Below are 288,358 nucleotides of genomic sequence, written 5' to 3' on the forward strand. Positions count from 1 at the left end.
GTTACATTCTGGCTAATCAGGCTAGTATTTCCCCTAAACTAACAATAACAAGTTTTCTTTTATCTAGCTGAAGAACTTGTGCTTCCAGAATATGTATTTCAGTACATGTAATGGACATTCTTCCAGTGAACATTCACAGAATTACATGTGGTTGCTCATACCAGTGCCACTGAGATGTAATGCAAGTCTGTCATGAGCATGAGTAGAATGTGAAATCCTTGCACAAAGAACCTGGTAACTGAACAGTTTCTACTACCGTATTAAAACTGAAAGAAGGTGCTTCACACTGTACATATAATAATGGTAGTGCACAGTGCGGCATAGTTTTCATAAAACTTCAAGGCAGTGTTTATGGACTGGTGTTTCAATTGTTCTGATAACTTGATCAAACTGAGCACAAAAGTGTTTATAGTGTGTGGATAGCAATTTGTTCATTTTTTAAGGTTCTATATTTTAAAAACTGACTTGTGTAAAAAAAAAGAAAAAAGCTAATATTTTGTATTAAAATATCATGTGTATTGATATTTTTTACCCATGTTGTCTCCCTCTAGAATCTGGCTTTCATCGACTTTGAAATTTTGAGGAGTTTTCAAATTTGATATATAGCCGTTGTATAACTGTTGTAGTGGGAAAATAAGTTGTTGTTTGCCTGTTTAAAAAAGGAGGGAAAAACCAAGTACCTGTGGTGAGAATCGAATTTTTTTTTTTTGGTGCTGGCTGTCATCTCAGCACAGACCAAGGATGTAGTTTGCCTGAAAAAATGAATGAAACCCTTTTGGGTGACTTTGTTTTTTTTTCTTACCAAGGGCAGCTTTTAGAGTATTAGAAGAGCAGTCTGGTTTAAAAGGTAAACATAGTAAATTTAAGAATAAATTGAAGAGTCACAGTTCACTTGACTGCAGTATGTTCCCACAAACAGAACTGTAGGTATCTAAGAGTAGGTCAGAACAAGTGGAGGGGTGGGGCAACATCTTGGGACCCCTTGTTTTCAGGAGCTTTGGATTAAGGGAAAAACTCACTAAAAACAATTGTAGGAGTGTACAAATGCCTGCTGAGGACTATGTAGCCCTTGGGAGAACATGTAGTCATCCTAGTACCGGACTGTTTTGTCTATCTTTATAAGGAATAATAAAAGGTACAATAAGACGACTTACTTTTTTAAAATAGAGGGGCTTTTTAACATGGTAAGTTTGACTGGTTTTAGAGAAAACCAGCCATCAGTTACTATTTTGGATGAGTTTCATGTCCTAAATAAGAGCAGCAAAAAGTCATTTATTGAAAAAAAGGGCCATCTAAGCACTGATAGCTGCTACTGAACTTCTGCGGTGATCGGTATGGGTTGGGTTTTTGTTTTGGTTTTTTTGGGTGGGTTTTTTTTGGTAGATGTTTGCTTTATACAGAAATCGTTTGTGTAGGGAACACTTTAGTATGATATCTGACATGAATTAGTACATTTTAGTGCTTCTTTACATCACGTTTTGTAAAAAGATATGCAAGAATTTATTCCAGGTATGTGTAAAATCCCCATGCCCATTGCCAAACTTGATCTGACATTGAAATTTTCATATGCAGACTGCTCGCATAATTTAAATTGCCTAGATTCTTCCTTCTTTTCCCTCAACCATGTGTTTCTTTTATTTTTTTCCCCTTTCTTTTTGCTTTCTTTTTCTGTCTCCTTTCCTTTACTGAGCTCTCCTCTGCTGCGAAGGTGGGTACCTAAGGGCAGGGACTGATGAAATTCCAAGTGCCTGCATCACTTTTGCGGTTTATTCTGGCCACTGCTGGAGGTAGGTCTCATCTGTAGAGTGTCTGGGCCCTGACCCACCTGTTTCCAGCAACCTGTCTTCAAATGAGTGATACACATTCCCATCATCTGAGAAGCCTGTACCTCTGCGGAGGGCTTTCTAACAGGAAATGGAGGTCTACCTGACTTCAGGCATAACGCTTTGTTTTTAATGTGAACATGCCTCCCCCAGGTCAAAATGCTCTCATTATAGCTAAATCTGTTGGCAGAATTGGGACAATTGAAAAGCTTTGCTGAGATGTATTACAGTAAAAAGTTTGAAAGTGGTGAGGAAATCTGACTGGTAGTTGAGCCTTTTCAGAACTTTTTGTCTCTTCCTTCTACTTCAATTTTCTAGTCTCCTGATAGCTTGAACTGGAAAACCTCCGTGCTGTGTGTGTGATCTTTCTGTGATTCTGCAGGAATTTCACAGCTGTGTGCTCTCAGCTTGCTGTATCTCTCACAATACATTGTGGTTTTAATAGCTTTTTCTCAGATGAGTGTAGCTGGTTCTTCCAAGAGTAGCACTAGTCACCCCACCCCAGTGCCTTCAGCACAACAGCAGAAGCTGCGCAGTCACATGTATTTTAACAGAGCAATAATGCATGGTTACGCAGCAGACAGGAAACCAATTCTATAGCTCTACTGCCTGTGACTAACAAGTGAATAGCTTAAGGAGTAACTGCTTCAGTGGTCTGGGGTAGAAGATACCTTCAGAAGAATTCTATGTCCTTGTCTCCCGGTACCAAACCATGCATGTATTGATCAGGCATCAAGCTGCTTTGGGGGTGGAGGAGCAACAGGTCTTAGGTCTCACTTCCTTTGCCTTGTGCATCTGGGGAGTCAACAAAATCTTGAACCATAAACAGGAGAACTAAGTGGAGGGGAAATGGTGAAGATACATCCAGTATTTTCAAGGCACTAGATTGAAGTTCCCGGTAGCTCTACACCTAGTTTGGCAGCAACTTCAGCAAACTTGGTTCAAAGGGGAAAAGGAAAAAAAAACAGAGCAACAAAACAACACCCTAAAGGGAGGAATAGGAGAGATGAACATGTGCACTGCTCTTCCCTATTTTGCTCTGCCCCCCCATCCCCACCCCCCACCCCCTCAAAAAAAAAAGGGGGGTGGGTGGGGAGGAGGAATTCCTAACTCCTGTGCTCCTCTGACATTTTCCTGTAGTTAAAATGGAAACTGTCCAGTTCAAGCCCTAAGCAGCACGTTGGGGTAAAGTAATAACCATGTTGTGGGATTTTTGGTGTTAGGGGTTTTTTGTTTGGTTGGTCTTGGTTTTTTGGTCTTCTCTGTCTCCATCCCCCCACCCCTCTACTATTGGGCTATGGCTAGCCCTAAGACGCCATCGAATACAGAGGTAGATAAACCTGAGGGAAAATGTGAAACAGCAACCACTCTGCCCTGTTGTCTGAGAATGGGAAAAGGTGGAAGGAGGAGGTTTCCTTTTGTAAAGGTAAGCTTAAACACAATATACTCTTGCATACTGAAAACCAAGGCAGGCTGATGCTATGGAGATGCTTAAAAATACTGCAGTTATCCTATCTCAACAGCTATTTCCCAAATTATTTTCTAAATATACAACCGAGGGAGAGGTAGAAAAGATCATGAGCTGCCTATAGAGCACTCCTAACTGCTACCTGCTTTTTACTGTCCTGGATGGTGGGATCCTACAGGAAGGGAAAATAGGGAGTTTTTAGACTTTTGCCATAGTATGGAAAACTACTACAATAAATTAGCATCAGAATTTGGGGTAAATAGCTATTCAACAATATTTTTTTGTGGCATTTAACTCAGGAGCTCAATGTTATGGACTCCTGCTTCATTGCTTTGCCTGTCCTCCCGTTCTTTGGTTCTCTTCTCTTCCTGTGGCCTCTTGTGGCTGTTTCATATGGTGGATGAGGTTAAATATTGAGAGCATTTATTGTAATAGTTTCTGATGGGATCGGGGTATATTTCATAGATCTTTGGTCAAGTAAAGCCTATGATTTCAGGGAAGACGGCAACCTTAATGGATGTATTGTAGAGAGTTAATGAAATGGGTCATAGGAGTAAAAACAAATTGAGTTAAATTTAGTCTGTTCTAGGAGGCCTCTGAGCTACAAGTGATGGGAAACAGGATATTTAGAGCAAATATCATGTATGCAGCTTTACTCTTCCTTTAGCTGCTATCCAAGGTATTCTAGACTAAATATAGGCCTGGTCTGACTGCAGCTCTTCTGTTCTTAGGACTTCTTGTATGCAGAAGCCTTTGGCAGGCAGGCGATGCAAGCAGTGATCCAGAAATAGTTAGTCAGTCTAGGATGTGGCGCTTTATTTCCCAGCTTCCTCTTCCAACCTTTTTTCACAGATTACTTCTATGTATTGAAACTGTCAAGACATCGGCTAAAACCATACAATTTCTTACCTGATTATTTCTTTCCTGAAGCCAGTGTTTCCCACAATCCTATTGTCTGTGCTATACTTCTCAAACAAATGGTGGTATTTAATTTTTATGTCTTCACTTGGTAGCGTGGCATGCTTAACTTACTGAAAGTATTGATGTTACTAATCATTGAGAAAGGTTTCCCACAGTTTTTGTTATTCCTTTGGTATGTAAAGGAGCAAGACTTATTCTGTGACACTAGAAGTATAAATGCTGTTTAAAAAGAGGGAATGAAAGTCACTTTGAAATGGTTATCAAATAGCAAAATTATCCCACCTTTAGTAACACTGAATTTTAAGACTGGTAATTTCCAATTTATGGCTAGCAGTATCAGTTTCTTCTGCTAGACCAGAAATCAGAGGTAAAGGGATAAACTGGCTGGAGAGCAGCTCGGCTGAACACAGGTCAGCAGCGTGCCCTGGCAGCAAAGGAACACGACAGCGTCCCACGCCACGTTAACAGGAGTGCAGCTGGCAGACTGAGGGGAGGGGTTATTGCCCTTGGCCTCATATCCCCACAAGAGAGGTTGTGCACTCTCCCTGGGTTTCTGAAGACACAACTGGATACATCTGTTTGTTTTACCACAACAAGTTGCAATTCTAAAATTAACTATCTTTAGAATTTAAAATCAAAACTGCATGCAGGCATTTACTAATGACTGAGAATGAAAAAAAGTTGATATGCATCTTAAATAGTCTTGCACTGTTTCATGCTACATCAGGCCTATCAATTTAAATAAGTTGAATAGGAGAAATTTATATGCAGAGAGAAAGGTTTTCTAAATTTTTCCAATAAAACGAATGGAAATGACAAGGGTCTTTGTTGCAGCTGCATGTTATGAGTAATCTCCACTTCAGAGGGCTCTGCTTCAACTGACTGAAAATTACAGGCCTTAATTACTTCTGCTTTTCTTAAAATGATTTTAACTTTCAAAAGTTTTTCTGGCATCTTATTTCTGTTTTTAATATTGAGTGAAGTGACATTTACCTGCGTTCAGAACTGTGTTGTCTCCGTCCCAGCAGGTAGCTGGTCATCTCCAGGTTATTCCAGAATAAGTAGTTAACATGATTTGACAGCAATTGTGGAGATGTGCAATAATTCCATATACAGGATTTTCTAGAAAGAGCAGTTCTCGCAGGTATTAACCAAAAATAACATCCTGAAAGCTGCCCCAAAATTGAAAGATTAGGTAGAATTAAGACGTGAAATGCAAAAGACAGGAAAAGTTCTACTCCTACCCCATACATGGAATTTGGAAAATGCGTACTGGTAGATGAGTGACCAAAACAGTGCTGTGCATGTCCAAGGTGATGCTCAGGATGTCTATTCTTTAATGTGTTCTTGCTCATTTTTAGTAATACGTACCTGCAAAATACATTTTCTGCCAAGAGCTTGCTGTGCAGTTTACAGATTAATTTAGTCTTGATCTTATGAGATGTATGGGCAAGGGAACAGAATAAGATGCCATTTGGTATTAGATGCACATTTTTCCGAGTCCATTGTAAATTCCAGCTGTCAATAACATTTGATATTGTTTTTGATGGCTGTGGGATGCCTGATTTTGAGTTCATACAGGTCCTGCATGTCCATAACAGTATAAACAGAAGAAGGTGTAGCAAGAAGCTACCAATTAGCTGAGATCAAGTAGGATTTCACTTTGTGTATCAATTAGCTGGTTAGAGTTATTTATAGATTCACCAAGCAATCTTTAATGCACTTTTATAGAAAAGGATTTTTCTATAGAAATGACAGTAAAAAAAGATGGCAGTTAAATCTAGAAAGGCAGCATGTTACAGGAGGAACATCCGTTCTTCGTGACCTATCAAAGTTGACACATGTACATAGCTACTGTTGGAGTTACTTTCCTCTGGCAGCATTGATATCTTAGATATGATATTTACCTATTTCAAGAGTATAATGTACAAGAAAAGTTGCCGTAGGTAGAGCAGACAGCTTTAGAACAAATCCTTCAACCTGAACGTGGAAGCAGTGTTAGTAATAAAATAGAGGGAGGCTGTACAGTACCAAGTTTATATTATACTGTATTTTTATCTCCTGTTACCCTTGTTATTGTTGCTACATATGTTGCATGTTACAATTACTATCCCCATTCTTGGTTTCTTGTTTTTCTCCTTTCACAACTTATTTTTCAGTAATCTTGCACTCAGACACGTTCAGCTGCTGCTTTCATACTAATGATGTACAGGTGTTAGCCTTCTGTGCTGGAGCAGACTATTTCTGACCAAATTCCAGTCCTGACGTAACAACACTGATGTTCAGATGTTTAATATTTGTAAGTTTAAAATAAGGCTTTTCATCATTCTTCCAAGAGCTTTACCTTTTTTTTTCCCCTTAATTAAAAAAAAAAAAATTAAATACAACAATTCTTCCTCTTAGTCTGGCCTCAGAAATACTCCTGCATCCACACTGGATCTGAACGTGCTGATGCCTTCTGGTTAACAGGTCCTTTCCTATCCACAAACATCTTGCAACAGGTATATCATATCCATTACATAACTGGCAGTGTTGTTTAGGTTTTCATGTTTTTTTTTACAAATAGACAACTTTGCTTTGCTTATTCCAGTTCAAGGTATGTGGACTACTTTTGGTCTATTGCTTTGCTTGTGTCAACCATCTCTTCTCTCCACGTGTGTATCTTAGTTCCCTGTTCTCCATCACATTAAATACAAAAGTTCTTGCCTTTTGATGATCCAAAGAAGAACCTTTGTTCCCTCTCCTGTTCTTCATCTCACGCCTGTACGTACTGTAAGGTTACCTCAGCCACATTAATTTTAATCTTTAAAAAGCTTCTTTGCCATACTGTTTACCTCAAAAGCAATCATGATAAATAACAATCTTGTGGCTTGCTGTGATGGTTGATGTTGTCTCGTGTCTTCTGTGCTGTTTATGTAATACCTGGATTTGCCCTCTCTGTGCTTTAATGGTAAGCTTTTCATAGTGGAGAGCTTTCGTCCTTACTGTGTACAGCATTGAACAGAACATGGTTGCAAGTAGAGTACCTCAGAACTGTTGCCCAATCTAGAAATAGGAGCAAAAATTACCAACTGCCAGGGATCTTCTTTTTAATCTTCTGTGAGAAAAGAAAAAAAAAATCTAACTACTAAAGTTTGACTTGATTGTTATTTGAGGGAAATAAATTAATAATTACTGGCAATAATCCTAGCTTTTTAAGAACTCTCAAATGGAATAAGGCAATTCAATATAAATATTCAACAAAGATATTACGGTTCTTTCTGTTATTTCTTTTAGGAGGCCTACCTATTTGATTCTTAATCATTAAAATGCATCTGTTCACACCTGAATCAATGTGAAGACCAGAATAATATATAATACTATGTAATAATGCCTTTTATACTTCATGTTATGTTCATATAGTCTAGATTTCTTAACACCTTTTAAAACTCTATTTGCTTTGTATTACACAATATCAGCAAAACAGCTTTCCAAAGGACAAATCTTCACTTTTCATTCAGTTTTCATAGTAAAATTACTCTCAGTGCAATGTACTTGTCTTACTTGGTCAAGGCTATTTATGAAATGTACTGGCAAATTCAAGTTAAGCACTCTTCTGTGGAGTTTACCTCATGTTTCATTTATTGCAGCTTTGTTTTAAGTGTATGAGTTCAATCTCCAGAGCAAGGAGGATTAGATATTTTCCATTTGCTGCTAGGTGGTATGCAGCATGGTTACGCACTCTACTGCTGCTTTTCTAAACAATGTGGTGTTTGCCAGACAGACTGAGAGGCAACACCTATGCATGTGGCTGAAGCTGTCAAATGGATGACACATTACAAAAAAAGCATATGGCAGAAATAATCTAGGTACTTAATATCTTGCCTTTTTGACAATGGAGAGTAGAAAAAAAATTATGTGACAGTGGAAAACCAGACACCGTGAGATTCATCCCTTGTTCTATATGCAATCCAAGACATCACTTTGGTTTTCAAGTTCACAGTTTATGCATCTTTACTTAAAAATCTTCAGTAAACTTGCTAATTTCAATAACTCTTCCTCTGGTTTTACATGATTACATCAAGGTTTTTTGCAGAATTTAAAATTGCTGAGGAAAGGAGCAGTTTGCTTTAAAGTGATCAACATGGTGACACTGTCTTCTGCAAAACCAACCAGCCATCCTCCCAAAAGCAAAAGCTTCATTTACAGAGGTACCACCTCATGCAAAAATGCCTACCTGCCTGATGAAGGTCACTTGTAACACTGTAGCACACACCAAAAGCGTATGCACTAGATGTTGAGGTAACTAAATATGTATCTTTGAGGTAACATGCCAAGTTTTTATTACTTAGATTTCTTGTTACTTGAACAAAAACCTATGTGTTAGGGGCTTAAGTATGTGCTTGTCTGCTCTGGAGAGTCCTGAAAGCATACTTTCTTTCCTTGTAGTTAATAGACAAGGAAACACTTTAAAATAGACAAAATAAAAACTTTAAAAAGGAGGTAAAGCTCAACGTGGAATATAAATGAATGATTCTGCATTTCCTATTTTGAATTATGGACTCATTAAACCATGTAAGAGCATGAACTTTCTAGCCACTTACAAACCCAAGCAAGAAGACATGAAGAGAAAAGAAACAATTTGCTGTTCTGGTTTTATACTAGACAGTAGAATAGTATGAATAGTTGTCACTGCTGTATTAATGCAAAAATGCCTGGTGTGTAGCCATAAAGATGAAAGTAAGCTATTTAATGTTTCAGTACAATTTTTGTAATAATTTTGGAAATATTTTATATTAATATATATTGTATTCACCCAGAACTAAAAGTAAAGGGAGTAATTCCACACACTAATGTGTTACGTAGGATCTACCAGCCTGATAAAACCCAGGTTGGCATATTGGAGTCACTCCCCAAGATGATTTTTTTTTTGAGTTGAAATGTGATACACCCTAAATCACTTTCTGTCTAAGACTGAATCATTCTAATACTAAGGCACAGATTAAGGATGTCTATGTGTTGTGTTCCCAAGTCCCAAAGACATTCAGGGCTCAAGTGATACAGCCGTGTTTGCATAATACTGCAGCTGACCTAGTGACCACTTACCAGACAGTACCCATCCTGCTACAGTTTCTGAAGGCAATTAAGAATCTTTATTTATATTTGCATTAATTTGCAAATTAAATTTATTTGCATTTCACATCAGGTATTGTATTTAGCTGTTTATTGTAACTTCTGTGCATGTGACGTCTACAGTCTGGCATTTATTTCTGAAGATTTTTTTTTTTACTGTAAAGAAAAGACCATGCCATTTTTGGCCTATTCTCTACACAGTTTTTACAGGCCCACAGTAAGTTGAATCCATTGCCTGTTTCCTCAGAAACCAATAACTGTTAATAGGAGATACATTTTCTTCATGCAGTTATTTGCAGTGATTATACAAGAAATTGTGAGTATTCAACTTTTATTGCCATGAAATATCCATGTAGGCTATAGCACATTAGTCTTAATACAGTGACCAAAAGATGTTCAGTTCATCTAAAAGCATGTTAACAAATGGCTTGACCCTAGTGTAGAATCACCTACCAAAATAAAAATGCTATGTAAATGACTCTGATAGCATGTAGCTCCTTAGTCTGTGAGAAAAAAGTAAAACTAGATCCAATGGGTGACTGATGGAACTAGATTAATTCAGATTAAAATGAGGATTTAAATTCTTGAGAAAAACATACCTGGAGTCTTCACCACTCGCACTTTTCAGATAAAGACTGGATACTGTAATTTATGAGTATTTCTCGTCTTGACATAAAATAAATGAGAGAGGTTCTTTATGTGGGAGGCTTGAGGAAAATTGCCCCAGAACTGTCTCAAAATATTATCATTTTCTTTTCAAAAGGTTTTAAGAAGCAGTGGATACAATATGTAACAGGCTGTCATTAACTCTGACCATGGACCACATGGAATGCCAGTGCACATCCACTGCCTCTGCAAATGGCACCGATACCTTGAATCTGTCAAGTCTCCTTTTCCCTAACTTTCAACTGATGTTAACAACACATTGATTGCAGAGTGCCCCCTTTTTCAGGATAAGTGGTTGTCATACATACGGGCTTAATTGTTTTCCCATAAATAATGCGTATATGACACTTATTCTTAGTTTTTATAGAATTTAGAACCTGATTGTTTTCTAGAGCAAACTTTATCATTGTGTAAGTCAGGGTGAGTTTTCTACTTAGCAGTGGCTTCCTATACAATGTTAGGCAAGAATCCAACTTGATGTCAGGTGTCTGAACAGTTTAGGATCTGGGCTGGAGCTTGATCTGTAAAATCGAGATGATATCAATTCCCCACCTCAGTGGAGGGTGGTGAGGATGTGATGAATCATGATCAGCACTGAGTAAGTTAAACGGGAGCCTGAAGGTTCAACCTGTAAAGGAGTTAAGGTATTGTGTGGATCCACATTTACTAAAATAAATGAATACATGTCTTATTTGAAAGAAATGGTATGGAGAGAATGAAACTGAAAAGACAAGCTTGGACAGAGCCATAATCTACTACTTATAAATGATGTGTAAGAGAACACAGATTGGAAAAAGGTGAAACTGAAATTCATAGAAATAAGAAGTAATTTACTTAATGGATGTGAAAATAGCTCTTCAAATATAATACTTCCTTCCAGTTCTCATAGTCAAATAGTTATTCGGATAGCTGTTGTTCTAAGCACATTATTTGAATTAATGAAACATCTATGTAAATTCTAAGATAAAGATCTAAGATATTTCTGACATAATATTTAAGATTCTATGCTATGCGCTTGCTCTGTGTCTGTTGAAAAATTACTGTCTGTATGAATGATATAACTTTTTATCCTTACTGAAATTGTAGTCACTTCAGGTCATTATTTGAAAGTAAGTCATGGCTTAAGGATACAGTGGAAGACTGTAAATGGCAGAACTTATACATTCTGTCTTAATTATTTTATTATATCTATGTCATAGGATTTAAACACCTTAAGCTACAGCTGGAGTAGTTTCAACATTTGTTTTGTGGTGTTACTTTCTGAGAGATTTTTCAAAAAAGTTTTTAGAAGTTGATTTGAACTTGGTATAAATATGCAGGATTTTACTCGGTGTCGTTCTATTTGCTTAAAGGTGGGTCCAGATCAGTCTTTCTGTAAGATGAATTTTTCATTTCGTGAAGTACAGTAATAATTGCTGTAGTGTCACACAACATGGTGATAAAAAACCATGAGTATAAAAAGCATATCGTTGCTGCAGAAGTGTGTTTGGTTTTTTTCTTTGTTTTTTTTTTTTTTTCCAAATTATATCTTCAGCTTTTTGGTGAAAGGTGCAGTAGCTATTGGGACAATTTTTCTGGCAACTTTTAGAGAAAGATCTTTCTTAAATAGCTGACAGTCATTTGGTTTGTGAAGCATCTATGCTGTGTAGAGGTATGGATTAATTTTAGTCCATTGTTCTAGAAATATATATAAACTCACATTGGATGAACGAAGTTCCTGTGAGCCAAACAAGTAGGTGCAAATGTGGGAAATACTGCCACTCCAGAATTGTCTGTCTGCCACTGATAAAACTGGCATCATGGATTTTCACGGCGCAGTGTTTCCATGCTCCCCAATATAGGAGTTTAACTTCTGCTCTACGGATTTTGTCTTGGAACATGATTTATGATTCCCACAATGAAGAATGTTTCTGTACCTGGGCTGGCAGCTCTCTCTTGATACTAGTTGTATCAACATCTCTGTGTTTGTACTGCAGGTCCCCTGAAAAGCAGACATTAAACAACAACATATACTTTCACTTTGACAGTGGTAAACAAATCAACATTATTATCACCAGTTTCCTATATCAAAGTTAGCAAACAAAAAGAAGAAAGCACTGCAACTTCAAACAGCTTAATACAGTGGAGAAAAGTAAAATAAAAAGAAATATAAGAGCCAGGGAGGAAAGCAGATAAAACCTTACACATTGTCAGGGAGCAGGGTGTTTACTAGTCTGCATAAAAATAAAAGAAAAAGAGCAATTATTGAGGTGCATATGAAAATAAGGCAACATTTCTCTCTTATCCACCTATAGCAGTGAACTGTATATTTTTTTTAAAACTTTGTCTCTATTCAGAGCCTTAAATTAACCTTCTGTAGCCAAAAACTGCCCTCACAAACCCATGAAAGTCAGGCAAAATAAGTTCCAGTGTGAAGCACCTGAGTATGCAACTTCTGAGGTGAGTAGTATTCTTGAATTCTGTGGGCTGCTTACTTGTTTAAATGTATACTTCAGTCTTTTGAAAAATTGAGGCATGCATCGTTCAAACATTTATAGTTACAGAATCTGCTGGAACAGCAACTATGTGCTTGGGGAAAAAAGTTAAATACATGTAGAAAATGTTGAATAAATGCATTTTAAGCCTTATAAAACACAACATTAAACAAAGAGTAATAGTTTCAGTGACTGTGGCAATGATTTTTCTAAAGGATTTAGCTTTAATTTTGGTGGCTGTTGGGTATGGGATTGGGAAGCACGATGGGCAGTTTCAGAAATCTGACTCCAGTGGCATGATTTGGACCCTTCTGAAATTTCTCAAAGGAAATTAAAATCCCAGTTCCTTTGGTAGATCGGAAGTGAAACTCCTGAGATGCTTTAAAGCAGGCATGAGCTGAGGGAGAGATGAGGAAAATGTCAATTCTGCACTCTGCAAGCCAATATCATAACGACATGATTGCAGCCTGACCCAAAACATGAAACAGAAGAATCACAGTCCAGACACTGTTCAGAAAACTCTGATCTAAATTAGCTCCTATACTAGTAAAGAAAAAAACGTAATTAAGAGTATGTGGTTTTAAAAGAACTAATATTTAGAAAAAAGGTAATTGTTGTTATGGGGGACATCTAAAGCATATAACTTCCTCTTAGGAAATCACAGATATTTTTCTTCCTCACTAAATATTTAATCAGAACAGAGAAAAAAAGTCTCTGCAAAATCTCCTTCAAGCCACTAGAGGATGAGTACTTCTCCATCGAAATAAATAGTTAAGCTACATTACAGCTTATCTAAACCACACTAATAAGCTATTAGACTGGTAATACAATTCAAATTCGAGCAAGTGTAAATGAGGCAGACGGCTCGAATCCTTATTGAATACTAAGATCAGTAATTTGTTTGTGGAAAGCTGACTATGAAATTATTTAAACTATGCATATTGGAACATTAAAATGCATAAAAAGATACAGCATTTTGGAAGATCGCTAGCTAATTAGGAAAGCATAATGTTTTCTGTTGTACAGTTAAATATTTTCTTAGGAAAATGGCAATTATAATGCAAACATTGCTTATATATTCTGTAAAATTGTAAGGAAACTCGTGATGGTATAGTTATGTGCAATCTGACACAGACTACCGTGTTATGTCCTGCTCTGTCAGTTGCATTGGTTGACCAGCTGGTTCTTAAAGCTATTCTCTTCTGAAAATACCATGCTACTACATTAATAGAATTCATTACCTGATCTAGCTGTCAGTCTTAAAACTATGTTTTCCAATACTTATCTATATTGACCTTCCTACTGAAAAGCCTCAGACCTAGACCAGAATTCCACCAGAATTTCTTACCCCTTTGGGGGTACCAAGAACAATTGGGAAAAGATAGGGGCACTACATAGCAAACAGGGTCGTTGAACAGATGGGTTATGAAGGTTGGTTGGCTGGCTAATACAGTTCGCATCAGCCAGGACAAGAGACTGAGTAAAAAGAAAGATGGGTCAGGTTATAGAGTAGAACATATTTTCAGATTTTCTTGTTCCGATGATTTGTTCTATGAGATGTTTAGAGAACTGGCCAAAGCTAGTTATTAAGCACTATCTTTGACAACCTGTGTCTAAGGGTAAAGTCCTAGGAGACTGGGAAAGGACAAACATTTTTAGTGAGAAGGACAACAGAGAAAATTACAGCCCAGCTGCTTTATATATTCCAGGTGGCTGTTTTTTATACAGGTTAGTTCAGAGCACTTGGAAGATAACAAGGAGACAAGTAGCAGCCTCTGTGGACTTATCAAGAACAAATCATGTCAAACCAAATTATTTTGTTGTAGAACAAGGCAACAGATCTTGTGAACAGAACAACAGTTATTATAACTTGACACGGGCATGGCCTTTACCATTGCTTTTCATGACATTCTTATGAACAAGTGCAGCAAATTAATGTTTCTTACAGTTGTAAAATTGGTTGGGGAAAAAAACATACTTAAAGAACAGTAAGTAGTACTTTAGTTTCAAATCTCAACTTTGTTTCCAAGTGTAAGAATGGCTTCTGTGTTTCTGGTTTTCACTGAGATAGGGAATTTGATAATGATCAGAAAAGAGATGATGATGAACTGCTCTGATGAGTATAGCAGGGGTCTCTTTTTGTCTCAACTTGTGAAGGGCTCTGATGAAGAGATATGGGTAGAAAAAGTAATGTTAAAGAGAAGATAGTTGTAAAATAAACAATTCTATATATTTGAATTAAGATTGTTTCTTATTTGCATCACCAAAACCTAGTCCCTCTAGGCTGCAGTAAATATGAGAACCCCCGGTGCCTGGGGCCGGCGGAGGTAAATCGGCCGGCTCTGAGGGCCAGGGCCGGGGCGCGGCGGCAGAGGGAGCCGGTGCGGCACCGACCGGCCCGCGGCCGGGGGGCGGCAGCAGCGGCCGGGCCCCTCCGGACCCCATCGAGTTTCAGTTCAGTTGGCCTCACCGGCTGTTTCGGGCCGTGATACAGGTCTCAGCCGCAGGTGAAGCGCGAAGGTTTGTAAGAAGGGCAGGACGCTGCTGCCATCAGCCCTCCCGTGAGCCTGTGACAGAGATGTGAGAAGTCGTTAGATTTAAATACTTCACTTTTGCAGGTGCAAATGACTAGGAGGTCAGAGACTGTGGATTATCTTCCTGCTGCACGTTAAATGATTCACATACCATTTGTCCTAGTTCTAATCAGAGGCGGTAAAAAAATCCCCAAAAGACTAGCAAAATAGAAACCGATTTTAAAAAAAATCAGCCGCGGATAACCTCAGGGAGAAGGACACGCGGCTTTTTGGCAATATGAAAAATTACAGGATTAATTTTTATGCTTTTCACCTGCCTCTACTTTGGTCTTTAAAGTTTTATTAAGTAATTATCAGCAGACTAAACTTGTGAAACAGTAAATACGAAGCAAACGGCGCGTTTTCCCGATCGAGGAGTTTCTCTTTCGGGGTGCTCGCCTGCCCCCCACCGCCGCCGCGCCCGCGGGAGGCACACCGCCCCGCGCCGCCCGTCGGGCAGCGCGTTACCGCACTGGTGCCGTTTGGAACCGGCGTGCTCGGTGCGCAGCCCCGACCGCTCCGACCTGAGCTCAGCCTCGGCTCTAGGGACGAAATAAAGCCGGCCTTGCTGCCGTCAGGATCCCCGCCGATCCCGGTGCGCACCCAGGCCGCCTGCCCTCCCCGCCCCCGCTGGGGCTGGGTCCGGGGGGCGCTGAGGGGCGGTCGGCGGGCGGTTGGTCCGTCGGTCCCTGCCGGGCGTGCGGCGGCGCGGCGGCGGCTCCTCCCCGCCCAGTCCCCGCCCGCGCGTTGCCCGGGGAACGGGGGTAGGGAGCAGCCGGGCGGCCGCTGCCTTCATCCCCTCCTTCTCTCCCCGCCGGTGCCCGCAGCGGAGTGGCACCCGCGCCCGGACGCCCCGCCGCCATGCCCCGAGCCTCCCCGCTTCTCCTCCTGCTGTTGCTGCTGCTCGCCCTGGCCCAGCGCCGCGCCTGCCTTCCCGGGCCGGCCACCGCCGCGCCCCCCGGCCGGGACCCCTGCCTCAGCCAGCCCTGCCGCAACAACGGCACCTGCTCGCCGGTGCCGGCCCGGGGCGCCGCCGCGCCCCGCCGCCTCCAGCTGCTCCTGCCCCAGCCTCCGGCCGCCTACAGCTGCGCCTGCCCCGCGGGGGTCACCGGCGCCTTCTGCCAGGTAAGGGGCACGCCGACAGCGCCCTGCGCCCCCTCTCCTCGGGGAGCCCCCGCCTCAGCGCCTCCCTCCCGCCCCGCGTCCTTGTGCCCGTCCCTGCCCTTGGGTGTCCCCGCTCGGGCTGCGGCTGGCTGCCTCCCGTCCTCCGGCCGCCCCGCCTCGCCTCACCCCACCCCGCCTGCGGGCGTCTCTGCCCGCCCTGCCTCGCTCCGCACCGAGCCGTTCCGGCGCCCGTCTGCTGGCCGGGAGGCGCGCGGCGGCGGCCGGTGCCCCTTCCCGCGGCGGGTGGCGTTCGCTCCCTCCCTCCCGCCGGCTCCTCTCGCGGCAGCCGCTGGTGCCGTTAACGGCCGCCGCGGGCGGCCTCGGCTCTCCCCCGGGGCTTCCCGAGGGGCTGGCGGCCCTTCGTGCCGGTGCAAAGCGGGTGCCGGGACTGCGAGCGACGGGCTTGGAGCCGTGCTGCGGGTCGGCTGCCGGTCCGAGGGGAGCGCCGGGAGCCCCAGGCGCGGAGCGGACCGACGGCGCCTCAGGGGCGCGGCTGGAGGTGACGGCGCATGGGGCTGAGCTCCGCCAGTGCCTCCCAGGTTAATCTTAGTGCTGTGGCCACCCCACGCCGTCCAGCCTTCACAGTTTATTTAGTAGTGACTTATTTTAAGGCGAAAAGGATGGCCATTGGAAGTGGGTGCTGTGTTGCGTTGAATGCTAATCGTTAATTCGTGTTTCCAGTGGTCGCCGGAAAAGGTTAGGTGTGCTCGCTGCCGCGCTCCGGCTGCTCCTGGGGTTCGTGGTGAATTCTGAAAGGTCAGAATGCTCAGAGTAGGGATGATGATCTAAATCATGGAGAGGCAGTAAGCAGTATCTTTTTTAATTAATGTGCTTGGTCGTGTTGGGATTTAATGTAATAATACAGTCCAATTGTTGTCACGTGAAGATTGTAATTTTTTTTTTTTATCTCCAGCGTTAAGGATGAAAATCTTTGTTATCGTGTTCAGAAATTCACAAAAACTTAATCTTCCGTATATTCAGATAAGGAAAAGCAGGCGCAGGGACAAAGAGGCTTGTTTCCTGCATGTGTATATGATGCTACGGGTTCCTTTCTGTGACAGCAGTGTATAAAAGGCTGTATGCATTGGCAACCATTTCTTTGGATAATGCTCTCTGTTTTAAGTGGTTTTGACATAGAAGCAAATTAATTCAAGAAAATTCAGTCTGCTTGTTTATTTATTTATTTATTTTTATTTATTAAATTGTTCCTTGGTCATGTAGTACCCAAACTATACTGTTGAACAGATAAAAGGGATAATACATTTACTGAAGACTTAATGTGTACGTGAATATAAAAGTGATTGTAAAGTAGGAGCACTACATACAGAGTTCTGTGCTTGCCTTGAAATGTCTCAGTTGATTCAGCGAAACAACTGAAGTAACAATATTTAAACTAATGAGGCTCTGTTAAATCAGAGAGATGAAAGTAGATTAAATAGATTTCTCTGGCTAATTCTAGCTGTTGTCCTCTTAAGAGTTTACTATGTTTCTATCACTACAAAGAGAGTGTGCTCTGTTTTTGCTTGTTGCTGTTAGAGCTGGGTGTCTGAGATCCATGACTGAAAAATTAACGACCCTTTTAAAGACTTAGTAAAATGTAACGCTTGCTGGCATCATATCTCCTGTGAAGTGTTGTGCCTGGGGAACTGGGTTTAATTGTTTTTCTAATAAAAGTGATAGGCAATATTTTTGTGGCACTTATGCTTTTTATTAACTAATAAGAGGAGGCTTACAGCATCATATATTTTGTTTCTTTTTTGAAATACTGAGTAATGACCCTTGCAAGGGAAACTGATAAACGAATGCCACTTCTAGCTTATCATGTCAGCAGCTGAAGTGCGGATGCCAGTTAGCTATAAAAAATTAATATGGTTTTGAAATGTAACTTTAATTAACTAGAGAGCGAGCAGGTTATTTAAAGGGGTAATATAAACACAATAGATCCATAGTTGAGGTTTTGCTAATTTTATTGAAATAAGGGATAAATAAATATTGTACATTACTTCTGTAATGTATTACTTCAATGCATTACTACTTGCGTTGCTCTGTTGTTCAGACGCCTAACAGCTTAACAGATGCCTAATGGCTTAAACGTATACAAAGAAAGGTAAAAACAATTGTGTTTTCGAATTCAGTGGATTTAAAATTTAAGATTAACTGTAAGGATTTTTTTCTCATATCCCTTAAGGATTATGAGAAAACTATGGACTAAATCATTGGGATGTATCTAGATGGGGTGTTTTCAACTTACTGCTGAGGTCGTTATTGAACACTTGGACTTAGAGAAGGGAATACCAAGAGGCAAAAAAAGAACAGGGATTACTATGCTTAAATACTCAGATCATGGAGGGTAAATTGGCATTTTTTGAATTTGTGATGGAGCTGGAGTTTTTTGGGAGTGCCACTTCCCTAAAAATATAGATTTACTTTCTCGTTACTTCTTGTAACGAAGGCAACATTTCTCTAATTCCACTCAGATGCACTGACATATAAAATAAAGGAAAAATGTTTTAAATGTGCCTACAAGTCAACTGGGCACAGTGGAGTGGAATGTAGAAGGATTGCTAACAAAGTTGGAGATTGCCCACAAATTTTGTTACTGAAGGCTTTACTCTAACTGGTTTTGATGCACTTTTGATGATGCTGGTGCTGGCATGGGAAAAGTGGCAAAGAATAAAACTGACTTCACATACACATGAGATACTCATAAAAGCCCAGCACTTTCCTATCACCAAGAGAAATATTTAACTTGGACTTGAGCCAATTCCATGATCTTATGTTATGATCGCTTTAGTGACTCATTATTTATTTAACAACAGAAATTACAGGTTCTCTTAGTATATCCATCCCATGGATTGTGCATGTGTCTATATCTCAGGTTACTTACGGTTTGAATATACTTTGTTTTGTAAAATTCAGGTTTGTTTTGTTACGGATTGTTTGGTTTCTCATTGCAGGACATTGCCCTAATTAAACTCCATTTCTTTTCATGGTTTTGAGTGTGTTCCCACTTCTCTTAACCATATTTCTGGTCTATCTAAGGAAGAAATAGAACTTATGTGTTGAAGCATCTTAAACTTTAGCCTGAGCAAAGAAATTACATGTATTCCCAAGGAAATAGTACAAAAATTATAGTAAATGCAACTGCCCTTCTGCAGGAATTTGAAACTGGACAATTCTCAGTTTTACACTGAGAGAAGTTGATGAAATACATTGACATGAACTGAGTGGCAGATACTAAAGTTCCCTAAACTTTATATTCTTGAATTTTTTACTTATATTTTACTTTGAAAGACAAACTTTGACCTTTATTTCTAATGACTAGTCTAATGACTACTCTGTTATTTCTAATGATGTGTATAATCCAATGCAATTGTTTTTCTTGATTAGGTAAGTTTTATGTAAAAAATTATTTGTGTTAGTGCCTTATGAAATAATTTTAGAGTGATAAGGTACTAAATAGGAAATGAAAAATTTCATGATAGACTAGGTCATCTGCTTAAAAATACAGAATCTGAACTTAATTGTGTTAGTTTGCGCAGTGTTTATTTAGTTCCATGCTAGTGCTAATTTCATTCAAAGACTATCATGTGAAGAAACATTCATTTATTAATGTATTTTAAAATACTGTCATACATGCCTCATTTGTTTTAGTTGCTTCTCTTGTTATTGTTTATGTTTTAGTTTTTATTTTTCTTCTCTTCTTTGGTTGATAACTTTCCGTTGTTCTTTTACTTTGGTGCTTTTTAGTATGTCTTTAGTTATTTTATAGCTGATGCAAATAATCAAAATTAGAAAGCAAGTAGCGTCCAAGCATACTGAACCAGCATTCTGACTTTGTAGCCATTCTCTTCTATATAGTCTGATTAGTGATCATAGAATCATAGAATGGTTTGGGTTGGAAGGAACCTTTAAAGGTTCATCTAGTCCAACCCCCCCTGCAATAACAGGGACATCTTCAACTAGATCAGGTTGCTCAGAGCCCTGTCCAGCCTGAGCTCAAATGTTTCTAGGGATGAGGTATCTACCACCTCTCTGGGCAACCTGTGCCAGTGTTTCACCACCCTCATAGTACAAAACTTTTTCCTTACATCCAGTCTAAATCTACCCTCCTTTAGTTTAAAACCATCACCCCTTGTCCTGTCACAACAGGCCTTGCTAAAGAGATTGCCCCCATCCTTCCTATAGTCCCCCTCTAAGCACTGAAAGGCCGCAATAAGGTCTCCCTGCAGCCTTCTCTTCTCCAGGCTGAATAACCCCAACTCTCTCAGCCTGTTCTCATAGGAGAGGTGCTCCAGCCTCAGATCATTTTTGTTGACTGGGTGTTTCACTTATTTGTAAGAGTGATGTGGTAGCTATTGATATAATAACATTTTTCAGTTAGTTTTGAAATTATTATTTTAGTAGCAAAGCAATCTCTTTCATCTTCATTTTCTCCTTTTTTATATACTTTTGAATGCCACGTGAATTTATTCTTGTCTTTGATCATGGTATTTGACCACTTGTAGACTGTAATGCAGTGATTCGGTTTTTCATTCTGTGCAGTTTTCTTCTAATTTTTTTAATCCTGTGTTGGGTTTTTGTTTCTTTTACTTCAAATTCATTTCTGTTCTCAGTAGATTTCTGGTAACCCGCTGTTTAATGCTCAATGCAGAAATCCAGAGTTGGCTAATTGCTACACAAAGAAGGATTATTGTTTCTTGACTCAATGGTCTAATACTTCAGAGTAAGTGGTACAAAATTTCACTGGCCATGTTATTTCAGATTGCACTGGACAGTGCTGTATAAAAGGACATCCTTTAATGTAACTGCTAGATCACCTTTATGTGAGTATCCTGATTAATTCTTCACAAGGTCCTGTTTTCTATTATGTGCTGACATCCCTTCTGAAAGGTCTTTAAATAATCCTTGAATTCACAATGAGTTCTCTAGCATATTTAAAATGCTATCTCTTTCCATCCTGTACTCATTGATGAAGGGTATATACTTAGATTATGTGGTTATTGTGATGCAAGTGGTTTTTTTACGTGACCATTCTGTTTGCTTTTTTATCTTTAATGAGTAAATTTTATAGTTAGAAGATGCCCCAGAGTTTTCTTGTTTTATTTGAATGTAGTTTAGCTTGAGTTCTGAGGTACCATGTAATTTTCTGCTCACTAACTCTGTGAACTCTTGCAGTGCTTTAAAGTTGCAGAGTTTAAATATTTGCATTGGTGCATATACTGTGTGTGAGAAGAGGCTGCAAGAGCTTGTTTTGTCTGTCTTGGAGAAGAAGAGGCTAAGGGAAAGCTAATTGCCATCCTCAACTACCTAATGGGTGGTCATAGAGAAGATGGAGCAAGATTTTTCTCAGACGTGGTCAGTGAAAGCGTGAGAGATGACACATGTGTTATAGTGGAGGAAGACTGAGTTAAATCTAAGGGAAAAAAATCCTCACAATAATGGTGGTCAAACACTGGAACAGGCACTTAGAACAGCTGTGGGATCTCCATCCTTGGAGGTTTGGGGCTTGAATGGCCAAGAGCCCAAGCACCTTGACCTGAGCAGGGGTTGGACCAGAGAACTCCCTCAAGTCCCTTCCAGCCTAAACCATTCTATGATTCTGTTCTGTGATTCTGTCTATACACACACCTGTATATATCTTTTTTCCCAGATTTTGCATTGCCTATTACTCTTGTCCTGTTCCTGCCTCCCCTTTGCTGCATGTTCTGCTAAAATATTTCCACGTTATTGTATGTATATGTTTTACATAAGTCTAGACTGTACTTGGAAGCTGACAAACTTGTGTGCAGTGCAAGCAGGAGTTCCAATATGGCAATATTACTATTAGATACCTGAAAAATCTTTAGTGTTAATTTCAAGCCACTCTGTTTATAGCTCCTCCAGTCACAAATTAGTATACTCACATTTCATAGTCCTTGGTGAGTTTTTTTTTTTTCTTCAAGTACCAACAGTATGTCCTATAGGACTGATGGATATTATTTGTTCTCTGTGAGGTTTTTGTGATCTGCGAGTGAAGTGTTGTTCAGGTGACCTGTGAATTTTGATCTCCCTGGTTGCAATGGAAATGAAGTTCTGCAGTACGGCGATATGAGGTATCAAATCTGGGGAACGTTAGCGTAGAATAAAAAAAATGTGAAAAGTAGTTTCTCCCCCAATTTATTTTAGCTATTACAACATCTGTTTTCTCTAAGTGTAGTAGAAATATATTCCCAGTCAGAAATGTAAGCTTTTCAAATTAGCATCTTTCCTTGAAGCATGTCATGTGAAAATTTCTGAGTGAGAGAACTATAATTCAGCAACTTCCAAAGCAGTCAATAAAGAATTATTCTATGATTTTTGCCATGGGATCTAAACAAATTATTCTGAATTTCTGTAGAATAAAACAGGAATAATGTAATAACCCAAACTGTCTCAATTATATAAATGGTTATTATCCAGGTGTCATCTGCACGCTGACCTTTGTGAATCTTTGTATTGTCTCTTTCAGTGTCTTGAAATACTCCCTTTCAAAATAGGTCTTCTTAAATGCTGGTCACATATAGTGCAAATTATTTGGTTCTGAAAAATTCCATCATGTAAGTAAGAGTTTTAAGTGTGAGTTTTACTTTTTTTGCAACTGAAGACTGCAGAGAGACAGATCAGGTGTGAAGTAACTCAATAGTAGTAGAAGATACAAAAGAGCTGAAGCATCTTAGCATAGCGTGTGTCATATTTCATTGCAGTTTATGTTCTTTGATGTGAGAGAATTACTTTGCAATGATACCTGTTTAAAAACTAGAGTTGTATTACTTTCCTTTGAAATACCTAACTTGATGTTATCATTTGCATACATGTAGCTCTGGAAATCCTCTTTAATGGAGCAAGTTCCCAATGTACTAGGAGAATAACTTGTTTCAAATAAAAGATAAGAAACACAATATAGACGGGAGAACAAATAAACAAGAATATTGCTTAAAATACTGGAATTAGAAGACTTGATTCAGTATTACAGAAGGTAGAAATGCACCCGTTTAAGGTGTTCTCAGAATTTTCTACATACTGCCATTCTGAGAAGTACTTGCTTGAGATCAGTAATTTCAGATGGTATTTAGCAGGATTTCAGCCTGATCGTGGGATCATAAGATCAGAAATCTTAGTTGATGCAGGAAATTCCATTTTAATAGGCAAACATGAGCCTGTTGAAAATAGTGTCCACTTAACCCTAGATGTAGGTTGATTTTTTTTTTCTATTTTTATTTTTTTTGTACTTGCTCTCATAGCTTACTCTGTTCTTGTTAAATATCAAGTCCCTCATTTATTGCTAGAAACTCTTTTTGGCTGTGGAACATTTGTGTTCCAATGAATCCCACAGATTAATCGCATGGAAAGCATAACTGTCTTTCAATTTAATTGAATTTCCCTGTTGTATTTTTTCCCTTTTAAAAGTGAGTTATTCCACTCTTCCCTCCCTGTGCACGTAGTAAATATTGCTTTTCTTTTCTGCACTGTCCTGTCTGAGCTGAATAGATTGAGCTAATAACAATATTCCTGTTGGTTGTTGGTTAAGCTAAATATAGTCTGTTTTGTACAATGCTAAATCACATTTTTTTAATGTATGCTGGGAGGTTACCTGTTCTTTTGACAACTGCATTAGCAGGAAGGCTTCAATAATATCCACAATTTTGTTTTTAACTTTCTGTTGATATAGGTGAACTGAGCTCAGTTACCTACCTAGAGGTGTCTGATCGTGGTGTGACGATCCCAAAAAGAAAGCATCCATATTTAGAGAATCACAGGTTGGAAGGGACCTCAGAGATCATCTAGTCCAACCTTTTCTAGGAAGAGCACAGTCTAGACAAGATGGCCCAGCACCCTGTCCAGTTGAATCTTGAAAGTGTCCAAGTGGCCAAGTCAACCACTTCCCTGGGGAGATTATTCCAATGGTTGGCTGTCCTCATTGTGAAAAATTTTCCTCTTGCGTCCAATTGGAATCTCCCCAAGAGCAACTTGTGTCCGTTCCCCCTTGTCCCCCCCATGTGACTCTGTGTAAAGAGGGAGTCTCCATCTGCTTTGTAGCTACCCCTTAAGTACTGGTACCTGGTGATGAGATCCCCTCTGAGCCTCCTTTTCTCAAGGCTGAACAAACCCAGGTCTCCCAGCCTATCCTCACATGGCAGCTTCCCAGTCCTCTGATCATCTTGGTGGCCCTTCTCTGGACCCCTTCCAGCTTGTCCACATCTTGTTTGTATAGCGGGGACCAGAACCGTACACAGTACTCCAGGTACTGCAAACTTCATGAGGCTACACCTGATTCCATTATCCAAATCACTTATGAAGATATTGAATAACGTTGGGCCGAATATTGATCCCTGGGGACCCCACTTGTGACAGGTCACCGCTTTGAAAAAGAGCTATTTACCACCACCCTTTGGGTGCAGCCTGTCAGCCAATTCCTTGCCCACCCAATGCACAGACCACTTGTGTAGGCCATAACACATTAATTTCTCCAGGAGGAGGCTGTGGGGAACCGTATCAAAGGCCTTGGAGAAGTCCAGGTAGACAGTGTCCACTGCCCGCCCCATGTCAACCAGGCAAGTCACTTTTTCATAGAAGGCCACCAGGTTTGTCAAGCACGATCTGCCTTTAGTGAAGCCATGTTGGCTTTTCCCAATCCGGTGCTTCATTTGGCTTGTGATGGCCCTCAGGAGGATTCGTTCCGTAACTTTCCCAGGGGTTGAAGTAAGGCTGATAGGATCCGGGTAACTATAGGCCCCCCTTGAGCGCTTCTTGTAGATAGGGGTAACATTTGCCTTCCTCCAGTCCTCTGGGACATCCCCTGTTCTCCATGACTTCTCAAAGATTGTGGAGAGTGGCCTTGCAATGACATCAGCCAGCTCTCTCAACACCCTCAGGTGGATGTCAGGGCCCATTGATATGTAGGGGTCAAGCTCCTGTAATAATTCCCATACTAACTTTTCCTTCACTGATGGTGTGTCTGTGTTTGGATCAACTGGGAATTTCATTCCCAAAGCCTGGGACCCATCAGCGTTGGTAAAGACAGAGGTTAAGAAATTATTGAGAACCTCTGCCTTTTCAGCACCGTTGGTGACTGACTATCCTATTCTGTTTAACAGTGGGCCTATGTTTTCCTTCTGTTTTTGCTTGTGGTTGACATACCTGAAGAACCCTTTCTTGTTATTTTTGACATCTATGGCCAGTTTCAATTCAAGCTGGGCTTCTGCTTTTCTAACTGCATGTCTGCACTCTGGCAATGGCCTTGTAGCTCTCAACAGATAAACCTCCACTTCTCCATCTCTGGTGCATTTAAAGTGCATCCATGTCAATTGAAAGCAGTGTGTTTGGCAAGTGTAGGGGTCATTTCATTAAAATTTTCTTAGTGGCATTTAGGTTAAAATCTGAAGGTAAAAGCAGTTTAGTATGTCCATTTGACATTGTAGAGCATCATTTATTAAGACTCTCTAATTAGTTCTCTGATTTTTAAGCGAAAAAGTAGTTTTGTTCACCATTTTGTTTCTATATGGTTTTGTCAATTTATACTTTACATGAATAATATAAACACTGAAATAAATGTCCCCTGGAGAGAAACTTATCACTCATCAATATGAGCTATACAAAACTTAAATTAGAATTGAATTATTTGGAAAAAGATCTTAAATTGCAATACAATTTTTGCAGTTTTCCAACAGTTTTATAACAGTGGAAATGCGCATCAAGATACACATTGAGAAAAGCAATGTTTGCGTGGTAAGAAAAATCTTTAATTAGTTCTATAGGTTAATTGTAATTTCTTACAAAGAAGCACTCTTGCATTCAAAAGCTGGTTTGGATGTCAGGTATATAACCTGTTTGAGCTCAGCAATACATATCACAGTCCTGTATTTTTCAAGTTTGCCTTGGTTTGCTTTACAATTATACAGGCCACAGTAAGTGTAATAATTATGCTGTGTTACTTAGTATTATATTCTGCTGTAAACCTGAAAAAATAGCTGTAAACTCTGTAGAAAAAGGTCTGAAAGTGATGCATTGTGACCAGAAATGGGACTAACAGGAGGTGGTGCTTGGTATTCTCACTCCCTTACTGCATCATGCCGGGCAAAACTCTTTCCACCTTCTTACCACCTTCTCCTCTATAAATGCAGATAATTCTGGGTGTTCCAAGGTTAATTTGTGAATACGTATGAAGGCTTTGAGAATTTTGAATGAAAAGCACTTTATAAAGAAGCATCATATTGAAATTGCAGATTATGAATTACATGTCAGTGGCCTATCAGAATAAATTTAAATTGTAAGGAAAAAAAGCCTTCTTATTAAAAAGAAATCAACCATTTAGATGACTACATTGACTGGCAAATATTCAGGCTAGCAGTCTACAGGTTAATTTAGTTTCATAATGTTCTTTCCCACTGGAAGCAGGGGCAACGGATCAATGATAGGTATTTCAGATTTCTGTAGCAGAGGTGTTTGTGAACAAGGTGCTCTTGAATAAAGTAAGAACAGGATTCAACTGGATTGTGAAAGTAGGGTTGTTATACTGAGATAAGGTCACTGAACGTTAATGATTTTGGGAACTTTGTACTTCATGTATTAGTTCAGTAGCTGTGTTGTCAGTTTGAAAAGACTTTTGGGTATCTTTAGGAACAGTAGCTGTAAAAGAGTAATAAGATATGATTCCTTTTATTTACAACAAGCCTCATTTTCAGTCCAGCTTACCCTTATGTGGTCCTTTGTACTGGACCTAATAAAGCTGAAGTTTGTTGTTGACAAATGCCCAAGAGAATAACTTCAGCTAACCATGCATATTCAAAATAAACCGTGACTATCTGGGAGGAAGAGCCAAATGTTTGGTGGTGGTATGTTGAATAATCCTCACTGAGCCTGAGTGCTCAAATGCAAATAATTTAAAGATGTGCAGATAATGTCACAAGAGAACAGAAGCTGTTTTAGAATGCTGTTCCCTTCTATGAGTGAATAGTACTTAATCCCTTGAAATCAAGTTCAGGTAACTTCACTTACAAGATAGAGAGGGCAGAAATAGATACGAACCAAAGAAAGGGCATCAGAAGTGGAAAGATTTGAATAACCTGGGAGAAGCAATTTGTTCACTTTTATACGGAGGCAAACAAGAAGAGTCTGAATAAAAGGTAATCTTGTGACAAGGACAATGCTTTAAAAAACAACGGGAATGAGACAGTTAAATTCTTCTAGGTAGCAGGTAGTCATCAACTAATGTGCCTAAGGAAAGTATATGGACAATTTTCTGCAATTTTCCAGACCTGGTCCGTTAGTGTGATCTCCCTTTGAAGTATTTGGTAGTGGCATTTGTCCATAAAGACAGTAACTATCACCATGAACTATATGGCAATTCTTAAGTTTCTCATTCAGCCATAATGATTTGTGCTTTAAATTTGGCAAATCTGTAAAAATTAATGCAAATTTAATTTGTATTTCTGGCTTAAACATTTTAAGAGATGTATGGTTCTGCTGAAGAAATTAGGCGAGTTGTTAAATACCTTTTATCAAAATCAAATTAATGAATGAATCTCAGTAATGGCTAACTAAAATATATGGCTTAGGTTTCATATAGACTTAGCAGTCTGTTAATAACTTGTGTCTATATGCATGTACTTCTGTTGTAATCTAATTTTCAGGCAAATGTAACTGACATTATTAAATGGAAGGAGGTAAAGATGGCTGTGTAGAAGTCTAATAATTTGTAAGCTAAGTGCCTTTTTTGTTGAAAGTCCTAATCCTGCTGCCTGGTTGCAAAAGAGTTGTTTTCTGGCATTTATTGTCACTATGGAACACCAAGGTTGTGTTCTTGTATGTAGGGATCTGAGAAACTTTCTCATTTGACTGTGCCTTTGGATTTCAGTGAGTTGAGTTACATGAGGTTTACTGACATAGGTAGGCTCTGTAGGACCAGATATTTGATTAATTCTTTTTAAGGATACAGCATGCTGTGTGATGATAGCATATATGACAACTGAAGAAAATGGTGTTGAGTCCCCTGGGAAATTAAATTGTTTAATTGAAGGAAGGGCAAATTGACTTAATTTACATAACTGTAATAGGACTGTAATGTTAAAATTTGGCTAATTTTGCCTCTTGAAAGTAATGGAAAGGTACTAGGTTGATGTTACAGAAATTCTCAAAAATTTTTCTGAGCATGTGGGGGGATCTAGCTTGTACAGAGCATGCTAAAAATGTGGAGCATCTTCTTTACAGGGCTGCTTGAGACTCCACTGTGACATCTCTTAAAGGTGAAATAAACTCATAGTTGTTTCTTTGTCTATAAAAATAATAAATGTAAGTTTAGAATTAGTTATTTTAGTAACCATTTGAGCTTGGGTTTCTCGGTGCTCCTGAAATGTAGCAAAGAAATCCTCTAAGGTGAACAAATGCGGGAGCAAGGACAGCCGTGCCACTTGCTTCTGAAACACTTTTCTACCCAATTAAACAGCTTCCCTTGCAACACCAAATTTTAACTCTTTCTGCATATGAGTGTGAAAAAATGGATTAATAGCTACAGTGATTCTGCCTTTTCACAAAGGCCCACTTAAGAAGAGCGTGACAGATGTATTGGTTACATGTATGCCTTCTGATTGTCAAGTCCTGCTAGCAATAGCATGCAGCAAACCAGGGTTTTCTCTTAGCACTAAATATTAGTGAGTGAGTGATTTAACCATATTTTATGTTTATGAGATAATCAGTTCAAGGGTACTCTGGAATGACAGCTGTGCTAGCAAACCTTACTGGGTAACTGACACATAGCAAACACAAGTGTAGCATATAGTTGATTTCTGCGTGATGCATAAGCTTTTCACTTTGCAATCAGCACTGCAGCAGCTTCCAACTTGGGATTTCTAGTTCAGAGGACATTTTTCTTTTTCAAAATACACTTACATCCAGTTCTTTTCTGTGTTCTCAGATTTTCTAAGCTCCTTGCCTGGGGTGTGAAAGCAGACCCTGCATGGGGCTGGGCCCTTTACTGCAAGCAGCTATTGAGCCCTGAGAGCTGTTGGCTGGTGGAAGCTCTTCCAAGCTCCTTGACATTAAGCAGGGCAGTTCTGTGAAGCTGAGAAGTCTTGAGAGCTTCAAGTCACCCTGGCAATCTTAGGGCTTTTAAATTCTCTTGCGTGACTTTGAAAGCAGGGCTGGAGCTCAGGGCTTCAGGGTGCTCTGCTCCCAGATCTTGGAGCAGAGCACTAGTGCTGCAGTAGGGAGGATACCTTCACTAGAAAGCTTCCATCAGAAACATATCCATGACTTGGCCTCCTCAGATCAGAGGTGCCTGCACAAAACTCTATCCAATGAAGCGGCATTTTCTGATAAATGCTATGTTCAGCCAGAAGTTTCTATCAACTATAAGAAGTGGTGTCTAGTGGGAAAAGTTCTCTTGTATTTAATTGTGTATTGATTTATATGTTAACATTGCCATTATCTAATCTAATTTTGGAGATAATTGTAAAACTTTAGAGTATCAGTTGTTGATCTGTGCAGTTTATTTTTCCTCTGCCTTTTTAAAATAACATGGATGAGGTTCTCTGTGTTTTTCAAGGGAATTGTAAAGGTGTTAGGTTGATTTTTGGAAAACTTTAATACCTGGATGCATAAAAGCAAAACTGCAAAGATCTGGGTATAAAAGTGGTACCGATGTTGTTCATGCTGTTAATGCTATTGGAGTTAATGCTACACTAAATTAAGTTGGATTGAGATAATTTATGTATGTTTACTGTGTGGCACAACTATGTAAGTGTGTGCATATAGGTAGGTATCTTAATGTAACTAATGCTCTGCAAGCACATCTTCTGTTTTATCCTGTAGTAACTTGCTTATGTGCCTGTATATTTATGGAAATAAACATCAATGAAGCTAAATTCCTAAGACCTAAAAATGCTGCCAGGTGGAGGTGGGATGAACAACAAACCATCTTTCTGACAGAGCTGAGATGATGTAGATTTTGTGTATTTCTGATGTTAGAATCTGTGGTTTACTTTGTTCAATAAAATATTTAGGTACTTTTCCCATACTCTCTCTATATCCAAAACATCTGGCTTTGTTCTCCTCTTTCTCTCTCTCTCTGGTCTTCCCAGTGTATTAACAAAAAAGGTCACATGGGGAAGTTCCTGATGGAGCTTGTATCCCTTATTTTAGGAGAATTTACTTTCTTTCTAAAGACAATAGTGTTAAACCCAAAGGAAACAGAAGTTGATATAGGGATGTTTCAGTGCAGAAACTGGTTTGGTTGCAGTGATTGAATTGTGGGATGAGTAAGATAATAAGTCATTCATAGTCCCTTTAGACCTCATGAAATAAGTGGGATGAAGAAGAATATAATGCTGTGTGTTTGCATTTCTTTACTTAAGCCATGAAATACAGGCAGCGCCAGAAAAAAAGGGACAAAAGTTAAACTTCAGGAGTTGACTATTAAGTTTGTATAACAGATAAGCTGAAATAGTTGCCATATCTATATTCATAATAGAATGAGGAAATCAGTGCATGCAGGCTTAATCACAGAGCACTTGTGGCTGTGTTCTGGAATTTGGCAATTATGGAAGCTTTGATTTAATGTACAAAATATACTCTGAGCAAGGGAAGTGTGCACTGCTGTGTTTGCTAGTCTGGAAAGGAAGAACTGGGCTGAAGTCTGAGTCTGTCATCCACATCTACAGCAGAGCTGTTCCTGAACCATCACACTGCCCTTGCCTTTGACCTTTGCAGTGCTTGGAATAATTTTGAGGATGCTAGCTAGATGAGTAAATAGATACAATGAGTGACCATTAGAAGGCAATCTATTTGAAATAGTTTCTATGTATGTTTTCCTGGTTATGTTCTACCTTTGTAAGAATAACATCTGTTCAATTCCCAGTTTGTTAGATGCTTAGACATCTGTTCAATGCTTAAGATTTTTTTTTTTACTGTAGTTCCAGGAATGTAATTTCTGTAGCTTCTGTTGATGTCTTTTAACTCACTTGCATAAATAATAAAAAATTATTTTTAGAAGTTAACTTTTTATTTTTAGGTGAAAAGGATTCAGATGCTGAAAAAGCCTGATAGTGTCTCTTCTTGCTTGAATTTCATTTCAATGGCATTGTGGAATTTTTATTTCAGTACTGACAGTTCTTTAGGTATAGGTAAAATGATAGTTGGTTTGAATTTTCTATGTCTCAGCTAGGTGAATTCACATAATGTATCGCAGAGAATTTTACTGTTGGCTTTTTCTTCAGCACCTGCCTGTATTCCAGGTCTGAATAAATGCATTAATGATGATGCGTAGTGTTCCAGGTGTCTTTCTCACTCTCATGGGTATGAAAGGATTAGGAATTTCTGTATCCTTATTATATATTATGTATCATTGTTCAAGTGGATTCAGCAACCTCAATTATTTTTACAGTAATCTGTATGGATTTCTAAATTTTACTTCCTCTTAAAACAGCATTGTTCTATAATACAGAAGCAGTCATAATTAAACATCTGCCATAGGATTTCACAAGAACAGAAATAGTAAAAACTATTTTTGGCATCAAAGTATGAATTGAAATATACAAGAAGCAGATAGTTTAGTGAAAAAAATAGTTAATTTTCATTGCTGATGATTTTCCAAATATAATAATGATACTTTATTTTCACTTTTTTCTGTAGCAAATGTGATTTGCATTTCCATAGCGAGTGTTGAGAACTAACTAGAGTGATCTGGTTAGTTTTCATTTACTCCTACTAGACAAATAATGGACTTTTCGTAGGTAAAATATGATTGCACAGCAGTAGTAATTACAGCAGTAACTTAACACTGTTAGAAATACTTTCCAAATTTTCAGTTCTGAAGAATTTAGTAAAACTTGCTAAGCACTTGACAAATTTAGTAGATTTCCTTACCTTTGACGAACTTCTTAACCCTTTGCAATTTTAAGTAGCGCTGTTACTTCAGAGTGGTTTTTAGATCTTTATCTTTTTTTAGATCTTATTTCTACTTTGACCGATAACTAATGTAGAAGTTGCATACCTTTTTGGTAAGGTCATAGTGCATCATCATCTGCATCAATTTGGAAGTGCATCTATTCTTATTCCAGGTCAAATGAGATGATTCTTCTAGAAAAGAAACTGTTTCTGTAATATTCCTTTCTGTGAAATATGCTGTGGTTCAGTCTATCATCCTGGATTGCCAATAACTTTTGTTTTTATTGATCAGATTGAGCTTCTGAGTGACTAAGGCCTTTAATGAGTTTTTCCAGATGTGGTTGCAGCTTGGTAATTGCTCTGCTATTTCTGTTTTCTTATGGAAAAGTATTTCTGGAGCAAGTAGATGGCTCCTATCATGAAGTTAGCTGAGGAGGATGGCTCATACAGGAGAGCGGGAATTGTACCTGCAATTCCTGTGAAGCACAGAGGCATCATTGTGAACAAATTTGTTTTCAGTATTTTACTGTTAAAGTAAAAATGCTTTGTTGAAAATCAGGTGACGAGCACTGTGCATCCCCTACTAGTGTCACAATTCAGCTTCTTGCTCTGTTTTAAATAACTAGACCATGTAGCAACTTCCTTCTCTTTCTATACCTGAGATAACACAGTGCACCTTGGTAGTATAAGTATAGTCTGAAATTCAATTTTTGTATGGTTTTTGGAATAGATTTTGAATAATTGTGGAAGCTGTATAACAGCAACTTCTTCCTAGCAACATTTTAAGTAATTATCTACAATGATACATTTGAGCTTAACAATTGTACTAGACTCCTATTATGAATGTGTATATATAAATACTCTAAAAATGGTTAATCCAATGGTGGAATTTTTTGACAGTGGGTAAGTGCTGCCGACGTTCTTAAAGAAGGTTATTTCTCATTAACAATCAGTTGCACCCAGATTGTCCAGGTACTCTGAAATAACTTGATTTCAACAGTGCAGCTCCGAGGCCTTGCTCTGAAACCTTAAGTCATTTACTGTGCTGTGCTGTATAGATGTGGTAAGCACAGTTCATCCTAGCTATCCTTGTCTTTTATGCTTTCACTGCACATTGCTATAAGGTGAGTTCTATGTCTGATTCTATGTGAAGATAGAAGATTTGATATGACTTGAGATGAATGAAGGAAGAAAGAAATAAGTCTGTTTTACAGGCATATTTAAATCATAATTAAAGACTGTTTCTATTGCTTTCAGCTGATTGTGGATTGGAACAGTAGTCTGCAATAGTGATCAACATCTGAAAGATCTCATCATTGGCCAATTCGTATAAAATAGTTTTGGCTACAAATTTAATAGATGTCAGAAAAAACCCTGCCCCCATGCTGCTTTTTCTTCCTTGCCTCCTGCCTGATCTGTTAACATTATCTTTTTCATCTAAAGGTTTGGAAACTTGGTATTGCAAGGCTGGGTTTATAATTTGCCCCTGGAAAGTTTCTCAGAGTTTTTTTCAAGATCAAAAGTTTCAGTATCTCTATAATGTTGGGGAAAAAAAATAAAAAGAATGTTCACACTTCACTCTGCAATTCTCCTGATATTGTGAGAAAAATGTAGATCTTCAGACCACAAAATGGTATCTGTAATTTTCATTTCAAATATAGTACAAACTTTCTTGTACAATCTAACAGTATGGTGACCTTTTAGAGCTCATAGAGGTGCTCTTCAGAGCTGGTAAGTACTGTAGTTTTCCCCCTGCTGATACTAATTTACTCTCGTTATAGTCCATTTCAGATTTAATCTAGAAATTTTTTTTAGTATATGATCTAGCAATCTGGGGATTTTGGTCCTGTATTTAGTTGTGGCGAGGTCTTAATTTGGTTCTCCACTTTTCCTTGTCACAGGATGTTATTCTAGTTTGTCTTAATTTCTGCAGAGTGGTTCTGTGTCCCTGGAAGTACTCCCTTGTGTAGACTATATACTTCTGGTATGCTCAGTAATGGTTAAAACTCTTCTTATTATTATGAAACATATTTTCCTCTATAGTAACAAGCACACCAAATGCACATTGTTTTTTTACTTCATTAAACCTTTTTATATGTGCACCTGTGACAATGTAGAGGGTCTGCTTTCTTCTACAGACAAATTCATTTAACCTTCTCATTTCCTTCTCTGCGTTTTGGGGGAAGTGTGTACAGAAGGGCTGAAACTGGAGTGGGACATTTTCAGACAAAGTCTTTCTTCTGCTAGTAGTCCCTTTCCTTTATCTTTATTATTGGGGAAATAGCTTACTCCACATGAAAGAAAACTCCAGGGTATTGATCAGGATCATGTGGAGTCACCTACATTTGTCTATGTAGATCTGAGCTTTATTTAGAATGGCTAATGCTGATCGGGAGCTAACAAAGCTCCTGACTCCCTGCCAGCTCCATGCACAATTACCCTGGTCCCTGGAGCGTGGTGCTGAGGCACTGCAGCTGACTAGTAATGCAGCATCATGCCAGAATTAACCCTGCTGAGCCAGCTCCAATGTTTTCCCCATCTGTAGTCTGCTTATTTTCCACCCTGAAAAATCTGCTAACAACTGAAAGTTGAACGTAGTCATCAAATTGTCCACGTGAAATTCCTCTTATTTTGTATGAATGTGAACCAGTTCTAATTTTGTGTCCTAGGAGACTTCACAGAATGCTCTTTACTAATTACAGTAACCTACAGATACGGAAATCTTTTTCTGCTCATTATTCCCTGGCTGCCAAGTCAGCTCACTATGAAGTTAGATGCGCATCCAGCTTTCTCCCACCTTGATAGCCTACAAATTACAGAAGTCAATATTTGAATGTCAGTAAATCACCTTTTCTGGACTTGGTTGAAGTCAAGAAATTTTTCTTGGGAGTTGGGTATGGCAAATAGTAAATGGAATTTTTGGTAATAAGAATCCATAGTTGTGTCTGTTTCTTCTTGCCCCCCTGGATCCTATGCCATCACAGACTTCTGCAACTCGGTCTGCAACACACAAAGAGCCTTCTCCAGGAGAACCCCCTTATGGATCATGTGTGCGTAATCTGAAAAGGAGTTAGTCTTGCTGTGTGTCTGCTCTAACAGCTTCACTGTTGGTTGATCAGAGATACAGCGTTTATGGAAAAGGTATATCTTCAATTTTCCATTCCTCTGCAATTAAACTTATTGCAGGTATCTGGACTGTTGCAGTGTTTTGGAACAAGAATTTTGAACAACCTGTGAAAGCTATTATGTAGATTCACAAGGTGTATCTTAGCATTTGTTTATTAATTAACAAATTAGAAATGCCTCAACTTTTAAACGAAACGGAAAATTTAGGAATCAGAATATGTATATGTACGATGTAACTAATTAGACAACTTTCTATACGTATAATGTGTCTGCCTTGATAACAAAAGGTTTTGAACTTGATGTAATAGCTGTAGTAATAAGATTATACTTAATGGTTATCAGCCACTGAATGTTATCACTTTATGAAAAGATATTAAAACTAGAAGTTAAAAACGCAATTCAGCACATCTTAAAAATCATGGTTTCATAACTGTAGAGTTTTGCAACTGATGTCTTTTGATTTAGAATGTCTATACATCAGTCACTGTCATGGCAATGTGTCTTGGACTACTGTGACAGGACCTCCTGCTTCACCTGCTATGTCAGTTCGCTTTTTTGTCCAGCTGGTAAGACCAGTAAAAGTGGCCATTAATATCAGTTTTGAGACTGGTGCCCTGATAGACTTTTAGGTGTCTATCTGGCAAAATTACCCTCACATTTCAGTAACCTTAAGTGTCCATGAGTATGTCCTAGTCATGAAAGGTCTTTGCCTCCTTAAAATTAACCTGAAAAATTCAGGCTTTGTTCTGAGTATGGGTAGCCATTTATTTACAAATAATTCTGTTTATCTGGCTTCTAAAATTTAAATGATAGTATTAAATAAAACTGTTAGTGCTTTACAGTGAAAGTTCTGAATGAAAAGCATTATTCAGTTTATTTTGAATCATAAATAAACTCTGTTCCTTAGAAGTTCAGGATCATCTTATTCCTGTAATAAACATACTATTTTATCTATTTTTTCCATTTTCTGCACATATGTAATTCTGAAACCCAAAGTATTTCTTTTGCTGTAGGAAATGGATCTGTATGGTGATAAAAAGTGACAAAACCAATTGGATTTCTCAAAAGAAGTCCTTCTGCACTGGACAAATAAATAATGGATGCTGTGTATTATTACACCGATTTTCTTTGGGGATATTATCGGTGCTGTCTCAACTGAATGGTTGAATGCTAGATTTTTTAGGAATGAAATAAATTCTCTTAGTCATGATGCATCATTTGGGAGAATTGCTTATAAATGTTCTGGTTATATAGCTGTTCTTTCAGTCTTGATATATGCTTAAAAAAGGATTAATTTCATACTGATAGTCCAAAAATATAAATGTGATGCCTGTTTGTAGGTGTATTTTAAACCCTCTGATCAAAGGTATGTTGAAAAGTAAGTTTTACATGATTGCTTTATTTTAGAAGACAGGCTGCATGATTTCGCGCTGAATAAGTCCAGTTGGGAATCATTGCATTATTTCGGTAGATTTTCCTGGGTTCTGAAAGAATGGAAACTAAGCAGCACCTCTGGGTCTTAATTGTTTGAATCATCCATGCATTAAGCAATGCACATGCAAAGCAATTTTAAATGCTATCAGCATGAAGTCTGTTTATAAAGCTTTGTTGTAAGATCCAGAGGAGAACCTAAAATAGTAAGTCTAATAATAGAGAACGTATAATAGAAAGACTTAATAATGTGGAACAATTATTTATGAAGAGGGATTCCCAAACTCCACACAGATCTTTTGGTACTGCATAATACAACTGCAAATACTAATATTGAACAGGCTCCCATCACTTTTTGTAGACTCACCTTTATTCAAAATTTAGTTAGGCTATCATCTTTGATGCTCCTCAGGTATGGCAGGAGCGCCAGTCCTGGCTAAGGTCTCTGAAGTAAAACTGTTAACCAGCCTGGTTAGCGGTAGACCTTTAGTCGATACAAGAGCAAATTAATTTCCATGCTTGAATCTGTCACTTATCAGCAAAGAGGATCCATGACAAAAATCCCACTGCCAGTGGTTGGAAAATGAACTCTTCCCATCATCAGGAGAGAATGACGGCATTAAAAGCACTATCAATTCTGCACCCATCCTGCGTGCGAACGCCAGCCGGGCTGCCCTGTCCTGTTCTTTTTGTCCTTCAGCCTAGGCAAGGCCGCTCGTTGCTAAGCGACTGTGGGCGAAGTCCTCTAACCTTGGCCTGCTGCTGCTGCACAGCTACTGTCCCTGGGGAGCAGGAGAATCGGCGGGGATAAAAATACCTTGCTGATTGTAATAATTCTATGATTCTCAAAAGGTCTCAGTCTAGGAAATATTTTCATCAGTAGACAAATTCTCATCATATTGATTCAATGCCAGCTGAACATTTTCTTTCCAGTCTCCTGAAGTATCCTTAACACATTATTTGCATTCTACAGCTGTTTGAGATGTACACAATTAGTAATGCAAACTTAATGTGACCTATTATGTTAAAATAAAATGCAAAAAGGTTTATAAAACTGGGAAATTTGGAGTTAGACCTGAAGGTTTCCTAATTTGTCTGTGAATAGGAGGAAACAAGTGTTTTTTGCCAGGTTTCTTTAATTGTAAAAACTGTAATAATAAGTCATTCTGATATTGCTGCAGGCAGGGAAAGAAAAAAGTTATTTTCCTTTTACAAATGGGTGAATGAGGTTTCAAATGTTTGACCACTTAATCTTCAGTCTGCCAATTTTAGCAATGACAGAAGTTTTTGGTGTATGCTTGATTCTGCGGAGAGATAGTTTATTTCAGTCTTCCATTCGTCTGATGATCTCTTGCAGCAAAGAAAGGAAGGTGGAATGAAAAAAGGAGTAAGAGAGAGGGAAGTTCACTTACATAAAGGACTTTACTTACTGTGGTCTTACTGCAATGGATGACAGCAGTCAAGTTAGACAAGAAATATTAGTTTGAGAAGTTATATTGACAGCTAGAACTTCAACCATTGATTAATTTCTGCAACAGTAGTGTGCATGTGTTTCTGCATCTGTGTTCAAAAAGGGTAAAAACTGTTTATGACTTTGTATTCAGAATTAGCTTTATGAAATAAACAATTTTGGCAAAGGGACACTAGAGTCTGCTTTGGGCTACAGTGCTAGGTTAGCTGTCCAGCTTCATTGTCACACCATCTGAATTCTGTGCTGCCACTAAGTGTGAGATATCTTGCTGGATTGCATAAGTTCAGGTGATAGTCGTAGTTTCTGTTAAAAACCATCAACCATGCCAGATTATAGTGTCCATTATCGGGAAAATAAATTTTCTAGCTTGCACTTCTCTCATGAATGCTTGGTCTTGCCTAGATGCAGATATAACAGCAACTGGTTCATTGGTGTTGTTATAAACCAAGCATGTGTTTCCTAGACACTTCAAAGATTTCATAGTTTTAGAAGTTTTGTCAAGGTTGTGAGTAAAAATTCAGGGTTACTTTTGGCTTGAAAGCTGCAGTGCTTAATGATTTGGGTGCTTGAAATGATGTAAAGTTTTGGTAAAAAAAAAATAAAAATTGCAGCATATACACTGACACAATTTCTATGCCATTGCATTTCATGTGAGCAGGTTTATATGTAAGGAATTAAATCTAAAGGGTTTACATGTATTGGGAACACAGAATCACAAAATGGTAGAGGTTGGAAGGGACCTCTGGAGATCATCTTGTCCAACGCGCCTGCTTGAGCAGGGACATCTAGAGTGGGGTGCACAGGACCGCGTCCAGGTGGGTTTTGAGTATTTCCAAAGAAGGAGGCTCCACAACCTCCCTGGGCAGCCTGTGCCATTGCTCTGTCACCCTCACAGGAAAGAAGTTTTTGCTCATATTCTGGTGAAACTTCCTGTGTTCCAATTTGTGCCCATTGCCCCTTGTTCTGTCATTGGGCACCACTGAAAAGTCTGGCTCCATCCTCTTGACACCCACCCTTTAGATATTTATAAGCATGGATAAGATCCCCCCTTCAGTCTTTTCTTCTCCAGGCTGAACAAACCCAGGTCTCTCAGCCTTTTCTCATAAGGGAGATGCTCCAGTCCCTTGATCATCTTTGTAGCTCTCCATTGGACACTCTGCAGTAGTTCCCTGTCTTTCTTGACCTGGGGAGCCAGAACTGGATGCAGTACTCCAAATGTGGTCTCACACATAGGAAGCTGGGAGGGGGGAAAGGAGTTGCATTATTTTTACTTACACTTTTGTGGTGGGTTGACCCTGGCAGGTGCCCACCAAAGCCCTTCTATCACTCCCTCTCCTCAACTGGACAGGGAGAGAAAATAAAACAAAAGGCTTGTGGGTGGAGAGAAGGAGATTACTCACCAATTACCATCACAGGTGAAACAAACTCAGCTTGGGGAAATTAGCTTAATTTATTACCAATAAAATCAGAGCAGGTTAATGAGAAAGTAAAAACTAAATCTTAAAAATCCTTTCCCCCACCACTTCCTTCTTCCCTGGGCTCAACTTCACTCCCAATTTTTCTACATCCTCTCCCTCAGTGGTGCAGGGTGATGATGGGTCGGTTCATCACATGCTGTCTCTGCTGTTCCCTCCTCCTCCAGGGGAGGACTCCTCACACTATTCCCCTGCTCCAGCCTGGGGTCCCTCCCATGGGAGACAGTTCTCCATGAACTTCTCCAATATGGGTTCTTCATGAACTGCTCCAGCATGGGTGCCTTCCTCAAGGTGCAATCCTTCCAGAGCAGACTGCTCCAGCCTGGGTCCCCACCATGTGGTCACAAGTCCTGCCAATGAACCTGCTCTGGCATGGGCTCCTCTCTCTCCATGGGTCCACAGGTCCTGCCAGGAGCCTGCTCAAGCGCAGGATTCCCACTGAGTCACAGCCTTCTTTGGGCATCCACCTGCTCCAGCGTGGGGTCTTCCACAGGCTGCAGGTGGATATCAGCTCCACCATTAACCTCCATGGGCTGCAGGGAGACAGCCTGCCTCACCAAGGTCTTCAATACTGGCTGTAGGGGAATCTGTTCCAGCACCTGAAGCACCTCCCCCTCCTTCTTCACTGACCTTTGTGTCTGCAGTGTTGTTCCTCTCACACATTCTCGCTCCTCTCTCCGGCTGCAGTTCTGCAGGTTTTTTTCCCCTGTCGTCTTAAATATATTATCCCAGAGGCACTTCCACCGTCACTGATTGGCTCAGTCTTGGCCAGCAGTGGGCTTGTCTTGGAGCTGGCTGGCATTGGTTCTGTTGGACAAGGGGGAAGCTTCTAGCAGCTTCTCACAGAAGCCACCCCTGTAGACCCCTGCTACCAAAACCTTGCCATGCAAACCCAAGACAAGATGTTATAGTCAAAGTGTATTATGACTCTTATTTTGTGCCAATGTGGTGGCACAGTATGGTGTCACTTTGGATGTCTTCTACTGTGGAGGATTTTTGAAATTTTGTTTGTTGCATTTCTAAAGCGGTATTTGGTGGTAATTCCTCATGAGTCTCTGTTTATTTCTACATTTACTTATCCACTTTAATAATACTTCTCAATTTTGCTCCATGTTATATAGCAAATAAAAAATGCTAAGAAGCATTCCTTGCTTATTACTGTAGTAATGATGATGCTTCCAATAATTCTAGAAGTATATTATTTTAGTCATCTCTTTCTGTTCCCAGGAGTATTTGACTCTCCTTTTTGTAATATATGTCTCGATGGTATTGAGGTAGTAAAATTTGCATATTTTTTTTTTCTCCAGTTCTGGATGACTATCACTGTCTTTATTGCTTTAGGCTTTTAGTAATATGTTGTTCTTCCATTTCTCTCTTTGCTTTCTGCTTTTTAGTAGGTAGACATAGGACTAAAATGTTCTTTAACAGGCAAGTTTGACAAGTGCGGAAGTTAATGAGATAGTAACAAATGTTTTTAATAACTTTTTAACAAGGTATTTACATGTGATTTGAGATCTTGCCAGTTATATTAAAACTGATTTTAATATCATGTTTGTAATTTAAAATGGAAGTTTGATGAAGGTATATTTGTAAGCTAGGGGTTTTCTGCTGTGGTGTTTTGTTTTGGTTTCATTAAAGAGTAAGTAGTCCTACATATAAGATTCAATAGATAGTGAATTCTCAATTATGGGTTGTAATTTGAATAGGAATGGTGAAGTCTGGCATTATGGAGAAAATGAGTTAAACTGTATGTTAATTGTGGCTAGCCTGTACTCTGTTCAGTAAAATGTAAGTAGTTACCCTTAATTATTTGTAGTTAAAGAAAACTAAAATCTTGCTGCCTTTTCACACCAATCTGCTTGAGAGCTCATTATTGAAAAGCAGCTTTGTGCTGACCAAAATACTGCCTTCTAGATGGTTTTTGCTTCTTACATAGTATTTCAGTACCAGTGAGCATTGTTTCACATTGAAATCTGGATAATTTCAATGGCATACTTTTTTTTTTGTACTCTTAAAGAAACAATGAACATTTACTTTGCATAAAATAATAGCAGCTGGATAGAAGTTGTAAGTTGTAGTGAAAAAAGAAATAATTTTATTGTCAGGATGCAAATGAGAAAATTTAGATTCATTTTTTGTTCCTTGATTTGACTATCATCATATGGATGATATATGGGTTTACATTTATGGAAGAGTTCAAGTTTAAGTCTATTGGAGAATTCGTAATAAATGATGTATAACATAATTTTTATAATTTCCTGAATCTTTTATGTTGGGCCTTTGTATTTCTAGGAGAAACTGATGGGATGCTAATTTTTATAAAGGATTTAAAAAGGCAACCTTCTAAATTGCTTTGTTTACTAGAAGACCTGTGCTTGGCAGAGGGTAAAAACAAGTACATATAGAAAGATATTTCTCAAACATTTTTTTTCTGTAAGTCATACTCTCCCAACAAGAAACTAAAACCACTTTCACCCAATGTTTTTCATGTTGCTGTTACTGCTTTTTGCACATGCTTCCACACCTGCTAAAAGAACTTTTAAGGTCAAACAGTTTTGTTACTGCCCTTTTATTTAAACACTTTTGGGTAGGAACATTAAATAGTGTCCTGATCCCAACTCAAACGAGTGGCACTGAAAAGACTTCTTGGGTTTAATGGATAAACCCTATAAAACACCAAACACCTTACAAATAATGTACGAATATTGGACTGGTGAAAATTTAATTTAGAAAATTAATCTAATGAGCATTGTGGTGATTAACAATGCTGAATGTTTGGATAGGAGTTCAACATAGTATTGATCTTGCAGAATGTAATGTAGGACAGGACTGAAGAAGTTGCCAGAAATTCTTTTTAAGAAAAATCTTCAGAAGAAATTGTTTTCTAAAATCTTGTTATATGCTGTCATAACAAATTCATTTTCATTTTTATTGTTTCAGAAGGTGTACACACATTTTTTTTTTTTGAAATTGAATAAAGTAACATCTTGTAATATAGCATATTTTCTGAAAAACTAAGTTCTACCAGAGGGAAAAATTTAATGAGAAGTTTCTGAAGTTCTTAAGCTCATGACCAGAGGCTGTTAAATGCAGTGTTGTCTTGTTGTTGCTTACAGACCATGCAGGTTCTATTAGAAGCATGTCTTCAGTTACCACTTCTATCAGACTATCAGGATTTGATTTCTCCTACATGTATGGGTTCGTATATCAGGATCAACTAATTAACTGAACGGTCTAATAATGGAAAACAAAGCCCTAGAAGCAGCATTCACCAACCTTGGCTAATGTTGGCTAGAGTTGTGGTTGTTACCACATATTCATTGAAAAGTAGTAAAAGGAGGGGTTATTTTGTAAACTTTCAGACCTCAAAAAGGGGAAATATAAGTTTTTATATGAAAGACCTAAATGTGACAGCAAAACTTTTGGGCAGTTTTTTTCCCAACGTGCATTAATATTAATCTCTATCTTTGTCTCTGTCAGCTGGCTGTTCATTCTAGATATCCATTTAAGAGTTAAATACTGTTAATGTTAATAGAGAAATAATTTTAATTAGGTAAACTATTGGCTGTAACAAAGAGTGCTTTTAACTGCTTGGTTACTTCTGCATTTTATGGAAACACAGGCTACAGGAATATTTGGTTTCAAAATAGGATTCATTTTTATTTTTCCTCCTAAGGCACTGACTTTTTTTACCTCTGCATATTTTTCATAGGTTAGCTGAGGTAATTCTTGAGACATTTAAGCTCCAAATATAGAATGTCCACAATAGAATTCCAAATAAAAGCTTTGAGTGTGTTCCTACATGTTTTATTTAACAGCTTCTCAACGTTTTGGATTCCAGCTGGTTAAATTTTTAGTAGTCTTTAAGGATGTAATATAACATACAGAGCTCTTGCATTTAGGCTTTCTTATGGTGGATATTCTCAGGTATAATAGCTGAAAAACAAAATGTAATTTTTTTTAAGCTAACTTCAGATAGACCTTTTGAATTATTAAACTGTTTCTCTTGGATGTAGACTCCCTTCCAGATAACAATAATTGTCAAAGTATATCCCTCTTGGGCCAGATGGTTTTAGGCAGATAGTATAAAATACGATCTAAAACTCTCATGTTCGTGTTGAGAGCTGTTCAATCTGATTTATCTTGTGAAAGGTGCAGTTTGCATAGCCTGTCAAATCTGGGTCATTTAAGCTCACTGCAATAACCTCTGAAGTAAGGTTCTGAACTTGCAGCCATGATATTAACCAAGACCATCATTTGCTAGTGATCCTCCTTGTGATAGCTCATATATGTTGTTGTAGCATCTAGAAAATCAGCCATGAATGAGGATCCTGCTGTACTTGTATAAGCAAAAAAGGAAAGAATGATTCCTGTGTGAGAGAGATTCCAGTTTGTCACAAAGGAAAATGGATCGTGTGACATGGAGACATAGCATTGTTTGCTCCATGGCTGGTTTATTGTGACAGTGCAGAAAAAAATACGGTTAAAAGCTTGGTTAATATGACATGAACTTAAATATTTTGGTCTTTCTTCCAAAGTTACTGGGAAAGCTCCCTGTGTCCAGTCTAATAATCCTCTTGCTCTACCTCCCCTCTCCCTGTCTTCCCCCAGCAATAAAAGCATAGGATTTTGAAGGCAAAAGTTCTCTTCAGTAGGATTAAATAAAACTGTCATACCATGAGAATGGCACAACTTTACAGACACAATGTCAGTTGAAATAACTGTTTGAAAAGTGGTTATAGAAGAGTCATTGCACAAATAATGTATTAGTTTAACAAAACCTATTTCAGTTAACCTGGCGTGACTTCTGAGTATGGCCAGCAACCAGATTCCATGGGAATTGTGTGCTGCTCCTAACCTTGTCTCAGGGATTCATGGCTGCGGTCTAAGCATTTTCTAGTTAGTGTATTTTTACTTTTCAGGTTCTCAGAGTTGAAGTTGCTGGTTTTGGTCTTGCTGAATACCCAGGCTTACATTTATTCCTTTTTTGACTGTCTGACATATCCTCACATAGATATGTGCAGTAGCCCTTTGCAGGTGCTTTCTCCATCTTTTACGCTTTTATTTAAGTGAAATAAGACTTGGTTGCCAGATTTATTCCACATCTTAATTCAGGCAGATGTGACTGTTTCCCCAATGTCTGCTCTTTATTGTTTTATCTGACCTTATCTGACCTACAACTACTTCTCTACAACTACCTGAAAGGAGGTTGTAGCGAGGTGGGTGTTGGTCTCTTCTCCCAGGTGATAGGACGAGAGAAATGGCCTCAAGTTGTGCCAGGGGAGGTTTAGATGGGATATTAGGAAAACATTTCTTCACTGAAAGGATTATCAAGTGCTGGACCAGGCTGCCTGGGGAAGTGGCTGAGTCACCATCCCTGGAGGTATTTAAAAGATGTGGATGTGGTGCTTAGGGACATGGTTTAGTGGTTGGCTTGGCAGTGGTAGGTTAATGGTTGGATTTGGAAAAGACCCTTGAGATTACCAACCTAAATGATTCTATGATTCTATATTTTCCAGATACATAGTACTTGATGTGTTCCAGGTTTCGTTTGGACTCCAGAATTTATCGTAAAGAGGAATCGAAGGAGGCAGTGACCCAAGCTACCTCTTTACTCTGCACTCTTCCAAATAATAATGGTCTGGTTTGTGGTTTATTACTAAAATGCAAGAGTGACTGTGGGATTGTATGTTAAGAAAGCATGGGGTGAGGGAGGCTTGCCACTGTTAGTCAGCACTACTTTCTACTTGTTTTCCTTGTTGGAGAGTATTTTGGTCCATACTTTACAAGCATAATGCACTATGTTAGATTAGCTGGTTTAATAACTGAGTTATTAAACCAATAATTACTGATTACTAAAAACTAACAGGTTAGGGTTTTTAATATTTCAGGTTTTATATAAGTTCTTCTACTCTATATTGCTCCAGCTATATGCAATTTCACCTTACAACCGCACTTCGTACATTGATGATGGGAAGACTGGTCCAGGTTTGTGAAGGGAAAAGCCTATTGTTACCCAGGGAGAAAAAGATATAAAAGTTTGCTTTTAACTGTCAAGAAAGTATTTTTCAGGTCATTGTGTATATACTGTCCCCAGAGTCATGGGATCCTGGGCTTCAGGAAGAGTGCAGTCTCTTATTCTGAATACTTATTACTTCAGTTAGTAATGTGTGTGTGATGCAGAGCTATCTTATTTGTATCCCTGAACTGGTTGCAGAAATACAACTTTTACTGAACACAATTATTTTTAATTAAAATATTGGAGGCAATTAGAATATTGGAGTCCTTGGGAAAAAGGACTTTTTATAGGTAGAATAACCTTTTCATTGATAAGGTTAATCCAAGTTAGACTGCTAAACAGATTTTGAGTAAACACTTCTCCTGAGTTTCACAAAATGGAAGAGTTTTATTTCTTGTTTGGTACTTTTTCATTTTGCAGTTCCCTTGATTTGCTTTCTTTAAAGAATTTCAAAGTGCAACATCAACAGCTGTCTACATTAAATATTTTATGTAAATGCATTTATTGCCATTATTGTCCATGTTTTTACTTGCAAAATAGAGAGCACAGTAGCTGGCCCATTGTAAATGGGCATCCTCTTTCATCATTTTCTTATTTACCTCATTGTTTCCTTTGGTATGTATCCTCAGATGAAACCTTTTTGAAGTATCTGATTAAAAACCACAGTTAAAATACCTATTTTATTTAAAAATACCCATATGCTTTTTCTTCTCTACTTTTACAAGGTGTAGAGGTGTGACTGCTTGGTTAGTTATGGCAATTCAGAGACATATAAAGTCTTACGGGGACATGAAATAAGGAACCAAATTACACAGCCTTGAAATATGACAAGGCAGACTTATTTCTACTGTGGTAAGGTGAATTTTAAAAATAAAAAACCAGAATCCATTCCTTTTTTTCTTATGTAACAGATGATATTATTAACTTGGTAAACTTGCTTAAACTTTTCAGTAAAAATTTAGGGAAATTATTTTTAAATAGCCTAAGCTTTCGTATATTACTAAAAATAAGCTTCTTGCTAAGAAGGGCAGCTGTGGTTTGAGAGACTTTTTTCATATTTCTCACTTCTTTTAAACTCGAGTGCTTTTATTTCATCTTTCTTACTCTCACATGCCTTTGGAAAAAATCATCCCTATTTTTGGATCATTGATAGCATCTTTGTTTTGGCCACTGATCTTGAGCTAATGTATGTCTTTTCTGGGAAGTGCAGCACTTGGCACACTACTCTTCCAATATGAAACATGCTTTTGCTGCTTTGGAGATGAGACACAGTTCAATAAAGATTACTAATGATTTTTGTTCCATTACTACATGAGAGTATGTTGAGACAAAAGATCTCCAAAATGTGCCATGAATACAAGGAAATGGGAGAGAAAAAAAATCAAAATTCCTGAAATATGGCAGAGAAAACCAAATACAACTAGAGGAATATGACTCATAGAGCAGGATCTGCATGCTGTCAGTAAGGTTGGGAAATAATGCATGGTTGGTAGTAATGAACTGAACGTACAGCATCTGTCATCTTATATCCATTTCCTGCTGTCAGTTAAAAGATGGGGAGCCCTAAAAGAACTAATTTACAATGACTTTTTAATTTTGAGCTGTTGTGTTTTCCACTTTCCACATGGGAACCTAATGAACTGCATGCAGACTGCAGTATTGCTCATTAAATTTTAGGAATGTTCATTTCTTATGATAAGTATATGCATTTATAATAAGTAGTTCATGTTTATAATACATGACAGCATCATCATCAATATAATATTATAAGGCAACATGGAAATGAGCAGTTCATATCCTGAAACACAGAAATATGTTTGAGTGTGATTTAGGCCTTGTTAGGAAAAGTCATCAGGAATGTATTTGCTGTTGAAAGCAGTGGAATTGGAGCACATACCAAAAAAGGTACTTGCATTTTTTCCTGAATTACGGCTTTGATGTTTGTTGCTAAACAGGCCATTTTTAATTAAAAAAAAAAAAGTTGTGGTGGTGCATGTTCCAGTCCTGAAACAGTTCTTTCTGCATTACACTTAAGTATTATACTTTTATGTCTGCAGATGAATTTGGAGGCATTGGTATATAAATATATTGGTAAGTATCTTTCTTTCAGAAGGGATATATTTTTGAGAATTACATATACAGAGGTAGGAAGGTTACAGCTGTAACTACATTTATTTATAAAATATATGTACCGTGTCTTATAACTACTTTTGTAAGTGTATGGATACACTTCATGTTCTCAGGAACAAGGAAAGATTCTTCCCAGATGGTTTTTTATTTATATTTTTAGAATTTTTAAACTCTTAACTAGAGTTTTAAGTGTGTTTTGGTTGTGATTGCAGTATAGGTAAGGAACAAACAGAATTCTGCATCAAGTTAATGAATTAGCTGAGGTTAATTGCTGCAATCTAACATGTTGACCAAGTAGGGTTTTTAAAAATATTTATGGTAATTAGAAATTTCAGTGTGAGATACGGAAATACCACCCTCTTGTTTAAGCCTTCTTTTCTTACTCTGGAACTACTGACTCACTGTAATCCACATCTTTTGAAGATTTTTATACTTACAAGAACATTATTGGGGGGGGGAAATCACTTCTTGGTCATAGAGAGTAAAAAATTATATTAATTCATTAACATGAATTTTTGAATTCTATAATTCTATAATTTTATTTTGAGGCACAAAAGCTTGATTTTCAATGTTTTATGACAGCACATGTGTAGATGACATTTGTATTACGTGGTATATGGCTATGATGCAAAATATGTGTCATGTGCCTGTTTGGGCTGAAGTTTGATGTTTTTAGGTTGTTGCTGTCACTGCTGTTCTGAAACAGTGAACATGTTAAAATACGCTTCAAGTATTTTTTTTTTAAATTTTAACCCATTATTTTCTTGGATAATATTTAGAAAGAATGGAAAATATATGAGTACACATTTCATATGCTTGTATAAGCTGTAGATGTGGTCCTGAAGCATAGATTACAGATGGGGCTAAGAGTTCTACCTAAGTCAGTGTTAGATAACAAAAGTCCTGCTATTTTACTTTACTTTCTGATAACCTGAAGTGTTTTGACAGGGTTGAGCTTGGTGATGGCTTCTGGATGGAAATGCATGCAGTTGGAGATTTTGTTGTCAGGTGTAGTCAATTCATATTGATGCATGAATAAGAAGGCTCATGTATGTAGGCACTTAAAATATTGGTAGGTAATCTAGGAAATTCTGACAAATTGATCACTGCTGTAGCTTATCAAAGCCCTGGAGGTCCATTAAAATTGCCAGTAATGGGAGTACATAGAATTTGAAACTACAAAAGTCAATTCTAAGACATAATGAACAAAACTCTTAAAGCTGTGTTATCTATTTCTGTGGTGAAGTTGTGTTACTGCTCTCCTCTTAACACAAAAGTACCATGAAGTGTGTAGGGAACATTGTTTCATTTGCCCTAGAGCTGCCAGAGGAGTGCAATTTTTAATGTCTTTTACACAAAAGTATAAAGCTCAGCCTAGGACTGTAAATTTGAAAAGAAATTAACAATCAAAGCTAACTATTCCTAAAGTTGAGGTAGGGCTAAAACAAAAAATTGGAAAAGAATAGGAAGACATGTATTGATCCTTTTCTCTTTACCTCAGGTATGCTTAGGAAAGAGAAGTTTGGAGAGGTTTCATCAGAAGTTCCTAAGTTTTCTTCACTGAATTACACATGGAGGAAAATGATCTTTGGGGTGGCCTTTTACAGAACTCTTCGTAGAATGTTCTGAGTTGGAAGGGACCCATAAGGATCATTGAGTCCAACTCCTGTCCCTGCACAGGACAGCTCCAAAATTCACACCATATCTGAGTATTCAAGAGATTCTTGAATATCGTCAGGCTTGGCACTGTGACTGCCTCCCTGGGGAGCCTGTTCCAGTGCTCCACCACCCACTGGGTGAAGAACCTTTTCCTAGTATCCAACCTAAACCTCCCTGGCACATCCTCCTGCTATTCCCTCGGGTCCTTCATGATGAAGTTCTGTCAGGATGGAAAGAAAATGTAGGCACGGAGGCTGGGTAGTTGCGGTATCATAAACACTTGAAGATCAGTGTGTTAGATGCATCCAAGAAAGTAGTTTATGCACAACGCAGGTCCCAAGGGCACTCCAGGTTTCAAGAGAAGGAGGGAGGATGACTGAACTATTGTCCTCCCACTTCTCAATCAGTTAATAGGATGAAAGTAATGCTCACAGTTTTCGGTCTTGTTGAAATTTTCTGTGCACTCAGACTGAAAATATTTTGTGTTGTGCTTTCCCTGTTCTGCTGATCAGTGTTGGGCCACTAGATCATAACATCTTGTTAGAGGGTATGTGGAGTAGTAATCTAAGATCATTAGTTAGCTATTTTTTGGATGTCTGTGTATGTCCTTTCTAGAGTTCTAGCAATTCCATGGACTTTCCATGACTAGACTTATTCATTAGTTTTTTATATGGTGTAGGAAGTGTCCCCTCCTATATTCGCAAAGTCAACAGAAGTTGCTTCCCCCTCCCCCTCTACTTTGCAAGCACATGAAATCTGTGAGGAATGGTGCTCCTGAATGATTGCCTGGACTTTAAGTGATTTTTCCACGTTTGTATGGGCAAAAGAGGTTAGGAGGATAAAAGTATCAAATCCTCCTTATTTCTGTAGAGTAGAACTTGACATTTTTACAAACCCCTGTTTTCAAAGCCCTGGTGAGGACAGCCCATTTCTGTCTTATTTGAAAGGAGCACTTTCCTGTTTGGCTTTAAAACTGCAGGCCCTTTCTACAGCTGTGGCTTCAGTTCATCAGTTACAACCAGTTCTGGGTGCTGCAGAATTCTGATAATGAGAATTTGTCTTTTTATATAGGTCACCACAAGGACCCAAAACCAAAATCAGATAACAGGAAGCAATTGGAAAGAAAATGTGAAAATGCAGTAATTATACCTTTTAACAGGGAGCTAATGGGGTAAAACTTTTATTCCAGAAGTTTGATTAGCAAAGCCTCAATTATAATTTGGGACACTATAATCTATGGCCTTCCATTTCTGGATGGAAGGTATTTTGTGAGGTTCATAAATTCAAGCACCTTCATCAGAGGGATACAAGTTCTTTAAAATTCAGAGGTTCACTGTACATGCCAGTTTTTTTTCATATAATCCAGGTGAAAACAAATGTTAGTGAATATTTAACATTTTTGCAGGGAGAATCACTATGCAGAGGCTGCATATTGGAAAGGTTCTTCACTCCTCCCCCTAATTTTAAGCATCTTCTGGTTGACTTAGGAATGTAGTATTTAGCAGCCAAGAATATCCTGCAGTGTATGACAACTCTCTGGAGAAACAAGGGGTTTTTGTGTAGCAAGTGGATTAGTATCATTCATTTGTAGAGTTTTCTTTGATCTTTGAGAAATTCCAAAATTATGATGATCCACTTAACAGAGGACCCAAACATAATTCAGCAGATCATTAGTAAAATAGGTATTGGTGGTAGCACTAAAAAGCCAAGACAGGCTTGGATTAAACTATGACTTAGCATTATATGAATACAAAAAGAGATTTAGAACAAAGTTCAGAAACTTAGTCTAGTGTAAATTACAACCAGTTGATACACCAACAATAAGAGGGGATTTATGATAAGGGCACGCCTGTGTGAATAGAACTTAAAATTAAATGCCTGTGTTCATTCATTGAAAACAAACTGAAGAAAGTACAAGATATCAAGTTTTGGATGTAAATCTTGGATGCGGGCCCACTGTCAAGTCCTTGCTTTGTTTTGTTTATACCTGTAATTTAAGAATGTATGGTAACCTACAAAGCCATGTATGACTGTCCTTTCTGTAGGAGCATTTCTAGGGCAATAAAAGTTAAATATCCTGCTGGAGAAACTGAGACCGAATAACTCCATACCTCAATAGGAAAGGCACTTGCCTGGGTTTTGGTAAACTTAGTTTAAGTGCCTGCTCTAATAGATACATAATTACCTGTCTGAAAGAAAGCAGTGTTAATGGGTAAAGCAGAAACCTACTCCAGAATACCCGTTGTACTGAAAGCCAGGACATTAAGGTAGGGTATGTGAGTGGGATTCAAGTCTTCAGTCTCAGACCTTACCAACAGAGTAGATAATGAGATTATCTTTTTTGAAATAATCTAGTTATTCTGGCTCATCCTTCAAAAACTTACTGTATCTTCACAGTAAGTGAAGAAAAATGTAAATCCACTTTTATTTGTAAAGAAGTAAATATAAAAAATCTTAAATACTCTTCTGTGTCTTGAAAGATGAAAGGTCTCTGAGTAAAAAAAAGTTAAGTTGAAAGTATTTTTGAATGGAATACATTTTGGGAACAAATAGACAAATGAGCGTAACTGAACATTTTTTCCCTTTATGTGTACAATTCTCTTAAACAGTGTGGAGTTTACTACTGTTCTATCTTATCTCTAAGAAAATGCTTAGAAAACTTAGGCTGTATTTTCTTTAAAAGAAAAATGATGAATATAAGCTTTACGCTTCAAGAATTAATATGATGAAGTAAAATTGTGCCTAAATGGTGTTACAATCAAAATTTGTCAATATTTAGTTTTGGAGTTACAGCAAGTGTGTAGAAAGGTACGTATTTCTGCTAAGACCTACTTTAAGAATTTAACTTTGGATGGTAGTAGAGGAGGAGAGTGGGGAGTTTTCCTCTTTGGCTAAAATAGGACCAAAGTTGTATAGTGGGATGCATTGGAAGCTGTCTGAAATGAAGATCTCTGATCTCAAGAATAAGTTACAGAAGCCTTTACTTGAGAGTGTCATGTTCCCTAATTACCAGGGCATGCTGTAATGTATTCTGTTGATATCAAAGGACTGTGAATGGGGTGAATTCCCATTTAGTTAAACAAGCACTGGAGTGAAATGTGACATTCTCCCATTTGATAAAGATGGGAGGGGAGGCTGAATGCAGCGAGGGAAGATACATGCTGGGACAATGAATGTTGCAGATGCAGTAAAAGACCAGCTCTAAGATAAAGGCATCTAGACCTGAAGACAAGTCTCAACTACTCTTGACCCTAGACCAGCAGGGAGAGCATATCTGACCTTTATGTGATTCATCACCTCCCCCCCCCCCCCCCCCCCCCCGCATAAAGACAAAGCCACATTTCTAAAACAGTTAAACAGATATCCATTGTAAGTTTATGTGAGCCTTTATAGGGTGGACCAATGCTCTAAATCACAGAAATGTGGCCCATTTCTGAGAGTCTCAAGCTGAGGGGATCTTCCTGAATGCCGTGTATATATATATATATAAGTAGAGGGGCTATTGCACCATGGGTCAAACATGGGCTATTTTTCTCTAATTAAAAAAACCCCCCGAACTTTCTATCTACTGTGATAATTTTGGAAATTATCAGAATGGTGGTTCTGAGACTCTGAAATACATTGCTGTAAGGAATAACAAGGTGTATAAAAAATCAGGGAAGCTTCTGATGCATTTTTGAAAAAGCTTACAACTTGTAAGACAGGTGACAGTAATAAACACTGAACAGTGTTCTATGGAACAATTTATTCAAGAGAAAGTAAAATATTTTTGATTCTAACTAGGCTATCCATGTATTTAGTATTTATACAAATAATTTATATTTTGACTTTTTTTTTTCACATTTTGCTTTTCCTCTCAAATATTTTTTGAAAACAACCATAATTGTTATCTTTTAGTTTGTTTACTCCTAACCCTTCCATCTCTAATGCAATTTCATGATGCCCATGCACACTATCTAGTGCTTGGCTTTTGGCCTGTGGGTAAATATTGATTGTAAGAAAAATTAAGAACTGTTCGGTTCAGTTTTTCACTGCAGGAGTCATAGAATCTGTAGTATTAGCTAAGTAATGTGCAAACTGATACATTCCAAGTGAAAATTTCTGTGATTTACTAGGTGTTTTGACTTTTTCATATAAATTTCGGGAGGCTGTTACTGTATTTAAAGAATGTGAAATTTCCTAGGATTTTTTTCCTCAGCTTTGGGGGAGTTGCTTGCATTGTTAGATAATTGCTGTACTTCTAGCTGCTATGGGTGTAACTTGTCATATTATTGATGCTTCTGAAACACTGCTGTTCGTTTCTGAGTGTGTACTAATGATCTATCTGTGTCAGAAGTGTTTAGACTGTCATATTAAAAATAATAAAACTGAGAACAAGAGCTAGACAATCTAACAAAATCCACTGTTTGAATATTCATGCGTGTGTGTGTATGAATTTAATTAAACAATGTTTTTAAAAGTTTTAATAAAAAAGTTAATATTCTGTTAAAAAATTGTGGAAAAAAAGGCTTTCAATGCTAAATCAAGAGAATTTCTATCATCTAGGTACACAGATGCTTGTATATTAAGAATGTAGATGTCATGCATTTCTTCACATGAAAGGTGTCAATATTTCTGAAAGATTATAAACTGCTGTTTTGTCACATCATTAGGTATCTTATCACTTGTTTTTTTAATCGATAGTTTATTCTGTCTCAGGGCTTGATTGGTTTTTGTATAGTTCTTAACTTGCAACTTTAGTTCCATTTTCCTTCAATAGAAAAATACTTGATACTAGTTGGGATGGGGTTTGTAAATAAAACTAATAGATATTGCTAGGTGCATTGATATAATTGAAAAATCCAGACAAGCTAATAAGTGTATCTAATAGTGATAATTGAAAGGGTAAATCATATAGTTAATTTATATGTAATATGTAGTAATATTAATATACATGTCATGGTTTTAGCTGGAATAGAGTTAATTTTCTTCATGGTAGGTGGTATAGTGCTGTGTTTTGGATTTAGTATGAAAATAATATTGATAACACACTGATGTTTTAGTTGTTGCTAGGTAGTGCTTGTGCTAGTCAAGGACTTTTCCAGCTTCCCATGTTCCTGCTGGGTGCACAAGAAGCCAGGAGGGGAGGGGGCACAGCCAAACAGCTGATCCAAACTGACCAAATGGATATTCCATATCATATGACATCATGCCCGGTATATTAACGGGGGGGAGCTGGCTGGGGGATGCAGTGATCGTGGCTTGGGGACTGGTGGCATCAATTGGCACGTGGTGAACAGTTACATTACTTGTTGTTTGGATTTTTCCCCTACTCCCGAGGTTTCATCTCTCTCTCTCGTTATTTTCCTTTTCATTATATTATAATTGTTATTATAGTAGTACTGTTACTATTACTATTTTATTTTAATTATTAAACTGTTCTTTTCTTAACCCATGAGGCTTCTTACTTTGGCCCTTCAGATTCTCTCCTCCATCCCACTGGGGTGGGGGCAGTGAGCGAGTGGCTGGGTGGTGCTCAGTTGCTGGCTGGAACTAAACCATGACAGTGCATTTTTTCCCCCATCTCAACTTGACGAGCTCTTTAAGATAAATAAAAATTACAAGAAGAAAAGGTTGCAGTCGTCTTTGTAACCAGAACAGGAAGTTATAAGATTAGTGTAAAAAAGCATTCAGTGCACTGTATTTGCTGATCTGGGGTAACATAGCTTGGCCATAGAAAGGCTGATGAAGATACAGAATGTGTCTACTAGGATGGAGATAAAATGATAGTTCTATGTTTGGAAGTATTTCTATAATACGCAGAGCAGGCGAAATAGGTGGAACAGATTTAGCAATGTGGTGGTTTTTATTTAAAAAGAAAAGGGGGAAGAAGAATGAATCAACTCCAGTATGATAGTCAGCGCTTTGTTTTGCAAGGTCATTGCAATTTGAAATCTGATAAAAATTGGTGATGAAGAGCAATAATAAATCAACAGGCAGAAATTTCTACATTAAATAAAAGAACAAGTACAGTTGCAGTAGGGTATATCCTAAATTGTGACTATAATTCTAATTTCAGCACTCTAGAACACATTTTTTAGTTCCAAGCTGATTGTATCATGGGACAAGAAAATAAGGGTAGTTACCAACATATGGAAACTTATTCTAAATGAAAGAGTAATTATTTTAGCCATTTTACCATATGGTTTTTAATCTAAAACTTCTTTGCTTTTGTCCTGGTTTCAGCTGGGATAGAGTTAAATTTCTTCATAGTAGCTGGTATGGGGCTGTGTTTTGGATTTTTGCTGGAAACAGCGGTGATAATGTGGAGATGTTTTGGCTGTTGCTAAGTAGGACTTACACTGGTCAAGGACTTTTTCAGCTCCCCGTGCTCTGCCGGGTGCACAAGAAGCTGGGAGGGGGCACAGCTGGGACAGCTGACCCCAGCTGACCAACGGGATATTCCATACCATATGGCATCATTCTCAGTATATAAAGCTGGAGAAGAAAGAGGAAGGCGGGGGAACGTTTGGAGTAATGGTGTTTGTCTTCCCAAGTTAAGTGTGATGGAGCCCTGCTTTCCTGGAGATGGCTGAACACCTGCCTGCCCATGGGAAGGAGTGAATGAATTCCTTGTTTTGCTTTGCTTCTGCGCACAGCTTTTGCTTTACCTATTAAACTGTCTTTATCTCAAACCATGAGTTGCCTCACTTTTACTCTTCTGATTCTCTCCCCCGTCCCACCAGGGGCGAGTGAGAGAGCGGCTGCGTGGTGCTTGGTGCTGACTGGGGCTAAACCACGACAGCTTTCCTTTTATTTTTCTGACTTTGCAATCAAAGTGTGGACAGAAGGAATGTATCCTAAGAAATTTAGAATGGGATAGTGCCATGCTTCAATCTGCTTGTAATACTGGCCCTCCAGTTTCCAAATATTTATCTGGCAGATCTCTCTACAAGTTTGTCGTGGAATATGGCTTTCCTGTTCATGTGGTAGATGCCTCAGCAAGGAGTTAGGCACACCTACAGCACTACTTGCTGTAATTCTACTGGCTTATGAAGGAGGAGGTTTCTGCATTAGTTGTTCAGTTAAAATAGTAAAAATTTTTAGTTGCATTTCAGATATAGATAACACTGACTGTGTTTTGCATGATACTAAAATAATTGTTTTGCATGGTATGTTTCTGTAGAGTTAGGAAATATGTAAAAATTTCAGTCCTTTTTTCACAAATCACAATGTGAGGAGGTAATAATTCAGGCAGTCCAAAGCTTGTTCCTTTACATTTTATGTTTTCAGAAGGATTCCATGCTTCATCAAGATTCAAATCCTGTTTGAGACCATAAATTAGAAGGAAATTTCTAATTATTTTGTCCTTACTTGGCATTTTTTGTGTGCAAGAAATTATTCCTCAATGTCTTCATAAAATATGCAGTCTGTTCCGGTAAAAGCTAATAGAAAAGTAACAGAAGTGTGACAGATCAAGCTCGAAATATATTGGCAAAGCCATGTGACAAAGGTCGTGCAAGAGCCACCTGCTTTTTTTTTTTTAACAGAATCCCAGGTTGGAAGGGACCTCAGGGATCATCTAGTCCAACCTTTCTGGGAAGAGCACAGGCTAGACAAGATGGCCCAGCTCCCTGTCTAGGACGACTCTTAAAGGTGTCCAACATGGCCAAGTCAACCACTTCCCTGGGGAGGTTATCGGAATCTCCCCAAGAGCAACTTGTGTCCGTTCCCCCTTGTCCCCCCCATGTGACTCCGTGTAAAAAGGGAGTCTCCATCTTCTTTGTAGCTACCCCTTAAGTACTGGTACATGGTGATGAGATCCCCTCTGAGCCTCCTTTTCTCAAGGCTGAACAAACCCAGGTCTCCCAGCCTATCCCCTCGTATGGCAGCTTCCCAGTCCTTTGACCATCTTGGTGGCCCTTCTCTGCACCCCTTCCAGCCCATCCACATCTTGTTTGTATAGCGGGGAGCAGAACTGTACACAGCACTGCAGGGGTGGCCTGACAAGCGTTGAGTAGGGTAAGATAACGACTTCTTTATCTCTGCTGGTGATGCCCTTTTTGACGCAACCCAGCATCCTGTTGGCCTTCTTGGCCACAGCAGCACACTGTTCACTCATGTTGAGCTTTCTGTCCACCAGGAAGCCCAGGTCCCTTTCCACAGAGCTGCTCTCCAGCTAGGTGGATCCCAGCCTGTGCTGCACTCCCAGATTATGTTTTCCCAGGTGCAAGACCTTACACTTCTCCTTGTTGAAATTCATAAGGTTCTTGTTGGCCCACTCTTCCAGCCTATCCAGGTCTTCCTGCAGAGCAGCCCTCCCTTCTGAAGTGTCAACTTCCCCACTCAATTTGGCGTCATCTGCAAATTTCATCAGGCTACACTTGATGCCGTTATCCAGATCACTTATGAAGATATTGAATAACATTGGGCCGAATATTGATCCCTGGGGGACTCCGCTAGTGACAGGTTGCCACTTGGAAAAGAAGGTATTTACCACCACCCTTTGGGGTCTGTCAGCCCACCCAATGCACAGACCACTTGTGTAGGCCATAACACATTAATTTCTCCAGGAGGAGGCTGTGGGGAACCGTATCAAAGGCCTTGGAGAAGTCCAGGTAGACAGTGTCCACTGCCCGCCCCATGTCAACCAGGCAAGTCACTTTTTCATAGAAGGCCACCAGGTTTGTCAAGCACGATCTGCCTTTAGTGAAGCCATGTTGGCTTTTCCCAATCCGGTGCTTCATTTGGCTTGTGATGGCCCTCAGGAGGATTCGTTCCGTAACTTTCCCAGGGGTTGAAGTAAGGCTGATAGGATCCGGGTAACTATAGGCCCCCCTTGAGCGCTTCTTGTAGATAGGGGTAACATTTGCCTTCCTCCAGTCCTCTGGGACATCCCCTGTTCTCCATGACTTCTCAAAGATTGTGGAGAGTGGCCTTGCAATGACATCAGCCAGCTCTCTCAACACCCTCAGGTGGATGTCAGGGCCCATTGATATGTAGGGGTCAAGCTCCTGTAATAATTCCCATACTAACTTTTCCGTCACTGATGGTGTGTCTGTGTTTGGATCAACTGGGAATTTCATTCTCAAAGGCTGGGACCCATCAGCGTTGGTCCCACCTTTCAGTCTTTCACTTTTTCCAAATTCAATACTAATCTACAAGCCCAGGAAGACAAAGATTCCCTAAAACTTCTCTGGCGTGCAGCTTGCAGGCTTCTTTTTACTCTCTGATATATTGAGGGCCAGTGTGACTAGCCAGAACTGAACTGATATTTAATTTGACTGTACATAGTCACTGAATTCCAGTAAAACTGTTTGGGGCATTTCATTCCTGCTAAGCTGTTTTTTGAAATTAAATTAATGAACTATAAGTGAAGCTGTTGGTGAAATGACAGCTTTGGGTATAGTTAAGTATCATATTTTGCGTATACCTGTGTTTTAAACAAATTTGTTCTGGCTATGTATTTATGTAGGTGTTGACACTTTGATTTGAAGGAGTACCTTTTACTGCATGTGTTGTGTTAGGCTTTCTAGTGATCTGTCCTTTTGTTCCGTTTGGTATGACAAAAGCAGACAATGAAGTGGAATTCAATCTTGCCAAAAGCAGTAATGAGTAAAATGGTTTATCTGATTTAAGTGGGAATTTGATGTTTCATTTATTCTTTTGTTGTTGCTGTCACAGAAAGTCAGTGATTCAGCAGAAGAGACCATAAGGATAAGCGTAACTTTTTATGTACTCCTGTATCTCTCCATCCCTGAGTCTTTAAACATCATTTCAGTAGCATTTCAGAAATCCAGACCTATTTTTTTTAAGGCTGAAGACCATGAAGATTTAGTTTATGTCTGGTAGTCTTTTTCTTTTGATTTTGAGACCATAAACGGTATTTTGTGTTGCCTTTTTTTTTTTTTTTTAAAAAGATCTGTATTTGGTCCTTGAATTCCAGGAGGTATTGATAGAGGATGCATATGAGGAAAAATTAACAAAAATTGACGGGAGTTTCTCCTGATCAAATGCAGGAATGTTGGGATAATGAATTGGTTACTGCCAAAAGATATCAATCCTTCCAGATGAGCTTGTAATTAAGCAGCAGATCATTTGAGCAGGGAGAGAAAATCGTATGGATCTGGTAAACTAGCAATGCAGACTGTAATGTTGTAAAGGAGGGATGGTTTTTCCTCATCCAGTTTTGGAGAGGAGAATGGATTTTACAAGCCTAAATATAGTAAGAAAGTGTCAGGACTGACTTGTAGCCCAAGTATCCTGGTGTAGCCTGCACAATGGAAGAGGGATTTTGTTCACATTCTGTTTTTTCTTCTACCAACTGTATTTCTTTTCTTTCATTTTCACCTAGTAAAGTGGGTGCATGTGTGAAATCTGACTGTTAATTGACTTAATTGTCATTTAATCGCCAGAGGTAAACAATGAGCTGAAGAAGCCCATAATGAAGTTGCCTTTGAGGACATATGAATTTCTCCTGAAAGAAGTTCATGGACGTTTGGATGATGGTCTCCTCCAAATAAAAGATTAAAGAGATGTTGGGGGTGCATTTGAATGTTTGCCTAAGGATTTGGCCCAGAGAGACAATATTAAAACTGGACCCAGCAAATCAAATATTACTGAAAGCCAGGCTTCGTTATGAAGTTTAGCATGTTTATGAATATCTGTCAGAACTGTATGGAAGATATCAGAGTTGTTGACAGGTTAATTCCTAATACCTATTCGGGTAACAATATTTCCTAGAATATTTATTTATTCTCTAATTCTGAGTCTTATTTTGATTTTGCAACTGACATCTCTTTACTGAAGGATGCAAATAAACATAAATGCTCATTGCTCATTAGTGGCTCAGTTCCAGTGTACGTTAGATCATACTTAAAGAAGATTTGTTAGAACTTACAGAAAATTAGAACAAGAAGCAGTAAGTGGTATGCTGGAGAGTTTCACAAGAAAGCTCACAAGGTGAGTAACAGCCTGATTTTTCCAGAACAGAAGAGAGATGGGACTAGATAATTATCAGATTGTTTCTGTTCCAAACCATAGGTCCCAACAGTTCTAAAAATTCTGCCCCATACAGTATGTTTCAATAGTTCTAAAAATTTTTTCTGCTGTGTGCCCTGCAATAGATGGATTTTTGTATTCCTTCTGCATATTTATCTTGTAAGTAAAAGTAAAAACGGAAAGCTTATATGGTATGCGTGCATAAATAACATTTTTGCCCTTAACGGTTTAGAATTTAACTTTTTTTCCTTTGTCTTGTTAGACTAACATTTCAGAAAGTAGTAATTGTCCTACTTTGGTTTTTGTTTTAATGTAAACAATTGATATTCTGTGAGTATTTTGCAACTGAATGCTTCAAGAACACATGTGTAGGTGGAGATTTCAGGTTACAGTACCAAGTCTAGCAAGTATTTAGTGCTGACTCATTTTTTAAATGTTTGCATATTCTTGTGTAAAATACTTGTATTCTGTCCTTGCAATACAAGTCTATTTCTTTGGGCTAAAACCTGTAGCACTAGCCATATCTCTCTATTTCCCCTGTAACTCAGTGTCTTGTTACAATAGAGAAAAGAATCCTTTGTCCATGATTCATCATCTGTAATATTAGAAAATAATACTGATTCTGTGACTAGATGTTTTGCTTAATTATTATTTCTTTCTCTTGTATTGTCAAAATATTTTTTTGTTTCTCCTGGTCAACTTCTCTCAACTTCTTTTGTACTTGCTCTAGACTCCCCCAATATTTATTTCATATCCTATTTCAGAGTTGTCCATCTTCTACATTAAATAAGAAATTACTTGACAAAAGAACTTTTTCTTTAGATAAAAAAAATCTTATTTCTTAGAAGAATATTTTAATTGTGTCTGTAATTCAAAAAGAATTTCTGTAAGGCAAAAGGCAAGTATATTAATGGGAAGAGGTTTGCCAGGATTATTGGTTAATCACATCACGGTTTCCCACTGAAAGTCAAAAAAAATCTGAATCTTGAAGGAGCAGTCTAATTCTGAAAGGTTTCCTGAGCATAAGGAAGCAAACCAGAATCAAGACCAATGAAGAGAAAATTATTTTAATGACTCTTCTTTTTCTTGTCCGTATTTTTCTTAATTAAAACAATTTTTTGGACCAACTAACAGTGAAGGAACAGGGACTAATGACAAAATTTATACCACAATGAGGTTATACTGTGTTTTGCCATTTTGCAGATACAGCATTAAGAAATTTACCCTACTCCACTGTACTTTCTATCCTCAAAGGGAATGGCAGTTGTGTAGAGTCTTAAAATATCATGTAACCCAACACAATAAGATACGTAGGATATGGCACAGCAGGGATTTAATGAGCTATTTTTCTGTTCATCACCAGAAGCTTCCTGCAAGGCATGCCTATAGCAGTGGTTTAAAATTGTTACATTTCTTTTCCTGTTTTTCCTATCTTTTTTTTTTTTTTTTTTTAAGTTTTAGTAGAAATATATTTGCTGAAGGTCAAGGACAAAATACTGACGCAATATGTGTATGTACAGTTTTCAATAATTTAAAAAAATATTTGACATTTGTAAAAAGATGTTATTTCATCCTGTGATGTAAATACACGCATGTACAAATTGAGTTTTATGTTGAGTTGGATGGGCCCCCAGAGATATACTGTTGTGCAAAATGTACTATACAGTTTTACTATTTGTAGACTCAGTGTTTGGCTGGCTGTTCAAATGTTTCCTAAATCACCATCTTTCAATACAGTTGCAAGAGGAAAAGAAGCATTTTTAATGTCGTGACTAACACATATCAGAACTAAGCATTATGAGCGACGGTATGCAATGGCCTTGCGAATGCATATGACTTGGAGGCAATATGCTGGGTAATAACCTAGAAATAACCTAGAATTCTTTTATAGTAGCAGGAAATACTTCCTTGAATTCTTGTAGCTGTTTCAAAAGGAGGTAGATGCTTCAGCCCCTGAAAACCTGATAATCTGGAAGAAAAGAATATGCATAAACACTTCTCCTTACCTTTGCACTGCTATCTGATACTCTTGTGTATGATATACCCACTATATCATAAATCAGTATAGGAGACTACCTTTCAAAAGCCTTGATGTTTGCCACCGAAAATGAATGTTTTGTTATAAGAATTAATGAAATCTTGCAAAAAATACACAGAAAACTATTAAAAATGCAAGCATACATACAGGACACTAATAAAAGGCTGCTAGAGCTATCTGCAGGAAATAGAATTCCGCTACTGTTGTCTTTGGATTCAATACAAAGCTTCCCAGCATGCTTGTGATTAGATCTGCAAATCCTTACCCTCCTGATTCATGTGGGTAATCACCATCGTGTATCATACATGTGTGCAGGAGAATGGTGGTATACAGAACCTCAGAGGGTCTGTGTCTAAACCAGTAAAAGCAATCAATTTTGCCCTTCAATGGGGTGAGAAGAGAGTTATGTGTCGTATACATAGGAAATGACATATAGTGGCAAACAAATGAGAATCATTGTAAGAGTTGCTTTTAATATTTTGATTACTATGATGAAAGGACCAGGGTAAAAAAGCAGGTAACATCACTATACCAGAATTTAAATCTAAGGTATATCCACATCTCTGGTACTGTCTCCCCACCTCAAAAATGGACAGTGAATGATAACAAGGTATATGAAACAACTTCTGAATATCTAGGACTTTTCTCGTTCACCTCTTTTCCAAACACAGTTGTGACAGAAGTCTCTAAAATCATGAGTTGATGTGAAGAAGAGAGCAATGTATTTGCTAAATACCACAGGATAAGGAGTAGGGGCATATAATAAAGTTACCAAACAGAAAATTTAAATCAGACAAAAGGAATATTTCCTCATTTAGCACAGAGGTTCTACAGTTTAGTTATTGCTATAGAATTTTTTTCTGGTGCCATGAAATATTGCTGGGTTCACAAAGTGATAAACCTAATTCATAGCATTGAAACATTAAGGGACTGAGCCAATAGACATAAATTAGTATTGGGGTTATAAGATCAGGCAGCAGATTTGAAGTCATTCAAAGAGAGTAATAAAGGATTTGGAGAAGTAAAAAAATATGGGGAATGACCTGTGACACAAATTTCAACTTGTCTGGATACAGACTAATTCATGAGGGTAAACCATCAAAAGAGAAATTAGTATGAGTGAGAGAAATTGTAGAATGGTATTGCTGAAAAAAATACTCTTATTTCTAGAGTTTATGGTGGACAGCAAAATGACAGCATGCACACAGTGTAGTCTGATGACAGATATAAGGTCATGTGATATATGACCTCATGAACAAAATTCATAGGAAAGCTTATTTAGGTCACAGCCCTGTTTTCTATAGTGTTAGAAAAATGGGCTGTATTGTATCTGATTTTGTATATTCCATTGTTTAGACCAACTGAAAGAGAGACTTAAGCAAAAAAACCCCTATAATAATTTATGCCCTAAAGGGAAAGGGCCCCTTCATTTGCGCCCTTTCATCTAGAGGGGGCACAAATCCTGTCGTTTCTTTCAGGAACTGTTCATTAATATTGTAATGCATTTGGTAACAGCTATGATCTTTAGGGCAGATTTAAAATGATAGGTGATGAGTTTTTTGCTGGGCACTAGCTTACTGAAACTTGACTCATTTTACCATTTCTCCATGTATATTTCATCATGTTGAACAATGAGTATACATGGCCTCCTGGACACAGCAGTAAGAAGCTCTTATAACAAACAACTTTCTACTTGTTATCTCTGATGTGACAGAGAGAAGAAAAATAGTAAACACACTGAGGAGTAATTCTCCTATTTGTAATGATAGGCTCCCTGTAACTTGCTGCAGGAGACCCAAGGTGTGCTAGATACCAAATTTTTATTTCCCTAGACCTAGAGATTTTAGAGATAGTTTACTTTTTGAATTGTCTTAGCGGGAAGGCACAGTCCTCTGCACTAAAGAAATGAAAAGTCTGTGTATATAACTAGAAGTCGTGAGCATGATCAAGAAGTAGAAATTACAAGAAAATAATCAAAACCTGACAATAGAAAAATTGTATTGGCATAGGCTAGAAAGATAAAACCCTGAATAATTGTTACTGTGTATGTCATGGGAAAAAATACAATCCAGTTTATTTTAATACAAATTTTAGAAGGTTTTTTGAACCACAAGGTAAATTTGGTTTTAAAAAATAGCCCCCAAAAGGTTGTTCTACTGACTGGGCAAAACAGCTATTTCAGATGAGGTCAAAAGAAGCACTGTCTCTAACCACGGAATGTAAAAACCTATTTTATGCATCTGAGGATTGGTTTATTCTCAAGGTTCAGGCATATGCTGCTGTTGTCATACCTTAACAAGTTTCTGTGTGTTAGCAGCCATGAAGTAAGTGAGTTCACTCTTAGCCTGTCATAAAATGTGAGATTAAACGTAGTTTAAACTGCTTTCACGGAGCAAGAATCACAGGGGCAGAGTGTGATGATGGGAATGAGCGTCAACATGAGTGAGTGATGGTGTTTAAGCAGGGAGGAGCAGAGAAATTTTGGGCTTTTATCTCTGTTCCGAACATTGTTCAAATATTTAATCCAATTACTTCTTGCAGTAAAATGACAAATTCTTCATGGATTAGGAACTGGATGTCAATTTGAGACTCTCTGGACATATGTGCAGTCAGGTGCTTTGTTACAAGATACAGATGCTAACTTTTCTATCCTGCCTCTAACCCTGCCTTGAAAGAAAAAATCACTGTGAGCAGAAAACTGGTTAGGTTCCTAATCCGAGAAGGAAGGCTGTGAGTCTTTGTCTGCTGTAACAGCCAGAGACCTGAAGGTAGCTGCTTTACTGGTATCCCTTTTCACTGACTCTCTTTAGATGTCAGTTCTGCTCAGTGTGTGGACTATAGTAAGTACGTGATGTGTAACCCCCAATAACTGTATTAAAAATGTAGCTGGGTCTTGGAATTTAAATCCTGAGCTCAAACAATTAAAATCAAGTGTATGTGAATATATAGAGGAAAGAGTTTTTAAAATGGCTGTCAAGGGGAGTAACTTAATCCAACACAGCGATGCAGAGGATGTGTACTGAGAGAGTGCATTCTTGTGTTCACAGTTTTTTTCATTTTTTTCAGTATTTTTCCAACTAGACAATATTTTAACTTTTGATCTGGCAGGATGTTTAATTATGAGAAATAAGAAAAAAATGAGGAGACCACATACCTGTGACTTACTGTGTTGTCAGTAGTACCGGCTGGAGTGCAGTAATGTTGGTAGTAATGGTGGTTGTTTGAAAGCACTGAAGGAGCTATATAATGCTCAGCTATTTGACCCGGTGCATAAGTGTTTTCTGTTTTATTGATTGCCAAATGTCTCAGCTGACAAAATGTCTCCTTTCTGATGTATTGTGGCTTGAAATTGTAACAACTACTTATTTTTAAGCTCCCCAAATTTTAATTTTTTTTCCATATTTGATTTGGAAAATGTGGCATCAGTGGACCGCCAGTTATATCACATCTCCTAGATGTTCTATGTATGTGTTCAATCTTTTCCTGTTTTCACAGCCACTTGTGGGCAAAAAGCTATGAGAGTAGCCAGTTGTCACATCTGTTGAGTTTTTCAGGATTTCATGTGGTGTTGATGGTTCAGCTGTACAGTTTTACTGCACTACTCACTGTTACCCAGTCCTTCTGTTGTTCTTACAAGAACTGTGTGCCCATTCTGCTGTACCTCACCTAGAAAATGCCTGAAGCCTCAGACTTCTAAATCAAGAAATGCCATGAGTACTTGAACTAACGAAGTCTTGTTTTAGATGAAATTGTGTCTTGAGGTTGATTGACGTTGATGCTAAAGAAAATGAGAATGCTGTTGCTAATCCTGTTGTTGAACTTCATAAGCGTGCTCTGCCTTCTACCTAGCTTGCTGTGTAATAAAGCGTGAGCTTATGCTGTGGCCTTTTTGCCAGTTAGAGCACTTACACAGGCTTGATCCTCTATCTGGCTGCTTGTTCATGCAATGGAAGTAAAAGAAGTTTAATTATCTTTGAGATCTCCAGAAAACTGTCAAATCTGGTTTGTTTACTGGGGTCAAAATTTGTAAGGGTGGATAGACACACAGACTGTGTAAAACTTGGCATGCCTGCATAGAGGCTATAGCATGCTGTTGTTTTTAAAACAGCTAAAAATTGAGGAATTCACGATCTGCTTACTTTCAGTAGGATAAGTAATTTCTTTTGTCAGTTTTGAAAAATCCTAGTAGCTGATTGTTTGGGCTTTTTTGTTGCATAATGATATTTGAACTGTATTCCTCCCTGGGCTAGTTCTGATCTCAACATAACTCAGAGTATTCATGTCAGAACGTTAAGATTTTGAAGCAATATTATTAGCCTTGGATTAGACTGTAACCCATATGCTTACCTTCAAACTTAAATTCATCAGAATGAATTAATATTTCCTTTAAAAATCCTTTAAAATCTTTGGCATGTAGTTTGGAACACTTGCTTGTTTGTTTTATATAGAATAGTACATATTATTTTTAGGTCAATTAATGACTTCTAGAATAATGTAAGGGAGTATATTTAATTTCAGCTTCTCACAAGTGAACAATGTATTTGAAACTAGCAGAAAGTTCATTTTAGAAATAAAGATGTTATGAATTTTCATATTATTACATATCTTAATGTCCTAGCATAAAAATATTTTTGCACCATACTGTTGCTCAAGAAAAAATACTTCTAAAAAGGGAAAAAATTATTAAGAGTAAAGACACTATTGATATTTCTTTCACCATATGATATTTTCATAATAAAATAATAGCATAAGATCTAATCAAACACATGTATTGTGTTACTGTAAGAAATTTAATGCTTTGTCTTCAGAATTACCCCCTGGTTTTACCACCAGTAATGGGAGTGCTGCTGGGGTCCCATTTAACAATTATACTGTAGGTTGCCAACCCTTACTGAGAGTAAAATGAGCTGATGCTGCTGTAAGAAACCTTAATGCTAATCTTCACAGGTCTATTGGTACTTCTTAGATCCTTTCTGATAAGTACTTGACCTACCTTCAGGATGGATATTCTGACTTCATTTTGTTTCTAAAAAAACATCTTTGCTAAGTATGAGTGTTGCTGAAAAACACAGTTAGTTGGCTTAGCTTGTCTACTTGAAATGTACTATTAAACCCACTATATCTAGACAAATAAAAAACAGTTTGATTGGCCTTTCCTAACAGGTTAAAGGAAAAGATTTAAAAAAAAGTATTAAAAATAATCTGATGAGAAAAGCTGAGAAAAACTATAAGGTGCTTCTCAACAATTATTTATGTACATGCTTACATCAAGCAGTACTCTGTGGTTAGTGTGAAGTAGATATTTTCCTTTTGTTGCTGGAGAGGGAAAGTGATCTCAATTTATCTTGTAGTTATTTCAGTATGCCTCGAGGTAAGAATGTGCCTGAGGGATAGGCAGAGCAAAGCAGATGATGTATGGTAACTTATTATGCAAGGGTAACTTAGCCGTTTGCCAGAGCTCTGTTTTTAAAATCTGTCAGGCTGTTTAAAATTTACCTTGTTATGTTTGCTGGTTTTTCAAATAGATTTGGGCAGCCATACTTTGGTTCTCAATTAAACAGACAATTTCTTTAGGTTTTTTTTTGCTGCTTCACTGAAGTAAAGAAAATGTTTTATATCCATTTATTACATTCACTGGCAGTTTCATTACTCCGAATATTCAAACCTCATAGAATGAGTAATGGAAGCTTGGAAGCAATCCAAAATGCTCACAGTTAACGGTGTTTCAAAGAATCATGTTCTAAATTATCTGATAAAGGTTGCACTTCTTTATTAGATTTATTGATGTCTTTCCTGGTGGGTTGGGGCACTGAGTGGAATTGCTAAAGGAAAACAGTAAATGTTTACTTCTAGAAAGAAGTAGCTTACGTTTTATTTTCAGTATGATACAGTTCTTGGCATTAGCCTTCTAAATCTTGATTAATTAAAACTCCGTGTTGCAGCTTGTAGTTAGTTTCTAATAACTGAAACTTATGTAGCTGCCATATTAATGTTTTATGACATATATAAACATTTTGTCCTGCTTACTTTGCTTTGAGGGATGGGCAAGAAAGCCCAGCTTGCTCTGGTTTCCAGGACATCTGTATGAAGCACTTTCTATTACATTGTGGCCTGCCCATTCTTTAAAGTCCCTGATAGCCAAGGCTCAAATAGATGTAGTTCATAGCATATGGGTACTTTTTAGTATGAAATAGCACCGTACTGGCACATTTTCTTTTCCTTCTGACAAATTGTGACATTCTGATTCCTGTATGGAGTGGCTGGTATCTGATCAAGGTGCTGGTGGTCACAGCACCCTGTGAGGCAGTGTTTCACTAGGACATATTACTCGTTCTCCACATGTAGTAGAAGAATTACTTACCAAGAGCATCCTTAAACACATACAGAAAAGTAATTACAGGCAGCCTTTCAGTAACAGCCATTTAAGGTGGAGGTATCTATGCACACCATGGGGCTGATGCTGGTTAATTTTTAATTCTCATGAGGCAAAAAAAATCTCATTCATCCTAACTCTCACAATCACAGTGTATTAGGCACTCTTTTTATATCTGTTATGTTTGGTCACAGTTGAAAAATTAATGTATTCTTCAACCTACTTGTTTTCAAGCAGATCTTGTTTTAATGAAACATATAGTGTCTAAACATGCAATATCAATATGATTTTGCTGTCTTTTCTGGGTTAATTAGAAAAGATAATTTAGGAATGTTTATTAACTTTAAAGAATCTTTGCTGGATATTTCTCTGAACACTTCTCTTCGTCTCAGCAAAGACGTGTTCAGAAGAAACCTGAATAGCCACAGAAAGAAACAAAAGAGAGAGAAAGAAATAACAAGAAAGAAACAAACCTGATTAGCCACAGGTTACAGATTTAGCCTTACTGTACAGACATTTATTTCTTTATTATATTTATTTGTACTTCACTGCTGCTTGAGAGTTCCTATCTACATCTGGCTCTTGTGCTTCCCATCCTGAAAAAAATGGCTTTCTAACCAGACAACACAGGCAGTGTGAGAAAGGAAGTGTAATCTCCATTTTACAGTTAGCAAAGAGGCAGAGACTGTTCTCAGGTCACACAGGATGTTTCTGGGAGAGCCAGAAATTGAACCCACATATGTTGCTTGAGTCCCACTGAGTCACAAGAGAGTCTTTTCTCAAAAAAGAAGAAAATGCATTTATTTGATATACTCATCTCAATGCGTTTTCTGTGGGCACTTTTTGGAACATCTGAGTTTTTTTCTATTTCAATTAATCCTGTTTTCTTGTCTTTCATTTCCTAGTTTGCATTAATGTTTAATGTGTGATAGAATGGGATTTAAAATTTTGCTGTGGGAAGGATTGCATGAGGCTGAGTTGAAATAATAATTTGAACATAATTAAACCATTCTTTCAAAGAGATTACATTTCTAGATAATCTTTACTGCCATTGATTTAAATCTGCTTCCATCTGTTATAAATTGATGCATACGCAAAGATAGTGTATTTTAGATGTGCTTATAAGAAAAAGCTTTTTTTTTTCTACTTACTGTACTAAAACCAAACTGATAATAGCTTAAACTGCAGGTTTTAATTATTTTCTTTCTAAAGTATTCAGAAGATGATGATCTTTTATGTACTGTGCATAGTTTGAAATTGGTGTGTCTGATCCCTTTTCTCTGCTGGTGATATGTGGTGGATCTTCCCATGGTCTTCCTGGAGAAGAGTTGCCTGCTTTTGTATTGGGGAATTTCTTCAGCAATGTAGGTGCAAAGGCAGTTTTACTGATTTAAATTTCTCCTAAGATACGGTGTTACCAGAACACATGAAGAAACTAGCTGTTTAAATCCCAGCCAGCTAAAGTCACTTTGCATATTTGAAAACCACAACATTTTATCCTGTAACTGGAAAAATTTTCTCAGGGAGCCAATGAAGAGTTGGAAACTTTTGGACTGTGTCAGCTTTTAACATCTGAAGATCATGTTGGAGGTTGTGAATGCTGTAGACACATATGTAAAATATCAGCCTTTGAAATTGTTGTGGCAGCTTGGCTTTGTTAACAGGTTGACATTCACTATGTAGAATGGATTTAAACAATTCACTGAATTCCTAATATGAGGACTGGATTTACTCTGGTTTTTCCATATTTTACTGAAGTTGCAGGCTGGTATAATATTGTCTGTGATTGTAGGCAACAGCAATAAAAATGGAGCCAGAAGTTAGTTTTGTACTAACAAATCTAAGAGGAGAGTCACAGGTGGATGACAGGTTTTGTATTGTGTTTAGGACCTCATCTACAGCCTTCTCTTTAGGCTTATTGAAGCTCTCTGGAGCACCTACCTGGACTGTCTCCAGATAGAACAAGTAGAACCACTCTGAAGAGATGCTGAATGAGTGTTAAACAACATTGGTGTCACCATAAGGAGTACCAGCACAAAGATCTCAGTTTTACATCTTGCAGTGTTATATCTTAAGCTGAAACCTTAGGAAACAATTGGACTGGCTGGCAAACAATCCATGTTTGCGAGTGTGATTCGTAAACAAGCCTCGTGTTTATACTGTATTCAGTCTGCCTTTGGAAAATTAATTGCAGTATGAAGGGCACCTTGGTATGCATCTATCATTAGAGTATTTTTCCAATAGAATTGTAAGATTACTACTGTCCAGGCATATGGAATAGTAATTGCACGCAAATACATTTTATGATTTTTAGCTCAGCTTTGTCAGCTGCAACTGCTGACTGTGACTATTTTGTAAATGAATGTATTATGAAAACCGATAGACTATTATTAAATGGAGAAATGGGGATGAAAACAGGAGACCTAGATACTAAATATATGTTCTTAATCAAGATTATTGAAATTCTACACCTAAAATAACTCTGGAATTTTTCAGTAGTGATTATATTGTTTCCTTATTTAATCATGGGCTATATGGATACATATTACCTGCATCCTCCTTTTCTCTGTGCGACAGTATTTTAGAATACTGTTGAACTTCACAAGGAATGGCTAAAAAAAGGGCTCTTTTAATTGTGTAGTCGCAGCATACTTATGTTCAGCTCTCAGTTATGGGAATGAGGACGTTTACTTTTTTCTGTGAGCTTCAAAAGTTTGTTGAAGGTTAAGCCTTGAAATTGTGCTACCTTTTAATTCTGATGTAGCCATGCTGTTCACTGTGCCGAGATGTTTCTCAGAGCCCTTGCCTAACCATTGCTGCCTCCTTGGAGGGGACTTAAAGGACCACAGAAACATCACCACCAACACAAATTACTCAATTTTATTTCCTCATCTCTTTTTAGCTGCTAATTAAAATGAAATTTATTTAGTTCAACAGAAAACTTACGTGCACAAAAGACTTTGATTTGTTTTGATAGGCTTGCTGAAAGAAAAATGAGCTTTATAATTAATAGTAACTAAGAAAAGGGAATGGTAAGTTGAAATCCTGTGAAGTACTTAATAAAACTCAGTTCTGAGGAAGTGCATGGCTGAAGTTCTACATCTACACTCATCTTTTTTTATTCTTCATCTAAACCAAACAGTCTTAATTATTTTTACTTCCACCGTGTGTGGAAGGTTGGTGGTGATTCATAAGGCACAAGGTGTTCTTCAGTGCATGGCTTGGGCAGTAGTAAGCAGTACTCGTCATTAAACACATCTGTTTCCAGTCAAACAAGCTCAAAACAGTTTACAGCAAATAACATGTATCACAGAGCACTTTTTATTATTTTGCTTGTAAAGTCAATGGATGTATTCACTAAGGGGAAAAAGTGCCCTTTGTGATTATTTGAAAATGTTATTTTTTCTTTCTTGTTATTACCTTTGCAAATAATAACCTTAACATTCTAGGTGTGATGAGAAAAATTAAATTTCCTCAGAATAGAATAAATGATGATTTATTAATCAAAAATGTGTTAATGTGAATTTGGAATAATTGTGAAAGAATGAGTAAAGACGTTATCCCACAATAAGATAGCTGCATCTCTTTGAAACTTTGAAGTTTTTGAACTGGAATTTGTTCACACGTCAACACTTTTTACCTTCAACACTCTTAAGGGAAAAAGAAATTTCTGTGAAAATCTCTGCTATGTAGCAGTGGGAGCAAGCTTAAAATGTAATTGAAAAACCATAGAACAGAACTAGGTTTTGTTGCTTCCTGGAAATTCTTTTATTTTCTGTCACTTAAATATTATTTTGCAGAGAAGTGATCTAGAAATTGTTATTTGAGAACTTATATATTCTGTTGTTTTGCAGGACATTGATGAAGATAAGCCCATCTGATCATAAAAGTCCATAGTTCCTTTATACTTCGTGTATTAAGTATATATAAACTCGATTTATAGTTGAATTTTAAAAATGAAGAAGAGTCAGAGCTTGACCCTGATGTCTAATGTATCACCTGATGTGTATAAGATGTGTCCCCGTGCAACATAAATAACATTCAGAGCTGTAACTGAACCACAAGATAAACAAGTAGACCATATATTTTGGACTGTCTTCCGTGGCCTCTAACTGTTCTGCATCAGTCAGTACAAAACCTGATGTGCATCATTAACTGTTTCCAAAGTTAACTTTCATAATAATGTTACCTCTGTTTTCTGCCCAAAAATGTTACAGAGGCTGGGGTATACAAAAATTCCAGCCAAAAAAAGAATTCTAGCTGAGGCCAATAATTGTCCTGTTTTATATAAGAAGGTGTAGTATTAGAATTTGGTGTCCCTGACTCCAGGCCTTTGAACTGATGGAAAGGTAAAATTGCTAGTGTAGACCCAATATTTGTTTTTATTACATTAATGATATGTAAAGCTTATGTAATTCTTATGATAATTGAAACAGTTGTTTGTAATAACTGTGGTGCTTTACTGAGAAATATAATAAGCGTTGCTTATGCAAGGAAGGACTAGAATATTGTACAGGGAAGAACTGGGTAACCTTTAGGACTGGAGCACTTGGGTGAAATTTGCATTTAAAAACTGAGAAAATGTCTATTTCCTATGATGGGGTATTACTTTGATGTGAAGACAAATTGAGGCAACTGCCTGGCTGTCTTAGTTGGTTGAACAATGCCAATGAATCAGCAGTGTGATTTAGCTCTAAGGCAAACATTTCTTAAGTAATATTAAGGAAGCTATTTCCAGGACAAACAAAAGTATTGATGCATTTGCAAAAGGCAGTGCTAAACTTTGGAGTCCAGGGTGCAAAAATGAGCATGTGAGTGGAGGGCTTGTCCTCCACAAGGAGATTGAGCAGGCATGGCTTATTTAGTCTATGAGATGAAACTTGAGAAGTGTTTGTTAGATGTATTCTGTAAATACATTATGGATGTAAACATTGGCATAGAAGACAGAAGAGACATTTAACCTGAGATAAGAAACTGAATATAAATAGTTGTAGAGAAATTTAAGCTAGAAATTAGAAGAAGGCAGGCAAGCCTAGGACAGGATTTTTCACTGAGCTCAGTCTTGTCCTGCCCTATTACAAATGCTATTTTAAAAATAAGCACATTTTTGCCCAACTTTCTAACGCCTGTTAGAAAGTTTTCAGCATGAGAATGAATCGGATTCTGAAACTGCTCTCCACTAAAAGATGTGCGGGGGAAAAGGCCCAGCCGTTTTAAAATGGAAGTTGTGTCCACAAATGGGATTGTGTTATGTGGTTAACTCTGACAACACAGAGCTGCTTCATGACCTGGTGATCTGTATAAGTTCTATGCCCCATTCCTATTTCTGTTACTGTGTTAAATTTCTAGATGAATTAGCATTACATAATAAAAAAAAAAAGTAGTTAATATAGATTAATCTATATTGTTCTTTAATCCTTTAAATTTACTTCCTTGAAAATACATCAGAGATGACCTTGGTTCATAAATGTGTTTAGAAGATAAATACAGGAGGGGAAAAGAATTCTGGTTTATGGTCATTGTAAAGCTCAGAAATAAATCCTATATGTGCAGTAATTGACCTATGTGATATGTTTTTCCCAGTTTGTTTCAGATCCTTGTGCCAGCAACCCCTGTCACCATGGTAACTGCAGCACTAGCGGTGATGGCTACCTCTGTCTCTGTAGTGAAGGCTATGAGGGAACAAACTGTGAACACTCATTTCACAGTCTTCCGGTCTCTGAAAGGACAGAGTTGATGTCACCAAGACAGAGCAGACCGGTCTCATCCACCTTGGAACCAGACATTGTTCTGCCTCGTACAAAAGCAACAGTGACGTTACCTACGTGGCAGCCGAAAGCGGGACAGAAAGTTGTAGATCTGAGATGGGATGAAACAGAGGTGAGAATATTCTGTCTAAATGAAAATACACAGAAAAGAACTTCTAAGTGTTACCATTTTTGGGTTGTCATTTGTCCCTGATTTCATGGATGCCTACGTGAGAAGAATGAAGATATGATCTTTGCCCTGAGTTAATATGCTAGTAAAATTAAATGCAAGAAATCTGATACTTGTTAAAAGTAATGGGCTTAAGTTGGCCAACATATTGTATTGGGTATTTCTTTGAAATGGGATAATATTGTTGCTTCCAGTCATTTGTATGACACCATATCTCCAAACATTAAATAAATTTAGGAAATTCAAAAGGTTAAAGGAATATCTTTAATGTATTTTTTGCTATTGTAATAGCATGCTGTTTTGAAAAATGTGTCCCTGCAGTGTTAAGAAAACATAACTATTTGAGGATTAAAAATGGTAGTCAATATGTTACACGCTGCACAACTCCAGAGATGCAGTGATGGTGGAGGAAGCTTTTAAACGTTTGTTGTATCTTTCAGTAAAATGACAAACTTAATAATATCTGGGAAAACAACAACGGGAAAACACACAACATATGATCCTTAAGAAAACTGATCTTTGCTTTCTACTATTTTGTACACTATTTTATTAGTAATTCTTAGATGTCCTGCATAGACTCTAGTATCTGCAAAAAATAAAGTGTCAAACTTAGCACAGTTACTGTTAAATATTAATCTTTACATGTGAAAACCAAGTATAGATAGAAAGTATGTTTGCTCACAAACAAAGAAGAACTGATTATTTATCTCTTGATAACTTTTTCATGTGTTAAGTTCGTTCTACCACATGACCATCCTCCTCCCTCCTTCTTTGAAGTCCACCACAGCAGGGATGATTTGTAGTTCTCGTCATTGTTGTTCTCTTACTCAGAGGTGCGAGACCACTACTTCTGCATATGCTATTCCTACCGCAGTTGGTACTGGAAATCTCCAACCTGATCCAGAGATCACCTACCTATAATAATACTATGTCTGTGCAAAATGCATCCCAAAGAAGAGTCTGCCATAGAGTGAGCATCAGTTTTGGGTGTAATGGTAGTGCCTTTTTTTGTTTTGTTTTGTTTGGATAAACTTCATGCCAAGCACTAGGGGTAATAAAGCATGTTGGTGAAGAAATATTATAATTTCAGTAGGCAAAGAATAAAAATCTTCATTATGTCTTCTTAATGAAAAATTCATTGTAAAGTTACTTCACTTGAGTGTATTCAGGAATAAATAGGTAAAATATCAGCTCTATCTATTTTTGAAGTGTTTCAAGGAGTGTGATTCTTCTGAGGTGTTTTCACACACTACTTAATGAGAAAGTGAACAGGCATGAGTTTGATCCTGGAAGAAGTATATTTTTTCATCATTCTTTGCTAGCCTGAACAAATTTGTTCACGTTTTTACTGTAACATTTACTTAAATCAACTTTTGAAAGTAAAATCAACCGATAATGTTTGATGCGTTGTGTCTCTTGGATTATACCTGAGGTACCAGTAGTTAATGGGCTGTATCACATTTCAGTGGGGGTTCTGGTAGACAGTGTCCAGAGAACAGAGCTTTATTTCTTGGAATTCCACCTCCCATATCTATTATTTTACAGTAGAACATATGTCAGGCACCATGTATGGAGTTTGGAGAGAACACTGTAGCAGAAACAATGATCTGCTTTTATTACTTAGTTTAAATGCAGTGTCTTCTCTGCATGGGTGCTCCGTATGTCCTGATCAATTAAGGACATGCCCTTCTCGGACCAGATTTCCGCCTGTGTCTTCCTCAGTCTGTGGTGTGGTATTGTACAAGTAACATTTCTGCCTGGTTGGCATTTTAGGTAGGTTCAGTAAGCATTTCAGCCAAACAGATCATTCACTAGTGGGTATTTTTATATTTCAAATTCACCCTTCTGCATGTGTCCTGTACCCTGAGAAATACGTATAGGTTGCCAATTACAATTGCATTATTAACACTAACATGGAAATTACTTGTTACCCGATCTTTAAATTACTTATGTTGACATGTTTTTAACATATTGTGATGTTGTCTTGTATTTTTCATAATCTTTCTAGTGTAGCATAATGACCTTCTGTTCTTTGGAATTCACAGTGAGGGAGATGCTTATCTGAAAGAAAGAGGTTTCAGGTGCTGATTCAAGACATTGTTTCTCATCTATATTAAACTAAAGAGAGTTGATTTGCCTGAAGGTCTGTGTTCCAAAGCCTCTTTGGTAGAAGCTTCAAGGGTAGAGAGTTGCGTTAAGCAGGAAAATTCTACCTTTCCTCATAGCTTTAAAAGCTTTGCAAAGCTTGATCCTTTCTTGCCCTCTTAAAAGGAAAAAAAAAGCTAACTGTAGGTTTTGTATTGCAAAAATCTACCATTTTGATATTACTTGAGATTCAGAGGCAACAAAGGCTGCTATTATTGTGTGGATTTTTTTTTTTTTTTTAATCTTCCAAGTCAGGCTGTTTTTCACATTATTCTATACTGATACTGCAAGTGAACTAATGTTCTTCATATTCTTTTGCCTGTCTGCTCAGAGAGAAATTTTGCCAGAATCTCTCCAAATGAAAGCTCTCGCTATCTTGCAAGGACAAAATTTCCATGGAAGCTTTTTCAGGAAGTTTTGGGAACTCAAAAAATAAACACCTGAGAAAAGTAAACTTTCTAAGAGAGCCATGATGTATGGTTACAGCTGGACATTTTTTCAGTATTCCTTAGATACTAGGGATGTACTTGGCAGTGCTTGCTTGGCTGAACCTTCTCGGTAATGTCTGCATCAGTAGACAACATACAGATGTCTTTGGATACAGTTTCATTTCTTAGAGAGCTCTTGCTGTAAGAAATTAGTCTTTTCCTGATATGCAGATTAAGGGCTACAAACACAGATCACTGAGAGAGAAATATTCTTGTCTGTTGGTTTCTTTAGTATAATAGGAATTTAACCTCATGCTCAGCTGTTGAAAGAGGACATTTTTTCCTACTTTGGGCAACTAATTTGTTCCACTTGCAAGAGAGGTACAGCTACCAATCCACATTTCCCCAGTTCAATGATCTTTTGTGTTACAGTGGAGAAAAGATATATATTAGCCAATAATAGAAGAAAAAAGAAACCACCTCATTAATCCTGCTCAACTAACAGACCCAACAAAGGTTTCTGTGTACAAAATCAACTGTAAGAATAGCAGTACTGTACTCTTATATATAACTTTTCCTTAATAGATCTCAAATTTTTTTCAGAGGAAATCAGCAGTATTATTCACATTTTACACATGGAGGCACTGAAGCACAGAGCAGTAAAGTGATTTGCCAGGTGCGCAGCCAGGAATTAGAATGCTAAGCACGTGAGTCCTAGTCTAACCTTTTATTTATACTGCAGTACTACTGCTCAGATTCAAGCTTTTGGAACTGGTGATTAGAGGCTACAATAAACTTGTAATTCCCCTTGCAGTGGGGACAGCATTTGTTTTACGTGTGTTCCCAGTCAGTTAATTATAAGCCTTTAAAAGGAGTATGGCTGGGTCAGGTGGAAAATCCTGAAAGAGAGTGTTCCTGTTCTGCAGCAATGCAATATGCTTAAGAAATAATTCTGCTTGAAACAGAGGCCTTTAAATCTTTGACCTGTTTATGAGTTGTTAAATGTTCATGCATTTTTTGCCAAAGCATGCTATAGGTGCAGAAGGAAGCTGAACAGAATCATGGAGGACAGATCAGTTTGAGGTGGATAAATACATAGAAACTCCATTTTTAGAAATGACAGCTTAGGAAAATCTTTGACATGGAAATGGGCAGAGGCTGGAGGAAATATTTTTGCCCTTATCTTATTTTCTTGGCATTCCCTCTTCTCATTGCTGTTGGAGTTAAAGTACTGGAATATGTATACTTTTCATTTGACTTAGGACAGTTCTTATACCTGTATATAAGATTTGTTTTGGAAGCCTTTATTATTTTTCACAGAACCACAGGTTGGAAGGGACCTCAGGGATCATCTAGTCCAACCTCCCCAGTCATTTGAATTGTCCCACCATGTTTCAGTTACTCCTATGATGTCATACCCTTCTGAGTGGGCATGGAGCTCCAGTTCCTCCTGTTTGTTACCTGACTGCGTGCCTTTGTGTACGTACGCTTGAGGTGATTACTCTTCTGTCTCACCTCTTGGGAGACAGCTAAGGAACCTTTGTCACCACGCTGCTTGGCCTGACTTACTCCCCCATTGGACATGCTGGTGTGAGCATTTTTGCAACAGATCACACCCCTCAAGTCCTTCAGTTTAAAACCCACCTCACCTTTTGCTTTTAGAAAAAGATATCATACAAACAAATAGGAGACTGAAGAAAAGATAGATTTTGCTAGAATAATCTTAACTTTCTTCTAGGATAAAACTGTAACTTCACTAAGTCTCTCTTCTACAATATTTGTGTATGGAACTTTCTGTACAAACACTGTTCTGATAGATTACTTGGTGTAAGCATCTCGGGATAGGTGATACCCTTTATTATATTTATTTTCAAAACACAAACCAAAATGTCTCTAAAACCTCAATATGCTCAAACAAAACTTATGTGAACTTCACACAAACCTTAGTTTAGTATGTTCCATTGCTAAAAGATGTCTAATGGATAGTCATATATAGTAGCTTTCCTCTCATATCCCCTTTAAGGACAGAAATAGACTTTAGAAAATTCTAGTGAGTGCAGTTATGTCAAGATACTGAAGCCCTGCTCATCTGAATCTGTACTGGTGGATGGGCCTAGGACTTTTGCTTATCCAGTGCTGTCTTTAAAAAGTATCTGGATTATTAACTACTCCTTCAGCAATCATCCTGTCTTGAAGTCTTTTGAGAGTCGGGGAAAAAAAAATCCTGATGCGTTTACTGCCTTTCAGTGTTTTGGGGTAGAAATATCTGTGGCTGACTTGACAGACTTTGGTTGAAGTTTATGTCCTAGCTTACTCTGTGGTGAGCTCATAAACTGCATGTAAAGATTTGACTGTGGAATTTTAGCTCAATATGCTTGTTTCCACAGTGTGTACCTTTATTATTCAGAACAGGTCCATACACTCTGGAATAAATGAGCATTATTTTTTCAAGGAAATAATATTTATCAAATGACTATGTCGTGGTTTAACCAGGGGGGAGGCAGCTAAGCCCCACACAGCTGCTTGCTCATTTCCCCACCAAGTGGGATGGCAGAGAGAATTGGAAGGGTAAAAGTGTGAGGACTTGTGGATTGAGAAAAAGACAGTTTAATAATTAAAAAAAGGAAGAAAAAGAAAACAACAAAATGATACCCCAAACAAAGAAAAACAGGTGATGCAAAAAAACTCCAGTCGCTCCCCATGAACTGACCAATGCCCAGCCAGTCTCTGAGCAACAGCAGCCCTGGCCAACTTCCACCTCCTACACCCTAGTTTTATTGCTGAGCATGACACCTTATGGTATGGGATGTCCCTTTGGTCAGTTGGGGTCAGCTGTCCCTCTGCGTCCTCCCAAACTTGTTGTGCACCCCCAGCCTACTTGCTGGCAGGGCAGTCTGAGAAGAAGAAAAGGCCTCTGTGTAAGCATTGCTCAGCAATAACTAAAGCATCCCTGTATTATCAACACTGTTTTCATCACAAATCCAAAACATAGCACCATGCAAGCTACTGTGAAGAAAATTAACCCTATCCCAGCCAAAACCAGCACAGACTGACTGTCAGATTTTATGAGGATGACATTAATTTTGGTGGCCAGGTTGAGACAAGGAGGCACCTGGCTAATGTGATTGCCCAGGTACCTATCTGAGAAGGTGGCATTGTGTAAGATAACTTATTGTGCCTGCTGAAGCATCTACCTCTTTGTGTTATATTGGCATTGTTAACCTGTGACAGAAATATAAAGTTTTATTGGTGTTATCTAGAGGAAAGCCATGCATCAGAATGCACTGGATCCTCTTGGCAGTGTGATTGCTGACTCAGATGAGCAAAGAAACACAAACCGCCAGTGACAGAATTCATGGGGTGGATATGCAGCCTTCCTTACATCACATTTCAGTGCTACAATAACTGGCAAGCCTTCTTCATTTGATACTGTTTTTGTATGCAGTCTGCCAGTCTTCCCTTGGTGTTCTTCAGGGAGGCGGTACTCCTACTCTAAACACTTTTGCTTTTCTCTCCCACTGGTGACGTATATTAGAAGTAAGCCTTTATTTTATTTCTGTTCTGGTTTTCTTTCAACTGTTGTCCCATGTGAAACTCTGGAGGGTAGAAACAAATACATGCGGAGGTTAAGCTATGTGACACTAGATTTTCAGAAGAAGTAGTTTTTTCATGCTACAGGTCAAGGGAACTGCTTTTCTTTCTTTAACAATTTTGTTCTGTCTGAGTGGGATTTCTGTGCCAGAAACAATCCTGGTTTATTGCTTGGCATCTTGACTGCAAGAAGATAGTATTTGATCCCCTTCTTATGGTTCTATTATATTGCCTTTTATTTTTCTACTTCCTTTTTTCCTTCTTAATTCGTTGCAGACAGCTGTTCAAGATCTTACAGTCAGGATCTAACCTGACTTTCAGACTTACTTGTCTCACATATTATTTTTCCCTTACATAAGGCAGGCTGACAAACCTATTTCTTAGAAAATAAAAGATACGTCTTGCCACCCTGAGAGGCTTGGAAAAGAAGAAATCCTGCAGGCCTTATCCTCATGGGAAAGTGCTTTTATGTTCAGAAAAGGCAAAACTGCACATTATGAAACTTGCTTTATTGAATTGAAAGTTAATATGTAATCCCTTGGAAGATGATTTGAAAGAGTTAGTGTTTATGAGAGCATTCCTCATAATGTATTCATCATGATAGTTTCTGTCCTACTGAAGAAATGAAAGGTTATCTTTCCTAATGACCATGTCAGTTTTCATGGGATACCACCCCAGAACATAGCCTTGTTTTTCTCAAAGAACTCCTTTTCACACTCTTTCCATTAACATAATGTCCTTACAAATATGTTTAAATATTTAAGGACAGAGTTTTTTCTTTTAAGCACTGATCTTTTCTGTTAGATGAGTTTGTATTAATTTCTTTCATTTAGTTCAAGACTGATGTGTAGAAGTGCTGCATGCATTCATGTATTCTGTTTAATTCCAGACTAATTTGCCCCATTTTGCTTGGCTGCAGGACCATGCAGATTACTCCCATTAGGAGGTAAAAACAGGAGAATGGCTTTCTGAGATGGAAAGACAAGAGGTTAACCAAAGAGAACTGTCACAGCTAGCACAGGAGGAAAGCGTCAATTAAAAATACACAGGTGTCTGTGTGTGCGCGTGCGTGTGCACACACATGCTCACATACTTATTTGTGTAACCTTTGGGGATATTTGCAAAATGAAGCACTCTTGTTGTGTATTGGAGTGGGGTTTTGTGAAAGCCATGATGTCACTGAAGTTACAATGGCAATTTACAGGAAAGACTAGGTAACTGGCTCATGGGGTGAATTTTCACTCACAGATTCACAGTGTAGGGGAGATTGGAAGGGACCTCTGGAGATTGTCTGGCCCAACCCCTTTGCTCAAAGGGTCAACTAGAGTGGGTTGCTCAGAGCTGTGTTCAATTGAGTCTTAAATACCTCCAACGATGGAGGGTCCACAAGATACCTGGGCAGCCTCTTCCAGTGTTTGGAAGTGTCTGTTAGTTTACAGACATACTCATTAATATCTTGTTAGTAGGGTAGTGAGAAATTGCTAAGGCTAATGTGAATTTGCTCATTCCACTTACAGACCACTTCTAAGTTTGAGGAAAGTCTGGCATGTTTTGAAAGAAGTAGAAGCCTTCTGCAGTTCTTTAAACTCAGGGGGTTGAGATACAAAAGAAATGCAAACACGCATCACGGTAGCAGAATGGCTGTATTTTGCACTGTTCAGAATTAATCTGCCCGTGTTGATAAGACCTTGTAGAATTACAAATGTCTGGCCAGCTTTCCAAGAAACATACTATGAAATTTCATATATAGCAAATATCTTCAGCGAACTACTTTCAGTAGTGAGAGGCTGCATATATGTAGCCTAGCATAAATGTAAACTGTCTCTATGTTACTTTTCTTAGCCTCATGGAATTAAAGGTTAGTACCCTTAATTTATCAAAGTAATAAAGGCACTCATGTAAAAATATTGCCATGGGATTTATATATGTATTTCAGCACTTCTTGAATTAAGTGTATATCTCATTATTCTGGTTGGTGTGAAAGGCAGGAGAGTATCTGTACAGTTAACACTATTTAATTTACTCAGAAAAGCTGTAATATGGAAGAACAGTCTGTTGCTCTCTTTTTAGGTACCATACCTGCTTTCCTTTGCAATCTCATTCTATGCTACTGCTATGGCCTGGTAAGGTAATCTTCTAGCTAAGTCACTGCTGCCTTGTTAAGGTCCAGGTAGAAATTGTAGGAATAGGTACTCTTCCGGAGATTTCACTCTTGCTTTCTCAAATGATGCTCTTCTTTTACCCATGTAAAGACTCAGAAGGTTAACATTGTTAAAACATTTGAAGCAGAAATGTAGTTTTTATATATTATGTTCTCTTTTAAAAAACAAGAACATGATTTAGATCCAAACGTATGGAACATGTATGTAAAGAGGAATTCTGTATTTCCTATGAGTAATTTGATAGTTAAGCATTACTTAACAAAATTCTAATATTGAATAGTAAGGTAAATGAAATGCTTAAATTACGTTTTCCCCCTTGTGTTCCAAGGTAATAGATGCATGAAATTGTAAAACTATATAAATACTTCAAAAGCAAGTGTATTTTTAAATGTAGTATAAGGCTGAGTAAGAATAGAGATTTTTATTTTTCCTTTGTTCCTGGAGGCGTATAGATTCTCAAAGAAAATGAAAGTTTAAATGTTGGCAAATATAAAAGGAAGAGTGTTAACCAAACTAATTTTGGATTCATCATGCTTTGAATGTTAGCTCCATAATTTTGACTTCCAGGATTGAAAAATTGTAGTTATCTTTTTATTATATTATTTTTTATATTTTATATATTTAGATATATATTTTATATATTATATTATATTATATTACATTATAATATTATCTTTTTTCAAAATTTATTTGAACAGATACAATAAAATTGCATCTCACTTTATTTTCATAATGTGTATTCTTATTATGTGTGCCAGAGACTTCAATGATGAATTGAGTAGTCTAGAATTTTTGGGAAATGTGAATACTGAGTATTTGTGTTTCCTGAGTCAAAATCAGCTTTAATTCTCCTAAAAAGTATTATTTGCATCATGTTCTGGACTTCTGTTGTTCATGTTTTCAAAGGTGTTTCACAGTAATGTTTAAAATATGAATTTCAATTTTAGTTAAATTTACAAATTAGATTCTGGCTTTTCCTTTGATGGATGATTAATTCACAGATGTGTGTCAGGTTGCATTTTCCCTTTGCCAGTGAGGTTGGCGTCAAAAGGTTGCACATGTATTCTAGATGACTGAAAAGAATAACATTGCAAAATCTGCCTAGCAATTTGAAGATAAAACTGACTGATTTATTTTTTTTTACAGTGTGATATTTCATAGGCAAGCTGATGAAGACACCTGAGAACTACTTAATTAAAACTACTAATGATTTTAATGTAGGCAATAGAAAGGCTCAGTTATGCCACGTAAAATATTACTTATTGGAAATAAAGGTATCGTTGGAAATACTAATGGTTTTCAAACTGCCTTTATGAAATTATTACTTTACAAGACATGAATAATTAAAAAATCTCTCTGTGATTTGTTTGTGTTGTATAAGATCCTGTATGGTGTCTTGATCTAGTTAATACGGTAACTGATTTCTATGCCTACTAGGCGTCACAGATTTGGCAAATACGTCCTTTTACTCTCAACCGTGCTAGTAATTTTTTTCTATCTGAAAGCATTGTTTGTCCAAGATTTTGTTTGGAAGGAATAGTAATTGGCAAGTGGGGGAGTATTTTTTTCAAGTAATCTGTGTTTGGAAAAATGCATATTTCAATATAGTAAAAACCCGTATCAGTATTTGCTATTATAAATCCTCCAAGATCACCTAAATTAATGATGCACTATTTCTTGGATGTGGCAAATGTTAGAGCTTTATTTAGTTTTTTAAAAGACCAGAAGCCTTTTAATCTTTTTTTAAACATGATCACTTTTAAAGGAAGATGCCTTTAGAAGCTCAGACAAACCTAAAAGGATGGTTACCTGAATTTTCAGAACCTTTGTTGATAGCATGAATGTTTTGGTCCTTCTTGATGATTTTTAAAATGACTGCTGGACTATTAGTGTTATTTTTTAAAGAATTCCTTAATGGTTTCTTTGGTCAGATTTTCTGGTTTAGTGTTAAATAAAACTATATTTTTTCAGATAACTCCAGATGTGGCTTGTGGAAATGCCAGTTCCAATACCTCTGCTGGAGGCCGGCTTGTCTCCTTTGAAGTTCCACAGAATACATCAATAAAGTAAGCATATTTGTCATATGTGATTAAATATAAAAATACTTTTATTTTAAGTTGCCTGGATATTTTAGACAGCAGTTTTTCAGGTAGGCAGATTTGTCAAATGGCTAAAAGTATATGAACTTCAGACAGACTTCAGGCATCTAGCAGTGCCATGACAGCTTTGTGCTTCATATAATTTTTCCCACATATTTAATGTTTCAGAAGATGTGAGCATGTAAACTGTCTCTGGGCTATCAGAATGCATTAGAAATTAGGGCAGACATGTTGAAGATATCAGTTTGGAGAAGATACAACATTTTCTTTCTCCTTCATGCAGTGAACACTTATTTCCCCCTTTAATGTAAAGATGTACTTGCTGGTAGGAAGTGTTACCATTGACTATATAAATGCATGTATTTTGTGCATTTGTATTTGTCTTCTGGATTATTGCTTTGGGTGTCATCATCAGCTGTGAAATCTCTGTGTATGTCCTGCAAACCACTCAAAAATTTGAATTTATTCTGTTATTCACTTTTCAGACTCATGATTTTTCGATCAAATACTTGCTTAGTTACTTTTAATTAACAGAACCTGACTTCCTAGAAAGATCTGATTCTGTCAGCTGGGATGAGGCTTTTTCTTATTGGAAATTTTATTTCAAATAGAAATCTGCCAACGTAGTTCTCTGGCTCACAGCTTTGCTGCAATTTTAGACTTAGATTTTCCCAAAATAGCCTACTTTTCTCATACTGTCATCTAATCTTTCAGAATCCCACCCTTCAGTTAAAAAAGGCCATGCTCACAGGAAAAAACAAACTGATGCAAGCAGACAAGCTGCAGACAGTTTGGAGCAGTAACTGTTAAACGTGGGAGCTCTCCTGCTCTTCCCACGGGACTTAGAATCGTGCTCATTCATGAGCGTTATGCATAAGTCAGGAAGGGATCTGTGAGTGTGGATGCTCTGGCTGGCTGGAATCTGTAAGCAAACAAGTGTCTTCTCTTGAAAAGAGGAATAAGTTGGCATTTGTGGATTCTACAGCTGTATTTAAGACCCTTGATGGAGGGACCCCATTTTAAAGGAGGTCGCAGACTACACAGCCATTTTTGGTCATTTTTTACACTACATATCTTTAATATTGTTTTATATCTGTGTAGACTAATGCAGGTCAATATAGATCTTTATTTCATTGTATTTCCTGTGTTAAAGGCCCAAGTAACATCTGGTTCAATGGTTATCTATGAAAGGCAAATAATTTCAGTTTAATAATTTTACTTTGTTTTGATTGTCAGGTGTGGCCTAAACTGTGAAACTAGTTGCTATCCTGTTCTAAAAGTGAGATGGTCAGCTTTGAGAGTAGCGATGGGGTTTGTTCTTAAAGAGGACCCAAAATACTATTAAAAATTTCCTTCTTATGATGTCTGATTGCCACATTTTTTCAACTTGTGTCAAACATGATTACAAAACACAGCCTTCTCCTGGAGAAATTAATGCGTTATGGCCTAGACGAGTGGTCTGTGTAGTGGGTGGGGAACTGGCTGACAGGCTGCACCCAAAGGGTGTGATAAATAGCTCTTTTTCAAAGTGGCAACCTGTCACTAGTGGAGTCCCCCAGGGATCAATATTTGGCCCAATGTTATTCAATATCTTCATAAGTGATCTGGATAACGGCATCAAGTGTAGCCTGATGAAATTTGCAGATGACGCCAAATTGAGTGGGGAAGTTGACACTTCAGAAGGGAGAGCTGCTCTGCAGGGAGATCTGGATAGGCTGGAAGAGTGGGCCAACAAGAACCTTATGAATTTCAACAAGGAGAAGTGTAAGGTCTTGCACCTGGGAAAACATAATCTGGGAGTGCAACACAGACTGGGATCCACCTGGCTGGAGAGCAGCACTGTGGAAAGGGACCTGGGCTTCCTGGTGGACAGGAAGCTCAACATGAGCTGCAGCCAAGGCAGCCAACAGGATGCTGGGTTGCATCAAAAAGGGCATCACCAGCAGAGATAAAGAAGTCGTTATCTCACTCTACTCAACGCTTGTCAGGCCACTGCTGCAGTGCTGTGTACAGTTCTGCTCCCCGCTATACAAACAAGATGTGGATGGGCTGGAAGGGGTGCAGAGAAGGGCCACCAAGATGATCAGAGGACTGGGAAGCTGCCATGTGAGGATAGGCTGGGAGACCTGGGTTTGTTCAGCCTTGAGAAAAGGAGGCTCAGAGGGGATCTCATCACCATGTACCAGTACTTAAGGGGTAGCTACAAAGAAGATGGAGACTCCCTTTTTACACGGAGTCACATGGTGGGGACAAGGGGGAACGGACACAAGTTGCTCTTGGGGAGATTCCGATTGGACGCAAGAGGAAAATTTTTCACAGTGAGGACAGTCACCCATTGGAATAATCTCCCCAGGGAAGTGGTTGACTTGGCCATGTTGGACACCTTTAAGAGTCGTCTGGACAGGGAGCTGGGCCATCTTGTCTAGACTGTGCTCTTCCCAGAAAGGTGGGACTAGATGATCCCTGAGGTCCCTTCCAACCTGGGATTCTGTGAAAACTATGCATTTCTTGTTTTGCACTCAAATAAGAAGTGACAAGGGAAACACTGCCTTGTTTTTTTTAGCATGACTGAAACAGTTTCAGTACAGGAAATTGTAGAACTGAATTTCATCTTTGGTGTTTGGAGGCCTGTTTTAAGCAGAAGTGTGTTACAGTTTTCAGCAGTTGGATGAAGTTGTGTTTGAATTTTTGGAGGATTGTTCAAACCTATTTGGGATTTCTTCAGAGGAAATTAATGCAAATATTTGAGAACTTGCCAGAAACATGACAGGTTTTTATTTTTTCTTTATGGAAGTGAGTAGGGAAAAAAGTATCCCGAGAAGAAAGAAACACTGACATAGATACAGTGCTCCCTAGAGGAACCGACAGTATATATGCAGTTGTAGGTATTTATCCAATCTGTCACTATTCAGGAAGGCACCATGGACTCAGTGACCTTGGGAGGATTACATGACTCATTTGATTTACAAGAATAAACTGTTCTGAACCTTCGATCTGGTATGTCAAACAAATGAGGATTTCTACCAGGATCTGTCTCACTGTATTGAACGAACATTGAATGTTCTTCAGTAAACAAGAGGGCTGGATGTACTTCAGCTGCAGAAAATGATGGCATTGTAGATGTGGAATGGAGGTACTATTCAAAAAGGCATAAATACAAAGACTGAATAAGGATGTTTTACTATTATGTAATATTTATGTAAAAGTTCTTGGGCACTAAGACGGTGTCCTTCAAGTATCAGAAATTGAGACTCTGTGTGATTAAATCTGCTATTATTCATACTATTATGCAAATATTACTATTGAAGCAATTTTTTATTTTTGTGGACGTGCTAAAAACCTTCAGGCCTTTTCCTGATTCCATACTTGCTACATTTAAGTTCTCCTTCTTTGTTGCTAAGCTTTTGTTCTGTAGTAATATACTTCTGAATAACACAAATTTCCCTCAGTGTAAATACTCTTATAATTTCTTTTGTTAGAATAAGGCAAGATGCTACTGCTTCTCTCATCCTGCTATGGAAGGTCACAACCACCGGGTTTAAACAATGTTCGCTTATTGATGGCAGAAGTGTCACTCTTCTCCAGGCATTGGGTGGACTTGTTCTTTCTGAAGAAATGCTTGCATTAGGAAACAACTACTTTATTGGTGAGTAACATGCTGACTTTCTGTTTATCACATGTAGGTGACAGCTAATGGTGTACCCAACTTTTAGAGAAAGAGGTAGTTCCCTTAATTTAAGTGCTGCTGTGTTATTGGGGCCACATTTTAGACGTTGGTTCATTCAAAGCAGACAAGAGGTACACTAAATTCTTACACAGGTGGCACCATTCAGTTTAAAATCTACACGGTGGTTTTTGCCTGATACCTTTAGGTGATGCAAGGTGTTCTATATGTTCTATTTTAATCAAGTGTAAAGCTTTTGGTAAATGCTACAAGAAATAATTCTGAATGTTTGAGGTGTTTCTTTGTCAGATATTGTGTCATGGGATACTTTGTAAAGAAGCCTAAGACTGTATACAGTAAACTTGAAAAAATATATTAGAATAGGAAATCTGATATTCTAACAGTGTTTGCTTGGACTACTTTTTCTCTTTTAAACTAGAAGAGAATATGAACCTTAGGAATATGAAAACTTTGAAATGTACTATATGTTTCATTGGGCAATTAAATGTTAAGCATCTTTGTGGAAGGGGTGTAATGAAAATAGGCTGATATGTTATTTTTAAGTGTATGGGAAATAATACTGATTTAATGCAGTATTTATGCATAGACAAAATAGACTTAATTAAATTGAGCTTTCTGGGCAGATGTTTTATTATACCAATAAATGAAACCAAAGTCATTGTGATAACAGCATTTATTGTAATCTGCTTCAGATGCCATATATCTTATAATGAAGTATAAGTTGCCATAAATTGTTATTCAGCAACTTATCATACTAATGAATGTAAAATTGAAAGCATTCTGGTGCAGAAACACTGGGCCAAATTCTAAGTGTGTAGCTAGTAGAGAAATAACCGCAAATGCAGTAGTAGTGCCATGTTCTTTCCTTGTTAAGCTGTCACGGCAAAGATATTGTGTGAAGGTTGTTAGAATAATCATTTGATTACTGTCAGTAGTGAATTCTTTTAGTTATATTTATTTTCTGAAATCAATTTTCCAGTTCCTTATATTTTCTTTATTATTTACTTCCTTCCAAGATACTTAGTTTTATCCCCCCCTGCCCCCCCCCCCCTTTTTTTTTCAAATTGAGTTTTGGATTTAATTTATCAGAGTTAAAACTCTCCTCATACGTCTTCCTTGGGAATAAATTTTTGCATTTGCCTTGTGGTAGTTATCGTATGATGAAAGTAAGTATAAACTTGCTGAAGACAGGATAATTTGTAACTTGTATGCACTCATGAAAGTACCAAAAAGCATAGCTCAGTCTATAAACTCCCAAATAGAGGGCCTACTCTGCTCTGTGAAGGCTCCACTTGACTGTACATGCTGTACTGTACAGGCTATTAATTTAGATAACTAAAACGGATATTGTCTTACTCTTTCATAGTTTGTCTTGTCCTACTTGCCTGTCTGTGACCATCTTTCTGTCACTGGGATTTTTATTTTGAGTTGTTTGCTGTGTGTTGGTAACATGAGGCGAAAATATACCATTTCCTTGATGAATATAAAACAATGTTGAGTTCATCAAAATTGTACTAATGATTATGCTTATTTCATGTGGTACAAGAGTTCTGTGACCTCTTATTTTACTTCCATCTGGTTTTTGATACTTTCTTTGGTCTTTCTTAATTTTCTGATAGTGAAATTCTTTGCAGAATTTTCCAGTTGTAGTGTAATTTGATTTATGTAAAGAACATGAACCATAAATGCGTATCCATGAAGCAGCAGAGAGACTCCAATAATACAGTGATATATTCATAGTAGGAGCGTCTTAGTGCTTTGTAAAGATGAGTACAGATATAGTGCATTTGAATTTTTATAAATTCTATTTATTTTAGCAAGTGGATGGATTACCTGTAGTGCTTTTGATGGAAAATGAATATCAAACATTCTGTCTGCATATCTTTCAGTCCTGAGGCATTGCAGCTCTATACTATGCTGTAATAAAGTAACAAGATAACTGTTTTCTGAAGTAAATTATTTTATGTGGCCTTGATTTATAGTTTTTCCCAGCGTAATTTGGATAACTTGAGCAGAAAAAGGGTGCAATACTAAAGGAATAGGGAAACTGAAACAGGAATTTGTTAGTTTAAAAGTGTTTGTGACCTATCAACATTTTTTGTAAAAAAGAGGTAAGAGTAGCTTCTGGATTTTCCTCTCAATTTTATGAAAATATTCTGCCAATGAAGTGTAAGTCTTAGGTGTAAAACTTAAAAAGGAACTCAGTCATTTGGTGTGAAAAATGCTGAATTTCATCTGAAATCAACTGAAATCCATAATTCAGCTAAGGTCTTATATAAAAATAAATAAATCTTTATTTCAGATTTGATCCAGATTTATGGAAATGGTCTGTGAATCTGTCACATCTCACTTAAGTTTTTAGTTTTCAATAGTTTATTTTTCAATAAGATGAGATTAATAAAGTTTTTCTTATAGACAACTTTATGTTTCTTGATATACATGGCAAACTTATTCTAAGATATAAATTAAAAAGGATGACTTTATAAAAAAATGCAAAAGTGTAGCATGTGCTTTCATTGATGATATTTAATCTAGAACACTCACAAGGCCACAAGATACTGTAAGATGCTGTAAGCATAGAATCACACAATAAGGCCAGTTGATATATCCACTTCATATAATTTCCCCCTGCTTCCTCCACTCTTTTTCTGTTTATTCAAATTAGTTTTTAAAGGATTCTTCTCTTAATTGGTGAATTCTGTACAATGCAATTTTTTGACCTCTTAAAAATTTTCCAATTAGAACTGTAAAAAAAATTGGGGAGATCTGAGTGGGGTGTTGGTTGGTTTTTTCCCTTGTGTTTCTTTAGATCTACATCTTATTTGAGTCAATTCTCACTGTGTTGCCTCCAAGTTTTGTTATTCAGCAAGGTACTTTAATTACCTACTGCAAATCTTTCTGAATAAGATGGTTATGTCAAAGATAAAACATTAAGGGAAATACTTGTTTTCTGTTACCTCATGGTGACACAGGTTTAAGGTTATTTAGATGAGTTGAAAAGACTCAAAAGTCAGCAGTAATGTACTGATTTGCTGATCATGTGTGTGATTCAGGGCACAATGTCTAGAGGTTTGAAAGAATGCTGTCTGCAAGATCTAAAAATAGACACCTTGATCATAGTGGCGTTTAGCCCAGAGACAGTACCTGCACTGTATGAGAATGAAGGGTTTAAGGGAAGAAGAGTGTAACACAACTTAACAAAAAAGAGCATTCTCTTTTCTATAATGTGATTTATAAAATGTCTGCTGCATCTGCAAACAGTCTTTTGCAGTGTAGGAAAAGAGTTATGATGCTGTGATTATGCAGCATGACTGTGTTGTTAAATTACAGCATTTCCCCATCTACTGGGGCTTATTTTAATGGGGTAAGAGTACTAACTAGAAGACTGGCTTGTACCTTCTGTAACACGTCCTTACCGTCATTGCTTTGTTTAGAGTATTTTTCATGAGTTTGTCTGTAAGACTTGATACTGCACATGTGCCAGTCTTCTAAAATAATTTATTAAGTTTTATTAGAAAGTATTCTTATTAGCCAATGGGAAAAAAGACCATGGTACAGGTTTTGAAGTGAAAAAGCCCCTGAAAGTACTGATTCACTCAGTAGGTTAGATGGATTAGGTGTAGGATGAAGCACACAGTGTATCCCAAGGTGCTGGTGGCTTTTAATGCCAAGTTACTACTAGAGAAAGGTAATCACTAGATGGTTGATATATGGTACAAACCAGGTGAACTGTTCATCTCTGCTCACTGTTTGCAACAAAAATGCTTCATTTTATGCCAAGAGAATTTTGGAAGTTTGGTGCCTGAGTTCAGGATGTTAAAAAAAAAAGTATTTTATTGAAGGTATTTCTGAATAACAAATGTTTTTAATATCTATAGAGAAAAATATTCTATGGAGTGCTATGGGTGGGTATTGAGACATAGTGGGGAAGTGAAGGAGGAGGTAATTAATCATATTTTTAAGTAAGCGATGGCAATAAAAGGATCAACATTTAAAATATCTTAATTCATGGAACGTCTGCCTTTTACTTCAGTAGAATTATAGCTTCACACTATTTGTGAAGTTAATGAGTGATTCTTGTATAAACTATAATTTTTATAAAATGTCTCAGTTTTTGTTTTAATTCAGGATCTTCATATCTTCATGCTAGCAATATGGTACTAGAATATTTGAAAATGTGTAACTGCAAAACTTTACCTTGTTACAGTCACACATCTATTCTTCACTGCAATATATCTTGAAAAACTGAAATCAGATGAAATACATTTCACAAGTCTGAAAAAATGAGATAAGAGCACTCTGATGCACCATCAGTTTGTGCATGAGTCTTTCAGACTGAAATTATCATGCATTTAAATAGGTTACAGCTAAGGATCTCTGTGGTGAGTTGAGTATGATGCTTGTTATGTGTTTTGGGAGGAACTTTGGGAGGCACTTCTTTCTTTCAGTGAATAACATACTGTATTTGGGAACGTGTATAACTTCTGCTAGACAAGTTTGTTGCAAGTACATAAGATTTACTGAATTGATTTTAGAATATCTCTCTTGAGAAAATAATGCATTAACATTTTCCTTGAGAAAACAAAAAAGGCCTTGCTGAAGGACTTTGAAGGACATTTTCAGCTTGTATGGCAACTCAAAAATCTTCTATGATTTGTTGCACGCCTTTTTTTTATCCAAATGTGCAATCACAATTGAAAATGGGAACATTTATTCTGAAAACAGTCTGCTATTGAAATAGTGAAAAAACCCAAACCCATCACATAATAAAAGCATTAACGTCTTTATTTTTTTAATACTCATGTTTTAGAAGTTTTACAGTGAGTGTGTACCATCTGTTTCTTTGTGAGTTAGTGAATTTACTCTGGTGCTAACTAATGTACCTGTTCACTAAGGCAACAATTCTGTGCTTCATGACTCTATCGATACACCTGTGGATGTGAGACTTACAGTCAGCTATAATTTCGCACAGCTTCCAGTCTACTTGATGAACTCGTGTAGGTATACCTGTACTGGTATACAGTTAGCAAATTATACTTAACAGTCCAATTCTGCTAGTAATCAAAACCACTATAGCTTTTATATTGTTTTTGTTGGATGAATATGGAAATTGGTAACAAAATTACATATTGTATGATTATTGCTTCAGCTTTAAGAAGTGTTTATTTTGTGGTTTTGGGCATAATGTAGAACATGGAGTTGGCAGTGCTGACTCTGTGTGCATGCAACCTATTTCCTTCCTTTCTCCCAACAACAGAAAAAACGCAATTATGTTTTCAGGTCTTTATCATGGTTATTAGGATATGAACGCTGTTGACAAAATCTGCTTCTCATCAGCTTCCATGATAAAATGTCGGGAGAATTGCTTTTCTGCCTTGGTGTGCCCACTGCTGAAGCTGCAACGATGGGAGCTTTTTCAGGAAAATGTAAAACAGAGAGTTGGGCATTAGTATTTTGCCTCCATTTCCCCATAGGTAATATGATAGAAATAATTATATATCTATAGTTGTTAAAAATGCTTGTATATAGCTTGAAATTACTTGCTTTTTTACTTTGTGCTTTACTTAGCACTTCCACAGGCATCTTAAAAAGCAGCTTTCATGAGATATTGCTACATTAGTTTTTTAGTTATTGTCTGCTTATAAAATAAGAGGAAGAAATTTATAAGCAAAATTGCTATTTTTCAGATAAGACTTTACAGATAATAAGGCAGAAGGTTTAACATTTACTATGAATGAAAATTTTTATCTGTTGAGAAAATAAATCCTCTGTCACAGTCTTCAATTATAATTCTTATTTTCATCACAGCAAAGAAAAACTGATGTAGGCTGGGTATGTAACCTGGTTTTCTGCAAGATGCCCAGCCTTTTAGATCAATGCGGTTTAACTAACTGGTTTAAATGATAAAGTATTTCAAAAGTATTTCCTTAAATAAAATTGGTAGGTGTACAAGCTCACTTGAAAATGGATGCTATAGCATCTTTATGGTGAGATGAAGAATATTGATGCTATTCAAATGCCAGCACCTATAAGGCAGCTTGCTTAAATTCCACAAAACTTTCTGAAGTTTTGCCTAAAGAGGAAAATTAATGCTTGGCTTAAGCACTTTAAAGCATTTTAAAAAGTGTGTGAACCGTATATATATATGTACAGAAAGGATAATAATTTCCCATCCAAAATGCTGTCCTGCCTTTCTAATGCAACGAAGGTTTTTCCTTAATATCTCTGCCTGGAGCAGTTATTTGTTCTCTTGATGCTTTTTGGGTTATTTAATGAATCTCCTTGCAACATTTCATCATACATTAACAAGTGATCATCACTAATATGACTGCAGGTGTATTGAATAGGCAAAATTAAATTTAGTGTGCAAAATACTATATTAAAAAAAATAACCTAGAGTGATATTTTGAAATAAGTCGGTCTGATTTCCTGGCTCTTTTTATCTGGCTGTAGAATTTCAGAGTAGGAGGTAAGTTGTAAGTGTGTCTTTTGGATGGTGTGATTTGTGTTGTTTATGTGTCTTTAAAACACGCACCTATTTCCATCAAAAAAACCCCAGTTTGCTGCATGTTAAAATTATTTTTACTTAAGCAAAAATGAAATAGGACAATTTTATTTCATAATAGGGGATGTGTGAACTGAATTCACTGAGAGCCACGTAATCAAATTACTCTAGCTTTAACAAGTTACCATGTGCCAGCTGAGCATCTGTGTGAGCTCCTAGGCCATGGCATATGTGCAGTCATTTGACTTCACCCTCTTTCACTCTGGACTAAATTAAATCACATTGCCTTGCACAGGCTACAGTTGGAGTGTTCACACAGTTCTGCTCAGCTGACGTGCAGTAATGTGCGTGTGTGACTACTGAGTTACTTTTGCACAAGTCAGCCCTGCTGGTGGGGGAATTTGGTGACAACTGCTCCAGTTAACGGGATTTTCATTTTTATGTGTGCAGTTTGCCTGGAAGGGCCCTATTGTAGGCAGTATTGAGTATTGTGCTCAACTGTAAACATTTCCCTGGGGTTCTGGGCATAAGAGCTAGCCTTGCAGAAATGGCCTTTTGATAAACAATAGCAGCAGCAGAAGTGTGAACAGCGGAAAAAGTTCAATGAAGTGTTAATTGAAATGACTTTTTTAAAAGATGGCCTTAAAAGGCAAAAAGGTAAGCATTCAGCTGAAATCCAAACCATTCTGAAGAATGCTGTTAGACTATATAAGAAAGGCTATCTTTATAAATGTGATAAAAATCAATATTCTGCCCTGTCCTTCATGATTAAGTTACATGTACCTTGTCTCACATATAAGTAGATGTAAACATTAGACTATTTAATTTTTTTATACACTGTATTCTGTCTTAAGCTAGCATCTAAATAATTTTTACTCTTTAGAGTTGTCTAATGAATCAGTAAATTATTAAATTTTTTTTTCAATGCTATATCTAGCAAGTAACAGGGAAATTTATTTTTCTAGTCTATCTTTGGAGGTTCATCTGCTCAAATTTGTGATGCTTGGTGAAATACCTTTTGTTTGTTTCTTTTTAAGATTTGTCTTTCTCCAGATAAGACTTTTGTGACCAATTCACAGTCAAAATATTTAGATTCACTTGATCGCATGGTGGTTTGCACTGAGAGATCTTGGACAGGCTGCTTAACCTGATCTGTAAAATAAGGATACTAATGTATAATATAAAGGAAAATGTGAGGCACATTTTAATAACACTTCTAAAATGCTTTGAGATCTTCAGCTAGCAGCATAACACACTGTACTGTGTATTTAAAAGTAGGTTAGCCGCTCATGATTCTTTAAGTTGAACCAGCCACTATAGATAAAACCTAGCTAACCTTGCCATCCAATGTACTCCAGCTCCCCATTATCGCAGTCCCAGCTATGTCGTTTGTATTCCACCACACTTAACTTCTTTTGTGAAGTGTGGTATCAGAGATTCTGGTGGTCTACATTTGTGCCCAGAATAGTTCACTGACAGCTTGGTAGCATTGTGGAGATGCTGATCAAGAAGCACATAACAAGGATATTGTGATACAGGAAATCTATTAGAGGATTAGTCTTGTCATCCTTCACTGGGCTTTCTCTGTTATTTTGGATAGTAAGCAGAGTCCTTGAAGCCATCACAGGAGGTCACATTCTAAGCTACTGTCACATCTTTTTAATAAGCTGTATGCAAGTGGTTTCATAAGTGTAAGTGTACTCTTGCTAGCTGAGTATTTCATAATCCTATCATGGGTTTTGGTCTGGTCAAGCTATTAAATTGGGTGGTTCTTCAGTAACAGTGAAATTCAGAAATTGCCACTTATCATAGAGGAAAAGTAATGGAACATGTGTTTGGGGATTTTTCTATGCTAAGTGAATCCAACTGGTTTGCTCAGTTCAAAAATATATTTTAACTGTCAGTCCTGCAAAACTGAGTTCCAGCTTGAAAGCCAAGCTGTGTGCTATTTCTTCCCAAAGTTTCAGTAATAATTTTCTGACACCCAAATTTTGCTTTGTGTTATACCTGTGTAACCCTGTCATTATCAGTCTGCCTCTGGTAGTGTTGCAGAAATGTTACTGAGAAATATAACTCGACCAGCAGCACATTTATCTTTATCACTGTAGTAGTGATTATGTCTGAGAAGAAAGAATAAGTTTGATTTTCAGCACCCAGGATGAGTTTTCAGTGTTGGTGGTGAAGGAAGAAAGCTTATCTATTTTTAAACTATGATATCAATATGGAGAAGAAAAAAAATGCAATGAGAAGTTTTGAAGTCACATATCAACAACAACAACAAAGTTCTTTAAATTGCTGTTTCACATGTGTTTTCAAAATATAAGGTATCTGAAACAGTTCCTGAACTGATTCTCACTAAAGTCTATATATACTTTCAGAAGCAGTAGCTGACCAAGGCTTCTGTGACAAAGCACAGTAAGCATGCTGATCTATATAGAATTTGGGCGAGTTCTACCACTTTTGAATAGTGCTATTTGTGGGCAAAATAGCAGTTTTGTTACTGGGGCTGTATTTTTGTACCCCCAAATACTATGTTGTCTAGCAGGATCATTAGGGAATGATCTCAGATATTCTGTACAAGTATCCTATGGTACTGATGTCACAGAAGGACTGCATTTACTGAATTTACTACAATATGCTTAGATCCAAAAAGGCACTTAAGCATGGTGGTGATTAGTATAAACCCCTGTGGTGGTCTTCATAGTCTTGAATGTTAGCTATACTATATGATACGTAGACAGTGTGAGTGTTATGGACATGAAATAATCTTTTGATAAAATGTACGCATAAAAATTTTTAGGAGAAAGGATCAGAATTCAAGTCTTCCTTTGTCTTTTTCCTGGTGAATACTATAATCAAAATTTAGTTCTCTTTTTTTTTACCCCTAGCTTCCTTCCTTTAAATTATTCTTATGTCTGCAAAGTTCAATGGCCACAAAAGAAAAGGTTGAGCATATTAACCACTCCTGTTTAGCTTGCTGGATAACAATTTCTCCTGTGATGTGAGAGGTGTGGTCAAACAGAAAATTCCTCTTGGATCTTTTACACTTGAGATTAATTCTATAACTTTCAATTACCTGTGGATGAACTAGCAGACATACTTACGTAGCTTATATTCTGGACTGCTAAGGCTTATAAGCTGTGGTTCAATGTGCACTGATAGCAGCCATATTGTTTCTGGAAACTGAAATCAGACCAGGAAGTATTATAGCTTCATTATGTTACTACACGACATACTCTGAAGATGTGGTGCAGGCACACCTGATACCACTGCTTTGCTCCTGAAGAACTGATACTACCTGTTTTTCTTCCATTTGTATATATCCCAGTTTCCCATTTTCCAAATAATGAATAACTGACTGTGCTGTACGGCAGGAATGGGGTAGAAAAATGACATCGTCTTATTCTGGGGCCCTTTTTTGTTTTCCTACCCATTTTGACTTACCAATGAATGCCCTTAGTGCCAGGGTTATATACTATGCAGCAAAGCTGCAGGCACTTAGTGTCTTTGAGAACTCCACTGCTTTGCAAAATGTTAAGTTGGCTACTGACCCCAAAAGCTTTTGGTGTGGGAAAGTGTTGAGAGAGAAAAAGAGAACAGATGGAAACTGATAGACATCCCACTGCTGTCTCTTTTGCTTGGGAAACCAGGCTAAAAATAAGTTGAAAACTTGGGGACTGATGCTTCATTGTGAGTGAGTGCCCAAACCCCTTGGCAGTCATCCTCTCTCATCCAAGAAACCTTTAGGTGGGCTCAAAGACCTATACTTTTGTGAACTGGAGCTTTAATGTAGTGAACTATTACTGTATTTCTGCTGTAAAATGCTAATCTGTTTTTTCAACTGTAGGTATATATGTTGGAATACATATATTCACTGTGTGGAATATGGAGAAATACATTTGAGCCAACTGCAATAGGCAAGTGTTTGTGTGTGTAATAGCATTGAGTGTATACCAAGACTTAGTTAAGATTTGTAGCTCAGTCTTATTCCTTCCATTAGCATAATATGCAACAAGATAATATCCTGAGTTGGTAGCCTCTTAGCTTCAGTCTTCCTTATTTTGGCAGTCCGCTATGGACCAGCTTGCTGACCTCAGTCTGCCAGGCATAGAAGAAAGGTATTGCTCAGAAATAGGGCTTGCAAAGGAAGAAAATCAGTTTGTGTAGTCTAGAAAACCTTCAATCAGTGTTTGAGTAGTGGTAATGTGAACAGCATGATATGATCTTGCTGAAAGCACCTGGACACAATGATGACACCTGTCATCTTTTATTTTGACTTTATTCCTTATTTTTCATTCTTAACTTGATGTGAGAGAAACAGGAGCATATGTGCTTTCTCCTCCTAGGCGTAAGTAGGTGAAGCTACCAGGGTGGAATGAACTGTAGCGTATTTTACCACACATACTGCCAATGAAATCATGCAGGCATTTCTCAGACTATCAAATGTGTGTGCACAAAGCTTGAAAATGCCTCCTCTGCAATTTAAATGACTATTCACCTCATATTATGATTTATTAGGCTTTGAAATTGTTTCCATAATATTACTGTAAATAGCTCAACCCTGAATTCTTCAACTTAAAATGCTCTGATGTCATGATGTTTTAACTGGCTTTAGAAAACCAGCAAGATTAAACTGAACAAAATTACCTTTTGACGTAAACAGCTGTAATGTTTTTTTGCAGACCTTAGATGAAGGGAGCTGTAAACATGCTTCTGAAATTATTCTTCTACCTAGAATTTAAAAATGGAACTTAAAACTCACTCTAGTTCAGTCGCTGTTATGGGAATTGGAGACGGTATTAATTGAAATGCTATGACCTGAGTTAAGCAGAGTCATATTTAGATGATCAGACAAGCTTCTTCTAGCCTTAAAAGATAGAGATCTCAGAAAGTTGTATGCAACTTCTACAGAGTGAAAATAAATAGCCATGTTTTTATTTTTCTAGTCCTTGGAAATTAGATGAGATCATTAGAAATTACAGGAAAATATGTGGCATTCCAATGAGAATAATGATTTTTTTTTTCCAGTGGTTTGCCTAAGGGCTTTTGATACCAAAATAGTAACAAGATTGAAAGTACAAAGAAGTATGATTTAATATTCCTTTAGGGAACTGTCCTGAAGAATATGTAACAATCTGCTTCAGACAAGCAAATGTGAACCCGAAGACATTTTCTAAATACCACATTCTTCCAAGCATTCACATATAATTGCATGACTGCCAGTGACAATCACATTCGTTGTTAAAGGAGATAATTCTGACTGCATCTTTGAACAGATGGGTAAAAACGGGGTGTGTATTAAGGCCAGAATAAATTGGCTTGCTGAAGAGGTCAGCAGATTACATTAATCTTCTCTAGCCAAAACAGACCATTAGACATTTGGAACCATACCCAATACTTCCTTCTTTCCTTCTTTCCCTCCCTCCCTCCCTCCCTCCCTCCCTCCCTCCCTCCCTCCCTCCCTCCCTCCCTCCCTCCCTCCCTCCCTCCCTCCCTCCCTCCCTCCCTCCCTCCCTCCCTCCCTCCCTCCCTCTTTCTCTCTCTCTCCCTTCCTCCCTCCCTCCCTCCCTCCCTCCCTCTTTCTCTCTCTCTCTCTCTCTCTCTCTCTCTCTCTCTCTGATCTTTTGGACTATTTAGCTAACTTGTAGAGGCTATACTCAAGCCAATGACATCTGTATTGGATATGAGATTTTCCTGCTTGGAAGATGATATGGTTTAGGGATCATTGTTTTTAGCATAAACAACTAATTGTTCAATGGATGCAGCATTTTAGAAAGTGAAATCCAGAAATGAAGAACAAAGAATGGAAGTCTTCCATATGATTTTCTATGGAATTTGTAGAATTAGTCATGCCTGACGCTTTCATATGCAGAATGTAAATAATGTTTAGCAGCTGTTCGGGAAAGTGAATTCACTTGAAGTTCAAAGTGTTTCATGAAACTTTGGTTTATTACTGTTCATCATAAATATTTTCTTGTACTATTTTTTTCCTACTTCACTAAATATTGTGCTATCTCCTGTCTATAATGAAGAAGCTAGACTGCATCTTTGAAGTTGCTTTGAGGTTCAGGCTGTAAATGGATTCTAGAATATTAGAAAAAACATTCTGTGTCATACACTTCCTGCATCCATTTACAGTCATTCTTTCTAAAATTAAGGATATTTAGATTTACAAAAGCATCAATTTTTACTTAAATTCTGTCTGTATTAATTTCTAAAAGAAAGTATAAGCCTACAATGATTCTAAGTCTGTAACTTTCTATTCTGTAACTTTCCATGCTGATACTACAAACAGTCTTAGACCCTTAGGAGTCTGCCTACATTAAGGATAGTGAAATCAGATTTAAGTTTGACAATTTATGGAAGGATTTTTGGGGTTTTTAATGCAAGTATTCTGTATACAGCATATATACAGTATACCAAACCCGTGCTTTTTATGTCACTGCACATTTATTGTGCCACAAGCTCCCAGAACAGAACAGCTAACTGATGCCACGCACGGAAGGGCTGTAACCTAGGAGTCTAGCCACTGTGGTGGAACAATGCAGTTTGAGTACAACTGAAGTATAGGAGCAGGCTATGTTTTGACATGAAGTCTGACTTAATTGTGTATGCTACGGGTTGTGTATGTGCCTCATTTTATCTTTCCTGCTGTCCTCTATTTTACTTCCCAGGTATATCTGTTAGAAGTCTGGGTGATAGGGATGTTGTTATGCTCCAGTGTGCTTTAAAAGCTTCCAACCGACCATTTTCTTAATTCCATGCAATCACAGGTGCTAGCCAGAGATTCGTGAATTTTCATCTTTCGTGTCAAATGTTCCCATTTTCATGTTTTGTTCATCTGTACCTGGTTGCCACCTTATAGATCAGGTCAAGACATTCAATAATACTTGTATTGCAAATATACAAAGAAATGCTGTCAAGCTGTGTATGTCTGTTCTTGCAAACTTCATTAAAAATGCAGCCAAAGGGATTGTCCATCTGTTACCAGAGTAATGAGGTTTATGATCTGTATGCTTTTTAGATCTGAAGTAACTTTTAGAAATTCATTTAAACATTTTTCTCCACTGAATTTGATTTTAGTATTCTTTGTCATTATAAAAACTTAGGGAAGTGTATTTGTAACTTACCAAAAAGATAGCAGGCAAAAGCATTTGATTATTAGAGACCTAAAAAATGATAGCAGATTAGAGCTCTGGAGGTAGATATGTTTCACCAGCCTGCCTTCCTTTTGTTAATCAATATAATGAACGTTTGTTTCCAAACTATACTGTAATTTGTATTTAAATGCATTAAATTTAGATAGGTGTGTATCAAATATAAGCAATGATGTTCTTTGTTGACAGTTTCTTTCAATTCTGTTTTATTTGTCTAGCAGTAAAGCGTTAATATGTATTAGTGTATTTTCTCATATAATAAGAATAATTCTTTTTTAAGGTTTTTTGAATGACTCGGTTACTAAATGCATTGTGGCTCTACGCTTGACTGTGATAGTGAAAGTCAGTACCTGTATGCCTATGGGAAGCCATTCAGATTACTTCCAGTGTTCGGGGAAAGGAAAATGCATCACCAAACCAGATGAGGTAAGGTAAACTTATCAATATCTTCCTGTAGTGTGGAAATTCTGTGATAATAGAAATGCAGGGTAGATGGTACTTGGTCCTCTGAGTGTATGCCTACCTTGCTGCTGTGCAATAGGCTTCAAAAGCTCACAGATGTTACTAAATAATAACAATGTATTTATTTGCTACTCCTAAATATCAAGCACTGGAAAGTAAGAAAATGATTGATATGAGATGCGAAGATTCATACCCTGTCCTGGCAATATAAACAATTATTCAAATGATGTATAAGGTAATGCGTACTGCATCTTACTGTCACTATACAACAATATTTCTTTGTGAGATGAGGAGCACGTGGTGGGCACTTGGGATCCCCAATCTTCAGAGCAGTGTGTTCCAGCTTGTTAAGTTGTCCACCTGCTTTTGTTTTTAGGTTTGATTTAATCTAGTATTTATCTCTCCATTTCTCAGCAATTGCCTGCTCAGAAATCACTGCTCAGTGCAATGGAATTGTCTAAGCAAAATTATGAGAAAAAACAGAATGGAGTAATTTGGTAATGTCTGGGTTTTTTTCTGTACAGCTTTCTCCTTTACATAATACTACATTCAGAGATTGCAATGGTGACAGCAATTCCACTGGCTAACGTGAATATTTTGTGTGACCTAGTAACATGAGAACATATGAACCAAATGTGTTAAATTTGCAGTCTGTATACTGCTTTTACAAAACCAGACTGGCCTTCTGTGAATGAGATCTTGCATTCTCTGTTACCTTTTATATGTGCTGATTTTATTTCATGGATTAAGAGTCATTTACAGCACAAATGTGCGCGGCTAATCTTTGGTTTTATTAATATTCATTTGGGAGATAAAAGCAATAGTAACTGTTGAGTAAATATTAACAGCTGTGAGCCTGCTGTGAGCACAGAAAATTTGGCATATTTAGGGAATTCACTGTTAGTTCATCTGCTACCATTTTCTGATTTAAATTCTCAATAAGCATATTTGATAGAAAAATGACGTTTTGAATTGTAACAACAATAATTAAATTGCTACAATAATCTATATATGCATGGCAGTGCTAACATCTGGAAGAACTAAGCATCTACTTTATTTCCCAAAAATGAAATTTTAAGATGCTTGAGGTAACGTGTGAATGCAATTATTGCAAGATGAATTTAGAAGTAAGTGCTACTCTACCACACCAGCTGGCTGGTATCCAAATAAATTATTCAGATACAGTGTCCTATTTCATAGTCCAGTTTAGTTTTTCTGCTCTACTATATATAACATTTTTATTTTAAAAATTCAGCATTTTGATTTTGATTTATGTAAATGGTATATTCAAATTTACTTCATATAACAGCATATAAAAAGTATTATTTTTCCTTTTTTTTGTCAAGTTGAGAGTTAAAACCTTTGATAGTCTTTTCTACTTTTTCATGTTGTTTGTCCATTTTTATGACTTTTTTTTTTCTCTTATTGCATGTCATATGTCACAAATGAAAAATAAATTACTTCCTGTATCTATGTGGAAGCATTAATGCTTTTACGTATTAAGGAAGGAGCATGTATGGCCTTTAATAATTATCCATGTTTGATAAATCTTTGAGACATGGCAAGTAAAATGAAATAATCTTTAAAACGAAAGACAAATTGGTTCCATGGCAAGAAAGAAGAGCTATTATGTCTGTCAAAAAAAGACAAATCAGTACCTGTGTGTCCCCACCTGTAATCTTGACATTGAAAGTTTTATATGTTAAAACTAGAACTTTTAGTGATAAATGACCTCATCTCATGTACATTGTAGTATGTTGGTTTCCCTGGAAAATGAATAGAAGAATGTAGGATTGTTCGTATCTTTACACCTTTTCTTTCTTTGAACCTTAAGAACAATAACAGGAAAATTTATTAAGGTAGTGTTTTTGATTCAACATGCACTAGGGTGTAGTGTAGCGTAGCGTAGCCACCCCTGTGGCTGAAGCTGTGGGACATAGAAATCATGTTGAAGTCCATTTCTGAACAGGCATCTATTAATTCATGGTAATCAGAGAACTGGAGCTATCAAGATTCTTAATATCTGTTATGTTCAAATAAATTTTTAACTTCAGAAATGTAATTGCTTTTGTTTTCACTGTCAAAAACTGCTCCTGAATTTTCTAGAACTTGAACAAATGAGAAAGGTCCCCAGTGATCCTCTCGAGTGCCATCAAGCCTATGCTGGCATAGCCTGCTGGGCTGGGGTAACTCACCAAAACCTCAGGTACAGTGTTTCCAAATATAGATAATTTATGTCCAGCTTCCTACTCTAGGGAGAATAAATATGTCATGGTGTCTTTTCGTCCTTAGCATTTTTTTTAAAATCCATCAGTTTTCCTTATGCTTTAGCCCATTAGCTGCATAATGGAACTTGAGCCAGGAATCTGATTCCAGCCCAGCATAAGCAACATAGGTAAAAGAAGGAGGTGCATATTTAATTAAGCAGTGTGTTTTTGCCATTGCATAACTCATCTTAGGTGAGCTATGCCCTAAAATATCTTGGTGATTTCCCTAACAATGGAGCAAGCAACTGTGAAAATTACATGCTTGACATGTTCCAACCGGTGTTGGTTTCCCACAGGATGCGTTTTCAGCACTTCTTTTTGCAGAACTGAAACTTTAATTTTCTTTAGGTTTACAACATGCCCTTGTGGTTTGCTGTTTGTTTTTATCTATAATTCATTCTATTTCACACAATCTAGTCTTGCAGGAAGTAAAGCAACTTCTTAGAAGAAAGCTTATTCATGGTATTAGGCCTTCTATGCAAAGAGTTCTGCTGGCTGTTGTCATTGCTTCCAGTGCCAAGAAGATTAATGATTGTCTTTGTGTTTTTATGTACTTCATAGTTTTATTCCAAATCTAGTTTAATGTAAAAGAATGTAGTAACGCATCTGCTTAATGGGAAAGTTAAATGTAAATAACGATCTGCAGGAATATAAGTGCAGTGGCATACTGTTATTTATGGAGCGCATAAAACTGTAAACAAATGAATTCTGGCCTAACCTGGAAGTCTTGGCCAGTTTTTACTCATTCCTTACTGATACATAACTTAGCTTCTACTCAGCTAGATGCATTTTATAGAGTGTGGCTATGAAATGGAAAGCTTTCAGTGGCAGAGCTTCTTTTTCAATTATTGTTGCTTTTAAAAGGAACATAAAATTGACCAGTTTGAACAAAAGTTCTATGAAGTGAGGTAGTGCTGAGTCGAAGTGGTGCCTTTTCCTTCCCTTGTATGATGCTTTGTACCCCTGCTTTGCTGCCATCCTTGCCATTCTTCCAGAATGGAAGCAGGAGTGTGTCAGAAGGGTAATACTGGTCTGGGCATCATCACAATATAAATACCAATTTCACATTTATGTACTCAGCTTTACACCAGAATAAGTTGTCTTCAAACCAGTTAGCTGTGAATGGAAGAGAAAAATCTTGGTATTAACCCAGAGAAATAGATTTATTTGATGTGACTTTCTGAGTCAGTGTAGGATTTTGAAGTGAACTTTGATCATCCATTGGATTTGAGAGCCACAATTTTGCTTACATCTGGGGATAAAATTATTTCTTTCACAGATTGCTCTATTCTGTAACTTCAGCTCTCCCATGTAAAATATGGAAGAGCTGGCTGTGTAAATATGAAATGTTACTGCTAGAATTAGAACCCTTGAGATCTACACAAAAATAATTGGCTTCTGCCTGCACTAAGAAATAACGTATTGAACTGAATAGCAATGATTTCCATACCTTCTATATGGGCTAGAAGCTTTGGGGTAGACCCACTTGATGATATTTGTAGAAAAGCTAATTACAAAAAAGCCTCGTGTATACCTAAAGGCATGCTCTCCTGCAGATGGATGTAGTTCCCTAAGAACAATATACTCCTAAATACAAAATACGTAATTATCATCCAGCAATGTTTTGCGCAAGTATTATAGCAACTCACTGAGAGTTGTAATAAATACTGAAAGTCTTTCTCAGCAAAGGGAGGAGTAGACATTTATTTTGTTCTGGCCATCTTAACAGCTTATTTACTATAGTTTAAGAAAAAAAACCCAAAAACCAAACAAAAACAAAACAACAGAAAAAAGGTGAGCTTTTATGGCCTCTCTAGTCTGAAATTCAGAATCTGATGAGCACATTATTACTCTGCTTACTTAAAATAGGGAAAAAAGTGCTGTATTCCAACTATACTGATAATGTGATACAGACAATTGGATTGGGTAATAGCAAATTATTGTAAAGAATTTTTTTATTGCCATCCAAATTAGTATATTACAGGATTTGCACTCCTGTAATCAAATAAAATACACACATGAACTGTCTACTGATAGCAGCTTGCTTTGGAATTCTGAGATAGTGACTTTAATTTTAGCATTGTGGCAGCGTGTAGTTTCTTCTTGACTTAGTTTTCCTCAAATATGCTAGTACATGTCATCTATTCAGGAAAAAAAATTTATAGTATCATTTCGGAAAAGTGAAGATGACATGCCTAATAAAAACAATGACACCTAATCTTCTCTACAGAATAACTTGTCTGCATCTCAGAACTGTTATCTGTCATTAGACATTTCAGTTTGAAGTGTTACAATGCTTTCCTGCTTTCAAAACCCATTTTGATAACTACGCTCTATGGTAAATCGATCCCTATATCTTACTCTTAGAGAGATACCAATATTATCTGAGCTTTTCTTAACTTCCTATTTCATTAATATTGTTGAGGCATTGATATTTGATTTGTATAATTTTATTTGTAATAATTGAGTAATCAATCGAAATATTGATTATTGCATTGTTTAAATACATTAATACTTACATTATAATGATCAGCTTCCATTGTTTTGAAATGAGATTTAAGTGGAGGCAGAGCCATGGCGTTTGTGTCTGTGTGGACAGTGCAGACATTCTCTTCCTCTCTGATGAATGGTTTGGGCAGTGATGTACTTTGCATCTGACTCTCAGATCTAGCATAAAACAACCATGAACCTGAGCCTGAGCCTACCTAACAAACATGGTAGCTCTCTGTTCTGACAGAGGTAATTTTTGTGGGATGGTATACTACTTGGCTTTCTTGCTTGGGGATGTCTTTAGTAGATATAGATAAGCCTGTTCTCATTTTCAGTGCATATACAAGGACCAGAGGCACATTTAAATGAGATCAAGACTCTAATCTCTTCAAACAGGGTACAGAATCTAGGTACGCTGCCTATATCTTTCCCCGTGTTCATGTCCATTTTAATAAAAAAATGCCATTTTGTTTTTTTCATAGCATGGTACCTCATACAGAACAGGTGAGTTATTGAGACAGGCAGCAACCTTGATTTTGTATTAAGTCTAAACTCAACACTCCATTCCAGGAATGATAACAAACACTTTAAGTCAACAACATAATTTAGTATCAGTAAGAGAACAGCTGTGAAGGATGCTGCAGGCAACATGTTTATGGGCTCTCTTTACTTGGGTCCTGATCCTGTATGTGCATAAAGGTACTGCATGACTCGGATGATACGAGATATTGAGGACAACGCTAACTTTGAACCACTGATCACTGTTATCTTTAGGGACCCAAGTGATCCCTCTGCTGATGTGTTTTCAACCAATGCTGTACAGAAATGTGGAAATTCTTAGTGTGTATTTAATTAATTGTTTAGTTCTTATATAAAAGCGATTATCTGTTTCTCTCTGTTAGTCACTTCCTTGTGTAGTTCATATGAATTATCTTCAAAGTTACTGTGCTATGTGATTATAATAATTTTTGTCTATGTTTTGCTTGCCTGTCTTTCCTTTGTCTTGAACTATGGCCTTGTTTGAAAGCAAGGCTCATTGCTAATGTGTGAGATATTAAGAGCTGTTTTGTGAAGAGGCTTTGGCAAATATTTAAACACGTATAGAATGTATACTTAGCAGGGACTTTTGGCGCTCCAGATAAATAACATACCCATCATTTTGAGTTTTGGAGATGTATAGTATTAATCTTTGTTGAAACTCTACCAGTGTAATATTTGTAAGGAAGAATGAAATCTGGGGTTTACTGAGTAAAGTTTTTTTATTTGTATGAAGTTGATTATTTTCTTTTCTACTTAGCTCACAGCTGTTTATTTATATGAAGCTAACACAAGTAAATAACAAAAGATGAAATACTAACCCCACCTCTTGGGTTCTAGTTCCATGTGCATTCTGTACTTTGCATTACAATGTGCATGGGACAGCTTCAGTTCCAGCCCTAATGATCTGGCTTTGAAATGTATGAAAGTGAGTGATGTTGCCATCTAGTGTTTAATGAACAAAGGAAGTAAGATGTTTAATCTAAATGTATACTGCAGATGAGAAAGCTTTCCTTGCTTCCATTCTTCGAGACTTCTTTGGCAATCTTAGTGACCTAAAATTTTTTTTAAAATCTAATCTTAATTATTTTATTACTAACAAAAATTGTGCCGTGTCATGCCTATTATAAGTATTTAAGATTTTTAACAGGTGTAGTGTTCTTGATCTTTTATTAGGCAGCAAGATTTGGAGAAAGTAACAAATACATACAGAAGACCACCTATTTTAAGAGAATCAAAGGGGGGTGTCCCTACTGAAGTACCACTGAAGTGAGCCCCTGGGACCCCAGCCTTCACATAAAGGGTGCATCTTTGTAGTAGGATTTTGTGGCAGTAAATCTGCACATTACTTATTCTGACAATTATTCCACTCTATAAATGTAATATCTGGAACGGAAGAAAAAATTTATAGTGATTTTAGACATTATGGATCTGATCCCAGCCTCCTCATCTAGATGAAATTCCCTGACATAATTAAAAATTTTAGCTGAAGAATTGGTGCAGGTTTAATATTTCAAAGAGTAGCTTTATGCAGTTAATGTATTTATGGCAGCTACTGTTATTATGAACAGGAAAACAACAAAAACCTCTTTGTTCAGTAGAGTGTTCAATGAAAGCATAATCTTTGAAAATTCATGGTGAAGTACATATCCTGTTGGTTTTTAGGCAACTTTTTTCTGCAATTGTGAGGATGAATATCAGGGTTCCCTGTGTGAAGAATTTGATGCTTGTCAGAGCCAGCCCTGTCAGAACAACGCAACCTGCACTGATGTAGCACAGAAACACGATGGGAACAATTTCACCTGCAGCTGCCCGGCTGGTAGGTTTTCTATTACGCTTTGAATAATGCATTTTTGTTTTAAGATTCGGTGCATATCTTTTGCAGAGCAGTGAACTCTACTACTTCAGATAGCAGGAAAGAAGGAAAAGACAAAAACAACATAAGGGCAGTTTTTAGAAGTCGGGGGAAGATTCTTCACCTGTGAAAATGCCATTGAAAGCACACATATGAACCATAACCTAATGAGTGATTTATTCGAAACTAGTAGAACTTTACCTACTAAGAAAAGATGACCAAAATTTAGTTTATGTGAGCTTTTTCTTAATCTGTTTTTTTTTTTCTTTTCAATATACATTTTAAGTATGCACTATAACTAACCTTTCAATAAACATGCTTTCATTGTAACTGGTAAACTCTCTTCTTCAGTTGCGCCAATCAAATGTAAGAAAATTCTCTCCACACGATGCAGTTGTTGGATGTTCCTTATAATCAACTTAAATTTTGAAAACTTTTTAAAAATGCACAAAATAATCTGAGTAATTTGTGGGTTTGATTAATGAACAAGTGTCTGAGTCCTCTGTAGTTATTTTAAGAACATTTTCTTTCAAAATTTGATCAAATTAATATAGACATCTTAATTGAAATTAAAATGAAACTAAATACATTGGTCATATGCTGGAGGGTAAGTTAAACATACTTGCTATTGGAAGAGCCTTATAAAATGGCTGTTAGAGAAAACTCTGCTATCTGAACCTTACATTTCAAAGACAAACTCAGTTGTCATAATAGAACAGTTAGTTCAATGTGTATTTTCTGAAATTATTTAAAAATAAAAGTTGGGTAAGATTAAGATCAGTAGCAGGTAATTTATTTTGCTTCCTACAAAAATTTTAATGTCTGTAATGTATTGGCCGATAAATTATGAGATCATTTACTGGTCAGTTGGTATTAGAGAGAAAGGGGAATTATCTGAAGGGGGAAAAAAAAAAAGAAGGAAAAGAAAAAGGAAGATCCTTCCAGAATAGGCCCTAAGATCTGAAGAATATAAAAGTTATATCATAAAAAACAGATGGAGACATTAATGATTTGGTCAGGTTTCTAGTGGTTGTATCTAAATGGTTACTGAATGGTTTTAATGCTAGTTGGGTATTTGTGTGCATTAAATGTATATAAAAGGTACATGCAGCAATATTTCCTTCATTCTGCCCCAAAGCAGGATCATGGAGTGGGTGTTCTTATATTCCTTTAAAGATGGTAATATTCTTATTCTTCACCCTAACACACGTCAGCACAGACTAGAGAAACTCCTAGCTGCTCTAGATTATGTGTAAGTATCAGCCCGAAAAATGACTAAGCCAGAAGCGGGTGCATGCAAGAGTTAATGTGGCTGGCACACACTACCCTCTGCACTGTTTGTGAACATGGCTGTTCATAAAATCAGCAATGGCAAATTAGTAATGCCCCTTCATTCTGTCCAAAGGCCAAGACATTTCCCTTTAGTTATACTTTTCTAGGACTTCCATGTTTTCTCTCTTTGCTTAAAGTCACTATAGCAAATGTGCAGCAAGACAGGGATTTATATTTGGATTTTATATAATGACCTGGTTTTATGCTGCTCTGAAAATATGATGTGACATTCTTACCCAAGTGTACTCTATTCTATTTCATGAATTTACCACAGGATCAACTGTCACTTTAACAATATATGTAAATACAGGTGAATAATGATTTGAATTTGAGAAGAGAAGGATCAGAGTGGAACAAAATTCAAATGTTTGAACAATCCCTACTATTACAATCACGCTGAATATGGTTGATTCAGTATTCTTTTGGATCTTGCCAAGTAGTTTCTACTTAGAAAAGAAAAAAAAAGTATTTGTTATGTTTGTGGGTTTTTTTTGCTTTTATTGACTTAGCTATCTTGGAAGATGTTCTACATCAACTATTAAGCTAAATTCCATTTTTCAAATTCCCCATCTCAGAAGAAATATAAGAATGATTCTAAAAAAACTCCGCCCAAATTCCATTAAAACAAAATTTTTATCAGACTCTAATTTTAACATAAAATATTTTTCACATACTTCAGAAATCTTGGGTTTAGTTGTGTAAAAAAACTTTAGGAGGAATATTTATGATAATTCTGGTGTGGTTTTTGTAAAGCCTAAGAGTGTCTCTACTAGAAAAACTTCATACTTTGGAGCTGTACAGCTAAGTTTTGCAGGGTAGCAAAAATATACTTCCCACTTACGTACAAAGCTCCAAAGGTGAGCGTTACCGCCATTGTTATATTCAGATCAAGCCTGTGATATTTTCTGCTCCTACTGTGAAGTTACAAATTATAGTGCCTTGATAAAGCAAATGTTATTTTATTTGCATAATAATATAAAATCCTAAGGGTTTTTTGGTTACTACGATCCCAGATATCTGCATCAAGTGCTTACGTTTTTTTTTTTTAAATTTGGCCTCTCCATTTTTTTTAAAAGCTCCCTATGAGTTAAATAACTAGTCACTATTAGTGGCAGGCATTTCAATTGCTTGCTTCGGAAAGTGTGAACACGATTGTAGAAAAATTGATACCATGAGATGCCAGGAAACAATGACTAAGAGAACAAAATATATTTCCATTGATGTGCGTATTGTCTTTTAACTTTTGATTGTATCTTTTCCATTGAAATACTATTTCTCTAAAATGTAATTTATGCCTTGTTATTTTCATAATTGTTTCTTCTCCTTGTCTTTAGAACAATTGTTAGTTCCTATTGGAGGAAAAAGAAAGTAAAAATTCTAAATATTTCCTTCTACAAATGCCCTCCTACTTCTCATGGTATAAAACAAAGCTTAAAATAGATGGAATGAAGTTATTTGGTTTCCATATGTGAAGGCTTCCCTTTTGAATGACAGCATGATCAAGTCCCTCTGTAAATCCTCAGTAACCCAAATGTAGTTGAACTCATTTATTACTTTCTGCAATTTGCAAGGTGTGCTTCATGGCCTCAACAGTTATGTTTCAATTTAGCTTTTAAGTTTTTAAAAATAATTTTCCTTAATTTTTGTAATATCAAATGTTTAATTTTATTCAGATGGCTTAATCACTATTAAGTGGCTTGTATTTCTACCCATAATTTTTGCCCCCAAATTTGTGCCCACACATCAAAAAAAAAAAAACCAAGAAAAACTGGCTGGTTTCATATATTTATGCATTTCTAAAAAATATTCATTGCGTATGGAAAATATTAAAGAAAATGGTAAATAAGAGTTAATTATTGTAAATGTGTCTGTATGCAAGTTTCACAAACATTTGTATGTTTCCCAAATCGACAGAAAGTGATGTTATGAAGATAAGTATCAGAACAAAATGAATAGGTGTAATGGTTCTTAAAGTGTATCTCACCAGCAAACTGCTGCTTCTCCCCCCCATGGTGACTGCTTATCACCTCTAAAATTGTAGCATTTGTGACATATTTGCTATGAAATTTCTGAGTCATATTTTCTTTCAGATGGACAAAACATGCCCTATAGATAATGATAAGATGGGACATATTTATTTTTGTAAAGCTGACATAAAATATTGTCTCTGATGAGTTTTCCCACAAGCTATAATGACAACTGCAGGAAGTCAGATTCTTGTAGCAAGCTTCAGAGCAACACAATGATTTCTGCCTTTCTGTGCCAACATTCTTTTGGGTACACGTTGAACTCCAGTGTAATCTTTAGCTTTCACAAACTTGATACCAGTCTGAAGATGGAAAAATGTTTAAATGAGCTAAGCATATTCAATACTGTATTATGATTCGTAAAAAAAATCAGCAGAATATGAGAACTTGAAAAGGTATGAAGCCTATAGGTGAAGAAATCAGTTGATGTAGTCTTCTGTAATACTTTGTTGCTGTTTTTGTAAATTTTATGTTAATTTGGGACTAATTAGAATTACAGAAAATCACTAGTTCTCCAGAGGATGGCTAATGTCTGTCTGAGTGTCTCAGTCCGGTTCAGAGGAGCTACCTCATGAGAGCACAGTTCTGGTTTTCAGCCTCATTACTTTTCTCCAGGTTAGGTGATTTATGGACATTAGCCCAAATACAACATACAATGAAGTTTCTTTTTCCCGGTTTTGCATTGCAGAAAATGGGATTATAATTTAGCTTTCTATAGCATATAAAAGCATTATGATACACAGAGGAAAGTCTTCTACATCCTTTTCTACAGGGTGCTCTAGCAACTCCAAATATAACAATCTATGTGAAGACCTATTTTATGGTGACATCAATAGATTTGAACAGGTGTAAGAATTAGCCAGCACAAGAGACTTATAAATGTTAATTTTGATTACATTATTGATTACATTAAAAAGAATTATTTGATCAAAATAAGAATTTTTTTCTTCTTTTTTTTTTTTCTTTTTCCTTCTTCTCCTCTTCATAAGCAAAATCGTAGTCCAGGCATGTCCTCTATCTCACCTTGGGGTCTTTGTCTTAGATACCTGTTCATAGCAGCGTATTAACAGTGTCACCTAGTCATAGTTTACTGGTCTTTAACACCAGCTATTGTGTTAAACGTGCTTGTTATGGAAGTTATATATAATTTTGTGTAGGGTTCCTTTTAAAAAATAAAATGCCTCTGTGTTTAGTGTGTAGTTTTTTCTTCAGTCATGCATCAAAGATATTTTCTTGGAGGTAAATAAAAATTAGAAAGGGGAATGTGTGGTATTTGTTAAGGAATTTAAGTTTGGAGTGTTTAATCATTTAGATTGTATTTTGTAAGTTTGTTCATTTTTTGGGAATGTGTTATAGACATCAGACATATGGAACAAAGCAAAATTATGGTCAAATAGTACAGTACACACAATCTGTAGCTTGTGAACTTATAGGAGCTTATTTGGAAGAGTTTGCAACTGTGCTGAGCAGTTCTTCACAGCTCCCACTTAAAATAAACACTCTTTTTGAAGCCAGAAGTAGAAGCAAATGACAGTCATTCAGCATATGCACAAATAATTCATAATGTCAAGTCTTGCTTAAAGTCTTGCTAAAGATTGTTGACTTGAGATTTAAGATGCGTTTGATAACCATTCAAAAATTACTACTTCTTTAATTATATGGGGGCTGATGAGACCCAGCGCCAACCTCTGTTATACTAGTGCTGTCAGACTATTGCTGCTGGTAAAATAGAATTGATATAATCTATAGGTATCCACTATTTATGTTTCTCCAATGAAGTGTAAGTCCTAATTAAAAATCTCATTTTATAAGAAGTCAGAAGATTGTCCTGGATTCTATTTCTTACTTTGGTTAATTTTATTCAAGAAAACTAATGGTACTGTTTGAATGACCTAGTAACACATTTAGTGATAAAACCTCATTTGCACTATATTTTCTGAATGTTGTGTGCTGTCTTGTAGGTTACACCGGAGAGCTATGCCAGTCAGAGATTGATCATTGCATCCAGCAGCCATGCCAAAATGGAGGTACCTGCTCATCTAACATTAATGGATTCAGTTGTCAATGCCCAGAAGGTAAACTGCAAAGATCTATCTAGTACCTCATACAAATTAGAGTTTTGCGGGGTGTATTTAGCCTAAATTTTCAGTTATATTTATGTATATATAAAAATATTTTTTAAATTGAATCTTATGCAAAATTTGTAAGCAGAAAAAAAATCCAGATGAGAAAGCTTTGAATAGTCAGCAATAGTATTTGAAGTATGGTAGGACCTTAGTGTTTCAGTTTAGATGTGGTGCAGAAACGTTCTCTCATTCTCTGGCACCTCTACAGCAGAAATCAGGCTCCAGCAGTGTGAGAAAGGTGAATCTGATGAGGCTTAGGGTATGGTCTGATTTTTGTATTGTCCAGTAAATGTGTGAGAAAAACGATGCCTCCATTATAGTATTTGCATACTTTTGCATATGGGTCAGTTGGTTAAAATGTGTGTCTAGAGCAATAATTCAAAATTAAAGGAATAATTTCAGTCACCCAAAGCTTTCATTCATTCTCCTTTCTATTTGGACTTATTCCTTTCTCTACATGAAAGCCTTTCTGATTCTCATTGGTAAATACTGGAAATGTAACTGTGTGTAATGAGGACACCACAATGCCAAAGTGTATGTTTTTGTAACAGTTTCTGACTGGAATGGCAGATGCCTGAATTGCTCATAAAAAAATTATCAGGAATGAAAGCTCTCAATTATGAAGCTTTCTATTAGTTATTTATAATTCAGATTAGAACTTTGAACTAATTATATTTCTGTTCTTACTTGATCTGTGCATGTTTTTTTTACTCTGCCAGCACCTTATGCTTGCTCTGAGGGTACAAGTCTTTGATAACTGCTCCAGTAATATATACTTGCTTAATAATGAAGATTATTTGTAATTTCTTTAGACTGATTCCTTGCTTTTCTAGAGTGTTATGCTTTAATCAGTGACCCACTTAACAGCTGTGTTGAAACACAGACACTGACATTTTGACAGCAGTGCAGATCTTGCATTTGGAAGAAATTTGAAAATTGTTTGCCTTATAAATAGTAGCAAAAATCAGTGAGAAAATTATTAGGCGTTAGACTTGGTCAATAATTTACTTGCATTTCTCTTAGGAAATCCGTTCAAGGATCTTTAAGGATGCTTAGCAGGAAATGATCTTTCCAATAATAAATGCTTGGGAAAATAGCTACTGGGATTTTTGGTTGTTTTAGAACTGCCATATTTGTTTCTGTGGGTGGCACCCCTTAATTGCTTGCTCCTGATAACCTATTAATTAATATGCTGACCACCTCTCAACTTCTCTTCTACCACCATTTGAGATGCTGGCTGTGGGACAGGGTTACTGCTGGGTTGAGGTCCCTAGGTGGCCACATCACCTACCTCTGCCGTGGCTGTGCTGCAGTGCCGTGGCTGGCATGTGGTGCTTGTAGCATAGCTCTTCAGTGCTCTGCTAAAAGGCCTTTATGCCTTGGTTGCTGTGCAGGGTTGTGGCTGCTCTCCTGCTTAGGGAGCTCATGCCAGCAGCAATTAGCCTGTGAACGGGAGTGGGGCAGGCTGCCAGCTCCGCCTGGCCCACAGGCCCTGGCACAGCCGCAGGCAGCAATGCTGCTCTTGCAAGTGCACCAGCTGGCTCTGCCAAGAGCCCCGCACCATTCCCCTGTGCTGTGTGGGAGACCTGGAGCACGGGAGAGGAAAACCTTCCCTTCATCTTCTTCCAGAGCTGTTATCCCTGAAGACAGTGATGGAGAGGTTATCTGATGTGCCAATGCTTGATGTGTAGCATTCTTACTGATGGCAGCTTTTCTGCTGCAGGAGAACCAAGTTATTTGCACTTCTCTTTTCTCATTTTTACTCATATTTGGCTATCTCTGTGTTATGCCACTTGATCCTATAGTCTTGTTGCCTGCTTTGTCTCTTGGATATTTATTTTCTGCTCCTTTCTTTGCCACTGATCCATACTTGTGTTTGACAAGTTTCCAACTGTTTCTGTTGTGTGTTCTGCTTTAAGTAGGCTTATTTTGGCACTGTCATCGTACGATCTTAGTATTTAGGCTCTATGCTTTGCTCTTTTTCCTTCTGGGCACATTGGTACCCTTTTCTCAGTATTCTGGTATTTTTGTTTGTTGGCACTTTTGTAGTTATGTGTTACAAACCTGTACTCCTTTTCTGGTTTGAGTCTTGATGTTTTCTCTGGTTTCTGGACTTTCCTTAAAGATATGATGCGCTTTTTGACCCTTCCAGAAGAAAGAAAAAAAAAAATTACAATTACTTATCAACTTCAAGAAGTGCCTCTCTGCTCATAGACTTTGTTGATAGGCAAACATGTTTTTTGGGTCACCTGTCTGAAGCTTTCTATGCAGAGTTACCAGTTCGAGTCTCCCAGTATCTTTTCCAGGTCTCCAAGAACAGCCATGTTATAGAGTGAGGGTAGAACTGGGGGAAGAGCTGTTACTCTGCTTATTTATGTCTAACATGCTCACATGGTGTAAGTATTTTCAAAAACCACGGACAACATAAGAAAAAAATTTTACTGAAATACATTTACAGCTCTCGTTAACATCAGTTTTAATGCATTGTCCTGTATAATTTCCAATGTAGAAAAAAAACTGTGGAGGGGATAGAAAGTTTCAGGAATCACCTTCTGGACTGCCCAGGATTATTTCCCTTAGAAAGAATAGTCATGTACGTGCCATGTCTGAATTTCAGTTCCTTGGACAAGAGAAAATCATTCTTAGGTTTGCAGGAACAAATCCCATCTTGTGTGTATGGTTGCTCTTCTTGAGTCAACCTGTAATAACTCAACAGCAGCCCCAAAGGTTCTCCCTGACCCCCTAATAATTAGAATTGCTTCAAAGAGTGAATGCTTCCCATGAAATTAAGTAGCTGTCCTTCCTGCTCTGGTCCTCACCATAAGGAGGGGAGAGCATTGGTACAGAAGTGACACAGTCTGTCTGCAAGGGCCAGTGCTATTGCTCTTGAGTGGCCTAATGGGCGTGTTAGGTAATAAGGTCTTGCTTTTCCATCTTGTTCCGGAAGATCTACTAGTGCCAATGAGCTCAGGAATTCAGATATTTTGTGGAGGAAAAGAAAGGGTTGATTTAACGAAATATATTGTCTAAATTTACTAATAACTGCCTTTCCCATGATTCTTCTTTCTTCTTTTGAGGTATTATCCTTGACAGAGGCGTATTTTGAGAGCTTTTGTTTAGGTTTTGAAGAGGTTTGGTTATTTTTGTAAATAGAACAAAGGATAGTTAATTGAAAATAGCAGATGTAATAACTTGCAGATTTGCTATTTTTAGCATGTCCTCAAATTTTCCATTAAAAAAAACTGTACCAAAACCCCATGATAGGTTTCTAATTTAAGTGAGGTCTCTTGCTCTGCTGCTACTCTGCTGCTGTGCTTAGTAGTAATTGTTGTTGACAGGAGGCCTTTCTTTCTGTAGTGCTGTTTCAGCACAGTGGGGGAAAGGTAGCCAAGGAGCTTATATAGGTGTAAAAACAAAAGGCTGGCAATATAATGTGGTTAGGTAGAAGAGGATAAGAGAAGATGGAAAGTATCACAAAGGGAAAATAAAAAGACAGCAGAAAAAGAGACGAGATGGAAACAAGGAGGAATGATCTCAAGGTTGTGCATTTCATTTACAAATGAGATTTGTGGTTCACTGAAGCAGCATATGATAACTTAAAGAAGGTGAGATCTGAGGCACTAAAGAGTAGCCTGGGTCAGAGATGAACATTTCATCATTATTCTTTAGACGATTTTGTTTACAAGACAGTATTTCATATATGAAAATAAAACCAATTTTTAGACAAGTCTTAAGGATCCATTAGTAAAGAAAATTTCTTTGTGCTTGCAGATTCTATTTTCTGGGTGATGCATTGTAGATTTTAATGCCCAAAATATGTCAGAAAATAAACGGCTATCTGAAGCTGTTGAGTCACCTGTACTAAAGAGAAATTGGATTTTATACTCAAATTTGTAGTGAAGAAGCTTAAGCAATACTAAGGACTGAAGTATTTGTTCAAAATTTTGAGTCTATTATTGTGAAAAGGTCATTTCGTTTGTTGTGCTTACAATGTGGTAGGGATCTTTGATCATCATCTTTAAAGTTCCATTATAGCAAACATTCATTTAGCAAATATTACCTTCAAATGATCATGCAATGAGATTTCTAGACCTTCTAAAAACCTACACATAGTAAACACCTGCCAACCTGAACATGGATATTTGAAATTTGTATTCAGAATGATTCCATAAACACCCATATCACTCTTATATATCTCCTCTGATTTTCTTCCACTTATTCTAATGTATAACATACTACTGTATTGACAGTAATATTAATTAATTTTATTTGAGTGGGGTACTGCTCATCAATTTATAAATTTGGTTACTTCATTTTCAGTAAGTCCCTGAGAAGCTATGTGAATTTCTAAAGCACCCTAAAGTGGAATTCAATATACAAATAATGATTAGAAACAATGAAAACTGGTTTGAGTAAGCAAGTGTAATTACAATAAATGTTTCAGCAATGGAGAAACTAGTTATCCATAGTTATGTAGTTATTAAATTCATTGAAATCTTTGTCAAAAGTTTTTTTAAAAAAGTGTATGGAAAATGTCTGCTCATGTGGTGAGGAAATACAAGTCTCACAGAATCCCGGTATGGTAGGAGTTGGAAGGGACCTCTCAAGATAGTCTTGTCAAACCCCCCTCCTGAGCAGGCCCACCCAGAGCAGGGGGGACAGGTCCACGTTCAGGCAGGGTTTGAATATATCCAGGGAAGGAGACTCCACAAACTCTCTGGGCAGCCTGTGCCACTGCTCTGATGCCCTCACAGTAAAGAAGGTTTTTTTCCCTCATGTTTAGGTGGAACTTCCTCTGTTCCAACTTGTGCCCATTGCTCCTTGTCAGGTCATTGGGCACTACTGAAGAGAGTCCAGTCCCATCATCCTGACACCCACCCTTTAGATATTTATAGGTACTTATGAAATCCCCCCTCAGTCTTCTCTTCTCCAGGCTAAACAAACCCAGGTCTCTCAGCCTTTCCTCATAAAAGAGATGCTCCAGGCCCCTGATCATCTTGGTAGCTCTCCGCTGGACTTGCTCAAGCTGTTCCACATCCTTCTTAAACTGGAGGTCCCAAAACTGGACACAGCACTCCAAATGTGGTCTCACCAGGGCAGAGTAGATGGGGAGGATAACCTCACTTCATCTGCTGGCCACACTCCTTTTAATGCATCCCAGGACACCATTGGCCTTCTTGGCCACAAGGGCACATTGCTGGCTCATGGTCAACCTGCTGTCCACCAGCACTCCCAGGTCCTTATCAACAGAGCTGCTTTCCAGTAGTTCAGCCCCTGGCCTGTACTGGTGCCTGGGGTTGTTCCTCCCCAGGTGCAGGACCTTACACTTGCTCTTGTTGAATTTCATGAGGTTCCCCTTGGCCCAGCTTTCCAGCCTGTCGAGGTCTCATTGGATGGCAGCACAGCCTTCTGGTGTATCACCCATTCCTCCCAGTTTGGTATCATCAGCAAACTTGCTGAGGTTACACTCTATCCCATCATCCAGGTCATTGATGAATATATTAAAACAGGACTGGACCCAGCACAGACCTCTGGGGAACACCGCTAGCGACAGGCCTCCATCCAGACTCTGCCCCATTGATCATGACCCTCGGAGTTCTGTTGTTGAGCCAGTTCTCTGTCCACCTCACTGTCCACTCATCCAACCCACACTTCCTTAGCTTGCCTGTGAGGATGCTATGGGAGACAGTGTCGAATGCCTTACTGAAGTCAAGATAGACAACATCCACTGCTCTCCGTTCATCGACCCAGCCAGTCACGCCATCATAGAAGGCTATCAGGTTGGTCAAGCATGAGCTTCCGTTGGTGAATCCATGTTGACTGTTTCTGATAGCCTTCTTGTCCTCTACATGCCTGGAGATGACCTCCAGAATGACCTACTCCATCACCTTTCTGGGGACAGAGGTGAGGCTGACTGGCCTATAGTTTCCCAGGTCCTCCTTCTTGCCCTTTTTGAAGATTGGAGTGACATTTTCTTTCCTCCGGTCCTCGGGCACCTCTCCTGTCCTCCATGACCTTTCAAAGACGATGGAGAGTGGCTCAGCAAGAACATCTGCCAGCTCCCTCAGCACTCGTAGGTGCATCCCATCGGGGCCCATTGATTTGCAAGGATCCAGTTTGCCTAGGTGATCTCTGACCCAGTCCTCTCAACTGATGGTGAGTCTTCCTTTCTCCAGATTTTTTCTCTCTCTTCTCTGGGGGCTGAGATATCTGAGGGCCAGCCTTAGCAGTGAAGCCGTCTCACTAATCTGTTCTTTACACATGCAAATTTTGTAAGGTTGATAGAATGAAAAACTTGCTGCTTGTGTTTATATATATATTTTACATATTTTACACATTTGGAGAGCCTTTGTTAATTTTCCTCCTAAGATAATATTAAAATTAATTAGTAGTGGAATATGGTTTGAACAAAGCCAGACAATAATGAGCAAAGTGCCGATCAGTTATTATAATGAGGAAATAAACTTCTGTTGCAAGATGTTTCTGAAGTTCTGTTACACGCAATTTTAATGTCCTGATGATGTGTACAGATGGACTGCGTTCAGTGTTAGAAGAAAACATTAATCTTTGATAAAAATAGCAAGGATTCAGCTGGCCAACCACATGCAGCTGGCTTGGATTCTTGGTATTTTGCTACTTTCTCTATTCAGAGGTCACCTGCTCTGACAGAAGTGGCAGAAATCTTTTTATTCAGATTAATGTATTTTTGAAGGATACTCATCAGCAATAATGGATTTCATATCCATCCTGTAGAAGGAGATAGAGAGAAAACACTGTTATGATTAGGAGTTTAACGTATAGATTACTTAAATCAGTCCTGCAACATGCATTTCTATTTTACTATTGACATTTTGATTTGACTAGCTGCAGGTAACTACAGCTAGGCAACACACTGAGCAACAGTGACCTGAAATACCTGCAGGTATTTCTGGAAATAATGGAAAGCAGCAAATTTGTGAATGTTCTTATTGTGGTTTCTATAGTTTAAAAAATAAAGAGTTTGACAGTTGTAGAAGATGCTAAGTTGTGATTCCTATGTGTTGATTTGCAATTGCAGCTAGGAAACGTACATTGTCACCATGAATTTTGACTGGGAGAACAGAAGTTATTTGCCTAGATTAAGAACAGTATAAGTTTCAAGGTCTTAACTCTTTCTGGGCTTCATTGTTCATGTAAAAACCTTTTTCTATATTATATCTTGCAGATGTAATTCTAACTTCTTTAGGCTTATGTACAATAAACCTATTTATTATCTTGATTCCAGGAAACTAGGTCACACAGCTGCTGCACATGGAAGATTTCCCAAGGTTACTGGTGATTAGAGAATGCAGAATTCTTCATATTACCATAAGAGAGTTTAATTTACCTGAAGAACATTTTGTTGTTAATTAAAAATTTTTATGGCTGTTTAGTTTCTGGTACTTTCTGCTAATCTAATGTTTTTACCTGGCATCTTCCCAAATTGCTCCTATTCTTAATAGACTTCTCCTTAATGCTTTAATGGGCTTAGCCTGTGTTCATCTTTATCTGGTAAGGCTTAGCTAGGGTGAATTTCAATAAAAATCTTACAACTACATTTTAATGATTTCTTGTTTTCTTATAATGAGTTTCTTTTCTCACTTTACAGAATTCGGGTGAAATTCTTTCAGATATCTTGTATTTCCTCATAAAACAACTTTCTATAGGAAAAATAATAAATTGCCTGCATTTCTTTTAATACTTATACCTGTACTTCAAATCTAAAGATTCTGTAATCCCTAGTCCTAGCAATTCACAGACTTAATTTTTCACATTTGTGTAATTCCTGGAATTAGGTCTAACATAACATTCAGGCAAGTTGGTTATTCTGTAGACTGTATAAAAAACAGTTGTACAGTATCTGTAGATAATGTTTAACTTCTTTGATTTGTATGTGTGTCTCCTGCTTTCAATATCCAAATAATTAAAATCCCACCATGATGAGAAAGCTGGCATTAATCCAGAGCTTTTCTGTGTCTGTAAACATTTTCTGATCTATTTTCTATCATTGCCCTAGAGGGCAAGCAATATATGAAGACTATCACCTGACTTACTACTTCTATTCTTCTTGACAACTAGCCAAATGATCTGATCTTTGTAAGCGCAAGTATTGTATTTTGCTTTGTAGCAGTATAAATCTTTTCTAATATTGTCTTTCCCCTTTACCTTCTATGTTATTGCTTTGGTAAATTTTGCATTCAGATCTTTCAAATCACCAGTAGTCTTTTCATTTCAGTCATGTCCCTGTTACACCAATAATGGCCTAGATGCAGGGTTGCGGTTGTGTTAGCTGGCCGAAAAACAATTCAGGGGATATTTATCTGCAGATAAATAATCCTGATTTTTTTTTCCTACAGCATTTTATTCTGGTTTCAATCAACCTATGTCTGAATTTGATTTTTAAATTGATTTGCATTATTTGTTTTCAACAGTTTTATTCATATGGACTTAAATGTACATTTAGAAATGCCAAAATAATAGATCTTCAATTTGCTTTGAGTATTTTTGGATATTTAACTTATACATAAGATTTAAACTTCCAGAATCAATTAAACACATTTCTCAGTGCAGTCAAAGATAGCACAAGGGCAACATGTTTTAGTGTATTTTAAACCTGCATATGTTCTTGAAGTGCTTTGTCACTTGAAACATTAGCCATCTGCCAGTAAACTTCTTGTTGTAGTGAAGCAGCTTTACTGTCATTGTGTGACCTCAGATCTCCTCGATCCTTTTAAATCTGGTTTCAGAGTTAGTGTAGAGGTTTCACCAGACTCATTGGCTGATATCCCTCTGGTAATAGTTAAAAGTCCCTGCAGATTCTTTTAAATCTGACCAGGATTTTATTATAACAGTACCGGCTTTTTAAATTTGTCAACAAACTGTTGCTGGAATTAGATTCTTGATTTTAGTGTTTTGGTTCTTTTCAGTTTCTGATGGTTATGCAGTTATCATCTACAGGTGGGACCTCTAATATTAGATTCCACAATATCTGTCTTTCAGCTCTCCCTCTTCAACGTTGGTGTACAGATGGTCCTGATAAAGCCCATGAAGCAATCTGAGCCATAGGGTAGCAAAACGGAGAGGGCAGAAGGCTCTTGCCTCTGTTCTTTGCCTGTGCCCTGCCAGACTTGCTTTTCTTTCTTGGTCTGTTGCTGAGTTACTTATGACTAAACTGTTAAAAGTTCAATCTGTAGGTTGTTTCTTTATTACTTTTTTTTTAAAAAAAGTTGGATTATTTTTTCTTTGTTTTTTTCATTCCATAGGTCTGGTGTAAGATTTATGAACATATGAGGGAAACGTGGTTTTTTAAGTCATTTGTCCAGTGCCTAATATTATGAGGATGCTACTAAAATTTTGCTGCCAACAGTGTCCAAGAATATCCTAGTTTGGCTTGGAACTCACAGGGCAATTGTTGCCTTTCCATCTTTTTCTCAGTTACAATAATCTAAGTTTTGTTAATTCTCTGAGTAGATCCCTGTAGTACCCTCTGTGTAGGTTACTCACCTTTGTTTAATATCCTTTTCCACCTCTTTCTGATGCAGTTCACTGACCTTTTGTGGATCTATAAAACATAGAGTGTGTCTCTTTGAGGAAGCCCTTAGGATATTTAAAATTAATTGCCGGTCTCTTTTTTTTTTTTTTTTTGGGGGGGGGGGGGGGGGCGGGGGGAGTGTGTGTGCTGGAAACTTTAACATATTTAGGATAATTATCTCAGCCCTCACTCACTCTCCAAGTCTTGGAGCTCAGTCAGATTGACTGACTGTGCTCAGTTCACTCAATCTTTCTGGCCCAGGTTTTCGACAAATCTAATCAATCAAGAACAAACTGTAGAATTTGAACCTTTTAGTAAATATTTGGGGGCTTTTTTGTTATGCTTTAAAATGAAAATGAATCTATTTCTTATGCACATGTTTTCAGAAATGCCAACTCCTGATTTGTTACCCATGATTACAGTGCTAGAACTTACAGTTAAACAAAGTTAAACTCACCTGAATGTGAATCATGAATAATTAGAAAAGAAAGAAAATCAAAATACCCTGAAAATAACACATCTGTCAAAATTAACGGAAAACTATTTCCTGATGAATTGTACCTTGCTTGAAATGTGGAATGAATTGTTTATAACAAAAATATTTACTGAGTCAGTAAAAGTTAATGAGATGCTGTAAAGTATGTATTGCATGTGGCATTTGGTCTCAATTTTGGTATTCGTCATAAGCTTTGTACAATATAGGGGTTCAGTTCTAATGTATCAACTGCTTTTAATCCAACAGTGAGACTTCATAGATAGAAAAACTATAGAAGTAAGGCCTAAAATCTGCTTTGTTCCATCAGGGATAAGATTTCATTATTGTTAATCCAAAGTGTCACCTGTTATTATTTGTTAGCATGCTCTGAGTCGTTGGCAGGCTGCTATGTAACAGAGACATCTCCATCTTGATAATTTCTCTCACCATTGATCCCATTTTACCGTTTGCCTTTTTTTTTTTTGTAAATTTGTTTTTTCTCTCTTCCTGATTAAATATTTTTCAAATCCTAGAACAGTTTTTCATTCGTTTATTTATTTTCTTTGGGGTCTGAAATGTTGCTACAATCTCCTGGGTAGCAGCGGCTATGTGGTCTGGTTTTTGTCTTTTGGACTGGCACAACTGCAGTGATCTATACTTTCTGTTAGAGTAGATTGGTAAAGCTGGCTTGATGGGTCTTGAGTGGAAGCTGGCCTGATTTGCTTCTAGTTTCTCATTCCCAGTGATTAGTGTATTGTAATTTTAAGAGCTGTTCTACAATATAAGGTAATCTGGGGAACTTTGAGCCTGAAAAGTGATGGTCTGGACCAAATACTCATCAAAAAATATTAGAGTTGAATGCAAAGGACAGTTTGCTGTTTTATTTGGAAGGGTGTTATACTTTGAATATTCTTTTCTGAGTTGCTTTTAGGTACAATAATCACACTTCACATTGCTGTGTATATGATGTATATGTATGTGAAAAAAACTATAGTTCATATACTGCAATTTGTTCAAATATTATTTTCTACATCTGATTAAAACAATTCCTTTGCAAGGACATCCTTTTCTTTATGTCTAATTTTTACATGGTGTAGCTTCAATAAATCATTGTCCTTCCGGATAAGAAGTAGTATATTATTGTAAAAGGTAATATTTTAAATTATTGAAGCCCAAATAAACTGATGTGCTGCTTTAGAGGTTGTTATTCTTAACAAACACATTAACAGAAATGAAAAAAATCTCAGTTTTGGCTTTTCCTTTTTTCCAGGCTAGTCTGTTTCTGATCTTTAGAAAATGTCTTCTGCTTTTCTAGCCAGATACACTTCATAAAGTGGATAAGCACTGTCAGATTCAACAAATATTTTTGCACTTCACTGCCTTAATCATACGATAGTATGATTCTACCCGAAACATATCATACCATGTTAATTGGTAAAATTAGTTTAACATATATAGGAAGTCTATATTTTTGTAATTTTCATAGAATAAAAAAATAGGAGTATAAATATACTGGCTTATACATCATTATACAATGGCTTACTTTTAACTTGCTTTAGTTATTAAAATTTTATGCATACCAGAATGTTTACTTATCAAAACCACTTATTCCTTTTAGGGTTTTTAGGAACATCTTGTGAAGACAAAATAGACCCTTGTGCATCATCTCCCTGCCAGAACAACGGAACCTGTTACGCAGATAGACTTGCCTTCTCCTGCAGCTGTAGTCCTGGATTTACAGGACCTACATGTGCTCAGCTGATTGACTTCTGCGCTCTCAATCCTTGTGCCCATGGCATTTGTCGCAGTGTTGGAACCAGCTACAAATGCCTCTGTATCCCTGGTTTGTACCTGTTACATGTTTTGTAAATCTTCTGGTATTATTATATGTAGGTGTCAATATATAGTTTAAAATTACTTCATTTTTTCTTTTCATTATATAAAGCACATTGATTTCTATCTGTTTAGAGTAACAACAGGGGTCTACACATTATATTTGGAAAATCAAAAATTGCAGAGTGAGCACTGAAAATACCCACTGAGATCCATATGGCTTGGTTGATATCTACAGATGTATTACGGAACTGTAGTCTGCAGCATAAATCTTTTTAAGGTGAGGTATCAGTGTCATTGAAATTACAAAAGTTGGTAGACAGAATGGAAAATGTGACACTGATCATGTGGGAAGGAGTGGAAACAAACAAGGTAGCTGAACAAAGGTAGAGAAGGAAAAAAAATTGGTTATCCCAAAGTGTTTAGTTCTGCCATCCATGTTTACATAAATTATCTCTTCAGAAGTTCCAGTGACACTGCTCAGGTGAGTACAGCTAGTAGACTCAGCTGGTAACTGATAATATAGCCTGACAATACCTGGTGTCTGGGTTGCATTTTGTTTAGCTCTAGATTTTTTACTTCATTGTACCAATGTAACAGAATTTTGGGGTGCTTATAGTTCCCTGTATACATTTTAGCAATTATAATTAAAAAGTGAAGTAGCAGTTGGAATGAATGATATAATGTGCTGCATATCCACTACTGCTTAAGCACTTGCAGAGTGAAAACCAGTGATCTTTGTTCTCATTTGAATAATTTTGGCACTTCTTTTTTTAAAGTCTGTTTCTATAAATCTATAACCTTGAAACCTGCAAAAGTTAAGGAGAAAATAAATCCCCAGTGTACAAAGGATAAGCTAAGGAGTAATATTGGGTAGTTAGTAGCTCTACATAAACATAACGCTGTGACGTGCATGTTGTTCTCCTAAGTTCCTTTCAGAGGAATACCTTCTCTCTGCTGTTTTGCCTTGCCTTGTGGGAAACCAGTCACAATTCTCCAGCTCTTTTTCCTTCCTTCTCAGTTAGCAGGATGTGGCAGTATCCTACCAATTGCAAAGGTTTTGCCTGAGGTAGTGGTGAGTCTGAACGTTAGTACTTGCCACATCCAGGTGTTTTCATTTCAGCCTGTGCATAGAAAGAAGTCAGCTGCTTTCTCTTCCCAAAAAAACTATCTCCTTTCCTTCCCAGGAAAGAAGCCCACAAACTGTTCCTAGAATGCTTCAGATTAGGGTAGTGAGGCTGAGGACGAAAAGAATATAAAATATCCGTTTAATTTTACTTCCATGTGTTAGTGGCTTTTTGAGGAAGAAAGATGCCACTGCTTGCTGCTTCTGCTTCTTTATGGCTTTAGAGCAAGGTGAAACATAGAGAACTCTCCTATTTTCCTTGAAGAGTGAGCTTGTCTCTAAGACTCTGTAGCCCATAAAACTGGTATCTCATCTGAAGAGAGATCCCTGAAGACACAAGAATTACCAACTAACGTCTCTCTTGGGCAGTATATTGAGTGCAGACTTCAAAGTGTTGCTTTCAGTAACCGATGCATGAGATCTTCAAGGGAATTCCAGATGTTGAGAGTAAAGTTTGAAACTGCTTAAGGATGAACACATTCATCACTTCATAGGAATAAAGGATTGATTTTTGAAAATAAGCCATCGCTCATTAAATTGATAAATGCAGTAAGAACAGTTTTATTGCTGACGTTTTCTTCTTGCAGTGTGTTTTGATTTTTGAAGGAAGATGCTTTTAGTAATAGGATAGACAACCAGCTATATAGTATATAGTGCAGTTACAGTCTATGCATATATAATACAATTATCCTGATCCAGAGCACGATATAACAGTGAAATCTGTTTTGACTAAATTTTCTAAAGCCTGTTCAAAAAAGGTTATTTTGGAACTCAGTTCAATAAGCAGTCCTAACTGTTCTGGGGTGGCCAGTGTTCCTACATTGATTCTGAGATCTGAATTTCACTGGTATAGAAAACACTAACCCTCTGTATATTTCGTATTGAGTTGTTTCTGCAACAGAATGGATTAGTTTTATTTGTGGATATAGGGAGTTTGTAATAAAATCTACTAATGCAGCATTTTTAGAAGGTGTCAAAATTAATCACTGCTATTTAGAGACACGGAAAGGACCATCAGAAGTTGTGTATGGGAGAGGTACTCAAAACTGAACAGAAACTAATGGAAATGTGTAGTTTGGATTTGACAGATTTATAAATAAATTACATAATTCTTTATAAAGGATGCAAATATGAAAGTGAAATGCAGACAATACCATAGTAGTGTTATCTCATAACTCATTTGTTGTCCAACACAGGTGAATTTGTTCATACAGGATTATAGGAATCTCATGTAAGAGCTTTAACCACTGAGACATATTAACATATTTAACAACAAAAAAAAGCACGTCCATTTTATGGACAGGTTTTCAGGAAGCATTCTCAATTCTTTTGCTTGCAGCTTTTGAAAAACCAGAGGGTAGATAGATTGCTGTAGCAAGATAGGTCCAGATGTTTACTGTGACCTCAAATTTTTTCAGCTCAGATGTTTCTGTGAATGGTGTGGGCAGTTTTCATCTGAAGAGAAGAATAGCATTACATAATGCAGAAAAGTATTTCCTAACATGTGGTTTGTTTTATATATATTTTGGGAGGTGAAGATGATAATTCGTTCATTACAAATTTTCAGTCTTCCTTTTTGAAGTGTTTAATTGCTTTGCTGTTCATTTGCATAATAGAGGAATCCTTAGAGAAAAGGATTGGGTATTGAGATGAAAAGCAACAGGCCTAATCATATTTAAATAGAGCCTGCACATCCTGTTTTATCGAGAGCACAAGCTAGAATTCATATCAGCTGATAATTAGCTTCATGTCTAACAGAACATCTTTTTGATTGCAGGTAGCTGAAATTGCCAGGTGCTGTTTTCTTAAATTCATTTTTAGAACTGAGAATTTAATAGTTTAATATTTACCCTTTCGTTTTGGGTATTCTTCTCACCCAGCCCCCAGAAGGACTAAGTAGCAGAGGGAGTGAACAGGGAAAAAAGGGTCTGAAGTTTAAAAAAAAATCCTGAAAGACAGGGAAAGAAAGCACTCAGCAGGTAGGAGTATGAGAGTTACTTGGTAGCATCCATCTATTCCTTGATTGGCTAGCGAGTATTTTGTTAACTTGTTTGGATTTGTAACAGAAAACTTCTGTTTTTCTACCTATTGAGTGGTACAAGCAGTTAGGGCATGCTCAAGAAAAATCTCTAGACAGCATGGAGAAGCTATTGAGATGAGGAGCTCCCTAATGCTGGGCACAAGGAAAGTGAACAAAATGTATCAATGTGCTGCGATCTTTAAGTGATTTTTAATGACTGAAACCACAGTTGACTGAAAAACCCCAGAGACTGATGAAGACCTTTTTTCTAAGAATACCAGTGCTGTGTATGCTCTGGGAAGTTCTTAAAAGAATTGTCTGGATTCAGATGCTTTGAATCATAGAAATCAAAACAGACATATTCTACCCTTGTATAAGCAATGGGAAGATATGTGATTAATTTTGACACCTTCTAAAAATGCTGCATTAGTAGATTTTATTACAAACTCCCTATATCCACAAATAAAACTAATCCATTCTGTTGCAGAAACAACTCAATACGAAATATACAGAGGGTTAGTGTTTTCTATACCAGTGAAATTCAGATCTCAGAATCAATTTGAATTTCCACTTAGTGTAAAAAAAAATTTCTTCTAAATTGCTGGTATAAAAAGGGACCCGATTTCCAAACTGAAGTATCAGGAGCTGTCCAGCATGAGTGGCCTTTCCCGCGTTGTCCATCGAAGCAAAAACTAGGCTTTTCTTTTTCCAAGTAAACTAGGGAAGTTTTAGTCGTCTTCAGAATGTTCTTTGCCCATGGTTCAAACAACAGAAAGCTAGTTGAATATTCTTGGACACATAAAAGCTTTTTTCCTGAAATTTGTCATGTAAACCTGATTAGAAGTTGTTGGTTAGGTTTGTTCAAATTAATTCTGTGTCCCGCAGGACTTAAAAGTAGTCTCACACGTGTAATTTTATAGAAACTTATTTTTATTTAAATAATATCTGTGCATTTGAAAGTTGGCCAGATGAGAAGCCATAGAGGCTGCATCCAAGACCATATATGGTATTTCTTTAAATGAACTCTTTTGTGTTGCTCTATGTGTGAAATTATTGGGAAGTATTTAAAAAACCAAATTATTTTTCCCAAAATTTTTGTAGAGTGCTCTAAACTTCACTTTTTAAAATGACAGCTTGTTTTAGCAGGACTTCCCTCTACAAATAATATTGCTTCATATCAAGGTAGAACTAAAGGCCAAATTATGAGAGTTTTTCATTAATCTGTCAATAATTTTAAAAGGTGGATAATTTATTTCAAAAGATAATTAAAGAACTGCACCTAAGTGGTAGCAAGGTAGGAATAGTTAGAATTGTTTGTTTTCTCTTATCCCTTTTCATTGCTATGAATGTACCATTATGTGGGGTTTTTTTTGTCTGGTTGGTTTTTGTTGTTGTTGTTTTAATCTTAATAGCAGGATTTTGAACCAATTACCTTCGGAGATTTCCCTCCTGAGTTAGTAGCATAGTAGGTAAATGGGAGTCAACATTTGGAAGGCATGATAAGGCATCATACTTTGCCAATAGATTGAGTAATTATTGCGTGTAAGGCAGACGAGCAATTAAACTTGAGGTTTCCCATGCTCCAATTCCTAAAAAAAACCCCTAAAATAGTGACTATAGAGCATGGCCTAACACATTTTTTGTATCTTCATCAAAAGGCAGTTTTGAGGAGTGGATGAGTTACAGCTCTAATATATTAAAAAGCTGGATTATAATTACGATTTCACCTGCAGAAACTTTGATGGTGTCTGTTACAATTTCCTGTAAAATGGATGAATAAAATTTGTGTTCAGTTTAGTAGCATTATCAAGGGTTAATAATAAACATACTGAACTACATAAAGATATTACCATATATCAGTAGGAAAGAAATGGTCTCTGCCTCTTGACGCTGAGGCTTTCTGGCTTGCGAGCTCTCAGCATCAGTGTGCCAGCTCCTAGACTACTGACTTCTTTGTACAGGAGTCTGTCATGGTTTTAGCTGGGATAGAGTTAATTTTCTTCACTCTAGCTGGTATAGTGCTGTTCTTTGAACTTAGCATGGGAAAAATGTTGAGATAACACACAGATGTTTTGGGCTGTTGCTGGGTAGCGCTTATACTAGTCAAGGACATGTCTAGCCTCCCATGCTCTGCTGGGGGCACAAGAAGCTGGGAGGGGAGGGGGCACAGCTAAGAGAGCGGATTCAAACTGACCAAAGGGATATTCCATATCATGTAACGTCATGCCCAGTATGTTAACTGGGAGGGGCTGGCCGGGGGATGCAGGCAGCAATCGCAGCTTGGGGACCAGCAGTGTCGGTCGGCGGGTGGTGAGCAGTTGTATCGTTTGTGTTTCTGTGGTTTTTTTCCCTTTTTTTCCTTTCCCTTCCTTTTCCATTTTATTATATTAACATTATTGTCATTATTATAATTATTATAATTATTATTATTATTATTTTATTGTAATTATCAAACTGTGCTTATCTCAACCCACAAGTTCTTTTGCTCGTCCGATTCTCTTCCCCATCCCACAGGGGTGGAGGGGAGTAAGTGAGCGGCTGCGTGGTGTTCAGTTGCCAGCTGAGGCTGAACCACGACAGAGTCTTTCACTTTCAGACATGTCCATGAATTAATATGCTTTTTTTTAAGCTATATTAATGGTAAGTTTATTAAACAACATTTTAGAACTCTCTTCTATACTGGTTATATTGTACATCTGAAACATACTGTTTTAAAAACTTTAGAACCTGCCACTTATTTTTTGTGTTCAGTTCTAGGATGCCATGTTCCTTTTTTTTGAGGGATTTGACAGAGGATATAATTTCTTATTACAGAAGCAAAGTGCTGCAGAGTTTTGCTTATATGTGTGACCTGAATGCCATCCTTCCTTTATGCACTGTTTCTACTAGCAGGCATAGTGTCAGCTGGATTTTCGTCTGTGTTACTTCTGCCTCAAAAATTAAACAAAAGAGGAATTTTAAGCAGTTCCAGTTAGCCCAAGGTCTCTGAAAGTCTTCTTGCTTGGTAGGTAGTTTGGTTTCCATGTTTTTGTGGCCAGTCTACAGATTTAAAGAATGGTAAAGGGTAGTTATTATACTTGCATATCTGCACAATTTGCAGAGCACACACAACCAGGCATTTACTACTACTTTTTTTGTGTGTTGGCTTTCATTGTGAGCATCGTTATGGATAACCTAAATCATCTAATAGTTTTTATAGAAAAACTAATGTGTATAAGTTATATTGGAAAACAGCCTAATACTTTTGAAAGTTGCCATTTCCAGAAAGGAGGGAAAAAATGTGTAAGTTATTTCTAAGTTGAATATACTTCTTTTTCAAATGTCTGCTGAAAGGGCACTGTGGAATTCAAAGGCCAATGCAATAATACGAACTTCATATTATAGGTGTGATGTTTCAATTGCACATGAAACTTTACCATTAAATCTTTAATTATATGCTTACACACCCAAATAATTAATAATTATCACATGTCCCGTTACAGGTAATAAAGAAATACCCAATGTTTGGACATTAGATTCATAGTTTGTCTTGTGTTTTCATGTGTACCCTATGTTAAAGAGCTAATCTCGATAAAAATTCTTGTACTTATTTGTTGGATTTCTCATCTGGAGCCTGGTTCATGAAACCAGTGGGATCCCAATGTGTGTGTTCATAGAATGTTTATTTAGTCCCTGAATCCCAAAGCAGCTTCTTTCTCCTCTTAAACTTTTTCCCCTCTTTACACTCCATTATTTTAATAGAGCTGCTGTTACCAATTTCAAATGCACATATTCAGTATATTCTTTTTAATTTTGCCTGGCCCAAAGTAAAGAAATCTATCTAGAAATTTAATAACTTAATATTGCAGCAAAATTTTGCATTTGGCCGTCTTAAAGAGATAGGGGTATAGAGTTTGAAACTGCAAAGCACATGCACAAGCATTAACATCTGCCCTCTACTTTGTAAATATATATGATAGCACATACAGAACATATGGGCATGTCAGAAAAAATTCCACAGGGTATGAAGAGTGGTGGCAACTTCAGAAGTAGTACTGTGGAGTATGTTTCCTCTGCACTTGATTTTTTGCTCATGTAGCTTAGTAGATGGTTACAGGAGAGTAGGTTTATCTCAACACTTTTGCAGAGGCAAGTGCAACGTTTGTCAGTAGCAGTAGCAATTTTTCTTTTCTCTGTCTTTTACCTTCTCACATTTTGGAACTGGGGCAGGAGGTGCAAGCTCTGGCAGAAGTGACTTTAGGTTAATTCCAGTTTCAGACTGTCTGCAAGCCCTTTATTGCCTCTGTTTCCTCATCTTGTTTCCACTTCTACATTAAGACAATGCTCCATGCAATCTGGCCGTGGCTGGTAAGCATGCCTTCCATATCCTGCCATATGGAACCACTCTTCTCTCTTTCTCTTCTTTAATCGCTATATAAGCTCAGACTTTAACTGAACACCTGCAACTGTGTTAGTGAGTGGCCATATATGAACTGATGCAGTTCCCTGCAAGATAGAGCTCTCTTGCATTATATCCCACGAGGCCTTCCCATAAAGATGGGGTTTTTGTCATGCTGCCTTGATTTGCTGGTGTTAAGTGTAGATAAGCCCAGGGAATCCCTGTGAGGAGCTGGTGTCTAAGAAAGCCTGCAAAGCTTTCAACTTTGTTCTTTATTGATTTATAAAGGCGATAGTAAGCTTGTCCCTCCCTCTTCTGTTAACCTGATAGTGCAGATATTCTTAAGACATTGACAAGCACTGCTGTATCTTTTGCTCTGTCAAATGCTCTCAAAGGCTTTGATAAAACCCATGACTTCTCCTCATCAGCCTGCATGACACAGATTGTGTATTCCCTTTCACATGTTGTCCCTTTGCAGTTCTTAACATAGCCATGTGCAAAGAGAGCACACCTTGGCACGCAGCTGTCTGAAGACCATGCCATAGAGGGTCAGGCAAGTATCCTGGCCTCTTCAAGACAGCCTCCCTGTTGCTTTAGAAAGGGAAAGATTTGGGAATCCAGAGGAGAGTGGCAACAGATCTGTTCCTGCCTTTGTAAAGACCAGGAGCAGACGTGCAGTCATGTAGAGGGAGAAGAGGTAACGTAGGGACATCTTTATTTTAGGGTGGTTTTTTTTTAGGTTCCCAGTCTCTTGCCCAGCCTCTGAAGAGAGCACATCAGAATGGGACCCTCACTGGCAAGTTCTGCTTGAGTTCATGAAGGTGCTGTTATCTAAAGCATATCCAATTTCTAGTGACATGGGAAAAGGAAGTTTAATAATATTAGTTGCCCTTTTTGAAGCTGCAGTGCCCAGTGTGGTTTTTTCCCTGCTCAGGACACAGCAGCTGGAGAAGTGTTGCTGACGTAGGTATTGTTTCTTTCTTTCTGAATATGTCCACAGAAAGGTTATACACCAGAAAGATACAAATAGCTGTATTTGGCATTTCTTGTGAATGTAAAAGCAGCAGAACTGTAATGTTGCTAGAAAGAGAAGAAGCAACTTTACTAGGGTTTGTTATTCTGAAGTTATCTATGAAAATTTTTCCTGTTTCCATCTAAATTTTTAAATGAATGAACATATAGAAATTATTCCCATAGTTTTTTGGGGGATATATGTATGAATTCAGCATAATACATGGTTTATATATCAGTATAATTTAAAAGCATTAATACAAAGAGAAACACTTTTTAAAAATTATATGGTTCCTCTTAGCTCCATGAGAAGAAACATGTCTTTCCCCTTGGGTTCCTGGTCCCATAGCAGAACTTTTTCCACTCCCATCAGTTACAGCAGTAGGAAGATGCTGGCACCAGGGTGAGGATGATGAAGGTGAAATCGTGTGTGGGCAAGATCTGCCCTCTCGTGGAGATAAAAAATATCTTTCCCTCACTGTGAGCACTGTCTGACAGCGTGGGCTGTCTTAATCCTAAGGAGGTGATACGACAGTTCATAGTGATTCTGGAAAGCAGACAATGCTTCAGTCGCCAATTTCCCCCTGCTCCCTTTGGAAGGTGAGAAGTGTGTAACACGTGGAAAACTTTTTCTTCTTCCCTCAAAATATTGAATTACATCTGTATTCAACACAGGCAATTCCCACACGTTTTTCTTTTAAGTTTTCTGGTTTTGGTCATTTGTATGTTGGCTACAGATGTCACAACATAAGGATATTTCCCTTTATCATAAGCTAGATAAACTTTGTCATAGGCTAATAAAAAAACTATAACATTTAACATAAGTAATTATGTATTGCCTGGCTGACAGCTTTGGAGAAAGTGGTTCTGAAATATTTTAATAACCTACTAGTCCAAGTAACTACTTACTGTAAAAAGACAATTTTGTGCAAAATCAAATGGATAACGGTGCATATACCTCTTGTACTAGCACCTGTTGTGTCTTCATACAGATTTATTTTTAATTATCCATAAAAGGGGTGGGGGATGGAAATGGTGCCTCGAGGTGGCATTTGCTGTATTTTCTATGGTTCTGTGAGAACTTGGGGGAAAATTTAGACCAGGAGATTGAATATAGGTTGCCACTTACTAAGATGAGAATCTGCCTCTCTCTGGTTCTTTGTTCATGAAAGATACCCTGATTTCATGTCTATAAGTTTTGCTCCTAAATAGAGATTATCTGTAGAAGTAAAATCACACTGCAGGATCTACACTTTGTATTTTAGGCCTTTTCCCTGGCATCTTTACTCATGCCCATGGCATCTTTATTCATTGTATGCTCATTCATCTATTGCTTTTGTAAGTATATGTAATGAGTAAATCAAGATTTTTAAAAGCATATAAGCACTGTTCCAATGTAGGGTGTTATATTGTCTATTACAAGTACACATTCATAGTATTATATCACACTAATAGGAGGTCGAGGGGAGTATCAGCTATGATGAGTTAAGAAGGTTAAACGCCTGATCTAACCAAAATTAATCCATGGTAGAGGTGTGGGAAGAGTGTCCTTACATACTGTTAACATACCATGACATATCTTCTCTGTATGACTGTTCTTTGTGAAACAATGTTTTTAATAAGAAAGCATATTTGAAACTGCTTTTTAAAATGTGTAATATAGACCTTCATCAGAATGAAATTTCAAGAACACTGAGCAAAGTTGACAAATAGAGGCAAGATTTTGTTTAAAACAAATAAAACATTTCCCAGTCTACATTGTTTTCAGTACCAGACAAATATAAAATAAGAAGCCAGCAGGAAAGAGAGTGTGCAGTAACCATGGCTAAAATTTCTATCCTCACCTTTTCATGGATGGGTGAAGAAGAGATTGTGGTATGCTTTCATGAATCCAAACTGTATACTAAAACATCCAAAGCAATGATTTGTTTTAATTATCCAGTCAATTCAGTTGACGTTAGCTGTGTGGTCTTTGTTTTTCTTGAGGGGCAGGTAGGCTGTGTGATGCCCCATGTCAGATGCTCTGACTTGCAGTTATTAGCATCATGTAGCTAGCAGTTGAGAGATGTAGAATATGCAAAATCCTGGTCACTCAGCTACTTGCTGTAATTTCCAGGAAGGGGGTAAATATTGTGAAAGATGCATGTTTTATTAGAAATATTTGTACTATTTGTACTTTCAAAAAAGTACACACATATTTTGTTTAATATATTAAATTCTGAAGCTTCCCCTAAAGGTAATTTGGCTAAATATGAAGCACTTTCTGAGCCCCCAAAGAAGGGGGAAACTATTTAGAAAGACTTGAGCAAATTGCCCCATACTTTTTTCCTTGGTCAAACACACTAGCAGTTTTACTGCTATTCTGTGCCAATGCTTGTCCGTCAGGGAGAAAGCAGTGCTTATGGTGCATTTAAATGCATGATTTGTACTTACTAAGGATTATGACTGAACTGTTTTCTTTTTACTTCTTGTTGAGGCATTAATAGCCTATAAGTTTAGATGTTGTTTCTGGAGTTGGAAAGACCCTCCTTTAAGAAAACAAAAAAAAAAAAAGAAAAACAAAACAAAACAAAACAAAACAAAAACCCTAAAAAGTAAAAAGAAAGAAGAGAGGAAGCTTTTCATTAACAAAAATACAACCTGGGTCTATTGAAGAGGAATTAAATAAGCTTCTTGGTATCAAATATATTAGTCTTCAGAATGACCAGGCTTATGATTCTTCGTATTTAATACTAAGTAACCAATATAATCAGGCAAACATATTTTAGCATTACAGCTAGTTTATCTCCACTGTTCCACTGTACTAATTTATGCTATTACTCAATATGAGTAGGTACTACTTTGACCTGATACACTATATCTAGAAAGTAATTTCAACTGCTAATGATCGTATGACACACTAAATAATGAGAAAAGTGCTATTTCAAGTGGATTAACTCCGTATTTCTTACCTCATGACATGAATGACTCAGTGGCCATTAGCAGTCTCATTGCTTTTGTGTGCTCCCACTTTCTTTGCATAATCAGACCATAATACCTGCCTACGGCTTGGGAATACTGTAAAAGCTAAGTACCTTAATGCTTCTACAGTGTTTTGACATTGTACAGCATTAAAGTTAAAATACATTATTGTTCTAACTACTGTTATACAATTATCACCACTTTGATGAAAGGTGGCTTTGATGCAAGAATCCAAGAAAGCTAGGAGATACATCGATATTAGTTTATTCCTTTTTACAGTGAGAATGTGGTTATTCGCATTGTTCAGAGAAGGCTTGGTCACCAGCCTCTGTGTTTACGGCCTCACTGTGGTTTATTGCAGGGGCAGTATCTGGGGCTTCTCTCAGAACATTATGCTTCCAGGATTTTTAATTTTTTTTTTTTAAATTTCACCTGGCGAGCAGATATCCTTAAAATCAATGTCTTAACATGTATCTGTCTACACAGTATATTTCAATTAGCAAGCACCTGCCCACAATCTATGGTAGCTTAATGGCTGGGAAGTGTTTCATAGCTTGTTTTATTTCCTCTCTGTGTGATTTAGGTTTCCATGGCCTTTACTGTGAAGAGGAATATAACGAATGCCTTTCCGCACCCTGCCAGAATGGAGCCACCTGCAGAGACCTCGTCAATAGCTATGAGTGCATGTGCCTTGCTGAATATGAAGGTAGGATGGGGTTTGCCTCTTGGTTTTTGAGTTGTTCTGTGTATTTTTTTTTTATAGGTTCTGTTACAAAAAGCAGTATACAATATCCTCCACTGAGCAGAAATTAATCACACATCCAGAATTAATGGAAACAAACTTCAGTATACATCCTGATCCCATAATCTTTATTCAATTGAATAGTTCAGATTTAGCTGGTCTGAGAGAAATGTATGTCCTTGTCTGGGGACAAATGGCTTCTCTCTGTTCTTCTTAGGTGTAATTTTTTTATGCTGTTTTTAAGATATGTTAGAAAGTGATGGGTTTTTAGAGGAAAAAATAACTGTTAATTAAAATTTTTCATCAGTTATTATTAGAAGCCATTACATGGAGGGCTTTCCAAATAATTTTTTATTTATTTTCTCCAATGAAGTGAGTTAAAAGCATACTAATAAAAGATAAGTGTTTGAAACAGATTAGCACTAAGGAATAAAAATGAAAGTTTTGTGTTGATTGTTCATTTAGAAGGCCGTAAAGCCCAAAGACAGTAATAGGTCTGTGACTGCTTTCCCATGTTAACTGCAGCTATTCCTAGATAAGTTCAAATGGAATTGGTCTTCAGCATTTCTTAAGTAATTTATAAAATAGAGCAGAAAAGTATGTGTTTTGCTATACAAAATCTTTTATCTCACAGTGGATTTCAGCTTTACACTGAGCAGCACATATCAGCTGTCTGCGACATGTCCCTCTGTGGAGGGCCAAAATGATGCTTCTTTGTGCATTCTGTTTCAGATCATGCTGTGAGAACGTTTTGAATGTAATTTTATATGTTATGGTATTAAAAAATATATACATTTTACAAAGAATTACTTTGTTTTAAGGAACATTACCCCAGCATTTTCTCATTAAGCATATCAATCCTCTGTGTTGATAAGTAATGCTCGCTTAACAGCTGCTTGAGGCTCAATATGTATTTCCTGCTGGTGATTGCACTGCTTTTTGACAACAGATACAAAATTCATCATTTTAGAGGCTTAGTGAGGAAATGCACCTCAGCTTTTCATGACAGTTTAAAGAGCACTTAACCATAATGTTAGGACTGCAGGTTCTGTTGTCATCTGACCTGTACATGCACCTGAAAGCATTGTGTCCGCAGCACATTTTGCTTTAAATGAGAGCAGGGGACCTGGTCCTGTAAGCAGTTTTTGCTGACTACTAAGCTTTCTTCATTCTAGTACTTAAGGTATTCAGTGACACCACTGAATAGAGATGAGGTACGCAGCTCAAGACACCATGTGGGCCTCAATTTTACCAAGCCCATCTGCAGTCCCCTGTTCTGCCTCCATACCCATGGCTGGCAAATAGACAACAGCTGTTATCACTGGTCTGGACTGAAGTATATGCCAGCATGTACCTGTGGGCTTCTGGCTCTGCTGGCTTCTGCTGCTTAGCTGCAGGATGCTCAAACTAGAGTGCTCTGCTCTTTTGCTGCTGGCAGACTGACCAAATGATTTCAGCAGGTCTGTAGCAAGTGAGTACGCGTGCGCGCGTGTGTGTATGTGTGTATATGTATGATATATATATTTTTTAAAAGTTGCTTTTTAATATTTTTAATTATCACTATTAAGATGCTTGTTTTTATATAACTCATAAGGTTGCACTGCTGTACATAACTGCAGTATTGAACGCTACAGAACTAAGTTCATTCCTTTTAACCATGCACTCATTAAATAAATTTGCTTGTGTACATATGTCTGATACATTACGTGTCCAATTTCTTCCCTTTTTGTATTGGTTTTTCTTTCTCATATTCTTTTCTCTAAAGACTATTTTCTCATGAATTTTACCTCTGTATAGTTCTGCATCTCAAACTTTCCAAATTCAAATTCACAAACTGTCCAATTCCAGTGCAACACAATTGGCCTTCATGAAAGAGGTTGGGAAGGAGTAAGGCAGGATCAGCTGCATGTCCACTTTTCACACATATTTGTCTAACCTTTCTAGACCTCCGTCGTTCCAGGTTCTGTAATCTCCACAAGCAATATATTTCCTTCACTGTCATTCACTACCTCATGCTTTTATTGACTACTCATCTTTACAGTTTGCACAAGAGTAAGGGTATAGAAACATGAACCACCTTAAAAAGTGAAAAATGTGTTTGTAATTTGTAAGTGTTATCACATGGAAGCATTCAGAATCCTGTCCTGCTCTTCAGTTTCTTGAAATTCTTGTAAAAATTATAAGAATGAGAAAACTTGAAGATAACTAGGATTTTAGCTAAGTAGTCACTTTGTATTCATTCCCAAGCAAAGAATCATAATAAGACTTAGATTTAGACTTAAAACTTAAATTAATGGATAAATTTAACCAAGTATTTTAAATGCAAGCTAATTTCACTGTAGTAGATACATTATAAACAAAGTCCCATTCATTATTCACATATGTACAGGGTTTTTTTTGTGTTTCAGTGCCATCCATGCACTGATTATATCATTCATGTATTGATCTTTCTAGTTTTATCTGAAAAGTAGATCCAGAGAAAATGATGCATGTAGCAGTGGCAGTAGAGTCCCTCTCCCCATCCCCAGGTGGGAATCTGCTGTGCTTTATGCTCCCTATGCCAGATACAGCTTGCACTGTCTTCTACAAGGCAAAGTTGCTGAATTCACCTGAGAATGAAAGAGTGAAGGTAGTGGCATGAAGTTGAGCAACCCATTTGTTTGCTTTTAGCTATACATTTGAATAAATTAATTTCTCTTTTTATGGCCTTACTTATACTCCTCAGTTTCCTGCAAAAGCCAGTGAGAGGCATCAGAATGCTCATGTATATTATTAAGGAAGTTATTATGTAAAATTCTTACAGAAGACAATTATTGTTTACATTTGATTGAAGAATATTAGATAGCTGATCAGGTTATGCTTTATTATACCAATGGTTTTTCATAGACACCCCAGCAGTTCCTGTTAGCAGAAATTGCCCTAACTCTCTTATCCCAAAGGCACAGCGGGTGGGAAGAGCAGAGGGGAGGCATGTGTGTAAAAAGGTTAGCCACTATAAAATATATGGCTTTAGTCTTATGAGACTATCAACCTGATAGGACAGGTTTGGGGGCTGCACATCACTGTGCTTATCCAGGTGAAGTTATCGCATGCTCTGATTTCATGCTGTCAGTATAGATCATGTTAATGGCAATTACTAATTTTACTTTTCAGGAAGGCACTGTGAATTATACAAAGATCCTTGTGTTAACATCAACTGTCAGAATGGTGGCACTTGTGACAGTGAAGGTCTAAATGCTACGTGTATTTGTGCACCTGGATATACAGGCAAGTAGTTTGTGCTTTACGCAGAATGTCTAGTTGTCAGTGTTCACTGTGTCCAAAAGAAGAAAAATACCAAGAAAGACTGTATCTCTTCAAGGAAACTCATTAATTTGGACTTCACCAAATTGCAATCAGTCTAGTGAGACTGAAAAGTTCTTGATATTACTTGCAGCTGCTTTAAGCTTTAAAAATTTTGCAGCAAAAAAAGCCTGTTACTAAACAGAATTCACTAAGCTAACAGCTATTTAGCATGCCTTATGACCTTACTGCTTGAGACTAGATTGCATTTTCAAAATAACATTTTGAAGACTTCCGGGTAAGCCAATATACTAATTGGACACCATTTATACTGAAAAATGTTTCAACATTGACCTTAGTTACTTTGAGCTGAAAAAACGACTTATTCTGTTACTTTAATATGCAATTGCTAAAAGCCCTAAAGTGCTTGTTATGAATCAATTTATGCTTTCAGAGTAATGGTAAGCAGCCCATTTAATCCTTTGTCCTTGTATTTAAACTGACATGATTGGTGTAATCCAAATATCTGCTGTCAAGGTAATTTACAGCCTGATGCTCTGTTAGTCATTTAAGGTAATACCCGGTGTGATATTAATAGATAAACCCATTCATAGCTGTTTTGTAGATCAAATCTTGCTTTTTGATCAGTGCTAATTAAAGGGCATTTTTTTGAAAAGAATTAGTTTTTCATTGTAGAGTGGCTGTTTCTCAGAGGCACTGAATATCTACATTATTGTAGAGCACTTCAGAATATACACCGTAAATTGTTATACCACATTTTCTTGGGATGGAATTTATATTTAAAGAAATGAGACACATATAATCTGGGTAAAGTTAGTGAAGTCACTTAGCCCTCAGACTTTGTTTTCCCTTAGCCCTCACTTAGCCCTCAGACTGGTTGAATGAGGATAATATTACCTTCTTGGAGGCTATGTGAGGCTTATTTCTTGAAACAGAATACTTTTGATGTTTTGAGAGTAAAGATGCTGTTGAGCTATAAGCTGTTTTGCAGCTAGAGAAAAATTAAATAACTGATGACATACCTGTTACATGAGGCACCCGCTATACAGAAGTTTATTTTTTGTTGTTTTTTTCCCAATACAAGGTGAAGAATGTGAAATTGATGTAAATGACTGTGACAGCAACCCATGTCACCATGCTGGAACTTGCATAGATCAGCCAGGTGGTTACACCTGCCATTGTCCACATGGATGGGTTGGTGCAAACTGCGAAATACGTAAGTTTTGTAGTTTTCTAAGAATTTCTAAAAATGATACATTATAATACAGATATTTATATTTGTGTCTAAACACGTATCTGCACAAATACTCTGGATCATCTGTAAATTACGAAAATTCTGCTAAACACATTTTATTTTAGGCCATAACATTTCAGAAATGTCTATGCAAGTTAGAAAATTCTGTTTCTGGGCACCCTACTTTGAGATGTGTTGGACTAGATTGTCAGAGTTGCTAACTCACAGCTGGGCACAAAGCAGTTTGCCTTTTAATGGCACTTATGCTTCAGAACTTACTTTCATACTTACCTTGGGTAAAGTGTACTTCCATAGCGCTTTAAGCGTGGTCCTAACAGACTTGTATTGACTTCTGAGCACCTGCAGTTCTAGTGATGTTTCAGTAAAAAAATTTTGAACTTGCTTACCTAAGGAAACAAGACATGTGTAATTGTGTTGCGACTTGTGTATGCCTGCATTTACCAACTTTTCCAGGAATAACTTTTCCAATCGTAGGCCTATTTCCACCAACTTTGTTAGAAAGGTAAAGGTCTCCAAAACAAAATAAGCATTTAGTAAGACTTAGAGAGGTTCCACTGGTGGGTCTACTGAAGGAACAGGTTCAGTGTGATCTCACCTCTTAGTATAGAGAAAAGCTTCAGTGTAAGTGCACTCTTATGGAGCAGTAGAGAATCTGTGGGAAGATGAAAGTAAGAAGCCCAGCTGTGGAAGAATTAAAATGGAAATTAGGCTTCAGTAGGTCTGGTGCTCACAGAGCTGCTTTGTATTTCCCTGATGTCTTGTTCTTAGGCTACAGATGATGTCTTTACTAGGGAGTTTAGCTGTGTATTTAACTGCTTGAATGCTCAGGTATTCTGGTCATAGATCCCTTCAAGCCATTATACAGGTATACAAGTTTGTGTGAGAGGATTTACACCACTTAGCACAGCTAATGTTGCAGGGATAGGTGATAGATTAAAAAATAAACAGAAGGGACTCAGAAAGCTCCTGTTGTACATTCGTGCAAAAATAGAATCATAGAAGGTTGGAAAAGACCTCTAGGATCATCAAGTCCAACTGTCAAACCAACACTACCATGCTTCCTAAACCATGCCCTGAAGTGCCACCTACTCAAAGGCTGGAATAAAAAGTGTTTTCTATATCTCATTTACACAAGGAGTATATGAAGCTTCCCTTTTTTTACTCTCTTTTCTTTAAACTTAAGCATATTTACTGCTTTTTAAGTTGATTTCTATTTCTGATGTTAGTCCTTACTTTAACACAGAAGCAAACTCTGTTCACACCTGGACTGACACAAAAGTTCTATCTTGACAGGTTTATGACCGTCTCTCCCTGTAATTGTTGGTTGTGAATTCAGATTCAGTGCTTTCTGTTGAAAGCAAGGACTGCAGAAGAGCTTTGCTAGCTAGTCCAGAGATGGTGACAGCACTGCCTTTTTGTTGCCTCTGTGAGTGACACACACACTTCCCTGTGTGTACAGAACCATCATGAGGTTAGGAGCGCAATGTAGCATGCGATCTGTGTGCCATATTGCTCATGCTAAAAGATGCTCAGATGAGCTTTTACTGCAAGGTTACTGATACCTGAAACGTACATGTCTAAGCTGATCATCAAGGCAGTGTAATTCTGCCTGCCTTAGTTAATAAGTAGTGGGCTTGACAGACAGATGAGTTTAGTTCTTGGAGAAGGCAATAATCATCCTGGAAACATACTTCCTGGAGTACCTCAGCGTAGTAACTATTACATTTCTGTTATGTTATGGAATGAGTAGATGCCAAAGGGAAACAGATGGACTTGCGTCCTTTCTGAGCCCTGCAGATGTGCTACGTGAAATCAGTGATGCTTGTTCTGGAGTCCTCCTTTGACTGTAATGCTCTAGTCACCAAGAGTTGGGCTGTTTGCAGCACAGATACATGGTGAGGTGCATATAAACACTTGGGAAAATGAGAGAAGCAGAAGAGAGGGTAGAAGGAGCCTTTTCTACTGTCTAGCTACTTAATTATTCCTGCTTCCCCCTGTGAGGGATGTATGCCCCTAAGCACTATATATGACAGGTAGGTTCAAGTGTACATCTTAAGTTAACCAGTCCTGGCTAACAGGGGAGGTCCCAGACGACTGAGGGCTTGGCAGTGTGATGCCCACCTACAAGAAGGGCCAGAAGGAGGATCCAGGGAACTACAGGCCTGTCAGCTTGACTTTGGTAATGGACAAAGATTATGGAGCAGTTCGTTTTGAGTGCACTCACCAGGCAAGTGCAGAACAACCAGGGGATCAGGCCCAGCCAGCACAGCTTCATGAAAGGCAGGTCCTGCCTGACCAACCTGATCTCCTTCTATGACCAGGTGACCCGCCTAGTGGATGAGGGAAAGGCTGTGGACGTTGTCTACTTGGACTTTAGCAAAGCCTTTGACACTGTCTCCCACAGCATTCTCCTAGAGAAGCTGGCTACTCATGGCTTGGACAGGTGTACTCTTCACTGGGTAAAAAAACGGCTGTATGGACAAGCCCAGAGAGTTGTGGTGAATGGAGGTAAATCCAGTGGGCAGCTGGTCACGAACAGGGTTTCCCAGGGCTCAGTGTTGGGGCCAGTCTTGTTTAATATCTTTATCAATGATCTGGATGAGGGGATTCAGTGTGCCCTCCATAAGTTTGCACATGACACCAAATTGGGTGGGATTGTTGATCTGCTTGAGGGTAGAAAGGCTCTGCAGAGGGACCTGGACAGGCTGGATTGATAGGCCGAGGTCAACCGTACGAGGTTTAACAAGGCGAAGTGCTGGGTCCTGCACCTGGGTCACAACAACCCCATGCAATGCTACAGCCTTGGGGAGGAGTGGCTGGAGAGCTGCCCAGCAGAGAAGGACCTGGTGGTGTTGGCTGACAGCCGGCTGAACATGAGCCAGCAGTGCCCAGGTGGCCAAGGAGGCCAACATCATCCTGGCTTGTATCAGGAATAGTGTGGCCAGCAGGAGCAGGGAAGTGATCGTGCCTCTGTACTTCACGCTGGTGAGACCACACCTTGAATGCTGTGTTCAGTTTTGGGCCCCTCACTACAAGAAGGACATCTAGGTGCTGGAGTGTGTTCAGAGAAGGGCAACAAAACTGGTGAAGGGTCTGGAGAACAAGTCTTATGAGGAGCAGCTGAGGGAACTGGAGTTGTTGAGCCTGGAGAAGAGGAGGCTGAGGGGAGACCTTATCGCTCTCTGCAGCTACCTGAAAGGAGGTTGTAGCAAGGTGGGTGTTGGTCTCTTCTCCCAAGTAACTTGTGATAGGATGAGAGGAAATGTCTTCAAGTTGCATCAGGGGAGGTTTAGATTGGATATTAGGAAAGATTTCTTTACTGAAAGAGTGGTCAAGCATTGGAACAGGCTGCCCAGAGAGGTGGTGGAGTCACCATCCCTGGAGGTGTTCTAGATGTGGCACTTCAGGGCATGATTTAGGAGACATGGTGGTGTTGGGTTGATGGCTGGACTTGATGACCTTAGAGATGTTTTTCAACCTTAAAGATTCTATGATTCTTGCAGCTGGTCAATATTAACTCCTTTCTGACCTCTTTTGTAAGTGTACGAAAGTGGGTGGATAAAACTCTGCTTTAAATTTGTTCTCTTGAACAAGGGGATTGTTTCTGCTTAGTGCGTATTTCTGCACATGTAGCATTTGTTTATAGTTGAACTGTAGTGGTCTTGCCTGCTGCTCAAAATACTTGGATATTCTGCTTGTGTTACACACTTGCAAACTGTGTAAGTTAAAATGATGAGAAGAAACAACAGCACTTTGTTGTTGCTGTTTTAAGCCTTTTACTGACTGATTAGTTTTTTTATCTTGTGACTGCTATGACAGGGAATGATCTGAGTGTTAGCTGGCATTGATAATACTGCAAGGCTGATTCTCAACCAGAAATACTAGACCTTTTCTTTCTGTCTCAATATGTGGAGAATAAATAAGTATTGTTCATGGCAATTGTTCTCAATTGAAGAGGTTGAAATTACTGTGTTTTTTATTCAACAAATCAGGACAGCTAATAGATTGTATATAAATAATAATAATATAGGAGATATAAAAATATGTGATCTAGAAAATTCTGGTTTGGATTGGTCTTACAGGGTTGAAAACAGGAAAAAAATCTTTGCATAGTCACATAAAGATACATTTTAAAGAACAACTAATTTTAATTTGAGGGTTACCAAAAGTTTCTTCAATAAGCTTAACATCAGCAAATATCTGATGTTCTCTTGCTAGTAAAGACACTTTGGCATAGCATCAAAGTAAAATGATGTGTTGTTATGGGGAACCATGATAGTTCACAGTAGCCAGATATAAGTATGGACATGCAACCTCTCTAACCAATGCAGTGGCTTATAGACAAAGCTATGGAAGCTTTCCTAAAGTGCTTGGATTATAACATGTTTATAAAGGGTTATGCAAATAGAGAGGGATTGAGTTTTGAAGAAATCCCTTTGCAGAAAGGATTTAAAAGCCTTCTGATCTGCAGATTTTTCTACAGAACTATGTATCCATGGGAAGATCTTTGCACTCACTGTCTTTCTCTGAGTTACGAGTTGCCCAACTGATGTGAACCCAATCTAATCATATCTAGAAAGGCCATATCCAGCTCTTTTATAAACAGGTGCAGAACTTCTGATCTCACTGGAGTTGAGTCAATGGTGCAACGGATTTCTGTTCAGCTCTAAAGATTGAACCTATTAGTAAATCTGCTTCTGTTAATCTTTCTGTATCTCCTTGCCATACTTATCATATTGTTTCAGCAATTTGTACATAATGGCTAATAATGTATTGGAAATTAAATTTAAACACTGAATACTGACTTCCTTTATATTGGACCATCCCTCTGAATGCTAGAAAAAGACATGACGAAGCCATGCTTCAGGCTTCTCAAGAGGGGCACAAGTTGGTGTTCAAGAGTCATTTGACTAAATAGATCACATTTTAGCTTTTGTGATTTTCTGTTACTAGCCATGAAGGAGGCTGTTGGTACTTAGTCTTTTTTGTAGAACTTACTATTTAGTATTGATAGTTCTCCATTTTTTAACCAGCTCTTTTATCTGCGTGAATTGACTACCCTAACAGGATTTCAAGGATATCTTCTTGTCAAACTGAACTCTTTAATTTTCAAGTGCTATATATACAACAAACTAGACAAGATGTATGTTGCCTGGAAGAACGATGATATTTCTTATATCATCTTATGGTCCTTACCAGTGTTAGCAGTTCCAATTAAATAGGATTCAATTGGTCTTAATTATAAAGAGGATATTTTCCCTTTCAAAATGAAATGTATTTGCCTAAAATGTTAATGGAGCATTCACTGTAAAAATGCTTACAAAATGTCTCATGAATTCTCTAATTCCTGATGGTTATTTGTTAATATCTTTACCTTGCCCCTTTTATAATTATTAATGTAGTTTCCAAGGTAAGCCAAAACATGTGGTTACTTGAAAACTAACGTTATGAAGAATTTCTAGTAGACTGTGTGGTGTGCATTGAAATCTAATTCTTAATTAATTTTATGGACATTACTATGACAACTAAGAATACCGTAATTTTGTGCTGTCATGTGTTCTTTCTAATCTTTGGAGCATAAGCTGTTAATCTTCATATTTTTATCTGGTGAGGATGAAAGGGAGAAATTTCTCTCATCCTTATCATCCAGAGATGGGAGGCACAGAATCTAAATCAGAACTGTCTTGCCATGTATCTGTGCACATTAGATCTGAATTTGGCCTAGTCTGACAACCTGACAGAAACCACCGTGTGAGATGAATGTACCGCAGAACACAAATAGAAACCCATCCAAACTGCAGACAGCACAGCTGTATTCTCTCCCTCACATCCTGACTGGGCAAATTGCAGTAACAGCACTTTAGAAACATTAAATCACTGAATAATTCAGGATGATCAGAACTTTACTGATCTCTAAAGAAGATAACACAAACAAGCAGTCAGTCCTGTAAACTCAGCTCACATTCATGGACAAGAAGTCTATGCAAGTCCAAGCTCAGAGGTAGTCCGGGACAACCTTTACTATTGTAAACAAAGAGCAATCATTTCTTCCAGCTCTGCCCAGGTGAATCCCACGTGTTACAGCCTCAGGCTTTCTCCCTACCTTCCTCTAAAATAGATTTTTTTTTCCCCTGTACATATACATTCCCCTGTATTTCTACCATAGATGAAGATCATAGATGCCACTAAACTTGTGATTTCAGCTCAGGTGCTTGAATCAGTTACCTGCCATCATCAACATCCTTGAGAGGTAACTTCTAAGAATATCTTAACATTCCCAGAGCATATGCTTGGTAGCCCTGTTCCCAGACTGTGATTAAAGGGATTTTCTAAACCAGTGCAGAGCAGAAGTCCATTTGAAAAGAACAGTCACCTGCTAGAAATAACTTTTACAGAGTGTCGGATTTCTGTAGTCAGAATGATTCAAGTCTGTTCCTGGTTTGAAACAATATATGAGACCATAGGCTTAAAAGATTTCCAAAAAGGAACTGTAGAGGGAAGTACAGGTTAATTAGAAATAATCTGACTGATGCTAGAGAGAAACAGATCTGAGGACATAGGCAGTTGACAGACAACCTGTTTGGCATTGATAGACAGTAGTTTGGGTATTAAGAATATTTATAAAGAAAGTCTGGAATACATAAATACAAGAAGCCTCTTCCAGATTGGCTTTACTTTAAGGTCTGCTTTTGGACCTTTCAGGGAAGTTATGCTTGAGAGAAGACTCTAGTGGGCACAGTACTGTCGCACCTTATGAGATGCCCTTTTTGTCCTTGAAATGCTGGTTTTGAAGTCTTTGCAGTCTTGTGGAGATAGGCATACAAAACCTGTGTTTCAAATTAAAAACCAAGCATGTTTAATACGTATTAAATCACATATTTTAGTGGAAGTGTTCACTATTAGAACAAACTGCAAAAGAATTGGTGGATTACTAGAAGCTTTTACATAAAACCTGCCTGCCTTTAGAAAGCCTATAGTATATGATGACATAATGCAAGAATAACTAGGTAACTTTCTATGACTTGGGTTATACAGGAGATCAAACTAGGTAAGTGTTCCTATATGATCTTAAAAATGTACAAAAAAGACAGGTGAAGGATCAAGATAGTGCTGTTCAAGTTTGTTGCATGTTAGGCATGGTGACACATCCATAACAGAGCCTGGGAAGGTTCAAATTGCATATCCCTCTAGCTTCCAAAGTCTCCACAGAAATATTGAAAGTGAATATCATAAAAGAATTCTCTTCAGCAGGAAGGATAGAAATTACTAATTAATTATAACCTTTTCTTTCTTATCAACAGATCTGCAGTGGAAGTCGGGGCATATGGCAGAGAGTCTAACAAATATGCCTCGTCACTCCCTCTACATCATAATTGGGGCTCTCTGCGTAGCGTTTGTCCTGATGCTGATCATTCTGATTGTGGGAATATGTCGCATCAGCCGCATTGAATATCAAGGCTCTTCTAGGCCAGCCTATGAAGAATTTTACAACTGTAGAAGCATTGACAGTGAATTCAGTAGTGCAATTGCTTCTATCCGACATGCCAGGTTTGTTCTGGGGGTGGTAATTTAAAACAAATCTGTTACGATACATAATTTCAGTCTGTACATAGTGCAATTAACTGCTGTTGGCAGAAAACGGGCTACTTCACTGTGAAAGGACAGGATCATTGGCATTGCTCGTTGTTCTTTTTTGATTCTATCTATTCTAGATAGAATACTATAGATAGAATACAGAATACCTATTCTGTTCTCATCTGAAGTGTGATAATCCAGCACAACTCCTTGAAAACAGAGAGTTATTCTGAATTTATTCGGTGTAACTGGTGAAGAGGGACAGATACAGAGTTCTTAGCCTGTAAGATCTTCTGTTTGGGATGTAAATACTCTTTAAGTGAGACACACAAGTAATTCGATTAGATAGCAAAGTCACATTGATTTTTGTGACTAATTTACCAGATTATTTGTGCTCCTGTTTGGCTCAAAATTAGGATCTTTCTTACTTGCTTTCCTAGAGATAGTAATTTTTTGACTTTTAAGTTTAATAGAGCACTTGCAGGCCAGGGCATTGTGTGTCAGGAAAATACAGAAGTAGGACTGGAAGAGATTCAACAGCTTGAGTGTAAGCTATTGCACTTATATAGCATTAATTATACCTAGCTCCCTGCCAACAATTGTGCTTTAAAAAGCTCCAAAGGAGTTGAATAGAGTTAGAAAGGGCTTTCCTAAAATCCATCCTAGATTTTCTTTGCTATGAATTAGGTTGCTTCTTTCTTACTGCTCTTCAGGTTGTCATGAAGAACAATTTAGCACTGTAATCATGTACATCAGATGTCATGTCCCGCCCCTCTTTTTTATAATGAAAACAAACAAAGCAAAACAACGTTTTTCTTCCCTAGCCTAAACTAACCCATTATTCCAGTGTCAAATGCTGGATCATGTGAGCTTCTTTATTGTCTCCCCGGGACACACTCCAGGTTGTCTTTCTCTTCACTTGAAGGGTGGTCCCTAAAGCTGGAAATAGTTCTCTGGCTCAAGCTTTACCTGTTCCAAATGAACTCAGTAATCACCTCCTGCATCTTATTTATGGCATTCCTGATCATACATCTGAAAATGAAACCTGCTTGCTTTTTTTTTTTTTTTTAATTTAATTTTGTGATTTGTTAGACCTTTTCCTCATCCCAAGATCCTCTGTGCCATTTTGCTTCTTAGTCAGTATTGTTTCTTCTGTATTTGACATCTCTCTTAATAGGGTAGAATTTCTATCTTTGTTGTTTCTTTTTCCCATTTCTTTCATTTGTCAAGATGACTTCAAATTCCACCAAGAGTATTTATGTGTGTTACCATTAAAATGCTTTTAAAAGAATGGAGGGAGACACATTCCTGTGCGTTGACATGGAGAAATGTGTGCATATTGGTTGGTGGTTGCTGGTAACTCATTTTCCAAATACTCCAGTTCTGTTTCAGTGCAAATCAAATAGGTTAATTTGTACCACCATCAAAGTTATCTGAAATGGATGAGGAGTTCCCACAGACTCAGTTAATCACATCACAGCTTTGGGCAGTAGCTCTTTAAACTGTTCCAACTAGATCTGCAATAAAACATTCGTTCATTGGCAAAACCTATTAGTAAATATTTTAAAAAGAAAGATATGTGTAGTTGATTTAACATAGCAATAAAATCAGTGTTCTTTTAAGTCTTCCCTTGAAGTCTCCTTTGCCGCTTAGCCTTACATCTCTTCCAGTAGGAGCTCAGCATCTCCACACCATACACGCCCTGAGAACTCCTTTTTCCTTTGATAGTGTACTGGGAGAGGAGGGAGTTGCTTTAAGGCCCATAAAAGGTTTATAGACTTTTATTATTTGGCCTTCTGAATGTCTACTGTTGTGTACTACACACCTCCAAGCTTGGAGAGCAAGGTGCAAAATGATACTGTTAATCTTCCAAATTAAACACCTCCCTTCTACTACTGCAGCAGTGATGAATGTGTCAATCCTGTTCAGTTACTACTTGCTGAAGTGGTACTTTACAATTCCCCAAGGACTGGAATTGGTCTCCTGAGGAACAGTGTGAAACACCTAGGTTTTTTACCTATTTCTTCAAGCAAATTTGGTAGCTTTCTATCTAAGGATACCAAGGAAAATTGTACCAGCAAGGCAGGATCTTTTTAATCTGAGTTTTCCCCACCTTTTACAGTTTCACCAGCAGGTAATGGAAATTGTAAAAGATTTCTTGCATGAAACCTTTCAAATCTTGGAAGCTGGGCTAGTTCCGGTCTTTAATGCTACTGTCCGGATTATTCTGAATGAATCTATGTTTATTACTGAAGGCAAATATTTAGAAAAACAAGTTTTCATTGGGGTTAGATAACCTACTGGGATATATTCATGATGATTTTTTCAGATCCTTATTATGCAGTTAAAAATTACATTATTGGAAACTATCAATAAAGGACTTCCCTATCTTGGGAAAGGTGTTTCTACTTAATGCAAATGAAAATGTTTTCATTCTAAATAATTCTCTGTGCCTCTCAGGGAATGGATGCCTTATAAAAATGCGAGACAGAGCTGCCAAGTCAAGTCATTCAAAGAGGTTTAGTGTGAAGATGATTGTGTTTATTTTGGTTTCAGGAAGATATAAAACACTGCTTTGGTCATTTCAATCCAGGAAAAGGAGCACAACTTTTATAGTTATTTTTGCATAAACTCTTAAATCTGCATATTAAAAATGTCAAGGCCTGAATTTTCAGAATTGTTGTGTCTAAGAGATCTACTTTCAAATAACAGATTATCAACATTTTCTGAAAATCATTCCTTTCCCAGTTAGATACCCAAACTTATTAGTAATTTTGGAAAATGGAGGCCTAAGGAAAAATGAGTAGATTATTTTCTTTAAATGTAAGCTTTCTGTTAAAGTCAGTAGGTTTCCAGGGAGTGTGGATGCTTGTTGCATATTCAGTAAATTATTTTAAAATTTCTTGTTCCTGTTTCTCAGCAGGTCTTTTTTTTTTTTTATCGTTATTTATAATTTGATCTTTACGTGCTGTAAGAGAAGACGAATGTGCTTAAGGATTGTTACTGATAAATGTCTACTTCCAGAGAATGTTTTTAGGATTAGCAGATTACAGCTAGATAGTTTTCTAACCAGGTGAAACACAGCTCTCTTTAGTGTTCATCACACAGACAGTAAATAAATATTCCTTTTACATTAAAGCTTACACATTTTAATACCAGAAGAGAACACTGTAATTAAATAGTCGACCACTGGCTACCGCAGCTATAAGACTTCATTGAACTGGAACAAGGATCTGTTGCTGAAACTGGATCATTCACTTTAGAAAAGCATCTGTCTGGTTACAGAGACTGTACTACTGTAAACCTTATGTGTGTCTAGATATAATTAGCATTAGACTTCATGTACTACTCACAGTGTCGTTTCTTTAATTTTTATTTTCACGTGCTGAGTCTTGTTCTATTTGTGGGTTGAAGAGTCTGGTTCATCAGACTCTGCCTAAGTCATCTTGTCACAGCAGGGTAAGCTTTTCTCTGCTGCACATTCTCTATCTTCCTGTGTTCAACTCGGCTGCATTAGACTGTGACATCTTCAGCTTCCTGAATCTGATGACCTTCAGCACTTGCTTGTTTCTTACCATTTCCTGACATAGGTTTCAGTGATGAGTTTCAGTCAGCTACCTCTTTGTGAAAGTATGATCACATGCACAAGTACTCTGGTCTCCACAGCACATGTCAATTGCTTATATATGTCCTCTGCCAGAGTCTCAGCTTTGTGGGAACTCTAGGATTATACTTCAATTATACTAAGGAATGCAAAATACCACTTGCACACATGGCATTTTCTCTGAATAATGCAGAGGAAATTAATCTTCTCATTCTCCTCCTGTGGAGGCAAAAATAATCCCTTCCTCCTGAGGATATGCGGTGTTTTGGGGGGTTTGTTTGTTTGTTTTTTGTTTTTGTTTTAAATTCTGGTCTCTCTCATTTCCTTCTCTTGTTTAAACTTTATTTGTGGACTCCTTATGCCAGTTGCTGCTTTTGTTGCAACAAGTGCTTTCTTTCTTCTTCTGGGGAAACTTTGAACTCCAGCCTATCCCACAGAAGTTGGAGGATACCATTCCCTTGGGGTTCAGCCATGCAGTATTCTCAAAAGTCTTCTACTTGGATGGCATTGTTGAGGTTAATGACTCTCTATGGTTAGCTATCTTTTGAAATGTCCTTCTAAGGAAGTGGAGGGGCAACCCCATTCCATATGTGAAGTAGAATTAGCAGTCTCTGTCTCTCACACACACACATGCACACATGGAGCTGCCTGTGCCAAGAAGAATTCCTACACTGAATATATACTCTCCCCAGAATTGTCATGGAACCCTCAATCTCTCTTTGTCAAGTTACACAGGTCACTCTTATTCGATATGTCATTGCAAAATATATTTTATAATTCTCATTTAATTTACTTGATTTTGTGATGATGTCTATGCCACTGGTAAGTATCTCTGATGTACACGTTGGAACAGTATCATTACTCATGAATAGACATGTCAATGCTAAATGCAGAGGCCGTAGAACTTCCATAGTCCTACTGATACACTCTGTTTACCGTTCTAAGCACATATTTGTCGATCAGACACAGTCTGGCATTAAAGCTAATGTTAAACTGATTATCCATCGTGCCCTTCCAGTCTTTTTCCAGACTCGGGACTGAGATTTCCACACACAGTGTATACTCTTTGTTAGATGAACAGTCTTGATTTTGGTTGCACTCTACATTTGTTTGTGTGTGCTTTTTTTGTAAGCAGCCTTTTAATTGCTCTGGTACACTCCGTAGCAGGGACCTGCATCTTTTTGCTATTTATTACCCGTTGGATTGTTGTCTCTTGCAGACTGTATTGGTAATTGTTTTATGTTTTCTTTGATATCATCAATGAAATTATAAAATAGCATCCTTGTGCAATCCTACCAGATACACAACCATTGAACTAAGACTTCCCATTTAACAATTCTGTTTTGAGACCTCTGAGGTTTGTGTTAACTCTGTTTGCTGTTACGAGCAGGGACTGGCTTCTGAACCGCCAGATCAAAGCAATGTGGTCTGCTAGCTAGATGGCTCAGCCAGGCCACAAACAACTAGCACATGTGCTGTGGTCTTTTCTCAGCGTTTTCTAATTAGGGGCACATGTCAACCCTGACCTCCACAAGAGAACAGATTTTGTACTGCTTCACCATGTGCAACAAGCCATGTGTTCTCTACCTGCCAGAAAAGGCAAAATTTGACTTAAATCAGGGGATGACGTTCATCAGCATTTGTATCTATGCAAAGCTCTATTTCCTTTAAACCCTTGAGAGTGACAGAGGAGAATGGTGATTCAGAATTCATTGCTGCCTCTGATTTAGTAAGATGCTATAACTTGACTCCTTCATTCAATTACTGGAATCTTATCTCATTTACAGAAAATCAGGTTTATCCATCATGATGCTGATGACTGAATGTGGCCTGTCTGTATTTATCAAACTATAGATGAAAGCAGACACTCATGCATGGAAATGCATCTAGTGTGGCCTTATTGACATCTGAAGTACTTTGAAAAATGAAATTTCTACCACATAGATCATAATGCTTGTGGCCATTTTAGTTCTGTCAACAATTGTAGATCACTGAAAACAGCCAAGAATTAAATTGGAAAAGTCAGAAAGTTGTATAAAAATCTTGGAAGAAAATCAAGTTAATTTTGGTTTGGTCTAAATATTATCCTCAAAATCTGAATTTTCTGAATTTCAGCTTCCAATGTGCACAACCTAAATTAATCTAGACTTAATAAGGTACATAAGAAGGGGATAAAAAGAATCCTTAGTGTGGATCACTATATAAATAAGTCTGTTTCTGTGTTAATATTTTCTCTGCATCAGGTCCATAAGGAAAGCAGACTTGATCCTTTTTGTTTTTAAAGCTGCTATAATTGTAATCAGGACACTTTAGTAATTTTTCCACTTTCAAGTTGCATTTTTAGCACTGTTTTTGTACCTTAATAAATGATCAGAAAGGTGATACACTGTCTATGCAGTGCAAAGGAACCTAAAGGAGTTGTGGATATGCCAGCACTGGGGCCACAATGATACGGCTGCAGCGGTTCTGTGCAAGGCAGATACAGCCTGGTTCTTAGCAGTGCTGGTTGCCCATGAGGAGCATGCTGCTGATGTGAGTCTGTTGCTTATGAACCGTTGCTAGATTAGTATGTTTATGTGGCACTGCAGTTTCCTAACTGCCATTAATTTTGCCAGTGCTGCAAATAGCATGCAGTGTGTTGATACTTTGATTCTCAAGTGGATGTCAGGTGAGCAAAGATTTAAAAGTAATTTTTTAAAATGTCGCTTTGCTACATGCTTTGTCTTTATCATGTAACTCAATTCAGTGCACAACAATTGCATTTCCAAATGCAAATGTCACATAGTTGTCTATGATTTACTTTTTGTAAATATACATGACCTGACCTTAATATTGGTTGTTAGAGCAGGCCCTAATATAAAATTCTGGCCTCGCTGAAACTGTATCAGTTTCACTCCTGCCTTCCAGAGTCTTCCCATATTCTGATACTGCTGAATTCCACAGCAAAATTCCTGTAGCCTTTGATATGGAATCTGTTCCTTGTTTGCAAAACATTTTTTTAATTTGATACATATATTTCAAAAGTCATGGTTCAGATATTTAAACTTCTGTACTTCTGGCATGTTGCAATACAATTTATCAAGGCTCTCTGGGTTTGTTTCTGACTGCATAGCATAACTCAGTGGGTTGTTGCCATTGACTCATTCATACTTCTCTTTGTCACCAAAAGCTTTCTTTTGTTTCCAGGTTTGGCAAGAAATCCCGACCTGCAATGTATGATGCAACCCCCATTGCTTATGAAGATTACAGCCCAGATGACAAACCTTTGGTTACACTGATTAAGACAAAAGATTTGTAATCTATTGTATCTTTTTTGGATTATTTTTCAAAAGGATGGGCTACTAACCTAATTTAAATATTTTTAAGAAGAAAGCATAATCAGTAATTTAAACCATTAGATGCTTCAGAATTTTCTGTAGAATATTTAAGAACCAATTTTCTGCAGCTTTTAGTTTGGAAAAATATTTTAAAACAGAATTTGTGAACTTCATTAATTACATTTTAATGTACCTTGAGCTCTATAAACCATAAGCTTATGATAGTGTGTGCTTTTTTCTTGGTAGACACTATTACTAAACCCAGATAAGTTTCTTGTGGTTGTTACAGAACAGAAAACAATAATTAATGAGGAGTTCTTTATGACTTGTCAGTGCCAGCTTTCTCAGTAGAGGTAGGAAAAATGTGAAGCATAATATGATATATCCATTGATGAAAAAAGTCTAAAATGTTTGTGTTGTGAAAAAGAAACTAGTAAAAATTATTATTCCTAATCTGAATGAATTAGCTTTTGCCTTATTCCATGCATGGATAGATAACCTATTTCTCCATAATTTCCTGAAAGTTGCTGAAACATACTCTTGAGTTGATGTTTGACATTTTTGTAATAGTATTCAGGCTAGGCCTTGTATAATAATTAAAGTGCCTCCTGAGGCAAAGTAAGGGCATGATCCTTTAAACATTGAAATCAATGAGAGATCTTCCATTGACTTCAGTGGGCGTGGGATTGCATCCTACAATTGGACTGAATCTATATTTTTCTTTAAAGGTTAAAGTTTTTTATATTGTGAGTAAACTAAGCATATGGTTTGAGTTGTTTGTTTCCTAAAGTTTGTTGATGTACAGTATTGTTTCATGAAATATTGTGTATTTCTCATAGTGCTTCTTATTTAGGATCAATATGGGGTTTTTGTGGCTGTATTTGATTGCTTATGGGCTTCTTAAAATTCTTGCTTATTTCAGAAAATATTGAATAAATGTTATCAAGTGAAGATTGCAGCTTTTTGTTTTTCTTCATTTTAAAGTGCAGTGTTGTCTATAAATTTGAAAGGACATGAGCATATAATGTCCTATAAATAATGCCAAAAGAAGATTTTCAAGCTGTTAAATTCAAAAGGAAAAAAATGGGCTTTTTTATCGAGGTAATCTCTCAAAGTGAGACAAATACAGCACCAGAGTAAAGATGCAGTCCTGTGGTCCAGGCCATATGCACCACAACCGGTTCCTAAGTGGGTCTGACTGCAAATCTGGGCTCTAAGTTATAGCAAGAGCAAAGTTTAGTCACAGAACAACCTGTTTATGTGAGTAGGCTTGATTTGACTTTGAGTTTCAAAGAGGCCTGCTGCTGGGGAAGCCAAAACTGCATGCTATAGAGGCAAACTGCTGTAGCTACCTATAGATCCTGCTGCATGGTGCTGTGCTTCAGCCAGTCAGTACTGTTGTATTAAAACGTGATAAGCAATGAAGGGCTAAGCTCCAGCTGACCTCTTAATGTTGAGAAATCTTGGAATGCATCCAAAATCTTCATATTTCTAATCAATAACATTTCCAGACAGAAAAAAGATGTCACCAGGAACTTTGATCACTGCTGTGTGAGGATAGCTGTTGTCTCAGGCTTTCCTTGCAACCGCTGACATCACCAGACCTCAGATCAGCCACTAATGACAAAAGTAATCAAGAATTGTGAAGATAAAAATGCTGCCACTAGTTTTACTGCCTTGTTTAGGTGGGCAGAGTGCATCTGATATGTTACTTTTAATTTCCAGTTTAATTATTATTACAGCTTCTGGTTATAGTCATAGCAATTGAATTATTTTCCACTACTTGCACAATTAATGCTGAGAAGAGGTAGCCAAATTATTGCAAATCAAGCTGTTAGAGTTGCTAAAATGTAATTTTTATTGTGAGATCACATTCTAGTTCACCACAACAACAAACAAACAAAAAACCTCAAAAAAAACAATCCCCCAAAAAGAGAGTAAATGTAGCAGATATGGGCCAAATTTGAAATGTTGTAAAGGAAAGCAAATGGAAATGTGTTTTAGTAGAACTGTTAAATGTTAAAGGGAAGCACTGCTCAAAGGATTCTCTTACTGTTTGGAATGGCTGGATGGTGAATCTTCAGGTTGGTAGCACCATGCTGTGTTTGAATTATGGAAATGTCAAATGCATCTCAGAAATCCTCTATCTGCTACCATGGTCTCCCAATGATGTTGGTCCAAGACAAGAATTACTAGTATGAGACCTAAAGAAACTAGATTCAAGGCTCCTTTTAATTCTTCAGGCACAATTTTCTATGACAAAGGTTGTGCATTTGCACCTCGTGGCTGTCAGACTAGCTTTTTTTCATTGGTAGAATTTGCTGCTTCTGCTTTATTCCAAGTACGGAAACTTTTGTTCATGGTGACTTTTAGGAGTGTTTTAAAGAACCCCTTAGAAAGTAGGGTCAAGAACAAGGTATACCCTATGCCATTTTTTGTAACTTGTGTGGAACAGGGGCAAATACGTTGTTATTATTGTTTTGTTAATTGGATAGAAAGGAAATTCTCATCCTTTGGGGTTTTCTTTCCTTGAAGAACTGCAAATCTATACAAAGTAGGGAAATGAGCAACTGTTGCTCTAGGGAACATACGTGTTCAGTCCATATTTTATAAGAGAGATGCTGCAATGAGCAGCAGCCCTTCTGCATACAAATCACACCTTGGTAGTGATTCTTGACCATCCTATATTTCTCTGAAGTGACTGACCTGAAAGATAAGTAATTTGTGAGGAGCTATTTTCCTGTCAGCTTGCAGCCTCTAGCTTCTGTAAATCATCCTGTGCTTCCTGTGAATTGTGCTTTGAAAATTACTTTTGCTCCTTCCAATTTATTTTATTGAACTCTGATGGCATGTTATGCATGCACTATGCCTGAATCCGTGCACTTCTGAGATATTTGTGAGGCACCGCACTGCCTGCCAGATGGAGCAGTCCTCAGACCTGGAGGGAACAAACCCATCCTGAGTTTTTATCCCAGCTCTGAACTGGCTAGATCAAGTTGGTTACTTTCTTTATATGCCAGATTGCATCTTTCTGGGTGATATACATGAATGCAGACAAAGGACACTGGTTATTCCATATCCAAACCAGAGAAGGTTTGTTTTATAGGGAGCAAATATAGATGTATGGCAAATACCACCTGCTGTTAATATACTACACATGGGGTTTTTGCTGTAAATCATCCAGGTGAAGAAAGGGGTGATTACATGTGCTCTTCCCTCTGGCAGTGGACTAACAGCCTCCAGCGACCCCTGCAGATGGGGACAAGACTCTGGCCTTGTTATTAACCTCCGGTACTTGTGCAAGTCCCCACGTTTGGCTCTTTTTTTCTTCCTCTTCCTTCTGGAAATAGGAGAATGTCCCTGAATGTTCTTCCCCCAACAGCACGTATATCTATTCTTGCATGCTTCTTGGGGTGGTGTGAAACTTGCAGTTGCAGCTCAGAGTTGTGGTACAGGAAAATGTAATGATTTACATGGATTCTGGATGGAGTCAGTCCAAAATGATGAAGACGGTGACCCTGTCCATGTGGTTGGGCTAATCACGGTATGATATAAATACAAGGCCCAAGGGAAGAGTTGAGCACAACAACTAGAAAACACATGTTGACTAAAACCATAAAAATTATCACCATTAAAACCTACAGATATAACCCTAACTTTAGCGGAGAAAAATTAGACCATTGCCACAGCTTCAGCCTCTCTCTGCATGTGGTCTCTAGGAGGTGCTTTGGGAATTTACAGGCCACCTGCGTGGGCTCCAGAGGTGACATGTTGCCGAACACTTGGGTGAGCATCCTTGGTCACCAGGACCAGTTTTCAGTAGCAGACCTTGTACTTGGGAAGACGCTGGCTTTCACTCCTCCCTAACTTCATCTTCTTCCTACTACATGGTGAAAAACGATGTTGTTGAGGGATGCAGGTAGCTTGTGAAGGAAGGCAGGGTTTCCTTGCCAGCGAGGAAGGCTGTGTCCCCATCACGGGGGCTCATTGCACTGTGCTGTGTTGTGGTGTACTGCTCCTTGGGTGAGGGGGCCTGGCTTTTCTGTGGCCGAAAAAGGCTCCTGAGTGCAGAGCCATCCCTCTGCTTTGGGGATCCATTTTAAAAGCCCCTGAAGCGTCCCTGCGCTGGGCGTGCAGTGACAGCCCGGGCCGGGCAGGCGGCAGCAGAGGCGCTGCCGTGAGCCCGCGCTGGGAGCAGGTGACACCGCCATTCCCCCGGTCGCGGCCGTCGGCCCCTTGGCTCTTGCCCTCCTGCTATTCCAGTGAAGCAGACGGAGGACGAAAGGCCTGGGGCCGTGGTCCTGACCCGGCTGGGCCGTGGTCCTGACCCGGCTGGGCCCTGGTGAGCAGCTGATGCAAGCCTGTGGGAACTCTATTTGTTCTCAGCTTACCCTGTTTCTGTTAGCAGGTTAATCAAATGGTGGGCTGAGAGAGAGCCTAATGGCCAGGGATGTGGGGAGAGCTTGGGCGAGGCACAGGTGGTCTATGTGTAGCTGCAAGGAGACCTGAGGTACCCCCTGCCATGAATAACCCTGGGCGTTGTCAATCCAGCCTGCGAAACACCCAGCACCAAAACCACCAATCTGAGTTTGCTGTTCCTCCTTCCACCACAAACATACCAGCTGCTACGCTGGTGTGAGGGAAATGAGGACTGAGAAGAGGTTTAAGCTCAATAAAGTGCACCTTCAAATGACAAAAGTCTCCGTGTGGTTAATCCCTTTGAAAACAATAGGAGTTTGAAGATGGGATTAGTGATGTTTGGGGGGAAAGTAGTTCGGTGTCTCTCTGCATCTAAAAATATAAAAAATCCGACCATAGGTGTATAGCACTACAGCAAACATTGCTTCCTTCAGCGAGTCTCATGCAGTGAAACTTCAATCACAGCACTGATGTTTTCATCCTATTTCAGATTCATTGCTGGAAATGGCTTGGCTTTTCCCCAGCAGGCTTTGTTGAGAAATGCCTGAGCAGATATGAGACTCCTGAAGATGTATAGTTTCTCTTTGGATAGCAATAGACACCTGAATAGGAATAAATTTAACACCTCTGAATACTATTCTCTGTGTGGATGGCTGAGAGGAATTAAACAGCCCCTCCATACTTGTGTTGCCAGAGTTATGCCTACAGTGAACTCCTTTGCCCCTTGTGGCTAAATCCTTGTGTGTCCAAAATTTCTCTGAGAGTGCCTTCTCATTTTGCCCACAACTGCTCAGCTTTTGTAGAGCAGACTGGCACACTGTCTCACACCAGACAGAGATGTGCCCTATCCTTACACCTGAGCAAATCCAGCCCATCCTCCCTTTCAATGCTTCCAGCCCAGCCTGTGTGTGAGCTGTTTGCTGCGTGACCAGCTTTGGGAACCTCTTTTGCTTTCCCTACTGCCACGTTTCCAAGGTTCATGTGCTGCTCAGTACTGCTTGGGATGAAATTGTTATTTGTATGTTACTCTGCTCTCATATTCCTGACCTCAGGGAGGTGTGGAAGTATGGGCCTCCCATGGACCTCTTTTTCCTACTTGAACATAGAAAGCAGATGAAGACCAGTTTAATTCAGGGAAGGGTTCAGTCATTGCCTGCTATGAATAGTTAAAATAATGAGTGTATTGTCAAGAGCTAATGAGTCCAGACATGTTCCTAACATAAGAAACAGGAGCATCAGGGCAGTCCAGTGTGTGCCCAAACCCTCTCTTCAAACCTGTTGGCTACTGAGAGAAAGATGCGCTGGGCTATGCCTTTCACGCGCCTTTTATTTTATAACAAAAAGGTGAGTCTGAGGGATTGTTTATTTGTTTAAAATACATTTTAGCTCTCAAAGTCTATTACCCCTGTGAAATGCCCTGCACAAGCAGGTGAGCCGTGAGAGAAGGGCAAAGCACTTAGCCAGTGCCAAATGACAGATATAGAGCTGATCTTCAAGTTTGTTCTCCATACCCTGAGACTTTGGCTGAACATCTGCCAAAACACTGTAGTTGTGTGGGGTCAGGAGGGATGGCATGAGGCAAGGTTGACTCTGAGCCACCTTTATGTCTATCTTTTAAATGTCTCATCAGGGAGATGGGACTGGCCCGAGTCTGACAGAACAATCAGTCACTGAAGAGGTCTCATTCAAAGTAATCTTTGTACTTCTTGACTCTTTCCTCTCTGCTTGCACTAGAGGTGCTCCCTCTCATGCAACTCCTATGCTGCAGAGCACCCTCTGTGGGACACAGCATCTGAAGCCTTTATATGCTTTTTCCCCCAGTATTTTGGAAGAGCTCCAATTAGGTGAAGATGATTCCTTCTGATGGGAATTGGGTCAACTAGTGAAAACAAACAAAACTTCAAAGTAATTATGCCACATCCAGCCTCATCTGGGCTCAGCTGGCTTCATTTCTTCTACAGTGCAAAACGGATAACAAAAATGACCTCTATGAAAAAGTCAGGTTTCTCTGTTATTATGAATTCCAGTTCCAAATACTCCTTTTAAGAAGATTATGATAAGATGATTATTGTAAATAAGCTTCCCCTTTAGCAAAGAATAAATCATCAAATAGGCTTTCTTTGGTGAGATCTTTGGCAAAGGAATGTAAACAAATAAGCTAACTGAATAAACTTCTTTATCTGGTGTGCTGAGCAGAAAAGGCAGCAAAGTTCATCATTTAGGAAAATAAGCTGGTCTGCTGTGCTTTCCTCAATAACAGACCAGGAAGAGTCTGAGAGAAACAATCTGCTCTAGCTCAGCTTGCTGACCCTGGACTTTTTGCTAGAGTTCCACAGACCAGAAGAGATCACGTTTATCACTCTGGAAGCAATGCTATCTCCTCAAGGAGATGTTCTTCAGTCTAGATTTTTGATTTGTTTCTTTTCCTGTGGACTGGTCTATTTCCCTTCAGAGGTAGCTCCTTGCAACAGAACAGAGATGTCTTAATAAGACAGCTGTGACTTCTCTTCCACCTCCTGGGAGTAGTACACACATGGACAATAATCTGAATTTGCAGTGTCTTAAACGTGGGACTCCATTCATGTTTTCCATATGAGCAAGTTCGTATGCGTATGCATGTGGTTGTACACAGATGTGAGTCCACCACTGCTCAAAGAGTGTGACTCTTCTGATCTTCACCACAGTTTTTTATTGACTTACATGGATTTGAACTAATGTGAAAAAAAGCTGCCTGGAATCTGAGCCTATAAGCCAGATACAAGTTGCACAAGTTAACGAAAATGTGTGGAGCTGCTGTGGAAAGAGAAAATAGCCTAATGCAATTTAGGTTATTTTGGTATGCAGTAGCTGCAATTATGATTAATTTGTCAGCAGAAGACACAGTTTTCACCCCCAACCATAATGGTTTGAGGGGTGGTCATCCTTTGCTTTGTCTCTTTGCTTGTGCTGTTATCTTCTGCCTTGCCACTTCAGGGCATTAGCATCTTATGGAGAAATTTAACTGTTGGCACCACAGATGAAGACAAGCAAGAAAAATAGATGAAAATTGGTCAGTGAAGAGTTCTTGGCTATGGGCAAGCCAGATCAGGATGCGCTTGACGCTTTCTTGACTCACCTATCTCTGTAACTCTTTGATCAGTTAAATCTCTTCTTCCTCTCTTCTCATAAATGCTTTGGTTGATGAAAGACTGCATCTGGTATTTCATCAGGACAGCAGTATCTCAGCATGACATTGCTCAACCGGGACTGTAGTGTTTAGCGCCCAAATGTTGCATTAATAGAGCTGATGGTCTCTAGCCTATGTGGATGCCCTTGGTTATCCTCAAGCCATGGCTTCCTTTTGTGTCTTTGTTTCATAGTCTCAGCATTTTGGCATAGTTGCATTTTTTGCCCCTTTTGGGTGTTTGACATACAGATATAAAGCCAAGATTTCTTGGAACATTTCCTGGGACGAAATTATCTACAACTTCTAATAATAACAAAGATGTGACATATTTATGTCAAAATATCAGCACAAGACACTTTCATTGACAGACCACATAGATTTGACCTGTGAATATATGCACAAGAAAAGAAGCGTAGGTTCTCTCCTCAGGCTAGTGGCTTGGGACACTTCCAAGATTTGAGTAAAAGATCATATCAATACTTACAAATAGCTGAAGGGCCGGTGTCAAAAGGATGGGGCCAGACTCTTTTCAGTGGTGCCCAACAACAGGCCAAGGGGCCATGGGCACAAGTTGGAACACGGGAAGTTCCACCTAAACATGAAAAAAAACTCCTTTCCTGTGCGGGTGCCAGAGCAGTGGCACAGGCTGCCCAGGGAGCTTGTGGAGTCTCCTTCCCTAGAGACATTCAAAACCCACCTGGACGCGTTCCTGTGCCCCCTGCCCTGCGTGTGCCTGCTCAAGCAGGGGGCTTGGACAAGATGATCTCCAGAGGTCCCTTCCAACCCCTACCATTCTGTGATTCTGTGATTCTGTAAAAGCCTTTGCAAATGCAGCAGTGACTTTGTGAGCGCTGCCCTACAGCCACAGCTGGAGCAGACCACAAGAGAGTCAAGGCTTGTCACCCTGAATCTCCTACTCACTATCAGCACAGCCCTTAAATTCACAGGGTAGTGATTTATTCTAAATTAAAATAATTGCATGTTCTTAAATTTGCCTCCTTTGCACTAGGAGAGCTAATGAATATATCTGAAATGTTGTGAGATCTTTTAATGAAAGGCTTTTATATGTCCATGATTCTAAAAAGAGTTTCCCCAAACTTCCCATTTAGCTAATGACTTACATTTTGTTTTAGTACATGTGAAATTTATGAACCTGTATAAAAATCTAACAAATAAAATCTCAGCCATGTTGAAAAATATGATCAATGCCTTGTTGAATGTGGAAACAATATTTATGACAGACCTTCACTGCCAACTCTTCGATACTCTTTGCCTAGTGTCTCTGCCTTTGGGCAACCATCAGTTTGTGAAAATACCATCAGGAAGGCTGCTTAAAAATAGCAGTCCCATCTGACGGCTTAGTATACATTCTTGTATTAAAATAATTGAAATAATTACTAGCAATACCTTTCTGGGAGTTATGTCTTACACCCTCAAGACTGTGAAACCAAGACACAGAACCTCAGTTCTTATTCCCTTTCATCTGCACATCTGACCACTACAAGGTTCAAGAAAAACTCTTTGGTAATGAGTATGAGGGCCATGAGGGCAATTTCATGCATGCTAAAGCTTCATTTACCCCAGACACCTTCCAGAAGGTTGGCTTTAGCTTCTTTTTTGAAAAAAAATAATGGCTCTGTACAGTTTCTTCGGTCTCCTAGAAGTCAGCTTATTTCCTGTACTGTACTGAGAAAGAAAGAGCACATACAACAGGTTCCAGTTCAGATTCTTTCTCCAGGAGGACAGTGCAACACATAGATAGGTTACAGAGAGCTGAAATTGGTGTTTACTTGCTGAAAACTTTGTGTTTGTAGAGTCCATTGTACGGCATTGATATTTACTCTACAGAGCAGCCTGTGGTGGTTTGACTCACTATATTGCATCTGTCATGTGAATAAGGCAACCAGGCAATAACTGTCATGATGCAGAATAATTTCTTTCAAGGATTTTGTACCTAAGATGTTCTGTCAATAATGTCTTATTTGTGGTCTGTATGTGACACCAGTACCTCCTATTAATTTAATTTGAACATGCATTTCAGTTGTTTTCCCTTTGTATGGCATTTCCTAGAATGGTCTGTCAAAACAAAACTGGCAAAACATCATGTAAATAAGAAGGTATCTGTTTTCACATGAGCCTATTATGCCATTCCACTTTCATCTTGCCATGAATTTGAAACTGAGATTGTTCTGCATATAAAAGATTATGACCAGTTATTTTTATCTCCAATACTCAGCACGCTGCTTCCCTTCTTTTCCTGTGCCCTGTGTTGTCTTGTGTGCGATAAGGACAAAGCCTGGAGGAGATTTTTAGAGCACTGAATTAGGTGCAGAGTTTATCAGTTTTCTTCATTCTTTCACCCATTTCATTTCTGCAGAGAGAATATTTTACAATTCCATGGAGATGCCTTCATTCTTGATAGTTCTGAAGAGTTGTTATATTTTAATACATGCAAGATTTAAAATAGGGTAGTAAGCTAGCAGTATTTACAGACATGTTAGGTTTAAATCAAAATGTCTCACAGCTGTGATTTACTTACTGATACGTGTTGCTGAATTTTGAAATATTTCATTTAGAATAGATTATTGAATGGTGATGCTTTGATGACATATTAAAGTTTCATGCAATACACTACGGAATTTCTCTACAAATTGGTAAATATTATCTAATTTTAGGGGACTCCTGTCTGCAGAGAAAACCAAAATCTCCCAACAAAACCAGTACCCTACCCTGGCAGTAGGGCTGGCACTTCTCATGTTTGTTCAATTGTTTTTCAAGCTCTGATTTTCCATATGCAATATAGTTGTCTTCTCTTTTTCCATCTGGCAGTACCTCTCAAGAAGGGCAGAAATTGCAGGCAGAGAAATAATATCAGACTTCAAATTAAGTTAAATGTGCTCTTCATTCAAAAGCAACTCATCCTTGAGATTTCTGATAATTCATTGTCTCTCTCTCTTTTTCATTTATGTGTCATCTCTTACATCCCTGTTCTTCAAACTTCAGTGTCAGGGGTGATTTACAAGCGCAATTTTCCGTGTAATGTTCTGCAGCAATAGTTGGCAAATCACTTCCCTCAGCATGGGGATGTATTATTCTTTGTTGCACACCAAAGAGGCACAGAACACTTAAATTTCTTTAAAAAGACAATGCTTAATAAGCTTTTTGAAAGGAAAAATGCAAATCCCATCTCATAATTACACATATATATATTACTTGTACAAAAACTGCTCTGGCTACATGGCATTGGCATTTTATATAATGGATCCATCAAAAGCCCCGCTGACTGCCATGGGTCGGTCCATTTAACCAATCTCTCGCTTTTAGCTTGAAACAAGTTCCCAGACAGCGCTGAGCAAAGCATGAGAGTCCAGCCACATTGCTGTAATGGGGACTGTTCATGCTGACATTTAAGCATGCTTAATGAAGGACTTTCGAGGTTTGTTACTTTTCTTTTATGTGTTTTTGCGTTTTCTAGGGTTGAAGACATTATTCATAGAGTTCTTTGAGTTGCAAAACGTAGTAAAATCTTGTGTGAAGTGTTGATGGGATCAGCCTTATACCTTCAGTGAGGGCTCTGCATTCACTCTGGTTCCAAAAACCTAGAAGCGTCTTGAGTCCCACTAAATGATTGTACACAAGAGGGTGATTCTTGGGCTTCTCTGGGTGATTTGTAAACCTATATTTAAAACCTCTGCAGTTATTTGCCAGCAAATCTCTTCACATCCACCCAGCAACATGTGTTAGAAATCTTCCCAATAATCAGTGCAGTGCCCAAGTTATGGACCAAGAAGGAGGCCCTCCATAACCCACTTACTGATCTATCTTTTCTTAATTAGGACTTGGGCAAATTGGAGCCTGTTTTCATCCTTGATCTCTGCCCTGTTTCCTGTCTCACACATTGTATAGTCTAGAACCACTGCAGAGCAGGGAATATGTGTGTCCCTTGGCCTACAATGCTTTTGGTTTTCTGTCCCTTTATGCTTTGATATAGTCAGACATATCAGGGTTTTGTTGGTACCAGTTGTTCATCGTGATGATCACTGAGGTTGCATTAAAACAATGACGCTGTTACTGTTACACATTCTCTTACACCCTCTGTCCAGATCATCTCAGCAGTGTAATGTGAAAATTATCTGGTTTTAGTTGTGAAAGAACCTTTGTATGCACAGATGTTTCCAGGAGGATTTGGGTTGTTGTAACAGTGGCTCTTTATATCCTCATGCTCAAGTCCAGGAAAGAGAAACCTTTCCCACATTGCCACATTGTTGACCAGTCTCCTTATGCCTATGAATAACTAGTGGAAACATGTCACCGAAATAGGAAGTGTGGCTTCTAGTAAACTTCCTATTTTCACAGATAAACTTGAGTAGTTGGAAATTGTGAAATCTAGATGGCAGATTGCCAAACTTTTTTCTTTCTGTAGTGATGCTCTGCAAACAAAAATTTTGATTGTAGACCATCAAAAATCTCCTTCCTTGGTAAATTTTCTTATTCCAAGGGAATATCCAGTGCATATAAAATTGCCCAAATATTTATTTATCACCTATGATTCTTCATTCCCTTTTATAATTACATTGTCTTCAGTGTTCTCTCTAAAAATAGCTTATCTATATAACATGATTCTCCCCTTGCTTATATTATATTATATTATTATTAATATTAATATTAATTAATTTTATTATTTTATTAATTAATATTATATTAAAAATCAGAAGTAATTTAAATTAAGTTCACAGAGTCTCATCTCTGCAACTAAGAAAAGAGTAATGGACAGGAGCTATGAAGATGCCATGGATTTAGTTTGGAGTAAAACTGACATAGGATGATCATGATCTCTGTACAGATTTGTGGTGGTACGTATTTCTCTTTATCACAGACAAATAAGTATTTAATAATCATCAGGGGTAATTCACAAGTAAAAACAATACAGTCAAAGGTGCACAGAGCTGGCAGGGGTCTTAACAGGTCTTGGTTCAAGTTTGTCTGGACCTAGGAGGAAATCAAGATATAAGTATCTGGCACATGTCAACTGGAAACTTTTGTGCCAGTTGTTTTCTGCTGCTTACAAGATGAATCGGTACATTAGGAGCTGGAGCTTCTTTGGGTATGATAATGTAAGATTTGCTGCTAGAGGCTGTCTGGAAAATGCCATTGTCCCTGCGAGGAAGTGTCTGGCCACCAGCTGTGCCACTGGCGCTGCAGTGGGAGCACTCCCTGAGGAAGTGAAGACTTCTCCCGTCCCATCTCCCTGGTCTTTCCTTTGCCCTTCCCTTCTCATCACCACCCCCAAACCCCTCTGTTCTTTGGCTTCCTTAGGCTCTGAACCTTGGGTTCTTCCCCTTTCTCATCCTTGCTGCCTCCCACCTCCCACTCTCGCTTCCTTTTAGGGGACCCCTTGGGACTCCTCCTGCACTTGGCCCCCGTGCCCTGGATAGATCAGCCTTTCCCAGCACCCCAGCCAGAGACTGGTGACTGCCAAAAGTACTCTCTGCACCTGTCCTGCCTTTCCCCTGTCCCCACGCCCCTGTGCCTCCCACAGAGGGGCCGGTGTCCGCTCTGCAGCCTCTGAGCTGCATCCACCTCCTCCTGCTTTCTCCAGGCACTTTTCTCGCCGCCTCCGTGGCCCAGATTTGGATGGCCTGAATTCCCCACAGCCCGCTGCTTCCTGCCGGCTGGCGCAAGGCCGCCGGGGCGCGGAGCCAGGAGGCTGCCTTTGCCCGGGGAGCTGGTGCAGCCGCAGCCCCCGAGCCTGAGTCCTCCCGCCACAGCCCAGCCGCTGCCAAAATCCTTTCTTTCCTGATGCTGGTTAGGAAAAAAAGGTGCATGACTGGTACTGATTTGAGGGGGTTGGAAGCTCTGAAAGATCAACTTTGTGTTTGCTGGGAGGCTGACGCCCCTGCTTTACTCGCTCACCAGGGACACCCACCATCTGCAATGGAGGTGCTACTGGCAGAGGTGACAGGAATACTAAGACTAAAACTTGTTTGGCCCTTTATTGTCACAAATTTTGTCCTGCGCAGAACTGATGTGGCCTTTTAAATCCATGCAAGGCCTTTGCAGCAACCTTCCTTCTGCACTTGTTGACCTACCATGGCTCAGGTGGTTTATTTTCACTACTGCTGTGAATAGGACTGGTACAGTGCCAACGTGAGGAAGTGAGTCCAAATATCTGCCTTTCTAAAGGTGAGGCCAAAAGGTGAAAAGAAAAAAGGAATATCACATAAATATAGCCAAATAAGTCTGTGCACTGGTGCACTGCATGCATTTATTTAGTCCAGGCACCTTCAAAATCCTCCTCCAAGTTATTTTTGGTAAAGAAGTAGCTATCCTGGTATTCGGGGAGGGCAGTGGGGTAGCTGCAGCTGAAGAGGAAATCAGAAACACAACCTCTTTTGGCACCAACGCAGGTCATTAAAGACACCTGGTTGCTATGGGAACCCCAGCAAGAGCTTCTCAAACAAATTGGAAATCAGGACTTCATTACGCCCTGCAAGCCCAGCCTAGATGGTTGGGAGAATACAGCGTATCCGAACCTGAATTATCTCCTTCCCTGGGATACTCACTGCTGTCTCAATTTCACAAATCATTAACACTACATTGCTTCAGGTTTATAGCATCTCCTGGTGCCATTTTAAAATATTTGCAAAGGGGATAATGAGCCAGATGCACTGCGAGCAGAAGCTGCCTTGGCTGAACCACCTTTGGTGGAGCTGCACTCCCATGTCTGCGCAATCATCCCAATGCACCTACATAATCAGAATAAAAATGACTACCTAAATAACAGTACTGCACTGCTAGGATTATATGGTAAGCAAGCATGTAAATAAATTCCCCTTCCAATTTACCAAAACATGAAACTGAAAGGAAATCAAGGACCTTTGGAGATATGTGGTTCACATTTTGCCAATATTTGAATGAGACTTTTTTTTTGCTGTGGAATTGCTGCTACTTTTACAGCAACTATGCTTTAGGCAGCTGCCAGGTAAGGTATGCAGAGCCAGACCTTTAGATGCTGCTGTACCTATCAAAGGGCATATATCTGTCATTTAGATGTCACTGCAATTTAAGTTGCTTCCCAATAGCCCCTGAACCCTGAAGATGATTGAGTCTCCCCAAAATCCAGGTTTCTGTTGTCAGCATCTGCAAATGGCCAATGCTCTGACGCTGACCCCAGCTACTGCTTGCCAGCATCCCATGGCTGGACACGGCGATGGAGGCGCAGACTGGCCATGTCACCCCCAAGCAATAACCACGCTGCAGCTGTCCCACGCTGAGTCTCCAAAGTATGCACCCTGCTGTAACCAAATCAACTAGAAATGTTGTTATATGAGAACACGGAGTGTATTGTTATATGAGAACATGGAGTATATGAATTAGTGTATCCATTGATCTATGTTGTGATCAAAAACAACTTGTGTTTTAGTATCTAGGTAATCATTTAGATATAGACAATGTGTTTTGTTAGTAGAAGAATGCATTTCTGTCAAAGAAAATGATAAAGTGTGGTTTCGTGTAGTGGACTGAGAAAACTGGCCAGGATTGCCCAGTAGGTAAAAGGTAATTCCGGCAGGGGGAGATTGCGACCACCGACTCACGGACCACCGACCCAAGTAACACCACCTACTCAAAAGAGAACAATGGAAGAGGACAACTGAGCCTGCGCAGTAATTTACATATGGAACGAGGAAGTTTGTACCAATCAGTAGAAAGGACAATAACGAATATGAATGAATACGTAAATTTTTGATCTATAAATTGTATGAGAAAGGTGTGTAAGGTATGCACGTTAGGAGGAAAAATCCCCCGTGCATCCGGCGCTGTGAATAAAGAATGTCTGCTCTTTAATACTATATAGGTGTTAAAGAGTTGTTTCTGATTTTACCGCGTTTTTCGGTAACACTGCCACAGGAGTTGGAAATCTCTCTCTCCCATAGTTATATGACATAAAGTTGAGATCATGCCATCCTATCTAGCTTTGCCATCTGCAAGACATAAAATTCTCCATAAAAATATATTTATTGTTATCATGAATGCTAAAATATGATACTTGTCAAAGAAAACAGTTTGAATTAGGCATGAAATGTGTTTTTCAGAAAGCTGTCAGAAAATTCATACAATGTATCTGGTGTCCTTCATCAATGTAAGGATGCTGTGTTTGCTTGGAGTGAGCTGACAACGTGTTTAAGAGTAAAAAGTGTATTTAGATTTTTGAAGTATGTTATTATTTACAGCACTTTATACAACATTAAATTTGCTAATTAGTCAAACACTCTGCAGAAGCAAAGCCAAGGTAAACCGAATTCTTATAGAAAACAAAAAAATGGGTTTAATGACTCATGTACACTTTGTAAACTTGCGTAATCAAAAGAGGATCTTGGAAACAGGACTTGCGAAGTCTGCACAATATTTGGGGAAGCAGCATTTAAATAACTGAATGACTGTTCTAGTGGTATTTCAGTGAGAAGTAATAGTGCTCCAAAAGCTAAATGGAGCCTGTAAAGTCCAATAATTCACTGGGATCAGCAATTAAAAATTTTTTGTTAATTGAAGAGGCCACGTCTACAGTAAAAAAGAAAAAAAGTTTGTTTATTTTTGTTTTCCTATGCAGAAGAGCCATGTTGCTATGAATGCCTTACATTAGGGTATGAGGTGGTGCAAAAGGAAGACAAATTAAATAACTAGGAGCCATTAAAAGAAAGAAAATATCCTGGAGTCACTGGAAAGACTTCAACTTTACTGTGTGAGTAGAAGTGAAATTGGTTCTATTGCATCAAATACTCCCCTTTGAAACGAGAGAACTCCCCTGGCTCCAGTATTTCTGTCCTGTGAGCACAGAAGTAAAGGAGACTAAGAGAAGTGGGACCACCTGCATAATATACCGCGGTCTTTGGAAAGAACTGTCTTAATATTAACTTATTACAAGCAAAGTAAATCCACAATTTGGCTCAGTAAAAGGAAAATTAATAGAAAAAATATCTGTATCTTCTTACAGGCACGTTCTGGAACACAGTACATCCTGGAAATATGAATTCACACTATTTATTTAAGCAAACACAAAAGATTTCTGACTGGCTGGGAGCAGAACTTACCTAATGCAGAACAGCCTTAGATACCTAATAAAAAAATGATGCTTGGATTAAAATATTAGAAAGTCTAGGTAAGAATGACCTCATCTTAGTGAGATTGTGACATGAAGTCACCCCAGTTTAATTGATCGTTTCCTGAGCTGGGGTCTGGCTGGTGCCCTGGCCACCCCAGCAGCACCCAGACCAGCCAAAAAGCAAGTTTCCTCCAGAGGTGTCACAGGGCAGGTCTGCAAGGGCAAAAGCAGGGCTGACTTTCTTAATGTGGCCATAGCCCATGTGATGCTTGAGTACTCCTGGAGACTGAACAAACCCAAGCAGGGTGGCTCTGTAGCTGTCTTGTCCCCACACTGCTGCTCGCTGTCTCAGCTCACAGATTGCTTTTTAACCAGTTTGATTTCAGAAATTTGCAGTCAAGCTGCTCCTCTCTACCCATGAGCATATTCCTACCTTCCTCTCGTACAACCTCAGCCTGAAGCCTACAGCATTCATTTTCACCATTTTCACATCCTTCTGGAAACTGAGTAAGCAATTGTTTCTGCTTGTTTGTTCTAATAGCCTGCCACCCATTTCACAGTAAACGCAGGTTTACCCTCCAAGTTGTTTTAATTTGAATAAAGGTCGTGCAAACCAAGAGAGTAAACAGCCTCCAGCCATAGGGTTTGTCTCCTTCCGCTAACTGCAGATCCTGAACTTCCTTCGTGGGCAGCTGCTGAGGACAGCCCGGGTTGTGCCTGCCCCCAGCCAGTTCAGGCAGCGACGGTGGGTGGATTTACCAGTATGGGAAAGGTTGATGAAACTGATCCAGAGTTCATTTGAGGAAGAGTGAGGCTTTTAGAAAATGCCTCCCTTGCACAGGAGTGTAAGCATCAGTCAGAAGAAACAAGAGGGTGACAGAGACACAGTGTTTGCTCTGTGAGAGGGAAGGGCAGAGCTCTGGTGGGTGTCTTGGTCAGGAGCTGGTGCAAGGTTAGTGCTTCCCTTCGTGGAGAGAGGAGAGTAATACATCAGTAAATGAAGCTGCAAGACTTGAATTGATTTAATTAGGCTGTCACTGCTAAGGTGTGTACTGGTGAAGTGTTTTCAGAAACAGTTTAAAAGTTCACATTCATTGAGGCCTCACTCTGACAAGACACAGCCTTGCCTGGATTGTGCAACGTGTCTCAGGGTGTTGGTCCCTGAGATGCCACATCGGCTGTGCAGCCCCACAAGGGACAGCATTAATTTGCAGGTGAACCTGATGCCATCGCAAACCCTGGCTTTTTGGAAGATGCACTTAAATATTTATTTGCTTCGCTATTTAAAGCACTGACACTGAAGTGATATGCCATTTGCCCCTTGGGCTTGCAGGCCTGCAGCAGGTCTGGGAGCCTGGCTTGAAGGCTGCGAGGTGTGGTAGTTAGTGCTTGGGACAAGCATGACACATACTCCTTTGGTTTTTTTACCAAATCCTCTGGGCGCCCAAGTGTGAGGTGCTGCCCAGGCAGCCGTGGGTCAGTAGGGAGGGCCGGGACTGGCTTTTGTGCATGGAAAAATGTTCTTTGGTGCAGTTCAGGAGCCTGCAGAGACCTTCTCTTTTCTGTGGCATTTCTGATCTCTGCTGGGAAGAGCAATACTTTCATGTCCCTTCACAAGCCAGGGGCAGAGCTTGCACGTGCCTTTGCAAGTGCTGGGGCAGAGCCATGGGATAGCCCCCACCCTGCCACCCCCACTGCTTCCCTCGGGGCTGGACCGGGCAGGCCGGGCCCAGTGGCTGCACTGCGCCCCTGGCACTGCTCCCTCCACTGTGTGTGGCAGCCGGGACATGGCTCTGCCACGTCTTAAATTGTGCCCCAAGCACCAAAGTCATTTAGGTACTTCTGGAGGTTTTGCCTTTCACCTGGATAGCAAAAGTGGGCTCAGATCTGTTTTTTTTTTTTTTTTTTTGCATTTACTGTATAAAGTCCCATGCCCAGTTAGGGTGCTGTTAGCCAACAGCTTGCTTGGAGCCAGCAGCAGCATCGCCCACCCTGCCCAGCAGGCGCCACAGAGCAGATCCGTCTAAGGACATGGAAACATCACGTCAGATAATTGTGAGAGTGATGTGAATGTTGCAATTCATATGTTATTTTAGTAATATTGACAACAATTTTCCTTATGCACCTGTGTAGCAGCTGGAGCTGTGACTGGTGCTGCTGCCGTGGTGTAGCTTAGGTAAGCTGTGGTGTGGGTATCTCCTGGCAGGTTTGGGGGGGAGGTGGGTGGGTGCCTGCTGTGGGTACAGCAGGGACTGGGGATGGGAGGAGATGAGGTTTTGCACCTCAGTGTTTGGAATATGTCAACTGTGGGTGCTATGCCTTAATCTGCTGCTCCCTACTCTGCAAGGCTTAGTGGATGGAAATGATTGTATTTCTGTTGCTCCCGCAGCTCAGGCCTAATGCAGGGCGGGGGCCAGGAGGAGGCAGAAGCACAGCCGGGGCCTGGGCTAAGCTGGGTTTGGAGGTGAGGGGTGCAGCTTCAGCAGTGTGGGGGAGCTCCCCACAGGCGCTGTGCCCCCTCTCCTCTGTCCACACCTCAAATGTAGCAGCAGAGGTTTCTTGTTGTTTGTGGGGAAGGGTGGTCGAGATGTGCCATGGGGTATTTTACTGCCCCATAGCAGGAGGAGGCAGATCCCAAAGCCTGTCCTTTTCCCACTGGAGCTGTTGATGCCAGTGCTGTGAAACAGCTGAGCGTGAGCTCAACGCCGGCGCGGCGCAGGCTCCTCAGCCACCCCGGGGCTGACAGGACAGGAGGGATCCTGTCCCCAGCCGGTGGCTCCCTGTGCTCCGTGCCCCTTCAGTGCCAGCAGCAGCCTGGGAGCAGGCACGGGCAGGGCCTTACGGAGCCGGGCAGCGTCCTGCTGACTTGGAAGTGGTGTAAACCTCTCGAAGAAGAGGAGGAGAAAGTTTCAACTGCCGTGAGGAAGGCTGCCTCTGGGGAGGGCTCCCCTGGAGGGCCCCCTCCATCCTCCCAGGGTTAGGGTTAGGATTCGCACAGTGAACGCAAGTGGGGAGGTTGGTACCTCTGCCCAGAGAGAGCGATGCCGGCGGGACGACGGAGCGTGTTGGCAGCCAGGGATGTCTGCAGTCCACGCCGCGCGTGGAGCCGCACCGCGGGGAATGCCGTGCCACGGGGGATGCCACGCCGGGGGTACGCCGTGCCATGGGGGATGCCACGCCGCGGGGGATGCCGTGCCATGGGGGACGCCATGCCACGGGGACAGCCGGGCGGCAGCCTGTCCCGGCGCGGATGACCGGGTCCGCGCGTCGCCCCCGCCCCCGCAGCGGACACGCGTGGGCGGGGCGTGGGCGGAGCGGCGGGGCGGGGAGCGGCGCGGCGCGGCGCGGCGGGGAGCGCGCCCGCAGAGAGCCGCGCTCAGCGCCCGCTCGGCAGCGCCTCCCGCCGCCGCGGCACCATGTGGCAGCCAGCCACGGAGCGGCTGCAGGTAGGCGCGGGCGGGGGTCCCGGGGGGGGGGCCGAGCCCGCGGAGCTGCCCGGGGAGGGCGGCGGGGGCTGTGGCGGTGGGAGCGGCGCCGGCGGAGCATCTCCCCCCGCCCCGGTAGCGGGAGTTTGTTGCAACTTCTCCCCGAGCCTCCGCGCAGGGTGGCTGTGCGGGGACGTATGTCCCGCGCGCACGTAGTGCGGGGGGAGGGAGGCGCTTCCCTGGCGCATCCCGGGTCCCGGCTGCCGCTGCCCGGCGCTCCCGGCGGGTCTTTGGTGCGGGCGGCGGGGTTGCGGCCCCGGGAGTCGGTGCGGCTCGGTGGGGTTTCGGCGGGGGACGAGCACTTTGGAGGGGTCTCTCCCCGCGCACCCCGCAGGTGAGGGGGAGCTCTGCCGGCCCGGCCACCGCCCGCATCGGCGGTGCGGGGCGGGTCCCCACGCCGCGGTCGTGCGGAACCCGCGGAGTGGGGCGCGGGGGACGGAAAATCCTGCGGGAGCCGTTTGCCACCCCCAGATCTACAGGTCTGGATGGCTCACGGGAACTTGCGTCCCCCCGCGCCACCTCTCCACGCCCCGCCGGGTGGCCCGTACCCGCTTGCAGCGCGTCAGGCTCTGCCAGCCCTGGGCTCTGTCTTTTTTAAAAATGTATGCTTTTATGCATATTTCATATTCAGGGTGAAATCTGAGACAGGCAGAAAGCGAGATGAAATAAAACTCACTTTGTAGTTCCACTGTGTCGACTTCATATAGTTTTCCAGAGCAAGTGTCTAGTGAGAGAGAACTGGACGCTTTAAGTAAGAATCAGTGATCTTAGCTGGTGACAAGAAAAGACCGTTATTGCTTTTGCAGTTCAGATTGAGAATTTGCTTTGATATCATCCAGCAGAAAATTCAGTGGCTTGATTTGAGTTGATAGTAAAGCCAAGCTGAGCAGATCTGTGAGCTTTCATTTGTACCAGCCAGTAACAGGCATAATTTCTGGTCTTAAAAAGACATACTTTTCTCTGCAATGAGAAACTTAATTTGTAGAGGATGGAAATGATGTGCCACATCCATAGTTTACAGATTAAAGGGTAGAAAGTATGTTAATACATTATTATTGCCAGAATCCTCTCCATACTGAATGCAAGCAGCAAGATCACCTGTGTTAAGGAGTTAATGATCGTGGGCTGGTGGTGGACGCAGGAGCACCTCTATCACCTGTGCACTGGAAGGATGGTGTCCCCACGGGGGATGCTGCTGCAGGGGAAGGACCTGAGGTGAGGATGCCCCCAACAGTTGGGGGCAAAGGAGAAGGCGAGGGAAGGGAAAGAGAAGGGGAAAGCTGAAGCTAATAGTGGTGTGCTAGTCTGGATCATATGGTCTGGCTATGTGCCCCCTTTATGAAGTTAGGAGGTGTTAAAAATAACAAGATACTAATATCACACATATCTGATACTGCCTACAAGAGCATGCAAGGCTAAAAAGAACCAAGTGCTATGTTTTGCAGACTAAGTTTATAAGTGTAACTTTATTCAGCTGTCACATGTATCCTGCATGCTGGTAGGGATCTTGCCTTGGTGAGTGGGTGGGAAAGGCCAGGTGCCATGGGGAACCAGGGCTGCCAGGAAGGGGGATGCTTGCTGGGCCTCTTGCTTAGCTGTTGCAGCACAACACAGGTCTGTAGCGAGAGGAGCCCATGCTCCTCCCTGTCGCTGGAGGGGAGCCATGAGCACCAAAGCTCTCAGCAGTGGCTACTGACTTTGTGCAACCTACTGTTGGTCATCTCTAGCTGGAGACTCCAGACATCCTGAGCCTCCCAAAATGCTAAGCGCCTTAATTGTGCTTCTTGCCAACAGGAGTTGCAGGGGAAGTGTATGAAAAGCTGTAGGTGCTCTAAAAAAACAAGCCAGAGGAATCCAAAATTGCAGAATTAAATTACGCTTTGGACTTGTACTGGCTCCTAAAATGGGGACGAGGGGAAAGCCTTGGAAAAGCCACAAGAAGCCCATAATAATTCTGTGTTCACACAAGGCTTTAAGTAACAACGTAGTGAACAGTGGACAAAATGCATACAGTGAGTGGAAGGATGCTGGGAGTAACTAGGATCCTGTGATTGGGAGCTTGATCCTAATCCATACACACAAGAGCCAGATTTGCATGGTAATAGACTATCTAATATCCCCAACCCCTTTGAATTTTTTTTTTCTCCAAAAGAACTTTGAAATCTGGTCACCTCAAGTAACCTGATCTCCTCTTCCATCCCCAGGAGTTACATGTCGTGTATCACCAGCCTGGCCAGAGCTGCTGGAGGTGCTGCCTGCCCCTCCCCTGAGGAGTGTTTGTGCAAGGCAATAAATACATGTTTCTTCCCTTCTTTCCCCCCACTCAACATCTTAATTCAGTTTCAGGTGTCCCACGTTGCTTTCTTTGTCCCAGCCTCTCTCTCTCCTGGCACCCAGCTGCTGTGAAACAAATCTTGGTGTCATCAGGGTGTTGAAGGCGGACCCCTCTGCTTGTCCCTGGCTGGCAAGCAAGTGTTGGGAGGGTGCTGGGCATGGGATGTTGGTTGTAGCAGGGTGGGTATTTGGTCACTGGGTAGAGTAGATATGTCCCGTGGTCTCTATTCACATGTTCTGCGATTACAGGTTATGCCAAGTCACTACTGCGGGGTGTTTGGGGGATGTATAATGGCAGGTCCAGCCATGTCTTCTATAGGTTCTCCTTCAAGCTGATGTATGGGTGCAGAAAGTGTGTTTTCATATGTCAGTTGTCTATGGCATAATTTTGACTCAGACGCATCTTGCATTAATATCCAGCCGTGATGAGGTGCAGCTCTGTCCTAAGTAAAACAGCAGTGAAAATATTTTCATCTTTCAGAATATTTCTTTTGGCCTGGTTCAGCAAGGGAAAGTATGAACCGACTTTGGAAGTGACTGCCTGTTGGTGTGGGTCAGTCCTGCCCTCACTGCAAAGTACAGCTGCATATGTTTAACTTGAATGGGAGTAAGCACCATGGCATGAAGACTTCTGTCATGTTCTGACACAGTCATCTATGGCTTATGGGTCTCCTTTCCCAGTCTCACACAGTTTATAACAAGGCTGCATGTTCCTGGTCTGTGGCTGTTCATGTAAAAGCCACTTTTGTTCCAAATGTGTTCAGTCCTGTCAAGTTTCACAGTTTGTGCTGAAATTTTTGGCGTTGACTAGATGGGTACAATTCCAGTAGTGAGGTCAGCAGCAGAGCTCACGCATACGCAATAGGAATGAAGTGTCATCAGCAGCTGGGTTACAAAAATGCAGTGAGCTGGGGCATTAACTGAACATCTCCCCACTGCTGTTGTGGCCACTTGCTGCTGAAAGCTTCAACAGCTGCTGAAATGCACCCCCCATTCCAGGGACTTTGGTTTCTGGCTTTGCTGGAATAAGCCGTGATCACTAGTTTTGGGTTTTTTTGGCGGGGTGTTGTTTTTGGGTTTTTTTTTTGTGTCACTGTTCTCCACTTCTCTCTGATGGAAGCTTCTCCTGTCATGCTGCTGCTTAATGAAGAAGCCTTGCTGTTTCTGGAAGATATGTTGAATTAAATTAAATGGATTAGAAGAATAAGCTAGAAAAATTTAAATATCCAGGTTCCTGGAATTTCCTTGAAAATATGATACAGTGAAGCCTGCTTTTTCTTCTGCTGTTCCTTTCCTTTCCCCCTTTGTGATTCATTCACCTATAGCAACATTGCAGTTACGTGTATTTTCTCCAAAGTTAGAGGGACAGTGAGTTACATGGGAAACGGCGCAAGCTGGGACATTGCAGGAATATACCATAGGGATCAGCGAGTCTCTGGTGCGGTACTCAAGAAAGTTGTGATTTTGCAGATAATTCAGGCATTAGCATTTTTCATGCTTAATGTAAAAGAGGTTGTCTGGGACACTTTCTTTTTTGAAGACTTTTTTCCCCTCTGATTTCTGTGGCGGCATTCCTGGTTTGTGTTCAGTAAAATGCGGATGAATGCACTGGACATATGAGTGCCTTGCTGTCTCTGCTGGAGCAGCGACCAGGGGGTCGTTCAGGTACTTAAGGGTTGTTCTGCCTGCTGGAAACACTGGGGCTCCAGCCCAGGCCTCGCTGTACCTTTTGGGTATGGTTTTCATCGCTGTGTTTGCAGCAGAGCTTACTGATGGTTGTAAGCAGTGCACTCTGATTTTTGGCTCGATGTTTGTGGCAGTGGCACTGGTTGAAATGATGCTGAAAATCTTCTGAAATCTTTCTTTAAAATTATTTCCAAATGTGCCCCTGTGCCTGGTTTGGGACGTGAGGGTCAGGAGCCCTCAGTGGAGCAGCTGGGATTTTGGAGCTGCTGGCCTCGGCGATCCTCCCGTGAGGACTCTGAAGTAGTTTTTGAAAACAAGCAAGGTCTCCGTGCAGTTTTGCATGCCTGTCTGAGAGATGACTGCTATTTGCTTTGAAACCTAAATTTTCCTGGAAGCTTGATGCCAGACATTGTTTCTAGATAATAAATCCCAGTGGGTGCATAGTTTCCAAGGTCTTGCTGTTTATAAGCCCTGTTTATAAATTCTCCTGCTTCTCTTAACATGTGTGGCTAATAGGGATCTCTGTGTCCAAATACATTTTCTCTGGGAGCACAAAACACAGTAGTGCTGGTGCTGCCTGGCCTCGTGCTGTAATGCTGGGCATCCCTGAGCTGAGCTGTGACCATGAGCCCTCATCTGGGAGAAGCTCTTGCTTTTCTTCTGCGGGTGGTACAGTTGGTGGGCTTGCATGAGCGGTGTTTGGGTAGTGGGGAGCAGACAGGGTGCCATGCTGCGGAGCTGACTCCCATCCTCCATCCTGCCCTGGCTTGTGGTTCTGGGTGGGAAAATGCTGTTCTTTCAGATGCTTCTCTTGGGCACGCGGTTGCCTCTTACCAAGTGGTCACTTGGTTTCTGCTGTTTGGGCCTGCCCCAAACCACTGGAGAAGAGCAGGAGAGACCCCCTTGTTGCCAGCTGCCTCCCTGCTTTTGGGCTGGACATCATGTGGTGAATTGGCTTCATAAGGGCATGGAAATGGCCAAGTGTTCATGGTAGGACTACAGTGATTCTGTGTCTACTCATCTGGAAATTCCATATTCTTACCAAAGCCCACAGTTTTGGGCGATTTCTGGGCAAGGATCTAATAGCAGATGGCTGCAGCGTATTCTCATGCTGCTAGAATTTTTCTTTCATAAAACAGAGTTCCGCATCTCTTCTAATGTGCTGTGAAATACTGAGAGGGAGAGCTGCAAGTGGGCAAGATGAGACGAAGTGGGTGATGTCAGGCAGGAAGCTTCAGGTCCTTCTTTGCTTGGGCAAGTTTGATTCCCTGAACCTGGAGGCTTAATTTTGCCATCATGCAACTTGTGCAGCTCCTCTGAAGTCCATGGAAACTACATTTATGTAAGGTTACTTTACCACAGTCTTTGACGAGGTGGTGTGATTTCCCTCCATGTTGTTAAGATATAGCAGTAAGAACCCAACGCAGGTATTGATGAAAGTGAAAAAAGTGAAAGCAGCCGTATTGGGGGTGTTGCTGCTCACTTTCTGGTGTCCCTGCGAGTGCTGACCTGTGACGCTTCATAAACACATTGCTTGTTTTGCTGCGGTTTGTAACTGTGCATCTTGAATCTACTTTTAGATTTGAGGATGATAGCCTGTTGCTAAATGCATGCATGTTACATGCATCCACTACCACCTAGTATACATATCGAACACCTTTCCCATGTCAGGAACATTGAAACTCTTCACTAAAGAAAAGTCTGCTCTGGGCAGCGTTTCCCTTGTGTAATGGCTTTGAGATAATCATGGGTACAGTGGTTTTATGACAATGTTTGTTTGCATCTCTTCAGATGTAATGTGATTTGAGGTGCTGTTGATGCTTTCAAAATGAACTCGTCTTTTTATTATATGCTTGGTGCTCAGATGCATACATCTATTAAAAATGCAGTATACAGTCAGTTGAAACAATTGTTTTCCAATTTTTAAAAGCATGTGGAAAAACTCTTCTTTAAACCAAACACAAACAGGTTGTAAGTGTAAAGCACACAAACAGCTGTCTAGGCAGAAACCACTGGGCTGATACTACTATTGAGCTCTGGTTTTATTAAATATTATGTCAGAAGGAAAAAGTGAAAAGTATTTGAAATTTAAGCTTGAGTCATGTGGATGCAAACATCCAGGAAGTCTTACAGCCCAGTGTTTTGGCACTATATAGCTTCAGGATATCTTTCAAGGCATCGAAGTTTTCACCCTAGTTTGCTGCCATGAATTTACAGCAGTCGGGGATCTTTAAAACAAAGCTCTGAGATTCCAGCAAGCTCATCTGGCACCACTTAGCTTGGGCAGTTCCTTTTTTCTACATTATTTATTCTTTGTAGAAAATGAATGGCTCTGGAAAAATGCTAATTTTGGGAAGCATTCTATGACCAAAAGAAAATCAGAATCAGTGACTGCATTGTGGAAAGCCCCCTGAGAAATGATCTTAAGGGTTTGTTTGTAGTATACTACTACTTTCTGTTTATGAAGCTGACAGCCTGTTTGATGACCAAGAGGAAAAAAAAAAAGTGATCTCCTTGAAGGAAGACAGACTAAAGCATTCAGTTGAAGTAGTTCAGAGTTTTAACTGCCTGTTTCTTATTTTCTCTTTGTCCCCGGTGGAAGCCAGCAGGACAGTCAGCAGTGGTATGTCCAGAGCGTTACCATTTCCGTCCAAGTGCGATTGTGTCCACAGCAGACAGACCTTCAGCTGGGTGATGGGAGGTGTGCTAGGCTGCCAAGGCTTTGTGTTAGCATCCTCTCACGTAGAGCTGGATGGTGGTGACTTTGTTTGCGATTTGGCTCTCTGCAAGCAAGATGAGAGTCTTGCCCAGAGATGTGTAAATGTGTAGCTCAAAAGTCCCTTTAAACAATGTTTAGTACTTGTTTGTTTGGTGTTGTGTGTGTCCCATCCCCACCCCCAGTGCTTTCATGTAAAATAATTGAACTTTGCACTTCAAATAATAGCTGGAAAAGTTACTGGTGACAGTAGTGTTAGTCTGCTGGGCCGTTTCTGAATAAGTGCATAAGAACTCTTTGACCAAAGATTTTAAATGTGGGTGATTGCAATTGTGTCCTGAGAAGACCTAATATGGCTTTTCATGATTTGTTTTTTCCTGCTGAAATACTGAAAATATGGAATGGCAAATATAAATCTTTGCACAGAATATTAAGATAAATGAAGTTGTGTATTTCTGGTGTTTGATATTCTTTTAATGATGGCACGTCAAAAAAATTATATACAGACTCAGAATAATTAAGTTGATCTCGTTGCACTGACCCTTACCGTAGCAGTTCAGCGATGGCTTCTGAAGTGTTGGTCTTTTTGAAGAACCACCGTACATATTTTCATTGGGAGCATTTAAACAGTAACCGCTTTTCTGACAAAATGATTATCAGTGGTAATAATTCCAATGTCGATTTGGAAATGTAAAAATTTTTCCACTTCAGCTGTTGGCCTCTGTTCCCTTCCAGGCTTCCTCTGCCATGTTGTGCTGAGTGCTTCAAGGGCCGGGGTGGGAGATCTGGAGCATGTCGAGGGGCCTTTTGGGGCTGTTTCACTCCCCTCTCAGCTTAATGGCTGGTTGTGCTCCAGGCAACGTTAACGCTACATTTCTGACCTGAGTTACTGAGCTCTACTGACTGAGCTATGCTGTGAGTGCAATGCTGTTCAGTCTGGGATCTTCATCCTGTAACACCAGTGCAGCTGGCGCTCTTGTGCCATCCCTTGTGATGATGGGTCTGTGTCATACTGGACAACTTTCAGGCATCTCCTCATGTGAACACATTTTCTCCAGATAATATTTGATGGGACTGCCAAGGATACCGAGAACAGATAGAAAGTTAACTAAATGTCCTGAAGCTCAGATTTGTGGCCACCTCTTTCTTCCTGTGCCAAGTTCCCTCTGGGTTTGAGAGGTGGTTATGCCATGCTTTTCATATGAAGCTTTCAGAATGACCCTGGAGTAAGTTTCCAAGTATTCAGAGCCTCCATTTAGGGCCAGGTTTTCCCAGACAGCTTTTTACCCATTTGAAAACTTGTCCAGTCATTCAGTGTCTGGAGAGGAGAAGTGAAGTTCGGAGTCTGGACCCACTGGTGGAATAGCTGCCCTGAAAATCTTGCAGTGGGATCTGGCCCAGGCTCCACTGGGGTCAGTACCAGCCTTGGGCCTGGCTGGGTTTGAGAGCAGGGCAGCAATTCCACCTATTGGGTTGTTACAGGAGATACAGAAAGTTTGTCTAGTCTGATTTAAACCAAACATTTCTCCATGCTATAGAGCTTCTTTGTGAGAGTGATGCTGGCTGGAGGCCAGGACAGAGGAGTTTGGGGTCTGCAGGGGACCAAGGGCATGGGACCTCTGTGGTGATGGTGGCAACATGAAATGCATCATCTGAGCCTGCAAGTTTCTAGCTCTCCATTCCCTCACTAAGCCCGGGTGTTGAGAGATAGAAGGGGTGGGTGGACACAGCGTTTCTCCTCTGAATGGCTGCAGGGGGAGGCTCTCTGGAGCGAATTTCAGCTGCTCTGCAGCTTTCCTTTAGCTGGGGACAAGCTTTCCTGCTGTCAGGATTAATCTGTGCTGACCTGAAAAATGGTATAGATTCTTGGGGTGGGGTGGGTGGGAATTACCCCTCCCTCCAGTCATTCTGGTTGAAACAACAGGCAAACAAAAACTCTGTTATTTATTAAAACTATCCAGTCCAAATTAATATGCTGAACTTGGTTTCTAATGTTATATTAAGAAATCTTGTACTCAGTTTTCTAGTATTTCCTTCTGCTGGGAGAGGAATACCAGGAGAAGAATTGTGTCATGGTGTGCTGGTTCTTCTGGCTCCAGCTTGAAGCTGGAGAGTGTAAAGACAAGCAGAAAAATTGTTAGAAAAAAATACATCAGACTTCAAAACAGGGTTTTAATTTTTTTCCCCTGATTTGAGACTATTTAACAGAACCTTATGCCCATTTTTAGCTTTTCCATTGGGAGTTTATTATGTTTCTTCCAGTTTTTGACCAGAGAAGTACTTTTTAGAATTTAAGCAACCACCGAGCTGCAGCTCCCCAGGCTGCGTGGGTGTCAGGGCATAGCATGTACCTCTGCCCCAGCTAACTGCACTGCATATCTGCAGAAGATGGCAGTGAATTTCATCTTCCAGAAAATTATCAGTTTAAGCATCAGATTAATGGGAGTAAGTTAACACAAAGATTGGGGAGAGGATTTTGACTGTGTGTTGCTTTGCAGCTTGGGACTTCAAATTGTCTGATGGGCTGAGTGATGTTTTTTGTGGGATCATTTGTTAGGGGACTGAGGAAGTATTACTTCCAGGTACAGAAACAGGCAATTAACAGATTTCTCATATGCAGCTGTTTCAAGGCAGAGGTGAACCCAAATCTAGAAGAATTTGCATGTGTGTGCAGAGGATGAACTGACACATTTCTGTCTGGTTTACTTATCCCATAGTGTCCATATTGCTTTCTGTGCTGCCAGTTCCACCATTGCTGAAAGATGCTGAATCAATGTTAATGTGGGTTTGTTTCTTTTGCTTTGTGGTTTTTTTTTCCCCCTGTCTTTTTTCCCTAGTCCACAGGAATTTTCTGTGCCTGACCATAAATTTGAATCAGAAAATGTGGAAGCTTGAATCTTGTCCCAGTGTTTAAGAAGAAGCCTGTACAGCGCAGATCTGCACAAGCTTCAGTTTTCACAGCTGTGCTCTGTTGTTTGGATTAGAATCAGAAGGAAGGATATTTTGAAAATTTTATGCTGGTCCTCTCAATAGTTTGGCTGAAAGGGCCTATTGAGCATGGTACTCTGTGTTTGAGAAAATACTTATAGTAAAGACAGCTTTGGTGTCTCCTGCTAAAATGAACTGCTGGAGCGATGAGCAGTGCTGTTAGGGTGCTGGGTGGTTAATTTTTCTGGTAGGCAATGAAGAGTGAACCCAGCAGTGATTCCCAAGACACTTGGAGCCGGGTGAGCCTCCAGCTGAGGACAAGGCATAGGGGTTGGCCCTGGATCTGAGCCTGCCCCCTTCACAGGCTGAGCTGCCCTTGGGAACTGTGGGTTTGTGACCCTGGCTCCCCCCAGGCGGTGCGGCGTGGCCACCAACAAAGCTGCCGGTTGGGAAATGTGGTTGTGATGATGGAGGAAGCGGAGCCCTCTGTGTCGCATTCTTGTTGGTGGAGCATCGGTGCTGAGATCTGCAGAAGGGATGTTACTTTCTACAAGATTGGACAGTTCACTTTGATAAATGTGTGTTACATCACCCAGATTTAAGAATGCAGTCTTATCTCCATGACTTTGAATCCATTAACTTTTATCTTGCCATTTGAGATGGCAGTATAACTTTTCAGTGGTTTATAAGGAATGTTAGGATGCATTTGTCTGTGAGCGACTGTTTTGATCTGCTGTTTAGAGGCTCTTTTTTCATTAAAGCCTGAAGCTTTGTGCTAGGATGTGTAACATTTTCAAAGGGCAATGTTTTAATCTTGTACCTCTAAAATACCGAGTTGCTTTAGAAAGAAGAGTTGCACAGTTTGAAAGGTTACAGAAGCTCAGGTGGGTTCTGCTGTTGCCTTTTCCCATGGATCAGTGTTGCAATATTCAGTTCTTTCTCTTTCTTGTAGCTTTGAGGTTTCATGCAACTCCTTGTGCCTCCCCTTCACAAACCTGCAGTTTCTGGCCCGGTGATGGAACTCACACTTCCAAGGACTTACCCCACTGAGAAGACTTGGGATTTTGTTTTCTTCAACAACTATCACGGACAGAGTTCAGATCGCTTCCTTGGGGGTGTCCAGTGGGGCTGCCTGGGGCAGGAAATAGCCCCATCAGAAATACTGGGCTTGCTGCAGGGTTTGCAGAGGCAAAGGGCAGCCTTTCTGTTCATCACGGCAAGCCTGGGACACGTCTCTAAATGATCGAGATGACTGCCTTTTGTAACCAAGGGTGATGGAAAGCCCTGGCACTTCAGCACAGTGAAAAATATTCACTGAAGTTCTAGTTAGTCACTGCTTAACTGTTCCTTTCCTGAAGCCGCGCTCCTACATCCTTCTCAGATTTAAAATGCTGACAAGTTTCAGGCTTCAGAAGTAGTGGAGCTCATCTCCCCTAAGGAAAGTCACTTTTGAAGAGATTGCGAGCTGCAAGTGCTAGCTGAAATGAGTTACAGCAAGAACTTCACCTGGAAAGAGACATTCCAGAGCTGCAGTTTAGCGATTTCACCCCTGTGGCTGGACAAGCTCCCACTCGTTTTCTGAGTCTGGAATGGGCTTCAGCAGGTCAGAGCAGGGGGGCAGCGAGATGGGCATAGGTGGAGGTTTGTCAGAGAGGCAGAATCTAATTTGGACTAACGTGAAGTGCTTTGTAGAGATGTAGAGCTCCTGGGGGTAGGAGGAGCAGGTTGGCAGCTGGGGATCAAAGAGGTCTGTGAGTGGTCTGGGTTCAGTCATAGTCTGGGAGCCCCATTTGCAGAAACCTTGCACTGAAACAGCTCACTTCTGGTTGGTATAAATCATTTTCGGAGGGCATTGATATTTTTTCCGGTTAGGATTTTTATTTCTCAACATCAGAAGTTAATCATGCTGCTTACGTAACATTAGAAAAATAGCCACATGCAGTGGGCAGCATTGACCAGGGAAATGCCCATACCTTGTTTGTTCTGAAGCTTACTGTGCTTGTTTTGGAAGTAACAGCCTGACCTTTTGTTCCTCTGTTACGATCTGAGGGTGTTCTTGCATGGATGTGGAACTTTCCAAGATAAACGAAGTGAATGTGGTTTGGCATTTAAATCACTAATGTTGTATCAAGCTAGAGAATTTTAGAAGCCATTAATGTCTGAAGAGATGTCATTTTGTTCACTTGGGGATAAACTTTTCCCCTGTCTATATGCAGGTCTTTTTTTTGGTCAAAATTCAGATCTTGATAATAGTATAAATCTAAGTGCCATTGCTAATGCCAGTGGATTTACTCTGCATTTCTTTTCATTTATGTGTTTTTAAGAGTCCAAATCTTATCTGATTTTTTTCTTTTTTGAAGAGTAGATATATGTGAAAAGATTTAATGACTAAGAGCTGAACTGAACATTTCTGTACTACTCTTTTTGGAAAGCGTGTGTTATTGAAGTCATTCTGGATGGAGCTGTAATGTTGTTTGGATAAGGGGCTCCTATGTATCCGACAGGAACGTCTGTGTCACGCTGTGAGCTCACCACTCGCTTGCTTTGGATGGGGGGAACCACTTTACAAAATATTTATGGAAGTGTTAATAAACCTTACAGTTGCACGGTACCTCCCCTCTGCGACGAGAAAAGGGAGTGTGGGTCCCTCGCAGAAGGATCAGTGCGGGACTGTGGCGGCTGCCCTGGCATCAGAGCTTTAGCAAATATTTTCTCATTTGTGAATTCAGTCTGTTTCTGAGACCTTTTCTTACGTTCATATTTTCTTGTGAAAACTTAATATATTCTCTTCTTCAAAGGGTTTAAAATGCCTGGTCTGCCTTCTTTTTTCCTCCAACATTTCTCAGGAACAAAAAAGTGTTTCTTACCCAGCAGCCATCATTACAGAGCTGAAGTTAGAGAGCAGTCTGCTGCATCTTGGGAAAAAAAAATTGTTCCTAAGATTTTCTTACTCTGATTCATATGTAGGACAATAGGGAAGTGCTGTTATATTCTTTCCTGTTACTCCAAAATCTGTCTGGTAATTTTTTTTTTGTTTTAATTAAACTGGTTGCTGGGAGGTTTTTCAATCTGGTCTCCTTACAGAGTCTTACAACTCATTATACACCTGCATAAATCAGACTGAAACATTTGCCTTAAAAATGACCTAGTCTGTACAGGACTGTACGTGCCTTCCCATGTAGATAGTAAAGTGGTGTTGTGAATTTGCGGCATTGAATAACAAAGGTAGTCATTGTCAATCATTGCAATTGTGCTGCAAAGCCATCAACACAGAGCGGTTATGGCTGTGTAATATAGTTTCCAGAAAAATTAGTCTTTTGTAGCATCCTGGTTAGAAGGTGTCAACATGCAGCAGGACAGTTTTATTTAGGAAAGAGTTTTATTAAAGCCTTTTCATTAGAGCTGTCCAGCTAAAGGAGCAGGTGAAGGCTCTCTTTGCAATGCCACCTCATATCTGACCAGCAGGATTGGCTGGCCAGGGAAGGGAGCAGGTATGTCAGGACCACGCCAGGGGACTTGGCAATTATTTTGCAATGGGAACAGACTGACGCAGTGCACCTTGTCCATCTATTATTCTTCCCGGAGTGTGGAAGAATGACTTTCAACTATATCATTACCTACTTAACGTAATTAGTTTTTCCTCTTGAAAGGAGGTGATTGCAGTGCTAGTAATGCCTGTAGTAAAGGTGGTGATGTGCACTAGATCCTCTATGCTCTGCAGTGACATTTCCCTGGTGAACAGAGGGTGTGATGCCATTTACACCAGAATAATGCCCCTTGCTTTGCCCAGGTGATTCACAACACTTGGTAGTCGTTGTCACTGTCTTTGGCCCTTCTAATCCTTCCTGTGTATGGGCATGAACAGGGTACAGAGATGTTAAAGTCCTGATCTCCAGCAGAGCAGGGAGTTAGGCTGGCAGTGCACACCGACGTAGAAAATTGGGCTGTAATCTTGTGCTTTGAAAATTCTCGTGTATGTGGTGGCTTGTGTGGGTCCAGCCTTTGAATAAGGCTTTGGAAGAGTTTGGAGGCAGGCGGCTGCCTGAGACGTCTGTGTTACTCAGCGCCTCCAATTGCTTGCTTGTCTTGATAGGTCTGACCAGGAGTGAGAGTTTGTGCTGTAATCGCTGTGCAGTGATTTACTGCTGGGGCTGGTTATCCCACATGGTGGTTTACTGCACCCTGTGTACAGATCCAAGGTTTGCTCTAGGAAATATTTAATGCTGTTCTGCTTTGTACACCTGGAGGTCAAAAGAGAATGTGGTTTTTCTAGCTAATCATCGTCTCTTGCAAACTAATTGTAAGTAAAACAAAGCAAAGAGAAAGTGTGTGGAGCCTAGCCAGTTCTTAGTAATGTCTGAACCAACTGGTCCAATGCTGTGTATTTCTCTGACTTGATTTTGCTGAACTTTTGTGGGATTTTGAAGTTTTACCCTGCGTAGCTTACGTTAACTTTCACTATGTGGTTGTCAGTTTTTTGTGTGTGTTTTTTGTTTTTTTTTTTCCCCTTCCCCACCCCCAAGTCAGTGGGGTCAAGATAAAGAATTATTTTAAAGAGTGGATGTGAGATGGCTTTAAAAAAATTGATAGGACTTGCTACCAGCATTTACATTATAGATACTCCACTGGAAGTTAATAGTGAGGGGTGTAATGGACAGGATGCTCACTTACACAGGGTCGTATTTATAAAGATCTGGAATTAATCGCCGTTCCTAGGCAGCATTTGGTGCTGGAGGGATGTGTCCTTCTCCTCTGGACCCAGCACAGGATCGGCAGAGCACTTTGGATGGCGGGGAGGCTGCCCACTTCCCAGCCATGCTAGTGAGCATTCCTTATTTTCCTTTCTTGGCTGTTTCGCCCTTTCCTCTCCTTCCAGAGCAGCCAGACCTTGGATGCTGTGTGTCCATCTGCTCAGATACTGCCTGGACAAAGGCTGGGTCCTCACCTGAGGAGCTGAAGAGTTACAATGGGGAGCAAGATGTGCATGTTTCTATTAACATCTTGTTAACCCTGTATTAACCCCTAACACCATGTGATTACTAGTATAAATATTTATTCTTGGTATGTAGCTACAGCTATGTGGAAGGATTAATGCTACATTTTTAGTACTTAGTACTCAGTTTAAGTAAAATCAGTTTGTCAGGTCGCTTCCTTTTGTGTTTTGTTTTTTAATTGGCAAAAGGGTATGCACAAACAGGGTTCAGATGGCCAGAGACTCCAGAATCTCATTATCTTAATTGAAAATTGTCAGCCTTTGACATTAATAAATGATTTAGCTAGCACATGATGTAGTCACTGGGGAGAAATGGAATTGACTGTTACAACCATCCTTCACTTGTAGACAATAATGATAAAATACAGCCCAGAGCTCTTAAGAATTAATAGCTCTGGGCTTAGGGCATATTTTCATATATTAGAACATCTCAATTCTGTTACATTTGGTAATGTTTTATTCTCGAATACCTTCACTTAGGAAAAACTGGAAGGTGCACAAAGGACATCCTCCTGTATCCTCTAATGTTGCTCTTCAGCTTTTTACAGTGTGCAGATGTGTTGCCAGCTTTTTTAAAAAAACAAAGTGGTTTGTTGCTCTTGACCATTCTTCACTTACCGGGGGAAATAATTTGTTTAGACAATATGTGGGGATTAGCTGTGTGTTGAACTACCACAGTAAACAAGTAATTAATTCTAATCAAAATGTACACTGTGCTCTGTGCATGGATTTGATGGAGTCTTCTGGAAAAGAAAATATTTTTCTGGCTACAAAGCATTTCCTACCCAGTGACAAGCTGTAAAAGAAACAGCTTGAAAATATTTCCTGGCCGAAGGAAATGATCGGTACATACTTTTAGTTTGCCATTGTGGTTAACATCACTGTGTGTTTTTTCTAGTACTTCCTCACTTTTTCTCAGTTTTATGTACCTAGTGCTAATAAACATAGGTACAGAAATAATAGTCCGTCTGAGCCAATCCATTTGATCTTTTCTTTTGGTAACACCAATGCTGGGATTTTGCAGAGGATAATCTGAGGACCCAGGCTTGGCTTTTCTCCTATTGGAAATCACTGTTAAAATACTGAAGACTTTGCTGCTGGATCTGGGGCCTGAGGGTTGTGCCTTGGTTTTTCTTTTTTTTCCTTTTTTTTTTTTTAAAAAAAAACTAGATCGGTGGGCAAAATACAGCAGTAGTGTACTGAAGGAGATAAGTGGGTGAGGTCAGTGTGCCTGCTGGAGCACAGTGCATAGATGTGCACCACACGCTGTTGCGCAAGCACAAGCTGGAGTTTGCCATGAGACGTGTTTCGGAGCACAGCCAGTGACAGACAGGTTTTGATTACCAGCTTTTGCCTTTAGAAACAAAAGTGTAGTGTTTATTTCAGTTTCTAAACCAGGTTAGTGAACAACGGTTAGCAGTACCAAGTGATGTGCAGCTGTTGGTTTGCAAAGCTTAGAAGACTTTGTTTATGCGGACACCAGTCAGCAAAGGAAAGTTGGGATTGGCAATACTGGTGTATTCCAGAAATGGAGAAATGAAAGGTGGCAGACACATATGTCAGCAGGATTTCTGCTCGGCCTCCCCGTTAATGCCGGGTTTTTGCTGTTGTCTTCCAGCTTTGCCAGTTGCTTTTTTCTGTGTGGTAAACGTGTAGGGGCTTTTGACACTTTGCAGGCAGTGTTTCACTGGCATTGCTCCCTGTTAGCAAGTTGCCCCACGCGTACCCCGAGCTACCCATAACTCAGCAGGATGCAATTATTCCAAGTTGTGAGTACACTTTTCCCTCAGACTCTTCCAGTCTTACTCAGCTGTTTTCACCCCTGCCGTCTCCCGGCCATCGCTCAGCAAAGCTGAGTGGTGTTTATTTCCTAACTGGGTGCTTCCTGGGCGGCTCTGCAGCGTGGCCATCTTCTCAGATGTCCTGACACTAAGGTTTCAGCATCGTTCTGCTGTTGTATCGTACTGAAAATGACTGCTTAACTTGCTGTCTGATTTCCTTGCTGATTCCTGGCAGAGCTGTTTGCCTTCTTTCAAATCATGTATTTCTTTAGCCTGTCCCACGTAGTCTGGGATTTCTGTAGTGCCTCATTTTCTATAGACCTGTGACTACATGTGATTTTTCTGCCTTAAATTGCTGTTGTTGCTTTTTTAAAGTTGGCTTTTATCTATTACTGTTGCAGACAACATTTAAACTGTGATTCTGAGGTGCTTGGAAAACGTGGAGGCAAATTAAAATATTCCTGAACTTATTCAACCCTTGCACTCCTTTAGCTGTGATGGTTTCTGTACTAAGATGTGTTATAGCTTTGGGAGATTGGGGTGAAAGCAAGAACTGTTAAAGACGGTGACCTCTCTGGTACCAAAAGCCGGGCTAGACAACCCCAATGGTTCTTTGGTAGCTGTGTTCTGTGGCAAAAATAGTTTTGAAATGTTTTTGAAGGCTGGGTAGAGTGAGATGCGTAAATAAATCCTGTAAACTTGCTCTCCTGAGTTGCAGAACATCCCTCAGTAGGTCAGACCTAAAGACCGCCAGCCATTTTTGCTGTATATATTAATACATGAGTGTACTGCAGTGAAATTATCACAAAACCAGAACTAAAACAAGCTGTAAATGGAAAAGCTGTGCTAACTGAAATAATAAAAAGAGGCAGCATGCCCCTAATAAATGCCGTAGTGTAATTGCTGTCAAAGTGTGCATGTATTTACATGAACAAAGGCCTCACTTCTGCAAAACTTCAGCCATATGCGTATTTTTACCTACTGCAAGCAGCTACCAGTGCCCATAGGCCTGTGCACAGAACGGTAAGTAAGGACCTGATTTGCAGGACTGAGGCCTTGCGAAGTATTCAATGTTTCAATGCACATGTATCTTATCCGGAACTGAAAACATCTTTTATTCCCTGGGCTGAGCTGGCAGCCGACACAGAAGGCAGTCTGCGTTATGTTTATCAATCCAGGGAGAAGTCCAGCTCTTGTGAGCGTATTTCTCATCTGCCAAGAGCATCAATGGAAAGTTTAACTGTCTTCTACTCACTCACTCATTTTTTTTTTTGCATTACTTAGGTGCCTCCCTGAACAGCCATATTTAATTCTTTAAATATGGTGAGGAAGGCATTAGTGAATTAAGGGTAGAGGGTTTAACCCTGTGATTTCTGAAGCTTTGCAGGCAGCCTGCTGCTGCTGATGGTTGGATGCTGTGTTATGATACCTGGGAGGTGCTGCGGGAGCATCCCCTCTGCTGCAGACCAGGCTCAGGCAGGGAATCCTGGGGGTGTCCCTTGTGCACCCATGGTGCCCCTCAGCGCAGGGGATGCTGCCTGTGTGCCAGAGCCTTTTTGGGGCACCTGCAGAGGTTTTACCTGTGGAATGTGTTTTTTAGGGAAACCCTCATTTAAACTGTTGCTCTGTGCTGCCATCTATGCAAAGTGTGTTGTTCAGAGAGAATAAGCAGCCTGGTTCTGATGCATTTGTTAAGCTATTCCATTCATTTTAATTAGTCTAATTTAAGCTATGTATGTGTGTAAAAATGGGCCTTGATCATTTTGGGGCTTGGCTAAAACCCTGTGATCTAGGCCTCTAAATAAAACCCTGGCAGGGAGTGAATGCTGAAGGGCTTTAGAAGGGTCTTTTCAGATGATCCTTGTGCCCGTGTATGGAGAAATGGGGATGTGTAAAAGGTTTCCCTTGTAGCTGAGGAAATTTTAAAAGCCTGTAACGGCATACTTAACCATCAGAGTTTCTTAATTATTAGAGTTCTAGCAAGCAAATTTCTTCCATAAATTGTGGGACCCCATTTCACTAACTGAACGCCAGGTTTATTACTATATGGACTTGATAATTAGTTTGTAATCTGTGCATAGGCATTTCATCCTGTCGATTTTCTAGCAGAGAATAATTTGCCTTTTATTTGTTGAGAGTAGTGTTTTTTTTTGTGAAAACAGAAGTCCCATTCATGATGGGCACAGCAAATGTAGTAAAACACTATCATAGCTGGGATTTGTTGTACGCTATGGATTTATGTCAAGAATGTTAATGATTTGTTTATGAATAAGTGAGCCTGTAGTATTGTGAAACAGTATCTGGCAGGGCTGCTGAATAGACATTTTGAGAGCAGAGGATTCTTGATCTGAATAAGTTGTAGATATTTGTGTGTCTCGAAGTAGTCATAAGTAGGCTTATGGATTTTAAACAGAAGTGTTTATTTAATGCATTATCATCGTCTATAGCACTCATCTGGCACATCTATGAGCTGTTCCATAACAAGCGAAGAGGTTGTTAAGTATTTTTCAAGGGCAGTTAATCTCCTTCTAGTGGGCTTTGTTTTAAAAATAAGGTTTTCTTCCAGAAAGAAACATGAAGCTTTAAGCAGAGCAGTGTGATGTTTCCAGAGTCGGTGTGGATCAGGAAGATACTCTGGATTTGCAGTCTCTCACTTGGGTGTAGCACCTAGTTTAGCGGAGCCACTACTGGAGTTTCCTGATGGAATTATCACTTGGCTGCCGATATGTTGTATGGTCCCAAATGCGCACCTTCCTCATAAGGGCTTGGGAAGGGTTTACCACTTTCTTCTGATTCCTTTTTTCTTGGAAGGATACCAACTGATGGGTAGGAGAGGTGGTTCATTCCTGTCTTACATGACTCCAAAGACCAATATTTCCTGTGTGTTCAGGAGTACCTGTGAGAAGTGAAGTGCAGTCCCTCAAAAGAATCATTTGGGGATTAGATTGAACCTCATGCCAGGTAACAGTTCCTTGCTTTGCCTGTTATAATTTGCATGGCCCAGGTGTGGGATCTAACCACTTGGATATCAAATCGAGTGACCAACAACTGCTGTCTAGCAGCACAAAGTGAGAGCTGTCACTGTTTAGTTTAAGGACTTGCGTCCAAATGTGTGAATTTTTGTGCTATGTAAATATTTTAAAGTTTCAAAACAATAATTGCAATATTTATCCTCTCTCCAACCATCCTTCTTGTAATGGGTTTAATACCTGGTTAAATGGGTGCAAATGCTTAACATGAAGAAAGGGTTGTCACTCAAGTGGGATTCATGCATTTTTAAATGTAGCTAAGCCTCTTGAAGAACTGCAGGTAGAAGATGACATGTTTACCACTGTAGCAGGAAGCTTTGCCGTGTGACTTCATGCACCGTGGGCAGCTGAGCCCAAAACCGAGGGGCTTCAGTGCTGGGTTCGGGAAGTGTCAGAGGCAGTTGGTGTTGTGCATCCAGGCTGCTGTGTGGAGCGTGACTAAACTCTGCCTGATAAATTATGGCATTTCTTGAAATAGTGCCTTGTACTTTTTAATGAGCTGGGCTATCATCTCTGCATCAGTGGATGGTTAAAATGAAGCAAGAAGTGCTTTAACATTAAAACTGTGCCTGGAGGACTTCTCTGAGAAATTGGTTATGATTATTAAGTGAATATAATAGGGTAAGACAACTTTGCTTTTTTCATGCTGAGTATGGTTTTGAAAGTTGAAACATGTACAGATGGAAAGTAATGTTCAAATGGGAATGGTTTTGGAAGCCATACAGTGTTCTCTCCCTTTGAATGTGGATAGGGAAGAGAGGTAAGGCACAATTTACCGAGATGCAACTTTCATAGAAGAATTGGATTTCTTCTAAATACTGTTTGATTGTGTGCCAAAGAGAAGAGAGGCTGAAGCCAGAGCACTTCATGCGCTGAACTGGTGAGGAATCTCTTCCAAACTGAATGGGCTGGAGAAAAATGAGCCTTGTATCGCTTGTTCCTTCTGCGGTGTATGCATATATACAGCTAAATAAATGGAAACATAGCCACCCTCTGTGACAATTGATGATGATGAAGCAGCCATGGGGGGCAGTTAGGCTAGCTACACCCTAACCTACTGTGGGGCAGCAACACCTCGGGAGTGTTATATGCAACTCAGGGCGGGTGGCATGTGCTGCTGTAGGTAGCTCTGCCAAATTACCACTGACACTTACCCCTACATCCTGTTTGTGTTATTTCTTCAATGGTGCATTTGTTGCCTATGCTGTTTTCAGAATTTCTCCTGTTCCTTACCCAGAGCCGTCTTGTCTGAGATGGAATTTCAGCAAATAAATAGTCCACAAGCTGCATGCTACTCCCATTCTCCAATACCGCAGCAGACATTCAGGCAGGAAGGCAAGGGCAGAAACTGTACTGGAGCTGATGAACTAATTCGTTCTCTAGATAGACGCTTTTACCCTTTTCCCACTGATACGTATCACACCATTAAACACTATTAAATATTGGCGGTTTCACAGTAAACTGCATTTGTGATTTGTCTACTGTGTAAGCAGAAAAGGCGATCCCAAATCTGCTTCAGGAACAGTTTTACTCTGCTGGGTTGGGAGTATCGGTGATAGCTGCCATAGTCTGTTAATTCTGAACTGTAATGGTGATAAAAGATGAAAGTGGAAGTGCTCATGTCATAGGGCAGGAGTTGGAACTAACCACTTTTCTACAGGTGCTACAGGGTAAATAGATTTATAACCACAGCCTTCTATCGTGCTGGTTGAAGCTGGTTCTTTTGAATCTTTACACTAGTCATGGAGCACTGTATGGAGTATCATGGTTTTGAAATTATGTTGAACCTTTATTTCTACAAATTGATTATTTTTAAAAATCAATGCTTAAGCAGGTGCACTTGTCACATAATTTTTTCATTGTGTCACAGTTAAAACCTATGGTCGTCCTTTATGGATAGCTACTGCATACGCTTGCCCAGCTTGAACAGCAGGAAATGTTGTTAGTCTTTCTGTTTCTGTGAGGAGATGCTGTAGCTTTTCAACCTCTGATTTTCTCTGTTGTGCTTGTTGTGGTGTGGATGACACTGAGATGCACGAGATACCCAACCAGTGCTTAAAGACAGGGAAAAGGCAAAACTTGGAGCATTTCAATTGTGGTGGTTGCTGGATCTCACCCAGGAGGGAACAGGCTTTGAATGATCAAAGTTCTCCTGCGCTCATCAGCTGCTCAGAATGGAGCAGACAGATGTTTATGTAGCTGATTGTCCTGTAAAACTGTAGCATTGGCTTGTGCAAATAGCTGTGCACGCAAAACTTGACTGGTATTATTTCAGAGGCTTTTCTAAAGTCATCTGAAAATCTGTTCCAGGCAGAGAACCTGGGATCCAAAATTGAATAAATATCAAACAAGGATACCTTCTGCTCCTAAAGCCATCTAAGACAGAAAATAGTGTAGCTGTATTTAAAGTTGGTATGTCAGAGGGGAACTAGCAGTGATTAACTGATGTGGAATTAAAGTTCCCTCTCAGAATATTTGACTTCAGGTAACAGTTTGCCCAGACTTTCCACTTCTGAGGTTATCTGTTTCAAGCTTTGCTTCTGGACTGAAATGACATACTTTTTTAAAATGAAAATATTTTAGTTGCGGTGGTCTCCCAAGTAACTTACCAGTGGTACAAATGTTTTTACAGACTTTCCTTTAAATAATGGTAACACTTGGAAAGCAAGAAAACAGCCCTCTGTCATCTAGCTCAGATTCAACCCTCAGGAAGGGAAATCTTCATTTTGAGCATTCAGCTCTGACTGCCCTCTGACCTCCCAAGTGGAGGCAAAGCCTTATTTTGTGCCCATGTGGAACATTTTTGTGCAGAGTGTTCTTGACTAGCGTGTAGGCAGAGAAGCTTTGCAGTGGGCAGTCTTGAGGATCTCGGCAGCTGTAATGAAAACTAGTGGAAGCAAGTGGTGATGAGGCAGAAGTCCTGTGTAGCTGTTGCGTTGTTCCCTGTATGCTGTATAACTTCTCCAACAGAAGCTCTCCAGTGCAGTTCCCTTATGATGGTGCTCTCAGAGTAGTTGGCCTCGATGATCCTAGCTCAAGGGTTGGTGTTTAATTGCTTTTGAAATGATCCTTGCTTTCCAAATGTGAGAAACTGTGACAAACACTATGAGGTAGACAGTTACTTTTCCTAGAAGTATTTGTGAAAGAGACCAGAATACTTGACAGATTCCCTTGAAAAGTCTTCTGTGGATTCTTCTCCCACTGCAGAATAGGGGTTCACCCATACAGAAGCCCCACTGGAGATTCATATTGAATCCCTATGTGCATGCACTCATCTGCCTTGTATTTGCAGTCTAGCTGGTTACTGCCATATCAGTAAATGTTCAGAATGGCCCTCTTTTTCTTTTTTTATTTTACCATTTGGCCAGATTACTGACTTCGGCACCATTTAGTTTGGCTTGGAGATCTTTTTGAAAGAACTGTATGGCCATTATACATGCAAATAGCTAGATAAGCACAGTTGAGAAGAAACTGGTAGGGCTGCAGCATGACAAATTTAAAGTACTAAAAAAAAAAAAAAAGAATTTTAAGATTGATAACCTTTCTGTTTTGTGGTCAGAATGCAAATAAAAGCTGGATATCTGGGCAGAGAGACATACTAAAAAAAGCATTATTGCAAGATTAAGCTGTAGAAGACACATTTTTGCATGGTAATCTACTGGATTTATTTAGACAATTATTTATTTGTGGTGGTTGTAAAAGCGGAATTTTTAGCAGTCTTGGTATAATTATAGAGGACTGACTTTGTAAAGCTGCTCAAACATTTTGCATCACAGTTGTGTGGTATTTTCAGCCAAATACAAGCCTCTTCTGATTAAAAGAAATATTTGTCCTGAAATTTTTTTTCCCCAGAGGAATGACTGATTGGTATTCACAAGATTCAATACTTCAATATTTTATCAGAGGCCCCTAAATTCTTTCACTCCCTTCTCTTTCAGGGTAAATAATTTAGATTTCAGATGCACAAAGTTCGATAAAAGCTGCCTTGTTAACATCTCCTGTAGAATTACAGCTCTATGTGCTTTGAGGGTTGGTGGAATAACTACATCAGTAATGCTTCTAAGTTAAATTGAATGGGGCAAAGAAAGAAGACAGTGGGGAAACGCTGGGCAGGCAGTTCATTTATTTTAATTTTGTTGGTTCGTTCACATCTGTTTAACTAGCTGCCTGACACAGGTACACTGGAGACCGTAAACGTCATGGGTGTTCAGAATACTTGCATTGTATTGTATTACAGGAATATATATTAGATCTGCATCTAAAGAAACTCAGGGCTTTAACAGCCCAGGCTCTTTTCCCTAGATGTTGATGGTCTATATTATTTCATTTCCCCTAAGCCCAAAATATGTTAAAATATTGTTTGCAATAATTGACAGGATTTGAACCAAGAAACATTTAATTAAAAAAACCCCAAACCACTTCTCATTTACATTCCTGTTTCTTCTGCAACTTCATTTCTCAAAGTTGAGCCAAAACTTGCAGATTCAAAATTGATTGGCTTTTTTCAGTGCAAAATTATTTAAGTTGTAAAGTGGCTGAGAATGGATGGTGTTTAAGGTGGTCAGCAATCAATGAGGGGGGAAGAAAGTGGAAGCTGTACTAAGAATAAAGATGTTCCTTCTCTTCTGTTACTCTGTGGGATTGTTTATTCTGCAGCTGTTTTCTGTGTAGAAAACTTGCAAGTCATTGATGTGTCAAACAAAGTTTGGAGCAGAGTGGACAAAAGTGGGAGTATAATTACTGGAAAAAAGAGAAAGTAGCCTGCACAGGCCTGAAGTCTTCTAATTCTGCTGGTCTTGCTGGAAGGGAATGTTGGGTAGTTTTGAGCTCTTCTATTTTCTGTAGTTAAACAATTTAATATTTCAGTCATTTGATGGTCTTCATTTAATTGGTAATGTTGAATTATAACACTGAAATATCAATTTACTACTCTAAAAAGTAGTAGTAATTCTTCATGTTGGCGCAGGTAGTAGCACATGTAAAGCAGCAGTAAAGATGGGGACTAGTTCTGTTGAACTAGATTTGTTTTGCCACAGATTTCTGTGGGTTTCTGTGGAAGCAGGGATGGTTCTTTTTATGGCATATGGGATTCCTAAAGACTGGGGTTTGGTTATGAATGAGCACGTGATTCCAGAATGGAATTACTTGAGTTTGTTTAATCAATTGTAGATTCCTCCAGAGTGACGCTGCAGTGCCTGTGTGAGGAGTTAGCTCTTTTTAATTGGTCCCGTATGTCCTGGCAGACAGTGTATTAAACATGCCTTGGAGGGATAAGGGCATCTGGTTGAATCTCATGGTGCATATTTTATTTCTTTTCTGGAAGGATTTGCTGCCTTTTTTGTTGTTGTTGTTCTAAGAACCATAGATATGTATATATGTGTATAATCACTAGCATTTTGAAACTTAATATTCAGCTGAGAGATTAGTTAGGCTTCTGCAAAATTATCTGAACTTTGCTGACAGGTAAAGAAGAAACAACTGAGGTTTTACAGAGAAGCTGGAGTTTCTGAGTGTCTTTGGGTTTGGGTGCTTAAATTGTGAAAACCTGGAAGCTTAATCTCCCTTCTTGTCAATTGCTAAGGCCTTTGAAAATCAGAAAAATGGAAACATCAGAAAATATTAATTACTTTTGAAAACCATTGAAAACCCATGCAGATTCAACCTTTATATCTGGAGGATATGGATATGAGAAGGCTGTTCTGTCCATGGGTGCCGCAGATTAGACCCAACAAAGGTGAGCGCCGTCCTCAACTGCTTTACTTGACTCATTCTGCACTGGAAAAAGCAGAGTAATTTTGCATCTGGTTTTTTTTTCTCAGCTTAACCAGTAAGGTAGCTGCAGGAGAAACAGGAATGTAAATGAGTTGGTTTGATTTTCTTTTGTAAAGGTTTCTTGGTGCAAATCCTATCAATTATCCAATTCTAAAGCTTTGCTGAATTAATGAGACACTTTGTAGAAGGGTATTTTTGATCACTTTCTGTAGAATTCCTTATTCCTGATGTAGGCTTTCTGGTGTGCAGCTTTTATTTATGGCTTTAAGTGGGAAGACCTACTGTGTGAAGTCCCCCTGGGGACAGGGGTTATGCATTTGCACTGCAGCGGGACCCAAATTTTATCTATGTTCTGCATCATCTGCTTAAAGGTTTATATGTCCATAAATCCTAGCAGAGTTTCCCCATGATGAATAATTTTCTGGTGGAGGCATGAAAGGAGTAATATTGCAGTAGATAAAGTGCCTGTGAGCGTAGCTGAGGCCAGGGAAATCCACTTGGGAAGGTGCATGGGATGGGACAGCAGTACTGGCCAGGCGTGGTTCCCTTGGGTATGCTCTGGAGCATGTACTGATGGTGCTCATGGGGATGTGTGGAGAGAGGGAAGGCTGAAGCCACCAGGCTTCTTTCTTTGCCCTCTGCCCTCTGCCCTCTTTGCCTTGGGCAGCTGCACCCTGATAGAGGCTTTCTAAAAGGCCTGAGTTGCTGAAGAAGCAGGTCTGTTCATCTGGAGATGGCTTGTGTCCATGGGAAGTAGGAGGACCCCTCGGAGATCCTCAAGAATGCCAGGCTTAAATCCTGGGGGTGTTTCAGACCTGGAAAAGGCAGTGCTGTAGATTAACATCAAAGGAGTCGGTGATAAAATGGACAGCTCTAGAGAAAGGAACAGATTCTCATTAGCTTGTAGCTGTAAATACAAGAATTCATTAGACTTACAATAAAAGTTCATTTGGCTTATATTTAAGCAATGCATAAGCATTTTTGGCAAGAGTGTGTACCCTTTGTTTCTGGATAGTATTAGGCACGTTACCTCTAGTAAATAATTGGGGCAAATTCACTGTTTGTAGCAGGCATCTGTCATCCAGTCTGTACCCCGTCTCAGCAAACAAGTCTTAGGCAAGAGAGAGGTCACTGAACTACATAGCTCCTTAACAAGTTATTGATTTATTGCAAAAAATGAAGGAGAAGAGCGGGAGAGTGAAATGCTGGCTTTGAAAGGGCTGTGTTGGGGAATGCAGTGGCTGTCTGGCAGGTATTGTATGAGATGGGCTTGCTCTGCCAGGCACAGAGTGAGGAGAAAGAACTTTTTAAAGCATCCTCTGACACAGAAATTATTGGAAAGCCTCCAAGAGCAAACTGAAAAAGCAACAGCCTCCTTCATCCTGCAGGATTCCATTGTTTTAATATTGGGCCAACTATACCAAATAATACATCTACTGGAAACTCATGTTAGGGGAAAAATGTTGGAAAGCAGCGAAGAGGTCAGCTCAAAATCAAAGTGAGCATATCTATGCTGCTGTGTGCCCTACTTTGTTCTTTCTTTTCTTGTCAGCTCCTATTTCCTCATTTATTTCTACTTTTTTTTTTTTTTTCCCTTTTTAACCATTTGTCCTGTCCTGGGCTTGAGTTCTGGCTGACATTTATCCTGAAAAATGCTGGGGCTGATAAATACCTGTGCTTGCACAGAGAAATTCTGGCATACTGATAGTTTTGAAATTGTAATATAGTTTAAAATTCCAGGCTTGCACTAAGACACGCTGCTTTTGGGGGAGGTACTGCTGCTCTGGTGATGAGAAGATGAACAGCAGATAATGGGGATGACTTTATTTTCCTTCGGTGCATTGTAACGGAGCTGTGCTTCCCAGGCTGGACTTCTGAACATAGTTTGAAGACCAACGTTTTCAGGGATGGAATGGAAGAAAAAGGCAAAGTCGTTACTGCAAGCGTAAATATTACTTGCAATGGTTGCATTTAATAAAATACACAACATGGCTATCTGTTAATTGGGTTTGGGTGGCATGAGAGCCAGTTCAGTTGTGACAAAGTTATTACAATTTGAGAGTTAACAGTGATTTCTGGGGCCAAAAGTTTGGGAAGCAGTTATGAGCGCAGTTCAGTTGATACATTGGTGAAAGTCATTGTGCTTTATTTCTGTTGATGCTAAAAAAAAAAGTTATTCCTGTACAAAATATATGCCATGAACACCAGGCATTGGAATCTCCAACTCATTTAAAAAAGATTTTAACAGTCACCAGTAAATAATGAGCTGTAAAAGCCCAAATACAAACAGACGTATTCAGATGTTCATCTTCCACATACCACATCCACATGCCTTCCACTGAAATAATGGACTGGGAATTTAGGTACTGTAATATAGAGACTGATCAAAGAGCTTTTTATGTTAGTACTGTGACTTCTTTTACTTCCTCCACTGACATGTTAGGGAGGTTTTATTTTATTTTTATGATTATGAGTGTCCTGAAATGTTCACCCCTTCCTACTCTGATGCGGATCTCTATAGTGGGACGTCAGGATTTAAGCAATTACAGCTAAACTGGGAACTTGGTCTCTGAATATCCTGTATATTCAGATTTGCTTAGGTCGGGGGGTTTAGTTTGGCCGTGTGTAGAGAGATGTTAGAAGATCAGTCATGAAACTCTCTCATCTGGCTCTAAAGTTCCCTGCAGTTTGGAGGGTGTTTGTATCTGGGATTGTGTTTTGTTTGGGCAGCGATCCTGCTGATTGGAATCGCGTAAGCTTGGCAACAGAATGGAGGCATCCAGCCAGAGCAAACTTGAAGTACACAGGATCTGAGAACAAAACGTTTCACATGAATTAAAGTGTAGGGAAACAGAAATTCTTTAAACTTGTAAGAAAACAAGGCAATGTGAGCATTGTCACACAGGCAGCTGTGTGATCAGGGCTATCGATAGGGAGTGCAAGTCTTATTTATGAAATCTTGATAGTTTTCTGTTATTGAGAGATGTGTCTTATCACTGCAGGAAGAAGAAAATTATCCAAGAAACTGGTACTAGAGTGAAATGGAATAACTCTCAGTGCTTGTGTGCAAAGATCTAGTGGTATCTTTGCTGAAAGGCGTTTTGACACTCAACTGATTTTGGTTACCCCTGTACCATACAGCTGGGCTTGCCATTCTAAAAAGGTTCCCTGTGTCCTCGTCCTGCTTTTCTATCTGCAGTCCTGTGTCCTCCTTTCATTTATCTGTGGGTTTTTTTCTGTATAGTATGGGTTTTTCCATCAGAGCTTTATCCTTGACTCCCTTGTTACAGTCAGTAATAGCAGAAGTCCAGGAGGGTTTCTGTGCCTGGCAACAGGGATCATTGCTTGCAGCACGCTGGGTGCTGGCTCTCCTGGTGCTTTCCTTTCCACAGTCTCACACCTTGCTTACTTTGATGCCATCTTCTGCTCAGTGTCCGGTCATACAGATTTGAGCTTACTCTGGTAAATGCAGATTACTCTTTTATGCGCCAAAACGCTCCCTGCTGTGCCCGCCTCTCCTGTATGCTATCTGGCAGGGGGGCGGTAGGAGTAGGGGGACGTGAGGAGGGGAAATGGTGGCAGGCACTGGTTCAGTTTCTAACGTGTACCATGCAGGGTGGCATTGGGCATGTGGAGGGGTGGTGAAGGTCTCGGGTTTTTTTTTTTTTGTGGCACAATGTTTCCCAGATGCTTTGCCCCAAGATCCTTGGGGGTGCTATGCCCGCAGTGTGGGCATGCCGAGTCGCGCGTGGGCCTGCCCAAGCTCCTCTACTTCCACAGCATGTCACAGGGCACCTGCAGGCAAGTCCGTCATCCCCTCGTGCCCGTTGCTATTTCTTTGCAGTTGAGAGACGTACATTCAGACATAGTTACCTGCTTTTTCACCTAAGTAGCATCTGTTACCTGGAAGAGATTGAATGGATTTAGTTTGATAGGCTGGCAAAATATATTTCTCAACATGCTAGATGAGATAGGCTTTAAATAACCATATTTCTGTGGTTGGATTGGGTTCAAGAAGGTTACTCGGGCCGGATCTGCTTGAGTATAAAGAGTTATGACGTGACCTTGGATTTGTGCATGCCAGTCAATTTTGTGTTACAGAGCAGGCTGCTGATGGAATGATTTACTGCTAGTAAAGGATAAATAAATATAGTACAGTAGAGTTCAATATAGGGGAGGGGAAAGTATTTAAACTCTATTAACGATATTTCTTTAATAAGAAATGGATCAGATATGACATTTATCTGTACTGGATAGCATTTGCTTTGAACAAAACAAAGCCTTGAAATGGATCAGTTTCCCTATGAACAGTATCAGAATTCTTTTCTTGCTGAGAAGGTAGAGGGTTGGGGTGGGGTAGTCCTCAGGTCACAGCAGTGCTCTTGTCACTGATGGTATAATTTCGATAAAGGGCTACTGTGTTGTCATCTCACCTCCTTTGACCATGCGTGAGAGAGTGGAGTCTTGTATCTACAGACTAGATATGTTGGTCGTCAAAGAAAAGGGACATTTGGACTTTTTAAAATTCTCTTGCAGTTCATTGCCCTTGGTTGTGTCTTTCCCCTCCTAGGCTTCTGCGTCTTGCTGTGGGATGCCGTTGAAAAGTTTTGGTTTCATTCCAGAACTAAATGGATTTCAAAGGTAGAAGAAGTACTTGCACTGAAATAGTAAATTATAGAGGTTAGTTTTGAATTTTCCAGGGACTGATCTTATGCTGATGCTCTAACGTGGATTTCTTCTGGGAATTCCTTTGTAGGTGCTGCAGAAAGATGAGTTGCCCAGAGGATTGCTTCTCATTCTGGCAAACCCCTCTTTCAGAGGCTTTGAACTTTTAGAATAATTCTTTTTCACAAGTTAATATCCTATCATTCTGGGCTTTGCACTCAATGTGTATCTTTGGAAAAATTTGGCCAAATATAGGTCATCTGGAAATGTGGTGCCCGTTTATGCACTTTGTGTTGGCTGTAATGCTGATGTTAACAGATAATGTGGGCTAAGGGCTAAGGTGCTTGCATACTTTCACTGTGTCATGACCCGATCAGCCTATAAACTCTGTTCATTTTGCTCATCCCCTATTGCTGGATTACAGATTACAGTGCATTACAGTCCCCTCTTTCTTGATGTTTATTTTTATACTCACATTTCATATATAATCCTTTCTTAGATTTATTGAATTCAAGTCTTTGTTTTCTTTCCATCATGAAAATGAAAAGATCCCCTAGCCCAGGCTTGGCTGCTGAGTACTCAATGTTGTGAACAGCAGTGACTCTTCAGTTAAGACCTGAAGATGAGGAGCTGTGCAGAAGTGTTGTTTAGCATTATTATTACAAATTGTCAGTGCATCCTTTCTCCTCCAAGGCAGGTTTAACTGTATAGAGTCACAGTTGTTTTCTCCAAGACATTTGCCCTCAGGTGTGGAAGTGACTGTCTTTTTGCTGACAAACTAGACCAAAATCCAAATGCTGTTAATTTTTAGTTTTAACAGCCAAAGAAATTGTGCTTGGACTAAATATATAGCACCTAAAATTTGCAAATTGGATGCTGTAAAATAGTTAATCCAGAGCTAATGTGTGACTGAGCTCACAACGAAATATATTGGAAACAATTTAGAAGTTCTTTATTTTTATGTTCAGTTAACCTGTAGCTAAGAGGGTTAGTGATAACAGGGTTTTTATTGAAATACGGAACACTTTGAAGGTCACCAAGGAGGCAAGTATATATTGTACCTCTGTAGTGACAGCCTTGGCCTGCAATGGGTTTGGGCTACCAGATATGCATCCTTCACTTTTCTTCTATAGGGGGAAAGGATGCCATTAAGACTGGTAAACTAAGCAAAAGAAAATGATGGAACTTGAATCCTTGAATAAGCAAAACTGATTTGGTATTAAGATAATTTTCCAATGTTATTAGGGGCTTTACTTAAATTATCCTCTAAATGTTTTCATGTTCAGCAAATAGGAAAATACCATGCTAATTACAGCTCTGATCCTTTCTTTGGCAGTTAAGGTAATTTGTTTGCTCAAGGAATTTTAAAACTTGCTGCCAATTTCTTACTGTTCTGTTGTTCCTTGCATTTCTTTCAAATGTAAAGTTTGTATCAGTAGCACTATCTAAATGGATAAAAGATGAATGATGTGCAGTTTTGAGCTGTTACAGTCATGTCAGTTAAGAATACTGAAAATCATCAAAAGTATAAGAGCTACTAAATGAACCTAGTGGTTCTGGCATGTGAAATGTGAACCTTTATTCATTGAATTGCCGATGTCATGCTTTTCAAGAACTTTGTGAACCTAAGGGCTTTAAAGAAATATTCTGGATTTACAGCAGTAGAGAGCTAATGCCTCTAATAAAAAAATACATTGGCCACTGTTTTAGGTCAGCATTTGCCAACAGTTTCTGCAGGAGATGCCAGTTTGAAGAGGAAACTAAGAAATGGGTTCAGCGAAGCACTTTATCCTGTTCTTGGCTTAAAGCACATGAATAATCCCATTGACTACCCACGTGTGCTTTACTGGGACTGCTCACATAGTGAAAGTTAGGCATGTGTTTAAATAAGTTGCTTAGTTGGGGGGGCTCACTGTGTGATGTCTCCTGGCAGAGACTTAATTTTCTTATGGCAGCCATCATATGACCTGTGTGCAGGGAGAGCAGTGTTGTCTGTGCTAGCCATGCAGTCCAAAGGAAAAGGCTATTTCTGTGTCCACCCCCAAATCCGTCCTGCACTTCTTTGGCAACTAATTATCTGTTTGCTGCCAATTGTGCTCTAATGTTTTTGGCACCCAACCACTCCAACTTGCTGCTCATACAAGTATTGAATTGCCTTTGTAAGGCAGAGAGTAGTTTTTTTCCTTGTTTGACTGTATAAGTTGTTGTTAAAACATGGAAAAAAAGTAGATCGTTATCATAGATTTCCTCATTTTGGTCAGATAGTGCTCTCTGTCAGTAGTCCCACTGAAGTTGATAGAGATGCTAGCAAAGGAGAACAACCATTTCAGATGTCCAAGCTCAGTACTCAGAGGGGCTAAATGGAGTTTTTTCATCTATTGAGTATCTAATGGAAGGACCGTTCTTTATTTGAGAACCTCTGTAAACAGATCCTCTACTGAAACAGAGCTCTTCCAGCACACAGGGACAGGGAAGTTAAATGCTAGGATAGGGTCGTCTTCAACGTGATATTTTGCAACCATTACCTCTCGTTTGATCCAAAATTGGCCCACCAGCAAAATAGTACAACTTCAGGTTAAAAATACATTTAGGTAAGTTTTTAGTCTCTGCCTTCCTCTCCCATCCCCTGCACGCAAAAGGCAGCAGATGACCTTGGAGACAGCATTTCCCTGTGCATGAAAAGGGGACAGTCACAGGCAGGGAATCATCATGACCTGCGCACAGCAGGTCTCCAGCACCCTCTCCCTACTGCATATTTTCTCCTCCAGAAATACAACCTCTGCAGTAACTTGAAGAACCTAGAGCCTATATGTAAAAGCAAGTCAAGCTAATAGAACTGCAGTTGTAGTAGGCAGCAATTAGTTAATAGGACCAGAAGCCCAGCGCTGCAGTTGGTAATCAGCGGTGCTCGTTCAAACTCAGGATCTCAAACTTTGAGCTTGCTTTACACTCATGATGGCTGGTTATCTGTTGTTTAGCCTTTGCTAACAACTTCACCAGAGAAAACCAGGAAACTCCAAATAAAAGGCTGTTAATTGTAACTGAAAGGTAAAATGAAATAGGCTTTCTCAGTGAGGTTAGTCCTGGCTGGCAGAGAGCTCTGTTATCTCCAGAAATATGTGTCAAAGAATATTCTATAATATGCAGTCATCTGAAATGGAGTACTCTTTTTTGCTGGAGCTGTGTTTGGGAGAGTGAATGGGATAATGTGTAATATGCGCAGGATGAAAAATAATGAGTAGATTTCTTCACTAGGATGGAAGCTCGAATGCTAGCACAAACTGCACAGAGGTCCTAAAGTATTGCTGTAACAGGCTGTAACTTCATGTGTGAGGTAGGAAAACAAGTACTATTTTCACAGACTCTTTAGTGTTTATGCCTTGAATATGCTTATGAGAATGTTTAAGATGCTCTAGATCCATTATTATATTTATATATAGTATACAGTATTAGTATGACTAATATTACTAATTTAATTAAATTCACTAATACCAATATTACTACAGTATTAGACCTAAACATTAACAAGCTAAGGATTAAACTGTTTTAGAAGTGTGTTAACGGGCTTTCAGTTAGCTAATGATACAGCATTTCTGATTTAAGTAGGAAGTTTATTTCCAATAAATTCTCATGCATTTTCAATAGAAAACTTGAATCCACAAAACTCCGTATGAAAACAGCACAATATCTAAACAGTTGATGCATCCCCTGTGTATAAATAAAATGTTTAATAGGCACTTTCCTCACCTGAAGCACAGGACTGAAAAGCAAGGGCCCGAGTTGATTTTCTAGCTCTGATAGAGACTTCTGGTATGGTTCTGGGAAATCACTTAACATCTTTCTTTCTGCAAGCCAGACCTCGTAATGTTTGTCTGCCTTGCAGAGGTGAAGGGGGGGGCTGACGAAAGGGATGACTGCAAAACAAGTTAAGAATCTCCTATCAAAAGGCAGAACAAATGGTTTGGTTTTGATAAGAGTAATCCAGAGTTATTGTACATGTGTCTAATTGCTGATTTATAAGAGTCAAGTTATGGAACTTTAATAAATGCATATTTCTTTAGACAGTGCTGCAGTATGTTACTAGCTGGAAATACTACATGGATTTTCTTCATATCTGCATATTTTCCCCCTTAGATATGTAGTAGCAAGCAAGAATGTTCAGTTTTTCAAATGAAGGTCAGTTCAAAGAAATATTTAAATGTTGAAAAAATTCTGACTCCCCTGATTCCACAAAATTGATTTGAAAATCTTTTGAGCATTGGCTTTCTTCACTCTTAAGCAATTGCTAAGAAACTTCATTCAACAACATTACTGTCCACTTGGATAGTTCTTCACCAAAGCCTTGGGTGTTATTTCTTCTCTGTTATAGCAAGTGACAAGTTTTGAATGACGTCTATTGATTAGTGCCAGTAGTAGCATTTATAGTAGAGACTAGAGGAACTATTACTTACAAAGGAAGAGAATTTAAAATTCACATGCTAAAGGTAAACTGGTGCGGCATTCAGCTCAGTAGGAATCATAGAATCATTAAGGTTGGGAAAGACGTCTAGGATCATCAAGTCCAACCCCCGACCCAACACTACCATGCCTCCTAAACCATGCCCTGAAGTGCCACTTCTACACGTTTTTTGAGCAGCTCCAGGGATGGAGACTCTACCACCTCTGGGCAGCCTGTTCCAGTGCCTGACCGCTCTTTCAGTAAAGATTTTTTTCCTAATATCCAATCTAAACCTCGCCTGATGTAGCTTGCGGCCATTTCCTCTCGTCTTATCGCTAGCAACTTGGGAGAAGAGACCAACACCCACCTCACTACAAGCTCATTTCAGGTAGTTGTAGAGAGCGATAAGGTCTCCCTTCAGTTTCCTCCAGACTAAACAACTCCAGCTCCCTCAGCCGTTCCTCATAAGACTTGTTCTCCAGACCCTTCACCAGTTTTGATGCCATTTTCTGACATACTCCAGCACCTCAACGTCCTTCTTTGTAAAAACATTTTTTTTTAAATCCCTTACAACAGTGGCCAGGTTGAGTTCTTACTGGGCTTTTGCTTGTCTAATTTTCTCTCTGCAAGACCTAACAAGGACTCTGTACTTTTCTTGAGTTGCCTGCCCCTTCTTCCAAAAGTGGTAGACTCTCCTTTTTTTCCTGAGTGTCAGCAAAATCTCCCTGTTCAGCCAGGCTGGTTGTCTTTCCCACCAGTTCGTCTTGTGGTACTTGGGGACAGCCTGCTCCTGTGTGAGCATGACTTCCTTCTTGAAGAGTGCCCAGCGTTCCTGGACTGCTTTGCCCTTCAGGACTTCTTCCCAAGGGACTCTCCCAACCAGTGCCCTGAACAGGCCAAAGTCTGCCCCCCAGAAGTCCATGGTAGTGGTTCTGCTGACCCCCACTTCTTACTTCACCAAGAATTGAGAACTCAATCATATCGTGGTCACTAAGCACAAGATGGCCTCTGACTGCAACATCTCCTACCAGTCCTTCTCTGTGAACAACAGGTCAAGCGAGGCACCTCCCCTTGTAGGCTCACTTACCAGCTGCATCAGGAAGTTATCTTCCACACACTCCAGGAACCTCCTGGTAACATGGTAACAACAGTAACACCTACAAAGGGTAATGGGATGAGATTTAAGTACAGGGGAAAGAAAACAAAAATGACTGAATCCATAGTTCGTTGAATGGTGTTTGATGCCCTGTTCTTCCCTCCCTATGGTCATTAGTAGAGGAACTGGGTTTATGAACAGTTTTATAATATGCCTGGGAGTGATCAGAGGTTGAATTCAGACCCTTTTTGGGACATACATGGATCCTAATGAATCCTCTAATTCTGTGTGTGCCTTCCAAGGCACTGAACAGCAAGTGAAACACGAAGACATGTTGAACTATTAACTCTCATAGATAATTGTGTTTGTTTTTTTTTTTTTCCTCTGTTTAGCACTTTCAGACCATGTTAAAGACTAAGTTGAATGTCCTAACGCTTCGGAAAGAGCCTCTCCCGACAGTGATCTTCCACGAACCAGAAGCCATTGAGCTGTGCACCACAACTCCCCTCATGAAGACCCGGACTCACACTGGATGCAAGGTACTTTGGGGTATAAACTTAAGGAATGGGACCACCATGAAGGTGTTTCCTGTATGTGTGAAGACTCTAAAGAGCTCAAAGAAACTAACATGGTCATTCTTATTCTGGAAACCCCATTAACTGCTACTATTACTATAAAGTTTGTCAATCAAAAAAGTCATTGGGTATTTCTGACCAGAAATTTTGTGCTTCAGGAAAAAAGGTTTGGGTGCTAGTGATGAGATGGGAGATGAAGGGCCAAATGCTGTGTATGCGTTTAACAGTCTGTACTAATAGAGGTATATACCTACTGAAATAGGGTTGCAGCTTAAAACTGAAGGTTAGTTGGGGGTTGTGGGTATTTTGTTTTCGTTTTGATTTTGTTTTTTGTTTTTTTTTTTTAAAGAGAAAAAGAGGAAAAAAGGGGTAGGAAGGAGAGTTAGATCTTGATTTGGTTAAGCAACAAGATGAATTTGCCCAGTTACATCAAACCACAGCTTCTGAAAAAGCTCTTCTTTAAAGTTTAATGGCTTAAGAGCTTCGAGTGTGTTCTTCTGTGGTAAGAAACCATACAAAAATAGTAAAAAAAATCTGCTCTGTCTGCATCTTCTGTTGGACCCAATTTCCTTGGTTGCAGAGCTCGCCTAGCCTTGCAGAGCCATGGGCAGCTTCGCAGATTGAGGTGGGTACCAGTTTGGCCTGTGCTGCCAAATCCCCTTCACCTAGCCTGGCTGTCAGTTGTAGGGAGTATCCACCCGCTCTCGAGGGTCTTGGCGAAAATTGAGAGAACTGGGCTTCAGTCTCCACTGCTGTAGAAGAGCTGTTGCCTGATGTTACATGTACTGGATAAGGTCCAAAGTGCAATTCCATGTCCTAACCCCCTCCCCTGCCAGTGTGTATGCACACACGTGTGCGCACACACTCTTCCTTGTGAGTGAGGTGAGGTTGGAAGAAATTGCTTTCTGGTGTGTTCCCATTTCTCTTGGCATACTGTGCAGATGGCACTGGCTGTGGGCATGCTGTAAAGGACTTTGCTTGGGCACCTCCAGGTCTGACCCTTCCTCAGCGAAGTTTCTTCTTGGGAAGTGTCATTTTTTTGTTTGGCTTTTTGCTTGTCACAATGGCCAAGAAACAAGACCGCTGCTGGGTGTTGAAGCAGTGCTGCCCTGTAGTGACATAGAGGAATGCAGGGCAAGTGACCCTAATATGCTTTGTACGGTAGATTGTAGCACCTGCTCTTCCACAGTGATGTCTTTTGTCCTTTGTGTTGACATCTGGTGAATTTTTAGAGAATATTAGCTATCATAAAAATGGTTCACAAAGCATCTGGCTTTCACCCCTAGTGAGAGAGAGTTCAGACATAATAATGCTTTTCGAAATCAGTTTATCTCTGTGAATGTGGGTAGAATATCAATGAATCTTTTTACTTAACCTACAGTCCTTCAACTGGAAAAGATGGATTGCAGAGAAATGTTGAACCTCTCAGTGGAGAGAATCTCATTCTATATTTAGAGACCTGTTTTACTTATTCATTTATTTTTCCTGCAATATAACATAGTAGTGATGACTAGGAAAAATCTGCTGCCACAACACTCCCCCTTTCCTGCTTGCACTGTTTCTCCTTCTCACCTTCCCCCTGTAGCTAGGTCACCTCCTGTCAGTGCTGGAGTTTTATGGTGGTGTTTTTGGGATGGTGGCCAGCCCCTCTTCAGATTGAGTGGTTATGATTTCCAGTACCCCCCCTTGGGAAGATGATTCCACATATATGTTGTTCCTATGGCTAAAAAATCCTCTCCAGTTGTTAACTGTGACAGGCTCTGATTTTACCCAGTCTCTCTAGACACAATCTCTTTCTCCCTCCCCCCAGACTACATATATTCTTTTCTTACAGGGCTTGTATCCTCCAGCTGTTTATAGGTAATTAGCCTTCTTCTCCTCTTCCCCCTCTGATTATTAGTTTCTTGCTGAGTGATATCATAATAGTGTTGCCATAACAAAGCCAGTATTTTATAATATGAATTTTTGCTTCATGGGGTCTGATCTATCACTGTTGCTCCAGGTGTAAGGCAGGAGATGCTGTGGTGTTGCTAGTAATACCAAGTCTCTCTTGGTTCTGAGCCGTGGGCTTTCCAGGCAAGAGCACCGCGTCCAGTTTTTACTTTTTCATGAGTCACACTCTTTTGATCCTTAATTGTTTTATTCTTTTTGACTGAAAGCCCTCCAATTTTTCTATGTAATCCCATTAATGAGATAGCATCGTTCTTCTGACAGAGGCTCTAGACATCTAATTTTATTGCACAGTTTTAACATAAGCCTCAACTGGCACCATTTTGTTATGGGAACTTGACACATTGCTTTGCTGTTCAGACCCTGGGCATTGGTTTCCCTTATGCAATTGCTCTTTCCCTTGTCCTTTCATCACAATACAGGCTTCTCTTTTCTCTTTCATTTGGCTTTAGCTGTTAAGTCCTGAAGAATCAAAACTTTTCTGCTGAGATCCAATCTCATTCTGTAATTGAATGGGATGGTTTTAAGAATAGCAGGGCAATGTCTTGCTTGAAGTAATCTAGGGGGAGCCCCCACAAAAACTGGAAAGTTAAATAATTTAACAAAATCAGAGCGCTGGTCTTTCCTACCCAATTCCAGATCTGATGCAACTTTGTTGCCATCATGTTTCCTAAAATATAATTTTACTTATAACACAAGGCTTAAGACTCGTTCTTCCTGTTACTGCATGTCTACACCTGCCTGCTTGGCCTGGCTGTGCTGTCACTGTTCCCACCTTTTTAGACTCATGGGTATAATTTCACCAAACAGGACAAATAGATAGTAATTGCATTGATTTGCAGCACAGAGCTTTAGGTGCACATGTTTCAGAGTTTGTGGTGCTGGTTGCTCAGTGAGACGGGTTGACTCAGAGGCTGTAGTTCCCAAAAGGCACCTCCCTTGCCCTCCTTCTCTCCTTTCCCCACCAGTTCTGTTTGCAAATGGGGAGTGACAGGCCTGCACCCTGGGGTTGGACTTTTGCAGCCCCACTCAGCAGACAACCAAACATGGAGCAGGATTTCTGGGTACAATTTCTGGGTATTTCCTGGGGGTTGTTTGCTTTCATTTGAGCCATGGTGTACGTTAGGTGGGAGGCAGGTCTCTGGCCCTAGAGGAACCATAGCTTCTCATCCTCTTCCAGCTGAGATCGCTGCAGCAGGGCAGTGGGATGCAGTGCCCAAAGGTTTGCCATCTCTCTGGCAGCCACAGTTGAGCACCCACGTGCATCCTGCCTTTTTCCTGTGACAGACATGGCACTTGTGAGTGCTGAAGCACCAAGTTGTAAGGTCAGTAGCTGCTCCAAAGAATGAAAAAACCCAACTGGCTTATTGTATACCTGTAAATGGCAAGTCTCAACTTAAGCTAAACCACTCTATGCTGGGGAAAGATACAAAAGAGTCAGAATAAGTCTTTTGGTCTTCCTAGCTGGACCACACTTCCAGTCCCAGGTTCCTACTTCGCTTTTATTTAAACAGAACGTGTTTCTGTATACAGGCATGATTTAGATTTGTGTTTATAAAAATGTGCCATCCTTTTTCAGATCCTAAGGATTTTGATTAGACAGTGGCTGTTCTGCTTGCAGGTCTTTCATGTCAAGTGTTGTGCACTCTTGTGTTCCAGCTGGAAATCTCCTCTTCCCTTATCACAACACTAAGTGCCACCAGATGGAAACTGAAATTCTGGAGTATCTCCAGAAAATAAGTTGCTCTCTACTCAGAAATACATGCTTTCTCTGTGCCTTTTAACAGATTTTGTTTAAGTTCTGTGTGTTTTATTCTTTCTCAATGTCCTAATTGGCTCACACTGATTCTAATGTTTCTTGATTTCTGTCCCTTTGAGCTATGGTGGTGGCATGGAGGGAACAGCCTAAATGGCTTTCTCTCTTCTGCTGTAGCTTTTCCAGGCACTGCTGCAGTAATGCAAAAGGACAGAGGTTAAAAATGCTGCCTGTGACTTTTGAAGTAGTGTCATAGGTTTAACCTTCTTTTTTTTCTTTCTTTCTGTTGGAAGGCTCTTCAAAGTGAAGTCAGTGCTGAGTAATCAGTAAATTGTTGTTACCCACCTGGGTCAGGCGATCTTATTCCTCCAGTTCCCACCAGTGGACAAGCTTTTCTCAGCAGCCTGGGAGGCAGAGATGAGAGGAGCATAAGCAGTGCAAATAATTGCATTTTGAAGAGTGTGCTTTTATTAAATGGGAAAATATATATTAATGATATGGCATTTGCAGGCATGATACTTACTGCTTGCCTGCCTCATTGGATTGAGTTGGTGAGATTATTAATTCAGGCTTTGTGGAGGGTATGATGCTGAAATTCCTGGGATGGTGTATCTTAGTTAAAGATAAGAAGTATTGTTTAGCAATATATATAAATGGCATTAGAGTCATACTAGCATTTTAAAATCAAGTCTTGCACATATGGATAGAGATTTAAAAAATAGCCAAGAAGTAACATAAATAAATGGAACTTGGTCTTTCAGACTAGCTTAATTGCTTCACTCACACGGCAAAAAGAAAATGCTTCCTGTTCTAACCTTGATGCAGGGTGGTGGTTATGGTGGGGTTTATTTGGTGCCTGTATAGCCGGAAGGAGCCATGGCTACAGCTGGGCTTCCCTGGCACAGCGTGGTGTCAGGAGTTAGGCACCAAGCTTGACTATTGCAACTCTGGGACACACCTACTGTTGTTACACTTGTGTCAACCTATTAGATGGATTTGAGGTGTTTTCTGGGAGAGTTGGGCAGTGCCTGAGGGACCTTAACGTGTGCAATGGCAAGGGCCTGCCTCTGCATTCCTGCAGGATGTCCTCCAGTTGCAGCTCTGTGCCCTTTCACCAAAGCCACTGGGGCAGCCTGTTGCCCTTGTTGCTGCTCTTCTGGCCTGGCTGGCTCCTGGCAAGAGTATTTTCCCTTTTTTTCTCTCTGTTTTTCTCTCATTTTTCTTTTCTTAACAGTAACTTTCACCATTAGAGACAATGCATGCCATCAACTGTCAGCCCTACTAATAAATCTCTGTGCATGTGAAACTGTCTCAACATGCTTTGAGCAACAGGATTTACACCAGTATAGCAGATACTAGAAGTTAGTCTGCAAGGGAAAAGCTCATAATAAGGTTATAGAATGAATAGCAGGTAATATTGATTATGAGCCATAGAAATAAAATGTTTCTCATTGGGATATTTATTAAATAAATAAAACTTTGTCTTAAAATTGCCCTTCTCGGCCTGATTCTAATTTCTTGTGTAATAGTCATTTAGGAATAATGTCTGCTCGGATATTACTGCCTATTTTTGGTTTTCTGCCTTGTTAATTTTGATTGCAAAGGCCTTGCAGCAGGACTGTCTCTTACCACGTGCTTGCAAAATACCCCATTTCTACTCTACCCTAGATGCCTCAACAGCAAATTTATTAATGCTGTGTTGCTGCTTTTATTGGTCATTGCACATTTAGAACTTAAACTGTTGTTCTTTGGGGTTTTTTTTGTGTGGGGGTTTTTCCCCCTCTAGATCAGACTTTCCCAAGCTTTTGTCCAGCACTTCTGTCCTACGTAACCTCTGCAACTTGTGTCCTATCCTAATCAGCTCAGCCATGGTGATAGCCAACTACATTATTACTTTAGCTTTCAGGAGACAGTGTGCTTCCCATCTTCTGGGCCTGGTGGCCCCTCAACATTCAGAAAATGCCCAAATTGATGAACCATCCTCTCAGGTTCATGCAGCCCACACAGATTTTGGTGGTGGCAACCCCAGCCTCATCCCTCTTCCCTTTCATTTCTCCCCATACCCCAAATTTTTGCTCTGGCCAGCTGAAGAGTAGGTGGATGGCTCCCCTCTGCCACGCTGTTACTGTGCGTGGGTTAGTTTTGTGTGTCTTGATACTGAATCAGTTAAAATTAATGCAAAGAGAACTTTGTCTCATTTCAATACCCAGAGACCAAGGTACTTTTTCCTGTTTGCACTGTCCTATTGGCTCAAAAGGGCTGAAAATGTGCCCTAAGACTTCGAGATGGGGAAATCCAGATTACATAAATGGGTCGTTAAGAATCTAGTGTTTTACTTAAATTTCGGTAGATAATTTATAAACCCTACTCCTCTTGAAGGTTTATTGCCATTTTGGCTGCTGAATCATAGCTGCTTGGAAGCTGCACATCCTCTTACAACCACCTTGTTTTATTGTTATAAAGCTTAATAAAAATGTGATCTTTGCATCCATACCATGGTCAGGACTCTTCTTCTGACTGCAGGCTTATCCAGCTGTAAATACAAGTCCAGCTAGCTGCCTGCTCTTCATTACCATTTTGTAAGCCTGTAATATTAAGATGGCCATTAACTTTAATAAAGAAACAAATTAAACAAGCGAGACAAGCTAAATTATACCAACACTCCCCAGCCTACTGTTGTCCATGTTTAATGTGAATGTGAAGAACAGAGCTTATTTTCTTCTTGCTTCATTAAAGGCCTTCTGTTGTTACCCTTAACCATTACATATTTTGTACTGTGAATTGAGAGCTTTTTTTTCTGCTTCTTTCTCCCCTCATCAAATGTACCAAAAGGATGCATGTGAACTCTGGCATGGGGCAAATCTTAATAGCTTCAGTATATTTAGATATAGTGCTTGTTGGTGAGAGATACAGTGGCTTGGAAAACACATCATTAAAAAGTGAAGTACATCAAATAAACTAATGCCCCAACAAGTATCCTATGTGAAGACGAAGTTTTTAATGTACTTTTTCTTCATATAGTGTTACGGAAACGGGGGAAAAAAGCTTAATACTTAAGTTGGAGAAGAGTAAACTGCTTGTAGAAGCCTTACACATGACAGTGTCCCAGAGTGCTCTAGAGAATTTGGCCAAGTCTTGTTCTAATATTGAAAATGGAGAGTTGCATGTGCTCATTTCTTTGTCAAAACATGACTGTACGGTAAGGTCCTGCCCTGCACCTATGAAGTTAATGAGAGCTTTGCTGTGGGCTCCATTGTGAGCACGGTGAGATGTAGCCAAGCAGGACAGCACCTGCCTTCAGGCAATGCATGCTGGATGGTGTTTGGTACTGGCTGCTTTCAGCTTTCAGCTTCAGAGAGGCTTTCTTGCATATGACTTTTTTATTACATGCATGGAAAGCCCGTTTATGTCAGCGAGGATTTATGCTTTAAATGAGTGTGGAGGAGCTAATAGAAATCTGAAGCGTAGATGCAAGTGGAGACTGTTGTTAAACCACCATAATCCTTCATTTCCTGAAGTCCAGGAGCCTTAGGTGGAGAATATAAATTGGCTAAAGCAATTGAGTTAATCTTAAACTGAGTTTACTTCTGCACTGAGGACCTTCTGCAGCGTTCAGTTTTGCAGTGTTGTAGGTATTTGGGCATAATTTTATTTGCTTACTGATAAAATGGCATTGTACAACTAATGTATTCTGAGAGTGGTGGAAGTTGTCCTGTCAGATATGTTGGTGGGTTTTTTTTTCCTTAGCATTTGTACCGGTGACATTTTTTCAAGCCATGGTTCAAGTAAAGGGCATCCTGAATAACAAGAAGTTCTTACATCCCATCTAAAAATGGTCCTGCGTTTCAGTCAGCTTCATGTTTCTGCTTCAGCTACCTTTTAGGAGAAAGTATGTGGCTATTTTCTGCATACAGTAGAGTAACTTTGCTCTGAATATATGTATATTAATTAAAGGAAAACAGTTTTACCTGTTTACTTTTGGATTTTCATTAAGAATGTGGGTCTCAAACCATTTTTAAAGAGTTCCCTAAAAAGGATAAGATGACCACCTTGGGAGGAGAGCAGTGGTGACAGGGAGGACTGGAGAATTTATGGGAGCTGACTTGCATGTTGGCGGTCAGCACAGGGCTTGAACTACCCTGGGTGCAGGGCCTTCTCCCTGTGGTTCCCCTTGGATTTGATTCAAGAGGGAGGGAGCTGACGGCTGGGCATATTGTGAGGAAAATTAGCATGTGAGCTGGGTTTCATAGAGAGATTTGCAATGAAAATAGTCGTCCATGTGTGCACATGCCTAGAAGGACTAGAGGATCGTATCATCTACTCCTTGAGCTGGGTAGGAGGCTTCCAATTATTGTGGACCATGCAGATGATGCCCAGACCCTGGGGAGACAGGTCCCCCTGCCAAGCCCCGACAGTTAGCATGCAGGGAGTCTCCTAAGCTGTTCCTGGGAGAGAGGCCCAGTGTCCCTGGCTTTGTGTGTGGAGTGACCTGTTCCCAGCACTCCTTTGTCTTGCATGAAGAGATAGGAGCAGAAATGTCACACCAGGTAAGACATTTGCTCACATACATGTGTGTTCCTGCCCATTTTCCTTGGTGGTAGGCTGCAGAAGATATCCCCTAAGCAACAAAAAACCCTTGAGAAATGTGAGGAAATAAGTCACAGCATCTGTTAGCACCTTGTGCTTTACTCCTTCCTTTGGTGCATGTATTGTATTGCTTGCACAACCATTGTGTACCTTACATTTTTTCTTGTCATAGTTCTGTCCCTGTAGTGGATGTGGTGAGTCCCAGTGAAGAAAATGGGTGACGATGCATGATATGGAGCCTGGGAAAAAGTTCTTAACGTGAACAGAAGTCCCTTTGGCTGGAATAGAGCACTTCCTTTGGCTTCGGATCTTTGTTATTAGTTGCCTTTGATTCAACAAAAGCTTGAATTGGAAGTTGTCAGCCCTTAATTTTGTTAGCAAATGGTATTTATCAGCAGAAGTAATCTAAATCAAACCTCTTAATGTAAAACAAGGCATTAAACAGTTTATATTTCAGTTAGTTACGGAAGAGATAGTGATTGACATTCAAAGAGCACTGTGTAAAATGCAAATATATAGGAATTAAAAATGCTCCCTATGACTTGGTTGAGAATGACCACTGGCTATTCCTGAATTTCACCCTTGCTTGTGAAAGCAACTGGGAAACTTGTGAGGTACCAAGGAGGCCAGGCACACCGTGCTGGTGAATGCTCAGTAGCTCCTTACTATGTATCACTTGTACTTCTGTAGTATTTCTCACCCAGAAAGATCCCAAAACACTATCTAAAACAGCTCTGTCCCCTGCTGTTCAGCTGCCATTCACAGCTGGCAGCCCTGTTTGCAGAGGTCAGATCAGCTCACCAAAGCTTGGGGGAAGGCTGTGTGTGCATACTGTACTGTGGATAAAATATGCTAGGGAAAAGCTAAAACAAGATGCCGAAAATTGAAATGCAGACTTATATTAAGTAGTAATGCATTGAAAAAAGGCACTAAAAAGCAATATATATTAATGAAATGCCTTTGCATAAAACTTCACAGAACACTTGTATCTTGAAACCCAAATGTGTTTGTTTTTTGTCAATTCTAGAAATCCCACTTTTCAGGGTACTTGGAGCTGTTGCCTGATTATGGCTGTCTTTGTAGGAGATACCATACCAAAATTGTTTTCTCTGAAAGAATATTTGAAGATTAAAAAACAATTTAATCTCTCTACAGAAGGAAATATTTAAATTTTGAAATTGTAAATTTCCAGAATTCCTTAGGAGATAATCTTCAGTTACACAAATAGATAGTCCATGCCGCTAAGTTCTAGCTTTTGCAATCTGGTACAAAGCCAAGATACCAGTATGAAGCACAGTGGTAACTGTAAGGTCCTAGATAGCTACAGATATGTTAGGATATTTATTTTTTACACTGTAGAAAATATTGTGCTCATCACAATTGCTCAGGCAAAGCCTTCTGGTCATAGGAGCTAATTGCTTCCATAATAATTAAGGTTCAAATATCTAAGACCTAATAGCTTTTGACATATAAAAATTAAAATTAGATTGAAATTTATTATAGTGGTTATGCCGAGCAGATGCTGCAGTCACTGTCGATTGTTTTGTTCTCGCATGTCCTTGAGAAACATTTCCATCTCAGTGTGGCTGTTTCAGTGTAAGGACAGAGCTGTGATCTGTGTTGCTGGAGAGCGCAGGGAAGCTGGTGCTTCTCCATGGTCCCTAGGGAATACAGGCCCTGCTGTGAGCTGGCTCTTAGGAGGGGGAGGCACCCTTTCCTTCATAGCACATGAAGTTATTCTTCAGTAAAATCAGAAAACTTCTGGTTCTGCAGCTGTTGCTCCCTTGCATTATTGCAGTGGGCACCTCCCCACTCAGCAGCCTGAAATGTGCTGGGAGAGGTGTTGGCAGATCTTTTTAGGCGTGCTTTGTCGGAACAAAGACATGCATGCTCATTCTGTGAAGGTATTCTGTGTGGCTCTTCCCTTGCAGCCATGGATATTGTTTCTTTGATTTCCATTAGAATACTGCAAAATTTGCATTTGGCACTGGCTACCCACTGCTCACACTCGTTTGAGCCAACATGAGCCTTCTCAGGAATTTGTAATCTCTGCTTACAGCTGTACTATGCCCAAATCCATCAGTTCTTATTTTGGGGCTGATCCTGTGTGCTGAAAGCTTCCTGCTGAAGCAAATGACATTGGCAAAAAAGGAGGCTGAAATGGATTACAGACCCATTCTTCTGTCAATGAGGTACTGTTGGCCTCATTCATAGAGGCACAGGCTGCTGGAATGTAGATTAATGTTGCAATCACAAAAATATTATGTCATCAGAGAAAAGAACGTCCTGTGTGTGCCACCTCTGTTTCTGTTGGTCCCAGGAGTAATCCTGTTCTCCTCGTACTATTGCACTCTAGTCTGCAATGTAGTGTGATGTATAAATAGATTACATTGGAAGAGGAAAGAAATTTTTCCATTCCTGGGGTTGCATGTCAGTGTCTGAGACTAATAAGATTTTTTTGTTCTGTTAAAAGATTTATTTTTGCATAGTTAATTAAATGTTCATAACAATAACCATCTTTACGCAATACTTCTGGGTAATTTTAAGGCATGATGTATGTTATCTGTTGCTGATCAACTACCTTATTGTAATCTAGTGCAAATATTTGACTTCTCGCTTGTGGTAATTCAATAAGCTTTCTTTCTCTGAGATTCTAGGTTATATAGAAATAAGTGCAACAGAGGTATGATTCCCGCCCCTTTAAAACTGATCTGCCTCCTTTCTTAAAGTTTACAGTCTGATTTGGTGAATCAGTAAGTACTCCTATGTTAAGAGTGTCCCTTGTACTACTAACCCAAGAATCTCTGGTATTCACCTTTAATAATTTCACAGCAAGATCCTATTAAGTGATCCTATCCTATTAATACATATCGTCACTGAAATAAGATATTGAATTTCACAGCAGCGTATATTTGTTTATGAAGTTTTTATCAGTGAATGAAAAACTAATGTTCAATTGGTAGTGTCCTGTTAACTTTGAAGGAACAGAAAACTGTCTTACACCCACTGAGAGTATGGCCTATCCTTTTTTGGAAGCCGATGTTCATTCGCCTGTTAGATATCAGGGTTGCTTTCTGGCTGCTGGAGCGTAGCACACTGTGGGGGAAAAAAATGAGCTAATCAGCTGGAAGACTGTCTTAATTCATTATGCTTTTCAGGTTTCTTTTACCTGTAAGGCCATGATGACATGATCTGATTAAAGTGCTTTCAAGATTTAAATGTCATGGCAGTGACCTGAACTTGCTAATAACAAACTTGACATGTGGATGACCTTACATTTAATAGATGCCCATACACAAACATTTCAAGTAGAAGGAAACTACTTTAAATGAGCAAATTTTGGAAGAAGAGCAAAGTAAAAGTGTTTTTATAACTACTTTATAAAATTCACTGAAGATTCATTGAACTCTTTGCTGAGAAAGATTTATCAATGAGTAGCTATTTGGTGGGATTTTTTTTCATCCTCGGGGACTTTTTTTATTTCAGTGTGTTGTGGTTTTCCTCCTGTCCCCCAATTTATTTTTCGGTAGCAGGGAGAAAACAGGAGGGGGGAAAAGCAAGCTTCAAGTCAGAAACAGATTTAAATTAATATCTCCTTATAATGTAATTTATTATATTGTATATTATGTTAATATAATAGTGTACTCTAATCTTAATTTAATATATCACAGAAGGATCTGTGTAAAGAATGGTATAGTTTACTAAATTGGGAGAGGTGATGAGAAAGGGTAAAATAAAATAAGGTAGGATAATATGTGTGTCATGACTATTTTGAGAACGTCATTGAAGTTCATTCTAAGCATCCTCTGGGACAGGATGGGCAGAAAACAAACTGATTCTAGTTCTTTATGGAAGCTGCTTTTTTTGACTGAATTATCTGTAGGCTGGGAGTAATTCCTCATTGCTGATATGTCTGACTCATTCTTACAAATAGTACAACAATACACTTTAGCTTTGTCAGCTATTTGTAACTACAGTGCCCAGAACCCCAGTGGGAATAAATCTTAATGGGATGCAGTTTTGGGGTTGGCTTTGCTATGGTATATATTGGCATACCTCCTTTGACTTGACTGCCATGCTGAGTTATATCGTCTAAGAACTTGGCCTTTCAGTTTGACATGTGGCTTGGGATTCTTAACGATTGAAAGCAGTCTGTTAATGAAATCAAAGTATGTGAACCAGTGCTATTTGTAATTTGTTATTAGGCTGAAGTGTTAAAAATAGTAAGGAATTCCTGAAATTATTTTTATGAAACAGATTGATAGTGATTTAAAGAAAGGCATGTTTTTACCCCACAGCATTGTCTGAGTTGCATTTGAAGGTCTTCATACAAGGATAAATAAATTGTGTGACTCTGCATTCCCAAGTGGGAAACATGGTATACATCTAATAAATATATTGTATATATAATTTAAGTTAGGAGTATTTTACAGGACTTCCTTAGAAATACTGAGGATAAACTGAATTACTTTAATTACCAGCGACTTACTGATGAACTGCTCTAAGGTTTTTGTTCTCCAAGACTTTCCTTATCTGTGTGTATATAGGGTTTTTTTGTGTTTAATTTTATCACTTTTAATCAGACAGTGTGGATCTCCAGGGTGAAACTTGTCCCAAAGCAAGGGACTAGCATACAGCTATTGCTGTAGCTGTGCTCTGAGGGGGGTTTAACACAGGGTGGGTGGGTGAGTGTTGCCTGGAGTGGGAGGCAGGTCTCTATTGACAGCTCCATGCCGTTCCCCCAAAGTAGGGTGTGGGCATGTGGGTGCTGGCTGCTTCTGAAGTCCCAGCTGTCCCATCCCACAGCAGCTCCCCTGTGCAGGGACATGTGGCATGGCTCCTGGCCGTACTTCCATCGGAGGCGAGAGACCTGAAACGCACTCCAGCAGCTGATCTGTGTTACTTGGCTGGGTGGTGCTGCTAGGCCTTTCAGTGGAGTTTCTTTCAGTGATTACAGCCTGCGAGGAACTTGCTTGCACGACCTCCCACCAAGACCGACCTGGCCTGGGCATGGCTTCACGCTACCGCTGTCTGACACTGATGCGTTGCATGACTGAATGCTCTTGTGCATACATATTTACATAAGGTGAAAATGTGGGGGGGTTTATTTATTTATTTTTGTGGACAGTGTGTGTGCTAAATAAAAGCTGGCAAAAAAAAACTATGCTGGGATTTCTGCGGCCTGGTCCTTGCTCAGTAGCTGTAGTTGTGTCTACCACACAGAACTTGAAAAGTTATGTCATAGGTGAGTGAGCCTGGGTTTTAAAAAATGGCAATTGAACAGACCCCAGATCTGTAATTTCTGTGTGCATGCCTGGGATGCTCACCCCACCTGTCACAGACAGGGCTGCCCCAGGTCCAGCACTGCCTGTCGCCTCCACGCACCTGTGGCCCTTTGCAGGGGTCTGCCTCAGGGCTGTGGCGGGGCTATGGTGGGGCTGTGTGTTTCCTGGTGGCTGCTGGCTGTGTCGAGTGGAGTGGGGTGGGTTTTGAGTGTTTTCCACCTTCATGTGGCCCCATCTTTTAGGGCCATGTGGTCCCTTCTGCCATCTTGGGATGGAGGAGGGTGAAGATGAGTCAAGCCTTGACCTGCGCCTCGAAGACCTGTGCTGGCTTCTGTACTCTGACCACGGTTTCCCCAGGCCCTGGCAGTACCCCACAGCAGGGTGCTGGGGCTGGTATGAGGCAAGCGCTGAGGCTCCTGTATGTGTTCCAAAATGTCTCAGTCGTTGAAATGGGCATCTGCCTGTGCCCGAGGGCTGTGGCATGAGTGCCCACAGGTTTTCTGCAACCTCTGTCATCTTGATAACCTAACAGCAATAAAGCATTCTTACCCCTCCAAAAAGAAAAAAAAAAGAGTCCTCTGGGGTGTCTTTAGGTTGAGGGAAGGTCAGAGCAGCCGTTCCTTCCTTAGATCCCCCTTGTTGGCTCTTTCAAGGAGGCTTGCACGTTGCCGTAGGCCTGGAATCAGACGTTGGTAACTCGTGGCCATTTGAAATACTCTCATCAAGAGTTTATGTGGTGGGAATTAGATACTTGTCATCTCAGACAAAAGAGTTTTGATTTGAGTCCTCCGCTGTGACACTAGAGGACTCTCTGAAAGTCCATTGTGAAACCAGAGTAGAGAAGTTTAGGTGACTTAACCTCTAGACTTTGTAGCGTGAGCCTTGTGAACAATTGTGAGGCACTCCTGCTGTCTCTTTAAATTTATTAGCATGCCCTCACTTTGCAGTCCAGTCATTATCATCTGTCGTGTGACTCAGTATGCCATGGCTGATGGGTGCCTTGCTGGGGATGGCTGAAGAGCAGTGAGACGGGCAGGCTTGTGATTGTCAAGTGCCCTGCTTGACATTTGCGCTGCAAGGCAAATGGCCAAAGGAGGTGCATCTTTCAATTAAATAGTAAATAAAACTACTTTGCAACACATTTCATAAGATTATTTTTATTCTAATTAGCTCCTCAGTTAAGTAATGAATTTTATTTTGGAATGAGACAGAGATTATGATTAAAGAGATCCTTCTTAATTTTTCCCCCTTCTTTGAATTAGTTTGCATGTTTGCTGTCCGTTAGCACTTACCTTCATGTCAGTATGAGTGCAAGAGGTTATGGAAGTGCATGATGTTTCTCACATTGTAGCAGCTTTCTGCATACCAGCCCCTTTGCCCTTTTGACTACATGGAAAACTATAAATGTGTCATGCAGGAAGATTTAAATGAGTGCTGTTAAGGTCCCAGACGCTCATTCCAGAGCTGCAATTTCTTGAGAGCTGTCTGAGCTTTACCTTATGTGCAGCCATCGCAGTCATGCCGACTGAAATCCTGCTAATTATTTTGGAGACATTTTTGTATGATGTGTCTTGAGAAAAGAGTCTGAGCATCTGTGAAACAGATGAAGTGAAAATTCCTCTGGCGTCTATCAGCAAACATAAGCAGGTGGAGCACATCCAAGTTTCTGCAGCTGAGGGAGGGGCTCCAGAAAACATGGTTGTTTGCAGCACAGAGGGAAAATCAAAATAATTATATATATTAATTTCGTGCCATGTCGTATAAGGCCAGCCCAGCAACAGCAGCTTTCTGCTTCATTTCAAGGACTATTGTAACTCACTTGTCAGATTTGTGTAGGAAACAAACAGGATGCTGCAGACCCTCTAAGATGCAAATTGCTGAATCTAGAGCTGTACACTGCAAATAGAGCTCATTTCTCAGTTTGGAGGGTGTTAAAATGTTTACACTTCTTGCCTGTGCAGGGTTAATCAAGGTAATCACTGAAATACATTGCTGCATCAATCTCCTAATTGTAGTATACCTCAAAATCAGATGGTTCGTCTGTTTTAAGGAAAACCCAGGAATTTAGAAATAAAAAATATGCTGCTGGTGCCCACTAAAGGAAATGTGTGTGGTAAGAAGCTGTTTTTGCTGCCTGGGATGAAAGGCCAGCTGGCATCAATTAGCACTTTATGCATATGCACTTCTATAGAAATTTTTACTGAGCAGGTCTCAAAGACTTTTAGTGTTTCTTAGTTAATCCTCATAACGATCCTGTGTAGTGCTGCACCATTACACACATGGGCAGACTGGAAATTGGGAAGGTTTAAGTGACTAATCTGTAGTTCCACAGTGAATCAGTTCTGTCCTGTATTACCTGTCTTTGCAAGCCAGCACTACCTTCACTCAGAAAGGAAATCAAAATACAGTGTAAAAGTTATGGCAACGGCTATGTGGTATGTTTTAGAACATCCTTCATGAAGCAATGCCTATAAACAGTGTATAGGATAGAAATAAAATTTGTTTATTACATGAAGGACAACTATATAAAGGATTATGTAATTTATACATTGACTTCTCTACTTTAAGTGAATTGTTGATATACTTGGATAATTGCATAGACAAAGAATGACATTTCCCAGCACATGAAAGGAAGCTTTGCCGCCTTCTTAAGAAAAAAAGACTGGATTTATTTTTTTTTAAATAAATGCTTTCTTCTTCTAAGAGCATGACTATGCTAAAATGCAAGTGTGCCAAATTTGACCCTGTGTGTGAAACGAGCAAATGTTCTTCACTACTTTCTCTGAACTTTGCACCCAGTTAAAATGGTCTGCAGTGTGTTTTCCATAGTAGTCTTTAAATGCCAAGAAAGTGCAATTAAAACACGCAAATGTAGTTCCTCAGTGGCATAATCTGACACTCAGATCAGAGCTTGGTACCTTGCTGTATGACTTCATGGTGCTTGGGTTGTCTGTCTCTGTAACATGTGGGGTGGGGAGGAAGTGTGAGAAGCTGCAGGCTGTAGTTGAGAGGGAGGTGTCAGAAATGGCATCCCTAAAGTACAGGGCCTTTCCCTATAAGATTCCAGGGCAATAAGAGCTTTACTTTTTGTCCTTCTCAATTCCCTCTCTCCCCCAAGAACGTTGTTATAAAGAGATCAGGGAATTAATAGAGAAAACTGCCAAGTGCCCTAATATCTCATGCTCCTGTTGAAATCAGGCAGTATTTAGACAAATTACTCTGTAGTAATGCCTGACTGTAGCCTCAAGAAATGAACAGTGCTTCTTTATTTCCAGCTGATAGGTGGTATGACTGATGGTATAAATGAGGATCGTCATTGTGAATGAGCTGGAGATGCCCTGTGGTTTAACCCTCGGGTTTGGTTAAGCTGGTGTGTTGGTCTGTGTCTCAGGGCTATCCTTCCAATTAACTCTCCCAAAGCTGATGCACTGAATAATATAAAAAGTATTAGGGTGCATGTGTCAGGTGATGATAAAAGTGCTGCCTGATTATACAGATATGAAAGGATATTTTTAATAGAGCACTGTGTATTCATAAGCAAATTCCCTATTCATTTTATAGCAGTATAAGTCCACAGCAACTACACTAAGCTTGTGGAATTGCTCTGATAGCCCGCCACTGCAATATAAAACACTGTTTTAAGTTCCTCCAAGATGAGAGGATTGTTACATAAAAAAAACCCCTACATATTGCGTAATATAGGAAACATATTGTTCATATTCTACCATGTGAAATCTGTTTCGTATTTCTTTTGCTGAGTGGCCGGATCATATAAATTATTGTGGCCATTGCTGTATAGCACAAAGCAAACCATGGTCTTTTCATGTCTGGAACAGTTTGGCATAATCAGCATGTATCTAAGATTTTTAAGATTATTATTTAGCATCTAACAAAAGGTATGGCTTAGGCTTCTGTTCCCAATTGTAAAATTCAGGGATCTTTAGTAAAATAAGAAATCCTCCCAAAAAGCCATGCATTCCTCACAAATAGTATATGTTACCATTAACTTAATCCAGTGTTTCATTCTTCCCCTTCTAAACTTAAAAGAACGGTAACATAGTATTGGTCACTATTATCCTTGATCCCCTTATAAAGCCCAGATCCCTGACTTGTCCCTGCATCCAGTTGTACACCCAGCGAATGGATTCAGACAGGAGGTGGGTACAAGGGTGCTTTCAGGTTTCACATCATTAAAGCGTCCCTATGAATCTTCTGTTCTGACCACTTCTTGGGATGGGCCAGGAGCTTCAGTTTAGATTTCAGATTTTGCATTGGTAATAGAGACCCTGGACATACAGTATTGTCCATCTCTGAATTATTTTGTATAGGCTGTTCAGAAAACTAGGAGAGTGATTATGCTGGATATTTAGCAGTGCACGCTGGTATTGGTACCATGACTAAATCCTCATGGTTTCCCTGAGGTGAGAAATGAAGTTTTGTTTTACCAAAGCTTCACTGAATCAAAATCAATTTACCTGGCTCTTTTCAACATGGAGGGACACAGAAGTGGACATTGCTGACTCCCCCCCTTTTTTTTTTTTTTGTTGTAAAACAGACACTGGAGTGTTTAGCTTTGCCTACATTTAAGCACAAAATCCGATCAGGTTTCATGTATTTCCTGGGAGTAAGATATACATGCAAAAGGTTGTGTTGCTTGTGCACACAAGGACGATTCCTGTTTACTATGTGATATTTTTAGCGTCCTTCAAGACAACTGAAATTGGCACCTGCCTCAAAGCAGGTCAAGGCAGTTTTGCAGGACTGTGAGCAGTATGGATTTGTCTTAGACAAGTAGAATTGGCTGGAGATATTACTTCTGCATTTATGAACAGTCCTTTAACAAATTCTCCAAAAGATTGGTTCAAACAAACAATTTTCAATTTATATTGTGGGGTTTTTTTGTTGAAACAAAGAAAATAAATTATCCTTATAATGTTCATAATTTTCCTTTTTTCTTTTGAAGCCCACAGAAATAATACTGTCTTGGGGCCCTTTTGTTCCTCTTTGCAGAGTGCCATGAAGAAAATCGGTTATTGCCTTTTTTCTCTGTCACTTTCTTTAGATTGAATAGAGATTGATTGCTCTTCTGGGATGTGAAAAAACAGGCTTTGTCTTTTTGTGATACTTTGTGCTAGCAGCAGTGGAGAGTATGAAGCAAGCAGTTCAGTGGTGATCTTGATTATCAATGAATGTAGATTCAATTAAGTAAATTTATTTACTTGCCATTCATACAGTCAGTTCTGCTTTCACATTGTCTGGAAGCAGCTTTTTAATAATAGTTTAAGATATAATTTTTAGTCCTTTTTGAAGCTTATGATGAATCTTCCTTGATATTGGTGGTAGTTAGATTTGGTTGAAGGGTACGATTGCATTTTATGACTCCTGTTTGTTTTTTCTTTTTCTATCCATTACCTAGCATGCGTGCAGATGCTGACCTTGGCATTTTGTAGGTACTAGAAGAAACAAAGATAAAATGCTTATTAAAGCTATTAACAGAAGAAGCTGCAAAGCAGAGAAAGACAATTTGAAAATCCAAAGTGATCAGATACCTCTTATGGTACTTGTTTTTTGTTGGTTTATATATATATATATTTGCATATGCAAAGAGGCCTGAGAGGCACAGTAGTGGTTGCTTACTGGCAGAAATACTCCCCTGCAACCACAGCTGGGGTAACTGCATATACAGGCAGAGTCCATTGATGATCTGCATATTGCATGTCTTGAGTAGTCTGTAGAACAGAAGTTATAAAAATTACTTCTTAGCAGTTTGTTTCCAATGGCTTTTCTCACTATAAGGAAATGTTTTTTTGTTCTTTTGTTATGTATTTTTATACTTACTTGCTTCTTGGCATTCCGTTCCCCATAAAATCAACATCTATGTTTAAAAATACTTTTTAAAGGCAGGCCATTATAAAACACATATGGGTGTGATGGTATTAATTTAAAATTGTGTGTTCCAAAAACCCACAGAGGTGAACTCATTTGAGAAACAGTTTATCTCCATACAATGCAACACATGTTTACCTAAAGAATGTTACTAACCATCTCTAGGGATACCAATGAGGGAGGCAGCAAAAGTGAAGGATCATTCACATGTTAGGAGGAATGGTTTTAGTTTCATGTAATCCTGTGGTATGTGTTTGAGAGATATGGAGAAGTACAAGCATTTTGGCTAGTCCAGGCTTGCCTCCCTACTGTCTGTATATGCCGAGATATTTGTGTCTCATCCCCACCTTGCTTATATGGGGTAAAACAAATGGACCTGGATCATAATCTTGTTCTGTATTTGACCTCCAGCACTGGATATCTTGAAGGAGAAACTGAAAAGTAAACAAGAAGACAGTGCCTGCACCTGTCTGATTGTTCAGTGTTTAAAAGGGTGTGGGCTGGAGTAGCTTGTGCCTGATCTCAGCTGGTGATCATCTTATGGATCTTCTTATACTTTGGGCATGACATTTGATTACCTCAGGTATTTCTGTTCATGCTCACATAGCTGTAAATATAACATCTGCCATGTTACCTAACTTTGTAAAATTCCCCAATTTTATAACCCTTTAACCAAGGAAGTACGCTTGGTTAAAAGAGAGAGCCTCTTTATCTCAGCCAGTAACATCAGGCCGGACAAAGTAAAAGTGATTTTTCCAGCTGTGACCTCTGCAAAAGCTGACAGACTGTATCTGCTATGCACCGCTCCTCAGGTGGAGGTGTGCTGCTCTGCCCATGCTGTTCCCACTATAATATATGATGCATACATGGCAATACAAACATATTCAAAGTTAAACAGACCAAAATGACTGCACCTGCTGGTGCACTAATACGTGGTTCAGTCATGCAATCTGGAAGGTGAGTCTGAATGAAAGGTACATTCAGATCGGGGCTGAGATATTTGAAATACCTCTGAATCCTCCATGTTAAGCAGAACATTTAGAAGGATACTGTTGACCATAGGAAGTATCTTCAGTTTCTTACTGAGTGCTTAAGTCATGGGCTACAAAACAAATGTCAAATTCTGTTCCCTTAAAACCTGATTCTCTGTATTTCTCCTTGGATGTAATATCTACAGAAAATGTAATTTGAAGAGCAAGGGAAATTAAAAAGTTTTTCTTATAGAAGAGAATATTGTAAATTATTGATAAACAACTGGGCCATAGGCATAGCAATCCTTATTTCCAGTGCTAGCCCTGAAATGCAGCAGTGCAGTTCAATTGTATTCTGCAGTAAATTTATGCAAATGAATTATCTTTCATACTGATGAAAGCTGTTTTCACTCTTGGCAGGATGAAATGACTCTGATGTCTCATCCTGTTTTTCCTTCCCTTTTCCCTCCACCCTGATCTCTGGGCGCGTGCTCTCACTGTTGTTTCTTTTTTCCCCCGCAGTTCTTCTCTGTATTCCAGACGAGGGACCTGTTTTTAATTTTCATGTGTCATGTCTGTCTCATAAAACACACACGCTGGATCATATGACTGTTGTGCAATATTAGAGTGCTGTTGAAATGAATATCACATAGAAGGACTTGTAAAGTCATCTTGAAATAAAATGTATGAAGTTTCAAATTTGAAAGAGGCAATAATTCCATACAGATGACAGACGTAAAGATACACTGACCATGAATAACAAGTACTTTTAAAAATAGTCCTCGTAGTTTTGGCCCCAGTCACTGTCACAAAAACTGCCCCACACGGTCCTGCCAGGCATGGGCAGGTGGTGGAGGGACTGTCCCAGCCCCTTGAGTGGAGTATGAGGGGACTGTTTTCATGTGCTGCTGTGGGGCCGTATTCAGCCTAGCGGTGGCCCCTGTGTTGTGCATGGAAGAAATCGGCTGTCCAGCATTGACCCAAAGCGTCATCTTTGGATCACAGTCAGTGTCCAGTTATGAAACAGCTACAAATAACTTAGTTATGTTGTTCTGCCCTGTCCTAAGGCTCTGTGTGACTAATGATTTAATAAGGTTTAATTCTTCACATGCAGGCACATCTCTTTGTCCAGCGTATGAGTTCAGTAATGCAGGTTCAAGAAGTCTGTGGGAGTTAGGCAAGGGAAGAAGATCCTTTATGGATGTGGGCTGTAGACTTCAGTGAGAGGTTTCTCTGTAAGTTTTATGAACCAGGGACGTAGCTGTGTTATTCATTCTCTTTTGCAGTCAATGTTGCATGTTTTTAAGTATGTTGCAGCAGGAATAATTACAGGAGTTTTAAAGTAATCCAGATGACAACCCCTTTTTGCTCCCAGTCATTCAGACAATACACTTCCTAATGTGAGACCCCAGATGGGGGTCATACAGGTAGATATATCTCCACTGATTAAGCGGAAGGATGTGGGAGTTTTAATGATGTACATTGTTGCTGCTTTGCCAAGCTGATTTGGAAAGAGTTTGTTTTCCTAGGACTCCTGCAGCGTCAGTAAAACAGCACGTATTGCAGCAGGACCCAAACTGTTTTCAGGCTCTTTTCTCTGGGTAGGGTGAATTGGAGCCAACACCAGACCCTTCTTCTCCACCTTCTTCCCCTCCCTTAGCCGAAGCAGCATAGCAAAGAGCCAGGCTGATGACAATCTGAAGGGTAAAAGAACACGGGAAATTGTAAAATATGTCAGATGTTATAGAAGCAAGTTAAGAGACTTTGCCAGAAAAAGCAATTTTTTTTTTTTTTTGACATAAGTATGAACCTGTTGTGCATGTGCTTTTAGACACGATGCAAAATGGGGAGAGAAGCTTTTGAGTGCTCACATAAAAAGGAAGGGCTGTGCCGCTCTTATGACTGACAGAACATCATAATTTTTCCTGTTTCCTTCAGGATAGTTTTGTATTCCTGTGTTACAGAAAAATGAATAGGGGCAGGAAGGAGTTCACAGAATTCTATTAACCTTATACACAGTCTTCTCTTGATACTGCTGTTATACACATCTGTCTTATTTGAAAAAATGTCAGCTGCTTTTCTCTTGTGCTGTGTTTCTTCATTTGCTGTCATCTGGATGTCTTGAATTATAGATAGCTTTCATGAACAGAATAATAAGGGATGGTCAGCAAGGGCACCCACAGTGTCATGTTGCTTCATTTTTTTCCAGAGTCAGCTTTCATGGGTGTGAGTTGGGGTAAGGCATGAAGGGGCTGGAGCTAAGCACAATACATCCCTTATGTCTGACCTGCCTGCTGAGTTTTGGTTGGCCTCTGTACTCTTTACAAACTGTTTGATTAAAATGGCTCCTAGGCTACCCAAGGTTTTTCTTGCCCCTCTCCTTTGGAGTTTGTCCCATCACCATTGTGTTTCAGATTGAGAACAGAGGTGTGAAAGTGCTCTTTACTGCTTCTGGTCATGAAACCAGAAAGCAAGAGAAACATCATGGCCTTCCAAATTTGTTTGAGAGATCACTTGTTCACTGCAGAATCACAGCCCCCATATACCAGGGGTGAGAGCATCCTGCAGTGACACAGCCTGGAGGAGGTCAGGGCTGCCTGTTCTCAGTCCATGGCTGAGGGCTGCTGCTGCTGTGGGCTTTGCAGAGAACTTTGAGGTATTTCTTCCCGGCATGCACCAGCTAGGAGAGCTGAGCTGTTTGTCTGCACATCTGTCCCTGCCCTCTGCCGAACCCTGCTGTTGCTAAGGCTGGCACCCAAACAGACTATGGAGCCAGAGGCAGGAGGTTTTTAAGATCGTATCTTGCGGTCCTGAAAACCTCAGTTTTAAAACATTTAATTTTTGGTAGCTCTTGCAGGATGGTCTCCTAGGGGAAAATGATGCTCAGTGAAAAATATTGTCTGGGCAGAAAATGCTGATTAAAATATAGCTTGCTTTATGGAGCTGCTATAGTAAGAGGCAGTCTTGCGTGCCACAGGCTGGAAGCAACCATTTGTCAAGAACAGGAGTTTTCGGTTCTTGACATGCAGCTTTGTTTTTTAGAAAGACTGTAGTTGGTGTACTGCGCTCTGAAAAGTCAAAAGCAAACAGAAAGGTCATGGCTCTATTTTCTCCCTCCTCTCCAGGTTTAGGAGAGGAGGAGGGAGTACAGCACACAGGTTTCCAACCGACCAGAACAGGGTATGGCAGCAGCTGCAAACACTTCACTTTCGGGTGGAGAGGTAATTTCAGCACTTCTGTGTGCTGATGTTTTGCAAACTGCAGTTGTTTCAGAAGCACTTTTTCCACATGTGCATACTTGGACAAAGCAAAATATTTTTGCTTAGGATTCTTGGACTCCCCTTTGTGCCTCCCTTGTTGTACAGAGATTCTTGGAGTTCTTCAAGCTTTTTGTAGAGTTTCTTTGCACTGACTCAGAGGAAGTTTTCATATGTATGGTGGCAAATTGTAGTCTGACAAGCTGGTGTAGAGCTGGAGTTGTTCCAAGGCAGCAACTGAATCAAAATCTGGCATGGAATTATACTGCTATTTCTAGATCCTGAACTTTCCATGATTTTGTTCTAATTTGCTTTATCTTACACGGCATTATGTTTTAACAATGCTCAGAATAAAACATTTGTTTTTATAGTGAGTATTTTTAGAAAAATTATGTCTTTGACTAACTATTTTTAAATCTGGATTTGTGTTGCATATGTGCTTACTTTCTCCATGTTACTCCTGTGTATATCCAAGGATTAGGAGAGAGCTGCTCATGGACAGAGAATCCGTGCCTATTCTTGGGCCTTTTCTTCCATTTTCTCTTCCTGAGGATTTTTGCTTTGCAAGATAAATGGCCATCATATACCTAGAAGAGGTGGTGTTTGCAGGCTGTATGAACGTATGGTAAGGCAAACCTGCAGATTCTCTTCTTTTAGGGTGCCCTGTATTATTTTTATTTCAACATGTTCTGGCTGCTGGGAAATGCAGGTTGTAAACATGAACTGTCAATTCTCTGTGTTCTTTGGTGTGCCGTTTTGGATCATGCTAAGCAATTGCAACCACATTCAGAAGTCTCATTTGGTATTTTTTTTCCCGTCTTTTTGTTTCATTTCCCCAAGATGTGGCTTATGTGTGGCCATGGATTACAATGGTGCGCTTGCTTCATCCCAAAGCAGTGGGATGATGCTTTTGGTCTATCCAAATAAATAAAACCTGGATAGTTTGACTGTAATTTTGCCTTATTTAAGGAGCATTTCCTAAACAAAATACCGAGAGTACTTCATATTTAGTTGTAACGTTCTCTTAGTCTCAGAAAGTATCAAAACTCATCTACAGATTCAAAACTTCTCTAACTAAAATGCCACAAATCTCTTCATTCTCAGTGCCGGCTGAGATGAACACTTCTTCCTGGCATCCTGGCAGTGGTGGGGCAGACAGGTCCCTTCTTGGGGTCACTCTTGCTGAGATGACAAGTAGAGACAACTGTGCTCAGCCCCCCTGGCTGCTGCTGCCAGCACTGCTGGAGGAGGGCCTGTTGGTCTGAGGAGGTGTCCTGCACTGCATGGTTAAGGGTATGGCAATTTATTTTTTTAATGTTGCATTTCAAAATAAAGAGGAATATGGTTTCTGATATCAGAGTAGGTGTTGCCATATATGGCCAGATGGTTTTCTTGCTTACTGGGTTAGAAAGGAGGTCGGCTATCTTTCTAACAGATTCAGGAAGACGAAAAGTAGTAGAAATGTGAGTATTTAGCAAGTGAGCTGAATACTGGAAGAGGTTTTGAAGTTTGGTTTTTGTGGGGTGATTTTTAAAAAATATACTTGCTTATTACTTTGTGTTTCTAGAAAATTAGTTTCTTTTGATAACAGTTTTAGGTACCATTTCTGATTCTTGTGGTTGAGAAAATTTGTAATGTTTGGTTTTGAAGACTGTTCGAAGATATGTGTATTTGTGTATATGCATGTATTTATATACAAAATATTTTAAACCTATTTCAATGTCATGAAAACACTTTTATGGAGCACTTTACCTTTTCTTTTACCAAGTTTACTCTGTATTTGTTTTGTCTCCTTCCTCCTTTCCCCTCCAAATTAATTTGGTGTCAAATTTGTTATGAAAATGTCCTTGTACTTCATAACCAGTACATAAAATAATGAATTGCTTTTGATTAAAGGATTGCCCTCGTTAGGGTTGTCCTTTAGTTAGTGATTCTTCCATACAAAAGTCTCCTGCTGAAGACAATAGAAATTCTGTGCACAGACCCACTAGGGGCCTGGGCTGCAGCGGCCTCAAGGAAAAATCCTAAATTCTTTCATGATTACGTGTTTTCACTATAATGTTTCACTGTTGTCTTTGTAATTTAGCCATTCTTACAGGAGGTTAATAATTTTTTTTTTTTTTGCTTGGATCACTATAATGATTTCTGCAAAGCTCATTGAATTTGCTTTCCTATGTGGTTGTGTCCCACGTGGGGTTTTTAATTTTGCCCCAAGCTCAGCCTACACTTCATATAAATGCATTTCACATCAAAGTCATGGCAAACACAAATGTTTTGCTTGTTTTTAATGACATTACAAAATTGGCAAATTGTTATTTAACCCTAGGCCTGGGTTCCCCACCTAAGGAGAGTTGCCACCAAAGCTACCTGAATTTGCAAAACTTGGTGGATAAAATAATGTTGTTCATGGAGATGGAAATAAGCAAATGATAGAGACTGGGAGAAGAAATTAATCAGGGAAAAGCTTCAAAGTATTCTTGAGTCAGCTCCTGGTTTTCTAATCCCTTCTACCAATAGAGGTCCTTTTGATGCACACTAAATGATGCTTATCAATTGAAATGGAAATCTGTTATTTATGTTAGGGACTGATGGTTATCAAATAAGCATCCATGATGAAACACCTTTACTTCAAGGAGCTCATCTCCAGCAGCTTAGTAGTGAAGCATTGATGGTTTTGTCCCTGGAGCCCGAGAGTTCTGAGGGTGTTCCTGAGGGTGCCCCATCTCTGCTGTATTAACTGCGGTCTAATACATCCCTGAATTTTCCACCTTTGCTAGAGTGGACTCAATTAGTCTTTCTGTCAATGCAAATCCAGTGCTGTTTGAAGGGTGCGTGGAAGATTTGTGAGGCATTCTGATAATTGCATGGATAAATTGCTTTCCTGCTTAGCTGGGAATCCTTTAATTATGCTGTTGGAGGCTTTGCATGGCAAGAGCAGAGCATCAAAGGCAGGTAGAGCTTTAGCCTTCTTCTTGGGATGGGCAGCATCAGCTGGTGCTTGGAAGAAGAAGGGATACACTTTCTTATCTGTCCATATCTGCCTCCGTGCAGTCAATCCTCTGGACAGGGAGTCACAGCAGGCAGTGAGGAAGTAAGTAATTACAGTCAAACCAAGCTAGATTTTAAAATGTTGGGTAGTAAAGTGTAGGAAAAATCTTAATCCCAGCAGATTTCTATGTCAAACCCAACTTCAATATTGCGTAGGGAGTAGGTGTGAATAGAGCATCAGGAATGCAGTCTGGCTCTAGTCCTTGCACACTGATTCGTCCCAGCATCCCACTGCTTCATACTGCCCTGGAGAAGAGGGGGGAGGCTTGGGGCTCACCTCTGCAATGCACTTCCTACAGCAGTTCATCAAGCCTGCAAAAGAACAGGCCGGCAGTCTGCTGCTTCAGCCACAGTCCATTGCAGAACATATTCCTATTTCTGTGCAGTTCTTTCAAAAGGCGTTATCTGTTGAGTGCAGTTAGTTTCTCTTGGTGGCAGCCAGAGGTTTTTGGTGTGACTTTTGTGGTCTCCTGAGGAAGACAGAAAAATATTTTCTACCACTTTCTGCAGAATTTCTTTCAGCATGCGATTGCTGGTATGCAGCTCTCTTTCCAGTTTTCCTGCAGGTTGCCACCTGGGAAATCCCCCTCTTCCCTGTTGCACATAGCAGGGGGAGCATAGAGGATGTGACTATACTGTGATCCACCAGTGAGTACCTTGCAGCCAGATTTGTGCTATCCAGCCAGTGCAGGTGGGATGCAGTGCTGCAGAGCATGCATTGAAGGTCAGTGTGGTGAGGTACCCAGGCGCAGGGCTGTAAGGCAGGTGCTGGTGGGCAGGAGGGGAGGATGCAACTTGCTTGTACCAGTTTTCTTGGCTGGGTGTCAAAAGCTGTGCAGAGGGGGTCAAAAAGCATGAGCCAGGCTTACTTCAAAAAGAGTTTCTATTGTTATTTAGCTATAATGTATGGTTTACTGAGTCATAGCAATGTTATGATCTAAATACAGGCACCTGCCCACTAGGAAAATACCCTAGTATTGGTTTTACAATACCCTTAGTTCTTAAATTTTTAGCTATACCTCTCCAGGGAAATCCCGGAGGAATCTCTGCAAGCCTAGTTGTGAAATCATGTGGGTTTTATTGATTTCCACAGGATAGATATCTGATTTCCCATTTTATGTACTGCATAAAACATCTTCACTTACCTGTGCTGTCAGGGATGTTGGCCAGCAGTGAGATAATACACATTTGTGGAAACAGAGATTTATTACTTAAAGTTTTGAGAGTAGGAGGCAACTATATGAGTTGCTATGATATAAAACAGCTCACACCAAAATGCTTAGGACTGCTGTGCGTTCTTTAGGGAATGCATGGAAGTGAAGAGCTGGGCTTAATGGCAACTTTGTTCAGTAATTGCAGTATGGCTTATATTTATCCAAGGTGAATCAAATAACCTTTAATGATGAAATAGGGATAGGACCATTTGTGACAGTTACAGCTTTAATTTAACAGGTTATCATGCATGAAATTGCTTAATAACTAATGGGTCTTTATGCTGTGATAATATCTGGTTTGTTTTTTCTGCCTACAGTTCTTGGCTTTATCTCAAAAGATGTGCTTTCTCTCTGACAATCAGTTGGATTTTCCAGCTGCCAAGTCACAGAGCAAGCTCATTTCAGACCTTAGATTTCTGGCTGTAAATCCAAAGTAATTCAGCTGATTTCAAAGAAGTTATTTCATTTATGTCTGCATATATATCTGATGGAAAGACTCTTCCTATCATCCCATGTAGAGAGATCTGTCCATCTCATCATATATTGTACCGCCTGAGCTAATCTTGGCAATGGAAGCTTTATCTGTTTCAATGCAGGCTTAGGAAATGATGACTCCCATGATTTTTTTTGTAGCTATCTTTCCCTCTGACTTTCCCTCAGGCATCCAAGTACTATATTTCTAAAGGAGACTTCAGCAGCAGACATTAGGAATGAGGGAAGAGTCGCATGATATGAGTCATTAAATAACAATAAAGCAAAAAAGATTATGAACTAAAGCTGTCTCAGAACAGGAACCACCTATTGTGAATTTTCAGGATTTTTGTTTGCTTTTGGTAAATATCTGCTTCTCTCTCTAAATGGAAAGCTGAAAAATGGGCTGGTGAATGGGCACTGTGCACTTTCAAAATTAGTAAAAGCTTCAGTCACGTCATGGAAGTGACTCAAATGTCCCTATTTGATTCCTTCCCCATTTTCGCTTATCTTTAGGTTTCTTGCTTACCGAGATACTAATTGCATTTGGAAGGGGAGGAAGGGCTGTATTAGCAGCAGCTTTTGACAACCAGCTTCTGGGTTGGGGGAGGGGGGCAAATAAACAAACAAACAAACCAAAACCAAAAACCCCTTAAGACGCAGCTGTTGCAGTGAATTATTTCTGCTGATTGGGGAAGGCTGCGATGTGGACCATCTAGTCCCCAGTCGGGGCTGCTCAGAGGCATTTGGGATGGTGGCTGAGCTATGTCCTGGGAGGAAAAAATATAGATGGCTTATTTGCAAGTGAACTTGAGGGGCAGTTTAGGCAGAAGCTGGACCATGGCAGCCTTTTTTCCAAAGCTGGTGTGGCAGATGCAGTACAGCTGTGTGCTGTATGCAAGCTCTCCATCTAGCATGGTTGGAGCAGCCTTGGTAGTAAACACTCCTTGCTGCACATCAGCCTCCAGAATGTAAATATTTAAGGGGTCCTGTTGGAGAGTAAGCTCTTTCAAGAGCCTTCTGTTTGTAATCATTTACAAAAGTAAATGTTTCCTATTATACAAAGAGCATGTGGTAAGTTCCTGTGCTGAAGCACTTCACTGAAGTTGTATGAAATGAGGAAGGAGCTGGTGAGCTCAGCTTGCTGCTACTTGTCCGGTACTCAACCAGCAGGGCACAGCTTTCTGTCCCCAGGGCAGTGGGCTCTGTGGGCTTGTCCCAGCCCACTGCTGCCCTCCTTAAGCATAAAAACGGTTAGACTTCAGCCTCCCTGAAATGTGGTTGTGGCACATGGGTACGTTATTGCTTTAGACTGATGCCCGTGTATGAGTTGTGTTAGGGCAGGAGCCTTGCCCAGTGGTGTGGATTGATGCAGGATGAGTTAATGTCTTGTTGAATTACGAATTCATTGTCTTTTGCTGCCTTGTGTTGTATTTGACAGTTGTTTATGGTCTGATATCGAACAGTAATAAAACAGTATTTTTTTCGTCTCTTTAAACTGATGTGGATGGGTGAATGAAGGAAGCTGAATATTCAGCTAATTTGATCTGATTGGGATTTATTCAGATAGTAATGTTTACCATAAAAGTGCATTCTGATTAGATTTGTCAAATGTTACAATGAGCCATTTGCCCTTGAAAGCTGCCGACAAACCGCCTGAGACGCAGCCGCTCACCGCGGCTGCCCCATCGCTGCCCGCCCCGGGCCGCAACTGCCGCCCCGCGTGCCAGCTGCGTACTAGTCATGGCGTCGCATGGTACGGGACACCCCATTGGCCAGCTGGGGTCAGCTGTCTCGGCTGTGGCCCCGCCCCCCCGGCCTCTTGCCCACGTGGCAGAGCATGGGAGGTTGGGAAGGTCCCTGACTGCTACAGGTGTTACAGTGAAGGGAATTAACCCTTTCTCAGCCAAAACCAGCACAAAGGTAGAAATGTTCTGGGAGGCTGGCCAGCAATGTGGGAAGCTCATAGTAAAAATATGAATAATCATAGATGTTTGATATAATAAAATCTTATTTCTGTAGTTAAGATTCTTCATCCGAGATATTCACTTCTGCTCTCCATTCCCATATATTTTACCATCCAAAAGGAAAAGAAGTAGTGCAGCTAACTCAGGTGATTGTAAGGAAGGAAGTTCTCAAATTTTTATAGTGTTACTTGAAATCTTTCTTATTCTCTGAAGGATCAAAGATGTGGGTCCTGCACAAACCATTTTCTCCATCTTTTCCATTACAAGTTTCTGATTTCTCCTCTGTTTAAAACAGCTGTATGGGCTTATGTGAAGAAACTGCTTGTTTAGGTTAAAATAAATAAATAAATACAAGCTCCCCAGTGCTACAAGCTCTAAAGTTACCCACTGGTGAGAATGAGTTACAGGTCCCTCTCTGTGCTTGGTGCACAGAGGATGTTTGTTACACCTGCCTCTGGAGCTGCTTTTTTTTTTCTTTTTTTTTTTGAGAGATGAGAGAGATTCAGCTTTTAAAGTTGGGAGGTTCTCCAGTTCACCAAGGGAGTGGTGACTGTTACCAGAGTCCCATGACCAGACTTTATATGAGGAATAAAAATGTTTCTTATTGTGTTAGGCTGTAGAACTGCAGAATGATTGTTTCCAAATCCAGTATATCCCAAACTGTAGACTCTACGAGACCACCTGACTGGTGTTAGATAGGTGTCTACTACAACAAGAGTGTTTATTTGGCCACAAAGTGGCACTCCAGACCCAGCAATTGTAAGAGGGGAAGGGTCTATTTCTGGCATTGCAAGGATCTAAAATACAATTATTTGCAAGTGTGTAGACACCATTGAATCAAATTGAATTGCTGAAGGTTAAATTACTGCCTTCAGAAATATTTTTATAATATCCATCTTGACATTTTATTATCCCAGTACAATATAAATATCAAATTTGATTAGCTGTCAAGCAGCAACAAAAATAAACTAACGTGCTTCCATCATTTTTCTCTAGAAAAATAGGAGGAGATATTGTAAAAAATAGCTGGTTGCCAAAGGTGGATTAAATTTTTTAAACTTCCGTCGAAAATGGATGGTTGGGTTGCTAGAATATTTGTTTCCCAGAAGGTGCCATTAATGAAGAGTGTTGGTTTTGGAGGCAGATGTTCAAGCTGCTGCATCTGTTGCTGGATATAACCTATTGTGGTTTGGGCAGTGCTAGTTTTTTCATCCAGCTTTAGTGTTGCTTCCAAAATTCATTTTGACACTTTGAGATTGCATTGTGCTTACAGGACCAAAACCTCCCAGTAGCTTGCCCAAGATTTGTTTTTCAATGAAGTAAAATTCAAATAAAACATCACATTTAATTGACCTTGTTGGCAAAAACATTTGTGGGCAACTGGCTGTATCCATATTTCTAAGTTAAGACGTTATGGGTCAAGCAGACCTCTGGTGTGAATCAAATTCGAGTTATCCTAAATTTGAATATGGTCCTATGTGCTGGAACTTAGGCAATGCAATATTTAAAACATTATTCAGTGTCATAACAAATCATCCATCACAGTCTGTGGTTCTAGAATTGTTTATAACCATTTTTATTACTGTGAACAGTCTCTAGCTCATATTATAATTACTATTCAAACTACGTGACATCAATCTAATTCTCTTTTGTGAGATTAATGGGTAACTCCAGCCTACTATTTTACATTTGAAACTGTGAAGGCAGCTGTTGGAAGAGGAACTTTAGCAGTGTTTCTGAATAAATGCACTTGCTAGAGCTCCAGTTCCTAATGAAGGTGGAATATCTCTGCAGCTAACAAAGAATTACGATTCCCTCTGGAGTGTGTCTGTTGCAGAGCATTGTTAAGTTTAACAACTGTTTTTGGAAAAGAGAGAAAGGTTGGTCACATCCACTGCAGACTGCTTCCTTGTTTCATGTCATGTCTGGTGGTGATCACACGGCCCTGGGTGGGATAAATGATTGCAGCTTCACTGAAAACTGTGTGACTTCCATTGCATTGGGCACAGACATTATCCAGCTTTCTCTAAACAGCCTTTTAAATGTCATCTTCCTGTGATCGGAGGCTGTGTCAGACAGGACTGAAATGTCAGAGTTTCAGAATTCTTTCTTACCGTTTTTACTGCAAATGCCAATTTTATTTTCTGCTGACTTGATATTTTCAGGAATTGTTTTGGTTCTTTCCAAGTTAGGTAAGTTCATCTCACAAGTGACTGTATACTGTATATGGGTACCCATGGGGGCTGTTGTCTTGTGACATTAAATACTCTAGGGATTAGTGTGCAAACACTTCAAGAACAAAATCTTTACATGCTTTTTCGTTTGTATTCAAGTTGCTAAGAAGGCCATTACTTTCTGTCTGTTGCTTAATTGAGATAAAACTAAATATTACCAGCTGAAATTATAATTTTTATAAAGTATTTGTACTGCATTATGAGCTGCATCCTTAATGACTGATAATTGCAATCATTTCCTCTTTAATGGTAGTAGAACTATAAAACAGGTTTTAACAGCAGTGCAGCAGAAATAGTTAAGCCTTTAGAGGATAAAGGTAGGAAGCCATTCTTCATTTTTATCTTAACAAATGAAGAAGTTTCCTTCTAAGTAGCAATGGACTGTCATGGGAGAATGTATGGCTAATTTCTCTTGACCTGCAGCTCTTGAATCTGATCTGCAGTGATGATTTAGGGGTTGAAAGAGGCATTCAGGAAGCTAAGCCAAACATTTGGGAGCCGTTAGTATTCCATCCATGTAACCTGGTGGACTCCTTCACTACTTTATCATGAGCTTCCTTTGGTAGTGCCTCATAGTTACACAACAGAAACATGTTTACATTTTAGCATTTAGCATATGTAGATTATAAAATGCTGAGCTGTTACATACTTTGATCAGTCTGGATTTGTGGTTTAGAGGTTTTGTTTGGGTTTTGTTGTTGTTGTTATTAGGTTTTTTTTGACAAACAAACAAAAGGTCTGATTCCATGCCTCTGATCTGGTAGAGGTGCTCAGACCCCAGAAGAATCTCTGAAGGAGCAGGTGCTGCTCCAGCCATGTCCTGGTGACTGAGGAGCTCTGCCAGCTGGTGCTGGGAGATGGGACGACAATGTGTGAACCCCATCTCTCGTTATTTGGGTGAGCACACTGCTCACCACCCATGAGACAGGGTGGGTACAGGGCCACTGTTACTCCAGTCTAGTTTGGGTGAAGACTGCAGCAGGGTGGGGTGCTAGGGAGGGTGTAAGTGGTCAGGGTTGGGCTCCCTGCTGGCACCTCTGCCTGGAGTAGTGCTCCCCGCTCGTACCAGGCCAGCCCTCGGAATGTTTTGTGGGGTGTGACTGGGAGCTGGGGAGGAGGTCGCACTCATGCTACAGCTGTATCAATGCTACGGTGATGGTAAGCACTTTATCTGACCTCTTGGGATTTCCAGATGTTGTTGGTGGCTCTGTTTTAGTATACAATGTCCTTTACCCTTCTTTTTCTGCTGTCAGCCTAGAGGGATCACTCATGGCTTGCACAATAACGTCTCTTCACTTAACTCACTGATCTAACTCGGCCAAGTGAGTGTGTCAACTCTGTATGACCACGACCTTTCCTTCCTAGTAGGTTTAATCATGCTGGAAGACTTACAAGCCAGCAGAATGGAGTTTGATCCCTTTCTGTTTTGGTTTTGGTGCAACAGAGCTATTACAATGGTGCCTCAGCTACATGAGGGACAAACACAGTATTTATGTTGGCTCCTGGTTCTTATTCACCATATGGCACCACGACCTCACTCTCATCTGTTATGGGAGATACTGTAGTAGTCCCACGTTTCCCAATGTGACATTGATGTATTAGTGCACTGTGGATAAACCTGGTATATCAGGCATCTAGTTATACGTACTAAACAGAGATTTCCACAGTATTTTTAGGGTTTTCTTGTCAGGTCTATGTGAGCTTTCTAGATTGACATTTCGGTCCAAGCCCTTTAATGTGAGTGGCCATGGACCGTGCAGCTGAAGAAGAAGGCGAAGGAGTAGACATCAAAAAGTTGTCTTCATCAAAAAATGGTGATTGCTTCAAATGACAGACATCAGTGAACAAGAGACTGTGTTGGCTGCCACGTTTCTGCTCTCTGTGCCAGAGGTTAAAATTGTATTTGTTTCTTCCACTTCACAAATTCTGGTGACTGAGTGCAGAGTGGGGCAAAGCCCAAACAATCTTCCTCTTATGCAATGGCTAGAAATAATTTTGGGCCAGTATGAAGTGTTTCAGACAGACATCCATATGACAGGTTGGTATTCAAGCCACAAACCAGAGCCAGGGCTTTGCAATTGCTTCAAGTTGTTTTACTGGCTAGTTTAGCTTGGTTATGATAGATCAAAGACCATATCACAGGACTCGTAAAGTTTTTGGAAAACAATTATTGCTGCTGTTGCTGAGATGACTGTTTTGTTTTCCCTCTGTGGCATTTGCTAGCAGTAGTTACCTCATATGTGTTGCCAGGCCCCCCAGCTCTGGCCTTGTTTTTTTCCCTGGCCTGGGTATACTGATCAGTGCTTACACCTTCTCTTGTTCAAGGGTGTCAAAATCACATTTTCCTTTCAGCTGTTGCTCTTTTGTATGAAGTCACTCTGAGGGGGGGTGGGGAAGAGCACTGCTGTGCTCTGCTGCCAAAATGCACAGTAAGTTCACATGGGCTGATGTGGAGCATTGGAAAGCCCAAGGTAATTTTTGCTCTGTGACCTTGGTGAGTTCCTGCTGTCTGCTGCTTTGCTATCAAAGAGTTGGACACCATTGTGTCTTTTCAATTAAGAAAAAAAAAAAGAGGTACAGTGATTTCTTAGATGACTTAAAGCTGATCATCTGTTGGAAAAGAGAAGAGGTAGCTCCTTTTAACAAGGAATTCAGTGGGACTTCAGAATAGGTGGTGTTTGGCAGTGCTATGCATGTGATAATGTCTTTCAGGTGTGATTAGGGTTTTGCTCATCTGAGAATCATCTGCTGAGAAGTGTATATGAAGTGGAAGAAACTGGGGTTACAAGAGTTTGCATTCTCTAATAGGTTACGTAGCAATCAAGGAGAGTGACTATACACATACCTAAGTCAAGGTCTTTAAGTGTTATGAAAGCTGCTGTGTGTGGCATTATCCATCTACGTGGAAGGATTTGTGTTAGTCTTTTATTGAGTCTTGCAGAATTTTTCCAGGCCTAAGATGATGATTGTGCCATCTGGCAAAGCCCAGAGCTTTATCTCCTTTTCCACACTTGCAGGACACCCTTGGATACAAATTTCTGTTCCATGCTTTTTACAGCGTGTGTGTTTGCTTCATTTGCATTTCAAAAAAAGTATGTGCCTGAAGGTGGCAGCTTAGTTGCTGGAATTGAAGAACACCACAAGCAAGACGAAACCTGTTCTTGCCATTGCATCCTTGATTTAATTAGTTCAAATGCAAGATCTTGGTAATACCTGACATTGTGTTATGTAAGAGTTTTAAGTGTTAGTTGGAAAGCGTGAAGGACATTATGTCTCCCTTGCCTAAAGCATAAAAGGAAAAGGCTGTTTCCCTTTAAAAAGAAACTCCAGAGCATTTTGTGCTCTACATCAAAGAGAAGGGTTTGGTTTCTTGATCTCTTTCAGGCAGTTTGTAATCAAGTCTAAACCTAATCTATAAGTAGTAGCTGAAGTGATTTTTGTGTTCTCTCAAGTTCTCACTTGCTAAACCTGATTGTGCTGGTCACATGTTTTTCCAAAGTGCAGCAGCCTTATATAATGGAGAATAGATTTTGCTTTGGTGTGTGGTACCGTGCTGTCATCCTCTTGGACCACCTCTAGGAGAGCACGTGGTAGTTCTGCTGGGATCTCACAGCTTCTCTGTTTTTATTAGCCTTTCTGGCTGGTATCCTCTATGGTATGACCCATGCCCGAGATGCACTTCCTTTGGACCACTCCATGGAATTTCTTCTATTCACCTTATAAAATTTCTTCCCAGTATCTTAAATTAAAAATGTCTGGATAAACCTTTCAGTGTTCATTCTAATCATTGGTTTATGATCAGATTAATTCCATTTGAGTGGCTGTAAGGAGCCTGGGAATATCCTTATGGATCATCTAGGGATATCCATGCACTTCCCTGTGAAGGGTGTACTCTGGTTAGTGACTCACCAGGAAAACAGCTGCATACACAGCAAGAGCTTTCTCGGGGTCATGTCGTGGCTCCTTCCCCGTTCCACATGTTTCCAGTCTTCCTTATATAAAGCTCCCACTTCTTGTGGTTTTCATAGCTTCCACACTCTGTCTGAGCTCTGTCCCAAGTAGATGGAGCTCACACCTATTTCCATTGCCCGGCTGGTGCCGGCAGTGCTGCTGGGGCAGTTCTCCATTGCCAGGATTGCGCTTTCCTGGGAGGAAAGGAAGGAAGCAGAGCAAATGGCATGCAGGAAAGAAGGCAGATTTAAGAAAGCAGTGAAGTTACCTTGCTTCATGAATGCCTCTCCTTAGTATTTGCTGAGTCTTGGTTGTTTATGTAGCTAGGACCTGCTCTGCAAAGTGAGTGGGAGTGTAGCAGACATGGTGTGAAGGCAGTGATCCCCCATGCTGTTGGGAGACACCTCTGCTAATGACACTGTGCTGTGAATGAGACAGTGTGCCAAGCGCTGCAGTAATTGGAAAACCGTGTCTCTTTTTGCAAGGGTAGCACTCTGAGTGTGGCTGCTAGAGCCCAATTTCTGGTTCCATTAATTACACTGCTCCCTCATAAATTGCCATTGCACTTTTCCTCGGTAATTCTGTGCATTACCTCCTCTTCTAAACTCTGGGTTTGGGGTATCAGGGACACAGAGGCAGCTGCTGTTTATATTTTAATGATACAGCTTCCTAAATGCTTCTTTGAGAAGAGAGGTGTTATAAATAATTCAATGGAATTATCTTGTAGTACATGTATATGGATATCATAACTTGTTGGAATAGAATAGTGTCACTTCATGATGCAGATGGAAATCTATATGCACTGCTGAACAATCTGGGATCTTAGGAACCTAAGGTGTGACAGGCATTACGATATGATGCATTAATGCCATTTCTGGGCATTAGCAAGTTCATCCCCAGAAGGTCTGTGCTCCAGTTCACTAGTGCTTATTGTATGATCTTGCTCCATGGGACTGCCTTGTTCTTGCTGTGGCTGTTTTAAATGTGGAGATTATAAAAATCTCTTTGGTTCCTTTGTGAGAAGGGAGATACAGTAGTTTTGTATCTACACTTTTAAAATTAAAATAAAAATCTTACCTTGCTAATGACAAAACGTGGAGACAAATAATAATATGTATTGTCTGCCATAGTACTTGGTTTCTCGGGTGGGGACTAGCGTCTATTTCAGCTTTTTGTCCTTGGGAAAGAAAAGGTAAACAAGAACCTCCAAAGAAATATCATATGCTGGCTGCCCTTGCCTGCAGTAAGAAACATATGGGGGTGGGGTGTTGGGGTTTTCCTGCAGGTTTTTTAGTGAGTTTCTTGTAGAAGCAGGATGTTTTCTTGTAAATAAGATTCCCTCACAGGAACAGCTAGGTTGACCTGTTCAGACTTGATTTTTGCATACACGCTTGAACTTTAATAATGTTTGTGGGTTTGCACTGTAATTAAAGAATCTTCTACTTGGTTTCGGCCTGACAGGGGATACCAACTTGTTTTGATGAGAAGGCAGCAGAGGAAGAGAGTAGAAGGCTAGAGACAGATGATAGGGGACAAATAATATAGTGTGTGCTGTTACTGTAAATATCTGCACTTTTAGCATAAAGTAATTCTAAAGCAAAATCTATGTTACCCAAAATGCTGTTTTCGCTCTATTATGCTGTCATATTTAAGCTCATGCATAATTAAACCTAAAAGGAATGTTATTTTCTAGTTATAAGTTTTTTACCAGAATAACAGCAGCTTTGGTAGGAAGCTAGACTGTTAGGAGAGACTTCGCGAGGGCTCTAATCCTGTGAGTGGAAGTACAATTGTCTCATACCAGCGTTGTATCAGGCTCCCTAGGAACAGGAGCACTTTGACTTTGCCTGCGTCATCCTGGATGGGCAAAGCTACAGAATTTTGAAAGATGAGTAATTTGTTATTTGTTAATGCACACACCAATCTCTCTTGCCAAATTTCTGTCTGTATGTCTAGATACTGAAAGAGTGGTCAGCTTTTCTTAAAATGCTCAACACGTGTTGCTGTCTGTACTCTTTTGAAAATCTCTCTGTTAATATGTCAAACCAAAGGGAAAGAGCACTCCACACCCATGGGCTTTCTTGAAATGCCTGGAAATACTTGGTTCCTACTGTCTGAGGAAGAGAAACCTTCCCCTCTGGGCAGTTGATTCCAGTCTTGGCCATTGCTTTGTCAGTTCGGACCTTGCTTCTTTATTTTTCCCTGTCTGATACTGGAAAGTGCTGGAGAAAGCATTATGTGCTGGTTAGACTCTGTTTGATGTGATCAAGAACTACTAAGCTCTTAAAAGGTCTGCCTATTCTATTAAAGAATTTTAATAACTAAATGGAAAATTTTAAGTGTAAGATGATAAATGGCTCAGGCTAATTATTTACTTGTTACAGAGCTATGAAACACTGTGTTAATGGAAAATGTTCAAGTAATTATTTGTATAGAAGGCAATCATAAGACTTCTGAGATTTTTACCAGGTATTTGTTGCTGTTGTAGTTAGCAATATGTTAACTTTTGGATGGTGAGACCTCAGTGAGCTGTTTTTTGGTACGGAATGGCCTCTTCTTTATAGGATGGATGTCTTTTTCTTAGAGACAATGTCATAGGAAGCCTGTAACGTTCTTTGCTGTAGGAGGCTGTAGGTTGCTGAAGAGCGGTTTCAGAATTAGTGATGCTTCATCCAGAACTGATCCTCTGTCCCTGGGTAGGCCAAGCAGCAAATGGAGTAAAAGGTGTCTGAGCTTCGGTGGCAAAGCACCCAGTAGGGTCTCTGCTCCCTATGGCTTGGTGTGTAGTCCCAGCGACTGCCAGACTGCAAAGAGGAAGACAGAAAATAGGAATGAATGGAACTGCAGTTGTATTTCTTTTACTGTAACTTCTAAAGCAACATAGGCTGTGGAGAGTTAGGTGACTGTGGTGCTCTGCAGGCTTAGTGGTTGCTCTGAACAATATTGATCCCACCATTGTGTTTTGCTACTGTATCTTTATATCCTTTCTTTCTTACTATTCATACAAATACAGAAATCCTCTGCAAGAATAAATTGGAGCAATTTTTAAAATCGAGATGGCAGTTTTGGTTGGCTGAGAACTGCAAGACTGAGGCCTTTTTATAATGTTAGTTATTATTATATTTTTGGCTGCAGGTGTTTATTGTTTCACAAAAAAACAATAAGTGTAAAGAAAAACAGTGAATGGTTAACTTACTTCGATCATAAAAAGTTTCTTTTTTTCCTTTCCTGAAACTTGCACCGGTTTGTCCTTCGTCAAATGGATCAACAGCAGGTCTATTCACTATAGAATTTTGTCTTTGCAAAGTCAACTTCAAGGCCAGTGGAAACTATGAAAATACATTTTCTCTTTTGTAAAAACCATGACCTCTGTAATACCAGAGAGAACAACTGTGGATATGAAGGGATCTCCTAGGAGTTTGCCGTACGACTGGCGTGAATAGTGATTGCGTATGACCTGCAGCCATTTGGATTGTACTGGGGGCAAGCTGTTGTAATAGATGATCTAAATTGCAGCAGTGATAAGTAGAGCTGTCCTCACAGAACAGGACTTTTGCCCCCTGCCCCTTCTTTCCTCCAGACAGTCCTCCACTATGGAGCGCTGCCTTCCAGGCTCTCCGAGCCAAGGCTTGGTCTTTCCTTTCATCTTGGCTAAAATTAGCACCATAGAAGTCTCCATATCTCAGTTTTTTGCTCCAGCTGGTTAAGTACTGTGCTTTCTGGCTGCTATATAGGCTCATCACCTTAGAGCTGAAATACATGCCAAGAGAATGGGTAGGAGGCAATGTAGCTTTTTTTGGAGAGATGCACAGGTGATGCTGTGATTAAATTAGCCAGAAAAGGAGGGAGGCTCCCTCTGTGTCACTGTAAAAGACCCCTTGCTGCCTGGAGAAATTCCCGGGAGATGGATTGCTCTGGAGCCCAGGTAGCCTGCATGAATATCCAGTTCACTGGATGCTCACAGAGGCAAAGGATCACTTTCCGATCTTTCTGTACTGGTTGGAAGGACATTACCCAAATGGAAAGTGACTGTATTGAAGGCACAGGCAAGCGCTAAATCCATTGTGAAAACAGGACCTTGGAGGAACTATGAACCATGGCTTTGGAAATTAATTAAAACTTGTATGGCACCATTCATTGTCTACCATCGTTATACTCTATGGGACACATTTGTTCTTTTAAAATCTTATGTTTAGTCTGCTAACAGACTGTTGCATCGTTGTGTGGGAAATTTCTGGCCAAATTGTATTGTAGTGTCATAAACCTTAGAGTCAGTGACATTGTATTCTTTCTGTCTGTGCAAAGCCTGTGTTGCTATGGCCCTGATCCAGAATTTGATAACACAAACATAAATGATAAATCGGGCATATTTAAGTGCTCATTTAGCAATAAAAAGTTGTTTAACTATATTTTCTTTTTAATAATGTATTTAGTGCTCTTTATTGAGTTGAAATATGCAAGGTCTGTTTTTCATTGCTACAGCGTAAGAGCTCTATCCAAGTGTAGGCACTGTATTTCTTCTCCAGCCTTCAAATAAGAGTTTTCCTGGAGATGCTAAAACTTGAGAGAGCTGGAAATATCTCTAAGGGTTTTGTAAGTCATGGAAGTCATTACACGTAGTGATGCATGACGGAGATGTAAAATTAATGACCGAGTACCTTAATATGAGACTTCGCAGATGTGGGTACAGTTACATTTATAGGGGAGGGTGATATTTCTGTGTTCACGGTTCTCTTCAGGGAATGTGTTTCATTTGCAGTCTGTGGAGGATAGCAGAAGGAGTCAGTGCTGCCATTTCTGGGAGTCTCTCGTGTCTGTGGCTTGTTTCGTAATTTTTTTTCTTTTTTTGAATGTTACTGGTCTTACGGCACTTGGGGAGGAAGAACTGAAATGGTTTAGTTGTCATTTTTCTTCTGTTCTTCCTGCAATGTAGGACTGACACTTCTCTTGCAATACAAACCCAATTTGTAGTCATCTTCAGTGGTCCCTGAAGCTGGCTCCCTTCCCTTTTGCTCTTAATTTCAGGTGTTGTCAAGTTGTGCCAGGAAGCAAGTGCAGTTGAGATGTTTGGTCTCCAGAACTGAATGTCTTAGTAACACAGGCTTTGTTCAGTTTTATTACTTGGCATCATCTTTTAAAAGGAGGAACTAAAGAGGAAATACAACAATCTCATGAGGAATGCTGAAAAAGGGAACCTTAAGGACATAAATGATCCTGAAAAATGTGTGTTCTGCATGGCTTTCTATGAGTACTTCAGCGTCCAAAGTCTTGGAGTATGTAAAATACACATGCCTTGGTGGAAATGGTGGCCCAGGTTATATAGCCATTCCTGTACTTGCTTTTTGCGTGCTCCATTAAGTACAGTTGGAGAAGTTTTTGTAGGACTGGTGCCAAAGTGAGCTGTCTGTGGGTTGGAAAGGAAGGGGAACAAAGTAAAAGCAAACAGCCTGCTCTCCCCTCCCTGCCCCCCCTGCCTGTGGGCTTCTTCCCTCTGCTGTGAGACAACAGCTGTGAGGAGCCCAGGACCAAAAAGCTTTCTGAAACATGATGGGTTGCTTAATCAGATTTCCGTGCTCGGTTTCAACCTCATGTAAATAAAGAATGTGTAGGGAAAAAAGCTTTTGTGTAATTGGAACATAAACATGAAGGTAGATGTCTGTCTGGGGGAAGATCACGATCATGCAAACTTATGCCACTTTCTCCTGGCAGCAAGGACATTCTCAGAGTGAAGGTTTTGAGGTGGCAGAGGAGAAGTTTTGGAAGTACTTTGTGTGATGGAAACTCCAAGTAGTTGCAGCTAGTGACTGTAGTGTGGGTTGGTTTTCTTCTCATTTCCCTGGCTGTCTCCACAACTCTTCTCGCCCTGGGAAGACTCCTGAAGGACAATGGGAAATGAACTGACTAATTTCAATCCAGTGATACAGAGAAAGGAAGTTATGTGAGGGAATGAAAGGAGACAAAAAGGAAGTGATCTAAATAGCAACATAAAGAAAATATTTGGGACTAAAAGTAATCATCAACTGGTACAGTAGGGTGTACAGCAGCCCTGCTGAGGTTGTACATGATCGATGTATTTGTTCATTCAGTTATGCCTTGCACTACAACATTTTTAAATCACTGCTAGAATTAAATTGATTTCTTGAGTTTTAAATAGTGCAGCATAAATGTTCCACTCACACCAGGACCCAAGTGTCTCCGGCTGCAAGCTAGCTGGAGTTTGCCAGTTCCACTTGATTTCATTTCAGACTCATCCCCACAAGCCAAACCACAAAAAGAGCTTCCTGCCCAGTGGAAAATGAAATGCAAGAGGCAATCCTTTTGTTGCTGATGGGAGGTTGCAGGGAGCAGAGCTGGCTCTTTCTGAGGTTTTGTTTGGGTTTGGTTAACCATTTTGCCAATTAGGCAGAGACTCCTGGTAGCTGCATTTAAGTTCATGCTCTTAGGTCTAACTGAAGACAGTAGTTTAATACCCAGAGTAGTTTATGAAGAGGCTTGCTGAGCAGCGGCCTGATGTAATGAAAGGTGAAAAGCTTGGACAGGTGTGTTTCCAAAGGAGAGCTCTGCTTGCAGCCTTATTCATCCCACACTGCCTATTTGGCCTGTGGAGCCAGTGGGCTTTTTCTTGTTTGCTTTTGTTCCTCTCAGAGCTTATAAAGTAAGCTGTCAAGGGTATTTTTTTTTTCTGCTAAACCTTAGGCTTGTCAAATGTCGATGTCTTCCCCCCCCCCCCCCCCCCTTCTTCCCCAGGCAGTGTGGTTTGGTGTTTGATGGGGCTGGTCACACGGGGTAAGGAGGGCTCTGCTCCTGTGGGCACTCTGCACAGGTTTGTATCTTCTGCTCCCTTCCCCAAGCGCCATTAGTGAGACACCTGGCAGAGCTTTGGGAGGACTGTGGTTCTATTTGGCCAGGAAGAGAGGCTCTGGGATGTCTCTGTGCTCTTGGATGTCTCGCTCAGAGCTGGGACAGGATCTTGAAGGTGTGCCCTGCACTTGGTGTCAGTCATCTGCAGTTCCTGGAATGTTTGTCCTGCTTGGTGTTTGAGGAATGAGAAGTCCTTCGTGGGTGAGCTCTGCCCTCTGTCAGAAAAGCCCCACGCCTGAGGTGCTGTGCTGGCAGATATAGGAACCCACCCTGGACCACAGTAACTCATCTGCTCTGCTGGCTGCCATGTTAAAGGGCTTTCCTAGGCAAGCTCAGAAGCAGTGGTGAAATTGGTATTATGTTTTTCTTTCTACTGGGGATGAGCACTTTTCAAGAAAAGGCATTTTCACAGTGCCTCAGCTCTTCCTTCTCCTTTACCTGCTACAGCTACCTGGAAGCACAGAGGCTGTTAAAACCTGGAAGAATAATGATAGGTTAAAAATCAACCAGAGCTCTTGTGTCCTTTAAAGGGATTTAATTGGAGGATGGCGTTATGTCCAAAGTGACTGCCCTGCACTATCACTTTACACCTTACTTGTGTGGTGAACCCTTCCTGGGACTGAGGTAAGGCAGGATCTGCTGCATGGTCACAGCTGAGAAACATGGGATAATAAAGGCACCTGTGAAGGGTGGCTACCAGTGTGGCAGGGGGGACGGATGGATTATGGACGGAGGAAGGGAAGGAAGGAGCAGAGCAGCTGCTGCCCAGTGGTTGTTTTTCCAAAGGAGTTCTGAAGATGTAAAGAGTTGAAAGTATTTCTTGCTGGGCTTCTTGGGTTTTTTTTGGTGTTTTTTTTTTTTTTTTGTCCTCGAGGGGGAATTTAAGCATTGTTTTAAGCCTAGGTTCAGCTTTGTTCCCACTAAAGGAGTTAGATGCTGGCTGTTGACTTAACGGCTGAAGAGGTGCTGACATTTCCAGCTTTTCTTGAGCTACTTTTTGATTCCTTGGAATAAATAAGAGATGAACTACTGATCTTTTTTTTCCTCCCTCCTATACCAGAGGGCAGCCATCAGAGTCAATGGTTATTTTCCATTAAACAGTTGCCCAGCTCAGCCTGTTGTCCCTCTGAATTTTGTCTCCAAAATAAAACAGTACTTCACATATTTCTGTAAGCCATGTTACTGCATTTACAGAGGATTCCTGTGTGCTGAGGAGCCCTGTGGTTCCCACAAGGACCATCGTGTTTGTGCTGCAAAGACTTTGGTGAGGAAGCAGAGAGAAACTGTGCAGCTTTTTTCCTTAACTGAGTGAGTTTGTTGGGTCTTACTTAAGCAAACGTTGCTTGAATACAGTTCACGGTATTTGCTCAGTGATCCAGTGGAATGTCTGGGATATTTTTTTGCTTTTTCCTCCAGAGCCAAAAAGCAGTTTTTAGCTCTAAATCCCAAAGCTGCCAGCTTGAGGCACAGTCACTGCGTCTGAAGGTGAGGACAGCCGAGCTGCTGTGGTGGTGCTGTGAGATGGGCACCCTGGCTGGCACAGAGCACACCCTGTGCGCCAGGAGCTGGGTGCACTAATTAAAGATGTCGCAAACGACTCTACAGCTAGATTTGCTTTCACTGAAGTGAAAGATGTGCCATGACTGACTGAGCTGCAGGGCAGCCTGCTGCAGGCCTGTCCCGCTCATATTCCAGCTCCACTGTGGATAAAATATCCAGTTTCAGCGCTCAAAGCTGTGCAACCCTCCGGTGAGCCCTGACCGTCCCTGGCAACACAGCGTGGGAGGCACTGTGGGCTTTGTGCATGCTGCCATTGCAGTGAAGCTCCTTGCCAGCCACCTTGTCTCCTGGCCAGCTTTCCAAATGTTGCACTGCATCCCCTAGCTCCAAGGGACCAGCAGATGTCCTGGTGGGTCCTGCCAGGCTGCCTAGGGCTCTTCTCAGACTCTCCCAAAGCTTTGTGACCAGCGATGGGAGGGTAACATGCCATATGAAGGGGAGGTATTCCAGGTGGCAGTGGCCATGGGGAAAAATGTCCTTTTAATCTTATTTTTTCTTATATATATTTATTTTTATCTCTGAACTAAAAAAAGGTGATGTTTGGGATCCATCAGCACCATATCTAGTGCAATCAGCTGATGCCTTTTGGAGGCACTGGAGGATAGGGAGCTGTATCCAGACAGCTTTGGACTTCACCAAGTCTGGTAGCTGGTGGTGTGGCCGGCTGCTGGGGTGCAGAGGCCCAAGTGTGGGTTTCTGAGTAGCAGCTTCTCTCAGTGTTTTCCAGACCTGGTAACGATGTGGAAATCAAGCTTGCTTTGTTCTGGCCTTGACAGTAGGTGCATGGAGGCTGGGTGAAGCCTGGGCTTTCTTGTCCTGCACGTGCTTTTGTGTTGCTAACCCAGAGAACGTCTGCATGTTTATCTGTGTTCTAATGGCAGTTCATAACAAGACATGCATGCATTCTCCCAAACCTGCTTTTGGCTGCTCCTTTCTTCAAGTCTCCTCTGTATTTCTCTTGAAGATTTTTGCAAGTTTACTCAATCTTTAGGCTGGTGTTTCTTGCTTGGCTGGGACAAGCTGATGGTTTACTTGCCAACTGGAGGGTCCATGCCTATGCATCCTGGCACAGACCCTTCCAATCATTTTTTCATTACCATGTGCCCTGAAGTTGCCACAAGAGAAATTCTTCTGATTTCAGGAAGAAAATGTCTCATCATTTCTGCTTGCCTCACCTAAGAGAGGAGTATCTTGCTCTCTCGGATCAAAAATAATAATTTGCAACTAGACCAGCTTTGAGGCTAAAGGAATGTTTATTTTAAAACACAGATCAACAGCAGCCACCTATTACTAAGATTTGCATAAGATTCAAGATCCTCTAGGGCAGACTCTGGTGAGTGCAAATATGCAGACTAAATACTTGCTGGCTCAAGTTCAGCACTCTATTTGTGTTAATTTTTTCATTTTCTTTGTTCATTTTGTTGTCAAAGACCCTCCTTATCTGTTGTGGAAGAAATACTTGTGTTAAAGAACTAACTACTTAATTTTCCATATGGTCCTTTGATCATGGTCTTGAATAGTCAGAGAGTCTGGAGTCCTGTGTGTGTACATGTTCCTGTGCCAGATTCCTGTGCCAAGAGAGCATCTGCCCTTGTGTAATGTAATAATTATGGATCTTTACAACTTGGATCTGCGTTCTTGGAGCAATGATGGTCTATGGACTGGGGCTAGGGAACAGAAATTGGGCTGCCTAACTTTAGGTCCCCAACTGAGGCTCATGATTCAGGAGTTATGGCCCATAGGGGAGTCAGATCTGAAGTCAGATCGACACATGCAGGAGCTAAGCTGTTATTTATCTCACACGAGCTGCAAGTAAACAGTGTGAGGTCAGTGATAAAGAAATTACTATGGAAAGTAAACCACCCTTGTTACTTCTGAAAAATTGTGCTGTGTTAGAAGTGAAATGTCTATGGCAGCTGCTATATAGGTCTTTTCAAAGTTGGTAAGCTCTAGAGTCTAGTTATTAAAAGATATTTTCACTATATGTTACTAGATTGAAGGGGCTGAAAACAGTGTCAGAATACTCGGATGTTTTTGTGTGTCCAGGACAGTGCATGAAAGACGACATTGGCTAATCTTCATGTCCTTTGACATGAGGCATCTTTACATGTCAGATGGCTGTAGCTGTGTTATGAAAGGGCAAAGGCACAGCATTTTCCTGTTGAGGACAGTTTTGTCAGATACTGACACTGGTGTTGGCAAGTCTCTAGGGTTAAATAAGGAGCTCCTCAGAGCATCTTGGATTGTGCTAAAGGTTTGAATGTTTGCAAGCACAGAACTACTGAAACCACAAGTGTATTTTATATCATGTTGGGTGACAGTGGCTTGCCAGGGAGCGAAGGATCAGATGGAAAATGCCAATTTGCCATATAAAGGCTGGAAAGAATGTGGATAACTTAACATGCACAAAAAGTTGTTGCGAGTTGTAACTTCCAGAAGTCCATGGGAGAGATGGAACACACAAACCAAAGGACTGAAAGTGCCATGAAGAAATATACCCCTGGAAGAAGATACGATATTAAATGCCTTTATTGCTTAAGGTTAACCCAGTGGCATTGAGCTGACTTTTCTATTCCTTTTTTTTCCACTTAAAATACAGTGTCCAAAACAAGTAAAGACTGCCACAGCTTAATCACAATTTACATGTTACAACCAACCTGTGGCTACTCTGCTTTGCACTGAGGCAGGGTGGGGGGGCTGGGGGAGAAGATGCAGCTACTGGCCTTGGTGTGTATAGGATGACAGTTGCTATAGAGCATGCCATGCTGTCACAAATAAGTCATCTTCCTGGACTGATGTTTGCTGCCAAGTGACCTCTGTCCAGTGTTTCAGAGGAAGGAAAAGCATTATTCAGTCCTGATTAACTTTGGCTGGTGGCCAGAGCTGTATTATCATAGATGCAGCTTTCAGCCTGAGCTGTGGCTATTGTCAGTGATTACTCTCTGGTCAGTAAGGCTATACAGTTGATTCTGTTCAGGCACTTCCTCAGTGTGTGTTTGCACGTGCACGCATAATAATGATGATGATGTCTTTCTGTGCCCTTCACATCTGGTTGTTAAGAGTATTAAAGATGTAATTTTTTTTTTATACTTCCTGCTGGCTTCACGCTGATAAGACACCATCGTTTTAATGGAAAAGGCCACCAGTGGGAATTTTTGCCTCAAAATAATTTTCTTCATCTGATAATGGGAGGAATAATCTGTTCTTTGATCTTTGGTTGGCAAACTTGGAAATCGGAGAGGAAGATGGTTGTACTGCGGTAGCTTTACTCTGATGTGTGTGGTCAGTGGTTTCTGGGCATTTAAATAAAGGTGGGTGTGCTGTGAGACATGGTGAGGTAGGAGCTGAAATGCAGGGAGCATTGCTTGTGGAATAACCTTGTAACCGAGGGCTCAGGGAGAAGTGCCATATAAATCCATCTTTTGCCATTTTTAGTTCATACTGGTACCATCCCTGCAATTATGCAAATGCTAATGTCTAAGTTAGTAAATTGGTCAGCTCCAGATGGATTAATATGTAATGGATAACATGTAGATGATATTTATCATGAAGAAAACTTTGTTCTGAACAGGATGCTGCATTTTTTGTGTCAAAGAGTCGAGGTGTCTCACCAGCCGCTGTATCCCTGTTCTGTGTTTAGCAGGGGACCATTGAGTGATGAAATGTTAGACGTATGTCTTCACTAAGAGCTTTGGTAATGCTACTCTTGTGAAATGCTTGTATCTCAACTAGGAAAACATGATCATTTGTTTAAAAAGAAACAAAAAATAACATTAGTAGGTGCTGATGTTTTTATATAAGACACAGTACAGGAGAGACTTCTAAACTAGAGGTTTTGTTTATTCGCTCTCCTGTGAACTCCTTGTTGGAATGTCTAAGCACCTTACAAGTATTTATTAATGTGTCCTCAAAGGAAAATGAAGTTTATATAATGGAGATGTAAAGTGGTGTTAAAGGAAGCAACTTCCCAAACGTTCCTACACAGTTATACTGTGACAGATCTGGGACAGTAAATCAGACCATTACATCTCAGTTTGGTAAACAAACCATCATCCCGTCCTCCTTATTAGTTACTTTTGCCTTGGCTGCTTTCAGAGTAATTCACTGCTTTTCTTTGTAAAATACAAATACTTTGTTTGTGAAGAAATACATTATTTTTTTGTAACTTCATACTTAGGCAGGCCACACATGGACTGATGGCCAACAGGGGGTTGCAGTTAGCAGCAGGGAAGGAACAGAGAGAACATTAAACTCAGTTTGCACTTCTGTGCAGCAACCCGCTCTGGTCTTGCTCCTCAGCTGCCAGAGATGTCCCAGGCATCACTCGGGAGTTGTCCATGCTGAGAAGCTGATGCTCTGTGTGCTGGCGGTGAATTTGCAGGACTGAGCTCAGCAGCACTAACTGCTTGGATATACCCATAACAATGCTCCCAAAGTGGGTTGTAGCTGCCTTTGCTTTCTTCTCCTCTCCCATTCCTCACGCTGTTGTGGCAGGGAAGCTCATGTGCTGTCAACAGACAAGCCTGTAATGAAAAAATTGCCTGCATTTACTGTTGCACACTAGTGAGAGGCGCTTATTTCTGCATGCTCCAAGTGATCCCAGCTTTTTTCAAACAGCAGCTGGGGGGTACAAAATGTTGCAGTGGTGGCAGCACCTCTCCTGTGGCCAGGGATTCAAAACTGTATTTTGGCAGGGACAAAGTGCATAAGCAAGAGGCTAATTCTCTGTTCCTCAGGGTTTAAAGGCTTTGTGCAAATCTCTTTGAAGTCAGTGAAGGACTTCTGCTACTGCAATGGGCTTTGAATCTAACCCCCAAATGCTCAGTTAATTTAGAGTGTGTGTTAGTCTTTTGTTTGCTGGCTTATGAGTATGAAATGGTGCTGAGCGAACCTTCAGAAAATATATTGTGTGTGCAAATTTGCACACTGATCTCAATCTTTTCAAAGCAATATGACTGTGGATATATGTTGAAGTATCCCCCAGTATGTTGCAGACACATTCCTCTCTGGTTTTGTATGTGCTGTTTATATGTGTTTCGTTGGCGCTCAGCTCTGAGGTTTTCTTTAAAGTTATTCCACAGTACTTTAGAGAAGTCAACTCTCATCAGTAATAAAATAAAACAAAGCAAAACACTGGTAGGTCTTGCCTTGTTAACTGTTCTAGCTGTTGTGTTTCCCACTGTTCCAAAAAATAGAAAGCTTTATAAGATTTAACATATTCCCAGAGCAAGGCATGAATATTTATAGGCAAAGAATAAGACTTCCCATTTTGAAATGTCAGTGCTATGAAATTGCTTTTTTGGCAGGCGTGATTAAGCCACACGGACTTCCAATAATGTTTTGTAAGCTTTTTCCTTAATTACGCCTTAATTTAGGTCTCTGAGTTTAACAAAACCTATGAAGCTTGCAGCAAAATATTTTTCTTGTGGATAATTTTGTTTGCATGGAATACAAATCCTGTATTCCTGTGGGTATGATTTTTTAAATGTGTTTAAATGTGGAAATACCATATTTTTTTTCTTTGCATTTCTTAAACCATATACAAAATAAAAATAGCTGATACTGTGTGTTTAATACAGAATTTTGAAGAAATGAATTTGGAAAGTGCATGTGATTACTATTTTTTTTCCTCAAATGCCTTCAGTAAAATGCACATGAGGTTATAAGACATTAAGGAAGAGGCACGAGATTCTGTCTCAAACAGTTACTGCTGCAAGAGACAAATTAGAACCAATTTTGCTTTCATGTTGTTGTTCTTAAGTGCACCATTCTGACAACAGAATAATTTGCATAATTGTATTTATGTGTTGATCTGTCTTTTCTAGAGAAAATCCCTTTTCCCAGATAAAATAGTTTTCCATTCAGTTTTAAGTAGAAGAAAGCCACTTTAGCAGCTCTACAGATTTAGGGGAATTTTTCTGCACAGGCTTAATACAGAATTTTGATATGGCCCTCTCAGTGAATTTGATTTTTTGGTGAACAAAATACAGTAAGAGCACTTAAAATCACCTTGCTTTCCTGTGCAGCTTGGATAACAGGATATTTAATCAAAAGAGCTAGATAGAAAAGCATAGAGATGATGTGATTAAACTAAGGTAGATTTATTACTAGATTCTTTTAACAGTGTATTTTCTGAAACTGATATAATAAATCTCTCAGTCCTGCACAAAGATAGAGTTTTGAACAGCTTTGAGCTATTCCTGGCTTAATACTTAAGTAGAAACAGCAGAAGTGGTAGAAAAACAGGATCATTTTGGAAAAAAAACCACCCACATTCAAACAGTTTAAAGTCCTCTGCTGTGATCATGCTTTTCTGACCCCCTGCAGCCCAGCATTATCAAACTGAGAATGTCTCAGTCTCCCTAATATTAATATTTGAAATGCAATACAAATAAATCATCTGAATAAAGTAGGGAAAAAAAAAAGCGGTTAGCATCACAGCTACATGGGGCCTGCTGCATGGGCACTTAGACTTGCTAACACGAGGTTAGAAGTACATTCATGGGCTCTAAAGCTGGGCTTTCCAGGGGAGCTGAAAGCGAATTAAGTTCCGTGAAACTCGGAGACTGAATGTTTTTAACATGTGGGTTTGAATGGTGAAGTCAGCATCTGAAAAAAACAAGTATCTGGAAAACAGTTTGAAAACTGTTTTACTGAAGATGATGGGGAAATTGGGTGAGTTTGCTGGGGCAGGGGGGTGGGGAGCTTTTATTTTCCAGATGAAGGAAAGTTCCCTGGGATGGCAGAAAGCAACACTGAAGTCTGCTGTCTGTTTCACCTATCTTTGCTCTTCTTTGCAGGTTATATATTTGGGTAAGGTTTCCACAACAGGGATGCAATTTTTGTCAGGCTGCACAGAGAAACCAGTCATTGAATTATGGAAGAAGCACACGCTCGCCAGGGAGGATATTTACCCAGCTAATGCCCTTCTGGAAATTCGCCCTTTTCAAGTCTGGCTGCATCATCTGGACCTCAAAGGTGAGGCGACAGTCCACATGGATACCTTTCAGGTAGCACGTATAGCCTACTGCACTGCTGACCACAATGTCAGCCCAAACATCTTTGCTTGGGTCTATCGGGAGATCAACGATGACTTGTCCTACCAGATGGACTGCCATGCTGTAGAGTGTGAGAGCAAGCTGGAGGCTAAGAAGCTGGCCCATGCCATGATGGAGGCCTTTAAGAAGACTTTTCACAGCATGAAAAGCGATGGCCGGATCCACAGGACCAGCTTGTCAGAGGAAGTGTCTCATGAATTTGAATCTGATGATGGCTGACTGGAATCATTCACGGATCAGCAAAGGCAGAAGTGGCCTAGGGAATGAGAGCTGATAGAAGAATAAGCAACAATTGAAATTGGGGAATGAAAGGACTGCCAAACACTTGTCTGACCAGCTTTTTAAATCAAAAGAGCAATTCAGTACCTACAGATATGCATCATTAAAGTAATTACATTACATTGAAATCTGCTGCTATTGTAAAAGTGAGGAAAAAAAGCTCTCTCCCTCATCTTTCTCACCCACCCATCACTACCCCTTTCTTGTCTCTGTAGTTCAGGTGCATCCCATTAAGTAGAGTCATTCCTATTTGTCCTGTAAGACTGGTCAGGCAATTTTATTAGTTGCTCCTCTGACATTCCTAGCTGGGGGCTGATGCTGATGCACAAAAGCAAGTAGCCCTGGAAAGCCCTAATGGTTCCTGAAGAATCTTTCACCGTGATGCATCACAAAAATCCTTTGACATACATAGGCTAAGACAGCCATACATAGCCTTTTAGACTAATGGCCTGGCATTCTGCAGTTAATTCACATTTCACAGATAGTAAATGAAAGAAGATGCTTGTATGTACACATTATATCATATGCTATCCTTTATTTTATTCATTGTACCTATTTTCTTAATATACCTGCTGCCATGTCTTTCACCCAACACCAGTAGTTGCAGTTTCAGACTTATATACTGCAGGATACCAAAAAGGGGCAGGCAGAAATACTCCGTGATGGCTAGGGGTACAGCGAGCCAGCACCGCTATCTGTGCATTTTCCAACCCTGATGGGCTCCGCAGGAGGGGGACCCACTGGTAAGAGTTGAGGGACACTTGGGTCTGCCAGTGTTTGAACTGTGACTTCTCATCAACCTCAGGTCTGAAGTGATATGAGCATGGTAGCCTCAACTCCATGTTACCAGTCTCTGCATTGCTGGTCAGGTGGCCCTGGTGGGGGGATGGAGCTGGTAGTGCCTCGTCACACAGTCAGGGCTGCGTTACTGTAAAGATCAAAGGAAACAGTTCCTTAGGAGTCAGGTTTGAACATCTGTTCTGATTGAGAAGCTCGTGTTAAGATTCCCGTATCTTTCCTTGTTCACAGATATACAGTCATGCCTTTCTTAAATGCAGATGTTTAATAAAACTCAAATAAAAGGAAAAACTTGTTTCACTTCATATTTTTTAAGGCCAAGAGCAGATCAATAGTTTGCAAGCAATGCTGCTCCTTTATATGGTTTTGTTCATAGTTATGGTAATGTTAGGGGCACTAGGGCACCTTACAGAAGCCTTAAAAGAAAGCTAATCAAAGCAGATAGATCTATGTCTGTTTTGTGGGTCTAATATGTTTGTATGTGAGTGTATGTGTGAGTCCAGTGTTATAGCATGTAGACTGAGCATGGAGACACATTGAGGAGGGCCCACACCTCTTGAAAATATGCTTGTTGCTTTACAATGTATGTAAACTCTTCTCCAGCATAAATGCATTCATACTTTAATAAAAAAAAATGTTTTCTGTTAAAGCTTGGGAGTTTTAAGCTGTCTTTCCAATGCAGACTCTGTGGTTTTGTTTTATGTGTGTGGGTTCTGTGTTAATTTTTAGTGGAATGAAAATAATTTATTTCAGTTTAGTATTACATCAGTCTCCATGAGAATTACCTTTAACATTTTTAAATTACCTTCTTTTAAATATTTAGCTAAATTATTGCTGTGAGGTTTTTCTTTTTAACTTTGCTGTGTGTGGACATGATTTATAATTTCTTCTTTGCAGGAAGTGGCAGAGATACCCACCTCCACACACACCACCCACACCTGGCCAGTTGAAATGAGCTCTGGTGAGTGGGAGCAGTATCTTGCCCTGCTTACAGAAATTGCAGAATGGCTCAGGTGCAGCATTAGATGGTGGATGGCGAATAAAACACCAGACTAGCAGCTTCCCGAACTGTTTCTCTCTGAAACTGTGGATGATGCAGTGTTTCCAAATATGGCTCTAAAATGTATTTATTTATTTTTTTCTTTCCACAACACTCATTTGGAAGTGAAGGGTCACGTATGGGCTATATGCTGGTCCGAGTCCTGTGTATGTATCTGTCTTTTTGACCAAAGGCAAAATTAGGCAAAACTTCCTTCGACTTTTGACAAATTTATTTTCTTTTGCTCAGAGCTGTAATCACGGATTAGTTTTTTTCACTTGTTTGGATGCTCTGCCACCAAAGCTGCGGTGAATCAGCATGTGAAATCCTCTGTTTTGCCCTCTCAGCCAGATGTCCCTGCTGGCGATGGAGAGGTCTGACTGAGTCGCAGCTCTTAAGTGAGGGCTGCTTGAGTATGGGAGGGGGAGAAGGAAGATACCAGTCCTCCTCACACACAAGAGCTGAGGTGCCTCCTGCTTGTCCTAAAGAGGACTACAACTGATGATTTGGGTTTGGGATTTCCACTTCTGGAGTAAATACTTAGAAGCATGGGGTATGATCCTTCTGACTGACACAGCCTGCTCTTTGCACCAAGTGGTCCAGGCCGGAGCACAACTGGACAGAAATTTTGTCATTTTATTTTTAATCATGGTCTTTTCTCTAGCATGCTGGGATCTGCTGAAAAGATTCTATCTCCTAAGTCACCAGCAGGTGTGGATTATGGAAAGAATACCTTTTTTGGCATTCTTTTGTTGTTGTTTATTTATATATTTATATATTTATATATTTATTAATTTTCAGGACAGTCTAAATTTCTGCAAACAGTGGCTGTCTTTATTTGGGAGCAACACACAGAAACCACAGGCAGAAATGCAGAGGGTTGCACTGCCCTGAAGTGGTGTCTTGCTGCTGCCCTTGTCACTTCTGTGACTGGCATCATCTGCCAGCAAGAGCCCTGGGCTATGGTGTTACCCCGCTCTGTAGCCCACAGCCATGGGGTGTTACCCAGAACAGGAATAATCTGGGATTGTGATTTTTAAGCTGTTTTGTCTGCAGGTCTTTGTCTACTGTGACGCTACACGTCAGGGCATGGGGTTAGGCATGCGTTGATGTTAGCAGCACCACAGTGCACTTGCTCAATGATGCAGGTTACTCAGTTGTGATTTTGGACTGTTGTATTTCATGGCTTGGTGTCAGAGCAATTGATGCTTTTGGGAACATAGGGCTTGCCTGTTTGCTAGTTGCTTATGTGCATTTGGAAATCTGTTCCCAGGTGCTGCTTAGGACCCTGAAGGGACTGTTACATGAGGTGGCTGCTGTGTGTGCAGCCCTTGTTGGCCTTGCACTGATTTACAGTGGGTTGGGGAGTTCTCACAAAGGTATTTGATATTGCGGCGTCTGCAATAATTTTTCAGCATTTGGAGGCTGTGGATTACATCAGAATTTTGAGTGATAAAAATAAAACACAAAGAAGAAAATTCTAGTCCTTGTGATTAGAAAATCAGATCCTTTGAAGCATGAACCAGCTATTTTCTAAGGTTTCAAACATGCAAGGGAATATGAAAGGGAATGTGAACTCCAGTGTGTCTTAGAAAACATGAGATTTGAAAAATAATCAGTATCATGAGTTTGGATCCTTAGGTAATTTGGAATTCAGGCCAAATCCCTCTGCATTATCAATACCAAATGTGTGATGCCATTTGCATGAAGGGGAAAAGCTTCTACTCCTAAATTGCAAGTGTATCAGTTATCACTGAATATCAGTTGCCAATAGATACTGGAATGAAACATCAAGTTAAACTTTTCCTTCAGTTAATCTGTTGGAAAAGAAAAATCATATAGTTTCCATCAGAAGTCACTTCCAGTTGGCTAAAGACTTTCCTTTTCAACTACAAAGAGCCCAGTCTTGGATCTCACTGCATCCTGCTGTGGGTTGACGAGTTCCTTCAGCGTCAGCCAGGAAAACACGTAAGGGATTTCTTTCCCTCTTCCGTTTGTAGGGGAGACTAGAAAAGGGTCGAATATCTAAGTGTGTTATTAGAACTGCAGAAAAAGTAGAAAGCATTTAGGTCATTACACCTCAACTTCAATATGCAACATCACCAGTGTTTTGATAAGGTGATTTTCATTATTTTTCTAGCTACTTTAAGAAAAAAGAAAGTAAGTGTGTAGAGTAAGTTCAGTTTTCAGGCTTTTAAGTCTAAATATCTTTTGTTCATACCAAGTCTTCTGTGGAGCTGTGAATGAATGATTGTAGCTCAGGAGAAGTTTTGCTATGGGGAGAGCAACATACTGCACTAGCAAGCACAGGTTGCTTGAGAATGGGGGGTTTTTTTGCCCTTGGGGAAGGAGAAAAGTAGTGTGTAATTTATTTCATGTTTTAAACTCAAAGGCTCCTAAGAACAGCTTAATATTTTGTTTTCTTTGGTTTTTAAAAAAACACCCCAAACACAACCAGGCAAAAAACCCCTCTGCAGCTGGTTCCACTCCCTAACTTTCTACTAGTCAGTGGCTTCATTTTTACATGGAAAAGCAGTTGGATGTTGCCAATGAATTGCATTTAATTTTCCTAAAACCTGCAGATAAATAGCATGTGACTGAGAGGCCTTTGATACAGAGGCAACCCTGTATCAGTCTCTTAGAAAACTTTACATATATAATGTTATTCTTGGAAGCTTTGAGACTTCAATATCTGTATTTGCAGTGAATTTTATTTGAATTGTAAAGTTCTCTGTGTGTCTGTATACACATATGTATGCATATATATACACACATGTATACACACATCTTGAAATGTGGTGCTTGTTAATACTTTCTGTATGATGGACATATGTAATGGTGGGTGTACTGTGAAGGCAATCTTGCATGTTAGTGTTGAGATAAATGGTTTACTTCTTAAAAAGTTGTTTTCCTTCAGTGGGAAGCAAATTAATTTGTCTGTCTACATGCAAGATTTGATATACTATATGCATTATTTACCATTTACCACCAGAGCTGGCCCACTCCATGCCCAATTAGCTGCTGTATGAATGATGTATGATTGGTCTCATTTTTCCTTGTGGCAGTGAATTATTAATTTGTGTATAATTGGGAAGTGATAGCTTAAATGTATGGTTGTTATCCTGTAGACTAGAGTGCTCAGTCTGCCAAAAGCTTACAGTAAGAGAATATATTCTTTTGTGAAAATAGGGACATCCATTATACTTTTTTTCTAATGGAATTTTAAACAGATATAGGGTGTTTTTTAAAAGTTCCTTTTTAGTTAAAGTCCATTAAGATGCTTCCTTCCTTTCATTGATCCAGTTGATCATCATTGGCTGCTTTTACCCATTGCCCCATAGCTCTTTTATCTCCGTGGCTTGACTTCTACTCTGCCCTGAGGCCAGGCTGGGGAAAAGCCGGGATTGTCCCTGCTGCCCCAGCGGGGCACACGGGCCAGATGCTGGTGTCCCTGTTGCTGCAGCCGCAGGGAGTCTGTGTACCTGCGCCAGGGACACCGTGTTTGCAGGAGGCTGGGCTGGGACAGAGGAGTAGCTGGGTAGCTGCAGGAGGCTGTAAGAAATTTGGGCCAGGGTGCTGGTTTGTATTTTTATAGCTAAGTTGCACAGGCTAAGCTTGAAGTTTGGAAAGACCTCTCCTGTATGGCAGTAATTCATGGTAAATGTCATGACAATTTCTTCAGTTGGGATTGTAATTAATTTTTATCAGGGCTGTTAAAGCAGATACAATGATTTATTGAAAATTGTTGTATGTTTGGAGAGACGTTATCCTGTCTTCTGCGGTGCCTTCCCTGAAAAGGATTGTGAAATATGTTGGAAGCGCAGGCATGATGCACGTGCTGACCATGTGCTGCAAGTGGGATTACAGTTGCAGGCTGTTAAAGCTGCGTGGGGGGTGGAAGGGCATGGCAAGGCCTCAGCAGGGAAGTGCATGTCTACAGGATAATGGAGATGGCCAGGCTGAGACTTTTGCTTTCTGAGGATGAAGTAGATATATGAAAACCTGGGTAGTTCATTGTTCTTCTGAAGGGCTTCCCCAAACTGAACAGTCCAGTGAAGACTGAGTGAGGATAAGCTGTTGGAGAGCTTTCTGTCATCAGTTCAGCAGAGATTCTCAGTATGGTTGAGTGATAGGAAAGTTTTCACTGGAATGAATGAATAAATGTGATGTGCTCAGCTTCCACAGGGGCAACAGGGGTAGGGATGCTCTTGGTATGGCCAGTGCCTGGAGGTAGTTGGGTGTGTGGGGGTTGGACTCCTGCCCAGTGCCAGGACTTAAGAGGGTGTGCACAGCAGCAGCAAGTTGCTGTGTTCTGGTGGGACGTGCCCACGGCAGGGTGCTGCTCGGGTGCCACTGTCTCTGTCTGTTCTCCTTTTCCATCTGTCGATTGATTTCAAATAGCTACATACCTAATTTACCCTGCTGAAAGAGAGAGGAGCTTTGAATTGTGTACCTCAGCAAGAGATGTGTGTTGCTGTAAGCTCTTTTCAGAAAAACTGGAAGTGAGAAAGTAGTTCTCTAATGTACAACTGAGGAAGTGTTAAAAATACTTGAAGTAACAATCTCTCTCTACTGAGCAGGTCCTGGTAGTGCATTTGAAGATAACCCTAATGCTATACGACAGCCTAAGCTGATGAAGCCCAAGCCTGGCACAGGAACATTTTAGCAGTAGGCCATGTAGGCAGTAGGCGTGATTTCCAGTTATTGCTAGAAAGATGGGAGGGTGTGTCTGGTGGGGCGGGTTTTTTTAATGTCTGTGGTGGAAGGTGTATGTGAGAAGGCTGTTAATGTTTTCTCATCAGGAGAAACTGCTCACGTATTAATGCAGTGACTTGTTTGTGCACTTATATTGGCAAGGTGAAAACACCTGTTGAAAACATGCCATTAGAATAGCCAAGGTCTAATGGCAAAGGAGTGCCTTTTAGTTACCGTGCACGTCGTGTGGTACAGAATCCACGTGTCTCTTCACAAGGAGGCTATTACTGTGCAGACTGAAGCAATCTCTCTCCTTTGCCAACTTGAACCATCAGAGTGGGAAGGTAGTACTAGATAACGTCTATGTATTATGCTTTGATTTATGTTGTGCATTACATTCTCTGTTATTTTCCTGTAAATTGTATTGTTCTTGGAAAGAGGAAACATTATAATCCTATGAATAATGGATAATGTGGCTGGTATGTTTTTCTGTGGGCAGTATAGATTTTCTGAGAACAGCGGACAGGAATGGATTTAATTCTTGGAAAGCAAGTAATTTTTCAAAATTGATATGGGTCATGTGCATGTGAAAGAGTAAATTATTGCTATTTCAACTTAGTTACCTCTCAGAGATAGTAGAAATAGTTTTAGGCATAATTACTGAGGATATAATTAATCAAGGTTTTCTTGCACAGTTGGGTTAAATTGTTGTGGCTGAGTGCTTAGTACCATGCTGGTGCTCCCTGGCTCAGTCTCATCTTTAATGCATTCCAGATCTGGTGGTTTCAAGTAAAAACAGCTTTTCCAGATCCCAAGACAATAATGAAATGTGCAGAGGAACTTCAAAGAAAACTCGTCTAGAAAGGAAAAATGAGGTTAAATGATGATAGAGTAAACTGTGGGATATTTTTATATCCATAAAAGATGTCAGGCCTATCCCAATGCAGAAACAGGTGAAATCTGAAACTGCACTTGACTAATAGACCATGCTTCATATCTACCCAGGCTCTTCTAAATGGTTTGGAACCTGATTCTCTCTGAGGTTTCCAGGTGGATTTCTTTGTGTTTTCTCAAGTCAACTCTGGCCACACAAAGAAAAGGCGTTTGCCTTCCCTGTTTCAAGTAGTTTTTGCTATTCAGTAGCGAAAGAATGGCCCAGGACAAGCTGGAGCCAGGTCTACTGTGAGAGGAGCTGTGTAATCCCTGCACCCACTCCTCTGCCGTGGCTTGGCCGTCCTGCTTCGCCTGTCCTCAGTGTCCCTGGGAGGAAGTCACTGTCACTTCCAATGAATCCTGCTCTGCTCCTTGGGCCATGGCAGTGTCTTCTGCAGGTAGCGTGCTCTGATTAAATTTGTGCGACCTGTCAGAAAAATACATGTTTTAATACCAGTGTTGTGGAAGTAGTCATATGGTAATGCTTCAGTCTGTGCTGAGCAGAGGGGGAAAGGCCTCAGTCCTGTTCCTGCAGTTTACAGAAGGATGACCAATAATAACTGCCCAACATTTACTAATTGACCCGTTACAGCTCTCTGCTGGTATGCATGCAGTAGGGGAACCACATCTGTACTGCCTCAGGTCATTAAAGTCTTGATGTCAGGATGGTGGCATGTGATAGGACTGGTGGTCCCAGTAGGCACACGTGTCTCTTGGACAGCAGCTACTGTTGGGCGTGGGGGAAGGCATGTGGGGCCAGGACATCCCTAGCATCACTGGCTGTGAGGTGCTCTCGGAGCTTGGCCGAGCCACAGGCCGGAATGCCTGGCAGGCTGATGGTGCTTCGTCTGTTTGCAGGATGAAGTGAAGCTGAATTTTGCTGAGCTTTCCTAAGGCAGCACGGCCTTGTGCAGCAGGTCGCCGCGTTCCCTTGCATTACTTACAGAAATCCTAATTTATGCCATTAGAAACGTTAAGAACAAAGTTTCAGCGTGGTTCACATTTTGCCTGTGCGCTGCAGTGGGTCTCAGCTAATTCATCAGCAGCGGTTTGTTCTGCTTGAAATCCTGCAGAACGGCTCCTCTCCAGAGGTATTTCTTCTGACTTAATTGCCAAGTTATAGTGAAATATGAGGTTCGTTGTTGTCTGCTAGAGCGCTGGGGATTCTGTTTTGTTGGCACATTTTTCATGACCTCGTGTCAGCAGCATAACTAGGCTATGAGATAATTTGTATGTTTTAGATGAGCAGCTGCATGCATCTTGGAGAGAGAAGTAAGTGTGATGAGTCCAGCAGAGTTAATTATGTAAAACAGAGAATTAACTCTAATCTTGTAGATTAAGTGATGTCAGACCATGCAAGATGCGTGTAACTCATGCAGGTAGAAACCAAAATGGTCTGAACTGGTATACACCAAGATTTAATAAAAATGAGAGAAACAATAGCTACAAATGTGGAAAAAAAACCAGCTGAACAGGGAAGTGTTGTACCCTTTTTTCCCTGTGATGCTTTGGTTCTGCAATGGCTTTCCACGCATTTCCTGGTAAAACAGTTTGAGATTGTAAGGAAGGACTGCTCTGCAAGCCCCGTTCCTCATCCTTGTGCTGTCGCAGGTGTCACATGGTTATCACAGGCTTTTGGAAGCTATTGAATTTACTGACATTTTGTTGACAACAGGGATGAGGGTTAAATAGCATAGGAAAAAGCAGTAGAAGCAGACTCGTAATGGTGTCTGGTAATCCTTAAACTGCCTCTCCTGTGGAAACTGTGTGAGTTGCCTTGAGGAACAATGGAGGACAGATTCTGCACTGGCTTTTGCCCTGCAGAAACCTCCCTCTGTGGAAGGTAACCAATGCTTCAACAGGAGACTTGGTCTCTGAGATGTTGCCCTGAGGATACAATGGTTAGACATCAGGTCTGTACTGATAGTCACAGCATCTTTCTTATGTATTTCTGTTAACTCAATGTATTGAATGTGATTTCAGCATGTAATATTTGGGTGGAGGAGTCTTGTCTTAGCTGTCTTTCGGAAATCTGGGAATTACCTTGAAAAAGAATGCAGGGCTATTTAGTATTTGTAGTTTGGAAAAGCAGCAAAAGCATGTTTTTACACCTGCTTTTACTGTGAGCCACAATATCTGTCATCCTGGACACCCTTGAAAGCTTACTTGGTTTGGGTGCTTCTGTGGAGGAGGATGATAAAGACAAGAAAAAAGCTCCTGTAGTTTATTATAACAATTCAATTATTGTAACTTGTAATGTGTGGTGAGGTGTCACTTTGCCAGGTCTTTCTGCCACGTACTCACAGGGGAGACTGATGTGGTGCAGGAGGCCAGCTCCCCATCCACCTGCCAGAGACGATGCGATCAGAGGTGGTTCCACTGTTAAAACTACACCATAGTAGATAAACGCGAGCATAAAAAAATAGGTGGGAATCTTATGGAAAAACCTTACGTTGGTGCCTTCCACATGGAGCTGGTGGTCACAGCAGAGCTCCACCTCCTACGTTAACACGCTGCGTCAGCATGAGGTACCATATGTTGCAAACCCTTGTCTGACGGTTTCTGGGATGCCATACTGTGGTACATCACCTAAAAGGAGAAGGAGGGTGATCATTGCATTAGCATGTCATTACCTACTTGAAAATTTACACGGGATTGTCTCATCATAAACATTGTTAAATGAAGTAGGGATTGCAAGCTTTTGTCCAACACAGAAATAAATGAACATGCAGTAGCAGAGACCATATCTCTGAAGAAAAGCAGCAGAAGTTAAAGGCTCCATTCCTCAAAATCTCATTACCCCATTTTCTTTTGTTGGTACTTGGTTCTAAATTCAAGGAGTCCCACAGTGAAGTGCCACAGAAAAATCTCAGATGCAAGCAAAAGAAAATTAGTTTAATGAGTGCTGTGTGTTCTACATCCCGTAATTTTATCAGTAAGCTCTCAGACTTCTAGAAATTGCTCTGAAATTGGCAGCCCAGACTTAATATCTTCTACCATTTTGCCATCACTTGCAATTTTAGTTCTCAAGTGACTCCAATTTTAAACTCCCAGTGATTTAAACAGCTGCATTGTGCAAAGGCCGGAGTGAGGACATGCTTTTGTAATCAAGCAGCCCAATTCTAAATTTTATGGCATGATGGTTACTGTGCCATTCAAACTATGCCCCATTACACAGAAGTGCATTCCTTTGATTTTACCAGAGAGACCATAAATATAACAAAAAGCATAGCTGGAAAACATGATTTCATGCCTGGATTTTTCAGCTCCTTGCTACTACAAAGAATAAATGAAGTGGTCTCTGAAAGGCGCATATCTTTGCGGTGAATTATGTTTGTATTATTTGTATGGCTAGCAGACATCATCATTAACCTTACCAGAAAATATATGCCAATTACAGTGTCTATTTAGAGAAACGAGGAACTCAGTTTTCAAATCAAAATAATAAGAATGTAACTTCCTATTTCAGTAGTTCGATACAGTGGAGGCTCAGGGTGTGGGGGGAGGAGGTTATTATCCTTGATATAAAAATGTAAAAGATGTTCCATAAATGCATAAATAAAATTAATTGTCAGCAGTCATATGCTTGGCAAACTATAAGGCTTATTTGCCTTAAAATTTCTTATTGTATCCTTTCCCCCCAAGGTGATGTAATGTTTTCATCTCTGGAAACCTGGTTTCAAGAAAGATTTGGCTCTGAAGTGGAGATCTGCTTTTGATTCAACATTAGGTCCTAGCAGACAGTACTTTTCAGTCCCATTTGTTTGATCACTGCAGCCTTTCTTCAAAAAAAAGTCCCAGTGTGTGTTGCCAGGCATGATTGGCAGTATATAGCCTGTGTGCTCTCTGTCAGTAATCCTAAAGCTTAACCAGGTTCTATGATTAGTTCACCACCAACACAAAATAACTGAATAAATGCAATCAAAATTTCAAAATAAAAATGAATAGCTATACCATCTGGCATTAGTGAAGCAAAAAATAAAACAGCATGCACAGATACAATGATTGAGAATTTAATTTGGGTAATTAAGTTTAATGCATAATAAAATTTTATAGTAAACATTTAAAATGCTCCTAAAAATATAAGGGCTTATTTGCTCAACGTTTTATAGAAAGATACATATTACAAATAGATCTATTGGGTAATTTTGTGCTGTGAGTTTTTATGTGAAGTATTGACTTACATGAAAGCCCAAGTGCAAGCCATTGGCAAGTGATTTCAGCTGGCCTTGGATTAGATCCAGTGGGGCAAAGGGCAAGCTTCATGCTAGATTTAAAAATATAAATGTTGTCTTGCAGACCTCAAATCAAGTATATTTTTCCTTGCCACCATTGGTGATTAATTTTTTTTTTAATGTCCAAAAATAGATATTACTTTCCCTCCCCCCTTTCCCCTTCCCACCCTTGTCTTGCTTGATGCTTCCCTGAGTGGTGAACCTGCTGTCCAGGCATGTTCCAGCAGCCTTTGCTGCAGCCAAAGGCAAAGCAGTACTGAGCCAGCTCCTGCCCTTGTCCCACCAACACTGCTGTCCTTGGGACCATCAGCAGTTAGCAGTCCTCCCTGCCACTGCTGCAGTGTCTTGCTGAGGGCAGGTTGGATGCTGTCAGTGACAAAGAGGAGACAATGGAGAGATGGGCCCTGGCTGAGGTTGTGGTCAGATGGACCATTGGGGCTGCAGCTCTCTGTCCCTGATTCCTTCTCAAAACACCTTCGGATTGACTGGTGGCAGTGCCAGTGTCAAAGGACATTTGCTAAGGAGGTCAGAAGAAAGGTTTAATTAGGTTAGTCCCACCTCTGATTTTCAGTGCTTCGGTTGGTAGCCCATGGGCCCCAGTGAAAGCGTGTGAATAAATAGGCTTCAAGGTACTGGATTTTGGACATCCTCAGAGATAAGGTAATAACAATAATGCTGGGCTGCAGATTAATGCCTTTAGAAAAGTTGAGATAGTGGTAGTAATTTGCTAAATTGTTTGTAGGTTAACCACAGCTTCAAGGCTCAGGGTACTGTGCTTCACCATCAGCTCATTCCAGAGAATCAGGAATTCTGTCTGGAAGCAGCTTAGAGGCGCCGGGCATGGACAGGATAAAGCCAGTAGAGAACCCAAGGCAAATTGTGCAATTTTACATTTATGTGGGTAAGCAGCCAAAAATTCTTGTGTGCACTTCAAGGATAGCAAACACTATTTTTCCTCAGATGTAAATGTAAAAAGAGACAGTCAAATGTAATACGAGTCCCCTCAGTAATCGGGAATTACCATACCAGGCAGAGCAGTGGTCCGTTTTGTGCATTGTCAGGTCTTTGAAAGTGGCTTGTGCTCCAGGCTGGAGGTAATGGTCCTGTAATGCTATACCTGCCCACTGGAGGACATTCTTCTCCGGTCTCATGAGTCTGCCCTGAAATATGAGTGTCTACATATTTTTAAACCTATTTACCTGATTCAAGACCATCTGATGTTCTCATTTTCTGTGGAAATGCCTAATTTGTATGTGAATCCTATTAAGCTATTGAATGCAATGATAACATGTGGCAATGAGTTAATAGGTTATGCACATGCTGTGCAACTTTTTAAAAAATCAGTAGTAAATCTTTAAAGCTGTTTAAAATCTGTTTGCTCCCCCGTGCACAATTCTTTACTCTGATTCAGTGATAATGGGTAAAATCACCCCATTCTTTCCCATTCTGCCATTATTTATACAACTGAATATGTGCCACTGTGCTTGTGTCTACCCCAAACTGAAAACTTAGTATGTCACAGCTGATTTTTATTTCCTTCTTATAGGTCTCCAGCTTCTGCTGTGTACTGTCTGTAATAGGGACCAAGCACTCAATCTGAGTTGCGATAAAACTCTCAGTATTTCTCTTAGAGTGGTGCTCCATTCTGGGCAGATCCTCTGCCTTGGTACTGGAGAGACTGCTGTAGACTTGCACCAGTGGAAATATTTAAAATCATCCAGAGCATTTGAAAGCCTGTTGGTTTGTTGGCAGTTTCTTGTGCTCAATGAGCATCAGTAGAAAAAATATTTCTACAAGCATCTGGACACTGGTGGGCCATGCGTTTTGGGGCAGTGCTGGTTCCTGAGGCTGGCCAGAGATTCTTTCTGAAAACCGTCCCTTGGTGACAAATATTCTTGTCCTTCAATTCTTTTTTTTACATTGACTTTAGAAAGTCAAGCACTCCAAAGTTCAGAAATGTCAAACATAAGCCTATCTGGACAACTTTAACTCAGCTTAATTTTGCCAGTGAATGGCAGACATGTTGATGACACACATCTGTTTGATGAGCGTGTGGTATTACAGCACTCAAGGAATGCCAGAGGGCTTTGCGTGAAGGTTTCTGCTGTTTTCTGTAAGCCCTGCTCCTATTTGTAAAAGCCAAAGGCAGGTAACAAATGAAGGAGTCAAGATGTGGCTGGGAAAGAGAGACCAGATTGATGGTGGAGATACTTGAATACCAGCCAAAAATATAATGTAAAAGTAGATCTGGCTTAAATAGATTTATGTCAGGGGCAGGTAACCTTAAAATTGAGATAATGTAATAATGAGTTGAGCTGGGGTAGATGTCTTTGTCTTTGCAGAAAGCTCCTTTCTAGTGATACCATTACTTGGCCTGTTGACTCCTCCATGGTTTTCTCACTTGAATTTTCTGCATTCAGAATTGTGGATCTTGTTCAGTTTCCTTGCTCAAATGTGGGTGTCAGCAGCCTCTACAACTGCTGTGTCCTCTTACAGCCTCTGGTTTTTCTCCCCCTTAAGCTGACCTTTCCTGTCAAATAAACCAACTCCCTCAAACCAGATTTTCTTTCATTGGGCTGCTCACCTTTCCTATACACTACACTTGCTGTCCCATGCAAGGTCTGGGCTCTCCATTTTGATCATGGGAGTGTGGTCAAGAGGCCATTGGTGTTTGCTGTGGGACACACGGCAATGGGGCTGTACTTCTCACTCCCTCCTTGGGCTCCACTGGGTATCAGTAGCACCTGATGTAAGTCATGTTTTAACATCACCTCTGTGCTTCAACAGAAAACCCCTCCTTAAAATCTGTATGACAGTGGGAAATGGGGAGACTTTTATCCTCTGTGTTGGTGTGCCTCTGGGGTGCTGGCTGTTGACACATCAGCAACTACAGTTGAGATCATGGAGCCTTTGGTTATTCCCAGTTCTGAAGTTGGTGTGACCTGCTCCTGAGAATAGGTTGTGGAGGTGAGCATTATCCTATGGGTTATGATGGAAAAGACTTTTTAAAGCAAAAGGTCTTCCAGGAGAATGTAAGAACAGGTGGACCCCTGGTTTGTCTGGTCTCGGTGCTTTATTCAACAGCTGGATCCTTTCAGCCAGGAATGTCTCATCTTTGGCTTTTGTCCAGCTGTGTGAAACCTTATCAAACCCATAAATATTACCTCAGCCCTTGAACTGGACCTGAAATCCCTCCATCCATAGGCCTCAGAAAGGTATGATTTGCAAATAGGTCTTTACGACTATGAAACCAAACCCTTTTACCAACAAGAAATCTGGGTACACCTAAAATACAAATCCCAAATGCAAGACTTAAGCCCTGATTCTAGCTGATGGAAATAATATGCGATGTATTGGTTAGTCTTGTCTAAGGTATAGTAAATCTGTCTAAAATTCTGTAGGAGTTCCCCTACAGTGCATTATATCATCTCAAGTCGTAGAAACAGGACAAAGCAATGAAGATGCTGTGACTGAACCGTAGAGCAGAAGCTAAAGAATTTCCAAAAAGTATTCATTTCATATATATATGCATAGTACACATAAAAACACATATAAAATATATATTTGTATAAAACCTCATTACAGGCCGTGTCAGGTACACAGGTTTGTGTAGAGTACATCTTTACATAACTAAAAAAACGTTCCACAGTGCTTTGTTGCTTTTAACCAGTCTGCTCTTAAAACCACAGTTCATAACCTTGAATATCTACTGTTTGAACTGGAATGTTTTATAGCAGTTATATTAATGGTAGTTTTCTCACTCATAAAAATATCTGTATGTTTGACACAACTATGAAAAAATAGTTTCATCCATTGCAACTGATAATGGGCAATCTTTCACTAATTGGCAAGACAGCTGTTAATCTGGAATATATTCATTTCAATTGATTTGGCAATTGTTTGTGATTTTGCACTCTGATAGAAAGTTGTGTATATGTATTTTGCATAGCACTGTAGATACAAAGCTGCTGCCGATGTGGCTGACAAAAGTATTCTCCCTGTTCTTAAATTGTGGCATTGGTATTAAAATGGACAAGCTTGAAAAAAACAAGCCACAAAGAGATAAAATTGCCTTGAAAAGGAAATATGGCATTCACTTAAGCAATTATTTTGTCTACAAAATATTCTATGTAGATTCTTTTATGGCTTTGCCGGACTGGGTTGCTGGGTGTGTACAGGACAGTTTGACAACTGCAGAGGTACCAGGAGGAAATGTCTTGATGCTCAGTATCACAGAGCACTTCCAGACCATGCCCGTTAAGGAAACACATAGATCTGTAGTGAAATCTAAATGAGGCTTATTTGGAAGATTTAGAAATCTGTTAAAATACTGTCATATTGTCAATACTGGCCTTAACCCTTCTGTTAGGGTTTCCAGTTGATGTCAAGCGTGGTGTTTAAGGTATGAACTCCTCTCCAACATGAGAGGGTGGAAACTTTCAAATCATTTCGTAGCTCTGTAGGAGCTAGTAGGTGGTATTAATTTTTCATTGTTGCAAAAGCTGCAGCTACATTTTACCTGCTCAGTGTCCTACTTATGGCCACTGGTCCACCTCTGTGGTCAACTTCCATGTGTGATGCTACTGACAGTACAGCGGCTGCCTCAGCCCATAACATGGGAGCAAGTGCTTGCAGCGTTAGACTTTGCAAAGCATTGAGAACAGGCAGGTTTGTCATTAGTGGCAACCCACTATTTGTGAGTAAAGAAAACCCTTGCTTTCTCTGGTAATTAACAAGCGACATAATATCTGACCTGTCAGTCTTCCTGGGACTCGGTGGGCAGCTGCTCAGCTGACCAGCCCCGCTTTGTTCAGTGGGCTGATAACCACATTATTTAGCACTGTATGGCCAGCAAATCCTTCACTGCTGCTGCATGCTCCAGCAAAAGCATTTGCTACGTAGCTCTATTAATTACGAACTTGAAGGCATCCACATATTCAGGATAACTGCAACATTTTCCTTGGGAATGTGGAAGATATTTGGCATTACCAACTTCAAAGGGGGGGGAGGGAGAGAAGGAATTTAATTCTGCTTGTCTATGAGGTAATGTCAATTCCTTGCAGTCAGGAGACTGGGGCTTAATTGATATCACATGGCTAACAAATCTACTCCAAAGCCAGCCTCATTTGATTGCTTTTTAATAACTAATAACTCTCGGTGGGAGTCCAAAATATGTATGTATAAAAAAGCATGCTGGAGCCGCCTCTCTCGCCTGCCAAGATCACGGTTACTGAAACAAATGTGTACCTTTGCAGCCCTGGAACAGATACCAGCAGTGGCTGGACACGTACTCTCTCCACCAACCCTGACTGGGAGCGTCTGGAGGAGCTGCAGTGAGGTTGCACGGTACGTCCCCGCCAGCGGCAGCGGTTGTCCACTCTTGCTGGGGTTTGTGTCGAGCCGTGGCTGGAGGGAGGATTGAATCCCTCCTGGTATTGTCCCCTGCCTGCTTAGGCCGACTCAATGTTGGTGTGCCTGCCGACAGCTGCAAGGCTAATAAAGAACCACTGAGTAATATTTCTGTCATGAATCACTTTTCCCGTGCAGTTCATTGCCTTCCTGAGTCCCAGATCTCAGAGCAAGGAATTCTTCTCTATTATGGGGCAAGAGACTCATAAATGGTTCAGCTCCCTGGTCCCCTTTGGTAGCCCCTGCGCTGCCTTCCCCAGGTGCTCAGAGTCCCCCTGCTCGCTCCTGAGCCCGCGGGCAGCTGCCAGGGTGGCACTGGGTGTGCTGAGCAGAGGCACTAGCAGTGTCCCTCAGCCCCAGCTACCTACAGTTGGATTTCCCTGAACAAGTGATTACACAAAAGCTCTGCCTGCAGAGCAGGGGCTGGGTGCAAGCAGACTTTTGCAGAGTAGGGTATATGTGAAAATGTGACATATTGATTACAGCTGACAAAACCAGAGACCGTCTCCCACTTTCTTTCCCTGCCCCAGCAGGGCAGCTGAAGAGGAACAACAGGATTTGATAGTGTCACTGCTGTGTCACACAGTGCCACATGCCTCCCTCCTGCCTGTCCTCCTAGCAAGCTTCCCCCCAACTTATTTAGTGTGTGAGTGGCTGGGGCAGGGCCACGTAGGACCATAAGTCACCACCGCTGCCTGGCGTCCCAGGGCATCTCAGTTGCTGGACATGGGTTGTGAAGCAGCCGCTGTTCTAACTCTTGGCAGTTAAAGTACGGGCAGGTGAGTCACCTGAATGTGCTATGACGTGTAGCGGTGCCAAGGAGCCTGCTGTGAGAGCCTGCGGGAGCTAAGCAGCTGCAAAGGGCAGGCACTGCCAGGGCAGCGCCTGGGAGGAGCTCCCACGCTGGATGTCGGACCTTCTGCTTCATGGCATTTGTGACACTTCTCAGGGGAGGTTTCAGTCTTCAGTTTGCATTTTGAGCTAGAAGTGACTGTGGGTAGGATGGCTGGTATTACTTTCTTTTTCATGAGGCACTCTATATGCAATTTAGAGCACTTTACAGTACTTTCCTGTCTTAGTTTTAATATCCATCTAGTCAGTGTTCAATGCACCCAAAGTTAAGAAATAACAAAGTGAAGTTTTCAACAACATAGATTTCTCTTTGATGCCTTTTTTTTTTTAATGACCTATTAAGCTAAACATTTAACTGGGAAAGAAGAAAAGCAGATGTCATGTTACATACATGCAGCATGGCTGAGTAGAAAATTGTAGCAGTGTATTTCATTTACCTAGTGAATTGGGAGATGTCAAGAATGGGGAAGGGACCATTTCATCTCTGACTTGGCAGATAACCAGCATTGCTGCACTTCTAGGGACACTTAGTGTATAGACTGAAATTTGTAAGACTATATTATTTATTATTGGGAAACTGCAATCCAAGTAATACAGAGGGAGATAACTTACAGTAGTATGACATGTCTCAGCAAATTTTAAGATGGACTGTTTTGGCCACTGTCTTAGTCTTGTCTAGTTTTGGATAGGTTTTGTACTCTGCATGTTAAGATGGCAGTGCCTGACAACAGCAGTGTACCTACTGACGCTGCCCTGATACCAGGTTAATGGAGTGGAGCCAGTCTGATTGAAGAGACTCTTATACTAAACCTGCAGCCTAGTATTGAGGTGCAGGGTACAATGATTCCTTTTCAACACTACAAATGCAAGATGAGCAAATATCATTAGTTTTGTTTCTGACATTGGGAAAAACAGGGTAGCAGTGGACAATTGATGCAACTTGGCTTTTTAATAATAACCGCCAGAAATGCAGAGAGCTCAGCAAGTTGGTGATATGTAGGGAAATGCAAAGTCACTTGTATTTGAGTCATATATAGAGATTAAGATGATGTAAGATATCTCATTCTTTTCTATTCTTGAAATATCTCTCCTGATGGAAGCTACTCTAGATTGGTGCCCCTCTGAGAAGAGTCAGGACCACGGAGTGGGTGCATATCACAAGTGCTTTGTAAAGTTCATCTCCTGAATGGCTGCAGGGACTGTTTCCATGTCAGAACATGTGATCACAAGTGCTACTGATGTGGGTCTGCTCAGCAGAGTTATGTAGGCAGGGTTCAGCTGGGAGTTCTCAGTGTGGGGGAATTGAACTCAACAAGAGTTGCACCTGTTAGCTCATTACAGTGCGCTGGAGAAAAGGTGTTGTGGAAGGCTGGGGAGTCTGCCTTAAGGCCACTGAAAGCTGGGGGTAACACACAGTTATCCGTTCATCTTGCAGAGGTCTGGAGTCTACAGGAGAGTATGGGTAAGTGGCCCCAACCTTGAAAAAATGCTGATCCTGTATGTCTTTTATTCTGCCCAAGGTCAAAGACTCTCCTTGCTGTGATTACTTCTGGGTTGGTGTCAACAGCAATTCAGGTGGCTTGTGTCTATAATCAAAGCTAAAACTGGGCAACTTATGCTTGGAATAATTGATATTTATTTGATTTCTATCACTTAACAAGGGGATGGACGAGCAGGATTAATTCAAATTAATTTGCAAGAAGGGTATCAAAATCCATACACTGAAAGCAATTAATGAGGGACCTCAACTGGGATTATTCTAAAGACTACCAGGAAGATAGCAAATCATGGAAAACTGAAGATACTTCATGCAGGGCAGAAAAAGGAAACAAAAACCAGGCTGGCTAATTAATGATGAAAACAAAATTATATTCTATTTGGGAAGAAAATAAACACATTGAAAGAGTCCAGAGATACTTCTGTGAATAAAGACTGATGACTGAGGCACTTCCACTGTTTCTGTGAAGCACAGGCAATGTTTTAAAATTAGTAGAAAAATAAGCTTTTAGATTTATTCATCATAAAAGCAGAGGTGAAATGCTATAAAATGACTATTTTGTGTTGCAAAAGGGAAGAAGAATTATTGCAGTGTCTGTTGCCTTGCTATTCCCCCTTCTCCAAACTAGCAGAGGTAACAGGCACATCAGAGCATGTCTGCCTTTCTGCCTCATTCCTACAGACAGAGAACAAGGCCAATTTATAAATATCATTCCTGGAAGCAATGTCAGGAGAGGTTGTGGACTGTTACCATTAAAATGACTGGTGACTTCATTTTACACATGTGTGCTGATTTTACTTCACCTCTATAAAGCTGCCTTTGATTAGATTTTCATTAGGACTCACGCTAAATTGCACAATACTAATGAGGTTATTTATGTGGAGATATTTCCTTTGGCCTTCCACTTTGCCTGTTTCTCCCTGTCCATCGTAGCTCAACATTTCTCATTTTGAAGTATTAGTTAATCAAATGGCACTGTTATTTCATAAATGTCCATTAAAAAAAACAACCCTAAACACCAGAAAGCAACAATTATTGCAATGCAACGCGTATTGCTCTGAAAATGGATACTTTAGTTTTCAACTTCAGTAAATAATGTTCATCAAAGCTCATAAGGACTAGCTTACAGCTGTTAAATAAGAGTGATTTTATGCAAGGTAATAGTGAAGCAACATGATTGGTAATTGTAGCAGATAATTTTGGGCTGCTTCTAGGTAAGATTTGATATACATTTATAAAGTATTGGTAGACTTAAAAGACCCAACGAAAGAAAATAAATACATTTTTAATAAAAATTATATTATTTTATATATTTTATGTATTTATTATATTTATATATCTAAAAATACGTAACCAAAATGAAATCATATAAGCCAACACAAGTTACAGGAATGATGCTGCTGTAGGAAGGAATGGTGAGAAATGGGGTTGAGCTTCAGGCTTTTTCCATAAGGTCTGGCTTTACTGAAGACTGAAGATGCTCAGCACTATGTGTGACTAGTTCCTTATGCTGTTTAAAATGCAGATCTCCTAGCCTCCAGCTCCTGATAGGAGTGAGTTGATTAACATCTGACATTTTATTCTCTGTCACTTGGGCATGATATTGGTAATAGGAATAGTTTA

General features: G+C 39.7%; 2 protein-coding genes across 4 annotated transcripts; both read left to right on the plus strand.

Annotated features, from left to right (window-relative positions):
- Positions 1–15,750: 15,750 nt before the first annotated feature.
- On the plus strand, positions 15,751–159,709 carry DNER (delta/notch like EGF repeat containing). The gene is made up of 13 exons (XM_064457728.1): positions 15,751–16,162; positions 74,387–74,683; positions 85,038–85,132; positions 88,645–88,811; positions 102,793–102,938; positions 109,934–110,087; positions 115,444–115,557; positions 127,252–127,476; positions 139,546–139,668; positions 142,858–142,971; positions 144,092–144,223; positions 151,564–151,810; positions 158,628–159,709. Exons 1-13 carry the CDS (start codon positions 15,899–15,901, stop codon positions 158,737–158,739), a joined length of 2,190 nt encoding a protein of 729 aa, XP_064313798.1. The 5' UTR covers positions 15,751–15,898; the 3' UTR covers positions 158,740–159,709.
- Positions 159,710–178,745: 19,036 nt separating this feature from the next.
- Positions 178,746–268,723, plus strand: PID1 (phosphotyrosine interaction domain containing 1). Of its 3 annotated transcripts, XM_064457731.1 has the most exons (4): positions 178,750–178,889; positions 189,545–190,195; positions 214,759–214,905; positions 266,740–268,723. In XM_064457731.1, the coding sequence occupies exons 3-4, from the start codon at positions 214,771–214,773 to the stop codon at positions 267,214–267,216; spliced, it is 612 nt and encodes a 203-aa protein (XP_064313801.1). In that variant the 5' UTR covers positions 178,750–178,889; positions 189,545–190,195; positions 214,759–214,770; the 3' UTR covers positions 267,217–268,723. The 3 variants fall into 3 exon arrangements, with proteins under 3 accessions (XP_064313799.1, XP_064313801.1, XP_064313800.1); XM_064457729.1 differs by lacking the exon at positions 189,545–190,195 and having other exon boundaries at positions 178,746–178,889; XM_064457730.1 differs by lacking the exons at positions 178,750–178,889; positions 189,545–190,195 and adding an exon at positions 212,149–212,166.
- The last annotated feature ends 19,635 nt before the right edge of the window (positions 268,724–288,358 follow it).

This window comes from Phalacrocorax carbo, chromosome 7 (assembly GCF_963921805.1).
Source record: "Phalacrocorax carbo chromosome 7, bPhaCar2.1, whole genome shotgun sequence".
In the NCBI taxonomy this organism is placed as follows: domain Eukaryota; kingdom Metazoa; phylum Chordata; class Aves; order Suliformes; family Phalacrocoracidae; genus Phalacrocorax; species Phalacrocorax carbo.

What these genes read in the sequence shown, in the direction of transcription:
- DNER (XM_064457728.1), top strand. Translation starts at nt 15,899, where the DNA reads ATGCCCCGAGCCTCCCCGCTTCTCCTCCTGCTGTTGCTGCTGCTCGCC. An exon ending in AGGAAACAACTACTTTATTG is followed by an intron (nt 88,812 to 102,792) that starts GTGAGTAACATG and finishes TTCTTTTTTAAG; the next exon opens with GTTTTTTGAATGACTCGGTT. An exon ending in TGGTGCAAACTGCGAAATAC is followed by an intron (nt 144,224 to 151,563) that starts GTAAGTTTTGTA and finishes TCTTATCAACAG; the next exon opens with ATCTGCAGTGGAAGTCGGGG.
- PID1 (XM_064457729.1), top strand. Translation starts at nt 178,860, where the DNA reads ATGTGGCAGCCAGCCACGGAGCGGCTGCAG. An exon ending in CAGCCACGGAGCGGCTGCAG is followed by an intron (nt 178,890 to 214,758) that starts GTAGGCGCGGGC and finishes TCCTCTGTTTAG; the next exon opens with CACTTTCAGACCATGTTAAA. An exon ending in GGACTCACACTGGATGCAAG is followed by an intron (nt 214,906 to 266,739) that starts GTACTTTGGGGT and finishes TCTTCTTTGCAG; the next exon opens with GTTATATATTTGGGTAAGGT.